The 225,228-nt window shown below is 43.1% G+C and overlaps 9 protein-coding genes and 1 long non-coding RNA gene across 29 annotated transcripts; 4 read left to right on the top strand and 6 right to left on the bottom strand.

The window, feature by feature from the left end:
* Nucleotides 1–3,568: 3,568 nt before the first annotated feature.
* PCGF1 (polycomb group ring finger 1) lies at nucleotides 3,569–5,914 on the bottom strand. The gene is made up of 9 exons (XM_017668689.3): nucleotides 5,760–5,914; nucleotides 5,228–5,333; nucleotides 4,920–5,072; nucleotides 4,679–4,750; nucleotides 4,445–4,550; nucleotides 4,220–4,253; nucleotides 4,032–4,118; nucleotides 3,817–3,897; nucleotides 3,569–3,716 (listed from the first exon to the last, which is right to left on the bottom strand). The coding sequence occupies exons 1-9, from the start codon at nucleotides 5,850–5,852 to the stop codon at nucleotides 3,669–3,671; spliced, it is 780 nt and encodes a 259-aa protein (XP_017524178.1). The 5' UTR covers nucleotides 5,853–5,914; the 3' UTR covers nucleotides 3,569–3,668.
* Nucleotides 5,915–6,808: 894 nt separating this feature from the next.
* On the top strand, nucleotides 6,809–14,429 carry TLX2 (T cell leukemia homeobox 2). The gene is made up of 3 exons (XM_017668692.3): nucleotides 6,809–11,952; nucleotides 12,339–12,576; nucleotides 12,676–14,429. The coding sequence occupies exons 1-3, from the start codon at nucleotides 11,553–11,555 to the stop codon at nucleotides 12,890–12,892; spliced, it is 855 nt and encodes a 284-aa protein (XP_017524181.1). The 5' UTR covers nucleotides 6,809–11,552; the 3' UTR covers nucleotides 12,893–14,429.
* Nucleotides 14,430–14,542: 113 nt separating this feature from the next.
* Nucleotides 14,543–20,986, bottom strand: DQX1 (DEAQ-box RNA dependent ATPase 1). 2 transcript variants are annotated; one of them, XM_017668690.3, is made up of 12 exons: nucleotides 20,565–20,986; nucleotides 19,956–20,211; nucleotides 19,544–19,737; nucleotides 18,830–19,214; nucleotides 18,454–18,687; nucleotides 18,266–18,365; nucleotides 17,992–18,150; nucleotides 17,717–17,908; nucleotides 16,069–16,188; nucleotides 15,704–15,894; nucleotides 15,192–15,382; nucleotides 14,543–15,004 (listed from the first exon to the last, which is right to left on the bottom strand). In XM_017668690.3, exons 2-12 carry the CDS (start codon nucleotides 20,190–20,192, stop codon nucleotides 14,848–14,850), a joined length of 2,160 nt encoding a protein of 719 aa, XP_017524179.1. In that variant the 5' UTR covers nucleotides 20,193–20,211; nucleotides 20,565–20,986; the 3' UTR covers nucleotides 14,543–14,847. The 2 variants fall into 2 exon arrangements, with proteins under 2 accessions (XP_017524179.1, XP_036883044.1); XM_037027149.2 differs by having other exon boundaries at nucleotides 16,069–16,152.
* A 108-nt stretch (nucleotides 20,987–21,094) lies between these two features.
* Nucleotides 21,095–24,180, bottom strand: AUP1 (AUP1 lipid droplet regulating VLDL assembly factor). 3 transcript variants are annotated; one of them, XM_017668712.3, is made up of 12 exons: nucleotides 23,990–24,180; nucleotides 23,773–23,910; nucleotides 23,539–23,689; nucleotides 23,157–23,341; nucleotides 22,832–22,904; nucleotides 22,667–22,740; nucleotides 22,356–22,422; nucleotides 22,152–22,254; nucleotides 21,902–22,018; nucleotides 21,680–21,789; nucleotides 21,380–21,498; nucleotides 21,095–21,270 (listed from the first exon to the last, which is right to left on the bottom strand). In XM_017668712.3, the coding sequence occupies exons 1-12, from the start codon at nucleotides 24,037–24,039 to the stop codon at nucleotides 21,234–21,236; spliced, it is 1,224 nt and encodes a 407-aa protein (XP_017524201.1). In that variant the 5' UTR covers nucleotides 24,040–24,180; the 3' UTR covers nucleotides 21,095–21,233. The 3 variants fall into 3 exon arrangements, with proteins under 3 accessions (XP_017524201.1, XP_017524203.1, XP_073098283.1); XM_073242182.1 differs by lacking the exon at nucleotides 21,095–21,270 and having other exon boundaries at nucleotides 21,382–21,557; XM_017668714.3 differs by lacking the exons at nucleotides 22,667–22,740; nucleotides 22,832–22,904.
* A 91-nt stretch (nucleotides 24,181–24,271) lies between these two features.
* On the top strand, nucleotides 24,272–27,534 carry HTRA2 (HtrA serine peptidase 2). Its single transcript, XM_017668710.3, has 8 exons — nucleotides 24,272–24,908; nucleotides 25,006–25,210; nucleotides 25,304–25,498; nucleotides 25,736–25,768; nucleotides 26,002–26,107; nucleotides 26,248–26,317; nucleotides 26,982–27,077; nucleotides 27,182–27,534. Exons 1-8 carry the CDS (start codon nucleotides 24,412–24,414, stop codon nucleotides 27,345–27,347), a joined length of 1,368 nt encoding a protein of 455 aa, XP_017524199.3. The 5' UTR covers nucleotides 24,272–24,411; the 3' UTR covers nucleotides 27,348–27,534.
* On the bottom strand, nucleotides 26,477–45,616 carry LOXL3 (lysyl oxidase like 3). 13 transcript variants are annotated; one of them, XM_073242121.1, is made up of 17 exons: nucleotides 44,823–45,005; nucleotides 43,135–43,466; nucleotides 41,337–41,500; nucleotides 40,467–40,681; nucleotides 33,722–33,778; nucleotides 33,045–33,104; nucleotides 30,664–30,883; nucleotides 30,247–30,427; nucleotides 29,963–30,117; nucleotides 29,564–29,731; nucleotides 29,266–29,428; nucleotides 28,822–29,065; nucleotides 28,606–28,721; nucleotides 28,390–28,526; nucleotides 28,179–28,290; nucleotides 27,937–28,011; nucleotides 26,477–26,495 (listed from the first exon to the last, which is right to left on the bottom strand). In XM_073242121.1, exons 2-16 carry the CDS (start codon nucleotides 43,445–43,447, stop codon nucleotides 27,938–27,940), a joined length of 2,379 nt encoding a protein of 792 aa, XP_073098222.1. In that variant the 5' UTR covers nucleotides 43,448–43,466; nucleotides 44,823–45,005; the 3' UTR covers nucleotides 26,477–26,495; nucleotide 27,937. The 13 variants fall into 13 exon arrangements, with proteins under 13 accessions (XP_073098222.1, XP_036883050.1, XP_036883052.1 ...); XM_037027155.2 differs by lacking the exon at nucleotides 26,477–26,495 and adding an exon at nucleotides 45,192–45,616 and having other exon boundaries at nucleotides 27,483–28,011; nucleotides 44,823–44,886; XM_037027157.2 differs by lacking the exon at nucleotides 26,477–26,495 and adding an exon at nucleotides 45,192–45,616 and having other exon boundaries at nucleotides 27,483–28,011; nucleotides 43,135–43,459; nucleotides 44,823–44,886.
* A 128-nt stretch (nucleotides 45,617–45,744) lies between these two features.
* DOK1 (docking protein 1) lies at nucleotides 45,745–48,495 on the top strand. Its single transcript, XM_017668739.3, is given in 6 exon segments — nucleotides 45,745–45,804; nucleotides 46,090–46,389; nucleotides 46,558–46,651; nucleotides 46,829–47,013; nucleotides 47,244–48,022; nucleotides 48,024–48,495. Coding segments are annotated over 6 exon segments (1,467 nt in total). The 3' UTR covers nucleotides 48,073–48,495.
* M1AP (meiosis 1 associated protein) lies at nucleotides 48,447–145,654 on the bottom strand. 2 transcript variants are annotated; one of them, XM_073242155.1, is made up of 10 exons: nucleotides 145,574–145,654; nucleotides 138,140–138,431; nucleotides 109,922–110,107; nucleotides 100,225–100,393; nucleotides 69,597–69,770; nucleotides 65,524–65,686; nucleotides 64,387–64,528; nucleotides 51,881–52,087; nucleotides 50,667–50,807; nucleotides 48,447–49,698 (listed from the first exon to the last, which is right to left on the bottom strand). In XM_073242155.1, exons 2-10 carry the CDS (start codon nucleotides 138,377–138,379, stop codon nucleotides 49,522–49,524), a joined length of 1,599 nt encoding a protein of 532 aa, XP_073098256.1. In that variant the 5' UTR covers nucleotides 138,380–138,431; nucleotides 145,574–145,654; the 3' UTR covers nucleotides 48,447–49,521. The 2 variants fall into 2 exon arrangements, with proteins under 2 accessions (XP_073098256.1, XP_073098262.1); XM_073242161.1 differs by lacking the exon at nucleotides 109,922–110,107.
* Nucleotides 145,655–152,504: 6,850 nt separating this feature from the next.
* Nucleotides 152,505–180,440, top strand: SEMA4F (ssemaphorin 4F). Of its 4 annotated transcripts, none has more exons than XM_073242080.1 (14): nucleotides 152,505–152,773; nucleotides 154,923–155,074; nucleotides 155,686–155,745; nucleotides 155,965–156,063; nucleotides 168,704–168,809; nucleotides 169,424–169,543; nucleotides 169,641–169,792; nucleotides 170,400–170,578; nucleotides 170,817–170,964; nucleotides 171,088–171,310; nucleotides 171,451–171,560; nucleotides 171,674–171,834; nucleotides 174,160–174,218; nucleotides 174,449–180,440. In XM_073242080.1, exons 1-14 carry the CDS (start codon nucleotides 152,629–152,631, stop codon nucleotides 175,057–175,059), a joined length of 2,325 nt encoding a protein of 774 aa, XP_073098181.1. In that variant the 5' UTR covers nucleotides 152,505–152,628; the 3' UTR covers nucleotides 175,060–180,440. The 4 variants fall into 4 exon arrangements, with proteins under 4 accessions (XP_073098181.1, XP_017504010.2, XP_073098186.1 ...); XM_017648521.3 differs by lacking the exon at nucleotides 168,704–168,809 and adding an exon at nucleotides 160,713–160,806; XM_073242085.1 differs by lacking the exon at nucleotides 155,965–156,063.
* A 23,607-nt stretch (nucleotides 180,441–204,047) lies between these two features.
* On the bottom strand, nucleotides 204,048–221,948 carry LOC140849685 (uncharacterized). The gene is made up of 3 exons (XR_012131892.1): nucleotides 221,793–221,948; nucleotides 219,066–219,214; nucleotides 204,048–205,048 (listed from the first exon to the last, which is right to left on the bottom strand). It is a non-coding gene; the product is annotated as an uncharacterized lncRNA (long non-coding RNA).
* Nucleotides 221,949–225,228: the final 3,280 nt, after the last annotated feature.

Below are 225,228 nucleotides of genomic sequence, written 5' to 3'. Positions count from 1 at the left end.
GGAGAGATAAGTAAAGGGAAGAGGCCCCTGACAGCAGACCCTGACGAAATCTGTCCCAGTGGCCAGGGACTTGTCTAGATGATCATGGGGCCACTGCAGGGGACTTTTCCCAGAGAAGCCTCTGGAACCTGAGCTGGGGAGAAACCAGATCCTAGGAGGGGGGCTAGGAGGAGGGTGAGTGATTAATGAGGAAGATTAAGAGATTAAACCTGGGTTCTGGGCTTTGGGGGAAGGGGGAGGCAGCTCAGCTGTTTCATAAGCTTCCTCCCAGCCCAGTTGGGGAGCAGGGAGATTCTCCAGTATTGGCCATTTTGCACCTCTTCTGCAATACCTCCCATCCCCATGGCCCAACTCTCCCTGCCTTGGGTCCTTCCCAGAGAGGTCCACATACAGGCAACTTCACCAATGCCCCCTCTGGTGTCCTCTCCCGGCATTCTCAAGCAACCCCTCTTGCCTTTATGTCCTCAGGTTCCCCTCATTGTCCGGTCAGATATTTTGGGGTCCTCTGCTCCCTCCCCTTATAGGCATCCCCACATTTCAATATTCCTCCCGGAAGGCCCCTCCATCCCACTTAAGGATGCCCTCTCACATCTCCCTTCATCACCCCTTTTCAGATTTCCCTTTCCTCATTACCCCCTTTACTCTCATTCCTTGACCCTGTACCTCTCACCCACCTTGCCCTCTCACGCAAGCCTGCCCTTGCCTCTTCGCCCTTCCTTGCTGAGCAGTTTCTGCAGCCCACACCCTTCTCGAGGAGGGGGCACTGAGATTTGCCCCAGTTTTTAGCACGGAGAACCTGTCCCCCTCAGTCTGGCCAGTCTCTCCCAGGGCTGCAGGGCGGGATGGGGAGGAGCGCAGGAGGCAAAGGCACTTCCCCGGAGCAGTGAGTCTCCGGGTGCCTGCCTGAGTGTGTGTGCAGGGTATCTGAGCATCCCACCTTCCCCAGCCCAGCCACAACCACCCACCCCCACCGCCCACCCCACCACGTGGGTAGCGGCCTCAGAGATCTTTGCGAGAAGAGGGCAGCAAAGAGCTCACAGACCTGAGGCCTTGGAAGTAATGAAAGGAAGGTTTAGGTGTCTGAATTCAGTTCACTAGGCAATAACATTTTCTGAAAGAGAAAATAGTAAGTGTGTGAGCTGGACAGATGCCCTGGTCCATGCTGCTCTGCCTGGAGTTTCCTCCCTAAACTCCCACCCACTTCCTTCTCACTCTGATTAATGGGTTTTCCCTAAGGGTGGGAGGAGGAGGGCAAGCAAGCCCAGCTCTTGGATTGTTGCCCCATTCTGAGGGTCCCCTAATCCCTCATACAGTCACACAATTCAGAGGAATGCGTGGGGTGTGAAATCCAGAGGCTAAATGTCCTCTGTTGAGCACATCTCCCTGCCGAGAAGAGGGGGCTTCATCTGAGGTCAGCCTGGGTAAAGGAATCCACCAAATGAAAACGTGTGGACTGCGGAAACTGCTCAGTAAGGAAGGGCGGAGAGGCAAGGGCAGGCTTGGCCCTGCAGGTGAAGACTGATGCTCTGCCCCAAAGTGCTGCAAGATCAAGGGCGCCTCTGAGAGGGCAGCTGCATGCTGGGGCATCCCTGCGTCCACCTCTCTTTGAATGCAGCAGTTGGTTCTGGGTCACGGAGCCCAAGAGAACCACAGGCTTGATTCACCAGCCCTGGTGCAAATGGAGACGCAAATGACTCGGGGCACAAGGTCTGCGTGGGGAATGGACCCATAGGCAGAGCGGTGTAGAGCCCGCAGCTGGCCTGCACCAGCCACCTTGGGAGACACACTGCAGCTGCCACTGCCACCTCTGCTGACAGACAAAAAGAGGGCTCTGCTGAGCTGGGAGCAAGGCCGAGCAGCCACTCCACCCTAGATCCAGGCCTGGGCGCCTTGGCTGCTCCTTGGCCTCAAACAGCATGTTCTGAGGGTTGGTCCTCTGGACAGCCTTATTTTCTGAGCCTTCTTGACCCCAAGCCAATGCCAAGCCCTGACCAGACTACTCCCAAACTCCTGCAACAGCATGGGCACCAGAAAAGCCCCCAGGAGTGTTTCTACTCTCCTTTCCCCAGTCCACACCGATCTCTCCAGAGTCACTACTTGAGTGTCCTTTCATGCACAAATTCCTCAAAAACAACCTTAGGGTGGTATGCTTGCCTAGGCCATGGAGAAGGGAGAAGAAGGTGGGGAGGCCTAGGATAGCTGTAATTAATACCAAACCTTGAGATATATGCTGATATAGAGGCAGGCCCAAAAGCAGCAGAGCAAGCCCTGACTCTGGCTGAGGAAAGGTTTCCTGGAGGAAGTGACTCTTAGGCCTCCAAGGACAGTCAGTAGGGTAGTAAGTGGGGAGGCACTCCAGACATGAGGCCCTAAACATGGGAAACTTTGGGAGTCTTGGAGATCATGTTAGGAATGAATTCTGCCCAACTGGTGGCTCTGCAATGTCCCTTCCCTGGTCCCTGTTGCCTGCCTGTCACATTTGAAGGCTCTCTACATGCTCCTCTCTTGTGGCCTATAAACTTCATCTCCAAAGGGAAGCCCAGGCCAATTGTGTACCCTGCACCCAAAAGAACTGTTTTTCCATGAGTCTCAGGCTCTCTTCACCAGTTCAGGCTGCCTTCACTGTATCCTTCTCTCAAGCACTGTGCCACATAGTTCCTTGCCTTCAGCCCTCACCAGCTACGCACAACAAGCACCTCAAATTCATGGGGTCAGACTTAGGCCGGCGGGAGCTTTAGGCTCTAAACTTGAGTTGCAACATTTATGCTGCCTGCTCCACCCTACTTGTCTCTGATTCAGCAGTGGCCCATTAGCTTCCTTCAGGAACTCTCTCCCTCTTCTTCCATTTGTTACTATCCCACTGGGCAAGTTTCTGTTCCCCACACTGAGAGGCCCCATAGAACAGAGACGCTGGCTGGGTCTATTTCCAGAGTCCAGTGCTTGTGGCCTGGTTCATCTAGATAAGGAATTTTACTGAATTAGTCAGTGGCATTTAAGCCTTGCAGCTTTCCTGTTTCTTGAAGCTGCCTCTGCTGTCCTGGACACCAGTTCCCTCTCTTCCACTACTCTCCCCCCACCCCGGCTACACCTGGCCCAGGTACCTGAAGGCCTGCTGAATCTTCTATGGCCAGCTATGTCTCCATCTCTGACTATCCCCCTGTGCTCCCTGAGAGCCCCCCACCCCAATTTTTTAAAAAGCTTTCTCCCTTAGGGCAAGTCTTTGGATTTTTCTTTAAAATATCACTCTTCTTCAGTCCTGCAGCGGCCACTGTCTAACCCTAGCCCTACCCTCACCACTCTTGAACTGTGACACTTTCACCCAGGTCTTGCGACACTCCCCTTCAAGCCTTCCCGCCACCAGAAAGAGCTGGTGTGGGTGGCCTGCTTCTACTCTGAAACACCTTCTGAGTTTTACAGCTGTAGAGTCATCTATGCCCTCCTTTGGTAATTCACAGAGGGACCATGGGCATAAAGAAGCCTTCTTTCACAATGAAACTCAGGATTTCTGAGGGATGTAGGACACAGGACAAACATGAATACGTGGTAGGACAAGAAGGAAGAAGAGAGATGCCGTTTTAGAGTTTTTATTTCAAAAAATAAAGCCGCAGTTAATTTTACATAAATATCTAGGGAGGGATGGGGAAAGGGATGGGGTGGGGGCTTAGCCCCTACCTCCTCTTCTCTTTCACACTGTATTGTAAAAGCAAAGGGGATGGCTAAGGAGAGAACAAAGGGAAGTAGTCAGTGGGAGCATCCTTACCCAAAAGGCTCCCTCAGCCCACCCCTGCCCTGGGGACTGCCTTGGCCCTGGCTCACCTTGCCGAACCAGCGGGACAGCCATATCTGCTTCATGGTCATGTGATCAGGGAGAACTTCGTTGTCAAAAAGGAGCTGTACCTAGGAGGGAGATGTGGGCACAGCTTTAGGAACTCCCCTCTTGCATAGGTCAAGAATAAACTTGGTCAATCTTAGATTCTGTTCTTCACACTTCATAGCTATTCTCCTTCCCAAAAACCTGTGGGGATACTCACATGCTGGGGATTTAACATCAAACGATGACACAGGACCCTCCGGAGATGGCGAACCTCAGCTCTAACAGAACATCGGACATACTTATTCTGGGGAGAAAGAGGGAAGGCAAGAGGACATGGTGTGTGAGAAAGAAGGGCCACTGGGAGATGGGTTTCCTTAGAGAAGCCCTCCCCTCAGCTCTTCTCACCTGCAGGATGCTTTTAGTCTTGTCTTTGCCAGAACTGGGGGAAACAGACACAGGTTAGGGAGCCCTACCTTTCCAACCCTGTCCCCCACCGAGAGCCATAATATACTCTCTTTAAGGGAACAGACACTCTCTCATTTTCCCTCTTGCTTGCCTGCTCCCTGAGCCCCTCCCTGACTCTGGGTCATTGACCCTGTCACTTCAGAGAGCCCATGACCTGGCTCTTACCTCAGCCGTTCCAGGCATAGGCTCAGCTGCTCATCATAACGATAGTAGTGGGCTTTAGAGTGGTCAAAGCTGCTGAAGGGGAGGCCGAGGTTACTCAGGGCTGGCTCTGGGAAAGACAGAGTAGTGAGGATAATGGCACAGGTTCCATACTCCTTTTTCTCCCCGGAGAGCAAAACTGGGAAGGACAAATGCACTGGGAGCTTTACCTTACCCTCCTGCTGCCAAGGGACATACCTTCCCCACTGGGCTGGGTGACCCGGTCTAAGCCTCGGGACTGGTAGAATTCTCGAATCCGTTTCTCTTCACCTAGAAGAGTGTGGAGTATAGGAAGTAAATTATTAGCCCTCCCTCACTCTTTGTTACTCTGGCTGTCAACCTCTTTACCTATGTGATTCCCACCAAAGGCCTTGTCACCTTAAGCTGTTACCCAGCACCAGTCCTCTAGAGGCCCCTCAAAGTCAGGTTGGTCACTCACTGTCCTGCAAGCCAGGCACTAGCTTGTACACGATGTCCTGCATGACCCGGTCCAGTTTGAGGTTGAGCAGCGGCTGTGTCTCATGGATCTTGATGTTGCACATGGGGCAGTACTTGCTGGTTTGGAGGTACTTCACAATACAACTCTTGCAAACTGCAGGAGGAGAAAAGCAGGCACTCAACCCTCTGGGAATCGGCTTCATGGGATGGACAGGCTGCCTGGGTGGTTGGGGCAGGCAGCCTAGAGGCTGCAGCCAGCCTGATGGGGTCTAGGACATGGAAGAAGCAGACAGGGTCTAGGGTACTCACAAGTATGAAGACACTCTGTGATGGTGGTGGCATCGACGAAGTAGCCAGCACACAGGCAACAGACGATGTGCTCATTCAGGTCTTTGATCTTCACTCGGACCTCTTCCTGCGGAAACACCCTCCGTCACCGGTCACCCTCTCCCCAAAGCCAACCCGTGAGCCTTTCAACCTTGGGAGTAGTCCCTTTCATCAAATCCCACAGCCAAGCCGCGCACGCCGTTAGCAGGGTATTAGCTCCCAGGGGCTGACACTCTCCCTCAGCCCAGCAGAGGGCTCCGCGCACAGTGGGGGGGCCCCCTTCACGTGGATTCGCCCAATCTTTCTTGCCCAGGGGAGACTACACGAGATGGGCAGCACAGTGCGCAGGCGTCCTAGACAAGAGTTTGGCAACCCGACAGCAATCGCGCAGGCGCACTGGGCACCCTGCCTCTGCGCAGGCGCGCTGGGCGTCCGGCCAGCCACCGCCCGTCAACTAGCCGGCCCCAGTTCGCACCGCTAGCCGATTACAGCAGTAACCCTGCCGCCCCTGCACCTCGTTCCGTAGCGGGTCCATCTTGTACACTGACTGGAGCTGATTCCGAAGCCTCATCGCGATCGCAATCTGGCCCCCCTGAGGAGACGCCATCTTAAAGGCTGATCTTGGCCACCCACTTCCGGTGCCGCCTGCGGGGCGGGACTTGTCGCCCAGCAACGAGGGCTTAGGTCTTTTCGGATTCGCTGGCCGTCTGTAAGGCCCCGCCCACGTCCCTCTCTCCCCGTGTGCTCACCTGAACACCGCTGGCCCCTCCCCCTCCTCAATTAGTAGCTAGGGAGTGGGGGGGGGGCTGCGTGGGGAGGGATTCTATTTCATTGACCTCCTGTAGTAATCATTATAATAGACCCTCCCTGACCTCGGGTCTAACTTTTAGAGGCTGGAAAAGACTACCCCTTTCTACCCCAACAGGCCCGGCGGTCTCCGCCCTCCACCTCTCAGGGTCGTAGATCTCCTGTGACTACGACCCCGCTAAAGGAGCCCCTCTGGGGTCCTCTCTTCGCTATGTCTCCCTAGTCGGCTGACGAATCTGCGTTACTGAGCTTCGTACGGATGGCGGGCCTTCTCCCGTCTCCGCCGCGAGAGTTTCTTAGGGCTTTGCGGAGTCTCGGAGAGGGTGGCGGGGAGGGAGGGACCCCTAGGGACTTGGTAGTGATCTTATTCCCCCGACCCCATCCTTCCCCTGCCGCCGGGGATGGGGGGGCAGGCCCTGGTTAATGATGATGATTCAATCATCGGCGCCTGCGGAGGCCTGGGACAGACTAATGCAGAGCAGATGCCGAAGGAGGAGGGGAGGACGACTAGGACACTACTGCACACAGACACGCTGAAGCAGCGAGCGCCCGCAGTAGCATAGGCCCAGTCCCGTATTTGGGGAGGACGCAGGAGCCCTGGAGCTTGGACACCGCAGTCCCTAGGTACTTACAGTGGGATTTAAAAAACAAAGATAAATTTACTTTTAAGTATTAACATCAAATGCAATTGGAGAACTCAAGGGAGAGATCCCAATGGAGACCCCTCAAGGCTTTATGGAGGAAGTGGTACTTTGTGTGGGCACAATTTAGAGATGGGGGTGGGGAGTAAGTGTGCTGGAAATAGAAAAGACAGAGTGGAGGGGAATGACCAGAGTGGAACAGGAAGGAGGCCAAGGTGTGGATTTGGGAGTAGTGATAGAAAAATCCGGGCCTTTTGGAGTTGGACCTTAAGTCTGAGGGCAGTAGGGAGCTAGCAGACTTTTTTGAAGGGAGGGAGTTACCCTATGGGGGAAAAATTTTTTTTATTCGTTTATCTTCATAGTGAATTGGAGTGAATGAGCGGCAAGTAGTTAGGAGATCAGCGACTTTTTAATTAACTACTTCCCACACCTCCTTGGCCCAGGATACCATCATCTCTCTGAATGATGGCTGTGGCTTCTTGCTGCTTTCCTTGCTTTCGCCTTTGCTCCTCTTTAGCCTGTTTTCAACATGGCAGTTCAGAGTGAATAAATAAAATAGAATATAAGGAAAATTCTGGGGGTTCATGGATGTTTATTATCTTGTGATGATGGTTTCATGTGTGTATACATGACAAAACTTATTAAATTGTACAACTTAAATATGTGCAGTTTATTGTATGTCAGTTTTACCTTAAGAAAGCTGTTAAAATTAAAATAAAAAAATCAGGTGTCTTGCTTTTCTTCCAATAGCTTCCCTTTTCAGTCAAAATAAATGTCCAAGTCTTTACAATGGTCTTGAAGGCCTTGCCTGGTCTCTCGTAGTCATTCAGTCTTTCCAGCCATACTGGTCCCCTCTGTTTGTTCCACAGATACACCAGAATATTATCCCAGAGTCCCCAACCTGAAATCCTCAAATATCCAAATGGCTCCTCTCTTCCTTCAGGTCTTTCTCCATGGCGCCTTCTGTGATCACTCTAGATAAACCCCAATCCCCAACCCTTTCACTTCTCCCCCTTCCTTGCTTTATTTTTCTTAGCATTTATTGTTATTTCATATATTTCTTGTTTTTCAGCCCCTTCCCCAACTATAGTGTAAGCTTCTTAGTGGCAGGGAGTTGCAGGGATTTTTTTTTTTTCCTGTTGTGCCTACAGCTATATCTCCAGCGACAGGGGCATAGTAGGTATTCAATCAAAATTTTCTGGATGAACAAATGAATGTATCACCTGGTGGTGATGATGGCTTAGGTTAGGGTTTTATCAGTGGAAATGAAAAGGAAGGGCTATATATAAAATACTTCAAAAGAGCATAATAGGAGGAAGTGAATGAAGAGCTTGGGAGGGGAGCATGTCCTTCAGCCTATTGGACTTAAAGTGGCTGCAGCAAAGGCAGATGGAGCTGCCCAAAAGGTTAGGACAGAGGGGCTGGTGGAGCACAGCAAGGGTCATAACCAGGGATGGAGGTCTCAAGAGTTTTATGGTGGATGTAATAGATGCAACTATTGGAGCAAATGCAGAGAGAGATAAAGCTGAAGTCTGAGCTCTGAAGAATGCTCAGTGTTCGGTGGAATAAAGTCAGAGGAGGATAAACATAAGCAGTGACTATGAAAGCCCAAAGATATAGAATAAGACAATTATTACAGAAACAGGAATAGTTCAAGAAATAGTTTGACAAAGTAGAACATATCAGAGAAGTCCTGGATAATGGATACTGGAGCTCTCTGAGAAAGGGTCAGCACAGTGAAGACAGATTGCAGTGGGTTAAAAGAATAAATGATGAGGAAATGGAGGCAGTGGGTGTGGGCAGTTCAAGGGAAAAGAAAAACAGAATTTCTCTTGAGTCAGGCAAAGGTTTTGTCCAAATAATAGAGACCTAAGAGTTGGGGGTAGGAAGGAGTAAGTTGATGAAAGAAATGATGCAGCAATAGTGACTATCTTGAGAGAAGGACAGTGCACCAACAGCAGGAAGGAAGGGCAGGTACAGGAGCACAGGCTGGGGACATGCTTCTTTCTGTGAAGTTGCAGGCGTGGGGGCCTGAAAATCGGAAGCATTGGGGGGTCACACGCACATGGTGAGGGAGATCCAAAACAGTGCACATGGGAGGTGGGAGTACTGACCCCAGGGCCTCCATCTTAGACATAAACTAGCAGGAATCACCACTTCCCAAGAATCAGGGGCTCACAGAAGTGGAACCAAGGCATTTCCAGAGGTGGAAATTCCCAGGACTGTGGCCGATCAAACTGGATACACTTTGTCCTTGAAGTGAGGCACTGAAAAATGTTAACTTCCAAGATTTGTATGTGCTACTGGGTTTGTGACCGTTCTCCTCAAACGATCAGTTGGGCCATCTCTGGGGAACAGTGCCAGGTGTGCTGACCTCAAAAGGCAGGATGTGCACTAAGCAGGTGGACAGGTCTTCACAGTACTGCCATTTTCTTCCTCATTGATTCACTCAGTGATTTATTCAAGGAGTTTATTCAGCTTAGTTGGAGACTTACTAATGTGCTCCCTCTCCTCAGAGGTCCACCCCCTAAAGTAGGGGACTGACACACTCCTGACCTGCAGGCTAGTCCCCTTCAGAGGCTTTATTTACTTTGCCATCTCCCTAAGATCTCTGTCCTCATTCAGCCCATGCTGCCTGTGAACATTTTGACTGAACAGATGTTCCATGTAGTCCCACCTCTCTACTGCTGAGAAAGGATGCTTCTGTAAAGGGCTATGGGAGATGATAATGTTCATCTTCTCCACTAAGATGAAAACACAGCTGCCAAATTGGTAGGAGCTCCCCACCCTCCTTTCAGAAGGGGCTGTTGGCAGGGTGGGGGAAGGGCTGGAGAAATTGGATGATGGAGGTGGACAAGGTTGGGGGAGGACGTCACATTTTATTAATGTCCACTGCCTCCCTCCACTGTCACCCCCTTCAGACTGAGGGACTGGTGACTTTGGGTGGGGAGAGAACCCCCACTCCCCTCTTTATCTTCCTGCCCAGATGCCCAAATATTTCTGGGTCTCTGGAGAAAAAAGACCCCTTACCCTGCCCCAGGCGCCAGGCTGCCAGCCCATCTGCTGAGGAGTAAGGAGGGGCAGAGTGTTTTCCAGGAGATCCTGGAGAATGGATTGGAAGATCAGATCTGTGTTCCCAAGGAGACCCATCTACCAGACTTAGAGGGCATTTCGGCTTAGAGGGGTAACCAGCAGCCTGGTTCTCAACACCGGAGCGGTCTGGGGCCGAGGTGCTAGGGTTGCCACAGCGGGGCGGGATCCTTTGGCCATCACGTGTACGAGGCAGGCCGAACTGCTCATCGGTGCCCACCCGCCTCAGGATGGTAGGAACATCCCCCTCACTGCGCCCAGTCTCACCGGCTAGGAGGCGCCAGGGCCCCCCCGGGACCGGGGCGGTCCAGGGAAGGTAATGTAATTCCGACCCAGCTAACCCGATTATGGCGGCCTGCACCGGGCTGGGCGGCGGCGGGGGCGGGTCTAAGGCGCAGGGGCCCCCCCGGTCGGGGGTCCCATCCAGGGGAGGGACGCAGAGTTCACACACTTCCAGCTCCTGGGTCCGCGGCCAGAGGTCACAAGGTCACCGAGCGGCTTGGGGCTCTCCCTGCCTCAGTTCTCTGATATGCTCCAGGCAGTTGCTGGGGCTTGGGTGGGGTGAAGTGTCTATGGGAAATGAGGCGGCTAGAATCCTCCGAAAGCTTCAGTGAGGTTCCACGTGTCGCCTATAGCGATTTTGACCCCACGTCTTTGAGGGGCGGGGTGTGTGTGCGAGAATAGACTTACGAGGTGCAGAGTGGAAGGGTAGAGTCCCGAGCTCGTGGGCCTGGGTCGGGGGCAGAACGCCAGCCCCAAACTGAGTTCGCCCGGGTTGAGCCACCCGTCCACTTTACACCGGTTTCCGAAAATTGAAATTCTAAGAAACACAGGGCACAGGTTACTGGCTCTAGCAGAAAGAGTAAGGGGCCCTACGGCAGAGGCCGTAGGTGCACCGGGATCACTGGCCCTCAGTGTGTCGCCCGCCCTAGCCCGCTGGACGCGCCCTGGTACCCTCTTCCCACACCTGTCCTCTTCCCGGGCCTCCAGTTCGCTGGCGCCGTTCCCCAACTGCTTCTCATGGCAGCCAGGAAGCCACAACGAGATATGGTCTTCGAAGGCACTTAGGCGGGGGCCACAACGAATCCGGGGGTCGGCAGGCAGGACCCATCGAGAGGCGAAGATTGGGGACTGTGAGAGGAGGCACCCGTGAGGAAGCGGGCGAGACGAAGGAAGCCCAAAGGCGGAGGCCGGCGAGGATGGAGTTGCCGTGTGCATCTCGGCTGACTCAGCGCGCAGCGGCGCGAGCTGTAGCCCCTCCCGTGCTGAGCCTGGTTCCTAACACCCTCGCGACCATCCCCGCCCGTCAGTCTTTACCGTGCTTGGCGCAAATAGACGTCTCTTCCCCTTTAACGGACCCAGCCCCGCCCCTGCCCTATTCCCAGCCCTCACTGCCCACCGAGGCTGATCTGTCAGTCATTGCCCCAGCCCCAGCCTGCCAACCCTCTCCACCCCAGACTCCAGCAGAGGCCCCGGCAGCCCAGCGTCCATCGCGCTTCAGACCCAGCAAGGGCGCTCTTGGGGCCCCGGCGGGTCGCGCTCCCCCGGGATGCGAGTCCCTGTGCCGAGGCCCGGCAGAAGCCGGCACTGGCGTAGCTACTCCCGGTGCGCAAGGATGAAGCTGTGCCGGGGTCCCCGGCGCCCCGCTGCAGCCAACTCCGCTGGCCCCTGAAGCCGCCGCCCCGAGCGCTCCGCAGCTGGGCTCCCAGAGCTGCCTGGGAAGCCATCCCCAGCAGCCGAGCCTCCCGCGGTCTTTCCGATCCGGCCCCATGGAGCCGGCGGTGCTGGCCTCGCACAACCTCCCGCACCACGAGCCGATCAGCTTTGGCATCGATCAGATCCTGAGCTGCCCGGAACCCCCCGGGAGCGGCCTAGGCCCCGGTCGCACGGGCCCGGGCCATGGGGAGAGTGCGGCGTTCTCGGGTGGCTTTCACGGAGCCACGAGCTATGGCTCCGCGGGCTCGCTGGCACCGCTACCTGGCAGCTCCGGCGTGGGCCCGGGCGGCGTGATCCGCGTCCCGGCACACCGCCCGCTGCCAGTGCCACCGCCCGCGGGAGGCGCGCCTGCGGTGCCTGGACCCTCGGGCTTGGGCGGCGCCGGGGGCCTAGCGGGACTCACCTTCCCCTGGATGGACAGCGGCCGCCGTTTTGCCAAGGACCGGCTCACGGGTGAGGTTGCCCGACCCCTCCAGCATCATGCCCCACACTGAGTCCGTTTCCTCATCTTTGACTCTTCCCCAACTCAAGGTCTCCTTTCGTATCTCCCCTCTCCCATCATCCCAGGGGATATTTCCTCAACTTGTGTCTCTTGGTCCTGCTGCTGAGAGGCTATAGGGAGGAGGCTGCCGTCGATGCCCGCGCCCTCCTTTGCAGTCCACTGTCCACACCGCGGGGAGGGCAGGCGAAGTTATGGGGGACGTCTCTCCTTCAACCAAGGGGGAGGGCCGTGTCTTCCGAGGCCCTTTCTTGTTTAGGGGTTTCTGGTGCGGGGCCGAGCTTGGGATAAGGGTAACGACTGCCCGAAAACCCTGCCCTGCTCTCTCTTCTGCCTGTAGCCGCGCTCTCGCCCTTCTCCGGGACGCGCCGCATAGGCCACCCCTACCAAAACCGGACCCCCCCGAAGCGGAAGAAGCCGCGCACATCCTTCTCCCGCTCGCAGGTGCTGGAACTGGAGCGCCGCTTCCTGCGCCAGAAGTACCTGGCTTCGGCCGAGAGAGCGGCGCTGGCCAAGGCCCTGCGCATGACCGACGCACAGGTCAAGACGTGGTTCCAGAATCGGCGCACAAAGTGGCGGTGAGGCGCGGGGTGGCGAGGGCGGGTGGAGCCAAGTGGCGGTGCGGCGCGGGTAGGAAGAGGGCCGGTCTCCCTGACCCCGCGTCTCCGCTCGCCCAGGCGCCAAACGGCGGAAGAGCGCGAGGCGGAGAGGCACCGCGCGGGCCGGTTGCTCCTGCACCTGCAGCAGGACGCGCTGCCGCGGCCGCTGCGGCCGCCGCTGCCCCCGGACCCGCTCTGCCTGCACAACTCGTCGCTCTTCGCGCTGCAGAACCTGCAGCCCTGGGCAGAGGACAACAAGGTGGCTTCCGTGTCCGGGCTCGCCTCGGTGGTGTGAGCGGTGCCTGCCCCACCGGCCGTGCTCTCTTTTCCGGACCGAGGCGCCTCGTGGAGCACCGGGCCCAGGACCTCGGAGGGCGCGGCTGCCCACGAATGGACCGGTGGCAGCGGAGCGTGTGAGGAGAAGCTGGCCTTAGAGGCTACTGTCCAGGGCTTCTCGGCCCCAGCGGGCTCCCAGGCCAGCGTTGCGCTGTTGCTTGGCGCGCTAAGATGCAGCCTTTCCCGCCATTTTTCACTATTGCTCTGTAGCGGGAACCTGAGGCGTCTAGAAGGCGGGACCAGCCGTACGGTAGCCAATGAGGTGAGGGGAGGTGGCAGGCTGGCCAATGGGAGTGCTCTCCTTAGGGACTCCGGATTCTTCGGCGGATGGGTCGGAGCTGGGGTTTGGAGGGCCCGAGCAGGTTAAAGGTGGTGCTGGGATGGGGCTGCGGCAGCCCTCACTGACTGCGTCTGTACCAAAGTTATGAAGGAAGGAAGATGCCAACGGCAGCAGAGCAAGAGTTTGACTGTGTCAGGAACCAGGTTTTACACGCTAGGCATCTCACTCTTCAGCTGTAAAATAATCTCTAAGGATTCCTTCCTGACTTTGAGCCTCATGTTGTCCGTGTGTATTCAACCTGCTGACGACATACTCCCACATGAGCCTCACAACGCACCTGGGCGGAAGCAAGATGGATACTAACAATTTATGAAAGAGAAAATCTAGGAACACTAATCTGGCTCTGGTGTTCCTACGGGGACAAAGGGGAGAGGGGGAAGCAATGGACAAGGTTAATGGGCCCAGTGGAATTACGGTGAGCAGAATGTGGCAAATAATTAGGAAGTGACAGGCCTAAGAAGAACCAAAGATAATTCTAAGGTTGCAAATGTAGAGGATCAGGACATAGTGGTGTGGGTGAGGAAGGGGGAAATTATTAGACTGGAGCAAGATCTAAATCTGCCGGCAAAACTAAATGCTAGGCCTACAAAGAATAACTTCTGGAAACATGCCTTTGGGGGAGGTCAGCTGACATCCACATAGAGGAGGAGATAGATGGAATGATGAGAATAGATATGATTTCTAAGGGAAGACTCTCTGCAGAGAAATCAGAGTTCCAAGGATTAAATCTTCCTTTCCATGAATTTCTACAAACACCCTTACAATGTGCAAGGTGGTGGAGGCTATCAAAGTTAATATTCCAAGAAAAGTAAAGGGAAAGGATACCCAGCTGGAAAGAAAGGAAAGCATGATGTTCCTGAAGTTGTTAGAAAAACTGTAACCTGTGGTGGGCCAGGGGCAGCTGGAAAGCTTGTTGATGGAAAGTTGACAGTTTGAAGATGCTTGCAATATCCTTGAGGTTTAAGAAGGAGCAGGATTTAAGTTGTAATGAGGACAAAAGGGGAGATTTTGCCTGATGCCTATGGCACCCCCATTATTCCTCCCCTGGAGGAAGGAGCAGTGATAGAGGCAAGTGAGCTTTACACAGAGTCAAAGGCCAGTAGTCTACTCATGTTGTGTGTTAGTGACAGCTAAGTTGGTCAGAGCACAAAGGCTTGACCAGGCAAGGGGATGCTGTTGGAGAAGCTGGCCCTGAGTCTTTGATATTGTGTCACCTCAGACTTATTGATGTTGTATATGCTGCTGCAGAACCAAACTCAAATTAGGCTCCACAGAAAAAGAACTTTTATAGACCAAAAGGGAACACAAGGATAGGTTTTGACATAATTTGGGGTATGGGGGTATATCAGTCCCCCTCCAATAAATAGAAGAAGGCTAAGGAAGGGTCCTACCCTATGTAGACTGTGGCTTACTTGATTCCTTCCACTCCCAGCCCACTGTCTCTTGAGACTCACATCCCAGGGTTTCCATTAGACCCTAAACTTTGGGCTTCTAAGTCTGGCTGGCTGCCTTAGTACTAGCCTGAGAGAGGATCTAATACCATGAGACGAGCTCAGCTCCATTCCTTAGGCGGGTCATTGCAGAACACAGGCATCCCCTAGTTCTTGGGTGGAGGAGGATTCACTCCCTGTAGAAGAAGCTGCCATTTCTTTCCTCAGCTGATTGAGGAGGTCTCTGCTCTCGCTGGGGGGCAAGTTACTCAGGAAGTATGGAGGGGCCAACTCCACCAACCTGACGGAGAAAGCCGCCATCAGATGAGTTCTGCGCCCTTTGTGATAATGCTCGCTCTTAGACTCCTCCATGTAGTGATCATATGTTAGTACAAACCTCCTCTTCTCATGGCTCTCTAACTGCCCAGCCATAACTGTGGCCCCAGGAAGAGGAATGGGCAATGAAAGAGGGGTGTCAGGGAACTTACATCTGTGGTTGAATCTCAGAAACAATGGAAAGGCAGTTGTCTTTGGAAATGGAGAAACTGTGGTAGAGCACCCACGGTGGCAGCCCGGCTGGAGCCCTGCGGCTTCGGTAGCAGCAGTATGGAGAGAGCTGGGCCACATGCTTATGTGTTAGGAGCAGGTAATTTCCAGTCCCATCTGTGTCTCGGGCCACCTTATTGAAAGGCAAAGATATTGAAGGAATAAGTGAGAGAGAAGACCAGACAGTAGGGAAAAGAAAAGGGGGTTGAGAAAGATTTAGCAACGGTGGTGGGATTATTAATATTAAAGAATTATCTCTAGGTGTTACAGTCCCTACCATATGGCATTTTCAATGGCTCCATGTACCCCAAAGCCTCAAAGGAAAAGCTTCTCCGGGTTCAAAAGAATTCGTGGAATGACCACCTGGACCCCAGTTCCAGAGAAGGCATACCATTCTTTGGTCCCTCGGCCTTCCTCTCCTTTTAAGATCCTCACCACAACTCTTTCCTCTAACCTTAAGGAAGTATCCTGACACCAGTGCTTTCTGAAGGTCTCTGCGATTCTGCTCAGAGCCAAAGGCTGGTTGGGACAAGGGAAGTTCAATTCGTTGCATGAGTTCTAGGAGTTCTCCTCGAAGCTTCCGGGCTTGGCACAATGCTTTCCAGTTCAGGCCCCGAGCCAGGCACCAAGTCTTGTCTGCTCCGCCTAGGAGAGGAAAGGGACCCGCTACAACTAAAGTCCTCAAGATCCCTGAGAGAACCCAGTCCTTGGCTAAAGGGCCTCCTCTCCCTGGGCATAGAGACCTGTCAGCTGGTTGCACACCACTTCCCCTCTTTGGAAAATCTGCGATTCTCTAATAGGATGCAGTGGGCCACTTACTCTGTATAAAGCCTTCATACACCTGGATCAGAGAGCTGTGATCACCATCTGCATGTTCCAGTGCTCGACGCAAGGCAGCTTCCTCTGCACAGAGTGGAGGATGAGTAAACCCAGGGGCAGCTGAAGGCAGAAGAGAGGAAGGTTTTTGGGGGGAATGAGAAAGGATAGCAGTACAGGTGGAATGGTGAAAAGGTAGGTGTGTCACTTTGGGAACTTATTTCAAAAGACATTGATAATGTCTAGGGGTTATGCCCTTTATTAGACATTGGAGACAAATTAGTGAAAGACAGTCTGTCCCCATGCTTACGCAGCTCAGAGTCTGGTGGGAGAGACAAACAAGTGAGCGACCTTAATGAGTACTATAGGTGTGGGGGTCAGTATTTGAAGCCCAGTGGAGAAGGGGCAAGGGAGTATTCTAGCCTGTGGGGATAGCAAGGCACAGGGGTTAGTAGCATGGTATGTTTGGAGAACTGCAAGTGCCTAGTATGGGGAAGGGAATGGTGTGTGGCGGAGTGGCAGGACATAAAGCTGGAGAGGGCCAGGTCATGAGGGCCTGGATGTGCTATGCAAATGAGCTTCCATTCTGTCTGGAAAGTAAAGAATAGCTGTTGAGGAAATTTTTAAGTAAGAGAGTCCAGGTGCTTGAAGAAGTTCACACAACTAGTTGGGAGACTACTAAATGAATCCATCTGAGCAGTGATGAGGCTCTAACACTGGCAATTGACAGTGAGATGGACAAGAGCAGATGAATTAAAAAAAACATTTAGGAGATAAAAATGAAAAGACCTGGAGAAAGATTAGAATCATGGCAGTGAAGCAGCTGAGATGGTGATGCGATTTTGTGGTGGTGATGGTGGTGGAGACGGGGTAGCTTAAGGAAGTGCTTGATTCAATCCTGGGCTTTGGTACTATGGACAATTCTGGTAGAAATCTCCATCAGGAGCTGGATATATAAATCTAAGATTCAGAAGAATGGTATTGGCAGGGAGATAGAAGGTTTGGAAATTGTAAGTGTAAAGATGGCACTTCAGACCATGGATATGAATGAAATTGCTCAGGGAACTCAGGGAATGAGAAGACAAGGGGCAAGGAGATAACCCTGAGGTCCTCCTTAACGGTCGATGAGCAGAAGACAGAGAGCCCCAGGGAGAGGATGAGGGAATGGCCAGAGAGGTAGGATGAAAACACGAGCAGCGGGTTGAGAGGCCTGGGGAAGTGGTCAGTATTCTCAAGTGGCAAAACAAGGGTCATGAATAAGGGCTCAAAAGTGTTCACTGGATTAGGTCTTGAGGGTCACTGGTGAGCTGAAAGCTCTTTCACTGTTGTGGGCCTGAAGCCAAAATACAGTGGGTGAGGAATGCACCAGATACAGGTTGGAGGTTATTCTGTATAGCTGAAGTGGAGTGTAGGGTTGAGGAAGAAGGCTGTGGAGTTTTAATAGTAACAGAGAGGAGAGATTTCAGCATAATGAGGGGCAAGAGGCAGCAGCGGGTTAAGGCTAACAAGAGAGAGGGATAGGTGACCCAGGCTAGTTCTTCCGGCCCTGTGAGGGGTGGACTGAACATGGGGAAAGGGTTGCCTTAGAGCGCCAGAACACCAAGGGGAAAGACTGAAGTAGCCGTAAAAGCCAGAGAGAGGTGATTTATACCAGTGAGCATGGCAGCGAGGGTGAGCATCTCATCCACACAGTTAAACTCGCACGAGGCCAGCAGGGCTTTGGCCAACTCAGGGAGTAGGGGGAACTCTGATAAGATGACTCCCAGATCTGACAGGTCCCCGTCATCATCTAGGGCTGCCAGATAGTCTAAGTCTTCCAGGGCCTGCATCAGTGCTTCTGGAGCTGGTGAGAAAACAGGGCTTAGAGGGTCGGGAGTCTCAGAGCCTGGAGGTCAGATGGCAGGACTTGGGCAGCAGGGGTCTCACCAGGCCGGTCTAGGAAGTGACACTTCCCTGGCTCTGCAATCTGTCTCCTCTTTAGTAGTAATACCAGAGAGCTCAGATTCTCCTCACACACCCTTGGTTGGGGCACTGGGGGAGCCTCAAGTTCTAGGAAGGACTTGGGATACAGGCAGAGGCAGGATCCTGAGGGGAGAAAGACCTGGGAAAGGAGACCACTGTAGATTTCCCAGGGCTTTCATCCTTTGTGTTGGTGCCTCTTCTCATGTTGGATCTCAGGGAGGACAAGGCTCCTTCTTACCTGGTGGGAGCCCTCCTGCCCGAAGCCATCTTGCTTTTGCCTGGCACTTGCTGATTGGCCTCAACACTTGGGATTCTGCTCGAATTTGAGGACTGTACACCTGTCACCGTTCCCCGACCAAGCCAAGACAGATCAGAGAGGGCCATTTCTATGTTTAGCCCCCACATCCCCTCATCTCTGTCACTCACATTTCGAAGCTCCAGTCCTGAGTCAATGACATGTCGGATGGAAGGGAGGGAGAAGGAGAAGTCAGCCAGCCAGTGAGTGACCACAATCTTTCGGGCACCCGAGTCTGTGTCTTCATATACAGACAGAACAGCTTGGCCACGGCCTGGGTGAAGAGGCAGCACCCGCGGTGGAGGCCCTTGGAGAGCCAGGGGCCCTACCTCCTTGGTCAAGGATTCACAGCATAGGGAAATTTCCTGAAGGGCAGGGTTGGCATTAGAGCAGTTCTCGCCTTTTGGGTCACAGACCCCTCTGAAAACCTAATGAAAGCTCTAGCCCTTCATTCTGAAAAAAAAAAATGTGCATTAAGTACCTCCTCATACAGACTTTTTTTTTTACCTCCTCACTGGGCAGGTATACTAGCACATCTCCTGGCATCTCCGTCTGACATAATTCAAGCACGGCTTGACAGGCAGCTTCTACTCGATCAGGAGCGACAGTGTCCCTGTAGACAGGAGTGGGATCCCCACCAGGCCCTCTGGGCACATGCACAATAGGAGGATTGCCCCAGAAGGCTTGGAGCTTAGGTTCAAGGGTGGGGTCAGTAACCACAACCACTCTGGGGTCTCCTGGAAGGTTTCCCAGCCTGGCATCTCGCAGCAGCCCCTGGAGCAAATCTGAGGCCACCGACCGCTCCTGAGCCTCATCCAGCACCAGCACACCCCAGGCTCCAGGGCCCGGGGTTGAAGCCACCTCCTGCAGAAGCAGCCTGTCCCAGCAAAACCTGTTGACATTGGCAGTGGACAGAGGAGTCAGTGTGGACACTAAACAGCTCTAGAAGCCCAGGGCAGCTTTTCCCCAAGGGTCTTACATTTTGGTATTTCAGAAAAAGATCCTGTGAACCTGTAACTGTGACCTACAACCCCACTGATGATACTTTGACAAACTGTACCCCGGCTGGGAAAGTGACTTTTGTGATGAGGGTGAGGTCGGTTGTCTATGAGGTCCCTGGTTGGGGCAGAGGGCTTAATTCAGTGTTGCATCAGGCATGATTTCAAGGCTGTGCTGGGATGAGGGAGCCTACGGTGAGTTTGTCAGGCCTGCAGGCCTCACCTGAGCAGAGTGTCAGGCCCAGTGCAGTCCTCTTGGGGGATGCTGTATCCAACCTCATGACCCAGGGTCAGGTCCATCTCATCAGCAACCCGCAGGGCCAGGCTCAGGGCTGCCAGAGGGTGGGGCTGAGTGACAATCACCTGGCCCTTCTGGAATCCCCTGGCCAGTGCAAACTCTGCACACCACTGAGGGATCTGGGGCAGGGACAGGGATAATCTCAGTAACACACACAATTTGGTCATGGCCAGTTCAATCTCTTATTTGGGGAGTTCCCTGGTCCTTCACCAGACACCGGGGGTCAGCCTTACCGGTCCTCCTTTGCTCACCTCCCCTGTAGCTCCATGTAGCCCATCCTCCCACCCTTGTCCAGGGAAGGGCCAGTTCCCTAGCCCCTCCCTTTATCTCCCCAAACCTGGGTGCTCTTGCCAGAGCCAGGCTCTCCAGACACCAGCACCACTCCTCCAGGGCTACTCTCCAACTGCTCCAAGAAGATAAAACGAGCAGCCCAAATGGGCAAGGTTCGCCGCTGCTCAAGCAGCTCATAGTAGCGTGAAGAGAAGGGGAGCCCGTCAAAAGGGTTCACAGCCAGTTCAGATTCTCCAGGGTTTGGGCTAGACTCTTCTGCCAGCCCAAGCAGCGGAGAGGCCATGGTGACTGATTGGCAGGGCCTACAGAAGGCAGGGCAGCAATTAAGGCCTTGTATTTTGGTGACTGACACCATCTTCCCACCTTAGCCCTGATCCTAGCCTCAGGTGATAATGCACCTGGGTCCATCCTTCCCAGCATTTCTTGCCTTTCAGCAAACAGTAGAGACCTGAATCTCAAAGTGAGGGACTATCAAAAGTGGACTATCACCCTGTAGTCCAATAGTACAAATCCTGTCACTCAAACAGGGGTCCTCAGGCAGGAACTTTGTGAGAGCTACCCTAAAGGTCCTAAAGGGAAAAGGACTAAGAATAAAGAAGATGAAGAGGGTGGTAATCAGGGAGCAGGGCCACAAGGATCCTGGATTGAAACCTACTTGCAAAGCTCGGAGACGTGTCAGGATGGCAGCCAGTTGCAGACCCACCCAGCCAGTCACCACCACCAACCCAGATCCACCTAAAGTACAAAGGTAAATTCCAGCTCCACCACAAGGATTGGCTCAAATGGGAGTCCTGAAGGCTGGCACTAGGGTGGGGCTATTTGCTCCACCTTAACCTAGTCAGGATCCTATGGAAAACTGGCTCCAGCCACCACACTGAGCATGTGTAAACTCTACGGGGACACTGTCATGTGCTTATTAGTGAAAGGCACCCTGGGACTTGTGGTTTTGCAGCTGTTTCTTTGCAAACCTGAGCTGGACAGTGAAGACAGGGCTCAGCTGCTGCTGGGTCTTCAGTTCAGTTACACTTCCTTAGTATCACTCTTTTGACATGAAGAGGTGATTTCAGACAGTTCCGTTCTGACCATCCCCACAAATCCATAAGGAGACCCTCACCCCTGTTCCCCTCATCCAAGGAAAAAGGAATCTGCCCAGGGGATTTTGAGACCCAGAGAAGAAAGGAGACCTTGAGTGAAAACACTGAATTTAATGTGATATTGGGGGGAGCCCCATCCCTCCCTTTTTACCACCCACCCATCCAGCCTGTTGAGTTGGGTGAGGGCTGCCCCCAGTCTCCGTCCTGCGGCTCTGGGTGCCATCCTGTGCTCAGTCAGCCTCCTGGGTCTGTTTCTCTGTGAATCTCCTATAGGACATAGGGGGAAGACACTGTGTGGGTTTTGCCATATTAGCTTCATAAATAGCTCTGATTTCCAACCTACCCCTTCCTACTCATCGTTTCCTAAACCCCTCACCTTCTTGCGTACTCGTACAGTGCCTGCTTGCGTTCCTGCAGGCTCTCCTGACGGGCCCAGGAGGACTTGGCAAATGTTAGGGCTGTGGGCTGTGGAGTCACCAGGCCAGAGCTGGGGAACTGAGGTGATCACAATGTCAGAGGGCTTGCGAAGTCATCATTAAACACGCATCGAATGCCTACTTTGCAAGAGAGGTACTGTGCTAGGGTCTCAGATTAAAAAGAGAAGTCAGGGATAGGGAGTATGTAGACTGCCCCATCCCACCCCAAGTCACAGACCTGGCCATTTCCTGGGTCTCACCTTGGGGGCTGTGGGAAGGGTCTGGGTCCCCTTAGTGATGTCTTCAGGCATGAAAGCTACAGCTCCCTCAAGCAGATTAGTGATGGTCAAGTCTACACAGCCAGTCCTGGCTGGAGAGAAGGGAAGATTGGAGAGAGGAGTGTTTCCCTGCTTACCTTCTGCCCTCACCACCCACTTTTCCTCTCCATGCCTATTCCTTGTGTGAGGCTACCCTTCCCATACCCAGGTCTCTCTGGATAACGCCCAGTGGCACATGGGGTAAAACCTCCTTGACTCTCTGGGCCAGAGTTGCCTGCTGCACATCAGGAGAAGGGCCAGACGAGGAAGGGAAAGACTGGGCTGCAAACAAGAAATTCGAAATTTAGTGAGTGGAGCAATGGGAGGAAAGAGAATCTGACTTGCATAGGAACAGGAAGGAAATCACATTTGGCTGAAAATAGCCCCAAAAGCTTTGTATACAGAGACCCCATACCTGACTGGGGGCGTAACCTGGGGTGTCTTTGTCGCTTCATGTGTTCTGCTTTGTCTGCTGGAGTAAGTCGTGTCCCTGTCTGGCCCAATTCTTTGGCTATCAGCTAGGGAGAGTTGGAAGATTGGAAGTGTCAAGGCCTCAAGACTTCTTCCCCTGCCTCCTAAGGAAAGACCCCACCTCCCCACTGCTTGTGTTCCCTACCACCTGTTGTACACGGAGGGCAAATTCCTCATTCCCCTCTCCCAAATGGCGATGAACAGGACGGAGCCACCTGCAAAAAACAATCCAGGACCATGCAGGGAGCAACCAGGGTAGAGGGTGTCTGCCCACTTTGATACCACTTCACGGAACAGTAGTGGTGAGGGTGGGGAGACAGTAAAGATTTTGCATTGCCTTTGTGGCAGAGCCTTGATATTAAAATTAAAAGATCTGCAGGTAGACAGGGCAATGCCAATTACTTCCTTGACCTTGAGGTGAGCTTTTCCCAGCCACCAAAAAGTGAGGACAGTTAATACCTTACTTGATACACCGTGAAAGGGACGAAAAGTGACCACAGCAGTTCTGAGACCCAGGAGGCATCTGACACCGTCTGAGGGGAGGGCATGAAGTGAGGTCTAAGCCAGGGCCAGGAGTGGGAGACTTCCTGTCCAAGCCTGAGTCCCAGTCCAATACACACTCACCACAGAGACTAGAGGTCTCTGGACCCGCAAGGTAAGAGGTTGTACCACATCCTGGATAGAAAATGGCCAGGAACTAGGAGAGGGAAGAGAGAGTAGGATGGGATTCCAGCCAGTCCAGACAGCAGTTCATACCTGACCGTCAAACTGTTAAGTAGATAAAGGAGGAAATAAAGGGATCCAGAGTAAAAAACTAACAGTGGACAGATCAGAAATGAACTAGGAAGGGGGATAGTTGAGGGGTAGGGCTTAAGAAGGTTGTTAAAACTCAAGGGGCCCCAAGCCTGACCACCTACCCGGTTGGAGACAGATACCTGTGCTCACCCACCTGAAGCGCAGGAGCCCCTCCCGGCCATTGGTGGCCTCTTCCTCCGGGAACAGCAACAGAGGTGTCGGGGGAAGCCTCATGGAAGCACAGAATCTCTTGAGTGACTCCACCAATTCCCCCCGCCCATCCATCTCCATGAAGCCCCGAGACCAGCACACAAAGCTGGGGGGACTATTGAGTAGAGGCTGGAAATAAGGAGAGAAGGCAAGAATAAAAGATGTTAGGAAGTGAGATAAGCTGACACACGGAGTAGAGAAGTGGGATTAGGGGTTTGGCTCAGTATCTTGCAGTCCCCAAGGGAAACCCAGGCAGGCAGAGGGGAGAGCCTTGAGCTGGGCCCGAGAGAACTGCCCCGAGGACCTCCCGGCTTTGCGGCACTCACGGTGCTACAGCTGGTGAGCAGGTTGACTATGTTGTGGTCGAAAGGTGTCACATGGTTGGAAATGAGGACCCTCACGCGGTGATCCCGGAGTCCAGAGTCCTCCTGCCGGGCCACGAGCCCCAGCACCGCACACATGGTCCGCACCACGAACCTGGGGACGTAGGCAGTTGTGACTGCACGGCCTCCAGCCCAGCCCAGCCCAGCCCTGAGCCTCCCTGAGCGCCCAGTCGGAACCTGCGAAGGACGCTGTCTGGCAACGCGCAGCTGACCAGGAAGACGTGGATCCCAAGAAAAAGGCGCAGGACGAGGAGGCAGAACCCGACTGGAGCGTAGAGCAGCAGCGCGAGGAGCAGGAAGCCGTCACCCGGGAGCCTGGGGACGAGAGGCGGGTGATCGGGCACTGAAAGCCGAGTGGACGCGGGAGCCGGCCTTTTCCTGCAGGGGCTCTTACCGGTGCGAGTCAAAGAGCCGCTCCGGCCCTGGCGCCGGGGGAGGCTCCATCGCTGCTGCTTTAAGAGTGTCTGGCTGCCGTCACCGCCATCTTCGCGCCCTGCCGCAGGGCCTCCTGGGAAGGCGGAGTCTTTGGGCAGCCGCCCAGGGTGCTGAGAGCCGAAATCCTGAGGCGCCCCGGAAGGGTTAGCTGTCCCAGCATGCCTCGCGGGTCTTGGACCATCTAGAAATCGCGTCCCGAGGGGACCACAATACCCGGCATTCGCGGGGCGGGGCGGAGTCGGCTCGCCGGCTCCTCGGTCCCGGCGTGCACTTCTGGAAGACTTCAGGTACCGGCGTGCTCCGCGTCCGGTTGTCCGCCAGCACGCGTCCAGGGCGGTGCCTCTGTGTAGGGCGGGCGAGGAGGACGCCGAGGCGGAGCTCATGGCTGCACTGAGGGCGGGGCGGAGTGCAGGCTGGAACCTCCGGGGATGGCGGGCTCTTGGGGGGGCGCGTTGCGGGAAGGGACCCCTGTTGACCCCTGACCTCCGGGCCTTGCTGACGTCAGGAACCCCTGACCCTCGGGCCCGAGTGAATTATGGGACATCCAGTCTCCGGGCCTGGTTGTCTGGGGGGGTCCTTGAACCACGGACGTGTCTGCGGTCGGCTCCCCGAGCACTGCTGACTGCAGGGACACCAGAACCCCGGAGCCGGGAAGACCCAGGAATCCCTGGAGGCCGGCGGCGCGTGTGGCCGGCAGTGGCACTGGGCGCTGGGGGGGCCGTGCTGCTGCTGCTGTGGGGCGGGGGACGGGGTCCTCCGGCCGTTTTTGCCTCGGTGCTTGGCTCGTCGCCCAGTTCTCCCCGGAGCCAGTACAACTTCATCGCAGACGTGGTGGAGAAGACGGCACCCGCCGTGGTTTACATCGAGATCCTGGGCCGGTAACTGTGGGGCAGACTAGGAGGCGCGGAAACCGCGGGCTAGGGGCGGGCGAGGAGGGGTCCGTGGAGCCTCATTTTCGTGCTGCTCCCACCCCAGGCACCCTTTCTCGGGCCGCGAAGTCCCTATCTCCAATGGCTCAGGATTCGTGGTGGCTGCCGACGGACTCATTGTCACCAACGCTCATGTGGTGGCTGATCGGCGCCGAGTCCGAGTGAGGCTGCCAAGCGGCGACACGTATGAGGCCGTGGTCACAGCTGTGGATCCCGTGGCGGACATCGCCACTCTGAGGATTCAGACGAAGGTGGGGATCAGGGCAGGCGGGGTGTTGGGGCTGTGCGTTTGCACGCATCTCCGGTGACAGGCCGAGGACGGTTCCTGCACCCGTTCTCCCTAGGAGCCACTGCCCACGCTGCCGCTGGGGCGCTCCGCCGACGTCCGGCAAGGAGAATTCGTTGTCGCCATGGGAAGCCCCTTTGCGCTGCAGAACACTATCACTTCCGGCATCGTCAGTTCTGCCCAGCGTCCGGCCAGGGACTTAGGCCTGCCCCAAACCAACGTGGAATACATCCAGACTGATGCAGCTATTGATGTGCGTCCTGATACAGGAGAAATGACCCACTAGGTTGGGGGAGGGGGGAAGATTGTGGGGCACAGGCCCCAACTGTGATAAATGTGTGGTGAGCCTGTATACAGAGATTGGGCTGCAAAAATGTGGCCATTCATGGGCTGGGAAAGGAGAGAATCTGGAGAATGTACCTACAACCCTGGTTATGCCCCCAGGCATAGAGTCCCTGGATCTCTTCCATATTCTCTCCTTGTCCTGCAGTTTGGAAACTCTGGAGGTCCCCTGGTTAATCTGGTGAGTGGGACATCTTTCTTTCCAAGAATCCCTGCCCCAGGTCAGTGTGGGAAGGGGTGGGTTTCCCTAATTCAACGATGTTTGGTCAAACTTCTGAGCAGTCTCTTGTTGGCTGTCTGCAAAAATCCAGTCAAACCTCCCCAACTTCCCTATACTCCCCGCTATTCTTGTTCAGGTCTCCCCATCTCCTACTACCTGTTTGGGTTAGGGAATAGTGGGCTCTGTCACTACAGGATGGGGAGGTGATCGGGGTGAATACCATGAAGGTCACAGCTGGAATCTCCTTTGCCATCCCTTCTGATCGCCTTCGAGAGTTTCTGCGTCGTGGGGAAAAGAAGAGTGAGCCTGGCTTTGTGGGGGAAGGGTTTCCTTTAAATGGTGGGAGGCATATTATTGGGCTTCGCTGGAGAGGGGTCTCTTGGGAGGAGAGGGAGGGGAAAGAAGGATGTAGCTGAGTGGGGCTCATTTGTCCGTCACAGATTCCTGGTTTGGAATCAGTGGGGCCCAGCGCCGCTACATTGGCGTGATGATGCTAACCCTGACGCCCAGGTACGAGCTGTAGGGGCAGTGACATGTAGGACCACCAGTGTAGTCTGTGGTGGACAACTGGTACCTTTGTTGAGCTTTGGTCTTAAGTCTGTCTTTGTCTAAGATGAGTTACCTCACACTTGAAGCTATCAGAAGAGCTGTCCTCTCTCATCATCTTGACTTTCTCCATTTTGCACACCTGCCACCAGATTGATTTCATTCAGTACTGCTTTGATTTAAACCTTTAGTCCACTAACCTCATGTTTGGGGGCTATTTTCCCTTTATCTCCAACCTTCCAGACAGGGCTTTTTACATGAAAATATTCTGTTCCAACTAATCTGACTTCCTATTCCCATATTTTTTATTTATGTTGTTATATATTGTTAAATATCAGACCCACCCCTTACAGGTTCAGCTCAAGTTCTACTCCCTCCCTAAAGCTCTCCTTAGAATTCTAGAATGACATTAGTGCTCTTGATTTAATACTGTGTTTCGTTCGGAATTTTATATGCATATCCCAGTTGCTAACTGCTAGAAGGCATAAAGTGAATTGCTTTTGTACCTGTAGTACCTAGTGTATGTTCTGTCTGTACAGTAGTCAGTGTGTTGGTGAGACATGTGAGGGGAACCCCAGATGGGGCGAGTGCCTTGGTGTGGTTAACAGGGTGATCTGTGTCCTTTCAGCATCCTTGCTGAACTACAGCTGCGGGAACCAAGCTTTCCTGATGTTCAGCATGGCGTGCTCATCCATAAAGTCATCCTGGATTCCCCTGCACACCGGTGAGGGAGAGACTGCACTGTGAGGTGGGGAAGGGTTGGGTGTGCATGTGCTCTTGTACGGGGCTATCTTCTACCTTTCTTTCTCTGTTCACCTTTCATTTCAGGGCTGGTCTACGGCCAGGTGACGTGATCTTGGCCATTGGGGAGAAGCTGGTACAAAATGCTGAAGATATTTATGAAGCTGTTCGAACCCAATCCCAGCTGGCAGTGCAGATCCGGCGGGGAAAGGAAACATTGACCTTATATGTGACCCCTGAAGTCACAGAATGAGTCAGCAAGAGTATGAGGCTCCTACTCTGATTTCCAACTTGCTTTCCTGGCCTAGGCTCTGAGGGCACCTGGACAGAGGGTTAAATGAAGAAGTGGGGGGCAGGTCCCTCCAACCACCAGCACCAATCCCTGGGCTCTGAGGAATCACAAAAACACTTTTTATATGAAATAAAATTATACCTAGCAACATGTTATAGTCAAAAATGAGGGGGGAGGAGTCCTGATCTTTTCCCCCACAGAAAGGCTAGAGGTAAAGCTGTATCCTCCCTTACTGAGAGGAGATACCGGAATTGACCACTCTGACCTCCCTATCAAAAAAACAAGCTGCTGCTGTCTGTTCTGGACAGTTAATCAGGTATTGCTCTTTGTGGTGTGTGCTCTGCATGGTGCTGGGCTTGGGAGCAGATTCAGGCTTGTCTGGGAAGGAGAGAAATGATGTCTGCTTACAGTTCCCACCCAGACTGCAAGCCGGACGGGTGCCATGGGCCTGCGGACATCAGGGGTTCCTTGGTAAGCTCCTGAGGTAATGGAAGCCTCAGACCCCTGCCATTAGGGGCCAGTGGTGATTTGCAGAGGAGGGTGGTTGCACCTTAAACAATCTGGTTGCTGGTCTGGCCAGGGTAGCGCTCGAACCTCCTGTTAGCCTCTTCACCGAAGGCATCACCTGCAAGGTGAACAGGCGGTTTGGGCAGGAACATGAACCCATTGTGGGGAATAGTGGGTAGAAGTAGAAAGGCCAGGAGATCCAGAGGTGGGCAGGAAGATACAGAAGAGAATGAAGGGCTTCCCTGCCATCCCCCAGTCTGCTGGGCTGCTCTTCCCACCAAATACCAATGTGGCAGTTGTGCACCCAGATGCGGTGTCCGTCGTATTTGCAGTTACATTTCATTGCATTGTTGGTGAAGTCACTCTCTGCTACTTCATAATTGGGGTTGATGACCACCTGTGAGTGAAAGGCAACTTCACCAGCTGCAGTCCTCAAAATCCAAAGGTGTCTAAAAACTCCTCCTCTTGCCAGCCGGAACTCTCAGACCCCAGGTACCTGCAGAATGTAGTTCCCTGGCTTTACATCTGTGATGTCAATCCACTGACAGTCAATGTCATGCCGGTAGAGGTCCCAGCAACCTACGGTGATGCCCTGCTCTCCGAAGTTGGCACACTCATACCTCTTGGAGACATCTGAAGGAATGGGCACATGTCAGGGTGAGGCCAGGCTGCAGGATGGAGATGCTGGAGTGTGTTGTAGGCCCCAACTCACCCTCCTGACACTCGGTGTCTTCTAGACAGAAACTAGCTTTGTGGCCCTCAGCCACCTTGGTGCCATTAGGGGTCAGGATGTCATAGTGAGTGAAGATGTCCATACTGTGGTAATGCCTGTGGGGAGAAGGGACAAGGGAACCCCTGTTTCCTTCCCTACCCCCAGGAAGCCTGCCCAGTCCCTTGGTGGCCTTGCCCTTCGACTTGACCCTCTCACCCATGACACTCATGCCACACCCAGGAGTGGCGCCCAGCCTTGGGCCTGAAGTCAGCTCGTCCCAGGTTGTGGATCTGGGAGGAGAACCGGAGCAGACGCCGGTGGCCATAAGGCCAGTTGGCTGAGCGGGCTGAGCGAGCCAGGCAGTTCTCCTCTGCAGCGCAGTACAACATGTGCAGTGGCCGGTCCTCAATGTAGGCGGTCTCCTGCACCAGTGCGGAGTGCAGCAGCAGATCAGATGCAGCTGCACCAGGGAGGGAAGGAGAAGGCTAGAAGTCACTGCTGAGGAGCCAGGGCAGGGGGTGGGAGGTTCTGCCCCCCGCGGGAGAACATGAGAGGCTGGTTTTCCACAGGAAGGAGTACCTGTCCAGACTGAAGCACTCTTCTTCCCTGCAAAGGGGTGACCTCCCTTCCCTGGCTTGCATCACCCAACCCTTCACTCACTCTCAGAACAGATGACTCCAGCCGTGAAGCGGGTTCCTGTCCTCTTGCAGGCGATGTGGGTGCTGTGATGAGCACATTGGTCCAGGGACAGCTCGGTCCCTGTGCAGTGTACTCCACTCATCACCACCTCTGTTACATTCCCCGAGTCCCAGTACCAGGTCTCCTGGGGACATAGGTGTTTCTGTGAGGCCTCACCACCCAGCTTCCTGAGCCAAGGGACTCATTTCCACAGTTCTCTGCCCCAAACACAGGCTTTGCAAGCAGCTGTTTTGGTTCCTCCCTCCTCCTTCCCACTCACCTGCAGGCCATGATTGGCATAGCCCAGTCCAAGTTGCCTACAGGCCACCATGGCCTCCAGTGTTCCCCAGTCATCCCCACAGATGAGGCCCCAGCGAAGGGACCCAAGTGCCCCTATTTGCACCTCAACTCGCCCCTCATGTCGGCTGCGGCCCCCACTGAGTCGTATCTGTAGTAACAGAATGGAAGGTCTGGGGAAGCTTTTGGGATGGGGTAGTGAGTGTCTGTAGCAGGCATCTGGCTGAAGGGTGATTGGAAGGCATGGCACGTAAGGAGCTAGCAAGTGGTGGCATCAGGTGGAACTGTAGGATGGCAGGAGCCTGAAGGTCATTACATTGCAGACTGTGACCAGGACTGGATAGGATTTGAGATACCTGAGCCAAGGTGGAAAGTGACTGACCTTGGTGTCCACCCCTGTGTAGGGCAGGTTGCATCGGACTCCAGCATCCCGGCTATGGGAACAGTCTTCAGCTGTGATGTTCTTGTAGGGGCACTTCCAGAGGGAGGGTTCCTGTCCAGAGCATCGAACTTCACTCAAGTGGATGGCACCCATGCCTAGCGTCGGAGGTCAAACGTCAGAGGCCATAACTAGACCTTCATTGCCCTGGGGTCTCCTTTCCAAGGAATGTACCCCCCAGGAGTGTGTACTTCCTTCCCTCCTGCTGCCATCCCCATCCTGCTCACCCTGCCCCATGCGGGCACCAGTCAGAGCCTCTCGAGCACTTCCGAAGCCCAGCTCCCGACACACAACACTGGCTGCCTGCAGGTCCCACTTGCGGTCACAGACTGTGCCCCACGTGCCGGCCTTCAGGACTTCCACCCGGCCCTCTCCAGGGTGGGCTCCACCCTTGAGACGCACTCGAGTCTGTAGAGGAGAGACGTGTGCCCAACAGCAGTGAATAGAAACAGCACCGAGAGGGCTAAGTAGACCTAGGAGATGAATGGGATTCCGGCAGGAGGGAGGGGGTGGTCTCAGGTCTGTAGCCCAACCCCTGGAAGGTTCCTGTCTGTCCTCAAAGGTCAGGGCTATGCTTAGGGGGTGAGCAGGCTAGGGGCTTCTCCACCTGGGGTGGGGAAAGTCACAGTCAGTGTCACACACACCTCCCCCTGAGGCTTCGACTGCTGTTGCTTCTTCTGGCCACTGGATGCTGCGAAGAGAGGGCCTGGCACACAGCTCACCACCGCAGGGGCCCCCCCAGGGCACCTGGTGGTGTCATTGGCACGATAGAACTCCAAGGAGCAGAGGGAGAGGTGGGCTTCCGTGCCCACGCACGCCACCCCACGCAGACCAAAGGAGTGTCGCTGCCGCTGGGCCAGCAGCCTGGGGGGACAGGAGTGGGGTGCAGTAGGGTAAAGCTGCTCCTGCCTCTTGGCCCAGAACCCTCTTCCCATGCCATACCTCCCCCCCCCCAACCTTTCATAACCACTTGATCCCTTCTCCATCCCCTCTTCTCTGCTGTTTCCCTCAAAGAGACAAAGGGAGTGGTGAGTTTCCAAATGGAAGGAGCCTAGATTACCCAGATAGGAGGGTTCTTGGGGACTCTCTGCAGGAGAAGACCCCTTTGGGAAGGACAGCTGGTCTGGACTTTCCTGACAGAAACCTTGTTCCACGTGATTTCAGGCTGCTGGTCCTAACAGGCAGAGGCTGAGGCCCCTGTGCAAGGGGAATGGGAAGCCAGGGCTGCCCAGCAGGATGAGATGGGCAGGAGGGAGGGCTGACAGACAGGAAGCCCGAAGACCCAGCATGAGCAGATCCTTCTAGTACGCTAAAGCTGAAATAACTGAATGAGTCAGGATACAAAGGGGTAGTCTAAATGGCTTCTCAGAGACCAGAGGGGCTTCCAGGTCAGAGTATGATGAGCACTTATGGGAAGAACAGACCAGGTGGTGGAGACAGGAAAGACTGGGGCTGGCATATATAGGAATGAAGATGTATAAATGCAAACAAAAGTCAGGGAGACCCCATGGCCAGAGAAGGAGAGTGAATATGAACAATGGAATGGTAAAGGTATCTCCAGACCTGAGCTGAGCTGTGTCTTTACTGAGGTAGCCCATGCTTCTGCAATTTAAACATAACAAAGAATGTTTCATAGCCAGCCAGGTCAGAAAATGGGACTAAACCAGAGGTGTTAAAGTTTGGAAACACTGCAGAGAGATGCTTGAGAGAACAAGGGGATTGTTTATCGACACCAGTGGAATAAGAGACTGCAGTGAGGTGTCTGATGAGAAGGCTGTTCTTCCCAGAACAGCTGGTTGGATCTCAGACAAGTGGGGAAGCAGATGCAGCCTAGTATTGGAGTGGACCTGTGAGGCTCATCTGGCAGTGAATTACTGCAGTAATGTGTTCCATCACTTGATGGCAGAGGAAGGAAGGAATATGACAACTTGAAGCCACTGGCTAGGAAAACAGGATGAAAAGTTTATAAGCACAGCAGGCAAAGGGAGCCTGGACACTTTACAGAATACCTTTAGAAGCTCAGGATAAGTAGATTCTGAAGCACAAAGAGGTCAGGTAGTCTCCCAAAGTCCTGTGTGGCTGAAAATAAAAGTCAAAGAGGCCCTCACAGGAAAAAGGTAACTGTCTTCTAAACACTGTCCTTCCCTCCCCCCACAACAAATGAAGTGAAAAACGGCAGTGTGCTCTTCCACACAGGGGTCAGGGAAGGCCAGAGGATGGCCATGTTGGGCAAAGATGACTCTAAGCTAGAAGGCACTACAAGAACCCCCCCAAATTCTGAGCTCCTTTGAAGCCACAGAGAGAGGAGCTGAGGGGTGAGGGATACCAGAGGACCCCTGGGTGATCTGGAACATGCTGGAAAGGGACAATAGAAAGGGAGGAATTCTCTGCACTGCTGAAGTTATCAGAGAGAACTTCATGAGTAAGTGGCCTTTGGAAGCCAAGGGAGATGTAAAAAAAAAAATCACAATTGGAAGCTTTCCACTCCCTTGGATTCTGAGAGAACCCAGGAGGAAAATAAGAGAAGTGGGAGCCTAATTGTGTCCACTGAGCTAGAGAGGTAGGGACTCTTCATCTGAGCCCATCCCTGGTAAAGGTTCCATGGGGACCCTGGGTTTCACCTCCAAGCTGGTAGGACTGACTTTTAAAAATTAATCCAATAAGGGTAGAATGGGAACACTGATACTTAGGCAAACTTGACCTCTTGGAGAGACAGGTGAGGCATGTACAGGACAAAAGTGCCAGCTGGTCATTTAGAATCCACTGGGGCAAGGTCATAGGCATGTGGAGCAGGGTAGTCAGTGTATGAACTATGGCGATTAAAAAAAAATCCTGTGACAAGCATAATTCCCCAGAGACCAACATAAGGGCCAGCCTCGTCTGGAAGGTGGTTTGTGATGGCCACTGCTGCTTCTCTACCTCTTGGTGGAGGCCTCTCTTGGATCTCTTCCTGGTCACCACCCCATTCCCCCAGTTCATCACTCGGTGCTCCCTCTCCTCTCCACCCAGCCTGAGCTGTGTTTACCTCTTGATTGGCCCCCTGCCCACTTGGCGTTTGGGTTTGCCCTTAAGCTTGGTGATTGGTCTGAAAAAAGGAGAAAGTCGTTAGTGGAGGCGGTGGTTAGGTACATGGTCCAGGAAAGGTAGAGGGTTCTCCTTCTGTCCCTGGGAAGGACCGTTTATGCAGAGTGCGGGGAGGGGCAGAGGAGTCCCATGCCCACTGCCTGCTGCACACCGCGGGGCGTGCTGGAGTGGTCATGCACCTCTCTGGATTCAGCAACAGGGATGAGGTGTCTAATTATGTCAGTCTAGGTGGGTAAGGGAAGAGGAGATTAGAGGAAAGATAAAGGGAGGAGAGAGGATGGGAATGTGGGGGAATTAAGGGAGGTGAGGAGTGGGAGGTGGTGAGGAAGCATGCAGATGGCTGAGGTGGAGTCCAAGCTATCTGGGGAAAGTATAAGGATGAGAAGTCATTTCCTCAGCCATTCCTGTATTATTTCTGACTTGTGCTCCTGAAGAGCAAAGCCTGCCCATCCTCATGCCTGCCTCCCCTCCCCTCCCCACTGGAACCACCACTTTCCAATCACATCCCTAATTTATCTGCTTCGGTTCTGGGATGGACATGGATAGGCTGCCTTCCATCCATCCACCTCCTGGGGCCACAAGGGCAAGCAGGAAGTCCCAGAGCTCTTGCCCCATTACCTTCCAAGGGGCTTGGGGCGTCGGGCCGAAGCTTTGGCCGCTCGCTTCCTCAACTTTCTGTGAGGATAAGACAATAGCAGAGTCAGGATCAGTCCAGAACCAAGTGGGAAAGGCTGGTGCTGGGACCAGTGACAAGATTTCCAGCAGTCAGAAGGCTCCTGGTGGCAGGATGTTATAGCATCAGATAATCCCAAGGCTCTAACCTTCACAGCTGTTTGGTTTCACAAGCACATGACCAGTGAGCAGCAGTGAAGTTTGTGGACTCAGGAGTGACAGAGCCCCTATACCAGGACCCACAGAAATTTGGCTAAGGCAGCTGGGGAATAAGGATTTTTGAGTCCATATCAGAGCTGATCTAACTGAGGGGAGGGCTAAGGGGAAGGGTCTAAGTAGAAGGGTTTTTAGGATCGCTAAGACTCCCAACTGACCAGGTGAGACAACTGGACTGGTCATGCCTAAGGAGGCTGATTGTCTTTTTTTTCTTGCATGATCTCTGGCTTCTGGCATTTTCAGACCTGAGGCCATTGGACCAGAACTGAGACCAAGGCTGGATATCTAAGATGTTAACTTGGTTTGACTGGGGAACATGAGGCCAGACTGATGAGGATGACAGCATTCTTCCTGCCCAAGTTAAATCCTGTGTGCGTTAGTCATTCACAAACTGAGCTCATCTCCCAAACATACTTCCAGGGAAACAAGTTCTAAAACCTTATGTTTTTTTAATTGGCCTGGATATTTGACCTATTTTATTCTTCAAGAGTCCTTAAGTCTAATTTCTGGGAAGTAGGACTGTTTCTCCTCTTATTCTCCCTTTGATTTCAAAGACTTTAATTCTGCCCCCTCTTTGTCCTGTCCAGGTACGTATAGATGAATGCAGGTATTGCCTGCCTGTCCTTGAATGCTTATGAAATTCTGGTTATCATCTTAGTTATCCTTTCCTTGACCATGTTCCTGCTCTGCTCTTTCTCTTGAGTCATATTTGGACACAGTGTCCTCTGTGCAGATGCAGTAGGATTCTAAAGTACAGATTTTAAACAGAGCTGAAGCTGCTTGGTATTTCCTGCCCTGGCTTCTTCCTGAGGATGTTCTTAGTTGCTTTATTTTTTCCAAAGCATCCAATATGTCCAACATTCCTAGAAGAGTCTACAATAACTCTCAGGTCTCTTTCCTGAGATATTACTAAGAGTTCAGAAGCTTTCATCCTGTAAGTGTAGTGCAAAACTTTTTCTTCTAATGTCTTTTTGTCAAACATGTCTAAAATGAAATACACTAGGTACTTCATTTCACCAGTAACCCAGTGAGATCATCTTGAGTAGTACTTAGAAAAATGTGGTATTATCTAGAAATTTAGAAGAACCTCCTCATAAGTTATTTAAGTACCTTATATGGTCTTTAAATTACATTATATATTTTATGGCATATGTAGTTGTACATGTCATATGGCATAATAGAAGAAATATTAGGGACCTGATAGTTAATTAGGTCTGATATTTGTCTTGATTTACATTTCTTCATTCACAAATGTGCTTGTTTTCTCCTTATCATTTGTTCTTTCAACCATCAAATATAAAAACCTACCTATATCTGCACACCCATCTCATTCCAACCTCCTCTCTTCTCTAAGGCCACCCCCCCAAAATGTTTTTGAATTCCATTTCTTATGATCCTTTCACTCCTTCTTAATTAAGAAATTTCACACATCTCCTTCTCAACTGAATCTTACAAACATGTTCAAATATCTCCTACATGTGCCCCCCAACATCCTCCACCCTCACATCTCTCCTCCCCTTCAGAGAAAAATTTTCAAGAGTTGCCGACACTCACCATCTCTCTGTCTTCTCTTCCCACTAATTCCTTAACCTGCTCCTTTCTGGTTTTCCCCACCCATCACTCTGCAATAATAAATCCAGTAGACAGTTTCTGTCTTCATCTTGCTGACCTCTTGGTAGCACCTGGCAGGGCTGCTCTCTTTCCTTGGCTGTCCTACCACTCTGCCTGGTGTGATTCCTCATTCCAGTTGTTCTTTCTTCATCTTCTTTGCAGGCTCCTCCTCTTTCTGATCACTTAAATTCTTGGAGCTCTAAGGCATTCATCTCTTCTCACTCCACAGCCTCTTTCTTTGTTTTTATTCACACATAACCTTGTTTATTGTGTTGCCTCCTTGATGTTTCCATTTAGCCATCTTAAAGTTATCTAAAATGTAATATAGGTCCAAAACATAAATTCATAATTCTTTCAGCAAAATCTACTCCAGAAACCTAGTGGTCAACTTTGACACTTCTCTCTTCTTTGGCTCCCAAAGTCAATCACAGTAAAGTCCTGTCAATGTTACCGTCTAATATCTCTCCATCCATTAACTCTTGCTCTTTTCCATTTCTCATAAATGCAGTCAAGGTGATCTTTTGGAGCTGCACACCTTGTCATATCCTCTCATGACCCTCCTCATAAATCATACCACTGGTTTCCCATTGCTTTTACCATAAAGACCCAAATCTTCAAAATAGCCTGAGGTCTTCTATGATCTCTCATCACTTCTGTGTTCTCAGCACCTTGCACAGTGCTGGGCAAATAGTAGAAGTTCAATAAATATCTGTCAAACTGGAATGAGCTAGAAGAGGGACTTCTTAAACAGCACTTAAGCAATTAGAACCTCAATTTATTTGCCTGCAAAAGGGCAGTAAAGTAAATGGTTTAATCATCTGTTCATTCTTTTACCCTTATAAAGTTCTACAACTTTTACATATTCTAGAGAGGAATAACCAAGCCAAGTTTAAAATACTAAATACATTATATTCTGATTTTCTCATCCCTAGATCTTACTGACTTCCTTTAAAAGATAGCAGAGGCATCTTCTTTCTCCAAGGGAGGTACAGTTGTTCATAACTATCTTGCCTATACTTTATTATTGTATTACTTGTGAGAATGCTCCCTGTCTGACTTGCCCTGTGAATGAAGATCTATAAAATATCTGCATCTCAGGACTCTTGTTATCTCTTCCTAAGAATGACCTCTGTACTTAGCATATCCTCTCTCCAGCCTTCATATCCCAGACTCAGCAAGAGATTCCAGTATGTACACAAATATTTCTGACTGTTACTCCAGGCCACGCATATCTAGGAACAACTCCTGGCTGTCAGACTTCACAAGGGTGGCCTGCGTTTGAAGCCAGTTTACGTTACCTTGAAGCCCAGAGATGCCTGGTGGCACCATCCTTCTCTTGAGGAGCTGCAGAATCACTTTCGGTATCTCTTCTCTTATTTTCCATACTCTCTGTAATTCTACATCCTTTCGTTACCCTCCCATTGTTGTCACCCTCCTCATCACTTAATTTTTACAAATTCCTAACTAGCTTTACTGCATCTAGAACTTCCTCTTCCAATTCACTACTGTCAGGTAAATTTTAAAAAACACTGGCCTTATTTTATCACTGTCCCATGCAAGCACTTGTATTTTTAACTTTAAAAGGTCAAATTCTCTAATCTGTCATTAAAAGGCCTCCATTTTCTGGCCTTTATCCATTCAGATCGTTCTTTCATTATTTCTCAGTATAAACCTTCTACTCGAGTCAGGTGTTTTTTGAAGTGTATCCTATTCAATATCACATCAATTGGAGTGAACAATGATTTCCATATTGCTAAATCCAGTGTTGGTCTCTCAGGCCTCCTGTGTTCAGCAGCACTGACTCAGCTGACAACTGTCTCCTGCCTGGAGTACTCTATTCGGCTGCCAGGCCACCACCCTCACCTGATTTTCTTTCTGTCTCAACTTACTGTTTGCATTTCACCTTATCTTCCTGACTTCATGTTTAAGCTCCCCAAGGTTCAGTCCTTGGAACCCTTTTTTTTCTATTTGCCCTCATTTCCTCAGTGATGTTGTCCAGTTTCAGGACTTTAAATACTTCTATTCAGCTGAACCCAATTGCCTATTCAGCCTCACCATTTCAATGTCTTCAAGAATCTCAAATTTAACAGGTCCCCAGACAAGTTCCTAATAAATAACACCCTGTCCCACTCCCACACAAAACATGCTCCACCCACTGTCTTCCTTATCAAACAGGGCCGACTCCACATGTGGCTCAGGCTGAAAACTGTGGAGTGACCCTTCTTTCTTGTCTCTCTCACACCACACCGAATCCATAGCAAATCCCATTGGCTCTACCTTCCCCTATACACAGAATTTCATCACGTTTCACCACTTTCCTGAGTCACCATCACCTCTCACATCGTTTACTTGGCTTCTGGGAGACAATGACTTCCTAACTAGTCTCCCTGCTTCCTTGATTCTCCTGCATTCCTTACAGTCTATTTGTAACAAAGCAGCCAAAATAATACCTAAAAAATGGAAGTCAGATGTCACACCTCTGCTCAAAACCTTATCTCATACAGAGGAACAGCCAAAGTCTGCTAAATGGTCCTCCAGGATCTGGCTCCCCATTCTTTCCCTGTCTCCTCCTATATCACATTTCCAATCATTTTCCTCTGTTCACTCACCTCCAGCCCCAGTGGCCTCCTGGAACATGACAAGAATGCCCTCTCTCCCACCCTCACTGCCCCCTGCCAGAATCTTCTCATTTATGATCCTTTTTCCTGGAAATGCTCATCTAGATTTCTGCATTGTTTGTTACCTCATATCCTTTAAATCTCTTCTCAAGGATGCCTTCTCTGACCACTCTATTTAAAACTGCAGTCCCACTCCCACTTACTAACTCTTCCTAGCTTTATTACTCTCTCACCATCCTTCCATTTTGTAATTTTACTTACTTATTTTTTTATTCTTCCCTTGTCCATGAGATCAGGGATTCTTGTCTGTTTCGTTCCCTGTTGAATCCCTGAGACAGCAGTCTCTGGCACACAGTAGGCACTCAATAAATAAATATCGAATGAACGAATCTCTACACCTACTCATGCTATTCTCTTCACTTGAAATGCCTGCTATTTAAATTGTCCTAACCTTTTGAACACCAATAGACCTTCATGCTTGGATTAGAGAAGGTAAAAAACACAGAGAAGGAAATACAGCCCAAGATAGAGTAGGAAGAGAGCACAGCACATAGCTGTTTAAAAACAGAGTCTCTAGACTAGATGAAGTATATTCCTTGGGAATGAAAGAACTTTTGGATGGGTCTCAGCCAAGGCAGGGAAAATCTGAGCAAGTTTGGAAAAGACTGGAGGTTGGGTAATATATTGACTTTCAAAAAGAAGAAGAAGAAAGATTCCTCAATCTACAGATAAATAATATCATAGAATAAGTTATTAAATAAAGTTTGTGAACACTGAGGAAAATACATGGTAATCCTTAGAGACCTGAGAGGATTTCAGTAAAAATTAGCTCAGACAAACCATCATGATTTCCTTTTTTGATAAGATTACCTAAGTGGCAGCCTGGAGAATGGCTGTGAACATAGTATATCTGGATTTTAGCAAAGACTAACAAAGTCTCCCAGGGTTTCATTATAGATGTTGTAATGTTAGCCATGTCATTGTTGTGTTCCGTTTGTTCCCAATTGGTTGAAAAAAATTTCACAACTAGTGATTAAAAAGGCTTGATGTAAATCTGGAGAAAAGTTTCATAAGAAGAGTGAGATCTTGGTTTTAAACATCTGAAAAATTTAATGGTCTTTCTGATGAAACCAGAAGGTTGCAGCTATCACATCTGCCATAAGAGGCTGGGAGGAATGACAAAACAGAAAATACTGCCAAGATTCAAGATAATCTCGGGGGGTCATCACGGCTTTTTAATAGGTTTAAAATGATGTGTCAAACTAATGTAACAGAGTAAACTCAACACAGGATTAGGTCCCAAGAGGCTGCTCCATCAGCATGAAGAATAAGGAGAGACCTGAACTGGTGTTAGGCGATTGCAAGTCCAATATGGGCAGTGGGATGCTTCCTCAACAGAAAAGCAGTGCAAAATCTAGGCAGACTTTGATGGAAGTTGAGCGTGTCTGCGGTGCCCTGCCTTGATCAGACCATATCTGAAATAGTGTGCCCAGTGGAAGGTCACCTACCTGGCAAGAGGTCTTTCTGCAAAACTGATCTAAGGAAGAGCTGAAGAAAATAAGCATTTTAGCCTGCAAAACAGATTGGAGACTGTAAAGATTTCCAAATTCCTCAAAGTGACGAAATTAGATGCTCCAGGGAAGTCAGACGCTGTAAGCACAGAGCACTTCCCCAGTGTGATTCGTTATTCTGGAAGCCAGTGCCTACCCCAGCGTTCCAACAGCAGCAGGTGAAGAGGGCCGGATGCCTCGGCCAAAGGACGCGCCTAGGAGTCCCGAGGGCTGGCGCGCTCGCAGACACGCCCCGTGGGCGGCCTTAGCGCCCTCCGGCCCTCCGCGATTGGCTCTTTGGCCAGGACACACAGCTCCGCGGGCGCCACGGGCCTGTCAGCGCCCTGACTCCCGGCGCCCGGCCTCGGACTGGACGCACCCAGGCACCGCCCCGCAGGGCCTCTCCCTGGGCGTGGCGGGCGGCCCGGCGCCCGGGGCGCGGGCACTGCCTGCCGGCCACAGCGTCACCGGCACGGACGCGCGACCTGCCGCCACCCATCCCGGCCCCGCGCCGGACACGGAGAGCAGGAGCCTCACCGGTCCCACCTCAGACTCACCTTGGGGAGCCCTTCCTGGTCCCACAGGTTTCGCAGCTTCACTTTGGGAAGGACCTCCATATTTCCCCGCTCTGCGGGCCCCGGTGCCCCCAGTTCCCTCAACCACAGTGCGCTCCACCCAGCGCCCACATCCCTTCACCTGTAGAAGGCTGCGTTGACCCTCTTTTCGCTAGGGAAGCCTAGCAACCCGCAGACCACGTGGCTGTTGTGGGCGCTCCAGCCTTTGTCACACACTTGCGACCAGCCGTCAGGAAGCCTGACTTCGACCAGCCCCTCAGTCACAGGCAGGGGCCGCCTGCCCCACCCAACAGCTGGTCGCAGCCGCACCTCCTCCACTTGCAGGTGATGTTCTACCTGGGCATGGGGCAACAAGCAGAGGGAGGACTCCTAGTAGCACCTTTCATATGTCCAGTCACCCTTCAGGACCCCTGAGTGCCTGTGCTTGCCATAAACTGGATGGAGAGGTGGGGCTGGGGCAGGGCTAAGAGGCCTGCCTGCTCTCTGCCGTGTGTGGACTGGGGCCTGTGGGTGTGCTGACTCCTGCAACCCTGAGAGGAGAAGGTCATGCTGTTTCTCAGAAATGATTAAGGTGCTGAGGAGGAGCACCTAACTGCCTGGAGCATGAGGGCACACTTCGTAGAGCAAGTGGCATGGAAGGAGGAGAAGAAAGTAAGAAGGGAGGTGTTCCAGGAGAGCAAGAACATGTAGGGTGAGGGAGAGCACAGGATGCCCTGGGGCCAGGGATGAAGTTGGAGAGGCTCATGCCAGGTTTAGCAACTTGAATGCTAGTGCAAAAACAAACCTGGGCTTTACAGTGTCTAGGAGGTTTATCATTTGTCTCCATATCCCCCACCACCCAGCCTCCCATGAACCCAATTATCCTATGGGGCATATGGGATCCTCTCACCTTCCAGTATCTCCTCTAACCACATATAGCCACCCCATAGCCCTCTCTGTCTGGCCATCCGGGTGGTGTGTGGGTATATGTCTGTGTTTGTGAACTGCAGACCTCGATGACGTTAGAATCTGAGAAACCAGGGAGGCGCTGGTCCTTGCAGATGACTCCAGCATCCTCATCGTGGGTACAGTCACTGTTCCCCCAGCCCCGGAAGGTACATTCAGTCACACTCTGTTCAGTCCCACTGCAGCTTAGGTTGTCCAGCCAGATGCGGCCTGTGGAGGGGGAGAGGAGGGGCAGAGAGGCTTAGAGAGGTCGGATGGGGGGTTAATGATGGGGATGTCCAGGAGAGTGGGCATGGAAGCCTCACATCTAGCTGTGATGACCCCATTGTGCTGGAAAGATAACGGATGGGGAAGGGACAGGGGACCCTGGAAGAGAATAGGAAAAGGAGCATAGGATTGGTGGAGGGTTGGTGGTGATCTGGGGATACTCAAGTATTTGGTAGAGGGAATAAAAAAACCAAGAGTCGGTACTAAAGCTCTGGTCAGTCCTTATCAATTCAGGGATGGGTATAATTAATCAATTACCATTGTGTGTTATGCATTCTGCCATGGTATGTACATACACAATCATTCTTAGAACAGAGCTGCCAGTATGATCACCATTTTTTATACAGAAATTGGGGTTCAGGTAAGTTAAATAACTTGTCTAAGACCACACAGCCAATACATGGTGGCTCAGTGATTTGAGCCCTGTGCAGCTTGGAATTCAAGATCCTTTCAGCTCAGCCTCACATTCTCCTACGTGCTCACCTTGTCTGTGCTGCCACATTCTTCTGTCTGCCTGGACCATACTGAAATGAATACCAGTGACATCCTCTCAGATAGGGTGGACCCTCAAAGGCCATCTGTCTTGGCAGTGTGCAGGGACCCCTCCTGCATATCTTGACAGGACATACCAGCTTCTGCTGGCACACCTACCTCCTGCCCCACCAGGCTGCTGGACCATCACAAAGTCTTTGTGACTCTTTGTGACCTCCCCCCATCAGGTCTGATTCAGTCCTTTGATGCCATCCAGAAAAATCCCTCAGCCAAATAACTCTATTCACATTTGTAGACAACCATCATGCATGTGCCATCTGATGCTTTTTCTTTTCATCCCAAACATCCCTGGTTTCTTCAGCTATTCCTTCTTGAAACCTGGCTTCCAATTTTTTGTATCTGGGAAGCTCCCCTCTGAAAGCATTTCCATTTTCTACTGTCTCTCTTAAAATGTGGCATCTACAAGTGACATTTTAATCCAGAAGTGGCCCAGCCAGTGGGGGTTGGGGGAACAGCTGCAGACTGTACCAGCTTCTGTCCGTGAATCTCACTGTGGGCTCATACAGTGCAAACACCCCTGGGTCTCTGAACTGCTCCTGATACCCACATTCATACTTGTTTTAGACTTCATATATGTCCTTAGTCAGTTTCAGTTGCTCGGTTTCAGCTCTGGCTTATACTCTGACTTTGTCAGCTGCAGTATCTGTGATCCCTTCTGGCTTTGGGACATCCAGACATCATTTATCTGCTCTTAGTTTCCAATGAAACCAATGGTACTTTAATCATACAAGGCTCACCTGCATCAGGGCTGTCCTTGCATGTGGCTTTGTAGATTCATACTTCTGCAGCACAAAGAAACTTAGAGATCATCTAGTCATTTTGCACATGGGGCACCTGAGGCTTAGAGAAGGCATTGACCAGCCTAATGTCACCCAGTCTGAGAAGTGACTTTATTGGTTGATTTGTCAACCACGAGTTTACTCGACACTGGCTGTTCTTGGTGTCCTGTGTCCCTGTGGCTGTGCCATCCTGGTGTTCCCTCTCCTTGTGTGGAGCCAATAGGTTACACATAGAGCCTTGCTCACCTGTTCCAGGGCCATATTTGGCACTATGGGTCCAGCCTGTGGCCTCTGTGAAGCCCAGCTCGTGGCAGAGGACATGGGCAGCTTGCAGTGTGAAGTCATCATCGCAGATGGTGCCCCATTCACCAGCTCGCTGTATCTCCACGCGGCCTTCGAAGGGCTTCCTGGGGAAGCCGGCCAGCCGGAACCGCAGCCCCTGGCTCCCGGCCCTCTTCTCGGGGGCCGTGGATGGGGAGGGAGATCCCAGGAGTGAGCTGCACAGCAGGCACAGCAGCAGCCCCCATGGGCTCCATTGCCAGACACTGACAGGTTGCATGGCAGCGAAGGCCTGGGTGCTCCAGAGAGACAGTGTGTGAGAGAAACAGACTGTGCCAGGCCCAGGCCCAAGAGTCAAGTCATGGAGGGAACAGAGATACTAAGACCAGAGACAGAGAGACAGCACGAGAGAGACAGGCACTAGTGTGAGAGAGAAATACACACAAAATAAGCACAGGGTCAAAGAGGCACAGACAGAGAGCCAGACTGAAGAGGTGGAGAGACACAGACAGAGAGAGAGGCTCTCCCTCCCTTTTGTAAGAATTCTCATTAATTATCATGTCTCACAACATCCTTCCCTCTTGCCATCATCACCTCTCTTGCCCCCATTCACTGACGGAAGTGACCCATCAAAGACACTGATTAGAGACAGAGAGTCAGGGACTGGTAGAGATTAACGAGAGAGAGACTGAGCAAGAGACACACAGAGGAAGACTCAGACAGACAGGATGTGAGAGGACCGGGAACTGTGGGAATGAAGGGGGACCAAACAGAAAGAGACTGCGAGCTAGAGACCACATTGAAGATGGACATAAGGCGATGGGAAGGGAGCTAGGCACAAAGAAATGGTTAGCAATGGAGAGGCAGGCAACAGGTTGAGGAGAGGAACTGACAGGGGCCAAGCAGAAGCAGGAGGGACCCAGATGGCCCCGTTCAGCAAGACAGAGGACAGTTACTGACTGTGGAGAGATGCAGGCAAGGGGCCTTAGGACACCCTGGGATCTTGGGTTCCCTGAATGGGAGCCAAGCCCAGAATCCTATCTGAGCAGCTTCCCCAGGCAGACAGGGCAGAGACGGGAATGCATGGTGAGCCCATTGCACAGGGTGCCTGGCACACACGCTCTCACATGTTCTGCAGGGTCAAGGGGCCCCGGAGGGCCAAGCCCCAAGCTGGGCGGGGGAATGGGGTGGGGTTGTGCAGTCCTGCTGCCAACACTGCCATCCCTGTCACTGGGCAACGGGAGCCCAGGGCGCCAATCGGCTCCTCAGCCAAGGCCTTCCCTCTTGGGCTTAGAACAGCTCCTCTATAGCAAGGGGGCCCCGCGAACATGCCTCCCCCAACTCAAACAAGCAACCCAACAGGGGAGCTTTGTTCTGAGGACATTTTGGCTTGGGGGACCAGGAGTTGGGTCTCACAGAGAAGCCCCCAGCCTCAGGGCCCTATTTGGAACACCCTGCAGCCCCTTACCCACCTAATATTTGCTTCCTCTCTCCACTCTCCTTGTGTCTCACTCTTCTTTGACAATAATAAAACCCTCAGCGGGTTGGCTTCCCCGTCCCAACTCCATTCCACACCACCCCCTTCCCCTGATCCCTTCACCATCCTCTCCATCAGTAACTCCCCCTCCTCCCGCCGGCAACGTGACTCCCCCTACCTTCGGCTGAGAGGGCCTCTAGAGGCTGGGAGAAGAGTCCTTGTCCTGGAGATCTGTCCTAGGACTTCCAAAAAAAAAGTGCTCGGCCAGGGGAGACTGGACGCCCCCCGCGCTCTCTCCCCTCCTTTCGTCCCTCCCACGTTCCCTTGAGCCCTCCCACATTCCGCCCTGTCCCTGGATTCCTCCCGGGCCAATTCCCTCCTCTTCTCCTCTTGGCCCTCCCCTCCCCCGGGAGCTGGCCGCTGCCGCCCCACCTCCCCCGCCCCTGACCCTCCCCGCCTGCTCAATGAAGCTTTCTTTTCCCGCGGGTTGGAAACCGGGCAGCTGCAGTCAGGAGCTGGACGCGCAAGAGGTCAGGGGGCTGCAGACCTGCCCCGGCGGCGGCCGCACTGGCGGCGGGAGGCCGCGGTTTAGGTCCGGGCTCCGGGAAGCCTTCCAGTCCTCAGCCCCCAGCCCTTCCCCCACGTCCCCTCTCCGCGGAGCGTAAACAGCCCAACTCCGGCCGGGCTAGGGGCGGGCCCAGTCCGGGGAACGGAGGCCAAGAGGGCCCACGTGGTCCCCCCGGAGCCCCAGGGTGCCCGTCTGCATTTAGGGATGATGTCACGGCCTTCCCTCTGACGTCACGTTGAGCACATGACGCACGCAGCCCCAAAACCCAGGCGCCAGAGCTCTCCGGCGAGGTTTCTCTTGGTGAAGCCACTTGTGAGCGTCCCTGGGCTGTGGGTACGGGCCTGGAGGTAGTCTGTCACCCAGCTTATCTGGGGAACCCCCTGCCCTTCTAGTTCGTCTCCTTCCTCCCGCTTTGAGGACGCCGGGCCAGAGGGAGGGGCGGGAACGCCTTCGGTGGGCCCGTCCCCGCCCCTCGCCCCGTCCCCGCCCCCAGCCGCGGGGCCAGGAAGCAAGGAAGAAACCGCCGGTGGCCATGGACGGGGCGGTGATGGAAGGGCCACTCTTTCTACAGAGTCAGCGTTTCGGTACCAAGGTAGTTGCGGGGGCAGGGGGTGCCGAGCCGCATCAGAGCTACGGTGGGAGAAAGAGCGGGGGGCGGGCAGCGGGTCGGAGCGTGGCGCCTGGCGCTCGGGAGCCCTATATTGCTCCCGCTAAGTTGCTTATGCACACTTCCGAGGGGGCGCCTGCCGGTCTTGGGGTGCACTGTCTCTGGTCCTGGGGAGACGGGGCGGCAGGAAGCCTTCAACCCCAAATCAGCTAGAGCCGGTTTCTCCTTCCCCGTCGGAGCCGGACCGCGTCTTTCGCTCTCTCCCCGCAGAGGTGGAGGAAGACATGGGCTGTGCTGTACCCTGCCAGTCCCCACGGCGTAGCGCGGCTCGAGTTCTTTGACCACAAGGGGTCGAGCTCTGGAGGGGGCCGAGGGGGCTCGCGCCGCCTGGACTGCAAGGTGATCCGCCTGGCGGAATGTGTGAGCGTGGCCCCCGTGGCGGTGGAGAGTCCCCCGGAGCCCGGCGCCTCAGCCTTCCGCCTGGACACTGCGCAGCGCTCCCACTTACTGGCGGCCGACGCGCCATCCAGCGCCGCCTGGGTGCAAACGCTGTGCCAAAACGCCTTTCCGGTGAGGGGCCAGGGCTGCGGGCAAGGGGCTGGGACCAGCCGTACTGGACCCTAGAGGCGATGCAGGGTGGGGGCAGTTACAGAAGCAGAGGAACTGGGCTGGCTCAGCTCCCGGGAACCGCGCTGAGGAAATTACAGAGTCCTCTGTACGCTCTTTCTCTTCACCCAGAAAGGCAGTTGGGCTCTGGCACCTGCTGAGAACTTACCCAAGATTTCAGCCTTGGAGATGCTGGAGAACTCGCTATATAGCCCCACCTGGGAAGGTAGACGCTGAGGAGATTGGGCAGGGATGGGGTGGACAGGAAGAGTGCCCTTGAAAAGGGGCGATTTGAGGGTTCAGGAAGCTCCTGAGAGCGGGCTTCCATATGAGTGCTTGCACAATGCGCCCCCCTCCCCCCACCCCCCCTCCAGGTGCCGGTCTAATTGTGTATTCCTCCCAGGATCCCAGTTCTGGGTAACGGTGCAGAGAACTGAAGCTGCTGAGCGCTGTGACCTGCATGGCTCTTATGTGCTGAGGGTGGAGGCTGAGAAGTTGACTCTCCTGACTGTGGGGGCCCAGAGTCAGATTCTGGAGCCTCTCCTTTCCTGGCCTTACACTCTGTTGCGCCGCTATGGCCGTGACAAGGTGCGAGGGCTGTCAGGGAGGGCTGGCTTCCTAGATCAACAGCTGTGGGTCAAGTGGGCAGAACAGGAAGGTGGGGAGCACTGCCATCTGGATAACCCTTCCTTGCCTAGCCCATGACCCCACCTCCTTCCCTAGGTAGTCTTCTCTTTGCAAATTTCCTGACTAGTTGTGGTCCTGTGATTCACCTCTCATGGCTCCTGGTAATGTGTTTTCCTTCACACCCTCTTCAGGTCATGTTCTCTTTTGAGGCTGGCCGTCGCTGCCCCTCTGGTCCTGGAACCTTCACCTTCCAGACGGCACAGGGAAATGACATTTTTCAGGCAGTTGAGACTGCTATCTGCTGGCAGAAGGCCCAAGGAAAGGATGGTGCACAGGGCAAGGATGGCCAGGTGCAGGATGTTCTTGGAGCTGATTCCCGTGAAGGGGAAGTGGCAGAGGGGAAGCTGGCTTCTGTCCCTGGCCCTCAGGAGCTCCTGGGCAGCCCTCCAGCCCTGTATGCTGAACCCTTAGACTCCCTGCGGATTCCTCCAGGGCTTTCCCAGGATTCCCTGTATTCAGACCCTCTGGACAGCACCCCTGCTCGGGCAGGGGAGGGGGTACAGTTAAAGAAACCGCTCTTTTGGGACTTGCATGAACATGTGCAACAGCAGTTGCTGAAGGCCAAGCTGACGGACCTCAAAGAAGACCCCATCTATGATGAACCTGAGGGTCTGGCCCCAGCTGCTATCCGGGGCCTTTATGACCTGCCTCAGGAGCCCAAGGATGCATGGTGGTGCCAGGCTCGGGTGAAGGAGGAGGGCTATGAACTCCCCTACAACCCTGCCATGGACGACTACGCTGTGCCACCCCCTCGGAGCACAAAGCCCCCCCCAGCTCCTAAGCCCCAGGGCTCAGCCTTTTCTGAACCTGGAGCTGCAACAGGCAGTGGCAGCAAAGGCCACAGCTCAAACACTGCCCTGTACAGCCAGGTCCAGAAGAGCAGGGCCTCCGGGATCTGGGACTGTGGGCTGTAGAGTAGGAACCGACGGGACTGGGGTCAAGACAGAGGGCTCCAAGTGAGAAGCAGGGCAAGGCTAGGGTTGCTGCTAGGAGGCCCATGGGGAGGTGGCACTGGGGATCAAGGAAAACTGTTAGAACCAGAGGGCTGGAGGAGCCTGGACACCAGGGGACCAGATGGATCAGGGGAGTCAAGGGTAGGGTCAATCTCAAGGAGTCCTGGAAGTGGGACAGATGGCAGGGGCTGAGGCAGGAACCTGGGGGAAACCAGCATCCCAAGTCATCCTCCTGAGGGACAGACAGCTGCTGGATGAGCTCTGTTGACAGCAGTGCTTGGTCAGAGTGGGTATGCTGTGAGGGGCCTGCAGGAGGCTGCAGGGAGATGCTGGACTATGCCTAGATTCTTACCCCTGTATCGTTTTTTTTCCAGAGACACGTATTTTAAAAAGCTTTATTATCATTAAAGACAGTTTGGGTTTAAGAGTACTATGTGTGTGAATAGTCCCAGAGGGCATGGTGGTGGGGTGTGCTGTGTGGGTGTGGAGGAGAACCAGGGAGGGGGTGGGAGCTGTGGCAGGAGGAAGGGGTCACAGAGAGGAGCCAGGCAGTGTGGCGGCTCAGCGCTTGGGTGGTCCAGTCAGGCCTGCCTGGACTTGACTCTCTCTCTCTGATCCTGGGCAGTTGTATAACATCTGCAACCCTCATTCCCTGCACCCCCGTGTAAAAATGGGAAAACTTAATAACAGACTCTACTAAAAGGGTTGTTTGTATGAAAGGAGTTAAATTTCTCAAGTACTTAGTGCAATGTGAGGCACAGACTAAACATTTTATAAATGGCAGTTATTCTGTGCATGGAGAGCGCTGATGGGAAGGTGGGGAAAGGGGAATAGGAAGGGACTAGGTCATTTCACACCATTCTGTCCCCTGTTCTCAGTGATGTAAACCCCCCCCCACACACACACAATTGCATGTATATACCGAGCATCAGCCACTTTTCTGTGAGAATGCTGAAGGGAACCAGTGTGGGTGTAGTTGGAGGGCCGTAGACTTTGGAATGAGGCTTGGATTTCAATCCTACTTGTTTTTCATGAGCTCTGAAAACCTCATCCTTAGAGGCCCAGTTTCTTGAAGGGGACCTGGCCTCATCTATCTGCTTACACAGAGCTATAAAGAGAAATTCAGGGCAGAGAATGAGCCTAACAATGGTGGAGGCTTACTGGATATTTAATCTTCATCTGTGTTAACAGTATCAAATGATCCAAAAGAGAATGAGTCCAAGCTCCCTGCTAGAAGGACAAGGCTTGGGTGTGTCTCTTCCAGGCCTGAGGAGAGTGGGTTGGTGGCAGCACTGATGGCAGAAGAGGGGAAGGCTCTAAAGTCACCTGGAGCTCACAGAGGCTGATGCAAGGCAGACATCAGGTGGACAGAAGGCAAGTTTGACCAAAGAAAGCTGCTGTGTGAGCCTTAGCATGGAAGTGGTTGAGCAGGCTGGCTGCCTCTGGTGTTGGTGACTTAGAGCCCTGAGGGGTACCCCTCCTCCTCCTCCTCCTCCTTCTCCCTGGAAGGCTGGAACAAGACTTCTGTGGAGGCTTTGCTGGTTGCTGACATCTTGGGGACTCTGTTAGGGGCTGGAGTCACAGGCAGGGGGGCCACTGTGGCTCTAACTCGGTTGGTCTGCAACTGCCCAGGCTGCAATGCAAGCAGAGCCTTCTCTGAAGACCAGAGTTCCTGATATCCTATCCCATTCCTTGCTGGCTTCCTGACTCCTTCAGGTGTCCCACCCTTCGAGTGACAGCCTCAAAGCCTAGGCAGTGGAGTCCCCTGGGCTCTAGCCTCCACGGTGCCGTCTCCTGGCTGAGGGTCCCTCATCTGTTAGCTTGCCCACCATTTATCTCGTGGTGGAATCTCCTTTCGATTGTAGTTTGGAAACACCTTTCTTTTGTAACTTCAGCTAAGGCAAAGCAGGACTTTTCTAAAGGCTCTGTAACTGGGAAACTAGGAAAAGATTAATAAAGCAAAGGAAGCCCAAATATTATAGAATATGGATTTAATAAAAATAACTCCACCCTCAATCACTCTTTCTCTTCAGTCCTTGTCACTAGAGCCCTGTCTCCAAGCTACTAACCCTGGTAAGCCTCCCTTGACTCATCTGTAAAGTGAGCATAACACTTACCTTGCAGGGATGCTGTGAGGATTAAATAAGAAAAATATATGTGAAAGCTTTGGTCACAAAATCTGGCAAATGACCGGTGCTCAGTAAAGCCTCATTTCCTCCCTTCCCTTGGGCATCTTTTCTCCCACCTTCCAGCCTTTTCCTTCAACAGAAGGTTGTGGCTGTAGTTCCAGTGTGGTCAGTTTGCTTAGCGGGGGGGTGGTGGTCTGTTAAATAACTAGTGAGTTATCAGAAACACTAGGATTGAAATATCTAAACATTATCGTATGTAAATGCCCAAGCAGAAAATCTTCTCTATGGGGCAGGGGTTGTAATTTCCTTTGTCTAGAACAAAGGGCTGCTCCTTTTCTTCCTTTGTGGTTGGCCTGGTTCTCCCCTCCAACAAAGGAGGGCCACTCTCTTGGCTGAGGGGTTTGGGGATGGGAGGAGGGCTTTCTGGGCTTGGGGCCTAAAAGGGAGGCAGGGAAGGAAAGAGGAGCTGTACCTTTCTCAGGGTCCGGCTCTCCCAGCCGTGGTGGGGTCGCCCCTGAGGCTTGAAGAAGGTGCTGCTCAGGTGTGAGTACAGGTGGCTCCAAACCTGCAAGGGGTTGTAGGTGGGCTCCAGCTCTAGGCCATCCAGCAGGCTCTGAGGAGGAGAGAGGAGGAGCCTCACTCAGGGCACTGAGGCCACAGAACCCATGAAGTCAGGAGAAGCCCTTTGAGCACGAGAGGCTGGAGCAGGTGTGGAGACTAGGGGCTTCACTGAAGGCTGTGAAACGGATGCAGGGCCCACAAGTGCTCTGGCCCCAAGGTCTGAGTGCTCGGGAGGTGTCAGGCAAGAGTACAAGCAGTAGGAGCAACCCTGAGTGGTTAGGGACACTCCACGGCCCCCAGAAGTGTGTCATGGGATTCTGAGGGGGCCGGAACACCATGAGGGTTACAAGGCATCCAGTGTGCAGGGCTGTGAGGGAGGGTGTGTGGTGGCCTGGGGTGCTTCCAGTCTACAAGGCCAGTACACTGAGTTCCCAGCCTGCGAAGTGAGCAGAGCGGAGGACATGCGAAAACAGCATTCCTGAGCAGTCAGGTTTTCCGGCCACAACATCCTGTGCCAGGAACCATTGGCCCAGAAGTGAGACGCTGAACAAGCCACGGCCACTCATGCCCACCTCTCTCTGCATCCCCGTGGCTGCTCAGCCCAGAGCACAATCCCAGGCTCTGTCCTGTCTCTGTGTAAGCCAGCAACCAGCTGCAGTGCAGTTCCCATCCTCCCTGCCCAGAGCAGCCCTGCTACCCGGCCTGGGAGGCTGGCAGAGGAACTCCAGAATGTACACTCAGGAGAGGAGGAGGAGGAAAATGTCCTGGAGGATTGTTCCCTCCTTTCATGGGAGTCTCATTTTTAATTCCTTCCTATTCTGGGTGCCTACAAGGGCTGATTTTTCCTCAACAAACAGAAATAGATGTGTACAAACACAGGTATACGCATGCACACACACAGTGCAGAGAAAGGCTGTAAGCACAGACCATCATGCAGCTGCTTCCTCGTCTCCAGCCTCAGTTCCTTCCCATGACTCCCCTCTTTTCTGACCCTCTTGCACTCAGAACCACTTCTCCTTCTGCCCTGTCCTTTCCCTTGCTCACTTCTCTCTCTCTCATCCCTTTCTTGGACTCCATTCTCTTCTCTGCCCTTTATCTGTCTCATGCCGTCTAGGCTCCACCTGCCTCCATGGTCTTGAGACTGTCATCGAGCAGGTCCTCAGGCAGCACTGGGAAGGGACCAGGCAGCATCAGCTCCCGCGTGGCCACCGCCTTCACCAGCAGAGTGGGGGAGCGTGATGGCATGATCACATAGAAGGTGCTGGCGGGCTCTCTTTGGCCATGTCCTCGGCTCAGGGGCTCTCCTTTGGCCAAGAGCAGCCACTCTCTTTTCTGAAACAAGGACATACATAAACACGGCTTCAACTCCAGTCTTTGGCACATTTGGAAGATTAATCCCATACTGAGGTTTCCTCGAGTTCCCCGGGGGTGTCAGGGAGGGGCAAGCCATTTACCCTGCCCTGGGAGGAAGAGACTTCCTGCCCACATCTCCAGTGCCCCACGCAAGGCACTGCTCCCTCCCTGGCTGGGGATGTACAAAAGAGGGCTAACAATGCAGAGACAGAGGGGCCCTATAACCTGAAGTGGGTGTTCACCCCAGAGGGGGCTAAAGTCTTAATGGTAAATTTGGAGTTTTAAGACTTGTAATTCTTAAAAGAACAGAGTCTTGAAACAGGCTTATGAGGGGTGCTGTGAAAACTTAGGTCTTATTTTGAGGGTGATAACATCCGGTTGTGTTGAACTTCTGGGGTTAGAGTGGGCTGATTGCGAATATCCCTGGAATGCCAGAGAGGGTTTAAGAAGAAGGTGTTCTAAGTTGCCTGCCAAATGAGAGGAGGAGGGGAGAGTGGGGAGAAGAAAGCTGCGGTACAGTGAGGCGGCAGGTGGCAGACTGGGCCTTTGAGATCAACACAGCCAGAATTCTGGAAGCGGTGTTACTGTTTGAGTGAAAGGTACTGCAGAACAGGGGGTGCCATGGAGATTTCAGAGGTTAGCACATGGGAGAAGAGACAATCAGCCATGTAAGTAGATTTTCTAGGTGCACCCTTTTAAACCAGGCATGGAAAAAAGGCAGTCTTCTGTGGTAGTTTTCCAAGGATAACCACACAACTCCAGGAAATATGGAATCAGAACTGGCACAAACATCTGTACACTGTGGCTTTTTACTTGAGGTAACCGTCAGTTAAACCTGTACAAGCATAAAGGTCTCCCTGCCTCACAAGATGAAAGAAAGCACATTGACTCTATCTACTCTAACTTACAGGAAAACATGGAAGAAATTATATGAGGAAAGCTGAAAAGGAGAAAAAAAGATCTTATGGGGAGAGAGGAATATCAGTGTCTGGTGAGAAGACAAGTGGAAAGAGACACGGTGGAGCAGAAAACCTCTGCTGTAGCATTAGCCTATACCCCAGAGGGAATGTGCTGGGGTGGAGGTGGGAGGTGGGGTCCGTGCAGCACAGAACTAGGAGGTCTGGTAGGCTGGGCAGGTGTAGGTACCTTCAGAAGCTTAGGCTTTCTTATCAGTGTGCTTATGTCAAGAGGTGTGTTGTCTTCTTGAAGAACAGATCCAAAGTGTGATGGAAATCTACTTGATGCTTCTCAAATCCATCACTGGAAATACAGGATGTAGAACTCATGGTGTATATGTGCATGGGGGGAATTTGCCCCTGCTCCAAGGACATGGCTTCTTTAAGCCTGGAAGGGATGCTCTCTTAAAGGGATGAATAGGAAGTACAGGACACTCCATTTCAGCTGCCTGAGGTGACTTCTGATGTAACTCAGCCTTTGGATTATTGCTATCTTAATTTATTTTTACACTGGTTCAGGCATTTGTTTGTGAATTGATTTGTTTCCTTATTAAGAATTTATTGAGTGCCTATCATGTCCCAGGCACTAGGCCTGGGTATATAAAAATTCATTAGATGTGTTCCTTAACTCTTAGAACTCATAATATAGTAAGGGGAAGGCTTGTAAACTAATGTTTGTCCAAGACTTAGGATTACCAACTGTCTGGCTTGCCCATTTTTATTACTGGAAGTCCTGAAACCCAGAAAACCCTTCATCCTGGGAATACTGGGGTTGCTGGTCACCCTCCCAAGAAGAGAAGATCTTGCCACTATGGCAAGGTGCTGAGGGCTAAAACTATGGCAATGTTACATTTCTTGCACCTCAGTGTTATGGACCAAATTCACACTTGCTACATCATTGTGGGATTACTAAGAAACTTTGAATGTTGCACAAGGAAAAATCATGATCTCTGGAATTTGACTCTACTGATTTTGAGTCAATAGCTAAGACCCTGTGATCCTACTAAATGGGTAACGTCTCTCAAAAGTAACTCCTTATGTGGGGACTATCAGAGGACTGAGAAGAGATTGAGTTGAAAATATTTTACAGAATGCTTTAAAACTTCTGGGATGATTTACAGAAGGCCCTGGAATTCAGGAAGAGAGGCAAAGGCCTCTTTTAACATGTATTAGGGTTCCATAAATATATGAATTTATTTGCAATTCCCAGGAGCATTCTAAGAGTGAGAGGTAGGGAAGTTGTCAAAGCCACTATTTTGGACTTTGAATTTCTAAGCTCTTTCTGGATAGTGGATAATGGCACCAGAGAATTGAGGTCTAGGACCCAAGCTTGAATGTATGTGTTAACCCAAGTCATGCGTTGACTTGTTGCTACAGGTAGTTGTATCTGTGATGGAAATGGTTTACTGCCATAGCAGGTATCTGAGGCTGAGAAAAGGTGGTGGCATGGGGATGTCCCAGAAGACTAAGCTTTGACAGCTCCTAAATGGGAGTGTTTCAAAGGCAGCCACTGAAAGGAGGGAAAAGCAAAAGCACTCAATTTGCTTTGCTTGTGGGAAGAGACACATTTCATTGTCATAGTGCATCCAGGAAGAGAAGTCACAGCTAGTTAAGGAAAAGCTATGCATATCTGGAAGTTTTTGGAAACTGGAAGGGCAGCAGGAAGAAATTAAGTTAATTTGGTATTATTTCCTTATTCTCCCACTCTAGAAGGCAGAACCCAGGAGGGGAAGAAAAAGAAGCAGTGGTGTCCACTATTCTAGTACTCTTACACTGGCTCCCACAAAGGAGACAGAGACCAGGGGATGATGGTACAAGAAATTTCATATCCAAAACCAGCAGATTATACATTCTTCTAAAGTGAACGTGGAACATTTTTCAGGATAGATTATATGATAGGCCATGGCTACAATAAATTTTAGAAGTTGAAATCATCTGAAGCATCTTCACTGACTACAGTGGAATAAAATTAGAAATCAATAGCGGAAATAAATTTGGGAAATTCACAAATATGTGAAAATTAAACAACATATTCCTAAATAATCAATGGATCAAAGAAGAAATCACAAGAGAAATTGGAAAATAATTTGGGATGGATGAAAATAAAAACACAACATACTGAATTATATGAAATACAACCTAAGCAGTGCTCACACAGAAATTTATAGCTGAAAAGGATAGGAGTCCTAAGGATAGGAGTCTCATGCCTTAACTTTTCTGCACAACCTACAACTGGTAAAGATATGGAATCAGTAATCAGAAAACTTCACAAAAAGAAAATCCAAGGCACAGATGGATTCATTGGTGCATTCTACCAAACATTTAAAGAAGAAATAACATTAATCCTCCATAAATTCTCCCCCCACAGATAAAAGATGAAGGAACACTTTCCACTCATTCTATGAGGCCTGTATTACCTCATTATGAGGCCAATACTAAAGCCAGGCAAAGCCATCACAAGAAAAGAAATATTACATACCAATATCCCTTATGAATATAGATGCAAAGATCTCAACAAAATACTTGTCAACCAAATCCAGCAACATATGAAAAGGATTATACGCCACAACCAAATGGGATTTATCTTAGGAATGCAAGGTTGGTTTAATATCAAACAATGTAATATGTCATGTTATTAGAAAGAAGGACAAAAACTACATAATCATTTTAATAGATGCAGAAAAAGCATTTGATAAAATACAAAACCCTTTCATGAACAAATTAGGAATAGAATCAAACTTCCTGACAAAGGCCTGTACAAAAAATTCTACAGCAAACATCATAGGTAATGATGAAAGACTAGATTTTAAAATTATTTTTAAATTAAAGCCCAAAGGCCTGGAGTGAGACAATTATGTCTGCTCTTGCCACTTCTATTCAACAATGTACTGGAGGTGTACTGAGGACCAGAGGGCTATTTCTTTCATTTTCTGGACTGTTACCTTCCTATTCTGACTATATCCTAGGGAGAGGGAGAGGCACTCGTAAATATATTGAGTGTGTCAACATCCTAGCACCTGGGGACTAATACTTTCTAAATCCGATTTAGAAAAATACAGTAACATGACATTTCTAACATCAAAAGAAAAATTTATACTGCTTATCAGTGCTGTGAAGGTCAAAGATGTGGCAACAGTCACATGGATGAGGAAGAGGCAAAAAGGATAAGTGGGGATGGGCTGTGTCAGGGAGACAAGGAAGGCTTCAGAGTGAAGATACTCAAGCAGAATCTGGAAAAATGACTAGATATTTGTCAGGTGGACAGAGGTAAAGGGAAGGGAGGAGCATGAAAAAAGTTCTGGAGGTGTGAGACAGTTGAGCATTTAGTAATTTATTAGTGCAGTTGGAGTGGAGACTAGAAGAGGCATGGTGAAAGATGAAGCAAGAGAAATAGACAAGGCCAAGTCAGGAGAAGCCCAACTGATCCCATGCTAGCCACTGTTTGTCCTAGCATCTGTTTCCCCTGTAGGCTCTACACTCCAACCTCATTCTGATCATTTCTGTTTTTAAAAAATGGCTCCTGACCTGCCATCACCCCACTCCCAGCTTGGATTCTTGTTCTTGATTCTCCGCCTAATGTAACCAAGGACTTTCCATTTCCCCACCCATTTACAGCCCAACCAGGTCATTGCCTGTGTACTTAGACTCCTGCTCGACACATTCTGGCTGAATCCTGTCACTTCTGTGGCCAATTAGGGCAGACATGCCTTGCAAAGCTCTGGAATGTGTCTCCAGAGACTCTGACATTTTAGGTAGAAAACTGAAAGACCTAGGTGGTATTTTCATTTCTTTTTCTAGTTCATACAGACATGACTTTGTAAGAGAAATGAGGATGTGGAAAGTGAGTCACTAGCTACATAACTGGGACTACACAGAAGGATTTGGTAACTGAAATTATATTTTCCTGGTGATAGATTCATCTCATAAATACTTGGAAAAAATTAATTTTATTTTATATATACATCTGTTCCCTACCACATTCCACAAAGCAGTTATGCCAGTTTAGAAAAATGTGACAACAGAAAAAGATGAAATAAACAAGGAAATTGGTCAAAGGCAAAATAAGGGTAGGACAATAGTAGAGCCAAGATTAGATAAGCTCATAGAAATGCAAACCACCCACTTTTGTTAGAAGAGAGCCCCACAGCTTTTCTTGATAGAAAGTCTGGGAGAAGCTATCTTATGGATCCTTACTGAGTAGTGAATGTATTTCAGAGAACTCCTGCAATCAGTATGATAATGAATTTTATATGGCTATACAGTGGTGAAGAGTTTTGGTACTGGAGTCTACCTTTCTGGATTTAATCCTGGCTCTACCATTTACTGAACTGTGTAATCTTGGGAAAGTACTTAACCTCTCTGGGTCTCAATTTCTTATTCTGTAAAATAGGGATAATATTTTCTACTTCATAGGATGGTTATGGAGATAAGGTAGATTAACATTTGTGAAGTGTTTAGAACTGTTTCAGGCATACCAGTATGCCCATGAAATGTTAAATTTCTAAAATTAAAAATATATTGAATAATAATTAGATAATGTTTATTAAATTTTGTTAAATTAAAAATAATTTAATAATTCTTAGATATAGATTTATAGAAGCTGTGAAGAATGAAGTCAAAACACATGGCTCTCTTGTGGTCTGGATTGATTTAAGTGAAATTTATGGGAATGGGTGGATAACACCTATCTTTTAGGAGAGGCTGAGAAATGGCTTTATGAAGAGCCTTGCCTGTCTGATGAAGTGATATTCTTCTGAGGAAAAGAGTTGGATAAAACAAAATAATCTGTAAGGAGAAGAACAGAAAGATACAACATTTAATTCTCAAGTAAAAAAAAATTAGGGAATGGAATAACACTTAAGGTTGCAGTTGACTAAAGTTTAGAGTATAGGTAAATATAATTTGAAAAGTTACACAACATTTATAGTTGATGAGGCCTGGTGGATGGCACTAATGACTAAAATTTCATTATGGCAGTATGGACTTTGTTCAGAACTTCTGCAAAAGAAGTGGGGGAAGAAAGAGCATTAAATGAACTGAACTACACTTATATTTTTAAGGAAGCTCAGGAACCTGAAAATGAGCACATGGTGGAGTCAGCTAACTGGCTGAGGATAAACCAGGTAATGTATTATAGGTTGTTTGGGTAGATAAAGAATGCAAAGGGGGAATGGATAAACATTTAAGAGGCATTTACTTCTGCATCTGAGTAGGTTGGAGTGGTCAGAGGCAGACTGGTTCTCTTGCCTAGAACAACTAGAAAAGCTGGAAAATATACAGGAACCATTTGTCTGAAGGCAGTGAGGAGGTTCTGAGACACTAAAATTGAAAGGTTGCTAAGTTTCTGGAGAGGGAAGAATTCAGAGAGATGAGGGAATTATTGCAACTGCTTTTACCCTGACAGCATAAATTGATTCTGAGTTGGAGGGAGGGAAGGTGGGGGCTGAGAATCTAGGATCTGCACTGCTGAGACGCTTGCAAGGGAAAAGAGAAACCAGCAGATATTTTGGTCGTGACTGGGCAGGGGTGGGGTGGGTGCTAAAGCCAGTTTTACACTCAGCACATGGGGCTGCATGGAGCAGGAGGCAGAACACTCAAGGAGAAAGCCTCTGGAAGTACAGCATTTCAGCAGACTTAGGATAGACTGATTAGAGCTGGGATCACCCATTGAGAGGGGATGCACATAATACACCAAGTTTTCAGTGGAAAATTCTGGAGGGCTAGGAGCAAAGCAGGGGTAGCCTGAGCCTTAGCCCGGCTGTGACTCAGCTCCTGAGTGGAGTACGATTTGTCACCACTCTATCTGCTTAGTGCAGGTCAGGACAAACCCTCTATGGAGGAAACCAGCACTGGCTAGAGCCTCTATAGTTTATTTAGACACAATGAACATGTTTCATTAAAATATTACCAGGGCAACAAAAGACAGGATGGCATGTCTGAAAACCAAAAGAAAAAAGAGACAATAGAAACAAACCACAGGTGATCCAGCTCTTGATTAGCATGTAAGAACCTTAAAATTACCATGATTACTATGTTCAAGAAAATAGGTGAAATTATGGAGAATTTCTCCAGAGAATCAGAATCTATATATAAAAAAACAAACAATGGAAATCATAGAACTACTAACCAACCACTACATGCAAATCATATGCTAAACATATGCCATGTGCTTTACACGTACAATATTAAACACCTTAAAAACCATTTAAGGCACATTTTATTGTCTCTATTTAATAAGTGACCGGGACAAGGATAAGTAATGTATGTCTGCTATGTCCCTTCTCCCTCTTTTTCCTTCTTCCTTACTCTACTTCTATATTCATGAAAGGAGAAGACTTGTGGGTTCAATTACTGGATATTTTCAATAGGTGGAGAGAGAACCTGAGAAAGAGGGGACTATGTCAGAGAGGTTAAGACCATCTACAGAATATATAGATGGCTGAGAGCTAGAGGAATAAGCTGGTGATATAGACAAAGTTTGTGTGTGTGTGTGTGTGAGAGAGAGAGAATGAAAGGCTCTTGGCCTTTCATAATTAAGGAGTGGAGGAAGAAAATTTGAGAAATGTCATAGTGGTTATGAGCTATTTCCTCATGGGTGCTCTTTGAAAGCATGAATAAATTAATTTTAAAATTACTTTTTGGCCACTGGATAGTGCTTATTTATATATCATTTATACAGAGACTAAATCACATGGGACGACTACATCTGTAGGGGTTACAAACAGATGAACACATCATGTTTAGAGAGGTGAGTATGCTCCCTAAGTTCATGTAGTCAGGAAATAATGAAGCTGTCAGGAACCTAGGGCTATCTGATTCCAAGCCCATGCTTTTCAAGGACAATACAAATGACATTTTACCACAACAGATTAGAAAACTGTCTTTCCTTGACTCTCAAAAGTGAGATGTAACATAAAGGTAGAATTTCTTCTCTGAAGCTAAATTTCATTGAGGCTGAGGAATTAGTTGGTAAAATCAGGAAATGGTAGGAATGCCAGGAAAAAGCAACCATGTTGTCTATGTTATCTTGGAATCTGAGTAGTCAAATTTATATTATAGACTTTAACCCAAATCGTAGGATCATATATTTAAACAACCGATTGAAATATGATTTTCTTTGAAAAGAAATAGGGCACACAAAGACCTAATGATAAATTTAGGAATCAAGAAAGTTCTCACTGCAGAAGCACCATTTGAGCTGAGTCTCTCAGGATGGGGTAGGATTTGAACACATGGAGATAGGAGAAGGGACAACATGAACAAAGGTTCAAACAAAGGGCAACTTAAAGTCTGTATATTAATTTGGCTGGAGTGTATAGTGCAGGAAGCGGAATAATTAGAGACAGGACTGGAATTTGAATACTTGGCTAAGGAATATGCACTTCAAAGAATGATCAATAGCCATCCATAATTTAAGCTGAACAATCAGTGCTGTGTTTCAAGATTAAGCTGGTGGCAGTATGTAAAATGGGTTGAGAAGGGGAAATACTAATGGCATTGAGACAAGAGGCAGTTTAAATATGAAAGGAAAGAGGTAAAAAGAGCCTGAACTAGCGTAGTGATAAGAAGAATGGAGAGGAGATGCAATAGATGCCATGGGGATGCAACAGTCAAGGGTTAAGTCATGGGGTCCAGGCACCACTGAAAGCCAGGGGAATGTTTCAAGGAGATCAATCTGGCCTATCGAGCAGGGCACATTCAAAGAGGGAGAGATTGGAGGTACAGAAGCTAGTTAGTAGTTTACTAAAGAAGTCTTGGTGAGAACGAGCAGTGGGAATGAATGGGAAGGAAAGGACAGTTACAACTCATGTTATGAGAAGGAAACTGATATGACTTGGTGATGAAGTGGGTGTAAGGAGTGAGAAGGCTGAAAATGACTGAGGTTTCAAGCCTGGGTGAGTAGACAGTGGTGATGCTACTATTAACAGAAAGGCAGAAGTTAGAATGAGAAGTTAGCTGGGGGAAACATCACAATGAGAAACAGAAGGCAAGAGAGTAGCTGAGGGCACTAGATTTTAAAAGAAGATATGAAAAAGGTGTGAGAAAGAATAGAAAACAAAGAATGGAGTTAAAGAAGTGCCGAAAACTTACAAAAATAAGATCAGGAAGGTTAAAACTCTACACCTTGTTACCTTGCAGGAGGTACTCCAAAAATACTTGTTGAATGAATGAGTGGAGGCTTGTGAAGAATTTGTCTCTCTGTAACACACTGCCTTTCAGGCTTTGTGCTACTTGGAGATGTCACATGAAATGCAAAAGGGCAGAGCCAACTAACTAACATTTTGCTTCTCTCTTTCAAAAAAAGGAGAGTGGCCTTTAATCTGGATGGGGTGGAATGAACAGTGAGAATAGTAGTACAAAGTGGGTGAGGAGCTGTGACAACTACCCAGTTACTTTAAGTGAATTCCAGTCCAGTAAAGTACAGACAGGGTATTACGTGAAGGCAGACTTGGCCTCAGTGCTGTGGCTGGTTTTCATCTGGCTACACTGGGAATAGGCAGTTTAGAAAGTTAAAGATATGGGCTTTGTGGTCAACAGAACTAGGTTCAAATTCTGAGTTGGTCACTTTTATAGCTGTGTGACCTTTGGTAAGTCACTCGATCTCTTTAGACTTCAGTCTTCTCCATCTGTAAAAATAGGGACAACAATCCCTAGCTCACAGAATTATTGTGAGGATCAAATGAGGTAAATTTATGGAAAGTACTTGGTTCAGTGACTAGCACTTAGTGCTCCCCAAAATGTGTATCTGTTAGTATGGGTTCACCACATACTTGTCAGTTTCCTTGAGAGAGGTGTATGAAGAAGAGATCTCTGTGGCCCCCCTAGGAGATAGTACTCAATGAATATTTGCTGAATAAATAAATACAGATGCTCAAACCTCAAGTTCAAAGTCAGGGAGACTCTGATCTTATGCATGTAAGCCAGGATGGAAGGGAATAGTCTTCCTCATCCTTATTTTTAATGGCTACATAGTATTTCATTGTTTTGGATGACTTACTGGTCCTATAGCCTTTCCCCTATTTCTATTTAACCATTCCTCTACTCAGGACATTTAGGTTGTTTCCTATTTTTTACTATTGTAAATAACCCTGAGATAAACATGCTTGTTAATATCTTTGCTCCTTTTTTTGGTTGTTTTCTTGGTCTATATTCCCAGCAGTGGAATTAAAGTGTGGAAGGGTATCACTTTCCAGAAAGTTTATACTCCCTCTAGCAGTGTATCAAAATACAAATATCTGTTTTAAATATTATACTATAAGAAAGTATTGAAGCTGCTTGAGAGAAATTCCTCCTGAGTGATGTAGCATCTCTGAGATCCTGAGGAATTGGGTGGAGTAAATAGCACACTGAGCTGTTGGACTCTAACAGTCAGGACATATCTGTGCTCTGCAAAGACAGGAGATGGGTGTTCTTCAGATAGGAAACAGGAACTCAGTGGGTGGACCTAAAATGGAGTGTGGGCTTTGAAACAGGAAAAAAGAAGTCTGTCTCTGATAGTGAAAGAGACATTGCTGTGCTGCCCTGATCATCCATATCCTACTAGGTCAAACTATTATTTTATATCCACTTAGCAGTTACCCCTGTCCTGGGGTTATATTTGCAGCTGTTGCCTGACTTTGCTTTCAAAGTGTTGCAGTGCTGTTTCATGTATGTGCTCTCTTATTTTTTACATTTCAGGAAATGGTATCCACTTAGTTGTATGAACAAGAAACCAAGCAGTTGCTTGATACTCTCCTCTTCCTCACTCTCTACCTCAAACCCTTCACCAAGTTCTGACTGTTTCTCTAAAATATTTCTTTAATTGGTTTACATTTCTCATCTTGACTTCCAACCCTCTGGTCCAAGCCACCATCATCTCTCTCTTTTCTTTCCCAGTCAGAATTTTTGTTGGAAAAAACCTTATATGGTACAGCTAGGTTATTTAAGTTCCAAGGCTTGCTGTTTAGGTGAATGACATCATAAAATGTATTTCCACTGAAGAACAGAAATCACTTAATAATACTAGTTAACCATTTGTTGAGCATAAGTCCAGCAAGACAGGCCTGTTTATCCCCAATGTACAGACAGTGGGATTTAAAGTTTCAAGGGCTTCAGTATAACTTTTCTAAGGTGTCAGGAGCAGGATCTGGATCTGGATCTATTTGAAACCAAAATCTACACTCTTTAATTACTGCTTTATCCATGTTACACTGCCTACGAAGTGGTAGAGACTAGATTTGAGTCCAGGTTCCCTGATTTGACCGCCCATATTGTTGTACTGCACCTCTTTGCTTTTCCAAAAGTGTATCTATTCTGGCTCTCTGAGAAGTTTCATTCTTCAGAGCTAGTCAATTGTTATATATAATTTTTTAAATTGAAGTATAGTTTATATAGCTACCATCATCTCTTGCCTAGATTACTATCATGTCCTCCTACCTCATTTTCTTGTTTCCATTCTTGCTTCTGCCAGTCGTTTCCAAATTTCGGCATAAGTAATCTTGTAAAAACAGAAATAGGTGATACTGTTTCTCAGGATTTCTTTCCTGAAGTCCTTTATTTGGCCTACAAAGCTTGGCATGATTTGACTCCTGCTCACTTCTCCAACCCCACCTTTTGGCTCTCTCCCCTTGCTCTCTGTTTCAGTCATGATAGTCTTTCTGTTCTTGATTCTTCTCTTTGGCCTTTCCGTTCTTGATTCTTCTCTCAGCACTTTCACGACTTGCTGTCTTGGCACATGTCTTCCCCTGCGCCTGGAATGTTCTTCCCACCACCCTTCATCTGACTAATTCCTATTCATCTAGCATCCAGCAGGTCTCAGTTTAAATGTCATTTTCACTGAAAGGCTCTCCTGTAGCAGCCTCTTCTTTTCTTTCATAAGCTTCTCACAATTAAGAATGTATATGTTTAATTCTGTCTCTTCCATTAGAGAGTAAACTTCTTGAGGCCAAAGATAATGTCTGCTACACTGAATACCTAGGGCTTAGTAAAATGTCTGGCACAGACTAGGTGCTCTTCACCTAAATGAGCCATAATGTCCAGCTGAGTCTTAGGAAGAAGATAGGTTTTAAAATATAGTTACTTATAGAATATTCTGTGTTTCCATTTAAATGTACAAAGTCAGGGATTTTCAAGTTTAGTGTCATATAACTGAATTCAAGAATTACTCTTTATGGCATGAAACCAACAAAGACAAGTCATAGTTGGTCTACAGTTCAGAGTATTTCCTGTTTCCTCTCGAGGCCTGGGACAGGTCTGGGATCAGGGCAAGATTAAGTCAGCTGCTTTTCTGTGGCTGGTACCACGACACTCGTCCTCTCCCTTCCCTGCAGGATGGGCACTCACCAGAAGGCAGTGACACAAGGCATGGAAATGCTGCTGATTTGTCTCTAGCTCATCCCAGTCCAGCTGCCAACAGCTTGTGGGTCTGAGGATGAATGGGAGCCCGTATGTCAGTGACTCGCAGATCCCGCTGGATTGCAGAGCCCTGGGAAGAGACAAGAGCAGTAAAAGGCTCTTCAGTAATATCTAGAACCTCGACCCAGATCCACTTAAATTCAGCTTAAGTCTAAGCCCTTATTATGAAGTCCTTTAGGTTAGGGCCTGTGAGTGATTCACCTTAGGATGGCCAGCACCTGGTGAGGTATCTGGCATACAGCAGTTTCGCAAAGCCTGTTAATCAATGAATGAAGCAGACATCAGGAGAGCTCAAGACTCTGATGGATACTAGCTTGTCCTGAGCTCATTCCATGCCAAGTGACTTCTCTGAACACACTTCCATAACATCCCTGCTACAGCAATCATAAAACACAATAGTGTGCTGACCATCTGTGCCCCAGTCCTAGCTCTTCTGTGCCAGGTACTGACAGAGGATCCATTTAAGAAGAGGCCTTCCTCAAAACATCCATGATCACAAACCCGCGTACAAGCTTACTCAGATACTTAATGCATGGGTATGAGAAAGCAGTAAAAGTGGTCTTTGCCATCATTGCTAATTCTACCTTAAAACTGGTTCTCCTGGAAGCGGGAATTCTAGTACTTAGAGAAATGCGAGGGCAGGCTAGATCCTACGTACTACTTGCTGGTTGAAGGTCAGATCTCTGTCCTGATGCCTAAACACAGTAGGTATTCAATAAACATTTGCTAAATGGATAAACACCTTTCTGCTGATCTTGTTTTTCTATGCATTCACAGACTTTCTGGATTTCCAACCCTTATCCAGACCTCAGGATGTCCTACTGAAGAGCATCTGCCACCACCACCCATCACCTCTATGGCCTAACCTCGCTTTCCCACCACCACCACCTGCCCATAATCTTCATGGTCTGACCTTGCTTTCTCACACCCATACCTGCAGCTGATGCTTTGGAACTGATTCCCATCTGCCTGACACTTGGAGATGCCCTCTATCTCTGGACTTCCTTTCTGGAACTGCTAAGAATAAGCATTTGCATGGATTGGGGAGGTTCCCTTGGACCATACTTGACCACCCGGAGCTTGTAAGGAGAGGCTGATGACTGGGAAGCCATCTGGTAGAGTGTGCTGAAGTCTCCTTTGGGGTCATCCATTCGCAAGGAGCCATCAGCTGTGCCAGGGAGCAGGGATGGGCTGAGAAGTCGCTCTTGGAGATCACATTTCAGGCACACTACAATAAAAATGGCATTAGGGGGAGGGATTGTTTGTCACAAGTTATCTCAGGGTATGTGATTAAGAGACAACATCTGCCTCCCATTCCACCTCCACCAGGCAAATAAGGGCTGGGAGGAGGCAGGGGAATGTAAAGAGGAAAGTATGATTGGTTTGGGAAGGCACAGCAGGTCTGGAACCTACAGTGTTGCTCTACACAGTAGTTAACTTATTTTTTGGTTATGAACAATTTTTATTTGTTTTACTTTGGGCTGGCTGAAGAGTTGCCACATAGTGAGAGATCTGGCTTGTGATCCAGTCTGAGAGGAACATTAGCCTCTTCAGAGGAAGCAGCTAACCCTTTGCAATCACAGAAGGAAATCTTGCCTCTGTTGCTTCCCTGTGGCTAAGTTTTGGCAAGACTACATGTCAGATGAAGGAAGAGCAGGAAAGCAGAAGTCAGGCCGTCAGCTGACAGCTGTTATTTCTCTGTGGGCTCTTCTAGGGACATTCGGGGTGGGGGGAGGATTAAGTTCCTGAAATGGTTTATTTTTTAATTCCCCAAAGAAACCCAAGTACAGAACTTCCTGGGCCTTGGAGCATCACTGTGGCACCAGAGAACAGTTCTGGTGGGGGCTTCGGCTAGGTATGAGCTATTTATTTATATTCTTCTGTATTTAGGTTCACATGCCACAGTGTATGATATTTTTGTACTAGGCTTGAATCCTTGGTATTACAAAGTTTTCTGATAAAATATATACCAAGGTGAATACTGCTAACAAACTTACAAGTACTTGTGAGAAGGGTAGTAGTTGATGTTAGTGATTTAATGAAATTAAATTGCACATGAGGTGAAAATGAAAGTAGAAATAATGCAGAAAAAATAGGATGGGAGAGGTGAGATCCAGTTGGTCCCCTTGGGGCCAGCAATGAGACCTAGACATTAATTCTAGGTGAGGCAGTTCTTGGCCTGGTGTGTCCCAGAGCCCCAGAAGTCAGTAGAAGGGACTTTGCCTAGGACCCCAGCTTCCCCTCATTTCCTCTGTGCCTGACTTCTCCATTGTTGGGAGTCTGGGCTTTAGGACTGGACAGCTGCGTTCATCTGGCTAATATTCTCAACTTTGGTTGCAATAAGAATTACCCAGGAAACTCTGAAAAGATACTGTTGTCTGGGCCCTACCTCACACCAATGAAATCAGGATCTCTGGGAATGGAACCCAGATAGCGGTATTTTTTAAAAGTTTCCCATGTGATATTATGTTTAGTACACATGGTGTGGGGGGTCACGGGGAAAACAGTGTAGCACAGAGAAGGCAAATAGTGAATCTGTGGCATCTTACTACACTGATGGACAGTGACTGCATTGGGGTATTGGTGGGGACTTGATAATATGGGTAAATGTAGTAACCACATTGTTTTTTCATGTGAAACCTTCATAAGAGCATATATCAATAACACCTTAATAAAATAAAAGTTTCCCATGTGATTCCTCAGTTTAGGGCTGAGAACTACTGGAATTGTGGTCTCAGTTGTGTTCCAAAGTGGGTAAAGCTGTTTTAGCAGGACTCAAATCCAGAACTATGTATGCCTCTTATCACCCAGAAACCAGTTGCAGAGGTGGCAGATTCCAGACCCAATAAATTAGAAGACACTCATCTGAAGCTGACTGCACTCTCTTTTGGGAGGAGGTCTCTGAGGGAAGCATCTACAGAAGTAGGTGGAGGGTGGAGAACCTTATGAGGAGGAGTCAGTGAACATCTGAGGAGCATTCCTCAAAATATTCTAAAGTAGGGGAGCTCAGGGTCTTTTGTTTGTTTCAATTTTTGTAGTGAGCCACATTTCCAGAAATTCACACACGTGGCGATGCATAGTTTTTTTCAACAGTGGGTAAAAATGGTCTTTGTGGTTGTGTAAACTCTCAGGTGGGTACCACTCACCCTATAGGAGGCCTATTCTCCCCAGATCTCAACTGTGCCTGAGCAACTGGATTCCAGGGAAGACCTCCCCAGCAGAAGCGCTGACAAGTCTGGATCTAAGTTCTACCTTGCGCCCTGAAGACCTGTGGATTTCCAAAGCACGACTGTGGAGGGAGATAAATATTCTGGCTCTGACCCTGGTGCTGAAAGCCATGGAAGAGGGAGAGGAAGAGTAGAGAAATTATCCTGACAACCACGGGCAAATGCTGTGCAACAGTTGAAGAAAGGCTGGGTGCAGGGACTGCTGGCTTTAGAGGTCTCAGCCCTCCTAACGAGAGAAGTGTTCCACAAGGCAGCCTGCATAGTAGGTTATGGCTCAGGCTCTGGAGGCAGATAAGAACTGTTCTCTAGGCTGAGAGTCAAATGTACAAAATACAGAATTCTGATCTTAAGGGTTAAGAGCGGGCTCTGGAGTTGCCTGACTTCAAATTCTGGCTCTGCTATTAACTTTCTAGGCAGCCTTTAAGAAAATGTTCAGTTTCTTAAAGTCTCAGTTTTCTCATCTGCAAAAGAGGGATAATATTGTATTTAATTATTCTAAAACACATTTTTTTTCACATGCTAACATCTCTATATGTGTCTTACAATCACCACTGGCCAGGAAGACAATCTTAACCCTTACTTACTATTCTAATCTAAAAAAGCTTTCTCAGTAAGGATAAAATAGTATTTCTAAGTGATGAGAAAGCATGGTGACATGCTTAATTGGCAGGGATTTTCTTTCTTGGTGGTGTGTAAAATAACAGTGTATCTTATCATTGAGAGCATCTTAGACTCAATGACACATGGCAACAGCACTTGCTCTGTGGTGTTGTGTGAAGATGAGATGGGATAATGCAAGGCAAGGAGTTAACATAATGCTTGGGAGCAAATACATAAGAAATGGCTTCCAGAGGATGGGATGGAGGAATTGGTACTATGTGCCTTGGACTAAAGGAGCAGGAAGGAGGTTCCAGGAAGAAGAGTTTACACAGAAAGGAAAGATAGGTTAAAATCAAGGTAAATTGTCAAAGGCATCCCAGGCTTTAGGTTGAAGTGGGGAAAGGAGCAGGAGGATTAAGACGGAAGGCTGTCCCCAGAAAGGACAGATCACAGTGTCTCACCCTTTGAGGGTGAAGTTTGTTCTGATTTTTCTCATTGAACTCCTGCCCATAAAGGGGGAAGACACACCTTGGTCCTTTCCCTTTGGAGCTGGGCCCTAAGGAGATAGGTTTTCCAAGCTCAGTGTGGCTGACTATACTCATGGGCCCATTTGTAGGCCCTGCCACCCTGGGTTCTGAGCCAGCCTTCAAGTGGGATGGGAGAATAGAAATGGCCTTTTCTCTCCCATCTGATTAACCTGGAACTCAGTATGACTGCCAGCCAGAATGACATCCAGAACCTTGTTGGTATGCCCAGGTACTGGACTGATCTCTTGGCTTCCACAATTGCCAGAACATACTTTGTGAATATGGTATTAAGGTACTAGTTGACCTCCATAGGGCCTGCCTCTGTGAATGCTTTAGTTCCCCCCAGTTTGCTGTCTTCCTATCCATAAAACCTCTTCTTAATCATGGTTCTTTATTATCCTCACAGACCCTGTTGATATTGTGGTTACCAGCATGCCTCAAATTATAATATCAATAATATCTACCACATTAAAACGAAAAACTTGAGAAAAACATACTATTCATTGTGCTCTTTTGTAGTGTGGTCCTACCCTATTATTTAGGTACCTAAAAGCCTTTGCTCCTAAACTAATTGGACCTTGTTGTCTGGGTTTAATTAGGTTCAGTTTTTTACATGTGGTCATTTTTTGAAATTCTTTTCTTACTCCTTATGCTTACAGTGGACAGCCTTCTCCAATCCCTAAACCTCAACTACTTTGTATTTTGATGACTCACCAATCTACAGTCTTAATCCCAGACTAGGATAATCATAGCCTATATAATATGTCTTTTGGGAGGTATGTACTTGAATTATCTCTGGCTCTGGAAATGTTGCTCAAACACCGTGAAGGAAGAAGAAGATGGATATATTCTTGGTCTGTTCCACTGTTATGTAGCCAGGCTTTGAAGAAAATCTCCATGCTGACAATATCATTGTCTATAGTCTGAAGGTCAAAGTCGGTTCCCAGGGTAGAACTCTCTGTGGAAGGAAGGGGAATAGTGGATAAAGTGTTTAATTCTTTAATTATAAATTTTGAAAAATACAAACTTTTAAAAATACCCATCTTTTGATTCGTCAATTCTACCTCTAGCCTAGAGACATTCTTAGAAAGTACACAGAGACAAACACAGTGATGTTCAATACAGCATTGTTGTAATAACAAATAATCAAAACCCTAAACTGGAAGTGATCAAAATGTCTGTCAATTGGGGAATGTTTAAATAAATTGAGGTGTGCTCAGCGTATGAAATATTATTCAGCTGTTAACAAAGCAAAGCTAAATGTATTGACATGGAAAACTAGGAGATAGTGAGTGAATAAAATAGATGAGTAGTATAAACCCACTTATATAAAAACAAAACTACTGGCCTAAGTACATACATACATATGTATTTGCCTTTACCAAGGTCTGGAAGGCTACCATCAAACTGTTAAAAGTGGATAGGAGGGGAAATGGGGCAGAGTTCTGTAATATGTTCCCTTTTTATTATTCATACTTTCATAACTGTTTGAGTTTTACTGTAATCATGTATTTCCTGTATTTAGAAAACAGTCTAGAATAGTAAACCAGCCAAAAATTAATATAGCAATGCAAGTTAATTACTTAGTTAACAAGGGGGACTTCAGTTTTGTTGTTGTTTCATAGTGAAAATGTATTCAGTTATTACTTCTGTTATAAAAAATAAAAAGACTGAAAGAAACAAAATGATGAACTCCTGGGCGCCACCTTCTGATGTAGATTACACTAATTTGTCATTGGCGTGCTGTATCTCATAGGTGTGATTACCAGCCGAGAAGATCGGCATGGTCTGGTGGTGTTTGGTTTGATTCCAAATCTGAATGAATGGAGCTGGGTACAGGGGTTGGTGAGGCTTCTCTGGTTTACTTCCTGCTTAAGGCATTCCTAGCTTATGAACTGGGGTCTGGGTTTGCAGGTAAAGGTCGCCAGTGAAAGCCAAATATACGGGGGTGGAGGAAGCACTGAGAGAGGAAGTGAAGCAAGAGATGGAAAGAAACTGAAGAGGAACCTGACTTTTTTCACCTCACCATGAGGGAGTCTCTGAGACACTTTTACAAAGAGCCTAAGAAAATCCAGTTGCTCCAATGAATTAACTTCTGTGTATGACTCATGGACCCCAGGGAGAAGGCTGGTTTATTTCTAGAACTACATTCCTGAGGACAAGTCAGCAGAGGTGGCAGACTCTCCAGAGGGGAACAAAGGGCTTCAGTCCAGCGTGTTGGTACTCACAGAGAGGAGGTGTGGTGAGACCTCGATGACTTCATGTTATATTTAACGACTTATTCTGTGGTTGAAAAGGGGCTCCAAGTGCATTTCCCTTCTACTGGTATAATTAAAGCTCTCCCATCTTCCATGAATAGTTATGAGGATTCATTGGCTAAGTATTTCATTCATTCCACTGAACAGTCATCTGTATTATATACATTAGAAGCTGAAATATTATACAGGGTACAAAGATATATAATACTCTTTGCCCATAGGGAGTGTATAAAGCAACGTTTTTCTTGGCCATTCCTTCTCAAACCCTCATGTTTTAGGATACTACAGCGACAAGTATGAAGTCTTTGCCAAAGAAATATTCTTTATAAGTAAAGAGAAACACTCTTCTTACTTATTTAGTCACAGGCAAAACAAGTAGTTTTATTTTTCTGAGTTTGGAGCCTGGATTTATATTTGAGTGACAAGTATGGAAAGGAATGAACCTCTCCTGTTCAGTGAAGCAAAATCATTAAAGCATAAGGAGGAAGATACAGAACTAAATAAATGGAGTGGAGCAAAGGATCTCAGAAAGGAGAGAGGATAATATTGCTTAGAATTCAAGCAACATAATTTTGCAGATGAGAAATACGTGTTTCTTTTTCTTCTTCCAGGGAAAGGGTAGAGGATTAGAAACTTCTACCATGGGCAGCATAAGGGGACAATAGCAAAATTATCTCCCATCAAGAATATGGAAGTAAGTAAAATATGGGTTTCCTCAGATAGTTGAACTATAAAATCAACACAGAATGGTGAGGTCAATGAAAAAGTTACCTTAAGAAAGGAGGATGGCTTACTGACCAAGCAAGGTTTGGTTGTAGTCTATGGATGGTACTGGCTTATCTAAAGACTGAATGTATCAGTTAGAAGGGGAGGGGGCTGGCCAGAAATGGAGTGCTGAGAAGGGGACAACAGGGGGACATGCTGGCAGTGCACATCCAAGCGTAGTTCAGAAGAGAGGCTGTGCTGGTCAGTGGTGTGTCCCAATGGCAGGATGCATTTGTCAAGTCTCTGCTCTCCTTGGTGATAATGGCAGTTATAGTTCTTTCTCTAAAATATTCTGGGGCTTATACTTTGGTCTTGATAAGGGGAGTCTATCTCCAAGAGTGTCATGACAAAATTAACTTTCTGATCCTGCAAAGCTGAAGAACCAAGCAGAGACATGGAGCCTCTATGACCAGATATCCCGTCCACATTGCTGAGGTTCCCTCCAACTTCAGCCCTAGGTTTTTGGGAGTGTGCAGAGCAGAGCTTCTTCCTTTGAAGTTCTCATGTAATCTCCACAGAGGCACTGTGCTTCAGGTTTGACTACAGGTCTGCAGGCTCAGAAGGGAGTCAGCAGCTTCTCAAGGACAGTCACATTGTCCAAGCTAAAGATTAATGTATAAACCAGAACATGCTAGAGGGAGAACTTTTTTCCCCATTTTCTTTCACCAGTTTGGGTATTTCTTGCCCTGTGCCTCGGGCAGCCTCTTAGCTGTCTTATCAAACTCCATACCCTCTACTCCAGCAACTTGTGTCCTATTACCAGTTAATTTTTCTAAGATGTCATTTCATCAGATCCCTCCTTTGCTAAAGAGCACATACTGGCTTCTTGCTGCCATCTTCTTTATTCTCCTCACTCATCCTGTTCCACTTGGTCTTACTTATCATTCCTCAAACGCCCCACCCTTCCCTTCTGGGCCACTCTAGCCCTCCCTCCCTATCTCTCTACCTGTTGAGATCCTGCATTCCCGTTTTTTTCCCATCCCATCCCCTAACTCAGTAGCCTGCATGGAGCTGAGCTTAGCAAATGCCTGTTGAGATAAACAATTGCTCCTTACTCCTCAGCTCTCCTTACTTTTTCCTGTAACTCTTCTGCTTCAACTCACTTAGTCTCCTTGCCACATGATTTCCTTCCTTCCTTAGAACTTTTATTACTCTGTCAATCGATGGCCGGCTCCTCCCCCAGAATTCAACTCAGAACTGACTTTGTTCAGGAAGTTATGCTTATTTTATGCTTCCTTATTCAGCTTTAATCAGGACCTCCTGAGTATCTGTGAGCTTCATTTGGGCTATACTAATTATACTTGTTAATATATTTCTTCTGAAGGGTTTTCTTCTCTTTCTGTTAGTTTATATAAATTGGGGGCATGTAGTGGAAAGACCAGGGCTTAAATTATGACTTGAAAGTTAAGTCTGTGACAGGGCAAAGTAAAGATAGTACAACCTATTTCAGAGTTATAGTGAGGCCTAAGAAGTGAGATGATTGTGTATGAATGCCGTGCGGTAGGACCAACCCATGGCATTTTTTTCTTTTTCTCTCATCAACAAAATGAATTGCTTTAATAGGATAAGAACATGCTTTTCTTTTTTGAACCTTTCCCACCCATCACTTGCCCTCCACCGCAGCACATGTAAGAACCCCAACACCCAGCTGTGTTCCTCACAAATGCAACTAAATATGCCAAACCCAGGAAATGGGGAGAACATTTCTCTCTTCTCAGGTGTTGAAAAACAGTTCCCGCCTTGACTGGTGGGCCGGGCAGTGGGCACTGAATGAGATGGATCCCCTTGAGTCCCACTGAGGGTACAGAATGGAAGGGGTATGGGAGTGAGTATGCTCTGTGTATCTGGGTAACCCACCTGGTTCACCACAGCCTACCTGCAGTGAGCACTCACGTTCAGTTTTTGGATTTATCCTGCCTCCCTGTGGCCACAAGCAGTACATCCTTTCCCAGGCTCTTTCTCAGCTTTTTCAGAAGGGCCACAATAATGGGAAAAAAATAAAGGAGCCAAATGATTGAAAGTAAGGTGATGCCTGAAGCAGTCTTTTCAGAATTCAACCCTCAAACAGGGTTAGAAAAATTGAGATGTGTTTAAAATGGAAGAATTTAACACTTTAACACACATCCATGCATATAATGGCTGTATTTCTCCCTTGATATAGAATGTTTAAAGTAGAAGCCCAGGGAGATGATGTACCTGCCCAGTCCACAAGGCCTTGACCTGTAGGCTATACCTGTTCCTTTCTAAATGACCCTCCTGTGGCCTCTCCTTGAGCATGATGGATGGGCTTCCTCCATGGGAACCCCTTGAAATTGTATACAGTTTCGTCTGTATGTGTGTCGGTATATTCTGGTGGGGTAGAGGAGGGGAACAGGGCCTTAACTTTCCTCATTCTCCAAAGTGTGCTGTGACCCCAAAAAGGTCAAGAACCACCACAGAAACTATGGAACTGTAGCATCTTAGCCTTCCTGGGTCAGTCTGTAATCAGTGCTGTCTCCTTTCTGAATATAGGAGTAGCTACAGGATGCTCTGATGATGTAATTAGGATACATAATCAGTGCAGACCAAGTTTGCTCAGGAATAGCTATGCAGAGTCACTAAACTACTGTCCTTAAATCAACAAGGTAATGAGGATAATCTCTAGGAGCTCACAACACTGGGGGCAGCCCAGCTTATCTTTCTGAGCTCATTTGCCTCATTGTGAAGGTGAAGCTGAGAAAAAGGAGAAGCCCCTTTAAAGGCGGTGGCAGGGGTAGAGGTGTTACGGCAGTGTGGACTCTGCAGAGAGGTGAGTGGGTGGGCCATGTGGCAGCATCTTCTTGGGGTCCCAATCTATAAGAGAGGATAAAACATCACTAGAACTATAATAAGACAGAGAAAATTTATTTTCCAGAACTCTTCTCAGGGAGAGTAAAATGTTGTCATTCATTCATTCACTTATTTATTTATTTACTCTTCCATTCATTTCATCTATCATTCAAATACCTATTTATTTAGTGCCTTCTGTGAGCCAGGCACTGATTATGTCAACAATGAAAGAGACAAATTCTCTGCTTTTTTGGCTTACATTCTAGTGGCAGAACAGACAATAAAGAATTAAAACAGATAATCTCAGATAATGATAGATACTAGGAAGAAAAATAAAGAAGGATAAGGGTGTGTGTGTGTGAGAGAGAAAGAGAGAATTTTTAGCTGGGCTGGCAAGGGAAGCATTCTCTAAGAAGTAAGGTAAGAGTTGAGCAGAGGCTTGAACAAAGAGGAGTGAGTCATGAAAACACTTGAGGGAAGACTGTTCAGCAAGTTCAAAGATGCTGAATTGGGAATGGGCTTGGTAATGTTGGAGGAATAGCAAGGAACAGGAATAAGAGCTGCTGGAATGAAGGATGAGAACCCCAAAGGAGCATGCTCTGTCACAACAGGCAGTCACTACACTTCCTTCTAACAAGGGTGGGTTTCATTATTACAAGGCTTAGGTTGTTGTTAGGGAAGTGTGCAAGATTTGGGCAGGGCAGAGCCAGCCCTCATTTCTTTTCTCCTTCCCTTTACTGCTCTTGGCTCCTAAATAATCGTTGGATTAGTACTTTAAAAATATTTGTTTGCAGGTGCCAGGAGCTGTGTAGCTTTCATGGGATGCCCACATGTTCCCACAAGGGAGCCCAGGCCTCCCACACACGCTTTACTGTTCTGTGGTGGCAGTGGTTAGGGGAGGAAGAAGAGAAGAGGAATGTGGGAGTCTCACGAGCAGGGCTCAGAAAGAGACCCTTGGCTTGTAGCAGACATGCCTCCTTCCCAGGCCTAGCTACTCAGTACCCTGGGAGTTCTATAGAGAGGGTGGAGTGGTGCAGCCTAAGGCAGGCTAAGAGAGACTCGACTGTTGACTAGGAGAGTAATCTTTGTAGAATCTCTCTTTCTAGGCCTGTGTGTTTCCAAAAGGGCAGAAGCCTGTGGCTGGGTGGTGGGTCTGCTCTATGGGAGAAGCTGCACTGTACATCTCTGGAGCCGTGGGAACAGCCCTGAGTGACAAGGAGTGACAAATTCCCTGCCAGCCAATTCTGTTCTGAGTTGCATGACTCGCCCTGCCCTGGCCAGTCTAAGCAGAAAGAAGATCCTGCAGATGCAGGAAATAAGGGTCTTGGTTAAGGAAGGGTGTGTCTATGGCTATGGGCACCAGATTGAGCTCCTTGTGCTCCTCTGTGCCTCCAGCACTAGCACAGTGTCTGGAATAGAACAGGAGCTCAGGAAATGCTGCACTAATAATGGCCAGCCTGCTGCTTACTTTCTCTGTGATCTAAGACTAGTCACTTCATCTCTCTAAGCTCAATTTCTCCATCTGTAAAGTGGGAATGATAATAACCCTTAGGCTTAGGATTCATTTGAGTATAAAATGATGATAACTGAAAGCAATCTGTAGACTTTAAAGCATCATGCAATGATAAGGATGAAAGAAAGATTAAAAAGCTGCCTCCAGCTGTCCACATGTGAACATTTTAGTCACCAAAAGAAAGTGCCATTTCTTCCTTTATTTTTGTGTGTGTGACATTCTTCTTTTCAATAAAGTATATGACATAAATTGCAAGAAAATATATTTTATTTATGGGACTCAATAACTTTACTTTCATTTTATTGAAAAAAAAAACAACCTATATGCAAAAGAGGTTGATGGCTGTGGATTGAGATATATCAGAATGAAGCATAGTTTCACTTGGGAAACACTTGACTTAGAAGTTATTTAAAAAGGCTTCTTTTTTTGTACAAACTAGTTTACAGATTTTATAAGCAAAATAGTTAATGTAAATTGCAGTGCAAATATGGAAAGCTGATTGGGAAACATGTTTCACAGGCACTGTGGTGGAGAGGAGAACAGGGAAATGGGTTATTTAGGAGATTAAACGTAGAGGAAATGGGACTAGGAAGGCATTAAACCTATACACATGGCCCCAAGGCCCCCAGGGAGCCTTGCCTCTTTAAGGTCCAAGGGAACTGAGAGAAAGATGTGCTCTGAGGTGAAAACAAAAGTAGGAGGCCCCAAGAAAGAACATGAGACTTATGGGGGAATTAGGGAAAATTTAAAAAGAAAGAAACCAAAGAAAGTCCTAAAAAGCATATCCTAAACAACAAAAAATCTACTCAGACTGCGTACCAACTTTGTGATACTGTGTATGTGTGTGCAGTTTTGTATTGTTGGAGGTGTAATCTTCAGGGTATTGGACTCCTAGAAGTGAGAGTGGTGAGTCTACCATAAATGCATATGTGGTTTGTTAGGTATTGCTAAATTCCCCTCCAAAAGGGCTGTACCATGGTGCATTCTACCAGCATGGTGTGGTAGTGCAGCCTCACTGACAGAATGTGCTGTCACACTTCCTAACTTTTGTAAATCTAATAGGTAGGAAGTGATATATTGGGTATAGCCTAAATTTTCAATTTGCTAGTTATGAGTGAGGCTGAGCATATTTACATATGTTTAAGGACCATTCAAAAATATCTTTTGAATTGTCTGTTCATGTCTTCTGTCCATTTTTCTGTAAGGTTTTGGGTCTTTTTTCCCCTCAGTCTTAAAGTGTTCTTTTTATATTTGAGATATTAGCTTCTCCCTCCCTCCTGCAAAAATATAAATTGCAAATACTTTCTCCTAGTTTTTCAGTTGTCTTTTGACTGTGAGTGGGAGAGAGGAGGAGAGAAGAGTTGGGATTGAATTAAAAGAACTTCTTTAAGTCATAACCTCTTAAAGACAGAGAGAATGATAGAGAACTAGAGCCCATTGACCTGAATTAAAAGATAGAAGTGGGGTAAGAAGAAAGAACCAAACTGATTAAGAGTGAGTTAGAGCCTTCTAGTCTGGTTAGGTTCCAATATCCAACAAACTGATCTTTCTGTAAATAACAGCTGTAAATTCTGAATAATATATGGGAAAAAATAAAACAAACAACTACCTAAGGGCTCTGGAGATTGAACAAAAGTATATTTGGGAGAGGAATTGAAACAAAAGTACATTGGGAGAGGAAATGACCAGCAAGGAATGAATTTCCCATTTTTTGCACTATTGCCCTGAGGGTGGCCTCAGTCACAGCAGTGTGGGCAGTTAAAACTTCAATAGAAAGACCTCTGTCTTCCACTAGCCTTAGGGTGGGAAGGAGCCTGGGGGTAAACAGAGCCTTCAGAGAGTGATGAAGAAATCCAAGAAGGAAAGCCAGAACAGAGAATTCTAAATTATGTGTTGACACTCAGTCCAGGCACCTAGCTGACCCTTGCACTACACATGAGGGGTGACCTGAAACCAGCTCATAGTTTGGGCTTAAAGAATGGAGCTGAGGTCTGAGTCCCTGACAGCTGCAGGCCATGACAGGTTGCAGTTTGAGTCTAACAAAACTGTAAATTGTATGCCCAAACACTTTTCAGAGTAATAGAATCCAGAATCTCTATATCGTAACATTCACAGAATGCAATCCAAATGTTTTTTTGGCATACAGAGAGTCAGAAAATGTGACCCAGTCTCAAAGGAAAATACAATCAACAGATGCAAACCCCAAGATGATAAAAGGGTTAGATTTATCAAAGATGTTGAAGAAGCATAATTATAATTATGCTCAAGAAGGAATGGAAAATGTTCATAAAGAATGAAAAGATAGGAAGTATGAACAGAGAAATAGAAAATATAAAAAAAGAAAAATATAAAAAATTTCCAAATGGAAATTTTAGAATTGAAAAATACAATATCTGAGCAAAAAATTCACCACATGGATTTAACAGCAGAATGAAGATAAGAGATGAGACTCAGTGAATTTTTCTCAGATCAGTGGAGATAATTTGGAGAAAGAAAAATGTCTGGACAAAACAAATCAAATCACAGGGAATTGTGGAACAATTTTAAAAGGTTTAACATGTGGGTAGTTCCAATCCCAGAAGGAGGAAAGAAAGGGAACAAGACAGAAAAAATATTTGAAGAAATAATGGCAGAAAATTTCCCAAACCTGATGAAAGATATACATTTATAGATTGTGATATTGTGACTTATGATAAGAAGCATATTTGGTCTTCATCCCCGTTTCTGGCACAGAGCTCCTAAAAACTCTTGGAATTTCCTAAGTGAAAAAGATGTCTTTTGTTATGTAAATGACATACATTTTGGAAAGCATAAGGATGGGAGCTGGCTGCCAGAGGGGCCAACCATGTGGTTAGAGGGCTGGAACTTTCAATCTCAGCCCCCTGGGCCTCTGAGACAGGGAGAGGAGAGGGGATGGAGATAGAGTCCAATCACCGATGGCCTATGATGTAAGCACACATGCCTATGTAATGAACACTCCATAAAACCCATAAGGATGGGCTTCAGAGAGCTTCCATATTGGTGCATATATGAAGATTTGGGGAGAGTGGCATGACAGGAGAGGGCATGGAAACTCCTGTCCCTTTCCATGTGCTTTGTCCTAGGCATCTCTCCCATAGGGCTGTTCCTGAGTTACATCCTTTTCTAATCATCTGGTAATCTAGTAAATGAAATCTTTCTCTGAGTTCTGTGAGCCACTCTAGCAAATTAACTGAACCCTAGGAGGGTGTCATGGGAACTTCTCTGATTTATAGCTGGTCTGTCAGAAGCATAGGTGACAGACCAGACTTGAGATTGGTATTTGAAGTGGGGGGTTTTCAGGGGCAGTATTATGAGACTGAGTCTTTAAGCTATGGTATCTGATGCTATCACCAGGTAGATAGTGTCAGAATTAAGTTGAAGGAGATGTAGGAAAATTGCTTGTTGTGGAGCAAAAAAAAAAAACCCATGTCAGAATTGGGTACAGAATTGTTACAGATTCAAAAAGCTCAGGGGACTTGGTGAAGGGGGGAGCCTAGTAAACATAATGTTCTTCATGTAATTGTAGATTAATGATAACAACAACAAAAAAAATAGCTCAGGGAACCCCAAGCAAGAAATCCATGCCTAGTCACATCATCATAAAGCTGCTGAAAACCAAACATAAAGAGAAAATTATTGAAAGCAGCCAGAAAAATGATCCTTTACATACAGGGGAAAGTGATTTAAGGACTGTGACTTCTAATCAGAAACCATGGAAGGCCAGAAGACAGAAGAGCATCTTAAATAAGATGGAGAAAAAAATCCTATCATCCCATACATCTGCATTCAAGAAAAATATCCTTCAAGAAAAAGGTGAAATGTACATTTTTAGATTAATAACTACTAAGAAATTTGTCAACACCAGACCCACACTGCAAAAAAAATTAGTTTTTTGAGCCAAAGGAAATGATATCCAAGGGAAACTTGGGTCTTTAGGAATGGAGAATATTGCAAATGGTAAATCTACAAGACTGTTTTTCTCTTAGTTTCTTTAAGATGCACATGATTGTTTAGAGCAAAATGTATAGTACTATCTTGTATAGTTTATAATGTAGATGGAAGACACGTAACAACTGCAACATAAAAGATAGTGCATATCTGTGTGTGTGAGGGGATAAATGGACCTATATAGTTGCAAAGTTTCTGTATTTTACATGAAATGGTACTATATTAATTCTAAGTAAGCTGTAAAAAGTTAAAAAAATGTATTTTAATCCCTACAAAGTCTCTACATTTTCTGTGAAGTATTGTAATTTTGAAGCTTCTACATTTTCTGTAAAGTGGGTCTATATGGAATTTGTGTAGGCTGTGGAAAGTAAAGGATATGTAATGTCATCCCTAGAGAAGGGTGCAGACTAAAAAATAATGCAAACATAGCTAAAGGACAGTAAAGCAAGAATTCTAAAAAGATTTAATAATCTAAAAGAAAATGGGAAATCAGAGAAAAAGTGAACAAAATCCAGAGAAGACACACAATAAAATGACAGACCTAAATCCAAACATATCAATACTTACAGTAAATGTTAATGGGCTATACACTCCAAAGAAAAGGCAGAAATGAGCAGAATGGGTAAAAAGCAAGACCTGATTATATGCTGTGTATGAGAGATACACTTTAAAGAAATACAAATGGGCTGAATGTAAATGGAGAGGAAAAGATGGACCATAAAGAGTAAGACTCATGAGAAATAAAAGCATTTTGCCCATACAAAGATTTGTTTATGGATATTTGTACCAGCTTTTGCCACAACAGTCAAAAACTGGAAACAACTGAAACGTCCCTTAACAGGTGAATGAGTTGAACAGAACCAAGCTCATACTACTCAGCAATAAAAAGAAATGACTGATATAAACAACAACATGATGAATCTCAAAATCTGAATGAAAAAAGTCAGACATAAAAGAAGTATGTAGTGTAAGATTCCATTTATATAAAATGCACACTAATCTACAGACAAAAGGGTGATCAGTGGTATATGCCAGGGAATCAGGGAGAGATGGAGTGTAAAGGGGCAAAAGGAATCTTTCAGGGATGATGGAAATGTTCTGTATCTTGTTTGTGGTGATGAGTTGTAGGCATATACAACTTTCAAAACTCACTGAATGTATACTTTAAGTGATGCACCTTACAGTATGTAAATTATTTTTCCTTAAGTTGATGAAATTTTTTTAAAATTCTCAGTTTTCAAATAACTTTAGATTTTCTGAACTCTTAAAAAATTCTTCAACTTTTTTAAAAAGGGAATAATTGACATTATCTGTGACCATGGCTTCTGTTAATGAAATAAATAAATGTCTCTGTTTTAAAAATCTTTAGGTAATAAAAAAACAGTAGTTCGAGTTTAGTTTTAACACCACAGGAAAATCACGTTAATGCAGTTATCAAAGACAAACTCAATGAACAGCTGCATTTTCTGGTCTATTTTCTAAGACATTGAAAGGAGAAAAAAATCAATATTGGAGTCAGACTATTGCATTGAAGCATGAAGCATATAAGATAGTTTTTTTTTTTTTTTAAATCTGGAATCCTTTAGGAAGCAATGAATCTTTATCTTCAATGTTTGGGTTGTTAACATTTGGTGTTTCCTGAGAACACATATGGATAAAATGCCTTTCCAAAAGAGCTGACATTGATCCCTGGCAGTCTTGGAGGAAATACTAAACAGATGGTTGGTGAGCACTTAGAAAGGGAACCCGATATCCTTGTGTACAAGGCTGACAAATGGAGGTTGGTTGACAGCTTCATTAGGATGATTTGTAACTGGCTGAAAGACTTACATTCCCAACCAGTGCAGAGTGCTGTCAACCTGGACAGATGCCCTCTGGATGCCAAAGTGAATTGATCACAGCGGCATTTTAGTTTTGGCATATTTACTACTTAGCCTTTCTTTAGAAAGCTATTGTAAAATTTTTATTACATGCAAATGATACATCCACATATATGTAAGCTATGAAGCATAACAGCAAAATGAACACTAAGGAATCCTTTATTCAACTCAAGATGTAGAAATCATCAACTACTAAGGTACCTGTATGATCTCTAGAAGAAACCTAGCCAACCAGACTGAATTGTATTTTTGTCATTCCTTTCCTTTAAAAAGTAGTTTTATTATTTAAACAGACACTGTATTTCTTGAATATAAACATGAGCAACTTTTTCCTGAATGCGTCTCCTCAGGCAAGGGAAACAAAAGCAAAATGAACAAATGGGACTATATCAAGCTAAAAAGCTTCTGTACAGCAATGGACACTAATAGCAAAACAAAAAGGCATCCTACAGTATGGGAGAATACATTTGTAAATGACATATCTGATAAGGGGTTAACATCCAAAATATATAAAGAACTCACACGCCTCAACATCCAAAAAGCAAGTAACCCGATTAAAAAATGGGCGGGGGATATGAACAGAAAATTCTTCAAAGAAGAAATTCAGATGGTCAACAGGCACATGAGAAGTTGCTCCACATCACTAATTATCAGGGAAATGCAAATTAAAACCACAATGAGATATCACCTCACACCAGTTATGATGACCAGCATCGAAAAGACTAGGAACAACAAATGCTGGTGAGGATGCGGAGAAAGGGGAACCCTCCTACACTGCTGGTGGGAATGTAAATTAGTTCAATCATTGTGGAAAGCAATATGGAGGTTCCTCAAAAAACTAAGAATAGAAATACCATTTGACCCAGAAATTCCACTCCTAGGAATTTATCCAAAGAAAACAACTTCTCAGATTCAAAAAGACATATGCACCCCTATATTGCTACACTATTTACAATAGCCAAGAAATGGAAGCAACCTAAGTGTCCATCAGTAGATGAATGGATAAAGAACAGGTGGTACATATACACAATGGAGTACTATTCAGCCATAAGAAAGAAACAAATCCTACCATTTGCAACAACATGGATGGAGTTAGAGGGTATTATGCTCAGTGAAATAAGCCAGACGGAGAAAGACAGATACCAAAGATTTCTCTCATATGTGAAATATAAGAACAAAGAAAAACTGAAGGAACAAAACAGCAGCAGAATCACAGAACCCAAGAATGGACTAGTGGTTACCAAAGGGGAGGGGTGTGAGAGGATGAGAGGGGAGGGAGGGAGAAAGGGATTGAGGAGTATTATGATTAGTACACACAGTGTGTGTGGGGGTCATGGGGAAGACAGTGTAGCACAGAGAAGACAGCTAGTGACTGTGGCATCTTACTGCACTGATGGACAGTGACTTCAATGGGGTATTGGGGGGACTTGATAATATGGGTGAATGTAGTAACCACATTGTTTTTCATGTGAAATCTTCATAAGAGTGTATATCAATGATACCTTAATTTAAAAAAACACCCCCTCCCAAACCCCACTTTATTATTTTAATTTTACTTGAGCTTTACAGAGGTATCAAATTGTATATATCTTTGGTGATCTGCTTTTTTCTCAGTATTGAGAGGATTTATACACATTGTTGTGTGTAGCTATGGTTCATTCATTTCCATACCTGTGTGGTATTCTCCTCTGTGAATGTACCTTGTAATATTTATTCATGCCTCATTCAATGGATGTTTGAATGGTTTCTAATCTTAGGCTTGTTGAATAATGTCAATATTCACGTTCTTGTACATGTCATCCAGGGCATGCTTGTAAAAGCTTTTCTGGAGACATTCTCCTAGGAGTGGAATTGCTGGATTACAGGGTTATTGTGATGTTATTTTACAACAAAATGACAAGTTGTGTGTACCAATTTACACTCTTTCTATTAGTGTATAGATATGTTTCCATTGTTCTGCTATTGTCAAAACTATAGTAAGACTTCTTAATTTTTTGCAAACTGGTGGGCATTGTTTTAATCTTAATCTCCCTTATTACTAATGAGGGTGAGAAATTTCCTTATGTTTACTTGTCACTAAGATTTCCTCTTCTGTGAAATGCCTGTGCAGATCTTTTGCTTTTAAAAAAATTCTTTATTCTGGATACCAACTCTTTATTGGTTATATGATTTGGAAATATAGTATGATTTGTCTTATTTTATTCATGATGTCTTTTGATAAACAGAAATTCTTAATTTTGAATTAGTCATACATAATTTTTTATTTTATGGTTGGCAAACTTTGTGTCTCATTTAGGAAATCCTTTCTGCTCCTGCCTACCTCTGTTCATTAAAACTTTATGTATTTTCTTATCAAAGTTTTACAGTTCATATTTATCATTAATCCATCTAAAATAGATTATTATAAATACTCTGCAGTAAGGATAAATTTTTTTCCCTATATGAAATACTCACAGTCCCAGTATGATGTAATGACAAGATCCATCTTTTCCACACTGCTCTGCCATGTCAGCTCAGCCACAAATCAAGTTTTCATATAATGTGGCTGTCTGTTTCTGGGCTCTCTAATCTGTTCTAGACTGGACTATTTAACTGTTCCTGTGTTAATACAACACTGCCTTAATTAGAAGAGCCTTAGTCATCTTAAAATCTGGAAAGGTAAAACTTTAGCCTTAATATATGACAGCCTCTAATATACATATATTGGGATCACTTGTTAAATTTATCAAAAACTCATAGGATTTTGATTAGAACTGCACTGACTATCAATTTGGGAGAACTGAATCCTCATGATATTAAATGTTTCTATCCATTAAAATGCTCCATTTAATTATATCTTCTTTAAGGTGTATGAATAAAGTTTTAAATGTTTTTCAATAAACATTCTATGCATCTTTTATTAAGATTTATTTCTAAATGCTTACCTGTTTATTATTATAAAAGTATTTCTTTAAAAATTAAAATTTCTAATAGTTTTTTTCTAATTATAGAAACACTATTAATTTTTTAAATTGTATTGTCATTAATTTACAATTACATGAAGAACATTATGTTTACTAGGGTCCCCCCTTCACCAAGTCCTCCCAACAAACCCCATTACAGTAACTGTCCATCAGCATAGTAAGATGTTTTAAAATCACTACTTGTCTTCTCTGTGTTGCACAGCCCTCCCCATGCCCCCCCCCACATTATACATGCTAATCGTAATACCCCCTTTCTTTTTCCCCACCCTTATCCCTCCCTTCCCTCCCATTCTCCCCAGTCCCTTTCCCTTTGGTAACTGTTAGTCCATTCTTGGGTTCTGTGATTCTGCTGCTGTTTTGTTCCTTCAGTTTTCCTTTGTTCTTATATTCCACATAGGAGTGAAATCTTTGGTATCTGTCTTTCTTCGCCTGGCTTATTTCACTGAGCATAATACCCTCTAACTCCATCCATGTTGTTGCAAATGGTAGGATTTGTTTTCTTCTTATGGCTGAATAATATTCCATTGTGTATATGTACCACCTGTTCTTTATCCATTCATCTACTGATGGACACTTAGGTTGCTTCCATTTCTTGGCTATTGTAAATAGTGCTGCAATAAACATAGGGGTGCATCTGTCTTTTTCAAACTGGGCTGCTGCATTCTTAGGGTAAATTCCTAAAAGTGGAATTCCTGGGTCAAATGGTATTTCTATTTTGAGCTTTTTGAGGAACCTCCATACTGCTTTCCACAATGGTTGAACTAATTAACATTCCCACCAGCAGTGTAGGAGGGTTCCCCTTTCTACACAACCTTGCCAACATTTGTTTTTGTTTGTCTTTTGGATGTGGGCCAGCCTTACTGATGTGAGGTGATATCTCATTGTGGTTTTAATTTGCATTTTTCTGATAACTAGAGATGTGGAGCATCTTTTCATGTGTCTGTTGGCCACTTGAATTTCTTCTTTGAAGAACTGTGTTCAGCTCCTCTGCCCATTTTTTAATTGGATTATTTGCTTTTTGTTTGTTGAGGTGCATGAGCTCTTAATATATTTTGGATGTCAAGCCTTTATCGGATCTGTCATTTAGGAATATATTCTCCCATACTGTAGGGTACCTTTTTGTTCCATTGATGGTGTCCTTTGCTGTACAGAAGCTTTTCAGCTTGATGTAGTGCCACTTGTTCATTTTTGCTTTTGTTTCCCTTGCCCAGGGAGATATATTCATGAAGAAGTCGCTCATGTTTATGTCCAAGAGATTTTTGCCTATGTTTTTTTCTAAGAGATTTATGGTTTCATGACTTACATGCAGGTCTTTGACCCATTTCAAATTTACTTTTGTGTATGGGGTTAGACAGTGATCCAGTTCATTCTCTTACATATAGCTGTCCAATTTTGCCAGCACCATCTGTTGAAGAGACTGTCATTTCCCCATTGTATGTCCATGGCTCTTTTATCATATATTAATTGACCATATGTTTAGGTTAATGTCTGGAGTCTCTATTCTGTTCCACTGGTCTGTGGCTCTGTTCTTGTGCCAGTACCAAATTGTCTTAATTACTGTGGCTTTGTAGTAGAGCTTGAAGTTGGGGAGTGAGATCCACCCCCACTTTATTCTTCCTTCTCAGGATTGCTTTGGCTCTTCGGGGTCTTTGGTGTTTCCATATGAATTTTTGAACTATTTGTTCCAGTTCGTTGAAGAATGCTGTTGGTAATTTGATAGGGATTGCACCAAATCTGTATATTGCTTTGGGCAGGATGGCCATTTTGACTATATTAATTCTTCCTAGTCAAGAGCATGGGATGAGTTTCCATTTGTTAGTGTCCCCTTTAATTTCTTGTAAGAGTGTCTTATAGTTTTCAGGGTACAGGTCTTTCACTTCCTTGGTTAGGTTTATTCCTAGGTATTTTATTCTTTTTGATGCAATTGTGAATGGAATTGTTTTTCTGATTTCTCTATTAGTTCATTGTTAGTGTATAGGAAAGCCACAGATTTCTGTGTGTTAATTTTTTATCCTGCAACTTTGTTGTATTCCGATATCAGTTCTAGTAGTTTTGGAGTAGAGTTTTTAGGGTTTTTTATGTACAATATCATGTCATCTGCAAATAGTGACAGTTAAACTTCTTTACCAATCTGGATTTCTTGTATTTTTTTGTTTTGTCTAATTGTCGTGGCTAGGACCTCCAGTACTATGTTAAATAACAGTGCGGAGAGTGGGCATCCCTGTCTTGTTCCAGATCTCAGAGGAAAAGCTTTCAGTTTCTCGGTATTCAGTATGATGTTGGCTGTGGGTTTATCATATGTGGCCTTTATTATGTTGAGGTACTTGCCCTCTATACCCATTTTCTTGAGAGTTTTTATCATAAATGGATGTTAAATTTTGTCGAATGCTTTTTCAGCATCTATGGAGATGATCATGTAATTTTTGTCCTTCTTTTTGTTGATGTGGTGGATCATGTTGACGGATTTTCGAATGTTGTACCATCCTTGCAACCCTGGGATGAATCCCACTTGGTCATGGTGTATGATCCTTTTGATGTATTTTTGAATTCAGTTTGCTAATATTTTGTTGAGTATTTTTGCATCTATGTTCATCAGGGCTATTGGTCTGTAATTTTATTTTTCAGTGGGGTCTTTGCCTGGTTTTGGTATTAGGGTGATGTTGGCTTCATAGAATGAGTTTGGGAGTATTTCCTCCTCTTCTATTTTTTGGAACACTTTAAGGAGAATAGGTATTATGTCTTCTCTGTGTGTCTGATAAAATTCCGAGGTAAATCCGTCTGGCCCCGCGGTTTTGTTCTTGGGTAGTTTTTTGATTACCACTTCAATTTCTTTGCTTGTAATTGGTTTGTTTAAATTTTGTGTTTCTTCCTTGGTCAGTCTTGGAAGGTTGTATTTTTCTAGGAAGTTGTCCATTTCTTCTAGGTTTTCCAGCTTGTTAGCATATACATTTTCATAGTATTCTCTAATAATTCTTTGTATTTCTGTGGGGTCTGTTATGACTTTTCCTTTCTCGTTTCTGATTTGTTGATGTGTGTTGATTCTCTTTTTCTCTTAATAAGTCTGGCTGGGGGCTTATCTATTTTGTTTATTTTTTCAAAGAACCAGCTCTTGGTTTCATTGATTTTTTCCAATTATTTTATTGTTCTCAATTTTATTTATTTCTTCTCTGATCTTTATTATGTCCTTCCTTCTGCTGACTTTAGGTCTAATTTGTTCTTCTTTTTCCAATTTCGATAATTGTGACATGAGACTATTCATTTGGGATTGTTCTTCCTTCTTTAAGTATGCCTGGATTGCTATATACTTTCTTTTTAAGACTGCTTTCGCTGCGTCCCACTGAAGTTGGGGCTTTGTATTGTTGTTGTTATTTGTTTCCATATATTGCTTGATCTCTATTTTAATTTGGTCATTGATCCATTGATTATTTAGGAGCATGTTGTTAAGCCTCTATGTGTTTGTGGGCCTTTTTGCTTTCTTTGTACAATTTAGTTCTAGTTTTATACCTCTGTGGTCTGAGAAGTTGGTTGGTAGAATTTCAATCTTTTTGAATTTACTGAGGCTCTTTTTGTGGCCTAGTATGTGGTCTATTCTGGAGAAGGTTCCATGTGCCCTTGAGAAGAATGTGTATCCCGTTGCTTTTGGAGGTAGAGTTCTATAGGTGTCTGTTAGGTCCATCTGTTCTAGTGTGTTGTTCAGTGCCTCTGTGTCCTTACTTATTTTCTGTCTGGTGGATCTATCCTTTGGAGTGAGTGGCATGTTGAAGTCTCCTAAAATGAATGCATTGCAGTCTATTTCCCTCTTTAGTTCTGTTAGTATTTGTTTCACATATGCTGGTGCTCCTGTGTTGGGTGCATATATATTTACAATGGTTATATCCTCTTGTTGGACTGAGCCCTTTATCACTATGTAATGTCCTTCTTTATCTCTTGTTATTTTCTTTATTTTGAAGTCTATTTTGTCTGATACTAGTACTGCAACACCTGCTTTTTTCTCACTGTTGTTTGCAGGAAATATCTTTTTCCATCCCTTGACTTTTAGTCTGTGCATGTCTTTGGGTTTGAGGTGAGTCTCTTGTAAGCAGCATACAGATGGGTCTTGCTTTTTTATCCATTTTATTACTCTGTGTCTTTTGATTGGTACATTTAGTCCATTTACATTTAGGGTGATTATTGAAAGATATATACTTATTGCCATTGCAGGCTTTAGATTCGTGGTTACCAAAGGTTCAAGGTTAGCTTCTTTAGTATCTTACTGTCTAACTTAATTCGCTTATTGAGCTATTATAAACACTGTCTGGTGATTCTTTATTTCTCTCCCTTCTTATTCCTCCTCCTCCATTCTTCATATGTTGGGTGTTTTATTCTGTGCTCTTTTGTGTTTCCTTTAACTGTTTTTGTGGCTAGTTGATTTCATCTTGTCTTTAGTTAGTATTTGGTTAGTCTGCTTTCTTTGCTGTGATTTTATTTTCTCTGGTGACATCTATTTAGCCTTAGGAGTGCTCCCATCTAGAGCAGTCCCTCTAACATACCCTGCAGAGGTGGTTTGTGGGAGGAAAATTCCCTCAACTTTTGCTTGTCTGGGAATTGTTTAATCGCTCCTTCATATTTAAATGATAATCGTGCTGGATACAGTATTCTTGGTTCAAGGCCCTTCTGTTTCATTGCATTAAATATATCATGCCATTCTCTTCTGGCCTGTAAGGTTTCTGTTGAGAAGTCTGATGATAGCCTGATGGGTTTTCCTTTGTAGGTGACCTTTTTCCTCTCTCTAGCTGCCTTTAATACTCTGTCCTTGTCCTTGATCTTTGCCATTTTAATTATTATGTGTCTTGGTGTTGTCCTCTTTGGGTCCCTTCTGTTGGGAGTTCTGTGTGCTTCTGTGGTCTGAGCAACTATTTCCTCCCTCAGTTTGGGGAAGTTTTCAGCAATTATTTTTCAAAGACACTTTTTATCACTTTTTCTCTCTCTTCTTCTTCTGGTATCCCTATAATGCGAATATTGTTCCGTTTGGATTGGTCACACAGTTCTCTTAATATTCTTTCATTCCTGGAAATCCTTTTATCTCTCTCTGTGTCAGCTTCTCTGTGTTCCTGTTCTCTGATTTCTATTGCATTAACTGCCTCTTGCACCTCATCCAGTCTGCTCTTAAGTCCTCCCAGAGATTGTTTCATTTCTGTAATCTCCTTCCAGACTTCATCCCTTAGCTCTTGCATATTTCTCTGAAGATCCATCAGCATGGTTATGACCTTTATTTTGAATTCTTTTTCAGGGAGATTGGTTAGGTCTATCTCCTTCCTAGGGGTTGACTCTGTGATCTTGGTCTGGATCAAATTCTTCTGCCTTTTCATGGTGATAGAGGTAGTTATGGGGAGCTGGTACGTATGTCGGCTGGGAGAATGTCCCTTCTTGATATTTGTGGGCTTCCTCTCCTGGGAGAACAGCAATCCCTAGTGGCCTGTACTGGGCAGCTGTGTGCAGAAGGGATCTCTGATTCTTACCTGGCCACTCTAGAAGAAGTTCTGCCCTGCTGCTGTGGGTGTGGCCGCTGCCGCTATGGTGGAGTTGCGCCAGAGGGGTACTGGGTGGGAGGCTGGTTATTACCATGAGGGGCCTCCAAGCTGCACCTCTGCCCAAGGGTTTGGGGTGCCCGGAGTTCCCCGGGATTCCCAGCTACTGGGCTGATTGCGCCGGTGCGCTTATGTTCAGCTGTGAGGCCCCTGTCCCTTTAAGATTTTCAAAGGGCACTCACACTTTTCTTTTGTTCCAGGGGCCCTGGCTGTGGGGACCCGCTCACAGGTCTTACTGTCCTGTTTCCCTAGTATCCAGCACACCACACACTGCATTGTCTGCACTCCGGTGCGGATGGCTAGGGCTGGGTGTTCAGCAGTTCTGGGCTCCCTCTCCTTCCTCACTCTGACTCCTCTCCTCTCGCCGGGAGCTGGGGTGAGGGGTGCTCGGGTCACGCTGGGTCGCGGCTTGTATCTTACCCACTTCGCGAGGTGCTGGGTTCTCGCAGGTGTAGATGTGGTCTGGCTGTTGTTCTGTGTCTTCTGGTCTCTCTTTTAGGAATAGTTGTATTTGTTGTATTTTCAAAACTATACATGGTTTTGGGAGGAGATTTCTGCTGCTCTACTCATGCCGCCATCTTGGTTTTTGTATATTGATCTTATATCCAGACACCTTGTTAAAATCTTACTAATTGTAATAATTTTTCTATAGAGTCTTTTGGTTACTATGTAACCAATTGAATATGTTTCAAATAATGATCACTTTCTTTCTTTCCAATATTCATACTCCTTACTATCTTACTGAACTAGGACAACCATGTGGAATCAAAGTGTTGAATAAAAGACATGTGGCATTCATGTCTTACTCCTGATTTTTGAAGCAATATTTCAAACATTACACCAGTAAGAATTAGATTTATCATAGGTTTTTAGTAGATGCACTTTACCAAGTTAAAGAAGTTATTTTCTATTCCAAGTTTACTGAGACTTTTCTCTTAAATAATGGACAGATATTAATTTTATCACCTTTTTCTGTATCTATTAAGACAAAATGATTTTTACCTTTTAATCTGTTGATGTGGCAAATTATATGTACACATTTGTAATGCTAAATCAGCTTGCATTCATAAGATAAATCCAACTTGTTCAGTATGCATTCTTTTTATATATGACTAGATTATTTAAGATTATGTTGTTTTACCTATATTCATGAGTGGACTGGCCTGCAATTTTCTTCTCTTACATTGTTCTTGTCTGGTTTTCTACTGTGACTTGGTGTTTTCTCTTTCTTTCTTTTACTTCTGAGAGAGTTTGCATAAGACTGGAGTAATCCATCCCTCAAAAGTTTGATAGAATTTGACCAGAAAACCATCTAGGATTGGTACATTATGGGACCCATTATGATTTTTTATTTGTGAGTAAAATTTGGTATATTTTTAGGAATGTGTTCATTTTTGTCTAAATGTTTGAATTCATAGTTCTATCTGGAGTTACTTTTTTTTCCCCAGTCCTAACATAGTTTCTTGTATCTTCTTCCTTTTTTCTCTTCATTGGTTTCACCAGAGAATTCTCTATTTTAGCTGTTTTCCCAAAGAACAACATTTGAGTTTTGATTATCTCTCTATTGCTCTTTTTTAACTGAGGCAGTATAGAGAATGGTTAAGCATGTGAGTTTTGGAGCCAGACTGCTTGGAGTTTTGGAGACATACTGTTCTATCTCAACTGAGAAACGTTGGGAAAATTAATTTGGATGAGAAACTATGCCTTAGTTTCTTCCTCTAGATACTTGAGGATTAAATAAGATACATGCCAGTGATACAAGGATAAGACACAATCTTATCCTAAGGTAACTCATATCCACTTGGGACTTGGCCATTAAAAACAAATCTCAAGAGTGACCAATCCAAATGGAACAATATTCGTATTATGGGGTACCAGAAGAGGAAGAGAGAGAGAAAAAGGGATAGAAAGTGTCTTTGAGGAGGTAATTGCTGAAAAATTCCCCACTCTAGGGAAGGAGATAGTTTCTCAGGCCATGGAGGTACACAGATCTCCCAACACAAAGGACTCAAGGAAGACAACACCAACATATATAATAATTAAAATGGCAAAGATCAAGGATAAGGACAGACTATTAAAAGCAGCCAGAGAGAGAAATACAATCACATACAAAGGAAAGCCCATCAGGCTATCATCAGACTTCCCAGCAGAAACTTTACATGCCAGAAGGGAGTGGCATGATATATTTAATGCAATGAAGCAGAAGGGCCTCGAACCAAGAATACTTTATCCAGAAAGATTATTGTTTAAATTTGAAGGAGGGATTAAACAATTTCCAGATAAGCAAAAGCTGAGAGAATTTGCCTCCCACAAAACATCTCTACAGTGTATTTTGGAGGGACTGCTATAGATTGAAGTGTTTCTAAGGTTTAATAGTGGTCACCAGAGGTAATAAAACCACAGTAAAGAAAGTAGAACAGTTAGTTACTAAGCAAACACAAAATTAAATCAACTACCCCCAAAGTCAATCAAAGCGTAGATAAAGAGTACAGAATATGATGTCTAATATATAAAGAATGGAGGAGGAGAAAAAAAGAACCTTTAGATTGTGTTGGTAATAGCAATCTAAGTAAGTTAAGTTAAACTCTTAGATCATAAGGAAGTTAACATTGAACCTCTGGTAACCACAAATCTAAAGCCTGCAATGGCAATAAGTACACACCTATTGATAATCACCCTAAATGTAAATGGTCTGAATGCACCAATCAAAAGACACAGAGTCACTGAATGGATAAAAAAACAAGACCCATCTATATGCTGCCTACAAGACACTCACTTTAAACCCAGAGACATACACAGACTAAAAGTGAAGGGATGGAAAAGAAATTTCGTGCAACTAATAGGGAGAAAAAAACAGGAGTTGCAGTACTTGTATCAGACAAAATAGATTTCAAAACAAAGAAAATTACAAGAGACAAAGAAGAACATTACATAATGATAAAGGAGTCAATCTAACAAGAAGATATAACCATTATAAATATCTATGCACCCAACACAGGAGCACCTACATATGTGAAACAAATACTCACAGAATTAAAAGGGGAAATAGAATGCAATGCATTCATTCTAGGAGACTTCAACACTCCACTCACTCCAAAGGACAGATCAACCAGACAGAAAATAAGTAAAGAGACAGAGGCACTGAACCACATATTAGAACAGATGGACCTAACATACATTTATAGAACTCTACACCCCAAAGCAGCAGAATACACATTCTTCTCAAGTGCACATGGAACATTTTCAAGAATGGATCATATACTAGGTCACAAAAAGAGCCTTGGTAAATTCAAAAAGATTGAAATTGTACCAACCAGTTTCTCAGACCACAAAGGTATGAAACTAGAAATAACTTACGCAAAGAAAATGAAAAATCCCACAAACACATGGAGGCTTCACAACAGGCTCCTAAATAACCAATGGATCAATGACCAAATAAAAAGAAATCAAGCATATATGGAGACAAATGACAACAATAATTCAACACCACAAAATCTGTGGGATGTAGTGAAGGCTGTGCTAGGAGGAAAGTATATTGCAATACAGGCCTACCCCAGGAAAGAAGAACAGTCCCATATGAGCAGTCTAAACTCACAATTAATGAAACTAGAAAAAGAAGAACAAATGAGGCCCAAAGTCAGTAGAAGGAAGGACATAATAAAGATCAGAGTAGAAATAAATAAAATTGAGAAGAAAAAAACAATAATCAATGAAAGCAAGAGCTGGTTCTTTGAGAAAATAAACAAAATAGATAAACCCCTAGTCAGACTTACCAAGAAAAAAAGAGAATCTACATACATAAACAGAATCAGAAATGAGAAAGGAAAAATCACCATGGACACCACAGAAATACAAATAATTATTAAGAGAATACTATGAAAAATTATATGCTAACAAATTAGGTAACCTAGAAGAAATGGACAACTTTTTAGAAAAATATAACCTTCCAAGGCTGACCCAGAAAGAAACAGAAAATCTGAACAGACCAATTACCAGCAACAAAATTGAATTGGTAATCAAAAAACTACCTAAGAACAAAACCCGTGGACGAGATGGCTTCACCTGAATTTTATCAAACATTTAGTGAAGACCTAATACCCATCCACCTTAAAGTTTTCTAAAAAGTAGAAGAGGAGGGAATATTTCCAAACTCTTTCTATGAGGCCAGCATCACTCTAATACCAAAACTAGGCAAAGACACCACAAAAAAAGAAATTACAGACCAATATCCCTGATGAACATAGATGCAAAAATACTCAACAAAATATTAGAACTGAATTCAAAAATATATAAAAATATCATCCACCATGATCAAGTAGGATTTATTCTAGGGATGCAAGGATCATACAATATTAGAAAATCCATCAACATCATCCACCACATCAAGAAAAAGAAGGACAAAAACCACGTGATCATCTCCATAGATGCTGAAAAAGCATCTGACAAAATTCAACATCCATTCATGATAAAAATTCTCAACAAAATGGGTATAGAGAGAGGGCAAGTACCTCAACATATTAAAGGCCATATATGACAAACCCACAGCCAACATCATACGTAACAGCGAGAAGCTGAAAGTCTTTCCTTTAAAATCAGGAACAACACAAGGATGCCCACTCACTCTCTTTTATTCAACATAGTTCTGGAGGTCCTCCCCACAGCAATAAGACAACACAAAGAAAAAAGGGCATCCAGATTGGTAAGGAAGAAGTTAAACTGCCACTGTTTGCAGATGACATGATATTGTACATAAAAAACCTAAAGAATCCAGTCCCAAACTACTAGATCTAATATCTGAATTCAGCAAAGTTGCAGGATACAAAATTAATACACAGACATCTGTTGCATTCCTCTACACTAACAATAAACTAGCAGAGGGAGAAATCAGAAAAACAATTCCATTCACAACTGCATCAAAAAGAATAAAATACCTAGGAATAAACATAACCAGGGAAGTGAAAGACCTACACTTTGAAAACTACAAGACACTCATGAGAGAAATTAAAGAAGATGACCAATAAATGGAAACACATCCCATGCTCATGGATAGGAAGAATTAATATTGTCAAAATGACCATCCTGCCTAAAGCAATCTATAGATTCAATGCAATTTCTATCAAAATAGCAAAAACATTCTTCAATGAACTAGAGCAAATAGTTCTAAAATTCATATTGAACCACAAAAGACCCCAAATAGCCAAAGCAATCCTGAGAAGGAAGAATAAAGCTTGGGGGTATCATGCTCCCCAACTTCAAGCTTTACTACAAAGCCACAGTAATCAAGACAATTTGGTAATGGCACAAGAACAGAACAATAGACCAATGGAACAGACTAGAGAGCCCAGATATAAACCCAACCATATATGGTCAGTTAATATACAATAAAGGAGTCATGGACATACAATGGGGGAATGACAGCCTCTTCTACAACTGGTGTTGGCAAAACTGGACAGCTACATGCAAGAGAATGAAACCGGATTATTGTTTAACCCCATAAACAAAAGTAAACTCGAAATGGATCGAAGACTTGAATGTAAGTCATGAAAACATAAAACTCTTAGAAGACAACATAGGCAAAAATATCCTGAATATAAACATGAGGAACTTCTTCCTGAATGCATCTCCTCGAGCAAGGGAAACAAAAGCAAAAATGAACACATGGGACTACATCAAACTAAAAAGCTTCTGTATGGCAAAGGACACCATCAACAGAACAAAAAGGCATCCTACAGTATGGGAGAATATATTTGTAAATCACATATCTGAAAAAGGGTTAACATCCAAAATATATAAAGAACTCAGATGCCTCAACACCCAAAAAGCAAGTAACCTGATTTAAAAATGGGGGTAGGATATGAACAGACACTTCTACAAAGAAGAAATTCAGATGGCCAGCACGTACATGAAAAGATGCTCCACATCACTGATCATCAGGGAATTGCAAATTAAACCACAACGAGATATCACCTCACACCAGTTAGGATGGCCAGCATCGAAAAGACTAAGAACAACAAATGCAGGTGGGGATGTGGAGAAAGGGGAACCCTCCTACACTGCTGGTGGGAATATAAACTAGTTTAACCATTGTGGAAAACAATATGGAGGTTCCTCAAAAAACTAAAAATAGAAATACAATTTGACCCTGGAATCCCACTCCTAGGAATTTACCCAAAGAAAGCAATTTCTCAGATTCAAAAAGACATATGCGCCCCTATGTTTATTGCAGCACTACTTAGAATAGTCAAGATACGGAAGCAACCTAAGTGTCTGTCAGTAGATGAATGGATAAAGAACAGGTGGTACATATACACAATGGAATACTATTCAGTCATAAGAAAGAAACAAATCCTACCATTTGCAACAACATGGATGGAGCTGGAGGATATTATGCTCAGTTGAAATAAGCCAGGAGGAGAAAGAAAGTGCCAAATGATTTCCCTCATTTGTGGAGTATAACAATGAAGCAAAACTAAAGGAACAAAACAGCAGCAGACTCACAGACTCCAAGAAAGGACTAGCAGTTACCAAAGGGGAGGGGTGTAGGAGGACGGGTGGGGAGGGAGGGAGAAGGGGATTGAAGGGTATTATGATTAGTACACATGGTGTGAGGGGTCACAGAGAAAACAGTGTAGCACAGAGAAGGCAAATAGTGAATCTGTGGCATCTTATTACACTGATGGACAGTGACTGCAATGGCCTATGGGTGGGGACTTGATAATATGGGTAAATTTAGTAACCACATTGTTTTTTCATGTGAAAACTTCATAAGAGGGTATATCAATACCTTAATAAAAAATTATTAAAAAAACATCTCAGGAATACTACACCATCCACATAAAAAAGTTTTCAAAAATATTAATAAGAATAGCTAACTTCTCCTGAGCATTTATTAGGTACTAAGCAATTAACATACGTGATCTCATTTAATCCTCACAACTACCACATGGGGCAAGAATTAGTAATTACAGCACAGACAGGCTAAGTACCTTGCCCAAAGTTGCAAAGCTAGTAAGTGACAGAACTGGGATTTAGATTCAGGCAACCTAATTCTAGAGTACTCATCTTTCTGAGACTGAGAAAGTTGCTGTTGCTAATCTCTTGATGAGGACACCAAGATGAAACAAAACATTACTGGAATAAAAAAATTAATTATGGGGAAAGTACAGGCAAACAGGTAAAATTACAAGCCATGAACTATACATACACTTACACACAGAAAAGAATTAAAAGCAATTGATGGGCTGATGTATTATTTATAAGCCAACAGGAAGTTACTGGAAGACTCATCAGCAGAGACTCAAAGTAGAAAGCTGCTTTCCTGTATTTAACAGCTCCTTTATACAGCTCTAGCCACTAACTATCCTAAATAGAGACATCAGGCAGCCTCAGGGTATTCTGTGCTTTGTATCATTAGAGATACAGTCTCTCTGGGTATATCACTGAAAGGAGAAAAGGACATTGTCCATGCCTGACATATCCATTGCCAAAGAGAAAGAAAAAGAATTTTTCTCTCAGAGGTTCAGTTTGAGACCCACTGGGAAGGACTGTGAGTGGAGGTCTGGTGAACTATGACTGCCTCACCTGGGCCGTGGCCCACTCTGTGAACAGGAAGGTAGAGATGTTACTAGAGAATGGGGATGCTGGGCCTCCCCAGGTATCTATAGGTATCATTGTCATCAATTCATTCAACAAATATCTACTGATAATCTAGGATATGCTCTACCTGAGACACAAACATGAATAAGACAAATTCTTAATACCAAGGCATTTACAGTTCAATGTAGAGAGCAAAGATATCAGGTAGTTTACAATTTAGGTGATAAGAAAAAATTATCATACAATAAAGTAATGATGAACAATTTTACAAGGTATATAATATAATTAAACACTAAACTGTGTGATGTAGAGCACAAGTGATGCAGTTGTTCTGAGAGGAAAATCATCATAGTAACCACAAATGTGAATTAGACCTTAAAGAACGGGGAGGATTTGGCTAGAAGAGGAAAGGAGAAAGAATTCAGAGGAAAGAAGAGGGAACTCAGAGGAAAAGACAACTATGAGTGGAAGGATGGGGATAGAAAGAAGACAGTCATTGAGGAGACTGGCTTGAAGAAAGCAGAGTGTCAAGAAGGTGAGAGCTCATAAACTGCACAGCTAAGGCTGCTTACCCACCCTCCCCCACCAGAGGATGTTAGTGACCTCCTAATGCTGGCAGGATCCAATGTGTCAGAATTTGATGGGAAACATACCCTTAGTTACCAACTTCTTGACCTATTCGGTGGGTGAGGGGAAAAGTGAGGTTATCCTCATGTGACCTGGAAGAGATCAATGATATCAGAACAATGTGCTCCTCCCCATGTGCACAATCTTGGAGAAGGCCAGTAGAGCTGAGAAGGCCTGCTGGAGGACGAACTGTAATTTGAGTGCTGGATAAATTAAAACCGGTTGAAAACCCCTTAAACTCTGTAATTTGGGAATCTCTACCTGAATTCCTGACTAAGATCTTTTCATAAATTTCCATTGCCTAAGAATGAAATTCAAATTTCTTAGAATGGCTTATTATGGCCTTTCTTGATCTAACCCTTGCCTGCCTTTACAGCTTCACTCCTGTCTCTGCCTGACAGGCTCCAGTCACAGAGGACCAGAGCACTTCTCTGAAAGCTGATTATCTTGCTTTCTCAGGCCCCTGGGTCTCCTTTTTGAGTGCCCTTTTCTTCTTCTTCTGTGAGGCTAATTCCAACTTCTCCTTTATGACTCAATTTGTATGTTTTTTTCATCTAGCAAGTTAAGAATTACTGAAGATTTATGTAGGATTTATTGGCAGGCACTTGGGTGCCAGTCGTTGCTGGCTGGGGGCATGCAGTTTGGGGACACTGGGCTGGGAAGAGGAGGCTGAGAACCCATTCTGGGGAGGTAGGAAAGACTCAGGAGGCAAGGTGTATATGAGCCAAGACTCTTGTCCCCTGGCATGTGCTCAATGGTTCCAAAAGATTTCACTTATAAAACATATTCAAAGATGAATTATTAGGAATTTCAAGACAGCAACTGAAGAGCATTAAATCCCAAGCACAGAGCCTTTATGAAGGCAGAGCCCTGTGTGCACTAGTCACAAGCCCATGAGCCAGCCCTGCATATAAGTCTATATAAGTCTGTTCATACAGCATTGGTCATAATAACAAAATGTAATAAACCAAACTGTTCCTTAATGAACAATTAAATAACTAAATTTTAGTTCAACCACAAAGTATGAAAACAATGTAGCCAGTAAAAATGAGACAGCTCAATAGATACTAATATAGATATTTCTCCAACTCACAAAGAGGGTTACAGAATATTATGTATGTCACGATCCATTAAAATATTATATATATATACATATACTAATATATATATATATGAATATTGGGAACTATAACTGCCAATCTCTTAAAAGTGATGAAAGGAGGAAAGAATATTTTACTTTTTACATCTATAACACTTCAGGTTTTACATTAACATAGACTGTTTCTGAAATTAAAAATATGATTAAAAATTCAACTCTTAACACCTGGAAACACCTGTCTAAATCACAATGAAATCTGTTGGCTTTTAAGAATATAAAAAGTCCATGAAAAATAATCTTTCTGACCTGTAAAAGGCTACTCATGAAAATCTTGACATTCTTTCTCCTTTTTCCTTTAAATTCTTACCATCATTGCTGGGCTCTTCCGCAGGGGAGGCTGAGTCCATACATTCTAGGACTCCCTTTGTGATCTCAACCACCTGAAGCCTCCTGACCCTGCCTAGGTCTGTATCTTTCAATCCTTCCTCCAGTTGTTTGACCACCTTTTTTCCAGGCTGCGAAGTCAGAACAGTAATCTGGAAATAAATCCAATAATCCATGTGTCTATTTTCCTTGATACACAGAGTGAAGAATATAACAGGTTAGAGCTGGAGGGCAAACAAAGCGTAAGTATGTGGTGGTGGCTATTATCTTTAGGGCAAAGAAGAGGATTTAACTACAAATTACAAATCAAATTTCATTTGACACATTCTGGTGGGACAGATCATCACAGGACCCTTTTTTAAAAATTAAAATATCATTGATACACAATCTTATGAAGATTTCACAACAACAACATTGTGGTTTCAACACTCACCCACATTATTAAATCCTCACACCCCCCACTGCAGTCACTGTCTATCAGCGTAGTAAGATGCTATAGAGTCATTACTTGTCTTCTCCATGCTGTACTGCCTTCCCCACATCACAGGACCCTTTTTAAATGGGCTGAGTCTACCCCAGAAAGTGAGAAGCGAGTCCTGTGTTTTAGTTTCTAAGGATTGCTAGAAGCACTGGTGGTATCTCACTTGCTCACAGTGCTTTTCTTCTGTAAAGAAACAGAATCTTTAAATTCCGCTCACACTAAGTGGAATACTAAATACCAGAGAGCCTACACACTCTTAATTCCCAGTGATGCTTCCATGCAGCTTTCTCTCATTGTTCAACCTGGGTCCAGTTGAGCTGTTTCTTTTGCTCTCTTAACTCTAAAATGTACTAACCTTGATCAATATATCTGACCTGAAGGAATGTTGGGATGATTGTGTATAATTTGAATATTTTACTCCACCTGAATGAATACACTGTATGTTTTTATTAGCAGTTTTGTTTTGAATTTGAAACTCTAGAAGGCAAGTATTTAAATACAGCAATTCTCTTTTCTACCGAGACATTTTTGATTGATGAAGAGGGATGCAGATGTAAGCACAATTATTTTTTTAACTCATCTGTTTGATGCCTGAGGTTATAGGAGACTGAATGTGTTTTAACTCAGAGTCTCTCACGCAATCAATGCTTTAGTCATGAATTACTTATATTTTTAAGATTGTCTTAGTCTGGCACCAGAATTTTAGCAATCTTTACATTTGCCCATTTGCTAATCCCAAGAAAATTTACTCAATTTGATGCCAAGATTTGATTAAGAACTATTGGAAATTCTTAAGAGTACCCAGAGAAAATATATACAGATACCAATCTAGGCAGTTTAACAATTGCTTTACAAGTTCCAAATATCCAGAGGCAGATGGCATATTCAGATTTTATTTTGATTTCACAATAAAAACATTTTTCCTTATAATTCACTTTAGTCCATATTTTTGGAGCTCCCCTATATATCTAGCTCTGTACTAAGAATTGCATAGGTTATGGGAAAAAGCGAACGTGTCTACTGTCTGTAGAGAGCTGAAAATCTAGCCTTAAAAATGACCTTCAGGGGCTGCAGGCCAAGATGGCGGCGTGAGTAGAGCAGCAGAAATCTCCTCCCAAAACCACATTCATCTATGAAAATATAACAAAGACAACTCTTCCTAAAATAGAGACCAGAGGGCACAGGACAACATCCAGACAACATCCACACCTGTGAGAACCCAGCGCCTCCCGAAGGGGGTAAGATACAAGCCCCGGCCCGGCGGGACCCGAACGCCCCTCCCCCAGCTCCCGGAGGGTGGAGAGGAGTCAGCAGGGAGGGAGAGGGAGCCCAGGACTGCTGAACACCCAGCCCCAGGCATCCAGACCAGAGCAGACACAGTGCATGCGTGGGGTCCTGGATACTAGGGAAACAGGGCAGCAGGACCGGTGAGCAGGTGCCTGAGACCGACGCCGCAGAACAAAGAAACGGGAGTGGCCTTTTTTTTTTTTTTTTTTGTGAGTGCTTTTTGGAAGTCTTAAAGGGACAGGGACCCTAATACTAGGGAAACAGGGAAGCAAGACCGGTGAGCGTGTGCCTGAGACTGGCGCCTGAGGACAAAGAAAATCATGCGTTTTTCTTTTCTTTTTTTAAAAAAATTATTTATTTATTTATTTATTTATTTATTTTGTTGTTGCTGTTGTTGTTTTGGTTTGGAGAGTGCTTTTTGGAAGTCTTAAAGGGGCAGGGCAGGACACTTAGTCCAGAGGCAGGGAATCTGGGGATCTCTGGGCACTCTAATCCCCTGGGGAGCAGGGAGCACGGAGGCCCCTTACGGAGATAAATAGCCTCCCGGCCACTCCCCCTCCAATGGGGCTCCACCATTTTGGAGCAGCAGCCTGAGCCAGGCCACACCCACAGCAACAGCGGAGATAAATTCCATAGCAGCCTGGCAGGAAGCAGAAGCCCTGTCTGCACACAGCTGCCCAGCACAAGCCACTAGAGGTCGCTATTCTCCCAGGAGAGGAAGGCCACAAACCAACAAGAAGGAAAGTTCTTCCAGCTGTCACTTGTACCAGCTCTGCAAACTATCTCTATCACCATGAAAAGGCAAAACTACAGGCAGACAAAGATCACAGAGACAACACCTGAGAAGGAGACAGACCTAACCAGTCTTCCTGAAAAAGAATCCAAAATAAAAATCATGAACATGCTGACAGAGATGCAGAGAAAAATGCAAGAGCAATGGGATGAAGTCCGGAGGGAGATCACAGATGTCAGGAAGGAGATCACAGAAGTGAAACAAACCCTGGAAGGATTTATAAGTAGAATGGATAAGATGCAAGAGGCCATTGAAGGAATAGAAACCAGAGAACAGGAACGTATAGAAGCTGACATAGAGAGAGATAAAAGGGTCTCCAGGAGCTAAACAATACTAAGAGAACTATGTGACCAGTCCAAAAGAAACGATATCCGTATTATAGGGGAACCAGAAGAAGAAGAGAGAGGAAAAGGGATAGAAAGTCTCTTTGAAGAAATAATTGCTGAAAACTTCCCCAAACTGGGGGAGGAAATAACTGAACAGACCACGGAAATACACAGAACCCCCAACAGAAAGGATCCAAGGAGGACAACACCAAGACACATAATAATTAAAATGGCAAGAATCAAGGACAAGGAAAGAGTTTTAAAGGCAGCTAGAGAGAAAAAGGTCACCTATAAAGGAAAACCCATCAGGTTAACATCAGACTTCTCGACAGAAACCCTACAAGCCAGAAGAGAATGGCATGATATATTTAATGCAATGAAACAGAAGGGCCTTGAACCAAGGATACTGTATCCAGCACGACTATCATTTAAATATGATGGTGGGATTAAACAATTCCCAGACAAGCAAAAGCTGAGGGAATTTGCTTCCCACAAACCACCTCTACAGGGCATCTTACAGGGACTGATCTAGATGGGAGCACTCCTAAAAAGAGCACAGAACAAAACACACAACATATGAAGAATGGAGGAGGAGGAATAAGAAGGGAGAGAAGAAAAGAATCTCCAGACAGTGTATATAACAGCTCAATAAGCGAGCTAAGTTAGGCAGTAAGATACTAAAGAGGCTAACCTTGAACATTTGGTAACCACGAATCTAAAGCCTGCAATGGCAATAAGTACATCTCTCTCAATAGTCACCCTAAATGTAAATGGACTTAATGTACCAATCAAAAGACACAGAGTAATAGAATGGATAAAAAAGCAAGACCCATCTATATACTGCTTACAAGAAACTCATCTCAAACCCAAAGACATGCACAGACTAAAAGTCAAGGGATGGAAAAACATATTTCAGGCAAACAACAGTGAGAAGAAAGCAGGGGTTGCAGTACTAATATCAGACAAAATAGACTTCAAAACAAAGAAAGTAACAAGAGATAAAGAAGGATACTAAATAATGATAAAGGGCTCAGTCTGACAAGAAGATATAACCATTTTAAATATATATGCACGCAACACAGGAGCACCAGCATATGTGAAACAAATACTAACAGAACTAAAGAGGGAAATAGACTGCAATGCATTCATTTTAGGAGACTTCAACACACCACTCACACCAAAGGATAGATCCACTGGGCAGAAAATAAGTAAGGACACACAGGCACTAAACAACACACTAGAACAGATGGACCTAATAGACATCTATAGAACTCTACATCCAAAAGCAACAGGATATACATTCTTCTCAAGTGCACATGGAACATTCTCCAGAATAGACCACATACTAGCTCACAAAAAGAGCCTCAGTAAATTTCAAAATGTTGAAATTCTACCAACCAATCTTTCAGACCACAAAGGTATAAAACTAGAAATAAATTCTACAAAGAAAACAAAAAGGCTCACAAACACATGGAGGCTTAATAACATGCTTCTAAATAATCAATGGATCAATGAACAAATCAAAATAGAGATCAAGGAATATATAGAAACAAATGACAACAACACAAAGCCCCAACTTCTGTGGGATGCAGTGAAAGCAGTCTTAAGAGGAAAGTATATCGTGATCCAGGCACACTTGAAGAAGGAAGAACAATCTCAAATGAATAGTCTAACATCACAGTTATCGAAACTGGAAAAAGAAGAACAAATGAGGCCTAAAGTCAGCAGAAGGAGGGACATAATAAAGATCAGAGAAGAAATAAACAAAATTGAGAAGAATAAAACAATAGCAAAAATCAACGAAACCAAGAGCTGGTTCTTTGAGAAAATAAACAAAATAGATAAGCCCCCAGCCAGACTTATTAAGAGAAAAAGAGAATCAACACACATCAACAGAATCAGAAAAGAGAAAGGAAAAATCATAACGGACTCCACAGAAATACAAAGAATTATTAGAGAATACTATGAAAATGTATATGCTAACAAGCTGGAAAACCAAGAAGAAATGGACAACTTCCTAGAAAAATACAACTTTCCAAGACTGACCAAGGAAGAAACACAAAATTTAAACAAACCAATTACGAGCAAATAAATTGAAGTGGTAATCAAAAAAATACCCAAGAACAAAACCCCGGGGCCGGACAGATTTACCTCGGAATTTTATCAGACACACAGAGAAGACATAATACCCATTCTCCTTAAAGTGTTCCAAAAAATAGAAGAGGAGGGAATACTCCCAAACTCATTCTATGAAGCCAACATCACCCTAATACCAAAACCAGGAAAAGACCCCACCAAAAAAGAAAATTACAGACCAATAGCCCTGATGAACATAGATGCAAAAATACTCAATAAAATATTAGCAAAGAGAATTCAACAGTATATCAAAAGGATCATACACCATGACCAAGTGAGGTTCATCCCAGGGATGCAAGGATGGCACAACATTCGAAAATCCGTCAACATGATCCACCACATCAACAAAAAGAAAGACAAAAACCACACGATCATCTCCATAGATGCTGAAAAAGCATTTGACAAAATTCAACATCCATTCATGATAAAAACTCTCAGCAAAATGGGAATAGAGGGCAAGTACCTCAACATAATAAAGGCCATATATGATAAACCCACAGCCAACATTATACTGAACAGCGAGAAGCTGAAAGCATTTCCTCTGAGATCGGGAACTAGACAGGGATGCCCACTCTCCCCACTGTTATTTAACATAGTACTAGAGGTCCTAGCCATGGCAATCAGACAAAACAAAGAAATACAAGGAATCCAGATTGGTAAAGAAGAAGTTAAACTGTTACTATTTGCAGATGATATGATATTGTACATAAAAAACCCTAAAGACTCCACTCCAAAACTACTAGAACTGATATCGGAATACAACAAAGTTGCAGGATAAAAAATTAACACACAGAAATCTGTAGCTTTCCTATACACTAACAATGAATCAATAGAAAGAGAAATCAGGAAAACAATTCCATTCACAATTGCATCAAAAAGAATAAAATACCTAGGAATAAACCTAACCAAAGAAGTGAAAGACCTATACCCTGAAAACTACAAGTCACTCTTAAGAGAAATTAAAGGGGACACTTATAAATGGAAACTCATCCCATGCTCATGGCTAGGAAGAATTAATATTGTCAAAATGGCCATCCTGCTCAAAGCAATATACAGATTTGATGCAATCCCTCTCAAATTACCAGCAATATTCTTCAATGAACTGGAGCAAATAATTCAAAAATTCATATGGAAACACCAAAGACCCCGAATAGCCAAAGCAATCCTGAAAAAGAAGAATAAAGTAGGGGGGATCTCACTCCCCACCTTCAAGCTCTACTACAAAGCCATAGTAATCAAGACAATTTGGTACTGGCACAAGAACAGAGCCACAGACCAGTGGAACAGATTAGAGACTCCAGAAATTAATCCAAACATATATGGTCAATTAATATTTGATAAAGGAGCCATGGACATACAATGGCGAAATGACAGTCTCTTCAACAGATGGTGCTGGGAAAACTGGACAGCTACATGTAGGAGAATGAAACTGGACCATTGTCTAACCCCATACACAAAAGTAAATTCAAAATGGATCAAAGACCTGAAGGTAAGTTATGAAACCATAAAACTCTTAGAAAAAAACATAGGCAAAAACCTTTTAGACATAAACATGAGTGACTATATTAAGCTGAAAAGCTTCTGTACAGCAAAAGACACCATCAATAGAACAAAAAGGAACCCTACAGTATGGGAGAATATATTTGTAAATGACAGATCCGATAAAGGCTTGACGTCCAAAATATATAAAGAGCTCACACGCCTCAACAAACAAAAAACAAATAATCCAATTAAAAAATGGGCAGAGGAACTGAACAGACAGTTCTCCAAAAAAGAAATACAGATGGCCAACAGACACATGAAAAGATGCTCCACATCGCTAATTATCAGAGAAATGCAAATTAAAACTACAATGATATCACCTCACACCAGTAAGGATGGCTGCCATCCAAAAGACAAACAACAACAAATGTTGGCGAGGCTGTGGAGAAAGGGGAACCCTCCTACACTGCTGGTGGCAATGTAAATTAGTTCAACCATTGTGGAAAGCAGTATGGAGGTTCATCAAAATGCTCAAAACAGACCTACCATTTGACCCAGGAATTCCACTCCTAGTAATTTACCCTAAGAATGCAGCAATCAAGTTTGAGAAAGACAGATGCACCCCTATGTTTATCACAGAACTATTTATAATAGCCAAGAATTGGAAGCAACCTAAATGTCCATCGGTAGATGAATGGATAAAGAAGATGTGGTACATATACACAATGGAATACTACTCAGCCATAAGAAGAGGGAAAATCCTCCCATTTGCAGCAACATGGATGGAGCTGGAGGGTATTATGCTCAGTGAAATAAGCCAAGCGGAGAAAGAGAAATACCAAATGATTTCACTCATCTGTGGAGTATAAGAAAAAGGAAAAACTGAAGGAACAAAACAGCAGCAGAATTACAGAACCCAAAAATGGACTAACAGGTACCAAAGGGAAAGGGACTGGGGAGGATGGGTGGGTAGGATGGGATAAGGGTGGGGAAGAAGAAAGGGGGTATTGTGATTAGCATGCATGGGGGGGGAGGGAGAAAGGGGAGGGCTGTACAACACAGAGAAGACAAGCAGTGATTCTACAACATTTTGCTATGCTGATGGACAGTGACTGTAAACTGGTTTATAGGGGGGACCTGGTATAGGGGAGAGCCTAGTAAACATAATATGCTTCATGTAAGTGTAGATTAAAGATGAAAAAAAAAAAGAAAGAAAGAAAGAAAAGGGGGATTACTCCTTGATAGGATAAAACTAATGGTAAATCAACGATTAACGCATGCTTTAAATATCCTTAATTTTGATCACTTAAAGGGTGTCAGATGATCAGCTATGGAGGTACACTTTCCTGTTAATATTCCTTTCTCTTAAAAAAAAAAAGCAGTTCCTGTGTGGTGACCTCCAATGAGTTCTACACAATGGTATAAAGGGCATATCAAAGTGTGGGCAAAGGGTCTGTTTGTGTTTATAAAGAAGATCAAAGCCTAATTTGGCTACCCAGAAAATGAACTAAGATACAATATGAAGAAGAACTTCCAACATCAGCACTCTCTGGAAGACTCATACCAGAAGATGATCATCAAAAAACCTCCACAAAGATCCAGGTGATGCTGCAGTTGTAGCTGCATCCATCCCACTGTTTCCTGGACTTGCCATTGGAATGAAGAAGGAGATATCTAAGATGGCCTGTGCATACAGTAAAACAACAAATTTGACTGGATCTATACTGTTGGAACTCAACCAAGAATTAGGAGAAGTGCAAGTTGTAGCACTCCAAAATCTTACGACTACAGACTATCTACGGTAAAAAGAACATATGGGATGTGAACAGTTCCCAGGAATGGGTTGTTTTAATTTGTCTGATTTCTCTCAGATTGTTCAAGTACGGTTGGACAATATCCATCATATCATAGACAAATTTTCACAACTGCCTAGGGTGCCTAACTGGTTTTCTTGGCTTCACTGGAGATGGCTGGTAATTATAGATCTGCTTTGGTTAGGTAACTGTATTCCTATTATGTTAATGTGTGTGCGCAATTTAGTTAGTAGTTTAAAACCTATACATGCTTAAGTTACTCTACAAGAAGATATGTCAAAGAAATAATCAATCCTCCCATGTTTTCTTCCATATGCTACCTCTATAGCTTTTCTTCTTCCTTCCTAATTACAACCCTTAAATAGAATTCGTGCCTCATATCGAATTTACCGAGCATCATAATTCCTTCAGGTGGTAAAGATACCTCGAGACAAGTGCTGGGCATAGAAGCCACAGGGCACAAATCTGCAAAGAAGTAAAAAGCTAACCTTTTCAAACAATATGGCCTCTCTCTCACTTACCAACTTTTCATCTCCCTGTATGGCCCCAGAAGATGACTGGTTAGCCAGAGACGGGTAAGATTCCTCAAGGGAGGAACAACCTAAGACAGGCACAGTTGCAGGGGGGCCATCAGGTGAGAAATTGGGGATCAACAGTGGTGAAGCTTAGAACCTCACCCCCCCTGCTTTGAGAGAAATCTTCTGCATCCGTGGATGTTTTAATGCCCTTGTCTAGCTTGGATTAACACATAGTCTACAGGCACACACCTGATCATCTACAATTGCTCTCTTACAACACTAAACTGTTTTCTACCTTTATCTTGCATCTACCTACCACTTCAGCATTTTATTAAAAAAAAATAATAATAATAATAAAGGGAGAAATGTGGGATCCACATATAAATTAAGTATAAAAATCAAACGAATATTCATATTTGACCTGATTGTTTATAGTTCATAATGCGTGATCAAAACCGAAAGTTTCTGTGATGACTGCGCTTGTACTGTTCACCATGTAAGAACTTATTCAGTATGTAAGAATTTGTTCACCACGTAAGAACTTGTTCATTATGCTTCAGAAGATTGAAGACTGACGAGAATTAGGCTTGAGATGGATTAATGATTGTGCATTGAGCGTTGACTCCCCTATACAGAATTTTATTGTTGTTAACAACCATTTGATCAATAAATATGAGAGATGCCCTCTCAAAAAAAAATGACCTTCAATGTGTATGAAACAGAGAATACTTGTATTGTTGAGAAATAATGTGTGAGATAATAATAATTATATGAGAAATAATAAAGCACTCAGATGGGCTGAAATGGAAGACGCCCTGGAATACTAATGCCAGTATCTCCTACCTCCAGAGAAGTGTAACTCAGAGCAGCACCTGTGGTCATGTGTCTGCTGTACTGTTTGAATTGTTGGAGCCCATCTGTTACTGCCAGCTGCAGAGAAGTGCTTTGTGGTCTGAAACAACCTTCTCTCTGCAACATGCGAAGCTCTGAGATGCAGGCCTGCAGTCTAGCAAAGTTCCCTTTCACTTGCTGCAGAGAAAAATGAATCAAAGATGTACATCCTTAGTGACAACAGGTTTCAGACTGTCAGTCGAACTTGATTAATTACTCCCAAGAAAGTCCCTTCCCTTTCTGAAATCTGTTTGTCACCAACATCTACTGAATACCTATTATGTTCTAGGTTTTGTACAAAAAAATCTTTCTTACACCAGAGAAAGGAAAAATTGCAGCCAAAGGGCTTTGATTATGTGGAGTTACCAGAAACAAGAAAGGAAATGTTTTAACCCATTCACTCATCTGAAGAAAGGTCCAATTGTGACTGCTTAGTTTTACTTTGGGGGTGGTCTGCAAATTGGAGATCTAGCAGGGTCATTCTTAAACACTGTCTTTTATTTCTCAGTTAGTCTAGGCACTGGGAGCTTCCTTGTTTCCCAGAAATGAGGATTTTGATGTGGCTGATCATTTCAGAGCTGATCTGCTCCTCACGATCACTTCAGTAAAGATGAGACGCCTGGTTTGGTCTGCAGTCAGCTCAAGGAGCTAACATACAAATCTTCTGGTTCTTCTCACCTTTATAAAACTTGCTATCAGGAAATTATCTACTATAATCTGATTTTAGACCAATGTTACATCTCCTAAGGATATATGCATTTTGAATACATGAAGAATGAAAATTTGTGACACTATTTGAAGGAATTCCAAGAGTCAATAGCAGGTGGATGGTGGGTGGGGAGGTATTATATTTGGGATAAGGAAACATTTCTGATCAAATAGCAGAACTAAACAATATTTGCAAAATGCACATAAACTTTATGAGCATGAGCTACTGCCAGGGTACAAAGGCTGCCTAAGTCAACCCTTGCCCCACTCAGTTTCACAGCTTCTTACTTTGCTTACAAACTCATTTCCTTGAGTGGAAACCCCACAAGAAATGGGACATAATTCTTACACAAAGAGAACTTGCAATTTAGGTAGGAAGATAAGGAACCTACTCAAGAAAAAAATGAGAACAAATGGGACCATTGGTATAGACGAGTTGCCTTCAAGCATTTCTTTTTATATACCCTCTAAAAAAAATCTGAAGAATTACATACTCTTTTATACATTTTAAGTTGACACAGATTTTTAAACTCTAAGTAGTTGCTAAGGATGTTAACTTCCAGCATATTTTACATAACAATATGTAAAAATAAAACTATTAACATCAGTCTTCAAAACATAATCCAATAGAAACTAAATACCACGGTTTGATACTCATCACTATTCAGTTTAAAAAGTATATGAGCAAGTTCTTTTTTCTTCTTAATAGATGGAAATTTATATTATTATTTTTTCTCCTTGAACTCATATTTCCATTTCACTTTTCCCACAGAGTTTATCATAATGTAATAGAATTTTTTCATTGGAAATCTTTTATTGGTTGTCTTATCATATTTCTCTGCATCAAAAATATTTACATATTGTAAGATTTTTAAATTTCCTCTGGCCATAGACTCTAAGGGGTAATCTAGATTGAGTTATTATTAGAATTATTGTTCATATATGATTGATCAAAACAACATATATTATCAATTTTGATATGTAATTATTGGCATTAAGCATGAACTTTAATTGGAAATGCATCTCTTAATGGCATGGACATGTTGGGCTCTCTTTCAATTAGTTCAAGTATGTGTGAATAAATTACTGCTCAAGTGATACAACATTCAGTACCAATTCTATTCCTATTTTCTATTGCTACTGTGCTAAGAAATCTTGTTCTCATAATATGAGATGTCAACCAAATTGTCAAATTCCTTCTGAGTTATACACCAAAAATCACATAGAGATCTACCAATAAAAATTATTTTAATAATCTATCAAACTGCTATTCAATTTGGTCTTCTTTCAGTTTTGTTAAAAATGTGAATCACCTGGTTGCAAAGGATTTTTAATCTAATTATGAGTCTTATTTTCTTATTTTCATACCAACATTTTGAATTATTCTTTTGGCACCCCTGGAAATTTTAAAACCACAAGGCAATTAACCACAGTAAGATTCATAATAGGTGAAAGATATGTACCTCTCATATCTTCCTTTTTATTTTGGATTTTCTTTGTGAAGTGGAAGAAGGGTAACTGTGAAAGTGATGGTAGGAATGGAGGAGCAGATGCCATCACCCTAGGCATAGTTAGTCAAAGAAGTTTTAGGAAAGAATATTAATGGAAACCAGATTCTACATATAATTCTTTATAATTATCTATTCCTGTATGCTCTGGGAAGTCTTCTTGTAGTCCAAGGGGTATGTGTACTCTGGTTTGAAGAGAATGTCACAGATTATAGATACTTTACAAATTTATAAAAGTAAGTGTTGTTGAAAAGGAGGTAATGGAAAAGAAAAATGAATATAGTTGAGGACAAAAACTGGGTAAATACTTGCAACATACATCAGCATGACATTAATATCCTTACTATGTAAGAAGTAACTACAAATAAATAAACTACTGGATATCTGAAACATACTCTTCTACCATCTAACAATATACCTAACAGATAAAGAACAAATATATTTTAAATGCATAGTTGAATTAATAAGAAATTAAAGGAAATACCCAGGTACCACAGTGGGGACAAGAGGCAATGGAAAACCACAGTGTTAAGTAAGTATAAACACTGTCGCTTCATCTGGCTTCATTTGAGGATCTTGGGAACCCAGGATCTTGTGTTTCAAGGGAGCAGAAAACAGGGCCTTAGGGCCACACAAGGAGAAGAGTTGGAACTGCCACCCTGGCTCAAAGTTAAAACTGTACAAAGGTTATTCTTTCAGTGAAAATATGGGCTAGAAAGAATCCACTGGTAAAGGGAGATGACAATTAAAACTTGTTGACTGATGTGAGCTCTGAGTAGAAAAGAATAAGAAATTATCCTGAAAACTAGAAACCACATGCCTTCTTTCATGTGGGTTGGGGATTTGGCTTTATCTGCAGGGTCCAGGAAACCTTAAGTTTAAAATATAACCTAAAGTGGTCCTGGGTTGATAGTACCTCAGGGCACTTGACTCAAGCAAACACATATACTCTCTAGAAGTATGCACCCTAAATTAAGGCCTCAGAGAATTCTTACATTAACATCAGCTAAATCTAAACTCAGAATCAAAATTACAAAATCAGTGAGAAAATAAATGAGTAAAAAAAAAAAGAAAAAAAAAAGAATAAGAGCAGAAACAACAAACAGTAGGATAAGACCAACCATTTCAGATATTGGAATTACAAGTACATTAAAGCACTTTTAGGATGTTTTTGAAGAGAAAAAGGGAATCAAAATCATGAACAAAGAATAAAAAAATCTGATAGGATCAGGCAGACATAAAAAAAATAGGATTTCTAGAAATCAAATTATAATAATTGAAATAAAAAACTCAATGAATGAATAATGGACAGATCGAACACTTCTGAAGAGAGACTTGTTGAATTGGAAGATAAAGCTAAAAAAAATACGAAGGAATACAACACAGAGAAGACAACAAAATGGAAAATATGAAAACCATGTTAAGAGAAACATGGAAGAAAAAGTGAGAAGATCTAATGTTCATCTGATTAGAGTTTCAAAGGGATTGAATATATAACCTAAATATAGAGATAATGGGGAAGAGCAATATTCAAAGAGATAATGGATGGGAAATTTCTAGAATCAACAGAAGGGCATGAACCCTCAGATTCATAAAGCACAACAAATACCAAACAGGAGAAATAAAAATAAATTCAAATAGCAGCAGACTCACAGACTCCAAGAAGGGACTAGCAATTACCAAAGGGGAGGGGTGGTGGAGGGCGAGTCAGGAGGGAGGGAGAAGAGGATTGTGGGGTATCATGATTGGTGCACATGGTGTGTGTGGGGTCATGGGGAAGACAGTGTAGCTCAGAGAAGATAAATAGGGACTCTGTGGCATCTTACTACACTGATGGACAGTGACTGCAATGGGGTATGCAGTGGGACTCAATAATAAGGGTGAATGTAATAACCACATTGTTTTTCTGGTGAAACCTTCATAAGAGTGTATATCAATGATACCTTAATAAAAAAAAAAAGAAAAAAAATTCATACTTAGACACTAGAGCAAAAAAACAGCCCCCAAAGAATCTTAAAATCAGAGATTGAAAAGATTATCTACTAAGAAACAAGTATTAGACTGACAGAAGACTTCTCAACAGCAACAATGCTATCCAGAAGGCAGTATATCCTCAAACCGCCAAGAAAAAAAACAACTCTCAACCTAGAATTGTTAATTCAGTTAAACTATAGTGATGGTTAATTCTATGTGTCAGCTTGATTAGCCACAGTGTGCCTAGATTAAATGTTACTTTTGAGTGTGTCTGTGAGGGTGGTTCCAGATAAATTTAGCATTTGAATCAGTAGACTCAATAAAGTAGATTGCCCTCCCTAAAGTAGGTAAACACATCTAATCTGTTGAGGACCTGAATAGAACAAAAGGCAGAGGAAAGAGGAATTCCTCCTTTTTTTTCCTGCCTACTTCTATGAGCAGGCACATTGATTTTTTTCTGCCCTTGGACTGGGATTTACACCATTGGCTCCTCAGGCTCACAGGCCTTCAGATTGGACTGGAATTACACACCACCAGCTTTCTTGGGTCTCCAGCTTGCAGGTGGCAGATCATGGAACTTAGCTTCGATAATAATGTGAGCCAATTCCTCATAATAAATTTCATAAATCTCCATAATATAAATATATTTATGTATTTTTAAAACTGTAGTAACAGAATGTTAAGGATGAGTTTCTTGAATTGGTTCTGGGGTTTCTGGAATTGGCTCTCTAATCTGATTGGATTTAAAGATGTTAATGACACTATTTCCAGTAGTAAAGAGACCATTGATAGTCCACGGCACGATCTGTCAACAGAGACAAAATATCTGCACTGGATATTTTACACTTAAGTAACCACTCATAAGAAGTAGGAGCTGGGTGACTACAATGTGTTTGACAATTCATTCTTTTGATTGTGATGTCAGTGCCTTTCATTAAGCTTTTGATTGCCAAGACATCTACTTCAAAGATATTCTTCTTGAATAAGCACAACTAGATAAAGAACCAGGCTGCCCCACCCATTAAGTTACTCTTTTTAGAAAGCATTGGTTGACCTAGATAACTGCCTGTTTAGGTAACTCTCAATCAGTTCTCAGACTTGAGCCAATTTACAGACCCAGAACCCTGGAATGAAGGGGATGTGCATCCCCTTGAGGAAGGAGGACAGTACATTACTGCAGATTTATAGTGCTAATCTTTTTTCTAGTCTTCCCCAAAGAAACCTATAGCCTTTTATCAGGATAACTGTATACTGAAGAAAAGGAGATAATCAGAACTTTTGGGGTCTACTGAACACAGGCTCTGAACTGACACTAATTACAGGAGATCTCAAACATCATTATGGCCCACTAATCAGAGTAGGGGTTTATGGAGGTCAAGTGATCAATGGAGTTTGAGCTCAGGTCTGTCTCACAGTGGATCCAGTGGGCCCCCAAAAGCATCCCATGGCTACTTTTTATTTTAGAATGCTTGGAATAGACATAATTAACAGCTGGCAGAATCCCCACACTGGTTCCCTGATCTGTGGACTGAGGGCATTATGATGGGAAAGGCCAAATGGATGCCACTAGAACAGCCCCTACTTAGGTAAATAGTAAACAAAAAGTAATACTACATTCCTGTAAGAATTGCAGAGATCAGTACCACCATCAAGGACTTGAAAGATGCAGAGATGGTGATTCCCACCACATCCCCATTCACCTCCCCAATTTGGCCTATGCAGAAGATAAATGGGTCTTGGAGGATGACAGTGGATTATCGTAAGTTTAACCAGGTAGTGGCTCTAATTGCAGGTGCGGTACCAGATGTGATTTCACTGTTTGAACAAATTACCACATGGTACCTAGTATGCAGCTATTGATCCAGCAAATGATTTTTTCTCCATTCCTGTCTAGAGGTCCCCCAGAAGCAGTTTGCTTTTGGCTGCCAAGGCCAGCAATACACCTTCACTGTCCTACCTCAGGGGTATATCAACTCTCCAGCTCTATGTCATAATTTAGTTTGCAGGAACCTTGATTGCTTTTTCCTTTTCACAAGCTATCACACTGGTCCATTATAGTAATGACAATATGCTGATTGGACCTAATGAGCAAAAAGTGGCAACTACTCTAGACTTATTGGTAGAACATTTGCATGCCAGAGGGTAGGAAATAAATTTGACTAAAATTCAGGAGCCTTCTACCTCAGTGAAATTTCTAGAAGTCTAGTGATATGGAACGTGTCAAGACACCCCTTCTAAGGTGAAGGATATAGGTTTGTTGTTTTGAAGTACAAGAGAGGATATAAAGGTCAAACTGCATTTTAAACAGATGCTCAACTTCTATTTTTAGCTCTACCTTCATTCTTACCTCCAGAAGTATTTGGTTTTGTCAGTTCCAAAGCCTTTGAGGACTAACAAGGTTTGAAAATATTGTCTATTTGAGAATTGGAAAATTCTACCAAATGCAATGATTTTGGAAATATCAAGCTGTTCTTTCTTATATTAATGAGATAATAGGATCAATTATTGCCTGACAGCAGTTGATATAAGTAAAATCAAGTGATCAAGGTAGAAGAGAATCCTCCCTACTTTCTCTAGTGGTAGGCCGTGCACCCAACTCAGCTAAAAACTGCGTCATTTAGAAGCAAGCTAAACAGAAAGTAGGCTAAATCACAACTATGCATTATATTTCTTGAAAATAGAGTCTGATCTTTCAGGAAGTTACTTCTAATCACTTTGATTCTGGAAGTGGTTTTAAAATGCAGGCTTTGCAGAAATATTAATTGCCTAGGATCTGAGGAGCTCATATAGTTTGGCTGAGAAACAATATCTGTATATCAAAGGTTGATGATAAGACTGAAATATGTTACAGCAAGTCTTATATTGTTTTTTGCTTTTTTACTCATCAATTACTTAGGCAGCATTCCATATAGGAACAATAGTTCAGAGCTGAGTTCCAAATCCAAAAGATGGGGTCAGGGACCTATGGGGAGCTATTAGATAAAGAAGGAGAAAATGAGTGGTAGTAAGATAAAGCCTTGTGCCCCTGGGCTGGAGTTCTGCAATTATTTGCAGTCTACAGTCTGAGCAGCCAACTCTCAACTTCCTTTCCTCCTCCTTCCCTAGATTGGAAGTTTGAATTTCCTTTGTGGAAGATTCAAATGTGCGCCAGAAAGTTTCTGAGTTGAAATGAGTGTCCATATGATCACTTCTTCAGCCCATTCCCTTCTCAGTAAATCGGGTACTGAAGCTGGCTATAACATTGTTGGAAGTTATTACCGATTATACCACAAATTCACTTTATCCTAGATCTTCTGGGTGGGTTCCATGATGCAGTCCCTTATTCCGTTAGATGGACTTTGCACAGAAAGTGGAAATTGGGACAAATGGGTTTAGGTCAGTGATTTTCAAAACTCTTTTTATCAGTAGAACCCACTTTTATAAAAAAGATAAAAAATTTACTTAGAATCCCCATATATAAGTTGCATTTTATTAGCATAAATTTATTTTTAATATTTCATTTTCTGTTTTATATATAATACATTCATATGGTTCAAAATTCAAATGTTACTAAGGAATATGTAGAAATATCACCTTCCCACTCTTATCCTTCAGCTAGCTAACAGTAGTTTACTGGAGGCAATCAATATTACTAGTTTCTTGGGTATCTTTCCAGAGATATTTTCTTCACATGAAATGATAAAGATGGTCTTTCTTCTTACCAAAATAGAAGAGATTATGATACTCCTTTGTATCTTGATTTTGTTGCATATTGTATTTGGGCAATCATTTCATTCAGTAGATTAACAAGTATATTAATTTTTATGGCTCTGTAGTATTCCATTAATGGATGGAACATAATTTTATTTAACCAATTTCCTATGATTGACATTAGGTCATTTCCAATCTTTTGCTGCTGCACACAATGCTGAAACAAATAATGTTGTACTTATTTGCAGACTTCCTAGATCAGAGGGTATATAAATTGTGATACTGTCACCAAATTGCCTGTTATAGAAATTGTGTCAATTTATACAACCAGAAATGATGTATGTGTACCTGTTTATATCCTCATGAAAAATGTCATTAAACTTCAAGAAAAGGTGGGTTTTTTTTTGCCAAAATATAGGTACAAAGGCATTTTAATGTAGTTTTAACTTGCATTTCTTTTATGGGTGAGATTGGACATATTTTGATATGTTTTAGGGTCATTTGTATTTCCTTTTCTGAAAACTCTGTATATCATTTCTAATTTCCTATTGGATTATTTGTCTTTATTGATTTTAAGGAACTCTATGTAATTAAGGAAATAAATTCTGAGTGATAGAGAAGTGAACATTTGTCCTTATATTATTATTTGTCTTTTCATTTTATACATTTTTTTGGGCCAAGCACATATTTTCTATTTTTATACAGCTAAATTTATTAATCTTTTATTTTTGGAATTATAGTTAGGAGGGACTTTACTCTCATATTTTTCCCCATGGTCTGTGTGCTAATTATCAATTTATTACCTCTCAGTTCCAAATTCACCCTTCAATATATCTCCATAATAATGGACAGAGTCCCTTCAAGCATTTGTCCATTATAGTAAGCCATAATGTTGAACTTTTTAAGCAGAGGGCACTGGAGGAACACTTCAGGAGGAAGGTACTCTCTTGCTGAAAGAAATTGGGTTTGAGGTCATTTAGTAATACTCAACCCATATGCTCAGAACTGCAGGCTCTTGATGTTATGGACTGAATGTGTCTCCTTAAAATTCATATGCTGAAGCCCTAAATCCCAATGTGATGACATTCTGAGGTGAGGCCTTTGGGAGGTAATCAGGTTTAGATGAGGTCAAGAAGGTGGGGACTGCATGATGGGACTAGTGCCCTTATAAGAGGAAGAGACAAGAGAGCTCTCTCTTCATAGTGCATGCACTGAGGAAGGGTCATTTGAATCCATAGCAAGAAAGCCACTGTCTGCAAGCCAGAGGAGGCCTCTCACTAGAATGTGACCATGCTCACCCCTTGATTCCAGACTTTCAGGCTCCCAGACTGAGAAAATAAATGTCTATTATTTAAGCTACCCAGTCTATGGTATTCTGTTACAGCAGCCCAAGCTAAGACACTGGCAACCTCCCAGCCTGGGCAGGGTAACCACGTTTAAGCAGTTGTCTTAGCATGGACACTGCATGCTTCAGGCCTCCAGTCTGCACTGATGCCTGACACCCTCTGCTCACCTCTCTCCTCAGAGATTTGTCTCCTGTGGCCCTCCCAGTGTTGCTGCTGCTCCAACAGCCTTTTCCAGGTCTCCTACTCACACTGGCATCTACACTTTCTTTGCATGCTTGTGTACTGGCCATTGATTATAGCTCACCTACACCTAGAGCACACTGCTTCCTGCTTTTCCAGTAACTATGGACCATCTCTGGCTTAGGCAAATCAGTGAACTCTGCATTCAGTGAGTTCCAACTGGACATTCTCCAACTGGATCTGAATCCCAGTCTTGGGAAATGGGTGCCCTTTCCAAGTTTATCTTCCCTTGAGATTACTTACTCAGCCCTAGGGTACCATAAAAATTTTGTATCTTACAGTTGCTATATTTACTTTAATATGTTAAACTAAGTTAAAATTCTCTATATAAATTTATCTTGTTTAAATCATTGTGCGGTTTCTGTCTCCTGAATGGATCTAGACTGATATAGTCTGTTCTAGTACTTATATAGTTTTAATTTTTACATTTAAATCTTTGATCCCTCTGGAATTTATACTGGTAGAAACTGTGAGTATGGATCTAACTTAATTTTTTCCTACATGCTATATCTGGTTGACCCAAGCATTTGTTGAATAATTATTCCAATTAATTTTAAATGCCATCTTTATTATACACCAAATTCCCACATGCATTTTAGTCTATCTATTTCTGGACTTCACATTGTATTCTATTGCCTGTCTTTTCAATCTCCAGTATCACACTGTTTGAATATCTGTTTAACGTTAGAGACAAATACTGACCAGCTATTCTTGCTTGTTTTTGTTTCTAATTGAACTTTATATCAGGATATCTAGCTCTCCTGTTGGAAATCTTACTGGGAATAGCATTATATCTACAGATTCATTTAGAGAGAACTCACATCTTTCTTGTCTGAGTATTCAGAAAAATGAAAGACTTTTTGTTCAAGTCTTCTTTTCTGTTTCTCAATAGCATTTTGATGCATATAAATCTGCACATTTATTATTGTTTTCAATTTTAAGTATTTATTTGATCATTTTGGTTATTGCATTGGGATCTTTTCTGCCTTTTTAACTTCTAACTTGTTTTTAGACATGTAAAGGGTATTAATATCCCTATTAATTTTCACACCAAACCACTGTCATGAATTATTTCAGTATTTGAAATAATTTTCTAGTTGATTCTCTTGGATGTTATCATTAATCTGCAAATGACAATCATTTTATGTCACTTCATATTTTTATTTTCTACTTATTTTTCTTGTGCAATTGCATCAGTGAAAAATCTCCATATAGTAACCTTCCTTGTCTTGCATAAGAATATAGTGTCTTTTCATTAAATATGATCTGATTTTTGAGTTTTCATAGATTTTTCAGAAAACAGGCACCTAATCATATTTTATTGAGGTTTTTAAAAACAAAATTGGATCTTGCATTTTATTAAATACTTTTTTTCCAGTATCTATGGAGATGAACACAGTTAAGTATTTAGGTGTATTAACCTAGTAAACTATATTAATAGATTTCCTAATATTGCACCATCTTTTTTATTCCTGATGCATGATCTTTTAATATGAGCTGAATTCTGTTGCCAATACTTTATTTAGAATTCTGAATAGATATTCACAAGTGAACTGGTCTGTGGTTTTTCTTTTAGTGAAATAGCTGTTGGGTTTAAGTATCAGTATTATGTTAGCTTCATAAAAACAATTTGGGAGGGTTTTTTTTCCTGTGGTATGAAACAGTCAGAATACACAGTAATGTCCATTTTTTAAGTTTGGTATTATTCCCCTATAAAACCATTTGGTGCTTTATTTTGGGGGAGGGTAGCTTTTTGACAACTTTCTCTATCCCTTTTATGGGAAATGGCAACTTTAGATTTTTCTGTCTTCTGAATTCACTTTTGTAATTACAATTATATTTTCATGGAGAATTATGCATTTCACCAAGTATCTTTGTAGTTACTTTCCTCTTATTTGTGTATATGTATCTTCTCCTTCTGCCTTTTTCCTAAAATTAACTAATGGTTTATCTATTTCTTACTTTTCTTCCAAAGAATAAATAAGCTTGGATTTATTCATTTGTTCTATTTTCTGTTTTCATATTAATTACTTTCTAATATGTAATAAATACATATTACTTTATTCTTTCTTTCCTTTACTTTTCCTTAGGTTGTTTTTTTTCTAGAGTTGCTGTTTCATTTATTTTCAGTTTTCCATGTTTACTAATGTAATTTAAATTAATCAAAATAATATAGCTTAAAGATATGAATTCTCTTTGTATCGCCTTTTTTGTACCACATAGGTTCTGATAGGTAGTGTGCTATTATTATTATTTTCTAGAAACACTGCAGGTTTAGCTTGCAATTCCTCTTTAACTCAAAAGTTATTTAACAGTTTACAAATTTCCAGGTGGTAGAGACTTTTTGTTCTATAGTTTTGTCATTTATTTCTAGTTTTATTGCAGTGTGTTTATAGAATGTTGAGTGAACTATTTGTACTTTCAGAATTCATTAAATATTTGGATTTATATGTGGCTTAATATATGGCCAACTTTTGTGAATATTACATAAGCACTTCAGGAGGATGGAGATTTCATTTTTATGTATAATCAAATTTCTCTTAAAAATGTTGATGCTATGTTATTTGGTACAGAGGTACTCAAGTGTGATACATTTTCAAGACTCCTCCTCTAACAAGCCTTCTGTGCTGAATATCTTCCATATGTCCTTTTGATAATTCTCTATTCCTCTCTGCTTTGTGCCCTAGCAATAAAGTGTTGTTCTTAGTCTTATTTAGTGCTTTTTCCCTCCAAACTCAACCTTGTCTGATATTAAGGTCATGATCTTTCTTTTGTGGGAGGGTTTGCATTTGCCTAGTATATTTGCATTTCCTTTTATTTTCAACCTTTCTGAATCACTTTGCTGTTGTTTGAAATACAGCAGTTTTTAATAGGTGAGTTAGTACACATATTTATTGATATGACAGGTATGTTTGTTTTTAGTTGTATTATTTTAAGGTATACTCTATTTTCATACCTCTTGAAAAATACTATACAATTTTTGTTTGTACTACATATATTTTTATTGTTATGAAAAAGGTTTGTATTTTTTTAGTGTTTATTTTTATAACTCCATGTTATATAAATATATAAATTAATTGTACAAATTAATTCTTGTTATTTATCAGTATCCATTAATGAACAATGATGAAAATCTCCACTATGAACAATGACAAAACCTGTACATTTTTTTTCTTACTTTTCCCCTCCCTCTCCTGCAGCACTCAATTGTAGTTTACTGTGTTATCTTTATTGGCGTTTACCTTTATACTGCTTAATACAATATATCCTTATTATTTGCCACTTTTAAATGATTCATTAACTTAATAGCTAAATGAATATTAGCTATTAAGGATGAAGAAATAAATGTTATAGCCAAATTAGAGTACTATTGTTCTAAAATCTATTGTAGGTCATGTATAATTTAAATAGATTCTTTGTTCTCATGAAAAGGTGAAAGAATTGGTAAGAACTTCACAATAAAGGAATTTTTCTGAAACTTTGCTTTCAGAGGAGATTAATCATTTTAGTCAGATTTATTTATATTAAGAATATAATGGATATAAAGGGAATTCTAATATTTTAATTATGATTAAAATATTCCTTATAAAATAAGCTCAAGATTATTTGATTATACTCAGAAATTAAATATGGGAAATGTGTTGAGGTTTTCATCTTGGGCAAGATTTCCTATCTGTTCTTCTTTAAATTTTTATTAAGGTATCATTGATATACACTCTTATGAAGGTTTCACAAGAAAACCAATACAGTTATTACATTCATCCTTATTATTGAGTCCCCCCCATACCCCATTGCAGTCACTGTCCATCAGTGTAGTAAGACACCACAGAGTCCCTATTTGTCTTCTCTGAGCTACACTTCTTCCCTGTGACCCCACACACACCATGTGCACCAATCATGATACCCTACAATCCCCTTCTACCTCCCTCCCCACCCACCCTACACCCACCCCTCCCCTTTGGTAACCACTAGTCCCTTCTTGGAGTCTGTGAGTATGCTGCTATTTTGTTCCTTCAGTTTTGCTTTGTTGTTATACTCCACAAATGAGGGAAATCATTTGGTATTTGTCTTTCTCCACCTGACTTATTTCACTGAGCATAATACCCTCTAGCTCCATCCATGTTGTTGCAAATGGTAGGATTTGTTTCTTTCTTATGGCTAAATAGTACTCCATTGTGTATATATACCGCCTCTTCTTTATCCATTCATCTACTGATGGGCACTTAGGTTGCTTCCATATCTTGGCTATTGTAAATAGTGCTGCAATAAACATAGGGGTACATATGTCTTTTTGAATCTGAGAAGTTGTTTTCTTTGGGTAAATTCCTAGGCATGGAATTCCCGGGTCAAATGGTATTTCTATTTTTAGTTTTTTGAGGAGCCTCCATATTGCTTTCCACCATGGTTGTACTAGTTTTCATTCCACCAGCAGTGTAGGAGGGCTCCCCTTTCTCTGCATCCTTTCCAGCATTTGTTGTTCCTAGTCTTTCTATGTTGGTCATCCTAACTGGTGTGAGGTGATATCTCATTGTAGTTTTAATTTGCATTTCCCTGATAACTAGTGATGTGGAGCATCTTTTCATGTGCCTGTTGGCCATCTGCATTTCTTCTTTGGAGAAGTGTTCGTTCATATCCTCCACCCATTTTTTAATTGGGTTATTTGCTTTTTGGTGTTGAGGCATATAAGTTCTTTACACATTTTGGATGTTAACCCCTTGTCGGATATATCATTTACAAATATATTCTCCCATAATGTAGGATGCCTTCTACTCTATTTTTTCATTTATATTTTAAGCTAACTCTGCTGATAGAAAGTATCAGATACTTCTTAGGTTGGAGACAGTGTATTTAAAGAAGATTGGATTGTTCTATACATAAAGTAATGGCATTGTTCCAGTGAATTTCTTGAGCTTTTAACCAGAGTTGAACTTGCTGTTCTTTTGGAAGAAAATTTTGGCTTGCAATTTTTCCTGAGTTATCAGTCAGTGGTTTTTAGTTTAGAACAGTCTGCCTTTCCTAATGGAGTGATTAAGGGATCAAGGGATTCACCCAGGGGCAAATGTACTGAGGAATGCTAGAGACATATAATACAGTCACTTGAGGAGGGAAAAAAAATTCTTTTGCCTTTTGTTTGGGATATGCACTCATCTCCCAAAAGCCTCCTATGCCAGGTAGCATCCATTTTTCCTTCCACATTTCTAGTTTTCTTTACCTCTATTGCCTGACAGAGGATAGAGATATTATAGGCAAATGTGGTCAAGGGACAGACATACTAAAGAAAATGGCACAATAGAGGAACATATCTGTCACATGGCTGTAAACATCATTATCACTTTGGCTTTGTCCTCAGTGTACTGGTAGGATATATAATCACTGGATTATATACATGAGAGTCGTACAACTTCTTTATCCATTCACCAGTTAATAGACATTCTAATTGTTTCCAGTTTGGGACTATTATGAATAATGCTGCCATGAACATTCATGTACATGTATTTGTGTGGATATATGTTTTCACTTCTGTTGGGCAGATTCCTGGGGGTAGAGTTATTGGCTTATATGGAAGTTGTATATTTCCCTGTTTAAGAAATTGATGAACTATTTTCCAAAGTGGTTGTGTCATTTTACCTTGTCATCAGAAATGAATGAGGATATAGTTTCTTCACATTCTCAACATTTCACATTGTCTGACTTTTTAACTGTAGCCATTCTAGTGAATGTATAATGTCACTTTTGTTATTCTTTAGCTTTTTATTTTGAAATAATTATAGGTTTACAGAAAGTTGCCGAAGATGTACAGAGAGATCCTGTGTACTCTTCACACTGTTTCTTCTGGTAGTTACATCTTACATAACTACAGCACAATTTTAAAACCAAGAAACTGACCTTGATATAACATATGCATAGAATTCTATACCATATTATCATATCTGTTGATTCATGCAACCACCATCTCAATCAAGATACAGAATTATTCTATCACAACAAAGATCTCCCTTATGCTACCTCTTTATGGTCACATCCACCCCTACCATCCCTAACTCTTGGTAACCATCAATCTGTTCTCCATCTCTGTAATTTTGTCATTTCAAGAGTGTTATGGAAATAGAACCAATGGGTGTGACCATATGGGATTGGCTTTTTACACTCAGCATAATGCTTTTGAGATCCATCCAAGTTGTGCATGTCAACAGTTCATTTCTCTTATTGCCGGGTAGCATTTTATGGTACGAATACACTAGGTTGTTTAATTCTTAACCTATTGAAGGACATTTAGGTTGTTTCGAGTTTTTGGTTATTACAAATAAAGCTGTTGTTAATATCTGAGTATAGGTTTTTGTGTAGGTGTAAGTTTTAATTTCTCTGGAATATATGTCCCCAAGTGCAATTGCTATGTCATATGATAAGTGTATGTTAGATTTTTAAAAGAAAATTACAAATTATTTTCCAAATGGCTGTCAGTTTACATTCCCAGCAGCAATGTATGGACACCCAGTTTCTCTGCATCCTTGCCAGCATCTGGGATTATTAATATTTTTTATTTTAGCTGTTCTTTAGGTATGTAGTACCCTCTCATGGTCTTAATCTGCATTTCTCTAAAGGCTAGTGATGTCGAACATCTTTTCATGTGCTTATTTGCCATCCATATATACTCTTCAGTGAAATTTCTCTTCAAGCATTTTGTCCACTCTCTAATTGGATTTTCTTTTTTTACTGCTGTGAGAACTTCTTTTTATGTTCTAGATATGAATCATTTGTCAAATATGTGGCTTGGAAATATTTTCTCCAAGTCTGTCTTTTTATCCTTTTGACAGACTTTTTATCCTTTTTCAAAGCAAAAGTTTTTAAAAATTTTGATGAAGTCCAATTTATCAACTTTTTTCTTTTATGGATTGCACTTTTGGTGTCATGTCTAAGAATTCTAAGATCTAGGTCCTGCAGATTTTCTGTTTTCTTCTAAAACTTTTGGTTTTACATTTAAACCTATGATTCATTTTGAGCTACTTTTTTGAATAAGGTAAGAGGTTTAGGTCAAAGTTTATTATTATATTTTTCCCATGTGTATCCAAAAGCTCCAGCACCATTTGTTGAAAAGAATATCCTTCCTACTCTGAACTCTTTTTGCATCTTTGTCAAAAAGTCAGTTGGACATACTTCTTTGGATCTGTTTTTGTGTTCTTTACTCTGTTCCTTTGATTGATGTGTCTATCCTTTCACCAATACTGCACAATCTTGATACCTGTAGTTATATAATAAGGAGAGTGATTCATTTAATCTTATTCTTTAAAAAATTGTTTCAGCTATTCTAGTTCCTTTGCCTTTCCATATAAATTATAGAATAAGTTTGTCTATTTTCAAAAAAATCTTGCTGGTATTTTTATAAGAATTTCATTAAACCTATACATTAAGTAGGGGAAAACTGCTATCTTTATGATGTTGAGTCTACTGATACATGAACATGGTGTAACTCCCCATATGTTTAGATCCTCTTTGATTTATTTCATCAACATTTTATAGTAGTCAGGATGTTTTTACATTTACTCTTAGTTATTTCATTTTAATGAGCTATTGACTACTGGTAGGGCAATATATTTTTCAGTCTCCACTTGTTCATTGGTAAGATATGGAAATTAGAGAGATTAAAAAAATTGTCAAATATATATCACAGTGGTTCAACAGTCCCCCTCCCTTCCACCCTAGCTCATTTCCCTTTCCTTTGGTAACTAGTCATTTCTCAGTGTCTGTGAGTCTAATGCTGTTTTGTTCCTTGTTTTGCTTTGTTTTTATATTCTACATATAAGTGAAATCATATAGTATTTATCTTTCTTTGCCTGGCTTATTTCACTGAGCATAATACCCTCTAGATCCATCCATGTTGTTGCAAATGGTAGGATTTCTTTTATTTTTATGGCTGAATAATATTCCATTGTGTACATGTACCACCTCTTTTTTATCCATTCATCTATTGATGGACACTTAGGTTGCTTCCATATTTTGGTTATTCCCTATTGCACATAGGGCAGTGATAAACATAGGGGTGAATATGTCTTTTCGAATTCGGAACTTTGTTTTTTATTTGTAAATTCCTAGGAATGGAATTACTGAGTCAAATGGTATTTCTATTTTTAGTTTTTGAGGAACCTCCATATTGCTTTCCACAACAGTTACAATTACATTCCCACCAACAGTGTAGTAGGGTTCCCCTTTCTCTGCATCCTCGCCAGCATTTGCTATTTGTCTTTTGGACAGTGGCCATCTTAACTGGTGTGAGGTGATAACTCAATGTGGCTTTAATTTGCATTTCCCTGATGATGTGGAGCATCTTTTCACGTGCCTGTTGGCTATTTGTATTTCTTCTTTGGAGAAGGTCTGTTCAGATCCTCTGCCCATTTCTTAATTGGGTTATTTTTTTGGGGGGTGTTGCAGTATGTGAGTTCTTTATATATTTTGGATGTTAACCCCATATCAGATGAGTCATTTGTGAATATATTCTCCCATACTCTAGGGTGCCTTTTTGTTCTGTTGATGCTGTACAGAAGCTTTTTAACTTGATGTAGTCCCATTTGTTAATTTTTTATTTTGTTTCCCTTTCTTGAGGAGATGTGTTCAGGAAAAAGTTGCTCATGCCTAAATTCAAGAGATTTTATGTTTTCTTCTAAGAGTTTTTTGGTTTCATGACGTACATTCAGGTCTTTACTCCATTTTGAGTTTACTTTCATGTATGGAGTTAGACAATAATTCAGTTTAGTTCTCTTACATGTAGCTCTCCAGTATTCCCAAGACCAGTTGTTGAAGAGGCTGTCTTTTCCCCACTGTATATTCATGACTCCTTCATCATACATTAATTGACCACGTATACATGGGTTTATATCTGGCCTCTCTATTCTGTTCCATTGATCTATGGGTCTGTTCTTGTGCCAGTACCAAATGGTTTTGATTACTGTGGCTTTTATAGTAGAGCTTGAAGTCATGGAGCATAATCCCCTCACCTTTGTTCTTCTTTCTCAGGATTGCTTTGTCTATTCGGGGTCTTTTGTGGCTCCATATGAATTTTAGAAACTATTTGTCCTAGTTCACTGAAGAATGCTGTTGGTATTTTGATAGGGATTACATTGAATCTGTAAATTGCTTTTGGCAAGATGGCCCTTTTGACAATATTAATTCTTCCTATCCATGAGCATGGGATAAATTTCTATTTATTGGTGTCTTCTTCAGTTTCTCTCATGAATGTCTTATAGTTTTCAGAGTACAGGTCTTTCACCTCCTTGGTTAGGTTTATTCCTAGGTATTTTATTCTTTTTGGTGCAATTGTAAATGGAGTTTTCCTGATTTTCTGCTAGTTCATTGTTAGTATATAGGAATGCAACAGATTTCTGTGTATTAATTTTATATCCTGCAACTTTGCTGAATTCAGTTACTAGTTCTAACAGTTTTTTGGTGTATTTTAGGGTTTTCTATGCATAATATTATGTCATCAGCAAATAGTGAGTTTAACTTCTTCCTTACCAATTTGGATGCCTTTTATCTCTTTGTGTCATCTGATTGCTGTGGCTAGGACTTTCAGTACTATGTTGAATAAAAGTGGTGAGAGTGGGCATCCTTGTCTTTTTCCTAATCTTAGAGGAAAAGCTTTCAGTTTTTCACTATTAAGTATGATGTTAGCTGTGAGTTTGTCACATATGGCCTTTATTATGTTCAGGTATGTACCCTCTATAACCATTTTGTTGAGAGCTTTTTTATCATGAATGGATGTTGAATTTTGTCAAATGATTTTTCAGCATCGATTGAGATGATCATGTGGTTTTTATACTTCTTTTTGTTAATGTGGTATATGATATTGATAGATTTATGAATATTATACCATCCTTGCATCCCTGGAATAAATCCCACTTGGTCATGATGGATGATACTTTTGATGTATTTTTGGATTCAGTTTGCTAATATTTTGTTGAGGAGTTTTGCATCTATGTTCATCAGGGATATTGGTCTGTAATTTTCTTTTTTCTTTTTTGTGGTGTCTTTGTCTGGTTTTGGCATTAGAGTGATGCTAGCCTCATAGAATGAGTCTGGAATTATTCCCCCCTCTTATACTTTTTGGGTATTAGCTCTTCTTTAAATGTTTGGTAGAACTTGGTGTGAAGCCGTCTGGATATAGAGTTTTGTTTTTGGGGAGCTTTTTGATTACCAGACCAATTACCAGTTTGATTTCATTGCTGGTAATTGGTCTGTTCAGATTTTCTGTTTCTTCCTGGGTCAGTGTTGGAAGGTTGTATTTTTCTAGGAAGTTGTCCATTTCTTTTAGGTTGTCCAATTTATTGGCATATAATTTTTCATAGTATTCTCTAATAGTTCTTTGTATTTCTGAGGTGTCTGTTGTGATCATTCCTTCTTCATTTCTGATTCTGTTTATGTGTATGTACACTCTCTTTTTTTATTGGTAAGTGTGGCTGGGGGTTTATTTTATTTTCTCAAAGAACCAGCTCCTGTTTTCATTGACCTTTTCTATTGTTTTATTCTTCCCTATTTCTTTCTGGTCTTCATTATGTCCTTCCTTCTACTAACTTTGGGCTTCATTTGTTCTCCTTTTTCTGCTTTCTTTAATTGTGAGTTTGGACTGTTTATTTTGGATTGTTTTTGTTTTTTGAGGTAAGCCTGTATTGCTATGTACTTTTCTCTTAGAAATGCCTTTGCTGCATCCCACAGGTTTTGGGCTATGGAGTGTTTGTTTTCATTTGTCTCCACGTATTGCTTGATTTATTTTAATTTGGTCATTGATCCACTGATTGTTGAGAAGCATGTTTAACCTCCATGTGTTTTTCTTTTCTATGTGTGTGTATGTAATTTATTTCTAATTTCATACTATTGTGGTCTGAGAAGCTGCCTATTACAATTTCAATCTTTTTTAATTTATTGAGGCTCTTTTTGTCACCTAGTATGTGATCTATTCTGGAGAACATTCCATGTGCACTTGAGAAAAACGTGTATCCTGCTGCTTTTGGTTGGAATGTTGTGTAGATATTTGTTAATTCCATCTGATCTAATGTGTTGTTGTTCAGTGCCTCTGTTTCCTTATTTAAATGTTTCCTGTGTGGTTGGTCTATTGATGTAAGTGGTGTGTTAAAGTCTCCTAAAATGAGTTCCAGTTTATTTCCGCCTTTAATTATGTATTTGTTTCACATATGTAGGTGCTTCTATGTTGGATGCATAATGACCCCTTTATCATTATGTAATGTCCTTTTTCTGTCTCGTTACTTTGTTTGCTTTGAAGTCAGTCTATTTTGTCTGATATAAGTACTGCTGCTCCTGCTTTTCCCTCCTATTATTTGCATGAAGTATCTTTTTCTATCCCTTTACTTTCAGTCTGTCTATGTCTTTGGGTCTGAAATGTGTCTCTTGTAGGCAGCATATAGATGAGTCTTGTTTCTTCATCCCTTATGCCACTCTATGTCTTTTGATTGGTGCATTCAGTCCATTTGCATTTAAGGTAATTATTGGTAGGTGTGTACTTATTGCCATTTTATTGTTTAATGGTGATTTTTGTGGTTCCTCTCTGTTCCTTTCTTCCTCCCTTATACTCTTCTCTTGTTATTTGGTAGTTTTCTTTAGTGTAGTGATTGGATTTCTCTCTTTAAGTATTTTGTATAACTGTTATAGGCTTTAGGTTTGTGGTTATTATAAGGTTTATGGGTAGCTTCCTAACTATATAAAAGTATATATTAAGTTGATGATTGCTCTATTTTGAAACAATTTAAAAGTATTTTTTTTCTTCTTCTTCCTCCACACTTTATGTGTTAGACATTATAATCTGCATTTTTTTCTGTATCCCTTGACTGATTTTTGTGTATAGCTGGTTTTACTGCTTTTGTTTTGTTTTGTTTTAATTTTGTTCTTGCTTGGCAAGTAATTGGTCTACTACCTTTACTGGGTTTATTTTCACTGGTGAGAACTCTTTAGGCTTATGAACATTTCCATCTACAGAAGTCCCTTTAACAAAACCTATAATGCTGATTTAGAGGTTATAAATTCCTTCAGCTTTCATGTATCGGGGAAATGTTCAATCTCTCCTTCAAATTTGAATGATAGGCTTGCTGGGTAGAGGATTCTTGGTTGAAGTTTCTTATGCTTGAGTACATTAAATATTTCATGCCATTCCCTTCTGGCCTGTAAAGTTTCTGCTGAGGAGTCTGCTGATAGCCTGATGGGGTTTCCCTTATGAGTAATCTTTTTTCTCTCTCTGGGTGCTTTCAGAACCTTCTCTTTCTCCTTAATCTTTGTCATTTTAATTATATGTCTTGGTGTCTTCCTGGGTCTCCTTTTGTTAGGGGTTCTGCACTTTCAAGAACTGGGTATCTATTTCCTTCCCCAGCTTAGTAAGGTTTTCAACAATTATTTCCTCAAAGAGACTTTCTATCCCTTTTTCTCTTCTCCTTCTGGCACCCCTATTATGCAAATACTGTTTCACTTGGAGCATTCTTTAATTCCTAGAGATTCTTTTTTCTTTCTGTTCCTCAGCTTTGTTGTTTTCCTGTTCTCTAATTTTCATCTCATTGACTGTCTCCTCTACTTGCAGCAATCTATTATTCATTTCCTCCACTGTATATTTCATTTCAGTTACTATAATCTTCAGTTCTGAGTGGCTCTTTTTCAACTCTTCTATCACTGTGTTGAAATCCTCCCTGAGATCTTCAATACTTTTCTGCAGATTAGTGAGCATATTTATGATTGTTATTTTGAAATCATTACCAAGAAGATTGGTGATCTCTGTTACATTTAGCCCTCTTTCTGGTATCTTATCCGGCAATTTTGTTTGGAACATATTCCTCTGTCTCCTCATATTGTCAGTGCTTAATATTCCTCTGTCTCCTCACATTGTCAGGGTTTATGTGTTTCTTCCTTTGTATTAGATGGATCTGCTATCCTTCCTGTTCTAGAGAGTAATGGTTTTATGAAGGCATCCTGTGGCGCCCAGTTCAAGACTCTTTACTTTCCAGTGCCTGGTTCTCTTTTGCATACCAGCCCCTGCTGCTGTTGATGGGCTATGGACGGTGCTGCCTTTCTGCTGCCACAGTTGTCTATCTCAGTCCACCATGGCGGGCAGTTTACCTCAGCTGGCTCTTTCTGAGCGGAGCAGTGGTGCTTCTGTTGGGATCATTGTGGGCAGGGTCACCCTCTGCCTGTCCTACAGTGATGGTGGCACTACTGAGCTAATGAAGTGGGGGGAGGCAGTCATGTGGTTCTGTGGGTGCATGGTTGCCTGGCAGGGGGCACGCAGCACTGGGCTGGGCTGCCTGCAAGCAGGGAGGAATGTTCAGAGCTGGCTCTTACAGGTGCCTCTCTAGTTGGGTTGAGATAGGACTGAGAAAGCTGGGAAAGCCTCCCTAGGCCTGTGAGGTCAGCGAAGTCTGATGCTGCTGGGCTGGGTGGGCAGGTAGGTGCACAGGGAAGCAGCTTGGGGCTGAGCCACCAGTGAGGTGATGGAGTGTTTGGAACTCCTGAGAGTGCCTGACCTGTTGAGCCAAGGGAGAGCTGGGAAGTGTCATCCACCTGCTCTTTCTCCTGCAGAGATAGCTCAACCCTTGTCCCTATGACACTCCTCCTGCAGCTGGCAAATCTTTCAAATTGCTGCTTCTCCTTTGGTTATAAGTAGGACTAGTAGAGTGCGCCTGTCCTCCACAACATTTGGAGCCTCAGCCTTCCAGAGTGCTCCAACTCTCCCTGGTGTCTGGCCCCACTAAACACGAGAACCCAATGCAATGTGGACTCACGTTCCCAGAGAAGATCTCTAGGGCCAAATGTGCAGAGTTTTTGAGCACCTATCCCATCCCCACACCATTCCTCTTCCTCTCACTTGGGGGCTGGGACTGAGGAAGGGCTGGGGTCCAGATTGATCATGGCTCTGTCACTTTACCCTTCTCTGTGTGTCTTCTGTTCTTCACCATGTATAGGTGGTCTCTTCTGCATCTTTAGGTCATTTTCAGGTTTAGTTGTATTTGCTGTAGTTGCTTCCTTGGTGTGTGTGCGGGAGGAGGTTTCTGCCTTGTCTTCCTACTCTGCCATATTTTTTTTGGTGCGTTTATATCTTCTCTATTTTTCTTTGTCTATTTTGATAGATGGTTGTCAATCATATCGATAATTTCAAGGAATAAGCCTTTTGTTTCATCATTGTTTTTGTTTTCAATTTCATTGACTTATGCTCTTTATTATTTCCCATTTTGTGAATGCTTTAGGTTTATTTTGCTTTTTCTTTTCTAGTTTGTTGAGATGGGAGTTTATATTACTGACATGAAACTTTTCCTTTTCTAATGTAAGCATTTAGTGCTATAAATATCCCTCTCAGCACTGCTTAAGTTAGATCCTACAAATTTTGACAATGTATTTTAACTTTCATTCTATTCAATATATATATTTTAAAAGTTTCCCTTGACATTTCTTTATTGATCCATCAATTTGGAAATGTGTTGTTAGTTTCCTAGTATTTAGAGATTTTCCTGTTATGTTTCTGTTATCCCATTGTTGTTAGAGAACATACTGTGTAATGTATGACTTTAATTTTTTCAAATTTATTGAAATTTCTTTTTTGGCCCAGGATATGTCTATTTTGATAAACGCTCTGTGGGTGCTTGAGAAGAGTGTGTGTTGTGCTGTTGTTGGATGGAGTAGTCTACATATGTCAATTAGATCCTTTTGACTAATTTTTTTTTACATCCTTGTTGAATTTCTCTCTAGTTGTTCTATCAATTGTCAAGAGAACGGTATTGAAATCTCCAATTATAATCGTGGATTTGTCTACTTTTTTTCTGTTCTACCAGTTTTTGCTTTACATATTTCAGAGCTCTGTTGTTTGGTGGGTATGCATTTAGGATTTCTATGTCTTCTTATTGGATTGACTATTTTATCATTATCTAATACCTCTCTCTCTGTACCTGCCTGATATTCTTTGCTCTGAAGTCTATTTTATCTGATGTTAATACAGCCACTTTGGCCTTGTTTTGATTAAGGCTATCAGAGTATCTTTTTCCATCTTTTTATTTTCAACCTGCTTTTATTGTGGTTGAAGTTAGTTTCTTATAGATAGGATACAATTGGGTCATTTTTTCCCCCACTCTACCAATCTACCAATTGGTATATTTATAGACTATTTACATTTAATGTGATTATATGTTAGCCTGCCAATTTATTTGTTGTTTTCTGTTTGTTTCCTCAGTTTTTCATTTTTCTGGTTTCTTTTACCTATCTTTCTGTGGGTTACTTGAATTAAAAATTTTTTTTTTATTTTGGTATCATTAATCTACAATTACATGAGGAACATTATGTTTACTAGACTCCCCACTTCACCAAGTCCCCCCCACATACCCCATTAGTCACTGTCCATCAGCATAGTAAGATGCTGTAAAATCACTACTTGTCTTCTCTGTGTTGCACAGCCCCCCCCACATTATACATGCTAATCATAAAGCCCCCTTTCTTCTTCCCCCCCACCCCTTCTCCCTCCCTTCCCACCCATCCTCCCCAGTCCCTTTCCCTTTGGTAACTGTTAGTCCTTTCTTGAGTTCTGTGATTCTGCTGCTGTTTTGTTCTTTCAGTTTTTCCTTTGTTCTTATATTCCACATATGAGTGAAATCATTTGGTACTTGTCTTTCTCCACCTGGCTTATTTCACTGAGCATAATACCCTCTAGCTCCATCCATGTTGTTGCAAATGGTAGTATTTGTTTTCTTCTTATGGCTGAGTAATATTCCATTGTGTATATGTACCACATCTTCTTTATCCATTCATCTACTGATGGACATTTAGGTTGCTTCCATTTCTTGGCTATTGTAAATAGTGCTACAATAAACATAGGGGTGCATCTGTCATTTTCAAATTGGGCTGCTGTATTCTTGGGGTAAATTCCTACAAGTGAGATTCCTGGGTCAAATGGTATTTCTATTTTGAGCTTTTTGAGAACCTCCATACTGCTTTCCACAATGGTTGAACTAATTTACGTTCCCACCAGCAGTGTAGGAGGGTTCCCCTTTCTCCACAACCTTGCCAACATTTGTTGTTGTTTGTCTTTTGGATGGTGGTGATCCTTACTAGTGTGAGGTGATATCTCATTGCGGTTTTAATTTGCTTGAATTTTTTTTTAGAATTCCATTCTGATTTATCCGTGGCACTCCTGGGTATATCTCTTTGTACAGAATTTTTTAAGTAGTTGCTCTAAGTGCTATATTATACATACATACTTAGCATAGTCTACTGGTGTCAACATTTTACCCATTTGAGTGAAGTATAGAAACCTTAACTTCCTTTAAGTCTCTTTATCCTCCCTTGTCTATAATTATTTTAAGTATTTCTTTTATACGCATTAACCACATTAGACGTTATAGTTTTTGCTTCAACCATCAATTATAATTAAGGAAAATCAATAGAAAGTTTTAAACTTATTCATATTTTATTCTTTCTATTGTTCTTTCTTCCTTTTGGATATTCAAGATTCTTTCTTTTATAATTTTCTCTCTTTTAAGAGCTTCCTTTAGCCTTTCTATTAAGGTAGGTCTGCTGGTGACAAATTCTCTTAGTTTTCTTTTGCCTGAGAATTGTTTTTTTGATTGATTCTTTATCATTATCTAAAATCCTTTTCTGTACCTGATATTCTTTGTTCTGAAGTCTTTTTTTTATATTAATAGAGCCACTTATTTCTGATTCATTTCTTAAGGATATTCTAACTGGATACAGAGTTTGGGTTAACAGTCTTTTTCTTTTAGCATTTAAAAATGGGATACTTCCTCTGGCCTCCAGAGTTTCTGCTGAAAAATATCTATTATTACTTGATTGCTTTTTCCTTATTGATAAGCTGTCAGTGCTCTGCTTTCAAGAGTTTGTCATTACTTTTTATAAGTTTGATTATGATGTTTCTTAGAACAGATTTCTTTGTATTTATCCTATTTGGGATTCACCAGCCTCTTGAATCTGTAGGTTTATAAATTTTGCAGAATTCGGGAAATTTTCAGTGATTATATCTTTGAATATTTTTGGCCCCACCCTCTTTCCCCTTTCTTCTTGGACTCTGATGACATGAATACTAGATCTTTTGTTATAGTTTCACAAGTTCCTGTTAACTTTATTTTAAAGTCTATTTTCTCTCTGTTGCTCAGTTTGGGTAATTTATATTTTAGCTTCAAGTTCACTGTTTATTCCCTCTCTCCTTTCCATTCTGCTGTTAGACTCATCCATTGAGGATTTTTGTTGTTAAATTTTCGTTATTATATTTTTCAGTTCTAAAATTTCTAGGTAGTTCTTTATACTTCTTTTCCTTGGTGAGACTTTGTTTCTCATTTGTTCCAAGCATGTTCATAACTGCTTTGAAGCATTTTTATGATGGCTGCTTCAAAATCTTTTTTGGAGAATTCCAAAATCTATGTCACATCAATGTTGGTGTCTGTTGTTTTCTCATTCAAGGTGAGATTTTTCCTGGTTCTTGATAATGATGAATGAATTTTTTTATTGTATTCTGGGCATTTTGGTTAGTATTTTTTAAGGCTCTGATCTTATTTAAATCTTCTGCTTTAGTGGGCCTCCTCTGACACTATACCAATTAGGAAATTGAGGTTACCATGTCATTATTGGCAGGTTGGGGTGTGAGTCTATTTGGTCATTGCACCCAGGAAGGTAGGGTGCCTTGTTATTTCTGAGTGGGGGATATAAGTTCAGGTATCCCACACAGACCCCACTGACACCCTGGGGATGGGGAAGCTTCAGTACCATCAGATAGGCATAAAAATCCTATCTTTCCATTAGGCCTTCACTGACACCACACTACCTTAGAAGTAAAAATATACCTTATTGTGCACATGGCCTCCACTCTGCCTCTTCTGACCTCAATAGGGAGAGACAGAGATACCTTGTTAATGTTGGGAAAGGGGGTGGGAGTCCAGGCTTCCACATGGTTTCTATGAACACAAACGGGGGTAAGTCTTATTCTTACCAGGTAGGGATGAAGGTCCTGATTTTCCACTAGGCCTTCTCTGACTACCCCAGTAGTAGGCTACCTGAGGAAAGGGATGTACTAGACTCTCACAATTCTTTCCCATCCCTGTGATTCTGAACTTTATATATGGGAGGAAGTAAAGATCTGAATTTGTTTGAGGAGGAGGAGAGACAGTTAACTATGTGTGAAAGAGCTTTGTAAAAGCATTACCCTTGGCCCAGCCTTTGCCTTCTGAAACCCTAAGGGGCATTTCACCTGAGTCCTGTGTGGAACTGTAGAGAAAATTTTTTCATATTTCTGCTTATGGGCTTTCTGAGCAAAGAAAACTAGAACCTGAATTAAAGGACAAGTCTTGGAAGTTAGAGTGGTTGAATAGCCAGAGTCCTCTGAAGAAATTTAGAGACTTACCTCCCTAAGTTTGGATTTCAAATGGGGATGATGAAAGGGTTCAGATGCTTACATTCCAAAGGGTAAGTGCCAAGGTTTCTCTCTCTCAGGAGTGTAGAGGGGCAAGATGTGGCCTATTTAAACTCTCAAATTAATAATTTTGGGATTCCTCTCTTACAATACAAATCTCCCATGTGCAGGATGATATCTGGCTATTATTGTATTGCCTGTGGGATATTGGGTGTGGGGAATGGGCACATTTATTGCTGTAAAAATAACTGTGATCTCAGTTTCAGAAATCTCATATTTACTTTCAGGATAAATTAAAAAACATAGATATACTCACCACAAAGGGGAGGATACACTCATGCTGATTTTGTATTATGTATAAGCTGAAGAGGGACATGCGACTGGGACCCATTAAGCTGCAGGCTAGAGAGAAAAAGTTCTGGAGAGCCTCACAGAGGTTGGAGCAGATGTTAGCCCAGGATGGTAGAGTGATGTGCACAATGAGAAGCCTTGGAGGTTGCTGGTAAATCTGCATGGGAGTGGAGGGACCTTTACCAGTAGTTCTCCCATGATTCATGGCAGCCAGACCAGAGGTGGAATTGCAGCTATTACCTGGATATTCTCTCCACCTACAGGGAAGGAAAGAGAAATCACTGGCTTTCATGATACTGAATTATATGCTCTGTTGAAACAGTGAACACAGGTCTAGAGGACTAAGTCCAGAAAGAAGTCAGACTGGGTACTGACTCAAGCTTCTCTAGGCCGACCCATCTAAACAGCTTCCAAGGGATCTAGATGTTTGCCTGAAATGTAAGATGGAGAATTCTTAGAGATGCTGAATGTATCTAAACAAAAAGCTACATGAAAGTCAAATTTCATTCTTAAAGTCAGCTATCTGCCCTCATAAACTTTGTTTATTAGCATTTATTGCACTATATTATGATTTGTTTCTATGACTGCCTCTCTCACTATATTGTGAGCTTCCCAAGGGTAGAGAACCTGTCTTGTCAACTTTATTTATCAGTAATCGGCACAAGTGCTTATTTGTTAATTACTAAGCAACTCTTAAAAATGAGAGTATAACCACATTTTCCCCTTCAAGATCCATGCAAGATGCTTCATGACTTGACTTTCATCATTATTGGAGGCTCTTCTTCCCATCAAGCTTTTTACTGAAAGAAAACCAAATATATGATTCACTTCAGTGCATTTGCTCATGCTGTTTTTTTCTCTGCCTTCAATAATACCTTAGCCTTCTTTCTTTACTGGCTACTTGAACTTAACTCCAGGGCTCAGATTGGGAAGGGAGAACAAATGAGAACGTAAAACCAATATCAGGAATGAGTAGGGACATTGTTACAAATGTTCAAATATGGAAAGAGTTATAAGAGGATATAATGAACAACTTTATGCCAGTAAGTTTGGTAAAATGGACAAATTTCTAGAAAAATATATCTATCCAATAATAAATCAAAAAGAAAATTTAAAAACCTAAACAATCTACAACTGTTGAAGAAATTTAATTGGTAGTCAAATTTCTTCCCACAAAATAAACTACAGGACCAGCTGTTTCCACTTGTGTGTGTTGTCAAACTCTCAAAGACCAAGAATTTCAACCTTAAACAAATTATTTCAGAGGATAGGAGAGGGAACACTGCTCAATTTATTTTTCTAGGTTAGCATAACATTTGATAAGAAAATTAGATAAGAGTATTATTAAGAAAAAAAGTTATAGGACAATCTCTTCTATGAACTAGATGTAAAAGTCCTAAACAAAATATAAGCAAATTTAAAACAGCAATATATAGAAAAGAGTGACACACCATGATCAAGTTGGGTTTATCTTAAGAACATAAGGTGATGTACATTAGAAAATCACTGCAATTAATCACATTAAAAAATTAAAAAAGAAAAATTATCTGATTATCTCAACAGATACAGAAAAAGCCTTTGTTAAACTCAATGTTCATGCATTAGTAAAGAATATTAATAAACTAGGAATAGGTGATAGAAATAACCTCATAAAATGTTATAAAAATTTAGACCAAATGCTATTCTTAATGCTTATGTTGAAAGCTTTCCATACAACTACTCAACTATATAACTATTCAACACTATAGTGAAGGTAGCAATAAGGCAAGACAAATAAATTAAAGGCATTGTTGTGGAAGTAATATCATTGTTTGTAGATGATATGATTGTACATATAGAATATTTTAAAGATTCTAGTTTTATAATTTTCCCCAAAAGTTATCTTCACCTTTTGTTAAATTTTAATTCTTAGAGATGTTATATTTTTCCTGTTCATTTACATGACACATTCCATTTTTAACTTGTTGCTAATGTATAGAAATAAAAATGATCCTTGTATATTGATTTTGTATTTAACAACATTGCTATGCTCGCTTACATAATTATAATAATTTATTTGTAGATCCTTTTGGATTTTTGTTCACAATTGTATAATCTGTGAATAATGACATGCACCATGATACAGGATCAAAGTCAGATCATAGCAGCAAAAAGACAGTTCATAACAGTCTTGTTCATAATTACCCAAAACTACAAACAGCACAAATGTTAATCAACACTGGAATGGATAGATTCTGGTATATTCACACATACAGCAATGAAAATGAATCAACTAGAATTACATGAAACAACATGGATGATTCTAAGAAACGTAATAGTAAAAGAAACAAGACACACATACTATACAAATAGTATGATTCCATCTACATAGATTAAAAAAAATAAGCTGAAGTACACTGTTTAGGGATGTGAACATATTGGTAAAACTATTTTGAAAAAGCAAAGAAATAATTACCACAAAAATTAGGATAGTTTCTCTAAAAAGTAGGAGAGCATTATGATTAGACAGGATAAAAGGGGAGGTTTTGGGGTCTTGGTAATGCTTTATTTTTTTACCTTCATTGTGGTTATGTGGTTGCTCACTTTAAAATTATTAAACCATGCTTAAATTTTTTGAAATTTTCTCTATATATGCTATACTTAATAAAAGTATTTCAGAAAGAACATTAGGACAACCATGAAAGAAAAAAATTTTAGATTAAGAAAAACATGTCTCCAACTCTAGGAACTAAAATGACTCCATGTAATTATTTTTCAGCTAAAGAATGCAGGGAAAATAAAAGCTTCTTTGATTTCCTCTGTATCTGTGGGAAACATATTTATAATTCTTGGAAACACTTTGGAATTTAGGGTCTTTAGAGATCTAAGAGTGCATTAATAAATGTGTTTCTCAAAATGAACCTATGAAGTTATTTCCCTTCAATCTTTCCTTTTTGGGTAGTGGAAATCAGCATTTGTTCCTTCAACCATTTTTTTTATTGAGCCCCAATTATGTGCTGATACATCTGAATGAATATGCTAATCTGTTGAAAGTAATGAACCAGAAATAAATGACTAGGGTATTTACCAAGAAAGCACATATCATAATTTTCTGTCTGTACTTTAAAATTAAGTGCGTGAAACCAAAGTAAACTTGAATTTGAGTGACATACAGATTCATACAGATACACAGGCACCCAGAGGCCTTGTTAATGTAGAATTAGCTTCTATTTGCCCCTCTTCATTTTCCATCACATCTGAAACTCTTGTCATTTTAGAGCATGGGCATTCTAAGTTTGCATGGTTCCAGTATACACAAATCTCAGTTACTACAGTTAGTTTATTAACACCAGTCCCCCATCGACACAGCTTAAATTTTAGTTACATGGAATATTAACTGTTAATTGCATAAAGTACAAATCATAGCTAGCTCTTCAGTCCACTACTTACTAAATAAATAACAGATGCACATCATGGTCAGAGATCAATTATGTGGCTTCTTTCAAAGTGTAGTTCTGGTCACTGTAGATTCTTTATTTAGTTTAAGCACAGACAGCAAAGTGTGTAGTTGTTTTACCTTCTTGTCAAATAGTGATAAACCCATGTTACAGTTTACAAAAAATGGGTTATTGAAAGAGGGAATTGGCCAACAAAGATGAAAGTATAGCAAAGAAATGATAAGTAGTAATGCTCAAAGTGAAAGTTGAATTGAACATAACTGGAGTTACAGAAGTAACAGCCAACTGTAGGAATGTTGACAGTGCTGCATTTGAAAGACACTAGAGAGAGGAACATAGTGAAGGTGCACCTATCAATATAAATGATGAAAACAGTTGTGACTGAAAGTATGAAGATGTCATGGAGAAAGTGCCACTGGCAAAAAACTTCATTTTAAAGGAACTCTTAGAAGTATTTTACAAAATTAAAAGTGCAAAGGATAAAATGTTGGAAGTTGTTAGGGGGGACCTGATATAGGGGAGAGCATAGTAAACATAGTATTCTTCATGTAAGTGTAGATTAAAGATTAAAAAAAAAAAGAAAGAAAGAAAAGAGAGATTACTCCTTGAAAGGATAAAACAATTGGTAAATCAAAGATTAACACATGCTTTAAATATCCTTAATGTTGATCACTTAAAGGGTGTCAGATGATCAGCTATGGAGGTACTCTTTTCTGATATTATTCCTTTCTCTTAATAATAATAAAAAAAAGCAGTTCCTGTGTGCTGACCTCCAATGAGTTCTACACAGTGGTATAGAGGGCATGTCAAAGTGTGGGCAAAGGGTCTGTTTGTTTCTATGCAGAAGATCAAGGCCTAGCTTGGCTACACAGAAAATGAACTAAGATACGATATGAGGAGGAGCTTCTGGCATCAGCACTCTCTGGAGGACTCGTGCCGGGGGATGAGCATCAAAAAGCCTCCACAGGGATCCAGGCGATGCTGCGGTTGTGGCTGCGTCCACCCCACTGTTTCCTGGACTTGCCATTGGAATGAGGAGGGAGATGTCTAGGCTGGCATGTTCATACAGTGAGACAACGAATTTGACCGGATCTGTACTGTTGGAACTCAATCAGGAGTTGGGAGGGGTGCAAGTTGTAGCGCTCCAAAATCCTACGACTATAGACTATCTACGGTTAAAAGAACATATGGGATGTGAACAGATCCCAGAAATGGGTTGCTTTATTTGTCTGATTTCTCTCAGACTGTTCAAGTACAGTTGGACAATATCCATCATATCATAGACTAATTTTCACAAATGCCTAGGGTGCCTAAATGGTTTTCTTGGCTTCACTGGAGATGGCTGGTAATTATAGATTTGCTTTGTTTGTCACGGTATTCCTATTATGTTAATATGTGTGTGCAAGTTAGTTAGTAGTTTAAAACCTATACATACTTAACGTACTCTACAAGAAGATATGTCAAAGAAATAATCAATCCTCCCATGTTTTCTTCCATATGCTACCTCTATAGCTTTTCTTCTTCCTTCCTAATTACAACCCTTAAATAGAATTCGTGCCTCATATAGAATTCACCGAGTATCATAATTCCTCCAGGTGGTAAAGATACCTCGAGACAAGTGCTGGGCATAGAAGCCACAGGGCACAAATCTGCAAAGAAGTAAAAAGCTAACCTTTTCAAACAATACGGCTTCTCTCTCACTTACCAACTTTACATTTCCCTGTATGGCCCCGGAAGATGACTGGTTAGCCAGAGACGGGTAAGATTCCTCAAGGGAGGAACAACCTAAGACAGGCACAGTCGCAGGGGGGCCATCAGGTGAGAAATTGGGGAACAACAGTGGTGAAGCTTAGAACCTCACCCCCCCCCCTGTGTTGAGAGAAATCTTCTGCATCCATGGATGTTTTATTGCCCTTGTCTAGCTCGGATTAGCACATAGTCTACAGGCACACACCTGATCATCTACAATTGCTTTCTTACAACACTAAACTATGTTTTCTACCTTTATCTTGCATCTACCTACCACTTCAGCAGTTTATTAAAAATAAAAATAATAATAATAATAAAGGGAAAAATGTGGGATCCACATATAAATCAAGTATAAAAATCAAACGAATATTCATATTTGACCTGATTGTTTATAGTTCATAATGCGTGATCAGAACCAAAAGTTTCTGTGATGACTGCCCTTGTACTGTTCACCATGTAAGAACTTATTCACTATGTAAGAATTTGTTCACCATGTAAGAACTTGTTCGTTATGCTTCAGAAGATTGGAGACTGACGAGAACTAGGCTTGAGATGGATTAATGATTGTGCATTGAGCATTGACCCCCCTATACAGAATTTTATTGCTGTTAACAACCATTTGATCAATAAATATGAGAGATGCCCTCTCAAAAAAAAAATGTTGGAAGTTGCTTCAAACTTTGAAAGGAGTATGACAATTTGCTAAGGCATAGAAAAGATGCTTGCTGTATCATACGTTATGTCATGAGAAGAAGAAAGGCACCAAATGTTGCTCAAAGTATTCTTGCTAAGTTTTTTGCAAAGAAATAAAAAACTTTGATTTTTAATGTTTCTAATGTTTTAAATTACAGTGTGCTAAATAGGTATTAGTTTTACTGTTTTTCACTTCCCTGTACACTTAAAACGACAGTGAGAGCTTTTAATATTTTGACAGTATTTTGAGAAGTCTCAGAACAAATGTACTTTTTTTCCATTGATTTTTAAGATCACTTTGGTTTCAGTTTGCACATTTTTAGATCCCACACTCGTGTGCAATTCTGAGGAAGCTCTCTTTCCTATATCCTCAAACAATACCAATTAATGCATCTGATGAACTGGGCTTATATAATACTTAGCAGGATCTATTTTTGATTCTGTATGTACTCTCCACTTTTGCCAAGATACCCACTTAATAGTGTGTACCTGAAAACTGGTTAACCTGGAACTGGGCCTTGAACCACCAAACACTATCAAGTTACTCCCTTACTAAAAACCCTTCAACGGCTTCCAATTACACTTAGAACAAAATCCAAAACCCTTACCTGGCTCAGAAGTTCTGCATGTACCTCCTTCCCAAGTCTGCATCCTCATGCCATGCCGCCCCTGCCCAACCCCCTCCCACCCTTCCCCTTTCCTGGTGCCTTTCAGGTCCACAAATGCGTGGGTCTTTTGCTGTGGCTCCCACTACTTTAAATTCTTTAACGAGTGTTTCTCTCCTTAACCCCTTAAGTTTCAAACCGACTTTAGGTTTTAAAAGGCTTAGGACCCTTTTACATGCCCTTATAAAAGCGCCTAGATCTTGTTTTACAGTCCTTAGGATACTTGTGTGTGTGGTAAAAGATAAATGGTTCTCCCTCCGGTAGGGCCGTATTCAAAATTACGTGGATCATAAGCATTTTTGCCTTCGTGGGTCCCTTCCGTATTAAAAATAACCCCCAAACCAAAAACACGAATTACGGATTTCCGTGGTCTCTAAAAATTTCAATTTTCTTCTGATGTAAGAAAAATAAAAACATTGTCGTTGACCCTAGGGGTTCACTGTTTTCTCCTGACTTTACAAGAAGTTGGGACATTTTCGTGGGACCCCCCCAAAGCGTCGTGGGCCGAGGCAGGGCGCCTGCTCAGCCTCACGGGTTGGCGGCCCGGCCCCCCGGCGCGGGAGACGCGGCGTCGCCTCTCCGGTCCTCAGAAACGCGTGACGAGGTACTGGGCCCCGCGGTGGATTTGGGTCCAGGCGTCAGTCCTTCCCGGGTCCTGCCCCGGCCCGGCCGCCCAGCCAGCTCCTTCCTGCCTGAGGGCGGCTCCGAGCGCGGCCCAAGCCCACCCTGTGAGGCGCGGCCCTCCGCCCGGAGCTGCCCTCCTCACACCCCCTTCAACCTCAGCCCTTCTCCTGCCGCGAGGAATGGAGAAGCGCGGATATCCCCCCTTCTTTGGGAAGGCAAAGACCCCATTACCTGGCCCTCCCGCCTCTCCTCGCGCGCTTGCGACGCGGAAAGCGCCCCCGTCAGGCCGGCGCGGCTGCGCGGGAAGGCTCCCCGCGGGCACCGCCCAGGGTCCACCTCAGACTCCTCTCAGGGGCAGGGTTGCCGGCCTGCAGGCGCCTGGGGAGAGCTTCGCTTGGGTCCTTAGGTAGAGGTTTGAATCTTCGTTGTGAATTTTATGCTAAGCATGACACTTCCTCGCTGGGCTACCCAGTCTTCCCGCCTTGAAACATTACAGAAGCTTTAACCTGCGTCTTGCAGTCAGTCAGTCAGTCTGTCAGCCAGCCAGTCTCTCTTAATAAGTATTTGTTGAGAGCATACTATGTGGCAGGCACTGTGCTGGGATTGGGGTACTGTGGGCACACAAACAATGGCCTTGACCTACCTAAAGTTAAGGTTAGTCTATCTTCAAGTCCTTTCACATCTTTTCAAACCTCTACATTCCGAGAGGGTCTGTCCCTCTTTACTCATACTCATCGTCACTTACTTGCTGTTGATTCCTATAGTCCGGGATAGGAGCGCCCTGGTCTTTAGTTGGCTGGCCTGCGTCTTCAGCTTTGTGCAGTGGAATGGGAATTTTCTGAATTAGCGCGCAAGAGCGGAAAACACAGTGCTGGTACCAAACCGGAAACGGACAAGCAAGTTCTCCCGTTTCCCTTTTATTCCCCCAACCCTCCGTTCACTGCTGTGATGCAGGTTGAGGGATGGGAGCTCAGTTTACCAATGGGTGGTTCAGGACAAGTTAGAACCAATCGGAAAAGAGTCACCTGCCCATGTTCTAGTCCCACTAAACCACTTTCACTCCTCTCAACTGCTCCTCAGAGTAAACCCAGAAACGTTTAAACCTGGTGTCCCAGGTGCTGGATTCTGATGTCCAATAGACACCCTGTATTTCAATATAAAGGGTAGCTTCTCCACAGGTCTTCTTTCCCACATATTCCAAATTAGGTTTCCTGTCTCTAAGTTCCAGGCCATCGTATACACTGTTAGAATTATCCTTGTAAAAATATATTTGATTATGTCTTCTTTGGCTTAAAACTCGGTATGTGAACGTGTGTGTGTGTGTCTTTGGTTATAAGATCCATTATAACTCATTTCACCTACTGTACCATTCTCAACTCAGATAATATCCTTATTCTGGAGTATATTCTGAATGTTATTCTTAAAGATAATATCCTTAATATCTGGAGTAGCATTTATTGAAAAATATGTCTAGAACTCCAGACATGGGGGACTATGACATTATTCCCTGAAGAGAAGACCCTATTAAATTCTGAGAGTGACAAACTGTGCTTAGAAAGCCCCTTGCAGACTTTCAAGTCTAACAGGGTAACTGATCAAAGGCATCAGCTGCTGCCTTAGAAATCCACTGCTGTGTTTGTGGAGATCACGCTTTGCACAGGCTGCTCCTCGCCAATGACTAAGGGTGGTGCCGAGGTACTGGGCCCCGCGGTGGATTTGGGTCCGGGCGTCAGTCCTTCCCGGGTCTTGCCTGGGCCCGGCCGCCCAGCCAGCTCCTTCCTGTCTGAGGGCGGCTCCGAGCGCGGCCCAAGCCCACCCTGAGGAGCAGCTAGGGAGAGGCATGCATCAGTTCCAGATGAAGAACCTCAGAGGAGGATCCTTTGTTGAGGCTGGTGTGTTAGAAAGTTTACGAGAGAGGATTTGACATACCAGTCTCAAATGTCTATTCTCCCTTCTAGACTTTTGAAGTATTTTGAAACCAGGGACTATATTCTTTTTTTTTTTTGCTTTTTATTTACTTATTTATTTTTTAAGGTATTATTGATACATATTCTTATGAAGATTTCACAAGAAGAACAAGGTGGTTATTACATTCACCCTTATCGAGTCCCACCCATACCCTATTGCAGTCACTGTCCATCAGTGTAGTAAGACGCCACAGAGTCCCTACTTGTCTTCTCTGAGCTACACTGTCTTCCCCTTGACCCCACACACACCATATGCACCAATCATGATACCCCACAATCCCCTTCTACCTCCCTCCCCACCCGCCCTATCCCACTCCTCCCCTTTGGTAACCACTAGTCCCTTCTTGGAGTCTGTGAGACTGCTGCTGTTTCGTTCCTTCAGTTTTGCTTCATTGTTATACTCCACAAATGAGGGAAATCATTTGGTACTTGCCTTTCTCTGCCTGGATTATTTCACTGAACATAATACCCTCTAGCTCCATCCATGTTGTTGCAAATAGTAGGATTTGTTTCTTTCTTATGGCTGAATAGTATTCCATTGGGTATATGTACCACCTGTTCTTTATCCATTCACCTACTGATGGGCACTTAGGTTGCTTCCATATCTTGGCTATTGTAAATAGTGTAGCAATAAACATAGGGGTGCATATGTCTTTTTGAACCTGAGAAGTTGTTTTCTTTGGGTAAATTCCTAGAAGTGGAATTCTCAGGTCAAACGGTATTTCTATTTTTAGTTTTTTAAGGAACCTCCATATTGCTTTCCACAATGGTTGAACTAGTTTACATTCCCACCAGCAGTGTAGGAGGGTTCCCCCTTTCCCCACATCCTCACCAGCATTTGTTGTTCCTAGTTTTTTCTATGTTGGCCATCCTAACTAGAGTGAGGTGATATCTTATTGTGGTTTTGATTTGCACTTCCCTGATAATTAGCGATGTGGAGCATCTTTTCATGTGCCTGTTGGCCATCTGAATTTCTTCTATGTAGAAGTGTCTGTTCATATCCTCTGTCCATTTTTTAATAGGGTTATTTGCTTTTTGGGTCTTGAGGCTTGTGAATTTTTTATATATTTTGGATGTTAACTGCTTGTCTGATATGTCATTTACAAATATATTCTCCCATACTGTAGGGTGCCTTTTTTTTTTTTCCTGGGAGAGTAAATCATTTATTTGTTTCTCAGCAATTTTTTTTGTTTTTGTTTTGAAAAAGAAAATGGCTCACTTAATCCTATTTTTTTTTTGAGAGGGCATCTTTCATATTTATTGATCAAATGGTTGTTAACAACAATAAAATTCTGTGTAGGGGGGTCAATGCTCAATGCACAATCATTAATCCATCTCAAGCCTAATTCTCGTCAGTCTTCAATCTTCTGAAGCATAATGAACAAGTTCTTACATGGTGAACGAATTCTTACATAGTGAATAAGTTCTTACATGGTGAACAGTACAAGGGCATTCATCACAGAAACTTTTGGTTTTGATCACGCATTATGAATTATAAACAATCAGGTCAAATATGAATATTCATTTGATTTTTATACTTGATTTATATGTGGATCCCACATTTCTCCCTTTATTATTATTCTTATTTTTATTTTTATAAACTGCTGAAGTGGTAGGTAGATGCAAGATAAAGGTAGAAAACATAGTTTAGTGTTGTAAGAGAGCAATTGTAGATGATCAGGTGTGTGCCTGTAGACCATGTGTTAATCCAAGCTAGACAAGGGCCTTAAAACATCCACAGATGCAGATTTCTCTCAAAACAGGGGGGTGAGGTTCTAAGCCTCACCACTGTTGATCCCCAATTTCTCACCTGATGGCCCCTCTGTGACTGTGCCTGTCTTAGGTTGTTCCTCCCTTGAGGAATCTTACCCGTCTCTGGCTAACCAGTCATCTTCTGGGGCCATACAGGGAGATGTGAAGTTGGTAAGTGAGAGAGAGGCCATATTGTTTGAAAAGGTTAGCTTTTTACTTCTTTGCAGATTTGTGCCCTGTGGCTTCTATGCCCAGCACTTGTCTCGAGGTATCTTTACCACCTGGAGGAATTATGATGCTCGGTAAATTCGATATGAGGCACGAATTCTATTTAAGGGTTGTAATTAGGAAGGAAGAAGAAAAGCTATAGAGGTAGCATATGGAAGAAAACATGGGAGGATTGATTATTTCTTTGCCATATCTTCTTGTAGAGTAGTAGGGTGCCTTTTTGTTCTGCTGATGGTGTCCTTTGCCATACAGAAGCTTTTTAGCTTGATGTAGTCCCATTTGTTCATTTTTTATTTTGTTTCCCTTGCCTGAGGAGATGTGTTCAGGAAAAAGTTGATCATGTTTATATTCGAGATATTTTTGCCTATGTTTTCTTCTAAGAGTTTTATGTTTTCATGACTTACATTCAGATCTTTGATCCATTTCGAGTTTACTTTTGTACATGGGGTTAAACAATAATCCAGTTTCATTCTCTTGCATGTAGCTGTCCGGTTTTGCCAACACCAGTTGTTGAAGAGGCTGTCATTTCCCCATTGTATATCCATGGCTCCTTTATCATATATTAATTGACCATATATGGTTGGGTTCATATTTGGGCTCTCTAGTCTGTTCCATTGGTCAATGGGTCTGTTGGTGTGCCAGTACCAAATTGTCTTGATCACTGTGGCTTTGTAGTAAAGCTTGAAGTTGGGGAGCATAATCCCCCCAGCTTTATTCTTCCTTATTAGGATTGCTTTGGCTATTTGGGGTCTTTTGTGGTTCAATATGAATTTTAGAACTATTTGCTCTAGTTCATTTAAGAATGCTGTTGCTATTTTGATAGAAATTGTATTGAATCTGTAGATTGCTTTAGGCAGGATGGCCATTTTGATAATATTAATTCTTCCTGTCCATGAGCACGGGATGTGTGTCCATTTATTGGTATCTTCTTTAATTTCTCTCATGAGTATCTTGTACTTTTCAGAGTATAGGTCTTTCACTTCCTTGGTTAGGTTTATTCCTAGGTATTTTATTCTTTTTGATGCAATTGTGAATGGAATTGTTTTCCTGATTTCTCTTTCTGCTAGTTCATCATTAGCGTATAGAGATAGAATGCAACAGATTTCTGTGTATTAATTTTATATCCTGCAACTTTGCTGAATTCAGATATTAGATCTAGTAGTCTGGCGTGGATTTTTTAGGGTTTTTTGTGTCAGTATCATGTCATATGCAAATGGTGACAGTTTAACTTCTTCCTTACCAATCTGGATGCCCTTTATTTCTTTGTGTTGTTTGATTGCCATAGGTAGGACCTCCAGAACTATGTTAAATAAAAATGGGGAGAATGCGCATCCTTGTCTTTTTCCCGATCTTAAATGAAAGGCTTTCATCTTCTCACTGTTTAAGTATGATGTTGGCTGTGGGTTTGCCATATATACCCTTTATTATGTTGAGGTACTTGCCCTCTATACCCATTTTGTTGAGAGGTTTTATCATGAATGGATGTTGAATTTTGTCAAATGCTTTTTCAGCAACTATGGAGATGATCATGTGGTTTTTGTCCTTTTTGTTGATGTGGTGGATGATGTTGACGGATTTTCGAATGTTGTTCCATCCTTGCATCCCTGGAATAAATCCTACTTGATCATGATGGACGATCTTTTTGATGTATTTTTGAATTCGGTTTGCTAATATCTGTTGAGTATTTTTGCATCTATGTTCCTCAGGGATCCTGGTCTGTAGTTTCTCTTTTTTTGTGGTATCTTTGCCTGGTTTTGGTATTAGAGTGATGCTGGCCTCGTAGAATGAGTTTGGGAGACTATATTCTAATCATCTTCTTATCTCTGGTTTAACAAAATGCCTGGACATATAGTAGGTCTTCAATAACTACTGAATCAATGAACCAGAACTTGCATTTTAGAACAAGTACCCTGATGATAATTTGCAAGGGGAGAGATTGGTGGCAGGTTTTTCTTTTTAATAAAACTATTGCATAGGCTAGGTGAGCAATGATTAAATCCTGAACTATGGTGTTAATGGAAATGAAAGGATAAATTTTAGTTATTTATGAGTCAGAAATATCAGGACATGGTGACTACGTGGATATCATAGCCAGCCTCCAAAATGGCCCTCATAAATCCTTGTATTCTATTTTTGTGTAGTCCCTTCCTACAGTGTATCAGGGTTGGCCTGAGTAACCAGTGGCATATGGTAGAATTGTATGTTACTTCTGAGACTAAGTCATAAAAGACATTGTGGTTTTCACCTTGCTCTTTTGGATTTCTTGCTCTGAGGAAGCCACTCTATTCTGTGAGGATATTCAAGCAGACCCATGGAGAGAACCATACGGAGAGGAACTGAGGCTTACTGCCAGGCATGAAAGTAAGCCATCCAGGAAGTGGATCATGCAGTCCCAATCAGGCTCTCAGATGACGGCAGCCCCATGCAGTAACTCGACTGTAACCTCATGAAAGACTGGAAGCTAAACCACCAGGCTAAGCTACTCCTGAATTCCTGACACAGTGAAGCTGGGAGAAATAATAAATGTTTATTATTGTTTTAAGACACTAAATTCTGATATTAATTTGTTACACTTGTTATGCAGCCTAGATAACTAATACAATGGGGGAATGAAAGAGGAGAAAGCAAGGAGTACCGGCAAAAGCGATAAACTGGAGGACCAAGTGCTTGATGAAGGACCAGGGATTGGGATGGGACTGATAGTGAGTTATGCTCAAGCCCTGTGTTTGTCTTCTCTGTAGGGTATCCAGGTGGGTATCTCAATAGACAGTCTTTGCCCCTCACCCTCATAGGCCTACTCATCCTTGAGCACTCAGTTCAAATGTTACTTCTGAAAAACCTTGCTCAGGCAAAACCTATCCCTCTGAGCACTTACTGAACGTTATTACAGCAAACATGAATCACTTTGTATTACAATTATCTATTTGCAGTTATTTGTTAAATGCTAGTCAAAGCAATAATCTTGAGAAACTTGGTGTGTGTGCCCACATATTTTCGCTCTTATTACAGATACAGGCATTTGAATTTTTGGAGCTGTCTGAGCAAAACAATCCGCTGGACAACCTGGAGCAACACCTCTAGCCCACTTTCAGAACAGAACTCCGCCTCTATCTGTATTGGGCTTCTCCTTAGCCCCGTCTTCACCAACCCCGATTGGTTGGAGGACGAAATAATCCCTGCCATTGGTCCCTTCTTGAAGGGGCGGGATTGGGTTGCGCCTAGTCCGGCAGTCGCAGACCGAATCGGGCCGAGGATATCCGAGTGGGACCGAGGCCCGTGGCGCAGCGCCCCCGCTCGCAGGTTGCAAGGCGCACCCCAGGGGACCTTGCGGAACCGACGATGCCGGTCTTTGTCACGCGGCCGCGCGGGGGCCCCTGGCCGCCTCTGGCCTCGCCCTTCCTGCTGCTGATGCTGGCGGTGCTGAGCGGCCCGGTGTCCGGTAGCGTTCCCCGCTCGGTGCCTAGGACCTCGCTTCCTATCTCCGGTAAGGGGAGGGTGCCCTCGCTCTCAGCCTTTGGCCCCGCGCCCCGGTCCCGCCCGCACGTGCCAGCATCCACCTGCACTCCAGACCCACCGGGCAGCTGCACCCGGGGGCCCCTCAGCTCCGTGCTAGGCTTGCTGCACCGCACCGCCCACTCCCCGTCAGCACCCGGGCGGGATCCCCCAGCCCCGGCTTCCAGCGTCAGCTACCACCACACTACCAGGCGGCTCCGCCGCCCCCTCTTTCGCAGAATGGCCGCAAAGTTAAGTCCCTCTTGGTGCAGACGCGGGCACAGAGGCCCAGAGAGGGCATGGGGGTGCCCGAGATCGTCCATTTCGAAGTTTCCTCTCTTACTCCTCTCTTCCGGTATAATACACCTGTGTCCGTCACGCCAGATTGATACCCATTTTACTTCCAAACCTATTGGTCTTTAATTCTATTCCAACCACCCATCCTTCTGGTTTCCAGCTCAGCATTCCCGTCTGTCCACTTCCCAAATACCCTGATCATCAGTTCTGCCCCACTCCCCAGGCTTTCCCCATTCTCACAGCCCTAATCTCCCTAACCCATTCTTCTCACCTCACACCCCATTCTGTTTTCCCCACGATCGGATCCACCACGTCCCTCCCAATTTCCTCAATGTACCTGATCCCTCTGCGCATTCCCTACATTGACTGTTGGGAAACCATTCAATGAGTTGAATTAAAATTATGTTTAAGTGATTTTTAAAGTCTTCAGAAGGTAGAAAGGAGGAGGGAGATACAGTTCTTTTAAGAGATGTGGATGAAGCCAGGGGATGCCATAAGGTTAAAAGTAGTCGTTGGAATGATTCACACTTTAAAGGCTTTCTGGTGGTGTGGGCATTAGTGTGACCATGGACCTTATTTTCTTTCTTCTCAGTGGGCATTGAGTGTTAGCATCTCAGGCAGATAGAACCAGAAACTGAAAGTACAACCCTTTGGCAAAAATGCACAACTGGGTAATAGAATTATAGTCTAAAGTTCAGACCAGTGACATATAGGGATGCTGTGGTCAGAGCCTAGGCTTTCAGTTTGTGCTGCAGCACTAGCTACAGCATGGAACTGAGGTTGCCACGCTGGGTTGGTATCCAAGAATCCAGAGAGGTCTGGATGGCAAGGTGAAGCAGAGTTGGGGACGTGAAGGGAGGTTGGATGATCCAGGGCTTATATTAAGCACAGGAGAGTAGGTGGGATACAGCACAGACATGAGCGTCAGTGTGGGAGGCTGGGGTGGGCGGGGCTCCATAAAAGTACATCTAGGCATGAATGGCTGGTGGCCATTCTGTCAATCTTGAAGGCGGCTGAGCAGATGAAGCAAGTAGAGTAGAGATGTATTGGTGCAAGGATAGGGTCTCAGAGCCAGAGGTTGAGCTAAGAAGGTAAATTCATGCTAATTTATTTGTTATAATCTTTAAATAGAGTTTTGAATGCTGACATGAGGTTTAGATTTGGCCAAAATGGAGCATATGCCTAAGGAAGGAAAAAATAAACCATTTTTGAAACCTGTAGTTTGTGTCAGATGCTTCCATATATATTATCTCATTTATTCTTTCATCAACCCTGGTTGGTGGTGGTACACACATGAAGTAAGTGATTCTCAGAGAGGGCAAGTAACTTATGCAAGATCATACAGCTGGTAAGTGAAAGAGCCACATTTAAACTTGGGCTGATTCATTTTCAAAGCACTTGCCTTCTTTACCTCTTTGGGTGGAGATGGAGGAAGTGGGGAAGGGAGGACAGGAGTACTGGGAGAGAGAGGAGATAGACTTCTAATGTGTTGGTGAAAAGAATGAAGCATTTCCCTTTATAGGTATTTTCAAATTATGTATCATGTTGCTATGAATAGAAATCACAGACTTAATATTTATGCTGTTAATTTAAAAGTGTTCTATTTTTATAGAAAAAAGCATACTTGACTGGTGTGCTAAATATTCTGACCTCATCAGTTATCTGCCTCTCCAGAGGATAGATAGCTGATCTGTCCAGGCTCTGTTTTCACCCCTGGTTGCTGCTAAACAAATGGTTCTTAGAAGAAAACAAAACTTAGTCCTTTTGGCTTTGCCCTTGTGGTCCCAACCCTTATGAAGCAATGGCTGATATCATTCTCCCCTCTTACCCTCTCTTTCTGCCAGAGGCTGACTCCTATCTCACCCGGTTCACCGTCCCTCAGACGTACAATTACTCTGTTCTCCTTGTGGATCCTGCTTCCCACACACTTTATGTTGGTGCCCGGGACACCATCTTTGCTTTATCTCTGCCTTTCTCAGGGGAGAGATCCCGCAGGGTGAGAGACAAAAGTTGGGAGGACTCCCAAGCATGCGATTAAATCCATGGTTTTATGGAATGTGAGGGGGTGTTCATAATAACTAAAGATGTAAGAGTGTTGGTGGTAGGAGGGGGAGTTGATGAAAATGAATATTGGGAGATTATCAACTTCATTTTCTCAGCTGAGGGGGGTCACAGTGGCTGGGGAGACTATGAGGGAGGTTCATGATGATGGGGGAGGCCTAGTGACCAGGCCAGATGCCAGTGGGGAGAGGAATCCTTAGAATCACACTTCTCAAGGGCACTAGCTTTCAAACTCTTTTCACCACCCCTTAGTAAGAAATATATGGTACATTTGGACCCAATTATGCACAGGCTATTTACTTAAAGAAACCTTTTTTGAAACAATGTCTGCTCTCCTATATGTGATATATTCTGATAGATTCTATTTCATTAAAAATAATGGTGGCAATTTCACTACTCAGTAGTGGGTGGAGATCCACAGTTTGAAAACCGGTGCCGTGGGGACGAGGATCTTAATGATGGAGATTGTGGAACTGCCTTAACCTGTGCTGACTTGGGAGGAGTTTGGGGAGGACCTGGGGGAAATGGTTACTTTTCCTTTCTCAGATTGACTGGACAGTGCCTGAAGCCCACAGACAGAACTGTAGGAAGAAAGGCAAGAAGGAGGTAAGTGTAAATCTGGGCCCTCTTCTGAGTCAAGTGAGACCTTGGCCGAGCCCTGACTGTGTGGGTCCCCACATTGCTCCCATCCCAGTGGGCCCAGGCAGGGACTCTAACATCACCTGTCATTTCTGATCCCAGGGCTGCATCTAACTGTCCTGACACTACCCTGCCTTTCCTTGTATCCGCTGCTTCTGATTCTCTGTAACCATCTCTGGCCCCCAGGATGAATGTCACAATTTTGTCCAGATTCTCGCCATTGCCAATGCCTCTCACCTCCTCACTTGTGGTACCTTCGCTTTTGATCCGAAGTGCGGGTTTATTGTGAGTGACAGTGGTGGGAGGGTGGGAAGGGTCTTCTGTGAGGGACCGTGATGGAGGGCATGCCTAAGGCAACCCTTGTGCATGATAAGCACCATGGGTGAGGGATGTCCTTACAGGGTGGAGCCTTGCCGCTGAAGGAGGGGAGGAAAGGGATGGCGGGGGAGGTTGTCTGTAGGAAATGCGGTAAAGTGTAAAGAGAGACATGGTTGAAGAAAGGAAGGAAGTAAGTTAGGGATGCTAGCCAGGCTAGGGAGAGGGTAATCCAGGAGAGACTTCAGAGGCCAGTAACTCATGTTTCTCTTGCCCTGAGTATTCTTGTCTAGGTGGCCTAGGTCTGTTTCTTAATGAGCGTAGTCCATGCCTGTTTCTTCATCCCATTTCATGTGACTGTCTCTCACCACTTCCACTGCCAGCCTCATTTTGTGTGGGCTGTGACTCTCTGCTCTCATGGCTTCTGAGGTCACTGCCCACTACCATACTACCTGCTGGCCCTATTCTGGCTCTTGCCTTCAAGGTGGGCATTCTGTCAACATTGCTGCTGAAGCCCCAGGCATCTCCATACTCTCCTACGCAGGCAGGCTTGGAACATTATACCACTTATCACATCTGGGCTAGTCATGGCCTCAAAAGTCCCTGAAACTGGTGACATCTCAGGAAAGGTCTTAATGTTTTTGAACCCTCAGCTTTTCCTATCAGTTATCCAGTAGTTAGTCATTGGTCCTTTGGCAGTGCACATTTGTGACAGCACATATCCCAGCTTTTGACTGGGATGAGTCAGAAGCCTCACAGGACCTTGTGTTCAGTGGTTTCCCGTTCTGTTCCATAGAGCAATAGGATGAGTGCAATGACTCCCTTTCCTGACCCTGATCCAGAACTACATCTTGTTCTGAGCCTTCTGCAATGTGCAGTAATTCTTGCCACTTAGATCTAGTCTCTGTATACCTCCAAATCCCTCTTTGTTAGAGACCATTCCCACATCTCTGGCTTTGCATGCTAGAGTTGTATGTGTTTGATTATCCAGTCAGTCCCTCTGGGCTGCCCTTGGGGGAAGTTGGGCTTACACCAAGTCCTTTTCATAATGAGGAAGATAGACCCCCTCCTAGGGTGTGGCTAGCTCCCCCATCCTGGAAGGGTTCTCAGTTCAGGGTGGCATTGAAAATCTCTGTGTCTCATCAGGTAATATCAGGGTAGTTCTCGTGAAGCTCAGAAAGTAGCAGAGGAACTGCCTTCACCGTATTTGTCTTTTTTCCAGTCTGCAGTGAAAAGCCCAAGGATATGAAAAGAAGAGCCATGACTTATAGATAGTATGATCACTTCAAGTTAGTCTCCCAGGGCCTTCTGTTCTTCCTTGGCTCTCTGAGGTGGGACTCTAATGGTTGTTAGATAAATACTCTGTTCTGGACACAGCTGTCTGGATTGGTGTGATGTGGACCCCCTATCCACTCTTAGGGAACTTTAGTAACTAAAAGTGAAGCCGGGAATCTGTGTCCTACACTCCTCTGACTTTCAGCTCTTTCTCTGAACCCTCCTGTCTAGCAGACTCATGAAATGAAGGGGATTCCTTTGGTCAAGGCTTGTTTGCAGGAGAATATAGGGCACAGCCCCCCAAAATGAGCTGTGTTAACCCTTCAAGCCACAAATGGAGACTGCCCTCTAGGCTTCCTGAGCACTCTCTTCTGCCTCTAGCTGTCTTATCCTGCTACTTGGCAACCTCCATCTTCTTGAGCAAGTTCTTGCCTTATCCCTAGTGCTGATCCTGTCATGTTCCAGGCTGATGACTTTGACACTATGCAGAACTCTTAGCTGAGAGCTCTGACCAGCTGATCCAGGTACAAGTTGCTCAGAGTTGATTGTTTGGAGAAATGAAGGTTCTTACAAAAGGAAGTTCAAGCCCTGGACTTACCAGCTCCAACAATGTGGAGCGTTGCCCTTCAGTGACAGCTCATCAGACACTGGAGGAAAATATTTTAGTTTGCTTTGTTGAGGGAGCTTCAGCAGTTAACAGAGAAAACTGTTAGACTTACAACAAGAACCATGGCTGTGAGACCTCCCATTCAACCAAGCAGCTGCTCTGCCCCGGCCTTGGTGCTCGGTTCCTTAGATTCACAGTTGGGTTTAATTCTCATCACCACATCATGATATTTAGGTATTATTTATTTCCATTTTACAGGCAAGGAAATGGAAGTTCCGAAAAGCTAGGGACCATGGCTAGGATTATATAGCTGGCAGAGGCAGTCAGGATCCAAATCCAGGTTTGTTTGTCTGGCCCTGCTCCGCCACTCTGTCCCTTTAGACCAGCATGCAGTATAGAAGACTTAACCGGGTTTCAGTTTCTTGTGACATTTGACCTGTTTCATAAAACAGGGACTAGCTTGTTTTTCCTTCCTAACCACCTGGGGAAGATCCTTTATATGTCTGGTACCCTTCTTGGCCAGGGCCAAAGAGTCGGTTCCAACTCCGCAGCTCAGTGAATGCCTTCCTTACCCACCTCTCTTTTGGCTTCAGGGACTTGCCTTCCCTACAACTGATGTGGAGAGACTGCTGACAGCCACAGTGACAGTGCAGTGCAGTCAGATAGGGAATGCAGTGGTGTGGTCTTGCCCCTCCCTCTCAGACCCTAGTAAATCTACTTTACCTAGAAAATAACCCTAACATATCTAGTTAATAGGAGGCTCACTTGCTCAAAGTTTATAAACTGAAATAATATGAAAATGTTAATTGGGGAAACTGCAGGAGGATTAGATTTGACATGTAGCTTTGTGGGCTGATAGGCCATCTCTGTGAGGAAGTATGGTGGTCATGTGCAAACATGGGTTAGAGTTTGGGAATGATATGCATGGAAACTATGCCTGGAAATGTAAGTATAAATGAGATCGTTGAAGTATATGTGACAAGGACTTAGGATGGGTCCTTAGGATAGACAGGTAGATGCCAGAAAGGAAAAGAGAAACAACAAAAGGAGGTAGAGAAATGACAAGTAGGAGGAAGGACCCCAGAAAGGCAGAGTTCCAAGAGAATCAAGAAATAGAATATTTGAAGGAGGGGAGTGAGTCAAAAGTATCAAATGCTGCATAAAGATTAAAGAGAATGAGACCTGAGAAAAGGCTCATCTTGTTAGTCTCTGGGGAAGTGTTAGGGAACAGTCTCAGGTACTGAGATGGGAAAACACAATTTTTTTTCTAGGAATAACAAGTGGTCCAGGTTTGGTTAGAAGAAAGAGTTTATTTTGAGAAGTATTAGAAAATAAGTAATTTGGGCTGAAGAGTTTGCACTCCAGACAATGGTGAGCCCTTTTGTCATTTTCCTGCTCAAAGATTTATCGAGTCAGTGACTGATACTCTAAAAATATTAATTTGGGGTAGATATGTAGAGCAAATTGATGGTGGGGCTAGACAGGGTAGAGAGAAGGAGGTTACTGTCTTGGTTTAGGTGTGAGGTGGGAAGGGCACGCAGCAGGTATAATTCTATGCCGGAGTGCCCACAAGTGTTGGTGATCCCTCACAGAACTCCCGTCTTTCTCCTCAGGCTCAGATGCTCCCACTGCCACACAAGTGAGGTGCTTGTGCCGCTGTGGGGTCCTCTATTCCAGAAGACTCTTGTGACCCAGTATTCCTATTTTGGGGACCTCAGCCCACATCTAATTTTAACAGGCCTTTTCAAGTCTCTCTCCTTAAAATAAAACCTAGTTTGCCAACTATACCAAAGAGCAGTCAGAATGGACCAGTATATATTTATTCCCAGGGGATCTATATCTATGTTGGAGTCAACTACCATCAAAGCAATCAAACTTCAGCAACACCAAATGTTCACTTAAATCGTTAACCATGCCTGGTGTGTCCATGCCATAACTTTGATTCCTAATCGGCCACAGTTAACTTTCCTGCCATAGGTTGAAAGCTTCCCCGATTTCCACTTGTAGATGTTATCTTGGAGCCTCTCTTAGTGTCAGCTGCCCACCTAAGGTAGCTTCTGGTTGGCCCTGGTGGAATACTCCTCGCTTCTGCCAGGTCAGTCCTGCAGTCCCTGGGTGAGGAACGCAGTTACTTAACAAATCCTCAGATTCTGACCTGAGCCAGTGGTCTTCACTGACTTTGCAGGTTCCCTTCCCCCATTCCATGGATCCTTAACTCTGGTGTTGTCTTTTATCCCTGGGCTGGGGCAGGGGGAGGATGACCTTTCCCTCTAGATCCCTGGGCCCCAGATGGTCCTATACCAGCCCTCACTTAATTCTTCTAAGAGCTCAGCCCTCAGGAGGCCTACTTTCTTCCATGGTTCTCTTTGTCCTGTAGCACATTCTCCAGCCAGTTGCAAACCTTGCAATTCAGCAGCATTTCAGAGGAAAGACCTGCCTTCAGCCTCTTAGTGTCTCCTAGGGCTATCTGAGGTGTTCCATCATCAGAGCATGTGGGGGGACTGGGGCACTGGTAATTGAGGGAAGAGGAATATATTGATGAAAAGAGGGATGGCAGAGATGGGAAATGCAGGATTGGGTGGGGGAAGCATGAAGAGCAGACTGGGAATATGAGGATGGTAGTGGAGGAATGGGAGATGAATGGGTACTGGGCTTGTCCTTTATCTGATCATCTTTGTAATTCTCACCATGACCCACCCCATCACCCCTCAACCCACTGCACCCTTCTGGTCTGTAGGATGTGTCCAGTTTCCGGCAGGTTGAAAGACTTGAGAGTGGCCGGGGGAAATGTCCTTTTGAGCCAGCTCAGCGGTCAGCAGCTGTAATGGCTGGTGAGTGGGGATAGACAAGAACTTTACTTCTTGCTGTAACTGCTACCTCACCACCTCTGCTGTTGGCATTTCTCTGGCCTTTCTTCCTTTCCTCAGAATGTCTATTATTTCCATGTCTCTTTTGAGCCTGTCCTGTTCTTCCCAGAGTGCCTGTGTCCTCCTCCTTTTCCCAAAGTATTAGTCCTTGGGTTCTCTCTAGAGGATGTGTCCTCTATACCTCTAGTCTGAGTGTTTCCTCTGTTGACCTTGTTTTCTTTTCTCATAGTGTTTTTTTTCTATGTATAAGAGGAATGTACTATAATGCATATTGTAATAAACTTGGAAAAAGTATAAAGAAGAACATAAGAAACATAGAACCACACTGTCCAAAAGAACTTTGTGTGACACGGAAATGTTCTATATCTGTGCTGTCCAGTATGATAGCTACCAGCTACATGGGGCTCTTGAGCCCTAGAACAATAGCCCTGACTAGTTTGACTGAAGGAAGGAATTTTAAATGTTATTTAATTTTAATTTAAATATAGATAGCTGCATGGGTCTTGTGCTAGGATTTTTTTTCTAGCTTTTGTGATGTGGGTGTGCACATGGCATATATACTCATGCACATAGATTTTGCTGCCAATCCTTTGTTGCTCAGAGGAATCAGTAATAACTGTTAAATAAATTCTGTTGTTACTTCCTTTGAACAAGATATATGGTTGCTCAGTGTGGAATTGTTCTGTCATAGATTATGCCTAAACCTTTTTGGAGAATGATTGCCCAGTTCTTTGGCATCCACAAGTGAATTGCATAGCCTGTATTTTAGGTCAAACTACCCTGCCCACACCCTTCAAATTTGGTGAGAATCCAGCCATTTTCTCATGATAGAGTAAAATAAGCAAGTTAATACGAATTTTGTGAGTGTTGTGTATTATAAAACTTCTAAACATCATGCTACATGGATTTAATTTTGAATTTTGTCTTGTAATTTTATATCATAGGATTTCCATATAATTTAAAAATCCTCTGTGAAGAGAGTTTTTAAGGCTATTATGCGACTCATCCTGGGAGCACTTCACAATTTACACAATTCCAAGTTGTTTATATAAATTAATTTTATTTCCAAGCATATTTAGTTGGCTTCAAAGTTTTTGCTATTATCCATAATACTATAATGGACATTTTTGTGCATAAAATTTTGTCCTCATCTTATATTGTCTCCTTAAGGTTCTTGGAAATGGATTACTGTACCAAAAGGTGTGAACATTTTATGGCTCATTATCTGTTGCTAATTGAGTTTCTTAGAAAGGGTGTGCCATTTACACCCTAAATTGTAGTGAATGAGAGTGTTTTTTTCTCACATAAATTTTATCAGAATAATATTGTCATTTTCAAAAACATTCACTAAATAAGGCTAAAAATGGCACCTTGTTTTAATTTGTATTTCTTTGGATATTAGTCAAGTTGAACATGATTTTTTCATGTTTTAGTACTTACTTTTATTTCCTCTTTGATAAATCCTCTGCTCATATTCTTGGGCCAATTATCAGGTAGGATATTAGTGTTCTAATCTGTATCTTTTCCTTTGTGATTATGTATTTTTAAAGTTAAATTCTTCTTCAGTTAGACAGAAGATAAAAACTTTGTTTTTAAAAAATTTTTTTTCTAAATATTTAACTGTTTGATTTACTTGGAATGTATTTTAATGAATGGCATGAGATGGGGATGTAACTTAATTTTTCCCAACTAGCTGATCAGTTGATTCAGCATCATTGATAGCACGGTTTTTTCTTTCTTCACTGACTTTTTCTGTGAACTTCATTGTAAAATACATCTTTACCTATACTTTCAGACAATATTTTATGAAAAACAAGAATTGGGATACCAGATGTAACAATGAAATTTTTTTCTTATGCATGACTTTGTAGGAAAAGTCTTAAAAGCTATGAAATCATACAAATGAAATCATTCTTAGTCACACAGTTAATGACTTATCTTTTATGAAAAGTAATAGCGTAAGTTCTTGAAAATGAGCATTAAGGATATATCTAGTAAATAGAATATGTAGGTTGTCATTATCATACATCTACAGTTGAAATTGATAAGACCTTGTTAATACTCATACACATTTGAATTAAACTGTCAATAGTTTTTTGTGGATTTTTATCAAGCATCTTTGGCAAAACTTGGAGCCAGTCTTTGGGATCATTAAGAAGGACTTAGTTTTAGCAGTTGTGAATGAATGTCTTTTTATTCTATGTAATTGTTTTTCAACCAAGTGACTTCTCAATTATGACAATCTAAGATAATCAGTTAACATACTTTCTTTGTTTTAAGCAGTAATCTTTATGTTCATTCAGCCTTCTGTGTGTACTTCATGTTAGAATCAGAAAGTGAATTTGCATTAGCGTGTGGTTTAAGAATACACAGTTCATAAATAAGATTATTGTATGACAAGGAATGTTTTCAAAAAGGAAGAACATTTTACAAAAAGGTTTCAAATCTTTTTAAAGAGAAATTCTGTTGATAATTAATGGAGTCATCCAAAATCATTTTCTAGCAGTTTAGAACGGCTAGCTTTAAACAGTTAACATAGAAACTCCATGTCTCTTTCTGTCTCAGATCCAAATCATAGTCAATACCAATATTATTAATTTTCCTCTGCAGCTCTTACTTGTAGGGCTATAACTTAAATTTTTTCTTGGTCTGACATAAATACCAGTGTTCAGTTGGAGCTTTCAATGTTGATCCATTATGCCCTGCCTCCCCTCTGGTTTGAAAGTAACAGTATAGAAAATAGTGGCAACATTATGTAAAAACTAGAACCAAAATACCTAGTTAGGGTCTGTAAAAATGTCTTTAAGGATTATAGAAGTGTTTTGAAATAAGAAGAAGAGCTTTAGTAATGAGAATATTATTAGAAAATATTAGCAAGAGTATTTCTTATTTTAAATTATAAAAATTACAATGTGCATTGTAGGAAATCGAGAAAGTATGGAAATGTATAAAGAAGAAATTGAAAAGTTTCTTTGTAATTCAGTCATCATCAGGTAACCACTGCTATTATTTTGGAAATAATGTTCTACTGTGTATGTGTGAATTTATAATAAATTGGAATCACCATGCATATTTCACTTAATGTCATATACTGAGCATTTTCTCATCATAGAGATTGTTTAAATATTCAAAACATGATTTTTAGTGGTCGCATATTCTTCCATCACATGAATATAGCACAATTTAATTATTCCCATATAATGTATTTAAATTTTAAAACAAATTATTGCTTTTATAAATAATGTTGCAGAAGAAATCCTTTTATATAAATGTTTATGTAAATCATCTACATGAATTGGTTGAATTAATTGCATATAAGTTCATCTAAAAAGTAAGGTTGCTGGGCCAAAGAATGTAAAGATTTTTATAGTGCTTGATGGATTTTGCTAAATTGCTCCCCAGTCGACGACCCCAGTAGCAGTGATGAGAGAACCTTGTTTCATTGCAACCTTGTCAGTCCTGAGTAATATAGTTAATAAGCATACGGTGACCTCTTCCAAAGTCCAATTTGATATATTTTTATTTGCATCTCTGTTAGTGAGATTGAACAATTTTTCTTATGTTTATTGGTGCTTTTATTTCTTTAAGAAAAAGCCTCAGAAACCTTGTCTTTAAATATCACACTTATCTGTACTGAAATTGGGTAAAATTATCAAAATGATCTCAGTGTCTCTATTTGTACTATTTCAATTTAGAAAAATGGAGATATTTTTACAAGAGCATTCACCTTAGCCCAAGAACATTGGCAATTCCTATTTAGTCTCCTTTGTAGGGTCTCCGTCTTCCGCTCATTCTTTAAATGTTGGAGTTCCTTAGACTTCTACCTAAGATCCTCTTGTCTTCTCTGTTGTATGTAGTTGTGATTTTAAGCAGCTTTGTAGTTTCTGTTTTCACTACATTCTGATGCCTCCCAAATCTGATGCCTTCCAAAGCTCTCCAAACCCTCCCTGTGGATTCTGTTTCCATAGCCTTCTGATACCACCCAGACATTATCTGGAGCTACAGACCACATTCCAGACATTTCCACTTAAACTCTCAAAATCAGCATGTCCCAAACTGAGCTCATCCTCTTCACTCTCCTCCCCAAAGCCTACTCCTCTAACCAGTGTCCCCTCCTCTGAGTGCATAGTGCCATTACTCATCCAGGTACCCAAGCTAGAGATGGCAGGCAGTCATCACATCCTATAATAAATACAGCTTTTATCCAAAAGAGCTGGAAGAAGCTTTTGCCCTTTTTCTTTGGTAACCCATCCTGTGTTTTCATCCTCTCCTTTTGGTCTCGTTGCATCTTGCGATTACTGCATCTGCCAGGGCGTACTGCAAATGTTCCAGATGCCCTCAGTGCTGCCAGCATTTTGGGGCCAAGCCTACCCAGGTGTGTCTGCCCCAAGACTAGCATTCACACACGGAAACAAGGCAGTTGCAGAAATCCTGTATGTCCAACAGAGGAAAAGGCAGAATAAACACTGTATCTCCAACTAATTATATCCTGTTTAAAAAAACAGTATCCATAGATGGGTGGTAATGTTTGCTACATAGTACCAAGATTGTAAAGAAAAGTTAAACTAACCATCATTAAAAATATTTTGTCTTGACAAAAACAAAAAACATAAAACAAAAAACAAACAGTATCCAGCTAGCCTAATCCTTAGGTAAAGAAATGGAGAATGTTAGGGTAGAAGCAATGTATTATTCTGTAAAGCCCTGACCATGAGAGGAAAGGGGAATGGAGGAAGCTTGTCTAGGGCATGTTTAAAATCCTCCTTTTTTAAAGCTAATGAATGGTAATTCCTATTTTAAACCTTTAAAAGTGAACATTTGATACCAGAGTGAAAAATTTAAACCCCTAGGGTATAGTGAAATATTCACTGCCATGACATGTATCTGAGCTTGTCAGCATTAGTTGTTAACACATCTGGGAGGCCTATGTTCACTTAGGGCAAGTAGAGATCTATTTCCACACATAATTGTGATTTTTCTTTGACTGATTTTTCCTCATCTTTTGTGATTTTTGAGCTTTTGATTTTTTTTTATATTTCCAAAATGAAAACATCCTAATTTTGGGGGTTATAAGAATAAAAGATGCTTACAAAAACAGAATACAAAAAAGTAGAAATCAGAAAATTAAAATCACTTGTAATTCCATTAGTGAGATAGAAACATCATTGACACTGTAGAGTTATGCAGACATGTCCTACATGTTTTTAAAAATACAGAGTTGAATACATGTTTTTTTCTAACCAGCTTGTTCACTGCACTCAGCACCATGGACATCACTGTCTTTGGCACTCATCTTTTGCCAATAGCAAATGTGTGTTTTCATGTTTACTGACTTGATCCATTCAGTAATAATTTGCTAAACAATTGCACATACAGGGCTGTTTTATAATGTGAGCAGCACCACAGAATATTTGAAATTGAGGCTGTTCTGGAGAATCTAGGACATGTGGTGATCCTGTGTCCTCCTGTGCACTCCTGCCCTCAGGACTGTGATGGCTGCTGTTCCTTCCCCTCTGTGTGTGTGCGTAGGACTGTGTTGCAGGCACTCTGGTGTTCCTGGAGCTCCTGGAACCCTGCTACTTCCTCCCACAGTGTCTGATCCCTCCTGCTGTGTCATCAATGACCCTCTGCTATTCCACCCTGGGTGCTTGTGCTCATGAGCATTTTAGGCTCCAGAGTTGCTGATGCCCTCATTGGTCCTGTAGAAAATTTTGGGACCATCTGCCTCCATCCACCACTGGGTCCTTGCATCATTATCTGTGGTCATTTGCTGTTTCTGGAATATTTATGATTGTGCCACCCCCCACCCCCCAAATCATGCTCCCCAAATATTCTCTCTCTCCCCCCTCCACCACATCTCCCTCCAGTCTCAGGGAGTCCTTGACACAGCTTCTGCCAGTTTTGGATCTGGAGTGTTTGTGAACAATGTGCTGAGGGAAAATTTTCTTTCCAACTCTGGCTTCTGTGTCAACTTTCCCCCCTTTGGAAGTATAGAGGATTGGCTCATTGGCTGCTCCATTGTTGCCAGGACCTGTGTCCCACACCCGGTTTTCTCCCTCCTGAAATACTCCAGAAGGGAATGGGGTGCCATTTCATGGTGCCTCCCACCTTCTGGCAACAAGCCAGGCGTGGCCCCTTGAGGTTCCTTAAGAAGCTGTGACTCACATGTATTGAATGCCAGCCGTGTGCCAGGCCCTACCTGGGCCTCTGTATTTGTTACCTCACTTAACTCTCTTCACTGCTCTGAGTGGAAGGTGGTGTTATCTCCATTCCATGTGTGAGGAACCTGAGGCTTAGGAAAGTTAACAGAGATCACACAACTAAAAAGTACTCAGGATCAAAAGCTACACCTTTCTGGCTCCAAAACACTTGGATTCTTTTTACAATTTCACGACACAGAATAGTCTCCCCACAGGGCATTTCTAACCTTCCACTGCTGTCCTCAGAAGGCTCCTGATCCTTTTTTATTCTGCATGAACTGTTTCAGTAGTGGTTACCTTTCCAGTGCCTGAGACCGGCAGCTTCGTTTGAGAATCTGTGGCCCCAGGGTGATGGTGCTTCACAGTGGCTCTGCTCAGTACTGCCACCTCCAGTAGTGTGAGCCCCCATGGCTCTTGCTGGGGTTTCCACGCTCCAGCTTCCAGCCTACCGGCCTCGCTTACTTCTCCAGCCTCTCTGACTTGATCTTTGCAGTCGTCTTCAGTAGTTTCTCTGTTAAATGGTGATGTACCAGGGCTCTCTTCTCACTGTCCCTTTCTGCCTGGCTGTCACATTCATGTCATGACTTAAGCATGACTCCCGAGCTACCTGACTGGTCCTGCTGCCCAGATCCTTCCGTTTGATTGCCTTCCAGAACCTCCAACCAGATGTCCTGGCGGCACTTCAACCTTAACATGTCCAACACCTGAACTCCCTTCCTTTCCAACCACCTCCTTTCCTTTATGGGCCTTCTGTCATGTTCTGGCTTTGTTCATATTACCATCTGCTATCCATCTTATAAGCTGAAAAACTTAGAAACATTATTTTATTCCATTCTTTTATGTCCCATATTGAATTGATTTTCAAATCTTGTTAATGGCTTCTGCCTCAGAAATGTCTCCCAAATCCGGCCCCTTTATTCCTGTGCTGCTTCAGTTCAGGCCCTCCACTGCCTGGACTGTGTGAATGGCCTTTTAACTGGCATTATCTTCTTCAAAACCAAAACTAATTATGTCACTCTTCTCCTCAAGAAAATCTCTGCAGTTTTACTCCCACCGTGAAGACCAAGTCCACATTCCCTGGCGTGGCAGAGCAGACTCATCTCTACATCTCCAGCTTCATCTCTGCTCACTTGCCTGGCAGCCCCATGTGCCCCTCTGAGCTGCCACCACAGGGAGTGCTCCATGCCCCTGAACATGGCTCTCCTCTTCCCCACTTGCTTGTCTTCCTCCCTGAAGTCCTTCTACTTGGCAAATTCCTCTTTCTTCAGACCCAGCTACATGTCACCTCTGAGATGCTGCTTCCCCACTTAGATGTGGTTGAGTCCTCCTTTGAATTACCCCCACACATCTATTAGTCCATGCCTCCTGGTCTCTGATTATACATTTATCTTCTGGATTCACATGGCGGTTCATGGGGGCAGGGGCCCAGTGTAGTAGGTGGTGAAAGAATGCCACTCTGTTCTCTCCAGGGTCCCTGTGACACAACTCCTCCAGGAGTTGGTGACCTTCTGCTACTGCCTGAATAGTTTTCTCCTGCTCATTTCTTAGCCCTTGACAGTGTTCCTCAGATTGCCTGTAGTTTTCAGCCCGTAGAGCTCCACCTCCCCTTCCTTCCCAGAGTGTTTATGATTTCTCTCTTCTCCTATCCCCACCATCCCAAGAGCACCTCAGCCCCTCCATTCCACAGCAAGAGGATCTGGTTCCTCACTGCTGCTCCTGGCTGTTGGACATCGTTCATCCGCAAGGCTGGTGTCCCTCAAAGACAGGGTAACGGCAGCTTATTGTTCGAAACTCAGTTCTTGGGTCACCCCCTAAATCTATCAAGTGAGAATTGCTGGGCCCAGGAATCTGTATTTTGATCATTTCCATGAATGATTCGAGTTTACCCTGGAGTTGTGTCCTGTTCCAGAGCAGTGTACACTCACTGGCATTGGGAAAAAGCACCAGTTCCTTCAGACATTTACCATTGACTTAAGTGGGAGAACTAAGTCAGCTTGGTACACGCTGTAAAGCAGACGCCCTTCCTGCAGTCTCAGCACATTATGGGATAGAGAAAGCTCCCAAATAACTAAAAAACAAACCAGCAAACAAAAATTTCCTAATTTCCACAAGGCACGTAGTCTTTATTCTCCCTTCTTCCACATTACCGATGCCTTAACGCTGTGTCTTCCCCTAACACTGGCCCCCTGCTGCCCTGGAGCACTTTGTTTCTACATTGATTTTAAGTGAGTGATGTCTGTCATGTGCTTAGTGCCCAGTACTTAATCTGCAGAGCTCAGCTCTTGAGAGTTTCTGCCTGGCTTTATTCCCTGCCCTGCTTGTGACCTGTTGCTTCCCTAGGTGGGTCCCTGACAGCCTGTCTCTTCCCTGTCACCCTGCAGGGGGGGTCCTCTATGCTGCCACTGTGAAAAACTACCTGGGGACGGAGCCGATTATCTCCCGGGCTGCGGGTCGTGCTGAGGACTGGATTCGGACAGAGACCTTGCCTTCCTGGCTTAACGGTGGGGAGAGGAGGAGGGATGCCCCCGGGACGGACAGGTGGAGGCCGCGGGGCTCCAGGCTGTGTCTGTGGGAGCTGAGGCCACCGGTCTCTCCCAGCCCCAGCCTTTGTTGCAGCCGAGGCCTTGAGTCCAGCCGAGTGGGGGGATGAAGACGGAGATGATGAAGTCTATTTCTTCTTTACGGAGACTTCTAGAACGATTGACTCGTACGAGCGCGTTAAGGTTCCACGGGTGGCCCGTGTGTGTGCGGTGAGACCCCGATCCCAGCTGTCTGTCCTCTCCGGCCCCGCCTGTCCTCCTGTCTTTCCTCTCTGGGTCTCTGTCTTTGCAATTCTCCTGTCTTCTTTTTTCCTATGCCTTCACTTTTCCGGGGCTTGGGAGTGTGGGGAAAGGGCACTGGCCTCTTTGACCCCCCAAATTACCCCTATGACCAGGAGGTGGGCTAGTGTAAAGGTTAAAGGCAAGAACTGTTGGGAGACCTGGGTTCAAGTCCTGGCTCCATCACTTACTGCCTCTGTGGCACGGGGCAGATTTAGCATCTTTGACCCTCCTCTGTAAGATGAGGATATTAATTAAATAGCTGTAGGGGTTGTTTTGAGGGCTAAATGCCATAACTTATGTAGTGCTTAGTACAATACTTCGTAAGTGCACAGTGAACTTTGTGGCTGCCACTCTTAGTGTGCCCCCTCCACTGTATGTCTCATTATGCCCTGCAGCTACCCTATGTCTCTGTCTTTGCATTCCTATGCATCTGTCTCTCTCCCCCTCAAGTCAGGGGGAGACTTGTATTGGTGTCCACATGTCTTCCCCAATACTGGTCTTCTAAAGAGAACTTCCCATGTGCTTGTCACCCCAGGGGGATCTTGGGGGCCGGAAGACCCTCCAGCAGAGGTGGACAACATTTCTGAAGGCTGACCTGCTGTGTCCAGGGCCTGAGCATGGCCGGGCCTCCAGTGTCCTGCAGGACATGGCCATTCTTCGACCTGAGCATGGATTGGGGACCCCCATCTTTTATGGCATCTTTTCCTCCCAGTGGTGAGGGGGGTCCTGGTGTGGAGGAGAGCTCCAGGGTGGGGGTCCTCTGGGGGTGCTGCAGTGTCAGAGCTGTGTCCTCCAGAGGGGGTGGACTCCGCCCAGAGCCCTGTTTCCTGTGTTCTGGAGCAGGCTTCATGGCTCCTTGTGCATTGCTCAGGGGTCATCTCATTTAGCAGGGGATGAGTTGCTGACTCCTAGTTCCCTCCAAATATTTGGCTCCAACCTGTGACTCTTCCAGGGAGGGAGCTGCCATCTCTTCTCTCTGTGCCTTCCAACCACAAGACATTCGGACAGTACTGAATGGTCCCTTCAGAGAGCTGAAGCATGACTGCAACAGGGGACTGCCTGTCATGCACAATGATGTACCCCAGCCCAGACCTGGAGAGGTGAATGGGCTGGGCAGCTCTTTGCCCCACGCCTTAATTGCTGCCTTAGGTCTAGAGCCCACCTAAGTGTCGTGGATACTTCCTGCCTCTGGGCAACTTGTTTGCTCCTCCTGTTTCCTCCAGTGCATTGCTAACAACATGAAGCTCCAGCAGTTTGCATCGTCGCTCTCCCTGCCTGACCGTGTGCTCACCTTCATCCGGGACCATCCGCTCATGGACGGGCCAGTGCTTCCAGCTAACGACCACCCCCTGCTGGTCACCACGGATACAGCCTATCTCAGACTTGTGGCCCACAGGGTGACCAGTCTCTCAGGAAAAGAGTATGATGTGCTTTACCTGGGGACAGGTATGTTTAATAGTCAAGCAAGATGCCCATTCAGTGCACACATGCTCTCATCACAGAGAGGGTCCTAATCACACAGATATCAGAGTCCGAGGCACTGGTTCAGTTATGTCTTTATGTCTTGCCCTTTGCCTGCTTCCTAGAGGATGGACACCTCCATCGAGCAGTGCGGATTGGAGCCCATCTCAGTGTCCTTGAGGATCTGGCCTTATTCCCAGAGCCACAGCCAGTTGAGACTATGAAATTGTATCAAGTGAGTTGTAGATATTGGACCATCTGGTGGGGAGACATCTGAGCCCAGAGCTAGTTTGTGAGCCTGATGTCTGGGAGATCTAGCACATTCATCCCCTCTCTCTATTTCTGTAGAACTGGCTCCTGGTTGGCTCTCGTACTGAGGTGACACAAGTAAATACAACCAACTGTCGCCGTCTCCAGAGCTGCTCAGAGTGCATTTTGGCCCAAGACCCTGTCTGTGCCTGGAGCTTCCAGCTAGATGCATGTGTGGCCACTGCTGGGGAGCATGGAGGGTGAGTGTGGCTACATTGGTCTCTTGCCTGCTGTCCCAGGGCTCTGGCCCACCCAGAGCGATTTCATTCCCATTATTTTCAATACCAGTGAAGTGCTGGTGACAGCCACAGGGCTACAGAATTCCCTGTCAAACTACCTACTTGATATTCCCTCTGGATGCTTCACAGCTTACCAGGTTTTAGAGTGCATGTTTTTCCTCTTTCCTTCACATGCTCCTCCTCTGGTTTTCCTCATCTCAAAAGAGGGACTTATACCCATCCAGCTGCTTAAGCCAGGAACTGCCTACATTGTATTGCAGTTTGTACGTACTCTAGCTGTCTGTCATATCCTCAGCCCATAGCCTCTTCTCTCCATCTCTTCCATCTTAACTGTAATCACCCTGTTCAAAGTCATCATCATCTCTTAACTCTAATAACCTTCTGATTGGTCTAATTGGTGTGGGATCCTACCATCCCTTTCCCACGTAGCAGCTAGCTTGAAGTCATATGCCACATTGAAGCAAATCCCTGATATCATGTTCATCTCATACGTTTCAGTGTGTATTCCTACTAGAAGAGGACTCTCTTAAAAACATTTTATTTTAAGAAATTTAAGAAACTTCAAACATTCAAATAGAATAGTATAATGAATTCCTATTATCTTATCACTCAACTTCATCAACCACCAACTTCTGACCACTCTTGCTTCATTAATATTCATTCCTAATTATTTTAAAGCAAATGTCAAACTTATCACTTCATCCACAAATCTTTCCATGCAAAGCTCTATCACAAAAGGGCTTTTAAAAACACATAACCGTATTATCATCATCATACCAAAACAACTTCTTAATGTCATGAAACATCCGGTCAAGGTTCCAATTTTCTTAATTGCATATACTTAAGAATAATTTGCTCAAGTCAGGATCCAAATAATATTCATCAATTGTAAATTGTAATTGGCTAATATGTGGTTTAAGTCTTTTAATCTTTGAAATTCCCTTCAATGGATCATTCTTAATTGATTGTTTGGAATGTATTTTTTCAAACTGACATTGAAATTTCCTAATTTGGAGCCCAGTTAATTTACAGTATATTTGTATATATTACTGAACTCCAAGGTTATAAATTTTTTAGCAGTGAAAGTGCTTGTTTTGGGAATTAATTTTTGGTTAAGAACTTTGACCTGGTCTTCTGGTTTCTCTTGGGAGAACTTTTAAACATCTATTAGACAAAAATAAGTGTTTTATTCTTTCTTTATTGTTTTACTATCCACTGAAATAAAAAAATTTTTTTTTTTTGGTATCGTTTTTCATGTGCTTGAGCCTTAGGGTTCCCTTAAGATACATGTGTAGGAGGGATGTGGGGTATGTGTACATGCCAGTGTATTTCTTGGTAATACAAGAAACTACCAAGATGGTACTTTTATGCATATTACCTTTCCTACCTCAACTCATATAAGGGAAAAAAACATTGTGAAGTTACACAGACAAAGAGGCTAGAGTTGCACATATGGTCTCCCTGGTTCCCTACTCTCAGCTAGACTAAGCAACTTTGGTTTCATCCAGAAGATTTTAATGTATCCATACTAGTCTTGAGCTCATGTCAGGGGCCTCAATTCATGTTGAAGGAGTCCATACTTGAATGGAGCCTGTCTGTGGGTGAGGCTTTTGTATGTTTACACTGAACCTGCACCTGTCTTCACTGACAGCCCAGTGGAGTTCTCACTGCCTCCATCCTCCAGGTAGGGCTACCAGGGAGATTAGGGTGAGCAGTCTGTCCTGTGTCCCTCTGTCAGACACAGTCCACCCAATCCCAGAAATACCAAGACTGTGTTATTTGAAACAGATCTGTTAGAAGCCAATAGATAGCAACAGTAGAAGAGAGAGAGTTCCCACCTAGAGAAGAGCAGCTTTTATGAAACAAAGTCACCTCACTGACCCTCATGGAATTTTGGTTAGCTCTTACAGGAAAGAAGTTTTCTTTTTCTCTTAGCAGGGAAAAAATGGCAGATTTAATGTTTTCCAGAGAAATTGCATGGTTTAGGGCAGCCACCTACATTTCCTGGAAGGTTCATCTGCTCCTTTTAAAGCAGCCCACCAAACATCTTTGCCACAAGCCTAGTGCAAATCTGTGGTCTGCTAAAAATATGTGTAGAATCTGACAGTTGTCATGGCAAATATCATGAGGAGGATAAGATATTGAGGAAAAATTTAGTGAGGAAGAGAATGTTGACTGATGCATGAGCTGGTGGGAGTTGTAAGGGATGAGTGAATGGTTGGTGGTCCTGAGGAAGGTGGATGGGAATGTTGACCCTGGCTTTACCAAGTATTCTCTTCTTTATAGGCTGGCCCAAGACATAGAGTCAGCGGATGTCTCTTCTTTGTGTCCCAAAGAGCCCGGAGGTCTGTATGGTTTAGGTAAATGGGGGTGGAGTGGGTGGGAAGGGCTAGAATGTTGTCCAGTTTGGACCCACTTTCAAACTTAGATCCTAGAAGATATGGCAACCGGTGACGCAGGACCTTAGCCTCTTTGCAAACTCCCTTCTCATACCTGATGTCACCCCGCACTTCTCTTCGTCATGCCCCCACCCTGCAGCAGCACTGTCTTCTGAGCCTTTGCTCTCTCTCTGCAGAACACCCGGTGGTGTTTGAAGTTCCTGTGGCTGCCTCTGCGCACGTGGTCTTGCCATGCTCCCCGAGCTCAGCGTGGGCATCCTGTGTGTGGCACCAGCCTGGTGGAGTGACTCCATTCACCCCCCGGCGGGATGGGCTGGAGGTGGTGGTGACCCCAGGGGCCATGGGGGCTTATGCCTGTGAATGTCAAGAAGGGGGGGCGGCCCGCGTGGTGGCTGCTTACAGTTTGGTGTGGAGCAGCCAGCGGGGTGCCCCAAGTCAGGCCCACATGGTGGGGGCTGGGCTGGTCGGCTTCCTCCTGGGGGTTCTTACAGCATCACTGGCTCTCCTTCTTATTGGTCGGCGTCAGCAGCAACGGCGACGGAGGGAACTTCTGGCTAGAGACAAGGTGGGGTTGGACCTAGGGGCTCCGGCATCTGGGACCACAAGCTATAGCCAAGACCCTCCCTCCCCATCTCCTGAAGATGAGCGGTTGCCCCTGGCACTGGCCAAGAGGGCCAGTGGCTTTGGGGGCTTTCCTCCGCCTTTCCTGCTTGATCCTTGCCCAAGCCCAGCCCACATTAGGCTAACTGGTGCCCCTCTAGCCACATGTGATGAAACATCCATTTAGGGCAAATGACCACCAGTGTACAAGTGACCTCTGCAATGGAATGGCCACTGAGAGGCTGGAGTTGCTGGGCCTGGAACACCGTCCTGGCCTCTGAGTTCTCTTTGGCCTTTGAGCGATCAGTTGGACTTCAGTGTCTGCCTTCTCTGGGCCTGGATGGGCTTGGGGACAAGCCTTTGCTTGATTTCCTGATTCCCATGAGAGATCAGAGCTGCTCTCTGCAGTGAATCAGGACTTTTCCCACCCCTGCCCTCTGAACCCCTGTGACTCCTTCAGTCCTGGCACCATTATCTTGGGCCCATTAGTTTGGGAATGGGGCATAGGACACAGCTATGACTTTGCCTTCTGGTTGGGTCCTGGCCAGAGGAGGAGGCCTAAAGGTGATTGGGGGCTAATGTATACTGAGCTTTTTTGCCGATTCTCCCAGTTCATCTGATTCTCTGTGGGGAGCGCATGATCCCTGTGTTCCAATGTGGAATCTCTGGCCTGAGGTCTCCCCAATCCTAGTTGTCCTTCCATAAAAGAGTGTGTAAATACATGGGGGTTCATAGGAGACCTGGCCGCATGTGTATGAATGACTGGGCCAGTGCTCAGTGTATTCATGGGGGTCAGGAGGGGAGAGGCTGTAACGGGGGCATTGCCTGTAGGGCTTCAGACTCTGCTGTCAGAGAAGGATTGGCTTTCCTTTCCATACGGGAGCACACCACTGCCCTGTTCCCATCACCAACCACAGCATTTCTCTTGAGTAGAGAAAAACTCCCGAAGTGACCTTCTGGGTGGGAAGGACAGCGGTGCATGTGACCCCAGCTTTCTGTTTTTGCCTCCTGGCTGCCACCACTGCCGTGCATAGTTACTTTGTCTGGCTGGAGTATAGGTTGGGCCCCCTTTCGTTGGCTCCCATTAAAAATAAACTTCACAACAATCTAAATATTAGGGGATGACAAAAGGGAAACAGTCATAGAAAATACAAGCTACATAAGACAGGTTTGTGGCAATGACTTCACTCAGGTTGACACCTTTGCCCTAAAGCAGGCGTTCTCCACTAGGGTCCATGGACTCCCTGAAATCGTATGCAAAATATATGTCATCTGTAAATAATTGTCTGTGTTTTTCTGGGGAGAGGTTTTGTGGTTTTCATCATATTCTCAAGGCCTTAACAAAGTAAAAGGACCACTGCCCCATGGTCACCATGGGGTCAGGCTGAGATGCTGCTTCTCAGTGGTAGCTCTTCCTGTCCTGCCATCCCTGTCCTGTGGCCAGCCTCTGGACCTGCGGCTGCTGGATGTCATCTGGAGGCCCCTGGACCTGTCGCTGCTGGATGTCGTCTGGAGGCCCCTGGACCTGTGGCTGCTGGATGTCGTCTGGAGGCCTCTGGACCTGCGGCTGCTGGATGTCGTCTGGAGGCCCCTGGACCTGCGGCTACTGGATGTCGTCTGGAAGCCCCTGGATCTGTGGCTGCTGGACATTGTCTTGTTTCTTCAGTTCCTGGAACATGGGCTTTGTACATTTGAAGACACTGTCAACCCTTACCAAACTCCTGCCTTGTAACTCCCAGATGCTCTAGGCTTCTCCTGCTCAGTTCTGGTCTTTGAGCTCTGATGAATGATCCAGCCCATCCCAGGTGAAGTTTTCAGCTCTCCTTTCTTTGGCAGCAGCCTGTGAACTACTCAAAAAAGTCCCTTGAGTTTGGAATTATCAGTGGCTTTGCCACTGATAAGTGTATGATCTTCAGCAAGTAATCTGATCTAGGAACATAGCTTTACTCATCTGTAAAGTGGGGATAATAAAACCTACCTCAGGGATGTTGCAAGGATTAAATGAGAAAACATGTAATTGATAAGATACTATCTATACTGGTAGAGGCTGTTATTGTAAAAACTGTCTTATTATGCCATAATCATATAGCTTAACTATAGGATAACCATGACACAGGCAATCACTTTAGGGCCCATTCTCTGTAGGAGTCCTCCCACACAGACGTCCTGTCCTGGGTCATCTCAGGCCAGATCTTAGCTGCTGGTGTCCAGGTTTTAGGAAGTAGGGCTTTGGATTTTATAATCCCCAAATGTGTCTGATCTTAGTGACTTTCTTAGTCCTACGTGGGAATGGAGGAAGGCTCCATGTTCTTAAGTTTACCCTCACTTTACTCTCTGGACATTATGGGTTTGCTCCATTTTGGGGGAAGAGGAGCAGTGAGGAGATGTTGGAGGGCCTGGGCTCTCAGTGATGAGGGGAAGAGGAAGTTTCCCAAGGAGGGGAGGGGCTGGTTCACAGTGGATTTGAGGCCTTTGGTCCTTGGACAGTGGTTTGGTTGGAGGAAAATGGGATGAGGAATATCGGAAAAAAAGAGAAAGTGTGGAAATAGGTCTGAAATGGGGAGGGCCATCTTTTGGTACAAAGATCAAGTCCCAAGAGTGAGTGATAGCACAGGAATGTGAAGCCACCTCTCAAAGAAATGCTGTGCATAGCTGGTTGCATGATCTTTGGCCTGTGGAGCTGTGGACAAGGGAGCTGAGGAAGGGTGCAGGGTTCCTGTGGGGAGAAATGGGATTCTGGCAGTCAGACATCTGCCTGGCTTCACACTTCAAAGCAGCCATGAGGAAGGGTGGGGATGGAGCTTGTGTTTACTTCCAGACTCCAAAGATTGCCCACTTTTTGGCTTTCACTCTTAAATTCCTCTCTCTGGCCCATAAACCGACTCTTCGCTTGTCACCCCTAACCTGTGGTTTGCTTCTACCCACAGTGCGGTGCTGGAAATAGAGGCAGAAGGAGAGGCTCACTGTTGTGTCTTATTAGGCAAGTGAGCTCTAACACCACTGGCCGCCACTCAACAGGAGGCAGGCTCACTTCCTTCCTGGGAGTCCCCAGCTCCCTCCCTTTTCCCAGCAGCCCCACTAGTTGACTGATGGCCTCGGTGATGGCAGAATGCCTTTCAGCATCTGATGGGCCCTGATACTCCCTGTCAAAGGAGGGAAATCATGGCTATAACTGAGTGTCTTGGTCAACTGTATGCACAGATCCTGTGTCTAGGAAGTGGGGATAAAACTTGAGTTTTTGGATGTAGCAGAGGCAAGGTTGGAACTTTCAACACCAACTGGAGGGAAAAAATGGTAATAAAGCAACAAGAAATAGCTCTGCAGTTTTTAAATTCTTGGTGGAGCTTCTCCATGACATGGCAATTTGACATGGCCAGTAGACAGCAGGTATGGTTCCAAAGAGGTCCATCTGGATTGATGTAAAACACCAGGTCCTGGTTGAGGTAAGGTAAGGCAAGCAACAGAAGGAATGATCTAGCTCTCTGAGGTTGTTAGATGGGGCCAGGTGGGGTTGGGAGGGCCCAGATAAGGGGTCAGGCTCAGAGGACTGCTCCAGGCCCTGTGGGAAAAAAAGTGTAAGTCAAGAACTCTCTTTCTCTTTCTTTTCCAAGTGTTCCCAGTCTATGGAACTAGGGTTTGCCTAGACACACTGGGCCCAAGGTTTAGGGCTACAGATAAATCCTGGACCTGCCTGCTGGTTGGTATGGCACTCCTCATTTATGTCAGAGTTGGCACCCCTCTCGTGGACTCTTGAGACTTGGCTGTGCTAAACCATAAGCTCAAGGCTTTGACCACCTGCAGGTGGAGCCATGCTTGGGGCAGGAGGAATCAGCAATGGATGCTTGGTCCAGAGACCAACATGCCACCCTTAAATTCAAGGAAGTCCTTCGAATCGAGGAGACTGGGAATAAAACCCTCCCAGCTGAGGTTCACTCCAGGGACTCTCTGAAGGTTAAATGTTGAAGAGGCTGATTATACCTCTGTGGTCAGAGGCTGAGGCAGGGAACTCATGGGGAACGCTCAGGCCTGGTTTTAGCCAGCTTCAGATGGATTCACTGGACCTCTCCCCTACAGGCTCAAGAGTGCAAAGACTTGGTACCCATTCTCAGCACTCTACTTTTAAGGCATGTTTAATCTTGTGTGATAGCTAAGCTCCTATTGCTTCCTCTATAAGAAATGTGAAGGCAGAAGTGGCCCTTCCATGAGGTGAGGGTAGGGATGGCTGTTTTATTCTCTTAGTGATGAAGACCTGTGTCCTGCTTCCATGCAGCTTCTCCAGAAGTGAGAAAGCTCTGGTGGGATGGACTGTATGGGTACTGGAGACAGTCATGGCCCTGGGGATTATGTGGGAGTGTGCTCATGCTTTGGTGTGGAAGGGTGGACTGCCTACCCTCTGTGGGCTCAGACGATGAGCTTCTCATCAGCAATTGTGGGAGCAGAGACTCTTCTGACCTTTGCTGGGATCCACTTGAGTTCCCTGAATTCATGTCCAGTTCTAGGGAAAAGAATGGTGACCCTCAGGATGGCTGAGAGAATATTTTCCCCCTGAAGTTATTGGGAGCTCCAAAACCAAGTTAATTAGATTTATAAAAGTAAAGTAATACTTTTTGTACCTGTGTTTGGAGAGAAATTCATGCCCACTGCAACTAATATCAGCATTTCTAAAATTGGTGAGTCCAGAGTACCAGCATTGTGACCTGGCTTATGGAGTAAGAGAGCAGAACTGAGTCTGGGTAGAGTGTTGCTGAATGAGCATTAGGTGCAGAAAGGAAGATGGAGGGCCTTCCTTCAACCTTTTGTGAGAGCCATTCCCCCTCATGTTGCCTCTCCCCTTACATATCCACTGAACTGATTTTTTTTCAGACTCAAAACCCAACACCTCAGATTTACTGGGTTTATGCAACTTGTCTGTGGTATCATCACGATTCTGTAGCTCATCATACATTGTGGTCACCTTGTAATTTCCAGGTAAGTATCTTTAGAAAGAAAGGAACATGAGCCTACAAGGTCCTAGTTGACAAAGCAAGATGTCCACATGTAACCTCTGCAATGTTTATGACAAAGCTACCACTAGGAGCTTTCCTAGATAAGTTCTTATTCTTTGGCTATTGCTATACTAGTCAGGACAGGCTTTGTTATGACACAATAACAGAGAACTCCATACCTTAGTGGCTTAAAACATGTTTATTTCTTACACTGTGTGAAAAGGAAAGAAATTCTGATATACGCTACCACATGGATGAACCTTGAGGACACCATGCTAAGTGAAATAAGCCACAGACAGACAATACTATATGATTCCGCTTACATGAGGTACTTAGACTACTCAAAACTGTAGAGACAGAGAGTAGAATTGTGGTGGCCAGCGGCTGGGGTTGAGGGAAATGGGGCTTTTAATGGGTATAGGGTGTCAATTTTACAATGTGAAAAGAGTTCAGGCGAAGGATGGTGTTGATAGTTGCACAATATTATGAATGTATTTATAACACAGGACTGTACACTTAATAAAAGTTAATATGGTGTTATGTTATTTGTATTTCACCATAGTAAAAAATAAGGAAAAAGAGAGTGTGTGAGTCACCCTCCTTGCCACCCTGAAGCTCCTAAGTCAGTGAGGAGGCAGACAGCTGCACAGCTAACCTCATGCTGTGAAAAGTACTGTTGTCTAAGTATGTCCCAAATCCTGACAGACTCAACGACACCTCATTCTACTTACATCTTTTCTTAACTGGCAGCTAAAGAAATAGACTTGAGACACCAACAAAAGGCTTTGTACCCCCTAACAGGACTCCCCTGAAGCTACTGAGACAATTTAAGGCAGTGTAGTCTGTTGAGACATACATCCCTCATTTGGTCTTTTGTGTGTATCCAGTATTATGCAGTAAAACTTACTAAAACGATGTTTTCTGTCTATGAAACTAGCAAAAATTTAAAAAAACCAAAAGATTGCTGACACTTTATGCTGACAAAGGTTTTGGGGGAAACTGAATAATCTCCTATCCTACTGCTGAATAATCTCCTATTCTATTGCTGAAAGTACAAACTCAATGGAGGGCATTCTGGCAATATCCATGAAAAACTTTAAAACATATATGTATTATTTGGCCCAGTAATTACACTCTCAGAAATTTATTTAAAGGAAAGAACACTTATATGAGTGCAAAGATGTGTTTCTAAAGGTTTTCATTTTTGTATTAATTATGAGCCTAAAATATTAGAATAATTAATTATTTAACAAGAGGAATTTGGTTAAGTAAAACTCAATATTGACTAGGAAAAAATGTCCACAACATTGTTAAATGAAGGAAAAAGAAAACCATAAGAAAGAGAAGAGCAGCTCCTGGTGACTGGGAGTGGCTAGCAAGACCTTGGAGTTCTTCTGTTTCACAGAACACCAGCACTGCATACAGTGGTCTGTGATGTGACTGGTCAACACAAAAGCCAGACCACTCATAATCATGTCTGAATACACACAAAGCAGGAACACTGTCCAAGCCAAAAATGACCAAGCATGCACCTGTCTTGGCTAATAGGAGTGACTGCTGCTTCTTTACCAATTCTACCAGTTGTAGCATCATGCTAGTCATCCCCACTTCTGGGTGAGTTTATGAAGGTACCCAAGCTTAAAATGGCTCCACTTCCTGGCAACATCTAATCCAGAGCAAAGCTTGGCTTCCTTAAACCTTCCTGTAAATCACCTAGCACAAGCCTAGGTCTGTAAAGTCTTCTGAACAGCTTTCAACTGAAACTCCCACAGTTCCCTATGGTGGGTGTTCTCCCTCCCTGCAGAGTGATAAACTCAGATACTCGTGTGCTCCTGGTGGCCTTTGGCTGGAAAGCAATGACAACCAGTAGAGGCCATTATTGTCTGTAATAGATATGTACTTCCATTGTCATAAAATCTGTGGAATAATACACATCAAGCTGTTAGCAATGGTTATCCTTGGTGAGGGATTTTACTTTTGATTTACCTTTTTTTTTTCTTTTTTGCAATATGCATGACTTGAAGAGAGGAGAAGAATGAAGAGAGAATGATGGTGACAATGGCAGTGGCAGGCTCTAAACTAAGTACTGATCACATGTTCATAGTGATATTATTGGACGATCTTTATTTCCTTCTTTTTCTACAGTTAGTATGTTACATTTGAATATGAAAAATAATAGAAGTTATTTTCAAATGGAAGAAAATTGTGATTTTTTTTCAAGGAGAACACATGTGGCTATTTTTAATTTTTAGTTTTGCACAAACATCTTGTGCCTGACTCTAATTGCTCACAAGCCGCCCTGGAAGTTTGAAGCCTTGTGGTTTTCCAGGTCGGTTGCCGTACAGTTAGGTTGCAGCAGGTGTCGCTCTTCCCTGGGGTATGACATATTACCATTGCTGGGGGCAAGTCCTCTCTGAGCTCTGCCACTTCTCAATCAGTTACAGGTCTGCGAGATATACCTAATCTCTAACCTTTGAGTACTCTGTACTTGTGATTTTCCTTCCTCTTGTGATTTTAATCCATGACTCAATCTAGATAAGAGGAATTACTACAAGAAAACATACTTATACTCCTTATTCCTTTCTATAGGTAGAATTTTACATAGCCATTCTATCTTCACAGTAACCTTTTGAAGTGCTTCAGGCAGGTATTATATATTCCATTTTACAGATGAGGAAAGCAAAGTTAATAAGAAAAGTCATTAACAGTTGATTGATTCAGCTTTCTTTCGCCTCCATTTTACTAGCCCATATGCAGCAGAAAACATTATTTGTGCTAAGTATATTGCTATGTAAATGTATCAACAGTAAAGATACATTTGGATCATGTATCTTTCTGAGAACTGCCGATCTACCTGAGAAGAATCAACACATGCTTGTGCAGCCTGGCTGTGCCATACTTCTGATGGATGCACAGCAAAGAGGAGCGCTTTTAACTTTGAGAAAGGCAGGCAGCCTTCAGAGGTCTGGGAGTCCTTTGCAAACACCTAGGTATCCTTGGGGAGCATGCAGAGTGTGACCCATGTTTGTGTGTGACCTGGGGTTACCATTTTCAATATCAGTTGTTGAGCTCTACTAATTTCAGCCATTTGCTTCTTCCCTCTTAGGTCTCATACTTTCCCAGTCCTTACATGGGATCATTCTCAGGCCATTGCTTCCCAATTCCTGCCTTGGAGCTGCTACTTTTCCCTTTTCTAGTTTGTTTTTCCTCACATATTATGGAGTTAGAAATCAAATAACCTAGCCATGTAGAAAAGAGTATAAGCTCATTTTTTGAACCAGCTTCAAATCAAGTCTGTTTGAAAGCATTTGTATTTTTGTGTTACTTCCTGGTTCATAACTGAATTATGTAAGGGTGAGATTGAAAGGGAGCTGGTTCTAGAGAGATGAGGAATGACTATTCCAATCTTTTTCAAAGCCCCAAGATTATCAAGGCCAGCCTTGATCTCCGTTTACTGAGTCACCCCAAGACTTGGTCACTCACTGCAATGTGGTAACAATTTGAAGGGAATGCTCTTGGCTGGGGTGAGGATGTCCAGCTTGATGGAGCTGGCCTGTGCACCCTTTGATGGTGTGGTGGGTTCTGGACCAGGAGGGAAATTGATGGAAGTGTGGAGTGAGTATAACACAGAAGAGGATCCCAGTAGGGGCTGCTAGATTATGACTCCAGTTGGAATAGGGAAATGGCAAATTCAGTCCTCTTCTGAGCAGGCATTGAGACCCAGTAGGGGCCTTCTTACAACCTCCCTGGTACAGAGTGGAGAATCAGTAAGAGGACTGGCTGTACCACAAATAGCAGCAACCTATGCCAGGCAATGTGTCTATGATGAGGTGAGCAATAGCAGATGCAGGGCTCAGACATGAAATTGGGGCCAGCAGGAATGAGGTAGCAGAATGGATCCAACCAGCTGTCTGAAGTTCAGGAATGGAGCCCCAGAGAGGAGGCACATGTAAAATATATTTAAGGTCCCTAAGAGACCTGGGATGAGGTTACTGGACCTGGCATGCTCTGCTGTGACCTTCAGCCCAGTAGTGAAGCAGAGAAGCCTGGCTTTTGGAGTTTTGAGGCTGCCAGAATGATTTCCAAATCACCCACAGGGGAGGCAAAACCTGATGAATGACCGCAAGGAAGAACCCTCTCAACTTTGGGCAAGGTGGGCAGGAATCTTCAGAGGACTAGGAGTCTTTGCAAACAGCTAAGATCAGGGTAAGACTGAGTAGGGGTGCTAATACCAGATGGTCACATGGGGAATCAGACCCAGACTAGGCCATTCTGGAACCCAGGGTTCTGGGGCTCCTTTCAGAGGGGAAGAGAGCAGGCAGATTGGACCAATCAGGTTTTTCAGGGAGGTGAGGGTGAGATGGGAAGTGGCCTTAGGTCACAAACACTAACCATTTAGGAGAAACACACCTCATCCTAATGACCCTGAAATGAGTTTGCATGTGCACATCCCATAGGCATGTGTTTGTGGGTAAAAGGGATTTGTTGCTCTTTTGATTATATAAATATGCTTATGATAAAGCATTCAGAAAATACAAAAAGTAAGAATCATCTTGAACTCCATTGGCCAGAGATATAATCTCTGTATTTTGATGAATTTCCTTCTATGCTTTTCTCTATGTCTATATTCAACATAGATATATGTATATATATTTCAAATGAAATCATAGTATGATACTGTTCTGTAATCCACTTCCTCCATTTGGTTCTCTATCTTGGACACTTGTCCACAACAATAAGGGTGGTTCTACAGTATCATCTTTGGCAACTACATAGGATTCTTTTTCCTGGTATTTCTTATTTTAACGAGTCCTCTATTGCTTAACATCGTATCATGTGAAAATAGTGATACGTTTATTTATTCCTTCTTTTTATTTCAGCACAATGGCTAGAACTTGCTGAATAAGCCCAGACAGAGCTCATTCGTGACTTGAACCTGATTTTTGTAGCAGTGCCTTTAGGATTTCACCATGGTTTTCCATGCTTCCTGTTGGTTTCTAATTTGTTTATAGTATTAAGAGGGTCTCCATCCATACCTCAAACACTAACAGGGTTCTTATGTTTTTCTTTTATGAGAAATCAGGATGAATGTTGAATTAGATGACACCTTTCTAGCATTCATTCAGATGATGGTATTGCTTTTCTCCATTAGCCTGTTAATATCCTGGTGCTGAGCCTGCTGTGGTTTCTTGGGATGAGTCTTGTGTTAGCGATTTTGCCAGTTGCTGCTCTTGGAAATCTTATAGAAAAGGCAGCATGCTTCATGCCCTGTGACCACAGGCTCTTTTCCCTGAACAGTACATCCAGGAAATTGTCCCCTATCAGTTCATAGGGCATTACCTCACTCTTTTTCATAGTTAGAGTTTTCCACATGTAGTTGTGCCATAGTTTGTTTATTCAACCAGTTTCCTGGTCATGGACATTTGGGGTATTTCCAGTTTTGGGCTATAGTGGGTAACCTCATAAATACATGATCTCATAAATGTGTGGGTATACTTGAAAAGAAATTCTCAGAAATGGGACTGCTGTCTTTGTAAGAATGAACTGGGAAGTGTTCAGCCTTTAGAGATAGATAACTAGGCAGACAAATCCTGATTCAGATAACCAGAGTTTAGATGACTTGGTAGTGACCTGTTCCTATATTTCATAAAACGTCCACAGCAAAGACCGTTGGGCCTGGAACTCTTGCATGTAAGTGTGTGCGCGTGTGTGTTGGTGGGAAGGTGTTGGATACATTTCATACCTCCTTCCTGACGCCCATGCTTTCCCACAGCCGTGCACGTCCTTCAGCCTCAGGGGTTATGCACTGAGATGTTCCAGGACCGATGGAAGCAAGGAAGATGATAATCGTTATCATGCACTGGAGCACACTCCCAGGGCAAGGCCCTCTGCTGGGTGCTTTGAATACATTATTTCTAACCCTTATTTAACCACAACAGGAGCTCTTTGGTGCTCTTTTTACAGAGGAGTGACCCAGAGCTTAGTTTGCTCAAGGCCCCCACCAGGAAGAGGTCAATGCAGATTTGCAGTCAAGTGTGTCTGCTCCACAGCCATGCCCATGCCCAGCTTTGCTGACATTCCCATTCTGCCCTAAAGCATGACCTGGGAAAGACTGACTACTGGGGACATGTCCTGATGGTTAAAAACAGTACCCTTCAGCTTCTGGATTATTCTTTTAAATAATAGCCCTGTGCTGTTAGTTCCATTTTGATGTCAAATCGGGTTGAATCAACAAATGATTATGGAACATTTGCTGTAGGGAATATGAAAGTGTAAATCAACACTCATACCTGGACAAATTGATGCTCAGTCCTGCAAGGCAATGTGTAAGTTGACTGGTTAACCTTAAAAATAACTACTCCCACTAGATGATGTTGCCAAATGGACTTCCCAGGAGTGGGACTGTGTACATTATAAAATAAATACAATCAATCAAGACTGGTTTCTGCTCCTTCCTGGGGTCCTCACTCCATGGACCAAAGTAAACTCCAAGTCTGGAAGTTTATTAAACATCTAAATCAAGTCATGGGAAAACTAGCAAAGATTATTCATTTCCATTGTGGAGGATTAACTTTATAAGAATTGAAGTGACAGAAAAAAATGATAAAGAAAAAGATTAATAGACAGTCATGGAAAATTTCAAGAAAGAATTTAAATAAATAATAATACAATAGATTATATGTGTCACTGTGATAGGTTACACAAAAATTTATAAAAGAGATTCAAAGTTGTACAATGGCAAGTATTACTTTTGTATTAAAAATGGTTACTTTTTAAATAAAAATATTTAATAAAAAGAAATGCAAGTTTAAAAGAGCTTATTCAAATACCTAAGAAAACAATACCTTAACCGCAAATACTGGCCAGATAATCTGCTGAATTGTATTAGTAAAGTCCATGGCTGGAGACAGGATAAGTCAAAAAAGCAAAAAAAGCAAAAAAAAAAAAAAAGTAAGAAAGTAATAAAAATGTCCAACATGTTCATATCCTTTAGTTTAGTTTTCCCCTTTCTGAGAATTTGTTCTAAGAAACATTTTCTAAGCCTAGGGAAGCTAACCACACAGGGTGCTCCTGTGTAACAGGAAAATGATTAAATCGTAGTGTATCTATGAAATGGAATATTGTTCAGCCATTAAAATAATCATTATGACAACTTTGAGGCCACAGGCTTATAATGTTAAATGAAAATAGCAGAAATTTACCTATGCAACTATTCTACTTCCTGGAAAAGTAAGTTCTTAGGATCAGGACCTGGAAATTGAGATGGAGAAATGCAAAGAGTTGTTTTTTGGATGAAGGTAAGTAGGAATTTTTTTTAATTAAAAAATTTTATATTTTTGAACAAAAATGATTTTTTTTAAAGAAGAAAAAGAATTGTCATGCTGAACTTCCGGGCATCTTCGAGGGTTGTGCTAACAGTGTCTGCACCACCATCAGGCACTTGGCTGGATGTCACTGTCAAATGGCCTCCTCTGCCGCAGCAGCCAGACCCGACCTGGGAGCTGGTGTCTTAGTTCCTCGAGCTCCTTCACCCTCCTTTAACCTTTAGCCTAGCTCAGCTCTCCATGCCTCCATGCTATGCACACAATGCGTCTCCCTAGCACTACCCTCGGGCACAGCAGGTTTCTGTCCTTTGCAAGGCCCCACAAAGCCTCAGGCTCAGTGCACTGCCCTCTCTGGCTCCTTGTGGATCCTCAGCCTTCCCCCTGTCCCAAGACACAGCAGAGCAACCCAGCTCATCTCAGTGTCCATATCCTGTAGCCATGGGTTTCTATTATCCTGCGCCCGCATTCCCACAATCTTTAATGGAGTCACTCTAAATAAAAGGAACAAAACAGGACTGGACTTTGTTGTACAGAGGGTAATTAACCAAGAAATAGGATGTTATATTAAACTTTTATGATTTAGCTATATGACCAAATTGCTTTGTAAAAAGATTAATTCCAATTAAAGTGCAAATTTAAAAACCTATGAGTAAATCTTAAGAGAGAAGCACAAGGGCATGGACAATTGATAAATATAATCTAAGAATGAAAAGTAACCAAATACGGATTCTAAGATTTCTGAGAATTCTCTGGAAATGGTGTTAAACACGTTCAGTCAACTTACAATTACCTGGACAAGCGAAAGGGCACAGAAGGTAGCAATGATATAAAACAGGGCGTGACCTAGGAAAGGATCTTATTTATGGAGGAGAGGGGCTGGCAGGACTGAGAGCAGCTGGGGACACCCCCTCTTGTCTTCCAGTTGAGGAAATTCAGGGCAGCCAAAGGCCCAGCCAGGATCAAATCTGATATCTTCTGCCCTCTAGTTCAGTCCTCTGCTCTTCTGGAATGCATTCTAGAGGATATTTTCCCCCTTCATTAATTTCTTTTTTTTTTTTTTTTTTTGCAAAGTTTAACTTTTACATGATTTAAAGGTAAGAGTAATATAAAAATGTGTATACTGAAAAGCCTCTCTCAAGACAAATGCCAAATGATCTCCCTCAGTTGTGGAGTATAACAATGAAGCAAAACTGAAGGAACAAAATAGCAGCATACTCAGAGACTCCACGAATGAACTAGTGGTTACCAAAGGGGAGGGGTGTGGGAGGGCAGGTGGGGAGGGAGGGAGAAGGGGATTGAGGGGTATTATGTTTAGTACACATGGTGTGGGGGATCACAGGGAGAACAGTGTAGCACAGAGAAGGCACACAGTGGATCTGTGGCGTCTTGCTGCACTGATGGACAGTGACTGCATTGGGGTATGGGTGGGGACTTGATAATATGGGTAAATGTAGTAAACACATTGTTTTTTCATGTGAAACCTTCATAAGAGTGTATATCAATCATACCTTAATAAAAGAAAAAAAGAAAAGCCTCTCACCTCTTATTAATTTCTTACACATATTGGTAGTGTCTCTATGTGAAAATACAAGCAGATCTAAAGATGCTAAAATGCATTCTTATTTCCAAAAATACCTTTCTAACACAATCTATCACAGAGATTTTCCACACCAATGCACAAAAAGCTTCCTTGTTCTGTTTTAAGATAATTGCATTATAAAGATGTTGCATAGTATATTTAGGCCCCATTTATAGGTCCTTGGGTTATTTCTAATCTTTTGCTTTTACAAGCTATGCTGCCATAAAAGCATTGTACATATGTCATTTGTAGGAATGTAGGTGTATCTGTGGGGTGAATTCCCAGAAAAGGTTTGAGAGGTCAGAGGGAAACTGCGCAATGTAAAGTTTGGATTGATATTGCCAAATTGCCTTTCCCAAGGGCTGTATCATTTTGCATTCCGATCAGCAGACAGAAGTGTGCCTATTTCCTCACAGTTAAGAGTTATTTCTTGCTAGAGGTATATTAGGCTTGGATTATATTAATTTTTTTTTCATCTTTTGAGTAAGTACCAGGTGACATCAGTTGAGGGGTGTTAGTCCTGAGGCATGCTGTGTCACAGGGGAACCAGCTTAGACATAAGAGCTTGGCACAGTAGTACATGATACTGAGTCCAGAGTATCAGTGTCTCTCACCCCTAATTAGTTGTTCCCTTCCCTTCTCTTTGAGAGACCACAGCTCAGAATAGCCTTGGATATTGAGCGATCAGATGGTCAATTCTAATTTTATCCTCCAAGTGGTCCTGTGGAACATGAGAGGTAGTTATTATGATTTCCACTTGACAGGTGAAGAAATCGAGGCATGGAAGGGTGGGATAGCATTCTCTTATTGCCCCCTCTTCTCCTGGGGTAGGACTCAGATACAAGATGAGGTCTTGATGAGCAGGAGAGTATTTTGAGAGGCAAGAGTTTTGAGCTGGCGCCTAGAATGATGCAGGCAGGAATAAAATGATGAGAGGGAGTGAAGAGTAGCAAATGGAAGGCTGGCTCTAGGCTCTAGGCTTGAGCACAGAAAGAAACTTTGAAAGTTCAAATCCTACCTTAAAACTTGGTTTGCTATGTCCTTATTCCCTGGAGTCAGGGACTGGGCCTCCTTCACCTTCATACCTGGCATCTCTATGATTTGCAGGGCCCAGGGCAAGAGTACAAATGGAGATGCCAGCCTACACCCTTCTCTTCCTTGCCCTGGCTCCATCCTGCAAGTCACAGGCCTCTGTGCCTTAGTCTCAGCCACTGTCCATTCCCAAGGAAGAGGCTGTCCAGGCTCTGAAAGTAGGTTCAGGGCTGTATGGACAGGGACTTCTAGCATCCATGGTACTTGGGGGATGGCCTCAAGGGAGGTTAGGGCTCCAGGTGGCACATCCCTTTGGGGCCATAGATTCCTTGTCAGATCAGAATCCTCTAAAATGTATGGCCTATGGGTGGTACTATGGGAAAGAATCCAGTCAAATTATCAATCTGACATCAGGTAGAGCTGGAAAATCCAGGTATGAAAAAAATCAGATGGAAGTCAGGGAAATCTATTCATAGTAAAAGGGTTTAAATAGGCAGAAGGGAAGCAGAAGTTGTAGGATCGCAGTAAGCAAGAAAGCGTAAGTATAGTACACATATGGGATGGAATGGTCCGGGGATGGGCGTGGAGCTGTCTTAGAGTTGGAGTATCTCATCACATGAAGGTGCACGGAGCTGACTCAAGTGGGAACCATCTTTTTTCACAGTTAACTAAAGTCTTCTGGCCTCTTCCCAGAAGGCAGAGATATCAGTAGACTCAGGCACAAAAGTCCTCCCCAGCCTGGTCGTTAGGCCATTATATTTCACCCAGATTCAGGGAGCTTGCCTCAAATGATAACTGGTTAAATGTGTTGAAAATGAACTGTAACTCAGAGGTCCTTCCACAATACAAATAATGCAAAGTCCGCATCAACTGAGTGGTCTCATAAAAATATAACTAAATGCAAATATGTTTGAGAAAGTCATACCACAGAGAGTTTTTTTTTACTCTCAGTCCTTCCCCACTTGAGAGTTTTATTCATTTCTTTTGTCCTTTGAGCTATCCTACAATGTCCCTGATGTTATTTCCATCTTAGGTGATTAGAGACTCGAGCCAGCAAAACAATGCCCAGCTGGCATCAGCACCAGCTCCCAGTATCCCAGTAAGAAAATCAGCACTACCAGGTTTTTACTGCATTTGATCAGATCTTTATAAGCTCAGTTTTGCTTTCTCACAGAGTCACAGACTTCTGGAGTTAGAAGGAATTTAAAGCTTCTAATTCTTTAATGCTTGAATGCTTTTAGTAACCAAGGTCTCACAACTTTCTAAGGTAGCTGAGTCTAACTTTGAGCCATTGACTTCCAAAAGGTCTTCTTTAGATTCAGCTGAAATCTGTCTTCTCCAATTTTCCAATCACTGGTCTGCAATTGACCTCTCGTGTCATTATTTCATATGGAGTATCTCTGGTTCCTTTCCCAATTAACCACTGTGGCCCAGTTTACTTCCTTGGTCCACCTGAGTTACCTCTGTGTATTAGACATTTCTAGTGTTTTCAATTCTTCTCCATATGGTATATTTTTAGGAACTATCCCCTAAACCCATATGCTGAGTTTGCAATGTTTAAGGGGGCTGAAACACTGCATGGGCTATTGATTGGATAATCTGACATTTAGGAGAGAGGACTAAGCAAATGGATCTAAGTTTGAGAATCATCAGCTTGTGCAGGGGGTGATCCAAACCTTGAGGGTAGATAAGGTCACCCAGGGAGGCTGCGAGATGAAGAGAAGATGGAACCTGGGGAAGGAAGAATCATTCAAGGATGGGTGAATGAAGAGGAGGAACACATGAAGGACATGGAGAAGAATGGATAGAGAGGCAGGGAAGGGCTGGGGAGAATGTTATGATGGAAACCCAGGCAGGAGGCAGTTTAAAGTAGGGTGGCAGTGACTGCTAATGTAGCTGAGGCCCAGGCATGGGGAGCTGGAGGAGGTGTCAGTTTCTTAGAAGAAGTGAGAGATTGCTCTAGAGAACAGGGGGCTGAGATGGAGGGAAGGAAGTGTAGTCGGTGAGTGATGATGACTTTTTGAGATGCTGGGCTGGGAAGGAAGTAGAGGCCAAAGGAAGGGGGAGCTAGGAGAACTATTTGTTTCCATGTTAATGGGAAGGGGCTGGGAGAGAGGGTCAGGTGGAGGATAAGGGGGAGTGAGGGTGAGGGGGTGGCTGATGGAACAACAGACTTGAGGGAGAGTGTGAGGGTTCTAAAGGAGAGCAGGAGGGGTTCTTCAATAGGAGTGGGCAGCTCATCACAGAGATGGAGGAAAAGCAGTGTGGATGGGTTCAAAGGAGGTAAGTCTGAATGCAGGGGCAGACAGCGGAGAGCCAGATGCCCAGTGTGGTCATCTGCAGGTGACCAAGGGGAGAAACAGCAGAGTAGAACAGCAGAATAGGGATCTGATGGTAAATACCCAGGTCTGGAATAGAGTCCGCTGCTATGCCTCCTGACTGACTCTGAGTAGACCACATCTCCAGCTGCCCTTCCACCCTGTCCCTGAGATTGGATCCCGGTGGATCCCAGTATTGGCCTGAGTGCAGCCCCCTGTTTATTACCTTCAACCTTGAGGACAAATTGTTGATTTACATCCTTGGTGTCCCAACTCCTCTCTTGGGTGGATAGCAGGGACTCTTCCAAGTGCTTTAAAGGTATTAAATCATTTACTCCTCAAGCAACCTCATGAGGCAGGCACTATTATCTACACAAGGAAACTGAGGCACAGAGAGGGTAAGTAGCTCACTCAAGGTCATTTAGCTGGTACACAGAAGAGCAGAGCTAGGATTAGAATCTCAGGTAGCTGGCCCCAGAGCCCAGGCTCTTAAATTTCTTCAGAAAGAGGTATTGAAGGTAACTTGCAGAGCAAAGGAAAGAAGGAAGCTAGAGAGAGCGCAAGGGTCCTGATGGTGCTTGAGGCCCTGGTTCTAGTTTTTGGGGTCTGAGCTTTCTTGGTTCCTGCTTTATTGAGACTTAATTCTTCAGCTCTGCCTTTGATGCTGGGAGACATCCCAGTGTCATTCTAGTAAAATGTGGAACTGGAGAGATTCAGCCAATGGGGCTGAGTGGTTCCTGGGAAACTGAGGCTTCATTTAGCCCTGATATCCAGAGATCTCTGATGGGTGGAGTATGGCATGGCCAGTGGGATTGTGCAGGATTCCTGCTGCTTTGCTTGTGGGAGGGTATGGAGATGTTGAATTAATGGAGCCAGACTGGGCAGGGGAGTGTCAGCTGTATCAGTCTCCATTGTGTGGACGTGCCTTCCCTGGGTTTGCCCCATGCTCTGTTTCCTTGAGGCCCTCGTGGGTTCACCCACAGCCTGTCTGAGCTGACACTCTTAGTATCAGTTCCTTTTGCCTTTACCTCCCTCCCTCCTCCTCCAGCCTGGGACCCACTGGCAATTGTTTCAGCCACATTCTTATCAACAACTCTCCACTTGCTCTCCCTATGCACCTGGCAGCCCACTTCCCAACCCTGAAGCTGCCCTATTATTTGTTTTCTTTGTTGGAGTTTAGCTAGAGAAAATTCACAGCCAGGCTGACTGGTTCTAGAATGAGTTTATGATTTCCAACCTCAGCTGGGTTCTCATTGTTGCTAAAATATCTTTCTATTCCTCCCTCACTTTTCAGATGCCCCATGCCAATGGCTCCGAGCTCTGGCCGTGCTCTTGAGCCCGCTCTCCCTGACTTTCGGTAATCTCCATCTTCAGAGCTCCAGCTTCAGGGCAGGGATGAGATGCATACTGACTGAGTAGTTAGTGAAGGTGGTGCATACTACATAATACGAAAGGAAAGGGAATTAGAGGGTCCTCAAATCACATGATGGCATTGGTGTCTGCACTTCAGATCAAAGATATGTGAAGTCGCTGAACAGAGAGATGTAGGATCCCAGGCCTGGATTAAACTCTCTAAAAAGTCTGTGTCCATTTAGTACTGCTTTGGTCACAAAGAAAACCCAGGCAAGAAGGTGTCCCACAGGCAATCTCTAGGGTTAACAATTTCAGTCCTTGAACAATTGCAACTGATCACACACACACACTCATTGAATCCCAGTGGAATCTCAACAAGAAGGGAACTGTGGCAAACTTGAGTTTTATAATGCAGCAGCTGCAGCAAGGCAGGAACAGTGAAATGTCTATGTGGCACTCATCAACCTTTCAGAAACACTTGACATAATCTTCAGGACTGGGGCTCCAACAGCTAAGAAGTGAGTTTGGCAGCCCTGAGGCATTTGCAGTAGACAAGGTTCCATGATGCTGTCAGCTCCCAAATTTATATCTCTAGCCCTCTCGTGGTAACTTAAGACTTGTGTGTCCAACTGTTTATGTAACGTCTGCTCTTTGAGTATGGAACATATACTCAAATTCAAGATGACCAAAATTTAACTCATCCCTTTGCCTGTAACCTGCTTCATCTACAGTCCTCTCCAATTCAGTTAATGTTCATTGTACAGCTAAAATTGCTCATCAGTGTCCCATGAAGAAATCTCAGTCATCAGAATTGTTTTTGTTTTTCCCTACCATCAAGTTAACTTGCTTTAGTTCTTTGACTAGTAGCTGGCTTTTAACCCTTCCTGGGCATCCCCAAGGTCTGGCCTCTCATCCTAGGGAAGGCTGGATGGGGTTGGCCAGGACCTGATGATCCTAAGGAAGGAAATTCACAGGTCATCCCAGAAGCCTGGATTCCATTAAGGCAGGAAAGCAGAGTAGTGATCAACCACAATGGCCTGGGTTCAAGTTCTGACTTTTCTACTTACTAGCTGTGGGACAAATTATTTACCTTCAGGAAGATTCAGATCCTCATCAGGAAAGTAATGGGTTTAACATTATCAACCTGGCAGAGAGGAGTGTTAATTAAATGAGAATATATATAGCTACTGATGCATAATGAAAGTACAGTTAAGTACTGGTGGTTAGTCTTTATTTTAGGATTTCCTGAGCTAGCAGTAAAGAAATGAAATGGATTTGAGAGCCTAAAGAAATTATCCTGAAATTCATAAAGATCAATACATAACATACTCATTGAAGAGTTGAAATGGAAAAAGATAATTTTCCCATAAATACTGATTCTTCACCTCAGAGTTTTTTACATTATTCATCCCTTAGTTCATATGCTAATTCAATGCACATTTATTGAATACTTACCATATGCCAAGCACTGTTCTAAATGCTGGAAAAATAAATCAGTGAACAAAGTGGACAAAAATCCCTGTCTTTCTGGAGCTAACCTTCAAATGGAGGTCAGATATTAAACAAAACAAATAAATTATATTTCAGGTTAGAGGGGACAGAGTGAATCATCTGGGGTTTTAAATAGGGTGATCAGGGAAGGCACTTAATATCATGTTCTGAAGACTCAAAAATATCTTAAAATATAGTTCCAGACCTCTAGAAATGCACAATCTGGTGGAGAAGGCAAGGCAGCATTCACATGTCAGTCAGTGATGAAACATACAAGGCATTATGTGAATGGCTGATGGAGACAAGCAATGTTGTAGAAGGTCAGAGATGCTGGAGAGCAGAGGAGGGATGCAGCCCAAGGACTTGTTGGCAGGAATGGTCTGGAAAAGTCTTACGAAGGGAGTGGAATATAGCTGGGAAATCGTGGAACACATTTTCCCTCCACCCTCCCTCCCCTCCTGTTAGCTGCCGGGAAGCAGCTTCTGTTGCAATGGGCTGAAATGATCTTGGCCTTTTTCAGGAAGTTGCTGTGATAAGAAGACATTGTAACAGGAACAGAAAACCATCACAGTGGCTTCAGTGGACCCCCTCATGGCCAGTTAGAATGGACTGGAGGTTGAACACAGCTTCCAGTTAAGGCTGGGCTTTGAATTCAATAGAAATCAAACTCCTGGAGATTCAAGAACAACCTCTGCCTAGAAGTGACTGCAAGTCTTTTAACATGAAAATAGGAGCAGACCATAGGTCGCCCTAGGTTAATCACCAGCTACTGTTTTCTGTGTCTCTTTCCCAAGTCTGAGCTTGCACCTGCTGTCTATAGATGTGGCCAAATGCCACTTATGGGTCTGTGTTACAGAAGCCTCAACAAATACAGACACACGCCTTGGGGCTGGTAGCCAGGGCAAAATAAGTGTGAGTTCCTGGTACCCATTTTATATTGGATTGCAAGGGGAGAAAGAGGGCAGGATGTGAATCAGGAAACCAGTTGGCTCCTTGGATCTACATGAGTGTCACATCTCTGAGGCATCAAGTACCTTAAATTCACCCCTCCTTGGTGAGGTAGGCACTGAGTTGTTCTAAGAAAATAGATAGGGGGAAAGGCAAAACAAATACTTAGTAACTGGGAGTGGACTAAAGATGGAGGGAGGGAGAATTCTTGATTTCCTTCTCCCGTTCTCCATGTAGAGTTGCTTTGGAGTCATACCTTTATTTTCTCATGACTGTTTGGGCTTCAACATGAGCTAGTATCTAGTATAATTAATGTGCTGGGTCAAGAGAGTGGCCCTTGTAAAATACTGTGGCAAAAAACTTAGGCTTTGAAGAAAGACAGCCCTGGGTCCTCATCCTGGCTTTTTCTATAACTAGCTCTGTGGCCTTGAACAAGTTGCTATATCTCTCTGAGCCTGTTTCCTCATCTGAAAAATTGTATAATGAAAATGCAGACTTCACAGGGTCATTGTAAGGGTCGAATTAGACAGTGCAAGTACAGTATATCACTCGGCAGGTGGAAAGTACACAGCACATGTCAGTTATTATTTAGCTGATTGGGAATGAGGGGAAAAATGATTATTAAGGGACAAATAAAAACTAGCCTGTCTACCAATGAAGGCTGGATTCAGACTTAACCAGATATCTCCAGCAGTGCTCCCAACTAGCAGAGCCCTGACTACCTTCAGAATGGTTCCTGGGCTTGTCTCTTCCCATCCTCTCTCTTCCAAATCCAGCCCCATAACCCTGACCTCCATTCCAGTCTTCCTTGGAGTTCATGACTCACCCCCTCCTCTTCAGTTCCTCCCAATGTTGCAGATATCTTTGTTCCCTTATTCTTTTTGTCCTTCAATTAGTTTCATCCAAATTATGATCAGTTCCTCTTTGTGACCACTCATCCTAGTCAAGCAAAGCTTGCAAATATGTAGATAGATTTGGGGTGAGGGTCAGGAAGAAAGGAGACATGTATTCACTTAGTTTAACATTTACCAAACACAACTGATACTTTGTAAAGGAAGTTAAAGTAACAATTAGGTGCCAAAGGAATGGCTATATTTTGAGTAGGTGAGGATATAAATTAATATATCTTTCTGGAGAGCAGTTCAGCAATGTTTATCAAAAGTGTTCATACTCTAATGTTCAACATTTTAACATATTCTTCATCTTGGCAATTCTAATCACAGGAATTTAATTGAGAATGACAGCAAAGATTTACATGCTTGTTCATCACAGTTATTGCTCAGGAACAGTGAAAAAATTGCCAATGACCTGAATGTTCAAGAGTAGGGGATTGGCTGAGTAAACTGAAACACTTCCCTATAAGAGATTACTCTGTAGCCATCATGGATAATATTATATAAATCTATTTATGGGCAATGTATTATCATGTAAAGATCAGATTATAAAGCACTGTATACAACATGTTATAATGAACATTTATATATTTTTAGAGCTTCAAAAGATATGTACCAGTTTATGCATTAGTAATTTTGAGTTTGAAAATTACAGATTTCCCATCTTCTTTTTAGTTCTCTATAATTTCTGATAGTTCTATGATGAGTGTGAATTAGTAATGTCACTAAAAGCCATTATAATTAGCATAAAAATTACCAGCAACATATTTTAGGCTTTGGGGATTCAAAAATGAATGAGAGGAAGAGTTTGAAAGTTTCTAATGTGCCAGGCACTGGATTGAGGACTTTGCATAATTTATTTCATTTTAATTTTCACCACAATTGTCTGAGATATTATGAACCCAGTTTATAGACAAGGACACTGAGGCTCATAGAAGATTAGGAACGAGCCCAAGGTCATACATTCATTGGGATTTGAAACCAGGTTGTTATTCACACAGACTTTAAAATTTTTCTATGATACCACAGGAGCTTGCAGTGTGGAAGAGGCTTAGAACTCACATACCCAGAGATTTCCGGCTCAGGCAGACCCAGATTAGTGGCATATGAGTTGCACAACAGAGCTGTGGAGGTGCAGAGATGCAGCCCTTCTGGCTACTGTAATCAAGGAGAGGGAGATCTGATGTGGACTTGATGTCAGATTTTAGAATCAGCCACTGGGGCCAGGGCTTTTCAGAAGACCAAGTCATGTGGGTGCAATGGCAAGAGGAGGGACAGGTGGGGACAGGAGGAGTCTGAAGCAGACATGGGGAGGCTTTTGGCACAAGGGTTGCCTGGATGAAGTTTGCTGACTCATTTTTCATGGTGGATCATTTTGAATCTTCTTTATTTTCTAGCAGGACAGCTTTTTTCTCACTGATTTTCACTCCTAAGTTTCTGTATTTGTTTGAAATCTCTTCATTTCCTTTGAATTAACTCTTGTGCTCCACTGAGCACTTTTGAGTGTTTCCATTTCACACTCATCAAAGAGCCAAAGGAGAGAGGACATCCTATCTGCAGGGACCAAGTAGGGTTCCTTGGTGTACCGCACCCTCTTCTCTACTGCATGGAAGCCTCCAGGACACTGGGGGCATTAGAGAAGAAGAAAAGGAGAGGGGAAGAGGGCAGAGGTAGAGACTGGGGGAAAACTTGAGCAAACTAAGGATGGGGCTGGACTATATGGGGCAGAGTCCTAGGCCAGGTCTAGTCAGACAAGGCTGGCATCTCACTCTCTCTGTTACCTGGCATTTGACCTCTTAGGGATTCATTTGGGTTATATTTTAAACTATGTCCTTGAAAAATAAATACAATTCCTGAATTGGATTCTGGTTGGAAAAAAATTGTTATAACGGACTGGCAAACTTGAATGCAAACTATATATTATACAACAGTTTTTTTTTTTTTTACCAATGCTAAGTTTTCTGAATTTTTATATCTTACTGTAGTTCAATAAGAGAATGTGCTTATTCTTAGAGGATAGATGTGGACATAATAGGGATTAAGGGGCGTGATGTCTGCAACCTACTCTTAAATGGTTCAGCAAAAACAATAATGTGTGTGCATGCATATACATCTGTGAATCTATCTAGAAAGAAATAATACAGCTGAGGAAAACAGTAACAATTGCTGAGTCTAGGTAAAATGGTATGTAAGCATTCATTGTACTATTCTTACAACTTGAATGAAAGTTTGAATTTTTTTTGAAATAAAATGTTAAAAACTTCTTGAGGAGTCTTCTGATCTGGCCAAGATGGAATAACAGGTCCAGATTTACCCTCCTGCCTGAAACAACTACCAAAAAGCACACAAAAACCAAAACATCCCATGTAAGATGTATTAAACAATGCTTTTCCAAACATGGGCAGCAGGCAATGAAGGACGGTGCTCCTGAGAAACAGATGAGGGGAGTCCTCCAATTGCTCCAGCTTACTGCCTTGAAGGAGATTTTAGGCCACAGCTTGGGGAGGGGGAACCTAGGCAGAGCCTGGTGAGCTCTGAGTTGAGGAAACAGAGGGGGGAGTCTGGGAAGACCACAGCACCTAGAGTTTGCAGGAGAGCACACTGGAGAGGAGACAGCTGCACAGAGAGAACTCTGGAAATCTGCAGAAGGTTCTTCTCAAGGATTCAGCTGAGTACTGATCCGCAGAAGTGTGAGGAGATTACCTGAGGGGAATAGAAATATCGATATATGGCTGGGAACCATGCCCATTCCCACCAGCTATATTGGAAAACCATGATGCATGGAGCACTGGGTGGTGGCAGAGAAGGGCCTTGCCTCAGTAGTGGGGATTAAGTAACCCTAGACTGAACACTTCTCAGGACCTTCCTAAAGTATCACAAAAGCAAAACCTAACAGGATCAAACTGTTTCCATGTAACTTAACTGTATCCCAGAACTGAACTCAAGAGTATTTATAGGAATACAAAAATGTCTGATACCCAACATGGTAAAGTTTACAATGTCTAGCACCTAATGATGGATTACCAGGTGGGCAAAGAAGCAGAAAAGTAGAACCCACATCAAAAACTGTGGACCCATCCCTGTCAGCAATGACCAAGTGGGCAGCCCGAACTTCCCTCACCAAGCTGCAATGAGGTACCCTCTCCTTTCTGCAGTGCTGGTGCCCCCATAATGACTCCTTGTGATGTCAGTGGGGGCCATGTGGAGAGCTGGAACTCTTACCTCCACCCAACAGTAAGAAGACAACTTTTGTGTACTGGAATGTCATTGGAGGCCAAGTGGAGAACATAAACTTCCACTCCCACCTCGCAGTTATGAGGCAGCAACTCCCTTTCCCTGATGGCATGGTGTCAGAAGTAGCCTTGCGAAAACAGAACATTTCAATAAAATCTATAGTCTCATAACATAAATCCCAAATGCCCAGGATATAACAGAAAATCACTAGTCATGTCAAGAATAAGGAAATCTCAATTTGAATGAGAAAAGACAGTCCACAGATGCCCATATGGAGATGACACAGATATTAACAAAATTTTTAAATAAGTTATTAAAGAAATGCTTCAGTGAGTAGTCATAAACAAGCTTAGAACAAATGAAAAATAGAATGTCTTAGCAAAGAAACAGATGATCTAAAAAGGAACCAAAAGGAAAATTGGAACTGAAAAATAAAAGATCAAAAATTTTAAAAAGTGACTGAAAATTAACAAAAATTGACAGAAGACATAAACCTGAAGATTCAAGAGCCCAGTGAATCCCAAATAATATAAACCCAAAGAAATTCATGCAAAGGCACCATAATCAAGCTTCCGAACACTAAAACAAAGCAGAAAGAAAGGAATGATATTGCCCAAAGGGCAAACAATTGGAATGATAGCAATTTCTCCTAAGGAACCAGGAAGGCTAGAAGGAAGCGGTAAAAAAACACTTTCCAAGTGCTGAAAGCAAAGAACTGTCAGCCCAGGATTCTGTATTCAGTGAAAACATCATTGAGGAATACAGGGGAAATCAAGACATTCTTGGATGAAAGGCAACAAAGGGAACTTGTAGCCAGCTGATCTACCTTATCCTAAAAGAATGGCTGAAGAAAGTTCTTGAAACAGAAGGATAAAAGAAGGAAACTTGGGACATCAGAAGAGAAGAAAGAACTGTAGGAAGAATTAAAATATACCACAGCTGTTTGCTATTGAGGCAGCCATCACCATGCTCAGAAGATAGTCCAAGAAGCTACTTACTAACATGCTACCTTTTAACAGTGCCTGTGCTGAACTTGGAGTGGTACTGAGCTTAGGCAGGAATCCAGCTGAGACCTCCAGCACATTCACTCCATCTCCATCTTCCTCCTTGTCCTCCCTTCTGAACTCCCCTCAGGGGAACCCCTCTCTCTCCTTGTTCTCTGAGTCCTCCTCCCTGGTAGGCTCCCACTTCTGCTCCAGGTGTTGGTGTCCTTCAAGCAGCCTTTCTCTGAGTATTATCCATGGACCTCCTGCATGGGAAAGCATCCTGTCCACCTTGAAGGTTCTGGCACACCCCCTCAGACCCATGGAATTGGATTCTCTGGGCCCTGGAATCTGCATTTTAACAAGCTCTCTCCACGCTTCCTCTGCATCTGGGAGTTGAGAAGCTCTTGTTCTATGGCCGCTGAAGTTGTTCAGAACCTCCTTTCAGAATCTCCACCTACTTTTCCTCCTTCTCTAATTGCGCTTGCTTTTCCTTAAGGGCAATGAAGGCATAGAGATATTCCATTTCCCACTGCCTCCCACTGTAGACAGTCAATATGTGATAAGTGGCTTCTAGAGTCTGTCACAGAGCCTAATAATTACTTAGAACCAGCTATGACAGGAAAATGACTTTGGGTCTCTAAACAACCTTAGAAAAGTAAAAAAAAAACATCTTGGTTACAGAAGCCACAAAGAGTCTGAGGCTATGTGCACAGTTATTGCTGGAATTATTGGAGCTGTTGAGTATTTGGAAATCAAGCCCAGAAGCAAATTGACTGTGCCATCAGTCATGAAAGGATCTGGCTCTGGGAGGTGTGCTAGGTAGGGACAAACAGGCTGTGGGAAGAGAATGGGAGGTTCAGCACCAGTGAACGGAGTGGAAATGTTAGGCCTTTGAGGCCAGGAGCATGAGACGAGCAGCTGCTCCCTGTGAGCTGGGCACCTGGCATGTGCTGAGGGAGAGACAAGGTCTTGGCTTGGTGGATGGTCATCAAAACCACTAGTCAGAGGTGTGGGTGCAGTTTGCCAAGAAGGCGAGGGCCCGTCTGTCACAAGGAAGGCTTTGCTGATCCCTGACACTGATGTTCTCCCTTCCCCTGGTGCCAGGAACTAGGGGAGAGTATTGTGGGGCCTATGTCAGGGCCAGGAATGACGGGTACAGGCTGGGAAGGAGCCTAAGAAGATGACTCTGGTATAAGCCTAGGCCAACTGAAGTGGAAAATAAATCGAAGAGAAGAACAGCTTGGGTAGGAAAAATGCACACACTCACCCCATCCTTTGTTCCACATCAGGCACCTGCCCTGAGCAAACTCACTCTTGGGAGGCAGCCCAGGCAGAAGCTAGGGTCTTCTCTCTGTGTGAGAGCTGGGTTTAAGTCCCACTTCTGCTGCTTTACTTACCAGCTGTGTGGTGCCAGCAAGCCCAAGCTCTCTCACAGTCTGCTTCTCTATCAATACAATGTGGATGACTAGAGTACCTAGTATACTGGGCTGCCACAGGACTGGAAGGAGCTCATGCCTGTCACCTGCCTAGTTTAGTGCCTGCTCATGTTGCCACTTGATGAGTGTTAGTTGTTATTGTTACTATTATTGCTAATCAGGAAAGGAAGATCTTCAATGAGATATTTGGCCAAAATAATCAAATCTACCCCTAATCTCTTTCTCTGTAGATTGGGATGGATCTGTTCTCAAGTGCCTAAAGAAACGTCATCTTGTTTCCTGACTCCTTTCTGTGAAAAGTGTTTCTTCTCTGCATTTCTTTTCTACAGAAAGGAAAATGAAAGGACTTTTAGGGAACTATCATGTTAGACACAGTCTTAAGCTTCACAGAGCTCAGTCTGTCAGGGAAGAAGAGGAAGGAATAAATAATTTCACTATTGTGGGGAGTATTTCAAAAGGTAGAGTATGAAGTTCAGGACCATGGGAAAGCATGGGGCTTTGTGATGTAGTTCTTGAGGTGCTGTCACCCCCAATGGCCTGACCTGCTACCCCTTCCTACCCTCCTCTCTGAAAGCAACACCAGTAGGCCAGCCCCTAAAAGAAAAAGTTTGTTATGAAGAAAAGGCTTGATGTGTATTTCTTTCAGTCTCTTTGAAATTTTAAGGGCTGGTTTTAGGGAGTTGCAGTACCTTGAAAAATTTCAGGGACTGCATAGATATCTGGCAAAAGGTTGTAAAGTAAAATGTGTACTTATCACATTTGGTGGAATTTTAACAGCAGCCATGATATAGTAAAATGAGCTCTGGTCTTAGGGAAAGAAAAGCTGGCTGGGTGTGCATCTTGGTTCTATTTGCTGTAGGACAGTGGGCAAGTCACTAAATCACTCTTGAGCCTTAGTTTCTTCATCTTTAAAATGGAGATGAGGATATATATCTGCTACGGCAATGGAAGGATTACACAGGCTTGTATTTCAGACAGTAGCAAAATGAAGGATAAACAGATGAAACTGTTTATCTGCAAGTCTAAAAATAAAAATCTCCCGAACAACAGAATGCTGAAAATAACAAAAATGAGTTTAGGTTTAAAAGACTAACATTTGATTACTTACTGTGTCTAAGCATAGTGGACATATTTCATTTCATTCTCATAAGTAACATGTGAGGTAGTTTCTCATACCTATCATTTTCTAGATGAGAGACCCAAGGCATGGAGAAGTGAAGGAACTTGTCCCATAATCCCCAAACCAGCAAGTGTCAAAGTTTGAACTCACACCTGGGTGCTTTGAGTTCAGAGCACATTCTCTTTCTTTGCACACTTACCTGCATGTACTCCCATGCATTATCTCATTTAAAATACCCAACAGTTCTATGAGGATCTCCATTTATAGGTGAGGAAAACTAAGGTATAGAGAGAATAAGTGACTTCCTTAAGATCACAAAGCTACACAGTTGGAGTCAGGATTTAAACCCAGGCAGCCTGACCTCAGGGGCTGTGCTCTGAAACATCACACTAATGGAATTGTTCTAAAATTATTTAAATAATCACTTACTTTCAAAATCATGGTATTGGAATGCCTGAAGAAAGAGGTGCTATAGCCCAGAGTACATGGTGGTGGGGTAACCTGTTGGGCCATGAGTAACCCAGACCGTGATCACCGGTGATGTCATTGGGCCACTCAGCAATTCAGGCAGGGTGGTGCCAGCTGTGGTGGGAATCACAGTGACATCATGGAGGGGGCACTGGTAACACACCAGCTGTGACCCGTGTGGATCAATTACATGCTTTGGTGGTGAATATCTGTTTTGCAGCCCTTAATTACATTTGTGCAAATACGTATCTTCAATTCCCTTCCAAATCCACAGAATGGAAAATCAAACCAAAGGGTTTCCAGAGAATGTGTGGAGGCTAGATTAAGTCTTTTGTCAGTTTCTGAGATTTGGAGTTAATATATTGAAACGTCAGTAATTTCAGTAGTTACAGTAATGTGAAAGACACTCTACCCTGTCCTGAAATCCTCCTTCCAGTCACAGTCCACACTACAGTTCGCTCAATTTCCCTGTTCACCTGCAGGTGGCAGCACGAGCGCCGATCAAGGTCGGGGGGCGCTTGGGATGGGATTCTCGGAGACTAAGTTGGAGACAGATGAGCCGGGTTAGTGACCGAAATAAGATCCCACGAACTCTGACTTGGTATAGAACATGTCATTCGTTCAAACCCCTCCCGTCTAGCTGAACTTGACATGCCCCATGTGCAGGCCTTGTGAGCCCAGGAGACCGGCAGGGCAGGGCCGGTAGTGGGGGCCAGATGCAGCATCCTTTGCCTGGCCAACGCCGAAGCCTCTGCGGGGGCCGCGGTGCGCAGGGGCTCGAGCAATTTCCTGCGTGGTTATCAGTCGCTTCACGGCCACCCTGCACCACCAGGGCCAAGACCTTACATAACTGCAGACGCTGCAACCTAGGATCTGTGCAGGCTCAGCTGCCCTCCCACGTGCTCTCCCTCCAGGCGACAGTCGAAGGACGATGCCTGTCCCTTTACACGTCTGAGGGCTGGTTGGCCGCGGGCTCCGCCGTGCTGGCTTCCCGCATACTGCAGGCCCCTGCAGAAGCAGAGGAGTCAGTCGTGACTGCCGTGTCAGGGCAGGAGGCTTTTCCCTTTATCCAGACAGGGTGGTTATTTTGTCCTCTACTTTTCTGTGCAAGGCCTGCCCTCCATTTCTTTCTAGGCGTTCTCTCCTCTTCTTAAATGAATGCTAATCACATTCAAACCAAAAGATTAGGTTTGAATGTGGCTTTTCTCAGGAATTCTTATATTCATAAGAAAAGAACTGGCTGCAACTGCATGATCTATAATGGTGTCATTTCAACCGTGTGGACAGGCTCTTTCAACTGTGTGGGAGGCCATGGTTTGGGCGGTAGGTTTTTTCCAGGGTTCCTTAAATTGCATCTCATAACTCATAGTCAGCTCGTGCCTTCCTTAAGGCCATACGTATGTGGCTGAGAGAGAAGTCTGACTTCCTGGCCAACCTCCTTCTCTTAGGGAAAGTGTGGAGATTTGATAACTTTATTAATCTGAATGGTGATTTAGACCTTTAAAAGAGAAAAATAATAAAACACTGAAACTTCTGTAATGGAAATTTCTCTACTAATTGTAATTGCTTTTATTCAGCTACAGGGTTGGGAGACAACTCGCATGGACTTCTGACAGGTAATGTTAATCACTGGTGTTTATAATTATGATAATTACTACATGTGAGCAGTGTAGCTGGCATCTGTGGTCATCTGCTGATACCCCAGCACAAAGAATCATCATCTTAGTGTGTGGCATACTCCTATTAATTTACCTGCACCCCTTCCCCCATGAAAGCAGGTAAAATTATTCTGCTTAAAATGATTCCTCTTTCTACTTTCCCTACTTCCATCTCCTGGCTTTAAGGAAGCTCAAGCTTCTAGAGAATTTTTCTGTCTCTGCCTCTCCCCTCCTCACCTTCCTGCTTCTCCAGACTCCTCACCAGCTTGACCACTCAGGAAATTGTCTGAATTACATATGAAATTTGATTATAGTTGATTAAGCACACTGTTAAATATTGCCCCAACTTGTTCTCTGTTTTATTTTTGAATGTATAATCATCTGAAGTAGGCTGTAAGTATTAAGAAGACAGGGGTCATGTTCATTAATCTCAGGCTTAATCATATGTATTAATAAGGTTAATAGGATGCTTAATAAATATTTAATCGATAGGTATCAAGATGAAACTATTGTTGAGAAACAGGGAAGGTCCTCCACTTAGTCTTTTGATTAAAGTTTCCTGAGCCTCAGCTCTGTGCCAGACTCTGTGCTGGGCTGTGTATAGGACATTAAATAAAAGGAAGACATAGTCCCACCCTAATTTGTAGTGAGGTAATGCATTCACACAGCTCATTAGAAGGTTAATGTCATGGGAGTGTTGGAAGTAAAGATCCCTTCAGTTCAGAGGAGCAAGGAGAGAACTCTTGTGGCTGGTGGTTGAGGAAAAGTTCAGAGAAATAGCATCTGAGCAGGGCCTTGGAATAGAGGAGGGATTTCAGAAGGTAAAGATGATGGGTGAAAGCTGCAGGCTGAACAGTATGAACAAAAGTAAGGGGATGGGAACTAAAGCCTAAAACTTGTATGGGGAAACCAGGCAATTCAGCTTGACCTCAATGATGTAATAAAAGTAACAATACCTGATATGTGACTGCCATTATGCTTTATGTTCTTTTTCTCATCCTATGCTCCCCAAACACATGAGGTAGATGCTGCTAACATCCCCATTTTATGGATGGGGAAGCAGAGGCTCAGGCAATTTGCCCAATGCTAGAGCGCTACTAGGTTGGGATCTGACTCTGGAGCCATGCACTTCCCCTCCCAAGATGTGTGTGGGAGGGAGTGAGAATTAAGATGCGGGGAGGTTGTTTGTCTTACATTGGGCCTTAAGTGTCAGAACTCAATTTGGTCAATAACGGGGAGTCCCTGAAGATTACTGAACAGGGAGGCCACCTAATTAAAGTCAAGCTTTAGGAAGATTAATATGGTGGTAGGTAAGATGGACTGGGGAGAGCTGACAGAGAAGAGGAAAGACCAGGTAGGAGGTGAATGCAAGGAGGAGATGAAAAGATGAAAATTCAAAGTGTGAGTGGAGCAGTGAGAATGGACCGTAAGAACTTGTGGGAGACATTTCAGAAGTAGATTTGATACTTGGTGAGTTTGTGAAGTGGAAGGGGAAGGAAAGAGTAGACAGTGACTCTAGGGCATCAGGCTGAACCCTGAGGAGGTGGCCACAGTGTGAGTGGGCACAAGGAGGCAGGCAGAGCTGCCTAAAGGTGGCCGCCTTTGCTTGCTCAGTACTGTTGGTGGGGCTCTACTGGACTATATTGTGGTGGCCATGTGCAATAGACAGGGGAGATGCTGGTCTGGAACACTGGAAGGAGGTTAGAGCTGAAGGTATAGCTTTGGGAATCCTCCACAGTGGAGCCAGGAGGGAAAGGGCCACCCCCAGGGAGAGAGAGGGAAGGAGGGGAAAGACGGGGCCAAGAGCAGGCCCGGTGGAACCTTAGGGAGGAACTGGAGGAAGTCACAGAACTAGGACTAGTCAGGGAGGAGGGAGACGGAGAGGACATCACAGAAGCCAGTGGAGGAGCTTTTCAAGGCAGAAGGATGCTCAGTAGCACCAAGTACTGTGGAGAGTTGCAGAGAAGAGGACTGAATTGCTTTGGCAGCTCAAGTGTCCCTGGATCTAACACCAGTGGATGAGATACATATATCATGGCCCATGTATATGGTGGACTATTCTGTGGACATTAAAAACCAGGTTTTCTAAGAATATTTAAGGTTTGGTGAAGTGCTTATGATATAATGTTAAGCAATAAATAAAGTAAGAGTGAGACTGAGGATGCAAACTACATCTACAATGATATATATCTATTATATCTACAATACAAATGAAAGATAGGATCCAGATCCCAAACTTTTGTTGTCTCCATACCTTTTGCACATGAATGGAATAGTAACATATACTGGTGTGTTTTCCTTTTTTTGTGCTAGAATCTTCTGCTTTTGTTGAGTAGGGTTATAGGCAGAGCTGAGAAATGGAAGGAGATTCAAAAGGCTGGATTGTTTGATATTGGAAAGGGCTTAGCAGTACTTGTGTGAAGGATCAGGCAAGACCAGGAAGAGGATAAGAAGGCACATGAGGGAGTGAAAGGGTGGGAAGAAGGCAGAAGAGCCTGGGAAGGGCAGGGTGCTTGACAGAAGTAGAGAAGGGAGCCTGGCCTGTGTCAGGGAAACTTGGAGGAGACATAATAGTCTTCAGCTTTTGGCACTGATGTTTGCTGTCTCAAGCAATGTGATTCCTTGTGTTTATTTGAAATACTGAAGCAAAAATTCTAAATTTACTTTTAATGACTTTTTGGATGTCAGATAGATGAATCATTTTTAAAAAAAACATTTAATGATGGAAAATTTCCAAACACTCACAAAAGTAAAGAAAATAATTCAATGAACCTTACTCATCACTCAGCTTCAGTAGTTATTAGTATATGGCCAATGTGTTTCACCTTTCCCCTACCTACTCCTCCTACTCCATTACTTTGAAGCACTAATATCATCTATCAATGTTTCAATATGTATCTCTAAAATAAATGTTGTTTAAAGATAAATACAGTATTATTATCACATTTAGAAATTACCAGTAATTCCTTAGGTTACCAAATATTCAGAGTTCAAAGTTTCTTAATTGTCAGTTCATTTAAATTGTGATCCAAAGTCCATATACTGTTAGTTACTTTAGTTCATGAATCTTTTTTTTGAAGGCTCCCCTTCATCTCTTCTTTTTTTTTTTTTGTTCCTTGATTTTTTTTTTCCTGGAGAAATCCATCCACAGTGTGGATTTTGCTGAGGATATCCCCATGGTGGTGTCATTTAATATGTTCTTCTATCCCTTGTATGCCCTGTAAATTAGTAATTTTGCCTCTGGGTGTTTTCATTTTCTTCTTTATGTCTTTCTACACTTGGCCAGTTTTCTATTCATCCCTTCTTACTTTTATATCCAGAAGGAGTTAAAACCAAATGTTCTTTAAGGTGCCTTTCATAAAAAGCTTTCTTAAAAGAATGAATTTAGAAATTAGACATTGATGAAAGAATGGTGATATTCTTATAAAGCCTGTAGTTAGTTAGTAGTATTATATCAGTGTTTATTTCTTGGCTTTGATAAATGCACTATGGTTATATAAGATACTAACATTTGGGGAAGCTAGATGGGGACTCTTTACAATTTTTGCAACATTTTTATAAGTTTGAATTTATTCCAAAACAACAAAGTTAAAAAATGGAAAGAAATTTCAGTAGAGTGACAGAGACTGAGGCTAGATTGTAGGGAGAAATATAAAGGAGAAAGGAAATAACTCATTGGCAATATCTGGCCATTAAAAAAATATAAAGAAATTAGGAAGTAGCACAGGGAGTAGCAAGATTATGATAATTTAAAAAATTTTGTTTTCTAGGCTGGAGGAGCCCTGAGCTTGCAAGCAAGAAAGCCAGAGGAGTTTGAAAAGTAAAAGGTAAATAAGATAATTTGTATGTGCTTAAAATTATCTGTAATAAAAGTTTTTTAAAGATAAATGAGGTAATTGATGTTATAATGAGGGATAAGGATCCAGAGTAGAGATGGGTTTGCCTGGACCAGAAAATGAAAACATCACCCCTTCCTCTGAAATAGGAGAAATCCAGAGGAGGATGCGTTTGGACAGAGAGAAATTCTAGGGTGAAGAGAAACAGAGCTGAGGTAGTGTATGCTTGAAGACTTTATATTTTAAAGGAAAATGAAAATGATATTCTCAGGTGGAAGTAAGAGACATGGCAATGAGGCCAGATACTTGTGGATTCTAGAAAACTTTTTGAAAAGACTGGGAAGGAAGCAACAGGAAGTCAATTCCAGACAGATAAGGAGCAGGGAAGGCCCAGATATGGTTGGGGAATGGGAATACTTAGCAGGCCCTGTGGTGAAGTTTTGATACTTTTTCTAGCAAAACTTGGCAGCCCCAGAGTGAGCAGATGGCGGTGACCTAGAGTGAGGGTTAGTGTTGGGAGCATTGGCAGGTGTACTGGCCAAGGGGGCCAAGGATGTTAGAAAGGGCAGCACTGAATGGCTGGAGGCCAAGATCTCTGTCATTGGTTCCTGTCATTGGTTCCACAGGGTTGCATCAATCATCATGCCACTGACCTTGATATATAGAGTTCTTGAGTTCTTGGAAATTCTTTGTTCAGCCAAGTGGGTAATTATTTCAGCAAAGGCCAAGTTATAAATTGACAGAGCCAGGGTTTACCTTTTTGATAGGTTACACCACCTCTTGCAGCTCTGTTCTCTGAACGGACCACCAGTGGGATGTTAATGGCTTCACAGAGATGAGTCTTCCTTCTCCGTAGTTCTACTCATGGTCTGAGATTCTTCGTACTGATCACTTCATCAGGTGGGAAGAAAGGGCATTTCTGTCCAGCAATTTCCAACCACTAGAGTTGGTTCTTTGATTTCTCTGGTGGGTTCTGTGAACAAACTGGCCAGTGACCCAGAAAAACCACCCCTCCACTAACTCCTCAGGTAGAACATCCTGCAGTACTGGAAACACATACCTTACCCTGCAGCCACTGTTGCCAGCCCTCTCAGGAGGGTGGCTTTGGGGAACTATCCCTTTTGAGAAAGTGAAACAGAGGTAACTTGAATCTAGGAATGTGTTTCCAAAAAGATGGTATATTAGTTTGTTAAGGCTGCCATAACAAAGTACCGCAAATTGGATGGCTTAAACAACAGAATTTATTGTCTCACAGTTTTGGAGGCTAGAAGTCCAAGATCAATGTCCTGGAAGGGTTGGGTCCTTCTGAGGGTTGTGAGGAAAGGATCTGTTCTAGGCCTCTCTCCTTGGTCTATAGATGGTGATCTCCCTATTTCTGTCCTTTTAAAAATATTTTTCTTAGTGATGTATAGTATACAATCTTGTATTAGTTTCAAGTATACAACATAGTGACTAGACAGTTACATGCATTATTAAATCCTCACCCCAACTAGTGTGGTTACTATTTGTAAACACAGAAAGATGTTACAGAACTATTGATAATATTCTCTATTCTGTACTCTCATCCCTGTGATTAATTTATATTATGATTGAGATTTTGTGCCTCTTTGTCCTGTTCATCTATTTTCACCACCCATTCAACCCCTTACCCATGGTAACTACCAGTCACTTCTAAGTGTCTGTGAGTCTACCACTGTTTTGTTAATTTTGTTTTGTTTTTAGATTCCACACATAAGTGAAATTATATGGCATTTGTCTTTCTCCACCTGGCTTATTTCACTTAGCAAAATATCCTCTAAATCCATCCATGTTGTTGCAAATGATGTGATTTCTTTCTTTTTTATGGCTGAATAATATTGCATTGTATATATGTACCACTCTTCTTTATCCATTCATCTATTGATGGACATTTTGATTGCTTCCATATCTTGGCTATTGTAAATAATGTGACAATAAACATAGGGGTGCATATGTCTCTTCAAATCAGGGATTTTGTTTTTTTAGGGTAATTTCCTAGAAGTGGAATTACTTTGTTGTATGGTATTTCTGTTTTTAGTTTTTGAGGAACCTCCATACTGCTTTCCATAGTGGTTGCACCAATTTACAATCCCATCAACAATGTATGAAGATTCGCTTTTCTCCACATTCTTGCCAACACTTTTTATTTCTTGTCTGGTGGACAGTGGCCACTCTGACTGGTGTGAAGTGATATCTCATTGCGGTTTTGATTTATATTTCCCTGATGATGAGCGATGTGGAGCATCTTTTCATGTGCCTACTGGTCAGCTGTATTTCTTTGGAAAAATGTCTGTTTAGGTTCTCTGCCCAGTTTTTAATAGGGTTATTTGGTTTTTTGGTGTTGAGTTGTATGAGTTCTTTATATATTTTGGATGTTAACCCCTTGTTGGATATATCATTTACAAATATATTCTCCCATATGGTAGAATGCCTTTTTGTTCTGCTGATGGTGTCCTTTGCTGTACAGAAGCTTTTTAGTTTAATGTAGTCCCACTTATTTGTTTCTTCTTTTGTTTTCCTTGCCTGGGGAGACATGTCCAGAAAAAAATTACTCATGGCTATGTTCATGATATATTTGCCTATGTTTTCTTCTAGGAGTTTTATGGTTTCATGTCTTATATTTAAATCTTTAATCCATTTTAGGTTTACTTTTCTATATGGTGTTAGGGAGTAATCCAATTTCACTCTCTTGCATGTAGCTGTCTGTTTTTCCCAACACCATTTATTGAAGAGATTATCTTTTCCCCATTGTATATTTGTAGTTCCTTTGTCATATATTAACTGACCATATATGCATGGGTTTATTTATGGGCTCTTCATTCTGTTCCATTGATCTATGGGTCCATTCTTGTGCCAGTTATGTTGTTTTGATTACAGTGGCTTTGTAGTATAGCTTGAAGACAGGTAGTGTAACCCCCCAGCTTTGTTCTTCTTTCTCAGGATTGCTTTAGCTATTTGGAGTCTTCAGTTGTTCCATATGTATTTTAGGATTATTTGCTCTATTTCATTGAAAAATGCCACTGATACTTTGATAGGGATTGCATTGAATCTGTGAATTGCTTTGACAGGATGGCCATTTTGAAAATATTAATTCTTCTCATGAGCATGGGGTAGATTTCCATTATTTGTGTCATCTTTAATTTCTTTCATAAGTGTCTTACAGTTTTCAGAGTACAGGTCTTTTACCTCCCTGGTTAGATTTATTTCTAGGTATTTTATTCTTTTTGATACAATTGTAAATGGAACTCTTTTCCTGATTTCTTTCTGCTAGTTCATTGTTTGTATATAGGAATGTGACAAATTTCTGTATATTATGTATTCTGCAACTTTGCTGAATCCAATTTTTAGTCCTAATGGTTTTTTGGTAGAGTCATTAGGATTTCTCTATATAGTATTTATGTCATCTGTAAGTAGTGGCAGTTTTACTTCTTCTTTACTGATTGGAATGCCTTTTATCTCTTTTTATTGTCTGATTGACATGGGTAGTACTTCCAATAATATGTTGAATAAAAGTGGTGAGAATGGGCATCCTTGTTTTGTTCCTGACCTACAGGAAAAGCTTTCGGCTTTTCATCCTTGAGTATGATGTTAGCTGTGGGTTTGTCACCTTTACTATGGTGAGGTACATACCCTCTATACCCATTTTGTTGAGAGTTTTTATCATGAATGGGTGTTCAATTTTTTCAAATGCTTTTTCAGCATCTATTGAGATGATCATTTGGTTTTTGTCCTTCCTTTTGTCAATTGATCATGTTGATTGATTTACAAATCTTATTACCATCATTTCTTCCCTGGAATAAGTCCCACTTGGTTGTGATGGATAATCCTTTTGATATTTTTGAATTTGATTTGCTAATATTTTGTTGAGGATTTTTACATCTATGTTCATCAGGGATATTGGTCTGTAATTTTCTTTTTTGTATTGTTTTTGGTTTTGGTATTAGAGTGATGCTGTCCTCATAGAATGAGTTTTGAAGTATTCCTTCCTCTTCTACTTTTTGGATTACTTTAAGGATGGGTATTAACTCTTCTTTAAATGTTTGGTAGAATTCCACTGTGAAGCCATCTGGTACTGGTATTTTGTTTTCTGGTAGGTTTTTTATTACCAGTTCGATTCCATTACTGGTAGTTAGTCTGTTTAGATTTTCTGTTTCTTCCTGAGTCAGTCTTGGAAGATTGTATTTTTCTAGAAACTTTTCCATTTCTTCTATGTTGTCCAACTTATTGGCACATAATTTTTCATAGAATTCTCTAATAATTCTTTGTATTGCTGTGGTATCTGTTGTGACTATTCTTTTTTCATTTCTGATTTTGTTTATTTGTGTACACTTTTTTCTTGATAAGTGTGGCTAGGGGTTTGTCTATTTTGTTTATTTTCTCAAAGAACCAGCTCTTGACTTCACTGATTTTTTTCCATTGTTTTAATCTTCTCTATTTTATTTATTTATGCTCTGATCTTTATTATGTCCCTCCTTCTACTAACTTTGGGCTTTGTTCTTTTTCTAGTTCCTTTAGATGTGACATTAGATTGCTTATTTGGGATTGCTCTTGTTTCTTGAGGTAGGCATGTACTGTCACATACTTCCCTCTTAGACCTGCTTTTGCTGTATCACACATATTTGGAACCACTGTGTTTCTATTTTCATTTGTCTCCATGTACTGTTTGATTTCCTCTTTGATTTTTCATTGATCCATTGATTATTTAGAAGCATGTTGTTTAGCCTCCATGTGTTGTGGTTTCTGTTTGGTTTTCTTCTTGTAGTTGATTTCTAGTTTCATACTACTGTGGTATGAAAAAATGCTTTATACAATTTGAATCTTTTTGAATTACTGAGGCTCTTTTTGTGTCCTAATATGTGATCTATTCTGGAGAACATTCCATGTGCACTTGAGAAAAATATGTACCCTGCGGCTTTTGGGTGGAATGTTCTGTATATATCTGTTAAGTCCATCTAGTCCACTGTATTGTTCAACGTATCTGTTTCTCTATTTATTTTCTGTGTGGGTGATCTATCCGTTGATGTAAGTGGGGTGTTAAAATCCCCTAATATGGTTGTGTTGCTGTCTATTTCTCCCTTTAGATCTGTTAGTTTTATATATTTAGGTGTTCCTCTGTTGGGTACATATAAATTTACAATTGTTATATCCTCCTGTTGGACTATTCCCTTTATCATTAGTTATGTCCTTCTGTGTCTCTTTACTTTCTTTGTTTTAAGTCTATTTTGTCTGATATAAGTACTGCTTTGGATGCTTTTATTTCCCTTTTATTTGCATGAAATATCTTTTTCCATCCCTTTGTTTTCAGTCAATGTATGTCTTTAGTCTGAGATGAGTCTTTGCAGGCAGTGCAGAGATGGGTCTTGTTTCTTTATCCATTTTGCCACACTATGTCTTTTGATTGGTGCATTCAGTCAATTTACATTTAAGTCAGTTATTGATAGGTGTGTACTTATTACCATTTTATTAACTGTTTCATGGTTGCTTTTGTAATTCCTCTTTGTTCCTTTCTTCCTCTCTTATACTCCTGTGATTTGATGGTTTTCTTTATTGTTATGCTTGGATTCCTTAAAAAAATTTTTTTTGTGTATCTGTTATAGGTTTTAGGTTTGTGGTGAACATATTATAAAAGTGCTACTTTTATTCTTTTTCCTCCTCTACAATCCTCATTTCTTTTCCCATTATCTTCCCTCTATGCATGTCCATGCCAGTGTCTAAATTTCCCCTTTTTATAAGGATGCTAGTTACATTAGATTAGGGCTCAACTTAATGGACTTCATCCTAAGTAACTAATTACATCTACAAGAACCCTATTTCAAACAAGGTAAAATCCTGGGGTACCAGGGGTCAGGACTTTGACCTGTGATTTGGGTACACAATCTAATCCATAACAGATGGATTGGCCCAGTCCCTTCTTTCTCTCTCCTTAGCCATGTCCCTCCTGTAGACCTTTATGACCCTCAGCTTATGGTAAAGAAATTGCCTCCCATAAATCCTTGTCACCTACCCCTCAATCTCTAGTCCATTTTGCATATGGCTGTAAAATTCATGTTTCTAAAATTCCCACTTTTATCATTATTTCTGATTACAAACCATCCATGGTTAATTGCCTAAGGAAGTAGTTCCAAAACTTTTCAGTTTGTTGGAGTCATGTGGCAAGTTTAAAAAAATACAGGTTCCTGGACTCTACTCTCTGACATTCTGATTTGTAAGTTCAGGCACTTTTTAAAGATTTACTGATTTAGAGAAAAGATTCAAATGCCCTACAATCTGATCCAACTTTGCTCTCCATCATCATTTTCATCATACTGTAGAATCCTCTGTCTACTTACTGGACCCCAACATATATCTTCAAGTTGGACCACCTGAGGAGCTACTCTTTCCTCCACTTTTTCAACCTGCTGTAGTCCTTCTCAAGTCCCACCTCTTCTTTGAAGTATCCCTACCACTCTATCCCACTATCACCTCCCCTTTCTTGACTGCTTATTTTTTCCTGTCTGTATTACTCATAAGGCAGAGAGTTCCACCTTGTAAAGGCTCATAGATAAGAGAAGGTCAGTGCTAGGAAGGGCTAGAGACCACATGAGTCTCAAAGGCCCTTGGAATTCAGAGGAGGAAACTAAGGATCCTATATGATATGCTTAGGGTCACACAGTTCAGGGTGTGACTCCAAACAAAAGGAATGAACAAAACCCTCAGACTTCATATCACTTGCCCTACCCAACACAGCCAGGCGATTATCCACTCTGGCAGGAAACTGAAGCAAATATATTCTCTGCAGAAGCTAAGCTGAAGAAGTTTAGGAGGACTCAGGGCACAGCAGGGGGAAGAGCAGGGAACCATACTGAAAAGAGTGGGATTAAGTGAGAATCCACATATGGAGCAGGCTCCCCTCCCCCAGGACATTATCATCAGAAACACCTAAAACAAAAAGTGGAATGGCTTCAATCTGGAGAAGCTGATCAATCTAAGAGAAAATACTAACAAAAAAGGATTTATCAACAAAATAGTTAGTTTTCAACAAGCCTGCCCCATGCACACTGAACTGTCAGTCAGCCCTTTGGGTTCTCACTTTCACATATGGGTAAAATAGTCATGCTTATTGGAGACCAAACAAGCAAAACAAATGAAAAACACAGAAATCAAAGAAGGTCCTCAAATCCAGAGAGAAGCACAAAAAAGGAACATAGGTTACATATAAAGGACTGGGAGGCAGAATAACATAGGACTTTTCAATAGCAACTTGTAAATTAGAAGACAGTGGGACAATGCATTCAATATTCTGAGGAAAAAGTTTTCAATTTAGATTTCTGTACTCAGACAAGCTATCTATCAAGTCTGAGAGTAGGCCAACCCAAACATGTGAAGTGCTTATTCCCTGTGCTTACTTTCTCACAGAGATTCTACAGGATGTGACCTTCAAAAATGATTAAACAAAACAAAAAAACCCCCAAAACACACACACACACACACACACACACACACACACACAAAAAAAAAAAAAAAAAAAAAAACAAACCCAAAAATAAAAAAATTAAAAAAAAGATTAAACCAAGAGAGGGGAAACCTCAGATTCAGGAAATGGGGGACTTGACACAAGAAAGAAGACATCCAGAATGGTGAAGAAGGGAATTTCTAAAACAATTATGCAGCAGGCCTCAAGAAGAAACAATCGCCCTGGATCTGGAGGGTGCAGGACTCTGGGAAGAAAGTAAAAGAATCGATGGGCCATCTGATATGTCTGACTATGTGAAAATTGTATTGAAAGGTTGTTACAGAGTACAGGAAGACTTAACCATGGGAATAAAGAAACTGAACAGGTGGAAACACAAGGCAGGAAGACAGAGGGCTGCAAGGAAGAATGTAGCAAGAATAGAATTGAACTGATAGACTCTTGATGGGTTTGTTTTGAGAGGAGTTTTATAGTCCTATGTGAGAATTTGGGGGATGAAATCTAGACATAGAAAGATAAGGGAATTATTAAATCTAGGAAAAACACAAAGCTGTACAAGAAAGGAAATGTTATCATGGCACATTACATAACTCAGCCGTGAAAATATTATATATTAACAACACAAACAATAAATATAGATTAACTAAAAATTGAAACACAACTTAATTTTAAATATTAGGGCAGGATAAATGTGCTTGTATGTGTATATATGAACCAGTTATTACATTACTTTGTCTCAGGTTCACACCCACCCTTCTGCACTCTTTTCTGTGATGCTGGGGCTGGAACTGTGCAAACCACATTTCTCCCTTATTGGCTGGCTCCATGTTAGGCTTTGTCAATAGGGGAACTGGAGGGATATTGCAGAGCCAAAGGAAGAAAGAACTTATACCTTCCTGTCTAATTCCTTCTCTCTTGATGTCCATTCATTCATTCAATTATTCAACAGAGATTTATTGAGTAACTATTATGCACCAAACACTGTTCTAGGTGTTTAGGATTCACCAATTATATACATAATAAGTAAAAATTTATGGAATGTTTTAGGGAAAAAGAAAAACAAAGCAGAATAAGAGTTACTGGGAATACATGGGTGAGGAGTATTATAATTTTAAATAGGGAGGTCAGGTTAGACTTTGGGAAGAGGACATTTGACCAATGATTTTGCTTTAAAATAAGAGCCTGACATGTTCAAGGAGTAGTGCAGAGGCCAGAGTGACAGGACTGAAGGGAGAGAAGGCAGAAGGATCTGGAAAGCTGAGATTTTTCACCTTTGGGAGAAGGGAACTGGAGGTGATGAAGGTTGGGCAGAAGACTGCTTTTCTTTGTTGAAAGTCATGTATGATCATTTAACTTTTTAAAGCATGAACATTTATAAATTTTTTTTTTAGCTATAAGGATATTCAGATTTTCTATTTATTCTTGAGTGAACTTTAGCTCTAGAAATTTGTTCATCTAAGTTGTCAAGTTTAATGGAATTAAATCATTCACAATATATCTTTATTATTCTTTTCATGTAAGTTGTATCTGTAATGAAATCCCATCTTTCAATCCAAATACTAGTTTTTGTTTTCTTTGTTGATCAGTCTTACTAGAAGTTTATCAATTCTATTGACCTTTTCAAATGACTAACTTTCGGCTTATAGATTGAACATTTATAAATTTTATAAGAATAAAAATTAAATTTAATGTAATTAATCGCAGAATGCAATGTTGTATACTGAATTGGATCCCAGAACAGAGAAAGGACATTGGTAGAAAAGCTGGTGAAATCTTAATAAAGTCAAGTTGATCATAGCATACTAATAATTGTTTTCTTAGTTTTGACAAATGTACCATGGAATGTAAGATAAAACATTAGGGGACATTGGGTGAGAAGTATGCAGTAATTGTCTAATTTTGCAACTTTTCTGTAAATCTAAAATTATTCCAAAATTTAAAGCTTATTAAAAGAAACTTAAAAACAAATAGAAAACTGAATCAGGTGGTAAGATGCTGCCCTTTACCTTTCTCTAACTCCCAGCCCTGTACCCTTTCCTGGGTTTGAGCAGTTAGTTCTTTACCTGGTATAATGATGTGATTTACATGTGGTCCTGGGCTGATCCCAGATGGAAAGAAAAAGGCCAGCAAGGAAGACTTTGTGGACCACATCTCCAGGGCACCCAGCTCACAGATCCTAGCTGCAGGACATTCGGGAGCTGAGAAGCAGAAACTAGGACAGAGGCATTTATGTAGAAAAAAAACATGAATGTGCAATTCCCTTAAGTTTTTAAGGAAGCAGAATACCAAAAATATCTTCACAGGGCTTTACTTCTTGCTTAATCTCTGTCTCTAGTCAGCTGTAAAGTTAAAGGGAATGGCTTCAAAGTGGAAATAACTCCAGACCCTTGGTTCAATGGCCTTTTCCTCACTTGAGAGCTTCCTAAAATGTTTTGGTGGTGGTATATGTTTAGGTATTTCTGTGGCTGATACTAAAATATTGCCTTATGTTAATTCTACATATGTATTTCTACATGTGTATTTCTGTAATTTTCAGTGTATAAATTAGAAAGTTGTTTAAAAATGTTTTGGACAGTTATTTAATGTTACAAAAAAACAAGCTTAATCTTTGGTGCCAATGCTCTGAGAGTATCAGCCTCCTGCTCTCTCAGGGGAATCTTTTTCTAGTATTGAAATCCTTTTCTATTCATGCTTCTTCCACTTACTCTGCTTCCATCCACAATCCCTTTCCTCTCTGGTGCTCATACTTTTGGAAATAAAAACTCAGAAGGAAAGTATTTTGTATGCTAGTTTTGTTTTCTGCTCTACCATATACCTCCCCTGAGGTAGAGCAGGCTACCCCTTAAATTGGAAGACAGAAAATGGAAATTTCAACACATTATCCAGCCACATTTAGTCCATCTACACTTCTGGCATCCAAGAATTTGCCTGTTATAGTTTTCAGGATTATGAGCAGCTACATGATGAGCAATTAGCACTCAGGAGTTTGTTTTGATTTTATTTGTTTTCTTGCTATATTTAAAAAAGTTGCGTAAGAAATATGTATGCATTTCAGAAAAACTTTTAAAAAGTTAAATTAAAAAATCACTTGTAATCTCAGAAAAAATCACCCTGTCCAACGTAACCCCCACAAACTCAATGCAAGAAATCAACACACATAGAGAAACAGAAATGAGGGATGAAGACCTGGAATGTGTAAACCTCCAGCTCCAGATTCTTCTGAGACTCAATGACTACTTGGTGGTTTTATGTTTTGCCCATGGCTGATCATCACTGTCTCACCAGTCTTCTGTATTGGGTAGCACCCTTTTGGTTGTAAGTGACAGAACCCCAACTTGAATTGATTTATACAAAAATATATAGATACAGGATGTCTGCTCAGATTGTGTGAGTTTGAATACCAGCCCTACATGGTCATTAGCTTGTTTCTTAACCTCCTAAAGCCCCTGTTTCCTCATCTGGAAAACAGTACCCATCTTCTCGTGAGGTGTTACAGGATTTGGCGTGTGAAATAAGGCATATGCCTGATACCTGATAACCACTCCACAAATGGTAGTAATTCAGCAGTAATTGAGTAGTATTTGGTCTCCTGAGGAGTTGGGAACATATTGTCAGCACGTTATTCCTAGAGGAAGTTGGAAGGCAGGAAATAAGAGGTAGTGAGGCAGGAGCTTTCTACCTCACATGGACCCTTGTGAAGTCCAAGGATTGCTGGTGTGGACAGCAGCCATGCTGCTGACACCCTCCTCCACCATGAGCATCCCAGGGAGCACCCGGAGGGCCTTGAGTGACTATTTCCTAATTAACAGTCAGCCAGAGTCTGGGAGAACTCCAGGCTTCTTCCATCATGAAGGAAGATCTTGCCACAGGTTGTCTGGGGAGCTGAGAGCTCTACAGTCAGATGGCAGGTCAGGCGTGCTGGGATGTGGCTGTGATTCCCCTGAGGGTTCTGGGCTGTGGCTAATGTAAGCCTCCTCTGAGCATCTAAGGCTGCCTGTTTTGCCGTGGGGACACCCATACATTGTGTTTATGTCCTACGTCTGTCTCTGTCTCTTTTGGTCAAATTGAATCTATGTTGGGAATGGTATTTAGGGTCTAGTTAATAAAATATGTAATGAAAACCCCACCAAAGTCTGTAAAAACTTCTTCAGAAATGATTACCTTCATCTTTGGTTTGTAGATTTTCAAAATTTATTACTAAACATTCCAAGTTTCTTAATGGCAGAGTTACTGAAATACACCCGGGATGTTGTACACCCTGGTCTGCAGAGCCAGGTCAATGCCAATGTCTCAGCCAGAAGGTGTGATGAACTAGCACATACACATAATCAGATCTGGCTTGAGATAGTCTATGTTGAAAATACAGGCTCAAAAAATAGCACAATCTGTGTGCTGTTTCTCCCAAGTCCCAGGTTCAGGTTGGTGAAGCCATAAGATAACTTCTCTTCTTAGGCACTATAGCCCCGGTGAAGCTGCCACCGTGTGAATCGTGGGCTTGTGATCCAAGCAGACAGGTTTTTCTTTATTATGGCTAACTGAATCACAAACTGTAGCACCCCACCCAGCCCATTTGTGTTTTTTTTTCCCGACCAAAAGAAAACTCTCCATTAGAACTAAATAGCAATTAAACAATTTCTAATCTTTACCGCATGTACAAGGCAATCTGCAATTTAGAGCAAGATTTAAAGAGATAAACACATCTCCCAATTTTTTTTCCCACTAGTATGTTTCAGTAGCTGGGAATCTGTTTAATCTGACTCCACGTCTTTGTGTTTGAGAAAAACACTCACCCTACATCTTCTGTGGCTTCTCCGTGTCCCAGTTGAAACTTCAGGAACCCTGATCAGTGCCATCAAAGCTGTAATTGAAAGCTTTCGGGAGGCCCAGGCTTTCTCTGTGTGAGACAGTTATCAGTCCTCATTACCGAGCCATTCATTCCCCCTTTGTTGCTCTGTGTAGTAGTGAAAATAGCTTCTTGCACCTGGTGACTTGGCACATCACTGAATCAGAGAGAGAGAGATTGTGGACATAGCAGGTGTGTGCACTGGACTCTTTCTTAAACCTCCTCCTCTGTAGTGGGTTTCTGACCATGAGTCATTGGCTTCCCTTTCAAAGGAGCCAGTCTTCTTTGCCTCATCACAGGGCACAGAGTAGTTTTGATTAATGATTAAATCATAATGCACCAGATCTTTCTGCTCTGGAGTTTCTAGACCACTTCTATCATGGCCATATGAATTTCTTGAAATTTATTTTGTCTTTTCTCAAAGAAGCACATACACAGCTTTAAAAGTTTAGCAATTGCCAAAGGCTCATAAGGAAAAACAGCCTCATTTACTCTTAAACTACTTTCCAATCCTTTTTAAAAACTATTTCTTTCTATTTTTTCTATGTGATGTGCATAGGTTGTTGACTTGGGTCATCAATTTTAGATGTACCTATTGGCTTTCTCGAAGGTTAAATGAGCCTTCTTGCCATCCTCCACCTCTACTTCCCACTCCTCTTTCTGCCAATATTGTAATTTTTAGTTAATTCTCAGTATTTATTTTATCATGACTATGTAAATACTGCTTATTGCAAGCCAAGGATTGTATTGTAATTATGCTTTCTTCCTTGTAAACATTTTGATATTACTAGAGTTAATAACTGTACCGCTGCCTCGGGGGACAATTCAATAAATGTCTTGGTTCTGATGGATGGCTTCTTAACATGGTTGTTCACATAGTTAAATGTATGAGATAACTCACCTTTCAGATAGCTTTCTGATAGCTTTCCTGGCTCCATCATCTTGCTCCAAGCTGACTTGTCACTCTCTGAGCCAGCTATGCAGCCATGGCTCTGGAACTTTCCGTCATCATCCTGGAAATCCCCTTCGGCTTTCACTGCTTCCTGGACTCCATGTCTTTTTCTCTTTTTTGGTTTATTAACACCTTCATTTTCATGGATCACATTCTCAAATAGCCTCATGAAAAAGAATGCACAAGAGAAAAAAAAGGCTTTTAAGACTTTTCAAGACTGAATGTTTCTTTATCCCCCCATTTAACTGCTAACTTGGCTGAGTATAGAATTTTAGACTGAAAATGATTTTTCCCCTTAAGAGTTTTGAAAGCATTGCTATGTTTTCTAGCTTCCCATACCACAGCTGAGAAGTGGCCATTCTTATTCCTATCATATTTTGTTGTTACCTTTATTCTGCTCCTTAGAAACCACTGTTTATTCCTGGTGTTCTGAAATGTTACCATGTATTGTTTGCACTGGCACTTAATGACCCTTTTAATCTAGAAATCCAAGTCTTTTATACTAAGGATTTTTTGAGAATTATTTCTTTGATAAAGTTCTTCCCTTCTCAAATTTCTGTTTTCTCTTTCTAGAATTCTTATTAGTTGAATATTGGATTCCCTGAATTGGTCCTCTAATTTTTCAGCTCATTCTTTCCTATTGTTTATCTTTGTTATTTGCTCTATTTTATGGAAGATTCTCTTGACTTTATCTTTCATCCCCCCTATTGGGTTTTTTAAAATGTTGGCTGTTGCATATTTAATTTTCAAGTGCTCTTATGGGTATCCTATGTCTCCTTTTTCTATAGCATCCTCTTCTTGTTATTATTTCTCCCAAGATTACCTACAATTTTTTCCCTGAAATCTTTTTCTTCTTGGTCTTTTCTCCAAGTCCCATTTTCCTGTCAATTTGTTCTCATCTTTGTTTTTTACCTTGAGGGTCTTTTTCAGATGTCTGTAGATCCTTAGCTGTTCATTAATGGTTGAGTCAGTCACTAAAACACTGATGAGGTGTTCTGAGTGATTGGGTAGGGATTTTGCCTGAGTGATCTTCACCACAGGATAGTGGTTTTCAACAGGGACAGCTCCTAGGGGCATTTTGGAAAGTTGTGAGGATTTTTAGTTGTCATGATTAGTGGGGGATTGTGACATAATAAGAAATATATGTATATATATATATATGGCCTTTGCTCCTGATTTCTGACACAGCATTCCTAAACCCTTATAGTTTCCTGAGTAATGGGGGTGCTAGGAGCATCCTACAGAGAGTTCCTAAATCCCTTGATTTATTTCCTGGTGATAGGAGCATCTTTTGTTCTAATGAGGCTCCTCTTGGTGGACTCCTGGATAGCTTCATTTGGGGGCTGGTCACCAGAAGGACCAAGCCATGATTGGAAGCTTGGAATTTTCAGCCACATCTCCTGTCCTCTGGGGAGATTGAGCTAATAATCAATCATGTCTATAGGATGAAACCTTGACTACTTCTGGGTGGTGAACACACTGAGGTGCTGTGAGGACTTCCATGGGGACAGAAGTTCCCATGCTTAAGATCTTTTTAGATCTTGCCTCATGTACCTTTTCATCCTGCTGTTCATTTGTATCCCTTACCATATTTTTTACAATAAATAAATAAATGTAAGTGAATGTTTCCCTGAGTTTTGCACATCATTGTAGCAAATTATCAAACCTGAGGAGGAAGTTATGGGAGCCTGATTTATAGCTGGTTGGTCAGAAGTACAGGTGACAACCTGGGACTTGTGATTGGTGTCTGAAGTTGGGGGCAATCTTGTAGGACTGAACCCTTCACTTATAGGGTCTGTAATTAACTCTGGCTGGTTAGTGTCAAAATTGAATTGTGTTGGAGAATTGCATGGTGTGGGGGAACACCCCACATATTTGGTGTCAGAAGTGTTGCCAGTGTAGAGCAATCAAATTTTCCTTTTGGGTCCTACTAGTATCTAGTATGTGGGGGCCAAGAATGCTAGCTAACTGCAGGACCATCCCATACAACAAATATTGCCATGCTTCAAGTGTTGCCAGATAAAATATTAGGATATCCAGTTAACATCACATTTCACATAAACAACAAATATGTTTTTTGTGTCCATATGTCTTAAATATTGCATTTTTATCTGGCAACCCTATCCAATTTCCACTCCACTTTCAACGTCCTCCTGGACAGTTATGTAGGTGAAAAACGATTTTAAATTATTTGATCTAGGATAAGTACATACAAATAATTTTTATGTGGATTTAATATATTCTTAGATTTCTATAGATTGCATTTCAATGAATGTGAGTACCATGTAAATTAAGGGGACACTGAAGTTGTTTTGCCTAAAACTAAACAGCTGTTCACCATTTAGAAAGACATATATCACAGATAATAGCCTGATTGTGATAAAATATGCTGATAGTAGTCTGCAGCTGTAGTTGTTTACTCATGGTGATT

This window comes from Manis javanica, chromosome 1, assembly GCF_040802235.1.
Source record: "Manis javanica isolate MJ-LG chromosome 1, MJ_LKY, whole genome shotgun sequence".
NCBI lineage: Eukaryota > Metazoa > Chordata > Mammalia > Pholidota > Manidae > Manis > Manis javanica.
Note: the sequence above shows the minus strand (reverse complement) of the source record. Positions and strands in the feature narration are given on the sequence as shown.

What these genes read in the sequence shown, in the direction of transcription:
- PCGF1 (XM_017668689.3), bottom strand. Translation starts at nt 5,852, where the DNA reads ATGGCGTCTCCTCAGGGGGGCCAGATTGCGATCGCGATGAGGCTTCGG. An exon ending in CACCCAGCCCAGTGGGGAAG is followed by an intron (nt 4,551 to 4,678) that starts GTATGTCCCTTG and finishes TGTCTTTCCCAG; the next exon opens with AGCCAGCCCTGAGTAACCTC. An exon ending in TGATGTTAAATCCCCAGCAT is followed by an intron (nt 3,898 to 4,031) that starts GTGAGTATCCCC and finishes TCTCCCTCCTAG; the next exon opens with GTACAGCTCCTTTTTGACAA.
- TLX2 (XM_017668692.3), top strand. Translation starts at nt 11,553, where the DNA reads ATGGAGCCGGCGGTGCTGGCCTCGCACAACCTCCCGCACCACGAGCCG. An exon ending in TGCCAAGGACCGGCTCACGG is followed by an intron (nt 11,953 to 12,338) that starts GTGAGGTTGCCC and finishes TTCTGCCTGTAG; the next exon opens with CCGCGCTCTCGCCCTTCTCC. An exon ending in AATCGGCGCACAAAGTGGCG is followed by an intron (nt 12,577 to 12,675) that starts GTGAGGCGCGGG and finishes CCGCTCGCCCAG; the next exon opens with GCGCCAAACGGCGGAAGAGC.
- DQX1 (XM_017668690.3), bottom strand. Translation starts at nt 20,192, where the DNA reads ATGGCCTCTCCGCTGCTTGGGCTGGCAGAAGAGTCTAGCCCAAACCCT. An exon ending in TCACTTCCTAGACCGGCCTG is followed by an intron (nt 17,909 to 17,991) that starts GTGAGACCCCTG and finishes TTTTCTCACCAG; the next exon opens with CTCCAGAAGCACTGATGCAG. An exon ending in TGTCAGGATACTTCCTTAAG is followed by an intron (nt 15,383 to 15,703) that starts GTTAGAGGAAAG and finishes CCTTTCAATAAG; the next exon opens with GTGGCCCGAGACACAGATGG.
- AUP1 (XM_017668712.3), bottom strand. Translation starts at nt 24,039, where the DNA reads ATGGAGCCTCCCCCGGCGCCAGGGCCGGAGCGGCTCTTTGACTCGCAC. An exon ending in AGAGACCTCTAGTCTCTGTG is followed by an intron (nt 22,741 to 22,831) that starts GTGAGTGTGTAT and finishes CCCTCCCCTCAG; the next exon opens with ACGGTGTCAGATGCCTCCTG. An exon ending in CAGGTTACGCCCCCAGTCAG is followed by an intron (nt 22,019 to 22,151) that starts GTATGGGGTCTC and finishes TCTTGTTTGCAG; the next exon opens with CCCAGTCTTTCCCTTCCTCG.
- HTRA2 (XM_017668710.3), top strand. Translation starts at nt 24,412, where the DNA reads ATGGCTGCACTGAGGGCGGGGCGGAGTGCAGGCTGGAACCTCCGGGGA. An exon ending in CTCTGAGGATTCAGACGAAG is followed by an intron (nt 25,211 to 25,303) that starts GTGGGGATCAGG and finishes CGTTCTCCCTAG; the next exon opens with GAGCCACTGCCCACGCTGCC. An exon ending in AGACTGATGCAGCTATTGAT is followed by an intron (nt 25,499 to 25,735) that starts GTGCGTCCTGAT and finishes CTTGTCCTGCAG; the next exon opens with TTTGGAAACTCTGGAGGTCC.
- LOXL3 (XM_037027155.2), bottom strand. Translation starts at nt 43,447, where the DNA reads ATGCAACCTGTCAGTGTCTGGCAATGGAGCCCATGGGGGCTGCTGCTG. An exon ending in ACACAGGGGTGGACACCAAG is followed by an intron (nt 29,732 to 29,962) that starts GTCAGTCACTTT and finishes CTGTTACTACAG; the next exon opens with ATACGACTCAGTGGGGGCCG. An exon ending in GGTGCACAACTGCCACATTG is followed by an intron (nt 28,012 to 28,178) that starts GTATTTGGTGGG and finishes TTCACCTTGCAG; the next exon opens with GTGATGCCTTCGGTGAAGAG.
- M1AP (XM_073242155.1), bottom strand. Translation starts at nt 138,379, where the DNA reads ATGAATCATGGGAGAACTACTGGTAAAGGTCCCTCCACTCCCATGCAG. An exon ending in AGTGTATCCTCCCCTTTGTG is followed by an intron (nt 110,108 to 138,139) that starts GTGAGTATATCT and finishes TTTTCTCTGCAG; the next exon opens with CAAGTGAAAGGGAACTTTGC. An exon ending in TACAAGCTCCGGGTGGTCAA is followed by an intron (nt 64,529 to 65,523) that starts GTATGGTCCAAG and finishes GTCTCTTCCCAG; the next exon opens with GGCTCTGCAATCCAGCGGGA.
- SEMA4F (XM_073242080.1), top strand. Translation starts at nt 152,629, where the DNA reads ATGCCGGTCTTTGTCACGCGGCCGCGCGGGGGCCCCTGGCCGCCTCTG. An exon ending in GGAAGAAAGGCAAGAAGGAG is followed by an intron (nt 155,746 to 155,964) that starts GTAAGTGTAAAT and finishes TCTGGCCCCCAG; the next exon opens with GATGAATGTCACAATTTTGT. An exon ending in CTTGCCTTCCTGGCTTAACG is followed by an intron (nt 169,544 to 169,640) that starts GTGGGGAGAGGA and finishes GGTCTCTCCCAG; the next exon opens with CCCCAGCCTTTGTTGCAGCC.